We start from the raw sequence: 240,128 nt of genomic DNA, 5'->3' as shown, positions 1-240,128 counted from the left end.
CGCAGAGATTAGCAGGGAGAGGAGATAGCAGCTGGTGGTGTAGAATGGATTTATATACAGCAGCAAGCCAGGCAGGGTGGCCGCTGCCGGCCCCAGCCCTCTCAAGCACTTTAGATTTTTTTTTTTGTGTGCTACCAGAGATATCTCATGCACTGCCAGCACTTAACTTTCCTTATCACCGAAAGCCAGGATGAAGTACAGGCAAGCAATGCAGAAAGCCTGAACAGCAGATTGACATATGATCGTGTCAAAGAAGAGACACATCCAAGCCCCCTCACTCCCCAGCAGGCATCATTCTGAACCCAGCCTGCAACTAGAAAGCAATGAGCAGCTCCCCCCTTTCCATCCTCCCTCTTTGCAGGTAACTTGATTTTCTGTTTGCCCTGCACCAGGATACTCTGGCTTCACCAAGGGGCTGACAAAGCTAGACAACATAGACAACTTCCAGACAGAAAAATGAAAGAGGCAGCAATACTGATTTGTAACGAAACTGACTTTTATATAAATTATAAACCCATCCAGTTTAAAGCAGATCATTTGCAGTTGTGTCACTTAAGTCCGTAGAAGGCTGAGGCATACATATCTTCTACAGTCATAAATTAACAACAAATAACCAAGGAAGAGAAAGTTCAGATAAGGCTGCAGATACAACAACAACAAAAAAATTACCAAGATTACTAGCGGTTAAAATAAAGTAATGATTATCAATGATTGCAAAATAGAAATGCAATTTTTGAACAGTTAAAAAGTACAAAAATGATGGGCAACACAAACAGGCATTGTACATTTTTTTTCCTGTATGTAGACAAAGCAGGGTAGGACTTCGAGCCTTTATCTACATGAGACACCGATTTTAAGCAAAGAGTCAAGGAAATCTGTAAAAGGATCGTGGCTCATGATCCCAGTAGTATAAAAGCAGTATTTTTTCAGTCTGTAAACAGTAGTCTTGGTAGCTTCTTCTAGGTATGTTTTTCAATTCATCACCAAAAAAATAAAATCCAAAACAAACAAAACCAAATCCTAAGAGTGGGAAAGGGGAAACAGCAGCAATGGGTTATAGCTTGAATTTCTTATCAGGTCCCTGTGGGACACATTCTGGAGGGGAAATGCTCTTTTGTAAGAAATATATAATATATTTAACTGTACACAATTTATAGGGGGAAAGAAATTCTCCCTCTCCCTCAACCAAGCCCCCAAGCAGTCAGTACACAGTCATTTTTGTACACTGTCTCCTCTGATAAACTACAGCTTGTTAGGAGATGGCATCTGGTTTTATAAAACACTGAGTAAGCAAAAAATTGTATTTGTTTGACAAGCTTATCATTCACCAGTGGCTGGAACTGGAAACAGGACAGCAGCTAACACCAAGCAGCAGTCAGTATTCCCCCTGCGATGGCACAGGGGTGGTTCGAGTGACCAGCCAATGCTGGACCTGTGCCCTGCCAAACACTGTGAGGGGAAGCGAGAGCAAGCCATGGTTCCATCTCTTCTCACTTTGCTTCAGATGACGCAGGTTCCGCGCCCCACCTCCCAGCAGTTTCAATTCTGCTTTTAAGAGAGCTGATGCAGAAAAACTTTTTTTTTTTTTTTAAAAAGCAAGTTCTGCTTTCAGGCACATGGGAGGATTTTAAAAGCTTGGTTATATCAATCCTACACTTCACTTACATTGTCGCCATTGCTTATTGATACGACTGGTTGAATTCTACCTGCTGTAGCAGCAGTAAAAGGAAACTCCAGTATAAACCAGCCCCTGGACTGTCCCTCTGGATGAGGGCGCTGCGTCAACTTTGCATTCCATGCTGGTGTTTGCGCAAAGCCCTCTCTCATTTGCACTGCCATGGGGGAGAGAGGGGACAGAAATTCAGTAACGGCACTTCGCCTCCTTGAATGAAAAGGGGCAGTGCAGATTTCTGGCTCAGTGCTTCTCTATGAACTGCATCATCTCAGCAATGGGACTGTTTTCACTTACCCTACACATATCAAAGCATCAACTTCAGTAATCAGTTTTGCTTTAATTTAAGGAGCACACCCTTCTTTCAAAAAAGTATTTCTATACAACATTTAACAGTTCTCTTGGTTTGTTTGGTTTTTTTTTTTTTTTCATTTTTTTCCAGGAAAAGTATTACTATAAAACAGACTTAACACATTTTGGTATTCCTCCAGCCCAGAGCACTTACCAGACATTGCAATTAAACCATCAGGACATCCATTACAATTTAGACAACCTGCAGACATTCTTCTTTCCCTTTCAGGATGGGGCAAAGCAAAATTAAATCCAGCAAGAGCAGCAATGTGATTTTTTTTTTTTTTTTTTATACAGGGGATTTATTTTAAAAAAATACTCTCATCAACATTCTAACATTACTAACAAAACATATTCAGAAGAGATGACAAAGGTAGGATTGTCAGCTCTCTAAAAACTTTAAATACACTTCAGATACTAGCTGCTTTAAATCAGAAGATGAGGAATCTGTAAAGTCTGACCTGTCCCTTGTATTGCAAGTACAGGTAATTTTTTTTCCCCCCCTACCTATTTTAGGCTGCATTACTCCTTTAAAATGAAAAAACCCAGCAGAAATGCAGATTCAGTGGGAGCAGATGATGCAACTGCACTTTCTAACAGAATGCCTAATGAGCCAGTACTTGAATAATCAAAGATCAACGGCAAAGAGCAAGCATACAGTTACAAAAAGTATTCTCAGCCTCATACCACAGCGGAAGCAAAAGTTACCTCTGCCAACGTAAAACCAAAGCCAATAGGATTTAATTTCTATTAAAATATTTAAGTCTTAAAGTTTCAGTAATCTAAATACACTTTTTAAAAGTCATGATGATTGCTGTTTTACATTAACGGACATGAAACCAGACCGCAGCGTCAGACTTCACTGCAGCTATTATGTACAAGGTCTCTGGTTTTGTCTTTTTTGCTGAAACACTGATTCCCATCTCTTTCTCAAGCTTAACAGCCAAGTTTGCTCCTCATCAGGTCTGCAATTTTTTCTGAACATTAAAACAACCTGTGGTTATGCTGACACCACCTCTTCCCTCCAGCGGTTCTCTCCTTAGAGGAACCTGTACGGGCACCAAGCAGGGCTCGCTCCCACCCTGCGCCGGAGGGCTGTGCTGTGCTGGAAGGCTGTACGCAGAGGGTGTTCATTCCTCCAGTGCAGCCTCACCTCTCCCTGCTGGACCCACACACTGAATTCCTTCAGTCAGACCAGGTGGCCTGCGGACAAAATAGGCAGCTCCAAAACGGGCTTATTTCATTGGAGGCGGCTGAATGTGGGCATCTACAATTTCTGTGTTTCTAAGGCAAGGACCATACAAAAATTATAAACACTGTATGGTGATGAAAATACAACTCCTTTGAGATATATGCTTTACACTGGATTTCTATTGCTGCTTCTAAAGACCATCTCCAGTTGCTTCTAGAGATCAAAAGGGAAGAAAGGTAGTTTTCTCCTGTTGCAATATGCTTATGAACATGTATAAAAAGTGGTCAAACCCCGATAAGGGTCCCTGCTTCTCATTTATGTACAATAATTTAAATCAGCTCAATACATCTGTAATACCTAAAAAATTGGTTTATGATTTTAAGTCCTTCATGCATTATGAGGAAGTTCTGGATTAAAGTGATGGTATATTGGATGTTGGTTCTGTCTGGGACTCTGGTGTCACTCCCCTGTGGAGTCTGTCAAGGATGCATTTCTCAAATCTTTAGCTTTTTAATGGTATCGAGTCTCTTTTTCAGCAGCTCTCCAATTTCCTGAACTGAGTGATGGTAACTGCTCTGCACCTTCCCTTGCACAGTCTTTGTAAACTTTTTTTCTTCCTGCGAAATGCAAAAGAGAAATCATTCACTCCACAGCAACTGTTTACATCCTCCCGTTAAAATTCCCCCCCCCCACCTCAAACACTGCTAAGAAATTCATGAGCACCACAGTGTAAGTTTACAAAGGGAACCTCATCAGCACAGAATAAGCACCTGCTCAGCAGCAGTAATTCCTGCAGATACCGATATTGCCCAGACAGGGCTGGTAGCACATTAACATTTCTTCAAAACTTCTGGAAACACCCTCGTGCAAAATATATTGTGGCTGAAACTGAGAGCACGTGTAGCATTTTATTGTAGTCAGCATTTATTAGAGAATTTCTTAGAGAAATGTGAAGTCAAATAGCAAACGAACCAGCTAAGAGACTCTTACACCAAATCGCAAAGCACAGTGCCTAGGATAGGTTCAGATGTCACTAATTCAGCACACTGGTACCTAGATTTCCCAAAGCGATTCGATTTCTCTTTCACATGCAGTTTTCTAAAAGGCCCACGCTAAAAGACTTTTATGAGGACCACCATCACGCAACATCGTTGGCATTGCTCCTGCAGGTAGAGCGAGGTTAGCGCTGACCCGTCATGAATGATGCTGTATTTCTGTATGCAGAAAGAGTAAATCCTGGTGCCCAAAGCAGCAGAACCCTAACCACTGTTCTGTCAACAAGGGACTTGCTATCAGGATGCCTTTTGCAGACTGTTGTACAGATAACAGCAGAAATTACTCTATTCACACCAGAATTTTCACTAATACCTGAACACCAGGACTTTTTCAGAAGCACCTTTTAGCTCTAAACACAGAGAGCTGCAACTGCAGCTCCTGGTCTCAGTAGAGCTATACAGGATTTACTGCAACAATGTCAAACAACAAACAGGATAGCAAACATCGTGAACACACAGAGGAAAGGCTGCAGGCTCCCACAGATGCTTATGCTCAAATCCATGTGAATCTAACGGTTGGGTTTTGCAGATCTGCCTTGGGTAGTAATTTGATGCCTTGCATCAAAGGGAAGATGGAGGGATTTGCCGACTCAGCGAAGAACCAGAGAAATTACAAATATCAACAATTATCAGAAAATGTTTTATCCCTTTAAAGCAAAAATTCTTTGATGATAATAAGAAAATGTACTTTTTTATTCAAATTTGCATTAAATACAGTTTAAGGGGTTTCCTTGCTTTCTATCAGTTTTTGCAGTTTGTTGTTTAATATGTATTTGAGATACTCCTACATTATCCTCATCCAGCAACAAAAGGGAAATTTTCTAATTGAAAAAATACAAAGGAAATTGCAGTTCTATGCTTTCAGTCACCTCCAGGCTTTTTAGCTAGACTCTGACACTATTTTCAGGATTTCAACCACTGTTTTAAACAAATACATTCACACTAAGCAGTGAACTGTCAGAAGATCTCTTACAACAGTAACATTAACTTCTCTATCACAAAGTTTAACTCTTACCTGATTGCCATGGCTTAAAATGCCAAGCTTCCTCATTTGGCCAATGCTTCACATGTTTAAATTTGGCATGAGGTTTGGCATGTGTAGTGTCCTTACTCCTGCCTTTGGCTTTCCCTATATAGCTGGAGGGGGGAGAAGTTGCCACTTGTCTGTCTTTAAAGATCAAGTAATTGTTTCCAAGGAAGTGACTAATCAGCAGTAGGTGAACCTCAAATGTTTCCTGGAATAACCATTTTGCATCCAGTATGGGCATGCTAAAGTACAGGTAATAGAGTAAGTCATAGCACAGACAACAAAATAACATTAAAACCTTAAGTTTTTCTTCATTAACATACCATACAAAATGCAAGTATTTTCAAATTCCTATATTTAGATCTCTTTTTGGAGATTATTTTGTGCCATGAGTTAGAGCTGATCAGATGAGGCAAAGTCACTGTCACTACAAAAAAAAAACCAACCCCTAACTGACCACTCTAAAACTAAGCTTTCTAGTAGACTGGTCCCTCACCTCTGGTTAAGGGCAATGAAGTCAATCATAACAGGTGAGGTTTTGTTGGTTGGTTGGTTGTTTTTCCCTTTCAGTGAAACATTTTGGGGAACAGAAACTTTCACCAAAAGTTATCCCCTAGGCATGTACATACAGGTTGTTATCAGTCACACACAAATGTATAGAGTATGCAAATAATGATGCAAGTTCTTACCTGTAAAAGCAGAGTGTCCTTGAGGGACAGCTCTTCAAGTTTTAGTGCAGTCAGAATTATTTCAAGCCCTTTGATGTGATCTATTACATTGGAAGTTAAAGTCTGTAGTTCAGTGACATAATCCAGAAAATGTGTAAATACAGGTGGCTATAAAAAAAAGACATATTTTTAATTTATAAACACATTAATGCCTATTCAAATGACCATCCTATATGACAACTCACTTTGTTATATCCATCATGCTATTCCTTCCCCCCAATGTTAGGCTATACTCTACCTACCCAGACAAACACTACCAGTTAACTAGTTTCCTGTAGTACATTTAAGGCAGGAAGGCCTCTGATACTCTAAACTGTTTCCTATTAAAAAGCTGCCACATGATGTCAGAGATGTGAGATGTGGCATGTCACCATTTGATTTTAAATGAGTTTTAAAAATTAGTACTGAGTAATCTCTAACCTACATCAGCTTCTACAAGGCAAAGTCTATGAAAAACAGTTTATTAACATGTCATCTATCCTGATTTTTCTTTCACTATAAATATGGATTGGGGTGTGGGGAAAAAAGGAGTATAGTCTCTACCATAGCTACACTGCTTTCTTTTTTTTTCTTCTTCTTTTTTTGCAGGTTGGATTTAAAAGGTCGGAGGACACCATCACAGTAACTCGATACCCACAAGGCAATGGAGATCGTCTGGAAAAAGGTACAAATATATTACAAGTTGCATTTACAGAAGGCTTCTAAACTCGTTTTAGTGCTCCTACTGATAAAGACTCAGAGTAGTTAGAATATGCAACAAAACCCTCTGATTTCATGCATGACTGAGATCAAAGAACTTTCACTGTGTTTTAGTCCCAACGTTTTCACCTTAAAATACTCCCAAATTTCTAGTTGCCAAAGACAAAAATACCTCAACAAAGAAGACTAGGTTTTCTAACAGGTTTGGATGAGTTTTCAAGGTGCCGTCTCTGACTTCAATCAAATCACCTTTACATTTATTGAACAAGTCTGAAAAGAAAAAAGAAAAACCTTATTCAGGACACCCAGATCAACTTAAATGAGTATTTTCTGTACGGTACGTTTCTGAGTGTAGTGTGCAAAGCTGTTGGGTGACTGACCACTAAGCAGTTCATGCTAAGTTTGGCCAAAGCCTCTCAAGAAAATCCAGTTCTTGTTTCCTCTGAATTGTATTTCATTACAAACAGTACCTCCACAGCATTTATTAGCACACCTGGACCGAGTACCAGGGAGACAACAGTTGGTAAGATTAGGGTGCCAGGTAGCGAAATGATAGGACATAACGACATTGTGTGGCATGCAAGAGCTTCCTGATCAGACAAGCCAAGGGGAATTTCAGCCTGTTCTCAAGAATGTTTCAAAGGGGTCTGCAGATGCATTAACACGCTTCCCCAAAACTGCGGCACACTCAGCCAGAGCACCATGAAGCACCTTAGCTACCAGTGTTTGGCTCTTGAGTTACCATTTACCTGTTAGTCGTTCTACTAAAGACTTGAAACTATTCCCTATCCTCTCCTGGATTTCTGCTGAATCTTCTGAAAGAAAAAAAAAAAAAAGAAGCAGTTATCAAGTTTGTGTATTTTTTCCTTCCAGAAAACCAAGAGGCATTTAAATGTAATTTAGCATTAGCAGTCAAAAGCAAATGCAACTGCTTTCAAAGAGGTATTACATCAACATACACTGTACAAACACAAAGACTTGCATAAAACATTAAGTCAAAGACATAGTCTCCCAGCTAACTTGGTGTCATTCAAAAAATTAACACACAACTAACAGTTTGGGTCCACACCATCCAATGCCTAGTAGTTTTCAAACTAAATGGAGACAAATCTCACTCCCTCCCCCCATGCACCATGACAATCTGGTGACGCCCCTGCCCCTCAAACACTTACCTAAGCCATTGGTATCTAGTTCATAAATATCACTAACAAGATAAAACAAGCTAGTCTGGCATTGACAGCTGCCATTACTGAAGAAGCCAGCCATTCGGGTAGGAGGAGGGCCAAGGACAGGATACTAGGCAAGAAGCAAAGAAAAAGATAAAGGTGTTGCAGCTTTTCCTTATCCAGAACACAGTGTTTGTCTCTGGCACATCTCAGTCAGATTCATACACTACAAACTCAGGGTCAGTTAAGTGCATTCTGCAGCCTGCTGGATGTTACAAGACGCATTCAGTTTCTCTGCTTGCATTCACGTTCATTTACTATTTGGGGATAGCTTTTTCCTTAACGGGTACCTGAATTTTTTGTTCTAGAAACTTCTTCCCTGAATCCACTGCCGCTTCCAGCTGCTGAAGCAGGGAACGAATTGTATCAATCTTGGATGAGACGCCGTTCTCTGCAGTCTTTTCAGAGTTCTTTGGTTGAATAGTGTGACTAAGAGTTGGGAGTCCGCTTACTAGCCTTAAAGTTAAAGACCGGATTCGCAACCACATGGTTTCTTCCTCCAGTGAGAGTTTCCTATGTTCTTCAGAAATGTCCCTAGAGAAAGGCACCAAATGTTTTCAGGCAAATGCTTCAAATTTTGCAAAGTAGCAAGCTTCACTCAGGTACAAAAGCCTACTCAAAGTTATCAAATACTATATGAAGAGGAAGAAGTGGTCAGAAATTCAGAAAACTGTATTAATATGTAAAAAGGCAGCACTGCTAGAAGTGATGAATGACGCTTGTTAAATTTGCAGTTAGCCAGCCTAGAGAACATTTAAACGTGGCAGTTGCCCTGAAAGGACTTCCTTCGCCATGTGTGCTGTAAGTAAAAGGTGCGACTCTACCATTCAGGATATTTCTACTCACCTGTCTTTTGGATCCCAGTTAAACAAGACTGTCAGGTCTCTGTTGTCACGCAAATCTTTCCACGGAATGTCATCTTCCTCTGGGCTCAGACTCATTGACTTTATACTTTCTTCTAAACTGGTTGATCTGTACATTAAGAACAAGCAACATTAAATCAAACATTTGACCACTGGAAACGGAAAGTACAGCTCACTAACAGACCACGTTCTCCCCATTGTTCAACCCTTCTGATGTCAGAAGTGTTACACATACACAGTATTGACAAGGATGCTCAATGGGACAGCAGATGAGAGCGACACAGCTCACAAGTTTCTGCCAGAGCTGCAAGTGCAACTCACCAAGGTCTCACTTGTTCTGCCTACACACAAATCTCCAATTTCTTCTCGTGCAAGGTGCTGCACTTTGCTGCTGTACTTACATATTTGCTTCAAGTAAGAGGTCTAACAACATCCGTTCTGTGCGAACTTGCGCAAAGTGAAGGGACGAATTCAGCCTGTTTCTAAATGCAATGAATTCTGGGATCTTCTCAAATGCACCGTACTTGTAGGCTTGAATGATATATTCTGAGGTCTGGAAGAAAATACATACCGTCTCTGTATTAATCACTTCCATAAATTCAGAATAACCAGAATTTAACAAGGTCGCTGCCAAGAAATTGCATTTCTGTGGTTTTCATTAACCCAGAGGTACAGAATCTGGCAGATACTCAATCCCTGGGAGAAGCTTGCACTTTGGCTTGTCCAAGCCACCCCAGCAGTTTTGCTACTTGAATTTCAGAACACCCAGATGCTCCAATGGGCAGTGCAATTTAATAACTGAACCAACACTAAGAAACATCACATTGCTGTTGCCACTGAGACTAAAAAATACTCAGAGGGGAGAGATGATTTTGGAAGGCTTTTTTTGAGATGCATTATTCAAATCATTAAATCACTGTTTCAATGAAGTACTTTCAGGCAAAATAAATATATCCCAGATTTTCTGGAACTGACTTGGATGTGCATCACATTACCGCAAGAAGTATTAAAAAAATTACTCACACATTTTTTTTCTCTTTTTTATTAGATTTTTGAATACAGTATCACAAGATAATATCACGCAGTGTATACACATTACAATACAATCTAAACACCAAAGGAAACTGGCAGGGTCCATGTAGTGTGCTTCCCCTCTGATGAACTGCAGCAATACAAGGCACGCAACTAATATTTCACATCAGTCCAAGTAATCTCTAGAAGGAGATGTATATGACGAAGGAGCCCCAAACAAGCACTGTATTTTAATGAAAATTTCTAACTATAGAGACAGAGTGAGCAATTTATGCTCGCAGTCAAGACAGATGGCTGTATTTTTTTTACATCAGAATCACTCCCTAAGTGAGAAATTCTGGCAAATCAAATATTTTCTTCTGAACAAGATTATGAAATGCGCCAAAGATGAGAGGCACCAAAAACGCCCCTGGTTAAATGAACTTTATACGGTACTAACAGACTCAACCTGTCCAGAAGGCTCTGAGAAACTACAAGCCAGTGCTCACAGATGAAAGCCACTTTTTTTTTTTTTCCCCTTCAAAATAAGAAATGTCCTCTAGGTACTTCTCTTTTTTCCTAAGAAATTTGGTTATTTGCACTGTATGAAAAAATATGCCAAATATTCAACAACATACCCTCTGATAAACAGCCTTGCAGAGTTCATTGTCAGGCTGCGGGACTGCGCTATGGGCGCTAATTCAACTGCATCGACGTGGTTTTTAAATCCCCATAGGACACGTTGGTGTTCAGTTTGCCTGCAGTATCTGGAGAAATTAAAGACGGACGGACACAAGAAAATTAGAGAGATTACTTGTGATTCTGCATATTTAAAGGAGGACTATCTTGAGAAGGATAAAGTTGCCTTTTTAGTTTTGGCCAAATATAGCAATACTGCCTTCTCTCTCCTCCCTGTCCTTGGCATCCTCTCCCAGAGCAGAAATATTATGTCAGGACTGCAGAGCATCCTAGATGGCTGTTACTCATGGGGCCTGCTCTTAAACAGGAGCTGTTAAGTTCAGCAAGTCAGGAGGAAAACGTATTTATCCAAAGTAATCAGGCTGAATCAGTAGCTATATTTTTATGCCAGACCACTTCGTTTATATCCCACACTTCCTGTTCCAGGCAGAGTCCCACGCACAGTGTGCTGCAGGACACGTTCTCTGTGCTGTAGCAGACATTCTAGCCATCTTAAACATCAACCCCGAGAGGAGCTGGCAGTATCTGAAATCATGTAAAAAGGTAACTTTTAAAGGATAGTCCTCCTTTAACATTGCAGTTAGATGCTGTTACGGGACTTGAACAGCAGGGCCCTAAGGATGAGGGGCAACCCCAGCAGAACCACAGAAACCGGCAGCAGATTCTGACCTCGTGATATCTGGGACATGTCTTATGGTAAAGCTATCCCTTTTTTCATCTCCACTCTTGTCATGCCATCATCTTAAGCAAATAGTACTGTGAACTGAGCCTTCACCTCCTGCAATTTGCACCTTGCAGCTGGTTTACAGGACACTTGCTATTTGCAAATTAGTACAGCTTTTGATGCATTTCCCAACTAAGAGAATCTTAAGGTGATAACCACTGGAAATCTCCAGAACACGAGAGATGTGGCTACTCAAGATCAACAAGGGCTCATGGTCCTTTGGTCGCAATACTCTGTCTCCAAGATGAGACATGGTGCGAGTGCGTTCCATAGTCACATCCTTGTCTTGCAGTATGAAGAATCATGTCATGCTGATCACATGACTTTCACCCCTCTTACATTTTCAACCTTTGAAGGCACGGTAGTGAGGCAGGTCGAACCATTCAGGCACTGCCTTTTCAGGATTTCTGGAACACGAGTTGAGTAGCATTTTCCTGGCAACAGTACTTGGAACGTGGCTGTCTTCATCTGCATACAGATGTCAAGCTACTGGAGACAATCAGCTCTTCTCTGCTGCAAGCACTTTAATCATTCATGCCAAAGAGAATAACCTTCTTCCAAGGTAACCACACCTGAAGTTCCTTCAGATTGTTTTCCAGGGAAAGATTTCTTGATGCTTTACAATGCAGTGTTCCCAAGCAAACAAATCACATCTGATAGGTTTTTTTGGTTCATTTTTTTCACCTAGCACCCAGCAGTCAAACGTTTTATTCAGACAGTTGGTTCCAGGTATGCTTTTCATTAGCATCCACCGAGTGACTTTTAAACAAGACTTTAAACAAATTACTCCACTACCAACAACAGACACGTAGGAGAAAGATGCCTGGATCCAGGGCTTCACTCCAGCACAAAACATTGCACCCAGGAACTCAAAGACTTAGTAAGTAGAATCAGTGCTTAAACAATGAGCAGATGAGGGAAGCAGAGGAGAGCGAGCTCCCATCACACGATCCACATGCACCTCTGTGCATCCTGCTCCCTACAGTGAAATTTCTGTCTCAGACGCAGGTCACGGCAACATCTACCTTCCAGGCACAGATAAATGGCAACAGGTATCTTGTACACAGGGATAGCCTGGGCTGCCAATGGAGCATGGGTACTTTTTCTGAGGGATGACAGTGTGAGCACCTTTAGTATCTTTACTATTCAGTACAGACAAGTCCTGTGTTTTCATCTGTTGCTGGGATAGGACGAAAGCAAATTGTGTGACTGCAGAGCCCTTGGAGCCAACTTAGCCAGTGGCTGACTGGAAGAGTTACAACTGGATCGCACCTTTGCTTCTTAGGAAGTAAAGTAAAACTTCTTCACCTACCTCTCAACAGTGATCAAACTGTAAAATATAAACACACAGGAGATATAGCCACTCCTCAGAATGGAACTGCCTTGCAAGTTCTAGGGAGATGGACTGACATGCATGTACTTCCCTACAACAATTCTGAACTATTTCTGTTCCTATTTGCCCAATATATTTCCACCAACACTTCAAAAACGTGTTACTCCACTGCTTTCCTACCTACCCCTTTTTTCATGATTCCATAGGGATTCTGAAACACAAGTGGTATTTTCCTTATGAACGTACTGGAACATACATCAGGGTGTACCTTCCAAGTAAGATTATTGCCAAGTACACTTACTAATTAGCAAGCTACAAGCGTGCTAGATGCCTAGGGCATGGCATGCGTTTCAGGAAGCACCTGATCTCTGTGGAGGAATTCAGCTACTCTCCCCTTGTATCTCCTCCAGTCTAGTCTCAAGACTCTCATTCAAGTCAACTTTCTTTTCATTCACATCACTTTCAGGGGTGAACCGGATAAACCAGGTAGCTGCCATTAGAAAAAGACCAGGTTTTGCAATTTGATCCTATCGCTTCAAAATAATAGGGTTAGTCATGGGCTCTGCTCTGCCTTCAGTGGAGCTGAGACTTCAAAAGTCAGTTTTTCCCCTCTGAAATCCTCCCACCTTGTTCCTTCTGCTCTTCCTCCCCACCATCCCCGTGTGCCCAGGACAGCCATCACTAAAATACGCTGTCTCAGTGAGTGTAATATAAAGGATTCGTAAGTATGCCGTCACCATCTTCACCCACCATCCCTGGCTGCTACATGACTTTCCAAAATGCTAGAAGTTACATGACGCCAGGACTTATTTGCCACATGACATTTCACTTAAATTACTGCATAAAATCACAATCCATTAATTTAAAAGTAGTCATACCTAGCATTTTATAGGAGCATTAAAACTGTCTTTTATAAATAGAACACTAAAGCAAAATCTCATGTAACAGTAAGTTACAAGTTCTTGTAATGAGAAACACAGGTTGAGGCAACCTTTACTACAAACCAAGGAGCACGTATTATTCCTCTGTTATCAACAGCTACGTTTCCGTAAGCTCTTACATACAGCACAGAGTTCTGTAAGGCATCTTGACATAACCGCTCTGTTACAAGGACACAGAGGTCTCTTTCAACTTACATCTTTCTGGTTGGAGTGGAAAAACCTGAGTGCAAAATTGCAGGATTGGGATGCAGCAGCGTAATGGCCCAGTGACTCTGCATAGCGCGTCAGAAGATAGCTGCAACGCAACACAGCACAAGTCAAATACCAGCACACAACCCTGGGGAAGCCTGAAGTTCAAACACAGCTCTAAGGGACCTGCAGCACAGTCCAGCTTTAATGAAAACTCTGGAGATTTAACAGACAGCAATCACAACATTCATACTAAAATTTAACCTTTTTAACAGTAATGGAAGGAATTCCTAATTTTATAAAAAACAGTATGTGGGGGCTTGGAGTTCCTCCATCCACCTTGTTAAGTGTGCAAGAGCTTCACTTATACACTCATGAACAGTCTCATCAAGGCACGGCTGTTTGGTATGTTTGTTTTAACTAGTGCTCCCAAGCTTTGCCGAGCAACGACACAAGCCAGAACACCAAGCTATGACTGGTATCAAGATAGACATTTCACAACTTTCTTTCAAATCCCCTTTAGTTAATACTCCAAAAATCCCAAACCGATCAAAATCACACAGGAAAGATATTCCACGAGAAGGGGAGTATACTTCAGTAGATGTATCTCATGCAATTCCAAAACACTTTTACACAACGCCGTATGAAAATCTGATAATCTGCTAACTTTCAGTAGCAAAGGACACTGAAGATCCCAGGACTGGTTACCAGAGGGTCACCATCACCAATTATTCTCAGTATATACTACCCACCCGATGGTGTCGTGTTGTATGTGTTTCGCATCAAGGCTGGAATAGAGCTCTGTAACAGGTTCGAATGCACCAAGCCTGCAGTAGATTCGAATGAGCAGCAATTTAAACTGAGCATTAGAAGGACTATGAGATAACCCTTCTTCTAAGAGAGTTAGGCACTGCCACACAGCCGTCTCTTCACCTGGTGACAAAACCAAAACACACAGACAGGTGTGATCAGAGAGAGGCACCGACAGCACAGCTCACTTTGGCACTGAAGCTTCCTTACGTCACACACCTCTCAAAACACTCCCATGCATCTAAACGTGCAGATGGCATTCAACAGCCACATTGCTGCCCTGAAAACATAACACCCAGTCCAGCACTATAGCTGCTCTCCGAGGGAAAAGCGGAGGAATAATTCTTCACAGGGAATAATATCTGGCTGACATTTGTACAGAGCTCAGCACTCACAGCTCACTGCAGACGTGACCTTCCCTGATGAGTCCTGGCCTGTTCAGGATTTCTAGCCTACACACGTAGAGCACTCCCAAACATTATGCAAGAGAGCAGCACAGAGCCAGGAATTCAAGAGCCTGTGCTCCACCAGTGACCTGCCAGGAACCTGATGATGGATTTACTCAGGTTAAAGACTAAATCTTCCTCAGGAAAGACAAAGGTGTAATTGGCAACTACACCAAAGGGCAGGAATATAAACAGTGCCCACCACAGCTACCATGGCAGACTGACTCTGTGGGATTAGGAGGCTAAGCGGAAGAGCAGATGTGGAGTACAGGAACACAAAACAAGGCAAGAGGTCTCAGCATAAGGTCTAGAAGCAGGGGGTCCAAAAGAAAGTATGCCAGGGAGGGAAAGAAATACTCTCAAAACATCTTTGATATCAAAAGGGAATTGTCAGCAGAACTCATGCAAAGAGAGAGAAAAGCATTACCTACATGGAAAACTCAGAACAAGCTTCTGAAGGCAGCCAGCATTGAGCCACAAGAGTTACCAGCAAAGCTCTGCCAGGGCTTACAGAAATTAATCAGAAAAGTTAAATCCCTTCAGAGGTCAGTGAGGTTCATATCAAACACCAACTGAATTGGGGGACTCCTGAAATGCCTCATATTGAGAAAAACACCCCAGAAAGCTACAGGCCTAACAAACCATGCCAGGTACACACTGGCCACAGGGACATAGTCTCCCTACCACAACCATCCAGGGTGGTATTAAGCAAGACAGTATTTTAGGAACATACCTTCTAGCCACAGATCGAGCAGCAGGTGAACTGCAAGCAGGCAGTAATAATCTGAAAACTGCAATTCAGTTTTCAAACAAGATTTCCCTAAAATGAAAAAAAGTGACCCTTGAATTACTGCAGTGCTGTCAGCTGCTTCTCACATTGTCAGCATTATCAAACACATAGCTATCTGGCACACGATAACCACAGCTTAATTTATAAAACCGAGTTGTCTTAAAAACTGACACAACTGTATACATGCTGCATTCGTTCATCATGCAAGTGGACTTTGGGCCCCTTCATATGTTGACATCTGCTGGAAGAAGAAAAGCCTCTCCTACGACTGCAAGATTTACCAATTAATATTCCTTCCCATGCATTTGTCCTGTGTACACCAGTGATAAAGCCTGGCTTTGCTTAAAGGCACATGCAATTTTGCAAACATACAAAGGTACCACCTGAATTACCTGGGAGTGTCTCATCTGAGATACACAACTGAAAAGGAAGAACTTTACAAGGACACAGGTAATTCAGGCACGGCCAAGGATATAATCATAGAGGAGAAGGTAAATTATTATCTAGCAGCATGATGGGTGCCATCAGTGTTTGTGCTGTTCCATCCCACTGAAAAAGCTCTGAAATTTTGCTCATGAAAGCTGTGAGTGAACTGCAATATTAGTTTCAAAATTTTTCTCACCAAACTCCAATCCATGGCGGTATCTTAACATTAACTCCCGGACCACAGTCAACTTTTGCTTCTTATCCATGGTGTGGTAGATACCGAGCAATCTCGAGAGCTGCACCACACACAAGTGTTGTTGCAGGGCTTTGATATCGGCTGGCAGTGCAATTTCACTCTCCACCGTTGCTGACAGAGGTATTACTTCCAGCAATTGATTGATGAACTGAAAGAGAAACACTGTTGTTAAATTCTGTGGGGCATCTGGGACTGCATGAACAGAAGGCATCATTTCCTCCCTCAAATCAAGCGAAAAAAAAAAGGTGAAAATGTCAGCATCGACCCTGACATCACACTGAAATCAGTGGTTAGAGAGGGGGCTTCAATGTTTGGGGTTTTTATTATTTTGTTTACTTTTTTGAAAGGTGGTGAGCACACAGTTCTGCACTCAATGGCTTCTAGTGAGTGTCATCAAACAGATGGAGGACAAAAAAAATAAATCACAGGCAAGTTTCCAATACATCAACACACAAGGCAGTTCAAGCACCTGTTAGGACTCATAGTAATAACATATGCAATTAAAATAATGAGTTACTGAAAGGCTTCACAGCACATTTCCAGGAAATACTGGTTTTATACTAGCTATTAGATTTTCACTCAACTCTGATGTAATGCACTGTACTCAGTGAAGTCATCACCTTTGATTAATGACTTATTTTTTGAATTAAGCTGCAAGAAAAGCAGCCTCTCATTGTTTACAATTTTAATAGGAGACAGCAGACTTCTACCAACACACACTTGGGGCTGGACAGACATCCAACAGCATTCACAAACTTAAAAGTGAGTTAGAGCCAATTAATTCAGCTTTACTGCATTTGGGCTTGAAACACAAGAACTGCATCAAATGCATGCCTGACGAAAAAAGCATGACAGCTAGATGGGAGGAACTAAGAGCACCAGGCACACCAATTCCGGTTTTCCCATAGACTTTGATGAAGAGACAAATCATTTCTGTTTGAGATTTTGCCAAGCTGAGCAAGGTCAACCAAATCACCAGGCTGCACACTCCAATTTACTCCTCTAGGAAGTAAAGATTGATGTCACGAGGATTATTTCTGGAATCTCTTGTGCGTATAGCCTCAGTGTGATCCTGCTACTTCACCTAGGATACAACAACCTTCAGCATCTTTTGCTGTGAAACAAGAATAAATCTAAGAAAATCTATAAATATTTTAAGTAACTTAAACTTTCAGACTTCAAAAACTCAGCAGCACTTCAGCACCACTAACCCTCCTCAGCTACACATCTCCTTGACCGAGTTAAACTGCTGCAGATGCATGCTTCAGAGACAACAGCCAGAAGACAGCTGTACACCGGGAAGACCTTCTAATATGTCAGTATGACACAATACAATATCTATTCACTAAATCAGCAGCAGTTTTAAGGCCAATCAAAATATTTTAGAGAATTTATTCAAAGTCACAGTTTTACAAGCACTGCAACAAAACTGTAGCCTAAACTATTACTATTAAATATCATACCCCCTGCTCTGGCTTTAGAATTTGTTTCCTGGAAAATTAGGATTAAACCTGTTCAGTACTTCAGGGCTCCCTTGCAATGCTATCACCATTTCCAGAACTACGAGTTAAATATCCTTCTGACCATCTCTCTTGTCAGTGGGATAAAACCCCACCTTTTACCACAAAACAGCAGCAGCCCATACATGCCAGGGCCACCATTCTCATTAGTAGTCAGGCTGTGGGAAGAGCTTGCATTAGCAGTCAAAAAATATTTTAATAAAGTAATAAAACGCCATCACTATCTACACTTTGTTTACAAACATTTTATCAACAGCCTCTGGCTGATCCAGGATTGTCTGCCTAGCCCTCCCCAGCTCTGATAATTTTACACAATGGCTCAAAAAAACCAATGGGGTGAGTGACGGGATTCCCAGCTGTTGAAGTCATTCTGCGAACTGCTCATGACTCTGCACAGAGAGTCTGTTCAGTTAGAGAGCTTGTTTCAGAAAGAGAGTCTGGAAAAGTTGCCATAGTTGTCTCGGTCACCCCTTGATCAGTATCAAGGTGTCCATTCTCTAGTGCTGCAGCAGAGCCAAACATAAAACATCCATGTGACACCCTACCCACATCAGATGAGGGAGCAGGTTTTTCCCATTAAACATGTAACTTTAATGGGAAAAACAAAGTGGTGAGCGGGAAGGGAAAGAGGAGGATGTCTTAAAGACATCTTTTTGTCTTAAAAGAAAAGTTACAGTACACAGCAATGAGAACCACAAATCAATGAACAGGGTGGTCTTTCTCCTTCCTGTTTTCACATTACTCCATTTTGTAAGCTGTGATCTATAAACAAAAGTGATGAGAGATTACTCATTTAAAAATGACCTAATCAGGTAGCTTATCAATTGAACCACAATTCCTAGGGAGCTTTTCATTACAAGATAAAAGCTTGTATCTTGTAATTTTCATCAACATTACGAGCCTTTAATTTTCAATACGAAAATTCAACCAAGTCCATCTCAAACCACTCGGACACCTTGACATGGTAATAAAAGCCAAATGAATACTGCATCTGGGTCTGAGACTCTGCAGGATCAAACTTAAGTTCTTACTGTCTCTGGCAAAAATGCTCTGAATGCAATTGCTCACTGTATTCAGATGTTCATTATATTTTCTGCAGTGCAAAGAGTTTTCCGGATTTCAAACAGAAGGTAAAAACTTGATGTTTCCAGTCTTTTAATATGACCTACAGGTATTTTAAGAGCAAGGGACCAGAGTGCAAACAAGAACTGCAGTTCTTGTCAACACTTTATCTTTCCTTACCTTTGTGTATTGGCTGGATGGGAGAAGATCCACAAATACTTTGAGATCAGTAAAACAGCAGGGTTTGTCCCCAAATTTTTTGAAGTATTGGAACATTAATTCTTCTGGATCACCTAGGGAAAAGGCCAGTTCATCTTTTTAATATGCTCTGTCAAAACTGAATCTGTAAAATCACTATGAGAAATCTTTGGTAATGCTTTTTTTTTTCTTCTCCCCTTTGAGATTCCATAGCAATTTAGAAAATGGATAGCAGCATTACTGCAGATTTTAACAGAGGCTCAATGTCTTTGGTAACCAAGGACACATTAAAAAAAACCCCAAAACCTAAGAGCTTCATTCAAGCTTCTTTGGCAGATAAGAGCTCAGCATAACAGGCACGTATACACAGCCTCTGCTTATCTAACAGTGACTTATTTTTGGATGGAAATACAAAAGGAACCAGTAGGTAGCACAGATGTTGCTCTAATCACATTCTCTCCTTTACCGATTCCCTAAATGCGATTTTTAAATGCAAGTTTTTAAAAAGCAAAACCTGGTACTACTGCCAAAAAAAACTTAAATGAAAAACCACCCAGAGTGCACAGCCTAACAGCAGGACTTTCTAGAAACGCAGTGCATCGGGAATGCACTTTTCATTACGATGTCAGTGACTGTATGCTCCTAGATCCCACAGGTCCTTTCCAAAGTCTCCCCGCTTGCCTTTACAAGCCCTGGAGTAGGCTGGAACAACCGGCCTTTCTTCCAGGCTCATCTCCTAATGCTTTCAAAGTTCTCTACATACAGACAACAGCACGTACATTTTCGTAACAGACATCGTATTTAACTCGGTGACTTAGCAAAGAGCTGGTTCCAAGTTTGTGTTCTCTCTCCAAAAGATTAATTTATCATCCAGTTAGTGGTTCTTACCTAGTTTATATTCATCATTACAACCTCTGTATCGCAAACGTCTAATCAGCTCCAGTTTAGCTAAATATGGTCCCCGAAGTGGCCGAGAGCTCTTAGATTCTTCTGTTATCCTCTCTTCTATAAATTTCACAGCTTGCTCTATAGAATAGTGTACCTCTCCTTCCAAAGAGCTGTGCAATTAAAGAGACAAAATGTTCTTTGATTTTTCCCATTGCTAGGGCATTGATAACACATGCTCAGCATGCTCACAGGATACTCTTAAGGAAATCTGATGTGATGGATTCTCTAACTCAATCACCATGAAAAATATGAACTGGAAGATTTCTGTAGTGTAAAAACCACTATTTACTCAGCTGTTTCAAAGAAACTATTGCCAGCTTCCAAAACAAAGCAGGGAGAGCACATCATTTGGGGTCTGAAGTCAAGAAGTCACCCAAAGACACAGACAGCACTATACTGAAAATATGAATGCAAACAATTTGCTGTAGCACAAAGGAAAAACAAATTCACAGCAAAACTGTTAACTTACTGCTCTTCTTCTGGTGGAGGTGTCCAGGACTCATCGATGAGTTGAAACACTGAATCAAAGTAAGTTATATAAAACTGCCAATCATCTGAGCTGAAACAAAATTCAGGCACAGAACAAAGTTTAGGGAATTGCCAAAACAGTAACTCACTTCTAAAACTGCATTCCTTGCAAAAGCTGAATTTAAAGAATAGCACATGTTCATATTACAGAAAGACAACTGTAGTAAGAATAATTTCTCCTTGAAAAAGTCTCACATCTTAAAAGAATGCCACCATCCTGAATTTCTTGAAACATATTAAAGAAAATTTCAATAGATAACTGAGGCAAGCTACAAACTCTCCTGTTAACACTTACATTCCAAGAGCTCAAGAATATCCTCACAAAACGCTAAGGCAAAAGTTTGTCCTCTGTATTTAACTTATATTTAAGATTAGGGCACAGCTAAATACAAAAGGCAAGCAACAGATCTCTCTTGACAGTTCCAAGAGACAGATTTGATCATACTCTCTCCTGATGCATCTGTTCAAAGCATTACATGCATTTCCAGTATGAAGTCTGGCCAAGTGAGAGAAATGAAGTTCCAAAAAATTACATGTAAATGCAGTTCTCCTCCTCTCCCACCATGGAAGTTAGAGCTGGACAACCAGCACAGCCTTTAGAAATAAGGAGATAAACAACATTTTATTGCATTAATGTGTCGCTAAAGTCAGCCTTCAAAATGAAGCCGCTACAGTCCTGACACTGACTCTCCCTGTGACCTTTACCATGTCCCTTTAACATTCCATTAGGCTGCCCTTTTCCTCAGGCTTCGGAGTGTTTGGAAACGCTGTGAGATCCTCTGATGTTCTTCTATTTTAACCACCGTTTACAAAAGCCCCTAACCAAGGCAATTCACCACAAGCCAGGAATATCATCTCACTTTTTCAGCAGCAGCCTTCTTGACAGCGCATTGCACTCTGGCCACCTACACAGCTTCTTGTACATCGCCATACACTTGTTCTCGCGGCTTTGGAGCTCACTTGTCAGCTTCTCTAAATTAAAAACAGAAGGGCAAGTTTATTTAATCAATGCATTTCCTTCTCTACATTCTGCACAAAGCTTCTTATTATAGCCCAGGATGTAAAGAACAGGAGAGAGGCCCCCGAAGGATAGAAAGGACAGATTTCCTATGGAAACCTTCATATCCCAAGCCCTTAAAACTGCAAGTGCATTTTAATTGCCAGAAAGACTCCTCAAAAATGTAGGCTATTAGGAACTTTTTTTTTTTTTAAGATGGCAGCTACAACAAACTAACATGCTACCAACATACTACTGCTGCAAAGTTCGTCACTGAATAACACTTAGATACCATAAACAGGTGGGTAAAACCAGCTTGCATGAGAGCATCTCCAGAGTTTGCATCAATGTTTGAAACAGGTGCTAAGAGTCAGGCTTCTTACAGCCCCCCCCTTTTTTTTTTTTGGAATCAGTGGACAAGTCTGAGGCAAAGAACTGTATGTCCTACTGTGATTATTAATTGACAGAATAAGTTACCTCCTAGTTTTCCTCTCACGACATCTAAGGCTTCCTTATACTTCTCTAAACGTTCCAGAATCATGTAGTACAGTTCGACCTTAAAAGAAAGATTAGACTGCAATGAAATTTGCTAGTAAAACAATATACAGGTGTGCCAAGAAATAAAGTAGCATAGCTCGTGTTACTGTCATTAGAAATAGGAGATAGCCAGGACTGCAAAGCTATCTTTAGCATCCCAGAGGGTACAGCATTCAAGAATTTAGGTCTTTTTTCCATTCTCAGTCCTGAAGCTTCTCTTGGGGCCTCCCAGGGAGCAAACCCAAGTACTTCATTAGTCAAATCAAATGCCAAAAATTTCCTTGGCCACACGATTCCAAATCCCTCCCAAGCCTCTGCTCTTGGTTTTCCTTCTGTCCCACTACCTTCACATTTACTTCCGGACACTACCGATTATTATCTTGGAAAATTGTTAAAATAATCAACTTTAGCAGTGCATTCCTGCTCTGAATAATGTTCAAACCAAGTTGAAAGTATCTGCAAGCCTTACTTCAGCCTCAGCTTCAATCTTATCTTCTTTCACCATTTTTTCCACCATTCTCTCAGCTAGTGGCAAAAACATCGTCTTTGAGAGGTTTTCATCCTGCGCTGAAATAGACTAAGGAAGAGAAGAATTATTGTAACAGCTCATCAGCTTTTTGTGTTGTCCCACCCACTGCTTTTTTTCAATTAGAAGGGGAAAAAAACCCCAAAAAACCCAGGTGCTTCAATCCCCCCAAAACCACGCATTCAGAGCTGCCACCTGTCACGTGCAGGGAGCGACTGCTCTGTTAGATAGGCAGCAATATAAGCAGTGATATACTAAAAATCTCACTCTCGATTACATTATCTAGAGACTCATGGATCTAGGCACACCATACCCATGGCAAACAACACGTAGCAAGAACACGTTTGTGTTTTCCATGGCACAGTATTTTAGAGAACATAATGAATGCCTCCATGCTTATTTTCTTGTTTGGCTAACACTCTGTCAGGTCGGTTGATTAGTGCCCGAATCTGCTATCTCAACTAACAGCAGCAGAGCTATTTCTGCAGACTTTCTGCAGCCTTAAAGACATGCTAAGTCCAGAGCGCTCTTATTTCCTCCTAGAGCCTTTATAGCCTACTTACAGAGAACAGTTCTGCCTAAGGAGCTGCAGATATCTGAGGATTTATTCGTTAGCTCTCTAACTAGACAGACAGTAGGGTACTAGTCCAGATAAAAGAATAATTCAAGTTGCATAGATGTAGTTGGGCAGACAAAGTTAAGCTGCATTATAAAAACACTACAGCATTTGTTTTGAATCACATCACTAATGCTGCTTAAGGAAGGCTCGGTCCTTCTCCCAGCATCACACAGGAACAGTTCAAATGCACATTTTACTTGAAATAATCTATAATATTTTCACTCAGAACATGTCTGTATTTGCACTACACCTGTAGCAAAAGTCAAGCTCAACACTGTACACACCTGCATAATCAGGCTCATCACAGACCAAAAATAGTAAGGATTTTTGGGTACGATCTTATAAAGTGCCATTCCAGCCTGAAAAATATAAGACAAAGTTTCATCATTCCTGAAACATATCTGTTTATAAGCTCTCATGACAGACGCAAGCTAAGTGGCAGTGACGGCAGCAAACACCACAGAATTAGCAACTACATGGGAGGATTTTTATCAGCCTGTGAGCCCTTCCATCCTAACACATATTGCTAAAGAAGAAAACAGAGGGAGAAAATGTTTCAAAGATCAAGTACTTTGGGTAGGTCTGACAAGCAACGGCAATTAGCATGTGTATGTATGATTGCCTAAACAGATGACAGCTTTAATTAGAAGTGGTGACTACATCAGGAAGCAGAAGACTTATTCTCTAGGAGCGAGGGGGATATTTCCAGAGCTATTTTTCACTAGTATGCTCAGTCAGTTGCTAAAAGACACACCAAAGCACGTGCCTCCCTCATGTAAGCAACTGCCCTTCAAACACTCATTTCATACATACACACTCGGACACCTGAAACATGAGGTCATCTATAGATGAAAAGCAGTGGTTGAGCAAAGGTCAAGTTGAAAGTTTGGCTGTATCAAAGCAGAGCCAAAGTATTCAAGATTCTCTAGCCTAACACAGAATCAGTTATTCACACATTTCTCTCCCACATTTCCAGTGCCTGTACAGAACGAAGGACAACACTTTTACCCATACAAAGCCCGTAATTAAGAAACTACATATAATACAGCCTACTACCACAGATGGACTTTTGTGCTGATTTCCTGATTGTTGTCTCAGTTTGCGTTTTCTAGTAATTTTGGCTGAAATACCCCAGAACACAGGACGCTGAGGTTTATTTTTGCTTTCTGATCAGTTAGCACCCACGTACTCTTTGCTTCTCTAAGTCCTTGGGTTGAACACACGGGACAATCTGGAACACCCTACTCTCTGACAATGTCTGGATAACTTAACTAGATACATGTTTGTATGACATTTAAAATGTACAAAAGGTCAGATAAACATTAAATATCGTTATCTGTGTAAGATCAGCATTTTTCCACTCGTGCTTGTAGACAGGAGTACAATTAACATACAGTCACGTCTCTGAAGTTTAGATTGTCATATGAGGCTTGTAATTTCATGTACATTAATAACTCAGCCCATCTGCAGCTTAAACTTAAAACAGCATACAAGTTGAGCTACAATGGCGGATAACAATTCTGCCCAATATGTTATTTTAGTTATTTAAACCAAACTTGTACAAAAATTCAAGTCACCTTAACACAAGGGGAATAAGAGGGAGTTTAGGACTCATTTACATGGCTCTCCGAGCTTTTTTACACAGAAGAGTGAGGGCGCACGCTTTGAAAAGAATCTTCCATTTATAGGCATTCTCCAGGCACCTAATTTGGAAGGGATGAAAACAAAACTAACCAGCATGACACTGTTCTGCCAACTGGGAAGTAACATGTACTTAAAGGAAGTGCTTTTTAGTTTTTCTTCACTGAATGACAACCAATACAAACCTAGTTATATGTTAGATTTCAGAGGCAAGAGCATGGGCAGGATTACTCTTTTCTTCCTAAAGATAACAAACTAAGGAGTAAATCAAGTTTGAAAACATGGATTGGGAGATCCTGCAAGATGTTCTTGTATTTATTCCAGAATTCTTTTATAATACACTGCCTCATATATAACCACTGTACTGTTCAAGATAGACTGATAAAAACCTCCCAAAATAGCAAATGTATTCTTCCAGATCAGATCACACAGGAAAGACACAGTTGTCCTATCCCATGTAAGGAAAAGAAAGCATTTCTCTTCAGATAACCCACCCTCCAAATAATGCTCTTAAACCTTTCTGTAAAAACTAACATAGAGTGTAACTTCTGCATTAACCCAGTTTAGCTTTCCAGAAGACTACACATAATACAAAAAGGCATTAAGACACACAGAAAAAGACACCTGACCAGAAGAGGAATTGTTGATTGTACCTGTTGCATCTTCTTGTATTCTCCAACCCTGGCATAGGCCATGAAGAGATGAGAGTGATACTCTTCACTGTTGGGAACCTTCTTTACAGCTGCCTCATACAGTTTAGTTACCAGTTCCGCTAAACCAAAACCAGATGCTTGAGTTAAGACAAGTTTGGGAATAATTTTAAAGCACAACTACCTAAAGATAGCATCAGTAATACTGTGAACAAGAAGCTAACTACACTCATCAACCACAGAAATAGGATTCTCTCCCCCAAGACCCCAAGCACTATAAACATTAGGCAAAGGAGGAAAGTGCTTAAAGAAAACAAACCAACCTCAAAATAGAGTTAACAGCAACTGAACTGCTCAGAAGCACTTAAGTCCTTTTCTCTTCAGAAAGTTTACCTCTTTTGGAGCATTAAACTGAATGAAGATTTCTACTCCTTGCAGAATGACTGCTCCACATGAATTATGTATCAAAACACAGAACATTTTCAGAGCCTAATATCACATTAATTACTCTTATCGCAGGTTTACTTACGTTAGTCATATCCTGTTGTTTCCCAATTGCCTATTTTAGTACTCTTAACAAGTAAGATAACTCACACTATACTTTTTAATAATAGGTCTAACTAAATATTTATAATATAATACACAAAACTTTCTTACATTTTCACCTTTCCAGATTTTTTTCCTTACAGATACAATCGTATCTCAGTGTAGTATTAGAAAACTAAACGTAATTTGTCTTTCACGTAGTTTTATGTATATGTGTCAAGGATACGTAAACATCTAATTACAATTCAGTACCAAAAGTGGAAGTGCCTAACACCCACTATTTCCCTTCTGAGTTATAAACCTAGAAGTTACAAACCTGAGCATAATGCTTATGCAAGTTGTTTACAATCACAGAGGCTTTTGACATTTTCACTTTTTTTTATGTTGAAGTCACACATACACTCAAAAATTTCCTATTATTCAAGAAATGATGCTTTAACTCCACATACACATGCACATATAGAAAGAAATAAACTAGGAGAGCATAAGCAATTGCTATATTGCAGACCGATGCCAAATAGCCATTTCTGCAAAAGTTATTTCACCCCATTGTCAGTGCTCCAGCAATTCAACAATAAACGTTGCTCCAACCAGCAAGAACCACAAGAAGCTCACAGAAACAACTGTTTACAGCCATAGATAAGCAGAATGTAAGGTCTGGCTTCTTTCAGAAAAGCACATGCAGTTCTACTCTGTCACTCAAATATTCATGATTTAGTATTTTTAGAATACTGTATCACTACAAGGAACTGTACTGAAAGAGCTAATGGCCAGGATTTCCCTTCTGTCACACAGATTCTTGAGGCCTGAACCCCTCGACTATGGTCTCACAGCATAAAACACACCCCAAAACATGGACCATATGATCTGTCATCTCTAGCACAAATACTGACAACAAATCCCAGTAGCTTTCATTAAAAAACCTGATCACGATGGATGACTATTAGCATGCCACTCATTTAGGAACTGTGTACACAATGTTAATAAGAGAAGCCTAAGCAAATTTCTTTGCTTTACAATGATCGCTAAAGCCTTAGAGGCATTTGTGACAGGTGTCATCTACATTCTCTAAGTCTTGTAATAACACACCTACACATGAACCCTGGACCTCGCACGGTTCCCATGAACCTGTGGGTCACGTATACTTCCGGAAGAACATAAAAGAATTATAAAGATTTTTAAAAGAGGCAAAGGAAAAAGCTTACGTCTATGCATTTCCCGGTAGAGAATAGTTAGTGCTTGCAAGGAATTATCATCTGTGGGTTCAAGTGCTGCTACTTCTTGTGCCAGAGCATACGCTTCATCTTGCTTGCCAGTCCTCTGCAAGCCAATTGCCTTCAGAACCTATTGATACAACACAGAGGCAGCTGTTAGAAACACAGTCGGCAGTTACCAGTGAAAATCCTCTCATTCCTGATGAGGGGAGGCTTTGCCCAACCACCTCATTACTTCTACAGGACTTCGGGTTTTATTAAGCTTCTAATCCATACGGCTGTAAAGGAATTCTTCCAAACACAAGCTGCATCAAACAGCGCGGCTCTGCATTTCTTAACAAATACGAAGGCCACTAAGGCATCAGCTGCCACTCAGTTTTCCCTACCTGCAGACTGAAAACTGACCAGTCCTGCCAATTTTCATTATTTCTTTCAGTAACTGGCCAGAGAGAAGTGACATAAATGAGATTCAGGTCAATGACACGCACTTCAGCTTGGGAAGCTTTCAAAATGTAGAAGCGGTATGAGCTGTAGAGGAAAACCCACAGGGGAAAAAGAGAAAAGTAGAAAGATAGTCATATGTTCAGAAAACTGAAGAACACAACTCCTTTCCCTTCAACACAGGGCACAGCAAGGAGGGCAGCAAACAAAAGGCAGAAGAGCAAATGCCTCCAAAATCACTTTGTTATGTTTTACTAAGGACTACACCACCCAAGTAAATGTTTTGGTCCAAACTACTACAGATAGGCATCTCAACCTAAGGTCTAGAAGTGGCATTTTTAAGGCACAGCCCACGTGCCGAGGTTGCTTGCAGTGGCTCTGACAGGGAGCGAGACAATTAGCTAAGGTGTAACCAATTACACTCTAGTCATTAGAGCCACCTCACCAAGAGGATACGTACGAGTTTTCACGCAAACACAATATTGTGTGAATTAGAACAGCCTGAGATGTTCCAGAGGGTTCAGAAAACACCGTGGTCTCTGGAAGACCATGGACACTGCTCAAAAGGTGCAGTCAACCACTCCACGTCTCAGAGCTACGCTCACCAAACGAGGTCAGTGCACTGCAGTCACACTTACCTTTGCACAGTGAAGATCCTTGTGTTTTTTGAGCAGTTTATCCGCTTGCTGGATTGCCATTTTATTATTGCCATTATCGAGATAATCTGCATAAGAATAATATATATAGTATTATAACAGAACACAAGACCCTTCTGGAAAGCTACCTCTAATTTTACTGTGGAGTATGCGCTCTTAGGCCAGTAGTGCAAAACGCATTTTCCTTGTACAATCACTACTAAGCCAAACATTCACGAAATGCGTCAATTTGTAGATGAAGTATTCATCTCCCCGTACTAGTTTTAGTCATTCAAACAAACAAGCTTTTGTAATCACTCCACATAGATCATTACAGCAACAAAAGAGACATATAATAGAGTGGGTTCTGCAGCAACAGCTCTTTGCTAGCAATGGAGCTTAGGCTCTTTGCTTCAGTAAAAGTAGAAATTAATTTGGTATGCCTTTGGGAGACTTTCAATGACTTTTAACAGGCAGTAGGTTAGAAACTAAGCACTCAAAATCTATCAAAGCATTAAGTACGTGATCCATACTTCAGGCAGAGCAAGTCTGTCCCCTAACAGAGTCTCACTATGCTTTCACCAGACTGGTTTTTAAAGACAAAAAAGTGAAGCTCCCAGGGGGGGATTCGCTATTTCCTAGGGGGATATCCCACTATCTAGTAAAACTTCAGCTGTAGAAAACCCCTGTCTCGAGACCATTTTCTCCTTTTTTCAGCTCAATGTTAAGATTTTCAGCTTCACCTACAATGCATCATCATGTCATTAGCAATTACAAACAAGCAATTTTAGATTAGAACATGACCCCTACATGCTTCCCCTCCCTCAAAAATTAATACTTACTAAAACCTAGCAGAAAAGCTTAGCTGCACCTGACATGCCAACAGGGAAGGGTCCGCTCACACTGTTCTAGCCTCTCCCCTACCAAACTGCGAACAGAACTAATGGCAGTTAATTGAAATTACATTACACATCTTTTTCTCCTCAAGACTCTAGTCCTCATTATGAGGGAGAACTCTTTTACCAAGTAGAGAGGTGACCTTTAGTAATTCCTTGGTATATGGTACAAAGTGTGCATCTATACTAATGCGATTTATATTTGGCAGCTTTAATTGCTGTTGATTCCATCGCCAAGTGCTGCAGATTTAAAGGAGAGCTAATTGGACTCCTGAGACCACACAGACAAAACCTCAAACGAGGCAGCGTGCCCGCACTAACCAAAACGTTGCTGTATAAAGTATAGTTTGAAACTATAATACGTTCTCTTTACGTGGGTTAGATGGCTATTTTAACTTATGAAAACTTGTGCGTCATCTTTAACATTAAAACTTAAAGAGGGATTTCTCAGTGAAGATGTTTCAAAACTATGGAACAGAACACTCTGGTGATCTCTTCATAAATCAAGAAGTCTCTGCTGGTGTAAGATCTGTGTTGCATGGCTCACTTAAACACAAATTATCTGCCACGCTGCACTGCCTGCCTTGGATTGTTTAACAACTGTGCCGATAAGATCTCTGCTTTAGGTCTCCTAAAGTAAATCAAATAAACCACAAACCTCTCTAAACTGCAGCAGAATAAAACGACTGTATTTTGCTAACAACAAGTAAGTTTGTTGGAAGCCAAAGTAGCTGGCAACTTCCAAAGAAATTCAAGCTAAAGGAAAATAAACTTAAGCCTACATTAGTTGCAAGTCCATAGGTGGAAAAGTTCAGTGGCTGGAAATGCAACGCATGAACCTCCAGGTGAAGGGAGAACAAATCAAGATGAAAGATAAACATAGCTGTCAAGGAACCTCGAGTAACCAAGGCACACGGCACAAACTGGAAAGCAGTGCTGTAAAAGAACCAGACCTCCGACCTCATGCAGTCTCCAGTTTACGACTTTTGTGAAGTTGTGTATTTACCTCTTTAAGGACATATACTTTGTTTCGGGTTCTACAGCACCAAAGCCTGAATTCAAATCTTACGCTGCAGATGATCCTTTCTAGAACTAGCAGAAAGCTATTTTAAAGCTCTCTCCCTAATAGCTATACTCTCTGAAATTAGTGAAATACATCTTACCATTATCTGCTTTTAATATTGGTTGAATTTACCAAGCTCTTAAGAGCATTTAAGATGTTACAGAGGTTATAACACAAATAATCGCACATTAATAAAAATGGCAATCACAGCATGTACAGAAAACTAAGGAAAAAACCTTCAAGACAAAACATAAAGACAAACTGCACAGCTATGCTCATAATCACACAATGAGCTTTAAGACATACGTGTGTTTGCACTTTTAGTCAAACGGAACTATCTCCTTCCATTTCACTGGAACACATCATGGGTACAAGTCTACACCGCGCCACCCTCACTGCTCGAGCAGCAGAGGACATTCCCAAAGCACGCTCATCCCAAAATGAGGGCACATCTCCACGTATTTGTAGGGACAGATTTTTTTTTTTTTCTGGTGTTGAAAAAGTTGAGAACATTTTCCAAAATCTCTATCCATTCTTTAGTTTTAGGGAAGAAATGATACCATAGCCTGGGGAAGTGTTTTTCTTTTCTCTCAGTATTTGCATAGACAAGCTTGTCTACAGTTTCTTAAGCAATCCAAACTGGATGTAACACCCTTGGAAATATTTGGGGACAGCTTAATACAAAAGGTTTCTTAACAAGACTGCCTCCTAACTACTTCACTCTTGTCTCCCAATTAATTTTCTTAACACCGTAATTACCCTGCACCATAGCACCTCAACGCACAAGTTCAAGGTTTCCCGGACTGCTCGTTCCCTTTATGAATGAGTGCACTCCTAACTTCTCCGCAGCAGAAGACACACGCCGGACGAAGTTACCCCGACCGAGAGGAGGAGGCACACGAACCACCACCACCGCCGCCGGCTGGAGAGCAATGCCGCCTGTGCCCCTCCACCCCTCCTCCCGGACGCGAGTGGGGGGTTTCCGAGCAGGGAGCCCCCCCCGGCGGGGGGAGCCCAGGGGAAAGCGCCGCTGCCCGCAAGAAAAGGCGCGGCGAGGATGGAGCCCGGGTGTCCCCCCCCAGCCCGGTCAAACTCCCGTTTCCAGCCCCGGGAGGGGGGGAGCTGGGGCCGGGCTGAGCCGGCCTCCGCGGCAGCTCCCCGCGCACACACACGCAGAGCCACCGCGGGCTCACCGGGTAACGGCGCCCGGAGGAGAGGCGCCCGCAGGAGGAAGGACAGGGCGGCGGGAGGCCGAGAGCCTCTCCCGGCGGGGCGGCCGGGGCCACGCTCCCCCTGGCCCCCGGAGCGGGCTGCCCCGGCGCCTGTCCGCCGAGCGGAGCGCGGGGCTCCCCCGCCGCCGGGGATGGGGCGGGAGAGGCGGGCGGGCGGCGGGCCCCGCCGGAGGAGCCAGCCAGCGCTTGCCGGGCCGGGCCGCCCGGCGGGCCCCTCCGCACCGTCCCCGGGCGCCGCGGGGCGGGTCGGGGCAACCCAGCGAGGCCGCGGCGGCGGAGAGGCCCGCCGAGCCGAGGGACCGGGGTCAGGGGGCCGCGGGGTCCGTACCGTAGATGGGCCGCAGGCGCCGGTCGTTGGGGTCCTGCACATGGCCCCGCGCCGCCATGATGAGAGCGCAGAACCGCAGTGCGCAGCCGCCGGCCGGGCCGGCCCGGGGGCGGGGGTGAAGGGGCCGGTAGGAAGCGCGGGGCGGGGCCGGGCCGCGCCGGCGTTGGGTTCCCGAGGAGCCGGGGGCGCGGCTCCGGTCGTTTCCTCTTCTCGGGGCTAGGTCGATTCCCTCCGCAACCGCTCCCCGGCACGGCCGAGGGTGTCTCTTCCCGCCCGCCTGAGGTACGGGCGTCCCCAGCCCTCTCCCCCGGCTGAGGGAAGGGAGCAGTCGCCCGCCGGCGGTGCCCTGGCCCCCCGAGCTGAGGGAGCGGGGCTGTCTTCCCCTCCGGTGAGGTGCGGGTGTCCCCAGCCGCTGAGGGAAAGGGGGGGGGCCTCTCTCTCCACCCCGGACAGAACCATGGCTATAGCTGCAGTTCCCGAGGCGGAAACCCGGCTGTGTGGCAACTGGTAAGCGATGGAACCGAAACCTTGGCGGGGCAGTGTCTGTGTCAGTGCCTGGCCTTTGGGCCGGCAAGCTCAGCCATCAAACGAGCACGCAGCATATATTCCCTTTGAAATGCTATCCAGTACTGAAAGGTGCAAGTTAATAACTCACATGCTATTTTTTTTAGAAATGTTTAGGATTTGAGTTTGCCTTAATGTCTTATAAAGCAGTTTTCCCAGCCATTACTCAAGTTTCTGTCTTAACAGGCAACTAGAGAGAAACGAAAGTATTCAAATAAAAACGAAAGCTTGGTTTTCTGTGGGGCAGACGTGAAGTACATGATTCCAAGTTTTTCTTCAGCAGCTATGTGGCTTGGAAGCAGAGATGTAAAAATAGAATCAATAGGCACATACTGTTGTGGCAGTGGTTTCTTTTTCAGTTCTCTTTCTTTACAAGCTCCAGAGTTGGTAATACATTTACTGATAATGATGTCATCTCAGACGCTTGATCTTAAATACAAGCAACTAAAGAAATTAACTTTTTTTTTCCCTCAAAGAGACGTTGAAATCCAAACAGTTTCTTGCAACATCGGTGTAGTTAGTTTGCAAGCAGTGAGTATGGGCAGTGTAGACACTGCTGTTGGACTTTGTTGCTTTGGCAGGCTGTTGGCTGCTTGGGATCTGGCAGGGGAGAAAACGGAACATCTGTAGAGATTTCCCTTTGTGACAGGGAAGGCACTAAGCCATAGGTTATAAAGTTAATTTTGGTGTTTTGAAGGGTGGCTTTTTGTGTGCAGGGGGGGAAATGATACCTCCATCTAGAGATGATGCTACCTGCTTGAGGCAGGAATAAGGGCTAAGTTCCTTGTGCCTCAGTTCTTTTTGGACCTTTTGTGTTTGTAAGCCTTTTGCATCCTCCTCAAGATAGGAAAGCAAGTGTCTTAGAAATGAGGTGAGCTGGGGAATTTTGGCTACAGAGTAATATGGTTATTGCTATCATTCCCTGAACAGATCTGGCCTAACAGGATCTGTTACTTACTTTTACCAAGCAGAGCATTGTTTGACCTCTCATAGCCAAGTTATTTTGAGGAAAAAACTTCGCAGGTTAATTTATTAACTTGAATCTGGTGATAACTTGTTTATGCTGCAGAATTTGTCTTTCACATAAGGAAATAAATCCACCTTGATTTTATCTTAATGCAGCATGAAAGCTGCGATCTTTGCATGCTATATATGTGAATGTCCCAACTATAAGGGAACATGGAAGCCTGGTTGGGCTTGCCTTTCTCTTTAGTTACTCAGTTCTCTAAATTATGAATTCATAGAAAACTGTCTTAGGATTTTTTATTTTATGAAAAACTACTTGAAATTGTTGTCAGCGTATTTTCTGAAAAGTAACCTCTGTGACTTTCTCATAGCAAAAAGGATATTCCTGTTGCTAATTTCATCGTGCATGAAATCCACTGTCGCAGAAATATCGAAATATGTTGCTTCTGCAGTGAATCAGTCCCAAAGTCTGAAATGAAGAACCATATTGAGTCTGAACATGTGCAGGTGAGAAACATGTTTCTCCTCTAAAATTGCTGACTTCTATGGCAATTCATCTAACGAGGTCTGTTTATTGTAGGTTACCTGCAAGTGTCAGGTGAAGATAGAAAAAAATCTCTTGAAGGATCATGAGGTTAGTGGATATTATTTTATTAGATGCTTGGAAGATGCTCTGTGGTATTTCCAAGCACTGATTCTGGAGCCTTTCTCTCAGCTGAGACCTGGATTCCAACCTGTGATTTATCCTTTTTGTTGAGCCATGCTTTCTAAATTCACACTCTAAATTCTCTGAGAGAAGGTGGTTGGAAACTACCTTAAAGTGATGGAGCCTGCTCAAGTCTTCTTATTAAAGGGGTATCTGTGATTAGCAGTGATTTTTGTCCTTACTAGTGATTAAGATGAAAAATGGTACACTTATTCAAATGTACAGAATATGATTAACTTTTTTCATTGCATTAACATTGCACGTTTCTGACTCTGCTGCAGTCATTATGTGAGTTGTAATAATTCATTGTGTCCAAACAGACTTTAAAAATAGCTTGTAAAATAAGCTAAAATGGGACACAGTGGGATTTTCTGAATTTCTGAATCCAGTTGGCTGCTGTCACAGGCAATCTTGTGACAAATGTCAGTACCTTCCCTTCCTATGGGCTCATTTAAAGACAGCTCTGGAAGTGCCACTGCTTATCAGTGATGAAAAAAGGATTTTCTTTGAAGAAATGTCCGGTTCAAACCACTGGAAGTAGTTTATCCTGCACCTTTTGCAGCGCCTGCAGTTATAACATGTACTTCATCTATGTTTAACCCCTTTTGAAGGGCAACTTACCTGTTATTCAGTGTAGGGTAAAGAACATATGCAAGCAATTCTTGTTGAGTAGTAAATGTGCTGTTAATCTGTTCCCTAATATAGCACACACTAACGTGTTTTTTAGCAGTACTCAATGAAATGTGATTAGTACTGGATGTCAAGACTGTATGTAAAAGCTAACGTCAAAAAGCACCATATGCGTCTGCTGTCCAAGCGTTACAGGTTAAAAAAAGAATGTTCTGAGTATTCGAGGTGCTTCAGCTGGCATGGTAATGACTACACAGGTTATACAACACATTGTTCTTACATTTCTCACATAGTATCTTATTCCAGACTATTCTTTAGTGTAGCATTGGATCTGAAAGAAACAATAGGCTGCCCAACTCTTAAGGAAACTGAGAACCTCCCTGCACCTTTGCCTCAGTCTTCCATATGTGAAGAATAATCCCTCTTTCTTTTTCCAGGCGTCAGCGTGCCCTCTGCGTCCTGCTGTCTGCCAGTACTGTGACATACAGCTCACTTTCAACAAGCTCCAGGACCATGAAATTTACTGCGGTGCGAGGACTGAGACATGCGGGGGGTGCGGTCGTAACATCATGGTGAAAGATCTAAAAGAGCATCCTCAAGTCTGTGGGCAAGAGGTGAAGCAAGTCAGAGGAAGCAGAACAGTGCCTCGCTATGAGGATGCAGATTTGCGTGCCACGCGAGACATCAGAAACTGGCTAAGATCAGGTAACTATGCTGGGCCTTTGTGGGAGTCCTAGAAAAGCAGATTTATAGCAGCTGCTTAGGAGACAAAACCCTTAAGGACATTAGCAGAAGGAATGTTTCAGCAGCACAAAGAAAGCAAAAGTGAGGTAAGGTATAGAGAAGAGTAATAATTGGCTTCTAATTTGACATTTGGCAGCTGATCCAAGTATAAGGTTTTGCAATTGCTTTCTGTGAAAATACTGAGTAGTGAAAGCTCCAGAGGCACTGTAAATGGGGCTGTTTTACCCTGGAATAGAACTGCAAGTGTTTAAGCCAACTAAATAGCGGACTGCTGAGGTACCTGGTGTGAAAGCCCAGTCCACTGCCTGTTCTTTTGTCTTGAAGTATCTAGCTTAAAAATGACATTGGAGTTGTTTGCTCACTGCAAATTCTGTCCATTTTTGTTCAGCAGCTGCACTCCTCCTTACTTCAGTTAAGTAGAAGTGTAGGTAAGATCTGGATGTGGGTTCACCTATGTAGTGCTGCGCGTTTCTGCAGTAACATCCTGTCTGGACATAGCTGAGACTGTTACCAATGCCTCTGCTCTTTCCTAAGCCTCTAATCTCTTACCTCCATGTGCGGAGGGTGATGTCACACTTAAGACATACCCTTTCCATGAGCTCTTGGCTGATTCTATGCTGTACTTAATGCTGTGGGACACTCAGAGGGTTTAACACTGCAGAGTACTAAATGACAGTCTTTGCTGTAGACGATTGCCCAGCTTCTAGAAATAACTTCTAGGCTTAATTAATAAAACTCAATAATCTGGAAAGCTGTAACTTGTAGGCCACTTACTTACGCTAAATTCCAAAGAGTGTTCACAAGTAGTATTTTTATGCACATGTAAGCTTTGTTTAAAATTCTCATGTGATCACTACAAATGAAATACCAGAGAGATTTGAAACAGGCCAGCACGGGGGCGGAGGACTTAGCGTTTCTTGAGGCATCATCAGTGGAGTCTTGGGCCCTGTTCTGGAACCCTGGTATTCTTTTCGGTGTAGCTTTCCTACCAGAAAAGATTTCATGGTTTTCTTCCGTACATGAACAATTCCCACTGTTGTCAAATGCAATATCATTAAAAGGAATTTGTTTTCCTATTGATGTACTGACAAAACAAAGCAGAGGTGTTTCAGCCTCATCAGAGGGATGAGACTACATTATATTAGTTGGACCTTGTTCACAGTGTAGGTATGGAATGTTCCTCAGTGACTTTGTGAAGTTCTCAAGAAGCTTAAGTTCAAGCTTTCGGAGTAAGAGGAACGACTTTCTTCTTTTTCTCTTTTTTTACTTTTTACAAAAAAAATAGGATGACTGTTTTCCTTCTTCCTTCTGAATTTGATACAGGTGTCCTTCTGGGCTTGGAAACACTGACCTCCATGAGTGTCCGCACATGCACGTGTGAAACCCTCATGGTGGAGCTAGTCTGATGCACAGAAGTGAACTGCTTCTTGCAGATTTAACATTCTCTGAAATTTATGATGTTTATCTTTTGAAGAGGATGAACTGGAGCAGTTGGAGAGAAATGAAAACACTCATTCTTCACTTTATGAAGAGTGGAACACCAATTTAGACTACGTGTTGGCTCTTAGCCTGCAAAATGAGAATAATCCTCACAATAATGCTGCAGCTGAAATTCCCAGTGACTTCTGGGAAGACTACTACACCAAAGAGTCTGTGCCATCGGCCTGTCTTAACGAAACAGACAAGTCAGATATCTTCTCCTGTGACTCTTTAGTGTCTTTCAGCACGTCAAACCACATAAAAAGTAAGTATAAAAGCTGTTTTGGTGGTGGTTTTTTCCCTTAAAGTTTGAGGGAAGGGAGAAGGAAAAAGAGGGTTCTTGGATTGGGAATGTCAAAGATTATCTAGGTATTTTAAAATGTCAAAATGAGTCTCTTTGAGACTCCCTCTAAATCATTTTTAGATAGTACACAGGAGATTAGACTCTCCATGAGTACCAGTCCTCCTTCCTTTCTTAAATTTTATCTTCTGCTCCCTCAAAACTTGGCAATATTAGTGTTTAAAATAGTTTCTTTCAGAGAGGATTTACTAAAGCAAAGACAGCAAGGGAAGAAGAAATAAAAGCTGTAGCTGACCTTGATATGCAGTAAGAGATTCATAGCACCTGCATAGGGGACAGCTTTCTTGTCGAAGTAAACATGATAGGAAGGGAGGATCTGGGGGAGAGCACACGTGCCAGCTTATTTTGAAAGGAAAAACGGTACTAAAGGATTTATTAAAGGCAGTAATAGGCTTTATTACCAGACCGTTCAATATATCTTTGACCCCAAAACGTTGCTCTCACTCTGGGTGATGCGATTTTGCTCATGTGAAACTCGGCAAGCGTGACTAGAGTAGCTGTTTCCTGAGCGGTTGCTCCGGTTGCTGTCCGGCGGCACAGAGCAGGAGCCTGTTGCTCTGAAGAGAAGTCGATCCAACTGCATCAGACCTCTCTGTGGTAGAGGATATAACCATTACTTACTTTGCAGATGATGAGATCATCATGTTGCCATGTGAATTTTGTGAGGAGCTCTACCCTGCCGAAGATCTGATTCTTCACCAGGTTTAGTATTTTCTTGTATTCTATCTAGGGATTTGCAGTAAAGAGGGTTTTTTGATACCCTGACTGAACAAGGGCGCAGTCTTCGCTCAGTGAGAACTCTAGCAATTTTGTCTTTGCAAGGCATTGTTTTTAAAGTCCATCTATGCTCAACAGGAGAGCTAATTTTTCCATGTTGTTTGTCTAACAGACAGGTTGTAACCCAGCAAGTGTCTTTGCTTCGTTCAGTAAAAGAAGTTCTTCTCCAAATCCGCAAGAATACGATGGTCTGCGTGCTATTGGGTCCAAAAGCTGCAGATCTCTCTCTTCCTCCCAGCCTCAAGCTGTCCAGGCAGAAGGAAACATCATGATTCCCTGTGAATTTTGTGGCATCCAGCTAGAAGAGGAGATGCTCTTTCATCATCAGGTACTAAACAGAACTTGATCTGTTGTATTACATCTGGGTGTTCAAGAGCTATGCCAAGCCCTGCGGCCTCTTTTCAGGAAGTCAAATAACTGTCCCCTCTGTCAGGTCTTCCTAAACAAATCCTCTTGGCTCCCATCTAAAATGTTGTGGTACATTGAAGCTCTTACTGAAAAATAACAATTATTTTTGAAAGCCCTTATAATGAAAGCTAAACAAAAGGCCCTGAAATTGCACGACACAAATGTTTCACTTACTTACGTGTAAAAGTTATGTTGCAATTGCAGCTAAGGTAGGAAAAGGACACAAGTGAATGACCTGTTTAAGTAAGAGAGGGAGTAGACGACTCGGACTACAAATCTAGGAGAAGGAGGAATGTCTCAGAGGGAGGGTGTAAAGAGAGAGAGAGAAAGGGTAAAAGAGCATGAATAGATCGGAAGCTCGGCCTAAGAGAGAAGTGGTGTGTGGAAGAAGCGATGGGTGCTGCAGAGTGCTTTACGAGGGGATTCCGAATCTTCTGTACTATGATGCAAAGACTTCTGTACTTCTATGCAAAGACTGGTTTATCTGCCAGCTTCTAATATTTTTGGTGAAGTTTGTGCGCAAGAATCAGGACTTGTTAAGGATTAGTGATGGGAGCTGAGTTGCAACAATATAGTTTGTTTGCAAGCCATGGAAAGGACACCCTGTATTTAAAGTTTTGTGTTCCACACAGCATTCCTGCTATCCAGCAAAGGTAACAAATATTTTCCTTTCTAGTTCTTGTTTTTGTTTTGTGTCCTGTGGGTTTCTGTCTTGGTGTTCCCTGATGTGATTAAACTGCAGAAAAACATGACCTTATAACAAGGACAGATAGATAGCCAACAGGGGCATTCCTGGGGGCAGCATGCCTTGGAAGTCACTTTTAACTTGATTTTTTTTTTTTTTGTCCTTGGATTTGCTTTTTTTGATGGCACTGATACCAGGTTGATATTGGGAACTGGATCAGAAGTACAGTGATGGTACTTCAGGGCTGCTTTCCCCTTGGGCCTGGCTTTCAGGGTCGTTTTTAGGCGCGGGAGGCAGAAGGCTGAACAAGAGGCCTTATGGTTGCTGGCTGCCTGGCAGTGAGGCCCTGGGTACAGGCGGGGTCTGTGCAGCAGGACTGGCTCACGCTGCCAGATTCGTCTTTTCCCTTGGGTCCTGCGAGAGCTCGTGATTATTCCTGCGCTCTGTAAGAGAAAACGTGGCTGTCAACAAGCAATAGCTGCCTCTTCCTGAACTCGGTTCCCTACTAACCTGAATCTTTCTGAGGGGTGATGCTCTGCAGTGTTTTTACAGCAGTCGGTTCGTATGAGCTGTCATTTAAACACTCACATCTGTGTTTTGCTTTAGCACCAGTGCGACCTGCGCCCAGCCGCCAGCTTTCCACGCCAGCAGGTGCCGCCGCCTCAAGCCGCTAGGGAGAGGAGAGAATCGCCAGAGCTGGCTCGGAGACGCGTCAGGCATCAAGGTGTGGGCAGAACACAGCCTCGTGCGCGCTCTCAGCCTTTACATTTGCAGGAATGCAGCGCGTGTTCCAAGCTGAATAACGTTGTTACCCTGTTTGGTCTCCAAAATTTAAAAATTGTCACCCCCCCACCATTGGTCTAGTTTTACACAAGAAAGATTAAATCACTGAAACCTTTTATCCCCAAAGATCTTGGTTGCATTTACTCTTCCTATTAAGCGCTGTATTCTCATCCTCTCAGGAGATGTTTCTCCTTGGTGCGCAGGCGGCTTTGGGCAGCAGAGGCTCAGCTATCCCGCAGGAGGGACCAAGTCACTGAGTAATTCGGCAAATGTCAGGAACACGCCATTGTGCTCCTCGTTGAGAGCTAGTGACGCTCCAGACTCCAAGGGGAAGCCCCGGAGGGCGGCCGGCAGTGAGGAACGATCGAAGAGCAAAGGTGCAACCGAATCTGCAGGTGGGACAACGCCACGTGTGAGACCTACTCAGAACTTCGATTCGGAAGCCTTCATGTCCAGTTTCTTGAGAGCGTCTCCCGCCCAACCAAGGTAATGCCTTTCTCTTCCCTTCCAAGCAGCCACCCGGGGCCTGTCCCAGAGGGCGAGGGCTCAGCAGCGCTGCAGGAGCAGGTTTTGGCTTTGCTGAAGGTGGGGGCGCAGCCTTCGGCCTGGTGCGTTCTGACCTTCAGATGGCAGCAGCCCACCCGCAGCAGCAGCGACCAGTCAGTCCAGTCCTCTGCCTCGGTTCCTTATGGCACGAACCTGGATGTCCTCATAGTTGCCTGTGGCTCAAAGGGTTCCGCTCTGCTTAATTTGGCTGCTGCTTACCCGAGTTTCAAACAGCAAACTGCGGCTTTTCTATCAGAATGGACAGTCAGCGGGAGGCAAAGTAGGGTAATGCCACGTGAGTGCGTGTTATCGAAATGCCCGGAGGCAGTTGGATAGGATCTGGGTCTGCTACAAAACCAACTGGGGCAGGCTTCAGAGAAGAGCGAAGGGCTTCCTCCTGCACCTTCAAAGGCTCCCTGGCGTGAAGGACCCTGTTTATTCAGCAGCCGCCCTGAAATCGGTAGGCTCGCTTCTTCTGAAAGCGTCCCTCTTCTTTTCTACAGCACTGGCACTGGAGGAGGAAGGAGCCTCAGGACGGCGGATGGTGCCACCCGCTTCAGGAGCGCGAAGGTAAGGCAGGCAGTGCGGCAGAGGGGCTCCGCTGCCTCGGTGGGCACGGACTAGACACCACGGAGAGGACAGTGCCTGGCTGTCACCCCGCAGGGGGGTGCCTCAGTGACCACCCAGCTGCCTCTTCTTGTGACCATTTTGTCTATGAGCTTATTTTACAGCCCTTCCTGCTTCAGCGAGGGGTTCAGTGACTGCTCGTTATCGGGACTCTTTGAAAACACCATTTTTATGTTTCCCCCCCTTCCCTTTAGGCAAAAGCCCAGAGCCCAGCACCTGAGGAGCCACAGGAAAAGTGATCCACCACTTAGGAAGCCATGTTTAGCACGCTACGCACTACTACTGTGCACTCTAGTACTTACTCATCCGAATGCAAGTAAATTCCTATATTGTCGTGTCACTGGAGGCTTTCTATGAATTTAAAATTTTATAGGCAGTGATCCTTTTTTTTATATATATATATATGTGTATTTTTAATTTGTGAGAGTATACTACAGATTTTTACTCTGTGATCTCTACTAGCAACGCCCCAAGGCAGCAAATACACTTCCACCCCCGGAACCACCTGGTTGTGTCCCCCTCTGTGTCACCGGGTGAAGGAGACGCTCTGACACGCGGCTCAGCGCCAGCTCCTGGCGGCGATGGAGGGGGCTGCATAAAAACGCTTTTAATGCTGTATTAGTCCTCGCTTTTTAGATTTCTCTTAATAAACCTTATCTAACGATGTCCCAAAACATCATGGGCAGCAGGCTTCGTTATTTCCTGTTCCACTGGTAGTACCTGCATTAAGGTTTTTGTTAATTTGCTGGATGAGCGCTGGTAGTGTCCCTTCTGCTTTGGGAAGGGGCAGTGGTGGGCATCAGCCTGGCTAACGCCAGTTCATTAGGCTAACGAGGGCGTTACCCTGCCAGCGCTGTCCCACAGCCTGTAGCACGGAAGACGATTACCCCTGAAGTGATCTGGGTCGAATAAAGACATTTTTACGGACGCTTCCACCAACTGTAAGCGTTTATTTATAGAAGAAAAGCAGAATAAAGGTATTTAACAAGAGGTGCCCCCCCCCCGCGCGGGCATTTCTGGGGACAGCTGCTACGGCGAGCTAAGGGCGGCTACGCTGGCGCTGCCGGGCACAGGGGGACGTGATGCCTTGTTCGGAAACTGCGAGTATGGAAAATACCCGGCTGCCCCCCCGACAGCGAGGCTTTGTCCACGTTACTCCCCAGGCACGAGAAACGGGGCACTTTCTCTGTTAAGAGAAATACTGGCAATCGTTGTGCTTCCTGTCCCTTCTGTGCAAAATATTTACACTTCTGTTCCCCGCAAATACAAACTAAGTGCACGAGCCCATAAAAGCGGGATTTAAAAACAGATTAACCTGCAACCTCACTGGTAGCAGCTCTAACCCTCTGCCTCACTGCAGCTTCAGCAGTGGAGGGATTTGGCTTTTAATTCTCTCCAGCCCCAAATAAGGACACAAAACATCTCGAGGGATGTTAAGAATCTCCTTTATGCGAGTGTACACGGTATGGCCAAGAGCACTTAACAGGTTAATGCTGTGCACGGAACCGAGATGGACACACACCAAGCTAGAACTAATACCCGGGTCCAGAGTTTCCCAGTGGTTAGTATAATTTTACATTCTGAAGGAATATATATTAAAAAATAAATCACAACCCAATTTTTGACAAACAAGCCTATTACAGACAATGTCAAGTTCATTTAATGCACAAGGAAGTAATGATGATTAGAAAAGCTTTAATTAAAGGCCATTTGAGCTACAGCCAAACCGCTGCAGCGCTTCCTTCCTAGTAACATAAAAAAAAGCCAAAAGAAAGCCCACCACCACGCGCTCTCTTGCAGGGCTCATTCCCTTCTTCAGGGAAAAAAAAAAAGTCGATGAAGGTTATTAATTGGGGTGACATTTTTCCTGTATAAGAAGCTTCATTTACACAGCAAGGTGTAAACAGCATCGAATAAAGTTTGTTATTTGTAACCATAAATAATTAATTGTAATAAATACGCATCAAGTAACTTTACAGCACGCTTCTCGGGGCCGAGGCGCAGCTACGTTCCACTCAGATGTGCTCGCTGGATGGAGCGGACAGACACGAGCAGCAGTTTCTTACTCACAGCCCCAGAAAACACCGGCACGCCGAGACCTCCAGCCCCCGTGAGCGAGGGGTTTGCGCGGCGAGTCCACCCCGAGCATTAAGGGCTGGAAACGGGCACTTTAAACCCGAGACAAACCCCCGAATCCGGTCACCGGGAAGAAACCCCAAACGCACCATTGTGGGCAGTGACAGCTCCGCCGTGAGATTCAACCGACGTTTCCCTGCGGCACCCGTTAGGGACGGACGTCGACGGGAACGAACCGGCCCAGGCCATTCCGCGTAGCTCTCCCCCGGGTCTCTGCCAAGTCCAGACGTGTTTGCGCTTACCCCGAGTGGCTTCGCAGGTACATAAACGCTTCTACCAGGAAACGGACAAGCCTGGAGTAACTATTCCTCCTGCACGCGGCTGTTCCATCGCGAGGGCGACGTGCAGCAGAAGGGTAACAGCTCTCCCAGCTGCAGGACCGGGGGACTCCGGACGCCGACGACCACTGCTACGACCGTTTGGTGCACACACGCTTCCCATTCACTCACAGAAGAACAAGAATATACACACCGGGTCAGGCTTTTCTCTCTTACTCGCACTTTATCTTCCAAGTACCACACACCCATAATTCCCAATATTCACAATAATATACAATAAATACAGCTTTTTCAATTCCCATTACCACTGACAAGCCAAATTAGCGTACGCCGTCTTCTAAAGAGACATATAATACCGACCTTAACGTACAGTTACACACACACACACCATCGCAGTAGACCTTTCGCCTGGCTGACGTGCGCATCGGCAGGAAAATAACGAACTTGTAGCTCAGTACTGGCACTTAACTCACACGTAGTACCGAGCCGAGTAGCACAGCAGTGATTTATTTCAGTGTGTTCCCTCGGCTTCTTCAGCACGCAGGAAATTCTCACCCGTGTCGGGCTCTACGGGGTGACAAAGCGACGCCGAACTCGTAAGTACACCCAGTGCAGGGTGGTCGCTCTGAGAGGAGCGAAGGAAGATACAGGAGGCGACGGGGTGCGGGGAACCCCCCAGAACATCTTTCACGCTTCCAGACTCATTCTCTCTCCGTAGTCTGCCGTTACCTTTCCACAGAAAACAAAAGCTTTCTCTGCAAACAGGGGACTTTGTGCCTTCCCCCCACCCCATCACGTTTCTCAGGTACTTTGCTCTTAGCTCAAAGATTGTTTTTGAGTACAAAAATGAGTTACAGGTGTTTAACCACACACCCATTATTCTGAAAGCTTGTTCGGAAATAGGATAAAGTCACAGGTGATCAGTGTGGCATCTCACACCGTACAGAGAGAAGCCATTGTGTTTCTGCTCACATTTTAATTACAATAAATTATTTTGTCACTAAGCAAAGCGGACATTCAAGAACATCGAGGGCAAGAACCCGACTGAATTACAGCCCTTTCACTGTTCTTTCAATTATAAATCTCCCTAATCGAAAGTGTCTGGCTGAACCCCCAAATTAACTGTGGCAGCTCCCCGTGTGCTTGCTTATAGTTTAAAAAGTTACGAGAAAATGGTGGAAATGTAAACATGCAGCTTGGCAGCGTATTTTCTGCTCTAGAACTCAACCAAGTGCTAGAAATTCTGCACGTTCTCTGCCTGCGGTGGGAGAGGTACCGTGCTCTGTTCCTGCAGGTGCCCCGCAGCGATTCCCTCCCCGCACCCGATTCTTTCCATTTTTGTACTCAAAAACGTTCCAGGGGAGAGCGATCTACGAGCCTTCACCTGCGAGTGCTCCTGAACTCAGAACGCCCTCAACTTTTGTTGTGTTTGCATGGGTCGTATCATTCTAAATTACAAAATTAGAAATGTACATGTTTAAAGGTTTTTCAAAATTAAATTATACACAAACCGGTCTTTACTAAACTATCCTACAAATATTCCACAAACAAGGCAGCAAAATAACCAGTCCACCACAAAGTCTACAAATACAAAATGTAAGTCTTCCAGTAATTATTGTAACGGGAACAAAAAAAGTTCAGAAAATAAATTAACCTCCAGCTCGTCACACAGTGTCACAGGAGGTATTCTGATGCGAACCGAAGGGTTTCCCCACGTCAGCAGAGTCACGACACAACCCCGTCACCTCCAGGCACCCCCACCTCCCGCTCAGCCGCTGAGCGGATCCTCCCGGTAGTGGATGGCGTATCGCAGCTTTTCCAGCATGATGTCCAGCGAGGAGTACTGAGGAAGTTTGATCATGAACATGCACGTTTCCACACGGATGTACCGAGAGTCCGGGGAACCTGCGGGGGAAGAAGGGCCAGAAGGGGTTTGAACACGCCCTCCAGTTCCCACCTATCTCCAAAAGCGTTCCCCCCGCCCATGCCCCTTAGCAAAATAATGTAATTCCTGCCCGCAGTGTGCGTCTCGGACTCAAAATACCTCTGCACTTCTCAGTCAGTTCCGAGGCCGATATTTTTCTGATAGTCCAATCGTTCTAAAAGCACACAAAACAAAATCTCTTCCTGTCTCTAGAGGGCAATGCTTTAAGTAGTTAAAGTTTATTTTAAATTTTATATTTACACGGTTTAAAAACAAGTTCTCTCTCTTATGTACAGCCATAACTACCTGCCTCTCTCTTCTCATTCTTTCCGCATTAAATGTGCGCTGAAATCGAAGTAAGGGGAAACGAAAGCCAGAACCATGACATGAGCATAACCGATTGCCTTTGCCTCAGCAGACAGAGGGGACACATACCTGCGGCTCCGTCCGGGGGGGCTATTTTCATGGGGTACGGCGGGACGTGGGCAGTATCGGGGCCTCCGTCTTTGCAAGGGCAGGTGAAGGGGATTCGTTCCTGGTTACAGGCAAACTTGATGAACTTGCAGAGCTCCTCCTGAGTGAACATCTCCAACGCGCTCCAGAAAAACTCGATGTGCTGATCCGTTTCCATCAAGCCCACCTGGTACATGGTGTGTGCCTAAGAGAAAAGAAAACAAGATGTCCACTGCCGCCTGCTTCTCCCTTCCTCGATCTTCCCCAGGTACTTGTCAAAGGCCAGAAGGGGAGGGCAGCTACACCTCTCCCCAGAGTTCTCCTGCCTTTGCAGAAGCAGTAGGAAATCCAGCCTCGCCAGAGTGGTCTGTCTCCCCGGTAGCGCACACTGCTTTTTGTTTAACGCGCAGGACTGGGGCAGTTCAGTGTTGCTGCAGACACAAAACAGTGCTAACACCCATGGTTGAGCATCTTCTACAACTTCTCACACAAGAGAACGGTTCTTTTTATGGTGTAATTCTTATGATAATGAAAGTGTTTAGTAGCAGAAGTTGGGTGTTACAGATTAATTTTAGATTTTCAGAAACTATTTCCAATTCCAAATAAAGGCAATGGCTCTTTCAGCCCTCAGCTTAAGTGGCAAATATTGAATAAAGCTCAAGAAGATGGAGACAGATTTAAAATTTGATGTTAAAAAGGAAAGTCATTATTCCTCTCTGGAGGAAGCCCCGCTCCTTTTATTTCCTGAATCCAATGAAATCTTAAAAAACTTCCTTGGGGGCAAAGGGGGGTGCCCAAGTACAGGCCAGCGCTGCACAAGGACCATGCTGGCTGTATCACAAGCAGGAGGTTCTCCCCTGACACCCTCCACGTGGGAGGGTTCTCTCCTCTACCTGTCAGTCAGGTAAGCTTTGCCAAAGCAGCTGCAGTTTTTCGCACCTTGAGAAACTCGAGGTTGATGTATGGAAGCCCACACGTCCTCAGCTCCATCTCTAGAGGGGTCAGCGTAGTCAGAAGCTGCAGGGGAATGATCGACCCAAGGCCAGCACGCACTGCAGTCATGCACTCCGGAGTCTGCAGCTCGCGCATCCTCAAGCTCCGGATCGCCGTTGCATAAACGTCCTTGTTCTCCCACCTGCAAGGGCAGAGATTCAGGGCAAGAAAGTTCTTCTTCAGTGTGTAAGAACCCGCACCCTGCCCCAGACCGTTCCATATGGAAGGGTTTTATGAGGAGATTCCGCTTTTGAATAATTGAGAGTGAGCATTAAGCTATTTGCATTCTGATGCTTCCCAATTTAATTCCACTTTCCTCAGCTTCCTCCTCTTCTCTCATGCTTGCCCGTTTCTCACAAAGGTGGGTGTAGCCTGAAGCCACCAGAGTGCGGATGAGCAGTGCTCCTCAGCTGTCTCTTACAGAACAAAAGGCAGCGCTGGGCATCCCAAGTTCCTGCCAGCAAACCTAAAGCTTTCCCAGATTTGTAACAAGCTGAAGGCTGGAACAAAGCACCTCTGGAGAATCTGGTGCTTGGAAAGTTATTCCACAGATGCTTCTTCCCATGTAACCCAGTGCAACATCCCACCAAGGAAGCTGTTACTCACCCCACCGGAATGTGCCTGCCTCTGGGACAAAGCTCCACTTCCTCCCCTGTCATGGTCAGGTAGGTGAATTTGCAGCATGGCTTGTTAGGGCAGTCAGGGCTTTCCGTTGCTAGGTGCTGAGAGGCAATTTCTGCACACAGAGCCTCCAGTTCAGTCTCGTCGTTTATCTGTCACAAAACACAAGAACAGTACCTGATGACCAGCACGTCGTACGGTGTTATTCTTGTGACCTGTTCAAGGTATCACCACAGCGTACAAAGCACACTCGTTCTCTGGGGACGTCATGGACAGCAAAGGCCAGTAATTGCTTTGGTGGGTTCTTTGCTGGTTTGGCACTGCCAAGTTCCAACAAACATTGCAGAAGCCTTAATTCCACTGCGCCTGGCAGCAGAGGAGACCGAGCAGCTTTTCCAAGCCACCAGGATGAGTCAAAACACTTCATGACCCTGTTCACATGAAAAACACCTGCTGGCTGTGAAGCCAACCATGACCAGTTAGGGCAGGCAGGGAAGTTACCTGCTACTAGAACAATGTGCTTGTCGGGGGGAACCCTGGAAAAAAGGAGGGAAAAAGAAAAAAAATTACATACGTTTTCAAATTTTTTGACATAGTTGTAGGTGAGGATGTCAGCTTCCTGGAGATCTACGTCAGGATCCAGTGGCTCTCCTACCAGGGTCTTCCAGAAGGAGGGCAGGAGGTCAAGCGGCAGAGGAACGTCTGCTCGAATTGCAATACCCAAGAGCTGCCCAAAGAAATGGAATAACTGCTCCTCCGCGTAGGTTATCGGGCTAGGCGTCAAAATGTACTTCCCCTTTGGAAAAAACAAAGCAGAATAGAGCACACAAAGCAGTAGTTATTGATTGATGCAGACCCTGCAGGTCCACAAGTTAACAGGCTTGTGAAAATACTGATTGGAACATGATGAATACTGTTTAGTTGGCTACAAAAGGATCAAAAGCAATACCATTAAGATAGTTTCCTTGAGAGCCCCGTTTTCACAAGCTCTGTTAATCAGCGTTCACAAGACTTTTCTGTATTTGTTATCAGTTCGATATCTAAGTCTTTTAGTTGTGGGATGTTTCTGAAATACAGTCTGGATAGGCAAAGCCAGGTTCACTGCGTAGTTGGTCTAGTGGGAAATAAATGAGCTGTTTTCCTGCCTTGTGAATACTCCTAGGAAGGAAGTCTGTCTCAACTGCTGTAAAATCTGTGGGCCATAAGCTTTGTCTTGTTTCTAGAATATTTCTACTGCACAAAACAGGAGGACGCTAACTACACATTAATGGCATGGATGAAGCATCTTATTCTATAGCACTGCAAGTGACTTTCCTGGTGATGCTCCTGGAGTAATGCCAGGAGAAAACGACTTCACTAGTTTGGGACTGACAACCTCCAAATCGGGCAACTGAACCAGATTCAATCTACAGGAACTCTGAGCCAGGAGTCTTATTTCTGCTACATTTTGCAGTTTTGACTGCTTGGCTGCTTCTTTGAGTACCTGCAGTCCCACATGAAGTGCAACAGGGGATTCATCAACAGCCATTTCCAGTTCTGTCGGGCCTGTGAGACCTATCTGGTTAGATGTGCTAACAGGGGCTGTCGGCCTGAAGCTTCTCTCTGTGTCGCTAACTGAATGTGTTCTACTCCTGTTCAAACACATGCATTCAAAAAGAGAAAAGCAACTTCATTTCTTGCATTGAAATATCACACCTTATTCTTATTGACTGCAGAGCTTGGGCACAACAGGAGAAGGGAGAGCGAGGAGCTCTGTAACTCTTTACAAACTTGCCAAAGGAAGTGACGGAAAGATCCACCTGAAAAAGAGAGGGGCAAAATAACGAAATGCCCTCTGAGGCTTGTCACCACTGCTTGGTAATCCTGAATTTGCCGGTCTCCTTGAAATCATGTTTCGAGTCTTAGATTACACACTTAACCTCTCCGACCGCACAGACACGTGGCTTAAACAGGGTGGGGTAGATGCCAGCCATGCCAGCTTTCTATTCGCAAGTCCACATTTAAACAGTCTAATTACATGCAAAGAAATATTAATTGAATTGCTTCCTGCTGAATCCCTAAGTGCTGCTTTGTCTTCCAGCACTCCATGTGTAAGACTAGCACAAACATTTCTTACACCAGTTGGCCTGCAAATGGAATTCAATACTTGATTAGATGAACGGTGCTGTCTTCATAACAATGGAGCATTTCCACAGCTAAAAGCAGTGAGGCAATGCACCAGAAATCATTACAGACGCTGAGCTGTGGACATAAAATTTATCTCTTTATAGATACTGTAACACCACAGACCTTGAGAAGAAAAGGATTCCCCTTGAGAGAAGGCATCAAGGGGCCCTTGTTCAGCTAACAGGTGCAGGCTTACAGGAATTTTCCTTTACACAATTTGATAGATGACACTAGTTGGTAGTGCGAGAAGTGCGTTTGGGGCTTTTCTCCATGTACCCCCCCAAATCGCCAAAAAGGGCCTATTACAATCAGTACACAGAGACTGCGTTAATTTAGATGGCAACCAACGATTTTCTTCTTTTACACACAGTTGATATTTGCCTCGATACCCCACAAATTATTCAACAGATCTGCGGAGCAAGATTTTCCCGGCTCTTGTTTAAATCAAGTCTCTTCCCGGAGTACATGCAGCCCAGGTAGCACCCAAGGGAAAGCCACTGTCCAAGAGGGCTGGACTGCAGTTACATAAAGGAGATCTTACAGACCAAATCCTCACAGATTCAAATATAGTGTCAAGAGAAGAGAAAGCATAATAATCTTGTTTAACAAAGGTTACTGCTCACACTTTCTGTTAAAAAGCAGCACTCCCACGTCACGAGGAGTCTCTGTACTGGTTAGGAGAAATTAGGGCAGTTAATTGTCCATTCCTTTCTTGAGGTTCATTCTTTTAACCAGGCACATGAAAATTATTAAAATGATTACAAGAAATACTGTATGTCTCCTCACAAAAATGAGGAAGATGCAGTTTTAATACTATTTACCGCAAAAATTAAGGACAATTTTTAAAGCAACAAACCCTTTACCGTACTCACCGTCTCTTCAGCTTGGCTGGGACAAGCTGAAGTTCATATTTCTGGCGTCAAGTTGAAAACAATTCTCAAAACCACCTCGCTTGGGCATGACCATTTTTAATTGTTAATGCTTACGTATTCCTCGACAGCTATGTTAAATACTAGTATAGGATACATTATCAAACGGTATCTTAATCTATCGGCTATACAATCTCATGTCACTTTAACAGTAAAACCTACAGTAGCATTACCCAGCTCATTGCTAACAAGAAAGTACTTAAAAAAAAATATAAATCTTTGTTATCAGCACAGTCTGGGTTTACCATGGCTGCGCACCAAAACAACCTGCAGAGACATTCTTACCAAATGCTCTCCCCGTGCTTCAAAGAACTGATTATTACTTTATTTACTTGCTGTAGTTAGCAAAGTTGCACGCCCAGGCACTGCCTGCTCTATCAGCTAAAAATACGAAAATTACCATCTGGCTCACTTAATTCTTGGAAGCTTCATTCTTTCCCATCTGCAGGACTACGAACATCACAAAGGCAACGCTGCTCCTTAAAGTCAACATGAGCCACATTCTGGTGAGAACTCGGATTCCACCTGGAGTAAGTTCTCACGACTGTGCTGACGTCACCCACGCTAGCAGCTCCGCGATCCTCACTTACTTGTTCCATGAACCTCCTCCCCTGTGAAGCGAATGTTGAAAGCATACGTAGGGTCTCCACCACTGGCAAGTTTAACACAGAGCTGCGAGGATGGCACGCAGGCCAGCTGCCTTGCTGCCTGACAGAAATAGGAATTTTCTGAAGAACGGATCTCCCCTATTTAAAAACAAAAGAAAAAATAAAATCCCCATACTCAGAGTCTTTTGCATTAATAAGCATCTGAGCTTGGTTAAAACAGATCTTGTTACAATGGATTAAAATGGATTTTGAAAAGGATAAACATTTCCCATACCTCCAACGATTTCCAAGGGATCCAGGGTGATTTCTGGGGCTGCATGATCAGCAGTTCTTTGGACAGTGGCGTTCAGCACTCTGTTCATTACAGTCACTTTTGTGTCATAAAAGATTAAACCTAAATAAACACATTTCAGTATAGTTAATCTATCCTTCTTTTTCTGAAATTCTCTAATGGACAATGGTAGAATAATAATTTCTCCTTCATTAGGTAGGTAAGATATGGCTAATCCACATATTTTTCTTGATCTCTCTAATTCTACAACTTCAATGCCAATGAGGATGCCAACGTGTCCTGGGACCATCACCTGATCTGCTGCTTGTTGATGAACAAAGAGTTTTAATTTCTAGATACCCCCAAGAAGATAAAGGCGTGTTTGAAGGCCACCAACAGACAGAAGAGATGGGCCAGCTCCCTCCATGGTGAAAAAAAGTGCACAGTGTCTATTAACTACTTGCAATAACAGTTCCCCTTGCCTTTAAAAAAAAACCCAAGAAGAAACTCCCACATTGAGAAGTGCCCTTGGGTTAACGCCGGTTTTTGGCTGTCACCTCAGACGTGTGCCAGCTTATCAGGCGGAGAACGAAGCCAATAAGCCTTTGTTAGCATGCTGAAACCACTCACTATCTCGCTTTCCCTCTCCCCTCCATGCTCTCCTTTCTGTCACATGTATACACCCATTAAAATCTTCTGCAAAGTATACTAAGAAATTCGATGTGGTGCATAGCGCACTCTTTCAGGCAACAACCATGTTCCCTGAGAAACGGACCTTTGGCCTCTTGCAGTAACGCAGCAATACTATTAGCGTACATCTCGGTCTGCCGAAGCTCCACCAGTGGCAAGAAGAATGTCTCCAACGTTGTATTGAGAGACTGAAGCAGCGCAAACCGTAGGCGTAGACTTTCAATGGGAACATCTGAGGTGGGAAACATCCAGTCAGACAGATAAAGAGATTCCCTACCTTCTGCAAAGTCCATCTTCCCAGCAGATTCAGTCCAGGAGCCACACAAGCTCCCTTCTAAAGCAGCCCCTCCTGATCCCTGCACATTAACAAGAGGGCTGATGATGCAACAACAGCAATGATCGGTGATGATCCTTCCTGGATCTCGAGTCTCTGGGTGTCCAAGACCAGTATCTTTCATCATCACTGAATTTGCATTATCCGGAGACCATCTTAAAGGAACTTAGTGCTTAGAACAGGATTTAGGTGACTAAAATCTGCCTAGGTCCAGAACTGAAATCCAGCCTTCCTTCCCCCTGCAAGCTAAACTCACCAGACACCTTCCTGCTCCAGCTGGACCCAGGAGGTATGCTCAGAGAGCAAAGAGTTGCAGTGCACATCTAACAATGCTACCAAAGGCACCACGGTGCCCAAGGAGACAAAAGACCTAGACCCAGCGTTCCCCTCGGCCCACAATCTCCAAAGGAATGTCCCAACTACCTGAGCGACAGCCAGGTCGTTCAGGAGCACTACCTGGCTCTTCCAGTCAAGAAAGCCTCTATGCAAACAATCTATACGTACTCAACAGACAAGAAATTCTAGGATCGGCTGCATCAGCTGGATCCAAATAAACTTCATGGGGATGGAGCCGTGCTGGTGTAATTGCAAGGTGACGACAAAGCCTGTTAATATACTGGACAAGGGCTACATCCATTTCCAGTGTCCATTTCCGGGACGCTTTTTGAGCATGTCTTGCATCAATGCAGGCACACCTGAAATGTAAAAGACATAAGACCTGTTGAAACTTAAGTGCAATACTGCTTACTAAGAGCCTCTTGAGCACAACACCAAGTAGCTTGTTCTACTTCTCTCCGCTTGTCTTAAGCAGAGCTGTTTCATTACAAAAATTCCAGTTTGAGCTTTATCACCTTGCCTCTCTGTTATTTAATAATAAGAAAAAAAGGAACTACCTATTACACTTACTTACTGAAGCGGATATAGGGGAAGGGGATGTGGCAATTAGCTCGTGGCTTGACACAGGGAGATAAGAAAGATTCATTTAAGGGACTTTCTTCCTGTACAGTATTAACAAGAAAGTAACTGTTCTCTCTTCCACGCTACTACTGACCCAGTAACAACACTGACAGTTTAAACAACTACCCAGTGCCCAGAATAGAAAGCGGTTGTGGAAGGAAACCAGAGACAGCCAGATGGATCTACAGTTCTCATCAGGCCAATTTATTATACACTTTGGAAGCTATAAAGGACAGTATGGCATATGATTTTGTTAGCTGTTGTGTACAAGAAAGTCAGGAACCTGCATTTTGACAGCACAGTGACTCTTTTAAAATATGTTTTAAGAAAACAACCAACAGTTTTCTCTACGGGTCTTGCAGCTGTGGATAGAAGTTTGCGTGTTACTAACACGCTGGTTAAAGCTACTTGGAGTATGAACACTTGGGATCAAGTTTGTTAGGGTTTTTTTGGGGGTTTGTGGTTTTTTGTTTTTTTTTTTTTAAAGTGAGCAAAATTAATCAGCATCACCTTTACAAAACTATTTGCAAAATTTACCTTTCAAAATGTAGATCATATCCGCAGGACAGAATAGCTCTCCACACACTACGGATATCCTGTTTAGATCGGTCAACCACAAATCTGTGAAATCCATCCAGTGTCAAATACTTCTCCTCAGGAACTGACAGCAAAGATATGATCATCAAATGGTTAATGACTTACTATGAAGCCTACAAACCACACAGGAAAACAGCTGGTGTATGAAGTGGCTACCTGCCAGCTTTCTCTTCCTCTGGTTCTACCCATCCCACCATGGCTCATTTCTCGAGTAGTTCTAAGCACCATGCTATCCAGGTCAATCTGGCCTTCAATGAACGGCACTCAATTCTTTCCTCTCAAGGACACAAATTCCCCAGCTGCCCTCTGCAATAGCTCCACCGATGTATCTAATCGGGTATCAAGGATCCGTACTTGGCTGAATGGTGAAATTCCCTTCTTCTGACCTAACCTGGCATTTCCTACAGTGAAGAGCAGAGACCAAGCTCATGTCTATGCACTCTTCCACCTGACCAGAGAAAGAAATGTCAAGCAAGATCCTGGAACTAACCCCTGTCATGGCATGACTATGCTGTCTCCTCCATGGATAGACTAATTATGAGGCATCTGAAGCTTCTCTTTCATCCAGTTTTCCTCTTGTAACTTAGTAATTTTCCTATGTAAGTTGAGAACCACAATTTAAAACCCCCTAGTTCAACCCCATGATCTCCTAATCCCCCCTCAAAAAAGTAAGAAAAAGCCTTGAAACTATACCTCTTAGGAGATCAGTTCTCTACCCAACATATTCATGTGGCCTATGCACACTGTTACATGAATTGCATGAGCATGGTTTGCTCTCACTTACACAGATGAGTCCAGATTTACAGATACACACATAAAAGCAGCATTTTAAATCACTACTTTAAAAAAAAATGTTAGCCTCATTAAAAACAAACCAAATTTATCATGGCATCATATAAGCATGCCAACACAAAAAACATATTTCTTTTCTATGATAGAAAAATTCTATACTGCTACTACCTTCCTGTTTCTTTGTGGGAGACTTTTCAGGGTCCTTCTCTTCAGGTTTGCTCTTCTCAGGAGATTTTGGCTTTACGGTAGGTTTCTTCTCACTTAAGGCTGTTCGGCTACGGGACAAAGCAAATGTTAGGATGAAAATGTTACGTTTCTTTCATCTGTTCAAACCAAAACATTCCTTGAAGGTTTTTTATAATCTCAAAAGTTCCATTTCCCTCTTCCAATCCGTACATGGAAATACAGAGGGAGGGGAAATAAAACTTTGGATTCCTAAAGAAAAAAATCAAATGTTTCACAGCTGCCAAAAGGCTGAAGACACCAACCTGACACTATTGAGCATCGACTTTTCCTTTGTAGGTGGTTTAGTGACTGGGCGCTTGGTGCTCACAACTTTCACCGGATGCTGCTCTTTGCCCGCCTTGTTGTACTTGCTCTTGTCAAATTTTGGCTTGGGCACACCGTATTTCCTTAAAATCTTCCGACACAGAAAGTGAATAATTACCCAATGCTTTCAAGTTACACAAAAAAAGATGCTGAAAATAGTTTTCAAAGCACTACCTGAGTAAGCTGGTCCTCTAGCACTTTCTTTGGAGGGCGGACATTTGTGAAGAACACATGAAGAAGGTTTCCAGGAGTCTGAGAATTTATCTGCTCTTTACTAAGATAGATATCAGCAACCTTAATGGGTTTCGCTGGAGTTAGGCTCAGCATTTGCTCAGAATGGATGCAGCTTTTAAATATTTCTGTGAGGACTTCCCGAGCACCTGGGACCAATTTCTCACCTAATTAAAAAAAAAAGTGCAATATGATACAAAATACTACGACAACTGTTCAGAATTCGAAATGTGAAAAAACATTTTGCATTCAGCTAAAATATTGTATCACCTGCCACTTGCTCTGAGAGAGAAAATCACTTCCAAAAAATACTACTAGCAGACCTGACCTTTCTGCACTCTAATGCCCCATTTATGACAGAGAATTGAATGCCTTCTCCCGTTTTGACCACATACTGTAATTATTATTTGAGTGACTGTAGTGGTAATGAAAAAAGTAGATTATTTATGATGCCAGTATAAAAACTGTATCGTGTAGGCACATGCCGACACCTATCGATTGAACTAGTAGTCAACTGAACTTCCTCCAAGTATTAACCTCCCCTGTCCTCTGATGCCCATTCCAGGTGTATTAGGGTCTGTATGTATAGCTTTCACGTTGTTAGAGAATATAAATAAATAGCTGTACTACTTGAACAGTTTCTACTCAAATTATGCTGTGTCTAACAGTGGTAAATTATTACAGTGGCTATTTTCTCAAAAAAAGTCACTAAACTCAGTAGTTTTTTGGGTTGGTGGGGAGTTTTTTTGTGGGGTTTTTTTTGTTTGGTTTGTTTGGGTGTTGGTTTGTTTTGTGTTTTTACTGTTTGATTAGCTGTGAGGCAGTTGAGCAATGTTCAGATTGCAAATAGCTGCTTGCTAACTGATGAGACAGAAGAAATTTGCTTTGAAATTACTCCCTGGATCCCCTTGTTGTGACTCAACAATTAGCGAGTCATACGGAATTTAAACCAGCAAGGAGAATCCGACCCTTGTATTGTGCCTTTTTTTGGGACGTACAAGTGAGATATATGCCAATATGAAAACCACATACCTTTTATTGACTTATCATTGAAATAATCTTCTAGTGCTGGGCTCCCTTGTGTGTCAAATAAACTCTGATTTACAGTAGAAACAGTTAAAATCTCTTCAGTTGACATTTCCATCAGCTCATCTTCACCATCCAGACTTGACAAACCAATGAGATCACTGCTATTAAAAAGACTGGCTCGGATTTTCTCTATTTTAGCTCTTGACCTTATCTGTACAAATAATGAAATTAGTTAACAGGAATTCTGACAAAACATTCACTTCCATTTACATGAATTTGGGTCTTAAGTTGTTTCCCCTCCGCATGTAGATAATCACTATTGCATCTCTTCTAACATTCTTCTATGTCAATAATTTGATACCAGGATTCAGGTTCAGCCTGCAAAACATTCTTTCTAAGAACATCTGGCCTCTGAAACCACCGTGCTGCAAATTAATCAGGCACAGCTCTGAACCAGCTATTCCATTTCTTAGCCTGGAGACAGCCCTTAGAAATATCAGGTAAGAAGGTGAAAGTTTCAGATAGGTAACCTGTCATTATTTGCAACTCTGCTGTCTTTGCTTCAATTCTCTGTTTAGAAAAATATATCTAAATTAGCACAGGCCTTGAAGTCTGAGCTACGCAAATCAGGAACAGGAACAATAACTTCCTTTGATTCCGAGAATAACCACCATGCATCATTATGAGAGCAGCTACAGACTTGGAGTAGGTTTCAATGTGAATACGCTGACAGCTTTCTGTACACACTTTATGGTTTATTTCAACTCTGGTGTCTTCACATCAATTAATAGCTTAAGAATAGCAACTGAAGATTTTCTATCTGAATAAGCCGATTTTCTTCAAAAAGGGAAACTGATACAATCCCAGACTATGCAAAAACATCTCTCTACGTTCACAAGCCACCAGAAATGGCTATGCTTTTGCAAGCTCCTGATATATTTGCAGCACAGAGTTAGTGTAACAACAGAGAAGAAGGGTTCTTGTGCATGGCTGAAAACCTGGAGTGATCTGGCATCAGTGACAACCACCCACAATGCTTTTAGAACTTAATTTGGAACCAGACATCGACAAAATTTATCATCTCTTCTAAAGTAACTTTATAGAGGAATCTGTAGATGGTTTAAAATATGCAAAAATGTAGTCATTAAACATGAAATAATTGCCTTGTGGGTCAAACCAAAGGGCCACCTATCTCTACAGTAATCTCCAGCAGTGGCCAGTAGCAAATCTTTGAAGAAAGTTACATGAAAGAGGAAATGAACAGATATTTTCCTTTACATATTCTCTCAGCCTCCAGAAATCAGTGGTTTAAAGATTTCTTAAGTTGAAGGCTGCATTGACTGCCGTGCTTAAGAGCTACCAATTTGCACATCCTCCATGAACTTAATCCCTTATGAACTCATTTATACTCTTGGCTTCCGCAACACCTCACAGCAATGTGCTCTACAACTTGGAACATGCAAGAGTACTTCCTTCTGGTGTAAAATTGCTACTTGATAACTCCACTACTAGGTCTCCTCTATCCTTTGAGAGACAGCGAATGCTCCTAAGACTGTGAATGACGCCGAGAAAGCCAATGCAAGTAGAGTTCTGTGCTCCTCAGCCATCCTGCCCAAGCTGAGAACTCCTAGTCTCCTTAGTCCTGCACGCACATCGACATACATTTACTCTGCACTCATGACCTATATTGAGCTACTCTTTGCTAACAGTACTCTTCACTCTCCATCATTCAAGTTGTGGCCTCAGTCAAGCAGAAGAATCTTTACAGAAGAAAATACACAGCACACTTTTTCCTTAACAGTCAGATCATGGTGTCACACACAAACCACAAAAAGTACAGTATTTCTCAAAGCCAGAGGTTAAAAAAAAGTTAACTAGAATCAGATCTCATTTTTTCAGAAAAAAAACTGACCCCAAAGGCACCCTCTCCTGATTGAAGGCTATTACCTCCACTACAGCAAAACCTTTGATTGGCCGTGACAGAAGCGGCTGGTTGTCCAGAGATGTGACTGTGTACATCGATCCAACATCAGACGCAGATGCTGTTTCTACATTGTCAAGTGGTTCCCCGAGGCTGCCAAGGCTGCCGAGGCTTCCAGTACTGCAGTGTGAGAGATCCAAACTCTCCTGGCTGGAAATGACATGTGGTTCTAGTAATCCCGGTGGGATGGCCAGTTCCAGTCCAGCTTGAAACTGGTCAACCGAGATATCGCTAACGGTCCGAGATATACCCTGTGAGCTGCACAGGGAAGCCTGGCTTGTAGATGCTGAAGCACTAACACTCATGGCAGGTGTGACACTGCTAGAGCTGCTGATATCCAGACTGTCTGCACTACTTGAAACAGTTGGCTTTTCCAGTTCAGTTCTGCACTCTCCTCCTTCTGCTTTGTCCTTGATTTTTTTGGGATCCTCTTCCTGCAAAGGGATGTAGATCTCATCTTTGAAGACTCCACCATGTGCATTACATGCCTTTCTGATGGCACTTCTGACAGTACTCTCCTCCAAGTGAGTTGGGATTCCAGAAATGACAAGCAAGCGGCTATGAGCTGTGGGACCTACTAGTGCTTGGCACGCATCTGCTACAGCATCGTTTGTCACACCCAGCCCTTGTGGATCCTTTCTAGTCAGGTGTCTCAGAATTATAAGCAGAGTCAGTGCTCTATGAAACCATAACATATCCTCAGGCTTGCTTCCTCCTATACTGAGGATCGCAGCATCTGTTTCAGCTGCTCTGGATGAAGACCGTTTGCCTGAGGATGATGTCTTTTCCCGCTTCATTTTCACTTTTTTCCTCTTTGACAGCAAGCTTGGACTCTGTGGTGTCTGTCCTGGAGAAGATGAAGACGAGGACGAAGAGTCACTAAGATTTGGGGCACTAGTTGAAGACATCACATTAGCTGTTACACTCATATTTATAGGTAAGGTTACTTCTGCTACAGCAAGGCAGACTTCCATCAGAGCATGAAAGTACGTTGAAAATCTTCCTTGGTCAGCCCCTCCAACACCAGAACCACCGCACGCATTTCCAGACACCCAGTTTTGTGTTTCTTCATCGTACAACTTGTGAAGTTCTGACTGTAGGGCCATAAGCATAGCTAGACAGGGATTTAGCTGAAGGGCAATAGAAGATGATAATCCTGCTGGATTTTTTTTCTGCTCCAGGTTGTGAATTTTGCGAAGCAACTCAGCCAGGAGATGAAATATTAATTCCTTCACACACGCTGCCATGTCAGTTGTCCAGAGAAAGTTCCCTGTGTGTGGAAGGCAAGATATGGGAGTCAGCAGCATTTCACTCACAGTAGCTTCATTATTACATAAGTTGCAACAGTAACATTAAAAAAAACACAAAAAAGGTAATTTCAATGGCTGTTACGTTAGCAGTAAGAGAGACAGGAAGGCTATTCCAAGAAGTACCTATCAACAGAAAATTTCTGGAGTTTGAAGAAAATTTTGATATAATGCAAGAGCTCAGAAATACTTTGTGACTGTAATTTTTCTTTTTTTCCTAAACTCTCCATCAGAGCCAGCACATTATTGGTTTTTATTACTAAGTAAATACTACATTCTCACCTAAAAATTCCACTACTTGCAAGAGAACTGAAGGAGGAATAGTATCCAGTTCATCTTCTGATTTTCCATCCCCATCTTCCAATTTCCAAGTTAATAGCTGTTCTGTGAATGCCATTGCCAGGGGGAATTCAAGAGGAAGAGAATGCAAGACCAACACTGCTCCGGGAGGAGGAGACACTCCTAAGCAAAAAGGTCAAAAGAAAATACTTATCATGACTCTAGGCAATGGTAAAGTAAAAGTAGTACCATATTTTTCGGGATTTTTTTTGAGATTTGATTTATACTAAGTGAGAATTTTCTCCATTAAGTTCCTTGCAATAAACAAACAGGAATTTGTATCTATAATAATATGTTGATATAATCTGTAATTGTAAAAGTACAGAATAACATTTTGTTTATATGACATATGTATAGGCTAAAAATAGTTCAATTTCATATCTAAATACATATAGAAATGGTTTTGTAAAAGTCCTTTGTAGTGCAATGCATGTGATCAGTATTAATAAAAACATCAGCGATGCAGCAGTTCAGCAAAAGAACTTAAGGATCTCCAGTCAAAAGTTTTCAGAGCTTACTGCAGCTCAGTCACCTTCACTGCTCTAAATAAATCACACTGTCTCTCCCTTAGGCTGGAAGGGTAAAAAGAATATTAATGGCTGCTCTTGCTAGAGAAGCTGGGATGACCCAGGTATTACTATACTGAATATATATTACTCTGCATATCAAAGGGCCCTACAATCGCCTACAAAAGCAAAAAAAAAAAAGTTAATCTCCATCTGAAAGGCAGCAACTCAAACAGCAATAGCACCAACGTGAACATTGCAGAAATATTAAAAAAACATTCTTTGTCAACTCATGGAAGACAAAAATCAGAAAAAAACCCCGCAGATCCTGACAGGTTTAACAGAACTAACAAAATCAGAGTCAGATGGCTTCCAACGTTTATAAAACCATGTTTTCTTGGTTAAGAACAACTGCAGACTTCTGCCAGGACACATTTCTTAATACCTTGTATAAAAATACTGTCACTACCAATGGTAGGACTGGTGACAATGTAGGAAGCTCAGAGGCAACGATGATGCTTCTCTCACTTCTGAGAATATAGTTTAAAAGGGGTTTTTTTTTTATTTTTTTTTTTTTACCTAGTTTGATGTGGACCTTGTCCGTAGGGGTGATCACCGAAGGGTACTGGTTGGTTGTTGGGGGAGGTGTTAGGCCTGTGTTGGTTGGAGAGGCATCTCGAGGATAGCACACTGCTTCAATTAGGTTTAACTGACCATTCCGTTTAACTTTATGCCCGAGCCCGTAGACGAGCACTCTAGCCCAAGGAGCTTTATAGAGAGATGAACTAAGAACAGAGCAAGAACAGTTCAGTAAGACTGTAACTAGCTACTAAAAATCCCAACCCAATCACAGAAAAATTAAATGCTCTGCAGTATTTATCCCACCACCCAGAAAATGAGTCTCTGAGAAGAGAAAAATCTCAAAAAATGAGCACCTACATAACTCAGGGTTCACAGGGCCTCCATGGCACATCTTTGATCTTTGCCACTCTCAGCCCCTCAATTACTTACTCTTTGCGGAATCCAGACTGACTTTCCTTACAGGACACAATTACAAATGCAGCCCCAGGAAAATTAACATCCATATTGACTTTGGATTCTGAAATTGGGAATTCTTCAGCAGGAAACTGTTCTGGTGCCGTCTGTAACACAACATTTCATAATGAAAGCCCCCAAGCAGCAGCAAACAACCTCCCTCTTCTTTTTTCAAATAAAATATAGCATTGTAAATAATGACACAGTGTGAGGCCACTTCATTTCAATATGATCCAGAGTATTGCTACTGCTTGTGTTTTCAGCGTGCTCACTACGATCAGAATAGGAATACGATCCATCCAGAGAAATAATTCAGTGTGAGGGATGGTATTATGGGAGTTAGAATCACACACAAAGCAAGGGCTCCTGAGAAAGAAAAACAACACTGCTCACAAAACATTACTAAATATTTTACCTGCAAAAAGGAGCAGATCTGTTTAGTGAGGTCTAACAGACTCTCCTCTCCTTGATGCAGTGTCCGAGTAATGGCAACAGTAAGCCACTCTCTGATGGCTTGTGAATTGCCCTGGTAGAAGAGGTCTGTGGCAGCACAGTTCTGGGAATGGATGCAGTGTTGCAGGGACTGGGCCAAAAGAATAGAACTTGAACTGATTGTTCCATCTGTAATAACAAGTAAGATAAGACAAATGTGGAGATCACTTCAACATGTTTATGTAGCCTGTGAAACAGACAGTGGAAAGGGAAGTTTTAAAACACTCAGAAGATTACAAGCCTCTACTTTCACTGCTGAGCAAGTGCACACCTCCTCTCAAAGGTCAGCAGTAGAAATGATCCACCCAAGACCAGACCTGCACCGCTGATGTGGTTGCTTGCAGATGGGATGGCTCTCTAAATGCCAGCTGTAGTCTTCACCTGCCTGAACCAACAACCCTCAAGGAACCCTGCCCTATGGACACAGAGCTGTGGGTTCACGGCCGCCTCATTTTGTCCCATATACGAAGGCATGGCATATTTCAATTTACTGCACGAGTGACTAGAAGCACTCTCTTCCCCACTCATTCTAGACAAGGTGAAAGCGGCTTTGTCTGTTCTCAAGCTTTCCCCATACATGAACGGGCAAAATAGCTTTTGGGTGGTCCCGAGTGGGTCACAAGCCCCAACATCTTTGTGGCTGTCATTCTGGAGCTAATGGGAGAAGTCAAAGAAAGACCAAGTGCAGTGCACAAAGGAGTGGACAATTCATCGGAATGCCAGATTGGAAACTATGTATTAGCAGGGCTTGAATTAGGCATATTTTAAAGAAGAAAAACTAAATAAAAGCTTGTAAAATTATCTTAAAGCCATGCAAAGTAGTGCTGTACTCTGCAAGAGGATCTTTTACAATGCGGCATCTGTTAGAGGTAGCCAAGTTTCTAAGTAACTGGAGGAGGGAACAGGACTTTTTCCAATGCTAAATAATTACTTTCAGTTATTAATAGCCTATATTTAGCACTTCCTACTTTCTCCTTATGTTCCAGCCACATTACACACATTTCTTTGCATGCAGAATAGCTTTGTCAACGATAATTGTCTTTGTTAACACTCACTTGAATTAGCCAAAGATTCTTTTCCATGATTCAGCACATATATTCTCTAATCAGATCTGTGATTCCAGTAGGAAAAGGACAAACCACTTTGTGAAATGAAGAAGAGTTGAATTTTGAAAACTGAGACCCCCAACTGGCATTTAGTTTTACTACCCTGGATTCAAACTATAAACCATTCTCAATTCCTTACAAGTATCCCATGTGGACACTTCCCCCACCCAAACAGAAGATGATCAATGACAAAGGGACAGAAGCACACTGAATGGAGACTTAGGAGGACACCTGAACTCTCTTGAACGCTTTTAATAAGATCATCAGCAAGAATTTCAGTTTAGTACCCTATCACTAAGGTCAGGAGTCCATTGAGGCATTTTTTCAATCCCATTATTATAACTAATTACTCAATAAGAGCCAAATTCATTAGATTTATTTTTTTTTGTCCCAAGAAAACAATTGTACCAAATGAAAGACAGCTGTGATGAAAATTAGTGTTTACCAGGAAGAGGTGGTGCAAGAAGTTGGTTGGAGAGCAACTGCAGGTGCTCCAGAGTGATATCACGGATAGCAGGAATGTGAAACAGGCGAGTAAACATATGTGGAGATTTAGGGGCAAAAATATTGAGGAGAGCCATGCGGCAGTACAGCTTGGCCAGAGAAGCTTCACTTCGCAAAAGCTCTCTAGAAAACACAAACATCAAAACATAAAATTGCTTCACCATACTTAAAATAAAGCCATATCCAGCAACCTGCCCCTGAATCCAAACATAAATGCCTAATTTATTCTCATTTAAAAGGTTCAGGTAGACCCAACTCTTTCTTATTCACTTCAGGTAGCACTCAGCCCATCTAATTCTGGTACCAAATTAAGGCACCTGAATTTGAAGCCAACTCTGCACAAAGTCAGTCAGGAGTTCTTGGGCTTTTAGACAGCAACGGGTTGACGGTACAGGAAACCTAAGCTTCAGGGAAAGTACCGGTTAGACCAGCATGTACAAAACCACTTTCATGTGACTAAGTGAAATCCTTCCAACAAGACAATTAGAATAAATTTCCTTTATTATGGAAAAAAAAAAAAATCAAAACCCCACTACCCACTAAACCATGAAGATTTCACAAATCTTTGTCAGCTTTAATCCAACAACTACAATAAGATTCAGAAGCTTGCTACTGCTTAAAATAACTTTGCAGTAGGTAATTGTACTATAGGATGCAGTTCTAACTACATTTCTTTTTTTACCTGTGAATTTGGATATTGGTGTTATCCAGGGTAACCAATCCATTTGTTGCAGTCCTCCTATAACCAGCAGGTGGCCTTTCTAACATGTCAATGGGATACCAGTATCTTACCAGAACTCCTTCGCTTCTGAGATACGTCTCTACTTGTACCAATTCATTTACCTGGAACACCAAAACCAACGCTGTCAATAAACACAGTAATAACAATAGTTTTTCCCTTCAAAAAGGGCACTAAATCAGCTTTCTAAGTAGTTTAGTACAATTAATCGTATTTGCTCACAGACGCGTGATACTGATGCATTAAAAGTCCTCCCAATGTATCTCTACTCACAGAATCAACATCCAGAACAACCCCATGAAGACCAAATGTCTTCAGCATCCCACGAATAGCAAACTTGGGTAAAGCTGTTCCAACGGCACTACTGGTAACATTATTACTGTCAGGAGAGCGAGTCACCACTGTGAGACCTAGTCAGAAAGGGACAACACAATTTTTAAAGGTACAGCATTTTCCTCAAGTTGACAATTTATGCAGTAGATCCCAAGTACCAGAGCCCCTTAGCTTGTATTTTCCCCTCAAGATACTTTTTGCTGACCTTACCTTTTCGTACTTTATCAATTGTAAATTTGTTTGCTTCATCTTTGATATCCTCGATAGTAGGAAGGTAGAGGTCTCTCGGGATGCCACCATTTTCCTCGTAGAGGAATTCTACAGTTTGTCGTGCTATATCAACCATTCCTGGTAGACAGAAGGGAATGCTCAGTTATTTTCCCCAGCCACTTGAAATAAGTTCTTGTTCTCATTAACATCATAAGCAGATGAGCTGTCTAATTACTCAAATATTGTTTCAGCCAGGCTGATAGATAGGGAGTGGAGCTTTCCAGAGAAACATTGTATGCTGCTTATTAGGGCTCAGAATTCTTTCTTTGTTTTTACTCTGACTTTCCCACAAACAGGTCACCTTGCCAGAACTGTATTCATTTACAAATCCCCCCTTATTAAAGTGTTCCTCAAAGCTTTTGCCTTGATAGACAGAAAATGCACGTATATAATTCCTTCCCAAAGTATTATTCTAAAGTATTTCTGTATCCACATCACAACAGTACAACACACTCTGCTGCTATGTCTAAAGCCATTTTCCCTATTTAAATAGTCCAACTTAAGTAAAAGCGTTCAAGAAAAATCATGCCCCCAAACCAAACTGATGAAAACAGCAAGTGAATGTTTTTTTTTCTTCAATTTAAATTTTCCAGCCCTGAATATGGTAAAACATAAAAGAAACACAGGTGTTATCACTTATTGCACATCAGCTAAAACAAGAAGCATGGAAATAAACACAGCCATACCTAACTGTAAAGCTCCTTTAATCTGATCCAACCCAGACTTCCTCTCAGCCTCATTACGGAATCTTCTTCTAATTGTAGGGAAAACTTTAGTTTCCCAGGCTTTAACCAAAAGGGCATAGTGATCCTCCTACAAAGACAAAAGTTATTTAGAACACCAAGAAGAAAGAAAAGTTAACAGCAGCTATACTTTCCTTAAGGAAGCAGGGAAAACCCTTGTATGGCAAAACTTAAAAATCTGAATTACGAGATCTGTATTTAGACCACAAGTTACAGCAGGCAGAGCTTGCGACACTCCTCACCCGGGGAATATCATCGTCGTCATCATCATCACTTTCATCATCTGCAATAGGAGGGGGATGAGGATCAGGGCCCGATGTGATAAAGTTCTCATAGCTTAGTTCCATTTTATAGTGGCAAGACGTGTCGCTGTCATATTCTGCAAAACACATATGGAAATAAGATCATAACGCACTAGAAAGCATGCAAAAATATTCCATGAAGTTTTTGAGATATATTGTGTTCCATGGTCTCCAATCAGCCTGTGGAAATGTAATGCATTTTGACACAGCATAACCAATTGCCTGATTCAATCAACTGTAACATCTTATTGTATTCAAAACCCTAATAAGATAATTTCTCATTGTAGTTGCATTAACTGAGAATAATTTGTACGTCCATATAAAAGAAGACCAGACCTTTAAAATTGCCTTGTCTAAAATCAAATAAGCATGTATTTGATGATGCTTGTTGTACTGCTTTACCTTAATAGGCAGTACCTAAGGACTGCAGCCAGGATGTGCTTAAATCCAATTTAATTGACTGCAATTTCTGCTGAAAAAGGTTTAAAAGAAATGTTAATCATCACTTTACGTTGTTGAGCTGTAGCAACAGCGGCAATTCTACAAGGAGGTCCATGGGTCCCAGGATCAGAAGCTATGCTGGTGCCAGCATCGTTATCGCTGTCAGAAGCCATGGCAAAAGGCAACGCTTCAAAGTTGGCGCTTATTTCTTCGGCTAGGTCAATACACAGATCAGCAGCATTCCTGTGAGCCTGCCCTTCAGCATAGGCAAATTGGCGAGATCCAAAGTTAGCACGGACTTTCGTGTTCTGAAAGAAGACGCACATAAAAGCATTAAGATGAGCTGTGGATTGTTTTGATCCTTCTCTTTGCTCTTTTTAAAAAACTCAGCCAAAGGGATAAGCCGATCACATCTCCATGCCATACGGTTTTCCCAGCATCCCTAGCTATAAAACTGGATGCAGCAGGGAAAGTATTAAGCTTTTAAACACGAACTTTGAACTTGCCTTTCTTCTAGCTTCAAGATACAGCATATTTAGCTAGTATACTTTGAAGCAAGGTCACTGCTGGGAAGGAATACTAAACAGAAGGGCTACTAGCCCAGAATAACGCCATCTCATCAAGCCAGCTGCACACTAGTGTGCTAACGGGCAGAGAAAGTTCAGAATAATGACAAAACATACATGCACCTGGGAAGGGTAATGGAGTATCTCAACCTAACTCAGTAAAGGTAAAAACTATCACTCTACTTTTTTGTAGATAGGTAAGCAGGCTCAATACTTTATATATAATGGGTTTTTTAATATTTCTGAAAGAATATCTATCAAGCAACATATTTCCCTTGAAAACTTGCCTTCTTCTGAATGTGGACAACTGGCCACATTCCACCAGAGACATCTTCTAGATATGGCCCAAGTCGCTGCCCACAATATGTAAAATAAACTCTGCCTTTAGCTGGCTGCCCTGGAGGGGGTGGAGTTCCTTCTGTTCTTTCCCATCCAATTCCTGCTACATCACCTGTAGAAAAACAGAATCATCACAAGAAGAACATGGATTTAATCTGTTTTCTCATCTACTGTTTGCCTTATATTTAGAGGATTATCCGATTTAGCAGATAAGGTAGCTGTACTCTTACATACCAGGAGAAAGAGTCACATCCAATCTAACACTCTTCCACTGTAGCAAGCTGGAGCCATTGTAATGCACTGCTCGCCCATTGCTGAGAAGGAACACAAGAAGAAGATTAAACGCAGCACCGAAACAAGTAAGGATGACAACTCACTACCAGATGAAGACTAGGTAGCTGTGATACTGACAGAAGGCAACTCAACCCTCCTTATTTTCATAAGGGGATAGTCTAGCTCATCATTTTAACGTTTCAATTCAAACGTACATGTTGCCTACTACAATGCACTCACAATACTGCTCTCTAAGGAGCTTACAAATGGTACTGAGCAAGACCATGATTTTTGATGCACATCTCCAACGTACTTGTGAAAGAGACAGGTGCCCACTGGGTTTGTCCAAGCACCATCCCGTTTTTCCGCTTCTGTAGCAAATCCAAATGAAACTATTGGTCCCGTGTCATCATCTGTATCTCCATAGGAAACTACTTCAATTTCCCAGTAGAATGATGGTGCCTGGAAACAAAAATAATAATAATTTAAAAAAAAATATGTACAAAACATAGGTAAAATAGAAAATTTTCTTTCTTATTCTTTTCATGCACTATTGAATATTCAATGACACAAACTATCGTACAGTTGTAAGTTCCTACCTGTACTGGAACTGGTGAAGTGGCATAGATAAATGTGCCCCGAGGCAGTCCCCCACCCGCGCTCGGATCAGCCAAAAAGGTCACAGCTGTGAGATGCGATGAAAACATGCATGCTCGCACAGGGGGAAACACTCTCGATGGGCTCCAAGTGATTTCTTTGGGCTACAAACACGAACAGAGCATTTTATTCTACCAATTACAGTTGAAGTCATCTACTGAAATTCAATGACACACTCTTTTATGATGTGCACATTTAATACAACACATGCAACTATCCCAACTGCAATCACAACAAATCACATCCCAGTACAGAAATCCACATTAAATGAAATGTTTAAATAAGAATCCAACCAGTTTGGCTCCAGCGCCACACGCAGCCCCCCTGCACTCAGTGGCTGGCTTCATTTGCCAGGGGCAGCAGACTTGGCACCATTTCTGTGCTCACCTGTCTTCTGTCTGCTTGCAGTGGAGGAGGAGGTGGTCGAGCACAGTCACGATACAACATTCGTAACCTTTCACACTGCATTTCTACAACAAGGAGCCTCTCCCCTGTAACAACAAACCAAACCAAGTCATGAGGTTCCAAGCAAATCTAGTTACTTGAGTCCAACAATGCAATCCTGATAACAGTGGGCCCACTGCTGCTTAAATAAGAGGGAAGGAAATCAAGAGTTCAGTGACAAGGAATATAAGAAAGCATTGTAAAAAAAAAAAACAAAACAGCTAAAAGATCATCAAAAGAAAACATACAAATGATAGGAATACAGAGTAGGTTACACTGAAAGCAAGAAAACTGGAGGGGGTTCAGAAGTGTACTAGTAGAGAGCTAGTCCCAGGACTTGCATCTTCTATCATGTTCTGGCTTAAACTTTATGCCTGATCTTTAAAATGATTTAGTCTGATTATTAGCTACTCTTAAGTAAGAGCTCTGCAGCTATGACAAAACATGCTGTACTGTGCTAGCTATCAAACTTTAAGTAGCTGGAGGACAAAACACTGAAATGATTTTAAATGCTGGTATGTCTCTGAACTGAATATGACAATGAAGCTGCAAGAACATGCTGAATACCTACCAGGGCTGCACTCCTGTGCTACCAAATTAAGAACTTCTACAGCAGCTGGACACTGTTGAATGAATTCTTCACAGAATGAGCTGTCTTCTAACAGCTGAGCCATCACCAGGCATGCTCTTAATGGAAAAATCATATGTTTAAAGCATTACAAAAGCGTACGCTGAATTCAAAGTTGTCTTTACACGTACTGAATTCAAGACTATTTTAAAAGACAGCACGCCGACTGATCTATTCCTTTGTCTGGTTGCTTAGCTATCCATTGGAACTTCCACAATGGCAGCTTTCCCCTGCTTCATAACATTTACTTATAGGAAGCACTTGCTTCGATGCCTGATCAGTGTTACAGGGAGCACCTTATTTTTCATGCCTATTTTAACAACATCCAGACACTAAATGTATTTAAGGAAGCAAGAATTTTTGCATTGTCCCCCACTGTCACATCTCAATACCCACAAAGAAAACAAGAAACAGCAATTTTCTTGCACATTTGTGTACGGTATCAAAATGGACTGAGGTGCTGCACAAAAACCAATGACTCACCTGGTTCTTATTTCAGCAAGAAGCCGGACCACTGCCATTACTGGAGTTGAGCCATCTCCTGTTGCAGGAAGTGAGGTGTGAATAGATAGACTTCCCTCCTGAGGAAGCAACATGGACTGGACTGCCTGTACTACCTTCTCAGTAATGGACAGTTTATGAAGAGGCAATGCCTGATGGTGGGGGGGCACGGTAAAAAGTTAAATTCAAGTAGTTAGTTTCTAAGAAATGAGGGCGTTTTATCACCTGGAGTTAATTCTCATTTTGTACTATCACAAAAGCAGCACTAAACAAAACCAAAAATCCAACACAGTATGCAATGGAACATCTTTAAGCACCAAAAGATGAATATATCCATGTTACTTGAATGAGAACTTAAATATAGATATTGTTAAGATATGTTTACAATCATGAGGCAAACTTTACAAATAATCTTTACTCAAAGATGAAACACACTTTTTACATGCTGTAGATTAATTGCCAGTATGCTGTGACACAAAAAAAAAAAAAAAAAAAAGATAATTGATATTACACTTAATATTGGATTCTTAAAACTACCGTACCTCAGATCTTGGAACACAGAGCCTAGATAATGGAATAGTTAGTGTGTCTGATGCTTGTGAGGTCTTTCTATTGTCTATACTGGTAGGTGGAAATTTGACCGTTGCTATACCTTCTTGTTCATTAATAGATGCCACAACTCCAATGCTTCCTGCTATTCCTTTACCTAAAACCTACAACCAAAGAAGGCCTGCATAAGATTTAGGGCTTTACAAACAAGAAACGCTGAGTGTTTAACACCACACACCAACTCAACACACGAGTAGAGCTGGGTATTTTAGGAAACAGGAATAACACAAAACAGCAGTCTCCACAAGTGTTACTGCAACTGCTTCACGATCACAGGCAATCTGCATGCTGCTTCACAAGTATGCCAATGCAGGCAAAACATCAGCAAAAGCACCAATTCTCATTTAAGATATAAAACATGAACGGCGCAGAATTACCTGAACTTCAGAACCTATTTTAATTGTCTCCTTAAAGCCACCCAGAGCACAAAGGGCAGCTACTGCCTGCCGAGCAATTCTTTGAAGTTTAGCGAGTTTCCTTCCACTGCTACTCCCATTCTCCAAAATACTCTCTGCGTATTTCCCAAGTTGTGGAATGTACATCAGAGCCCGAGACAGAACCTGAAGACAGAACCAAAAAATACCAGGGAATGACTTTAAAGCACAATTCAAACAAACCCCAATGCCCCAAGCCTCCAGCTCACACACAAATCTCAGAAGAATTATTTTTGTTCTTGAAGGGAATTATGTAACTCAGAATATTCTAAGTTCTCTGAAGTGCAAACACTATCAAAGCCAGTTCCATTCCCTAGTAACTTTTAGAATCACAGTTACATATATAATGTTAGCTCAAGGATTGAGCCTAAGCAACAGACTAGGTGCTACAGGACTCAGAGGAACATAAAAGCAGTGTGCTCTCCTTTCCAGCCAACACTTCAGACCTTCAGAGGTCATGGCAAAGAGGACTGAACAGCAAAGGTATAATAACTACCTGGCAAAGGCAAGATAACTCCCTAAACAAACGGCATTATTAATTACTGAAAAGAATGACAGGCGAATTACAGAATAAAAACACATTCTCTAATACTGGATAATTTTTGATTATTTATTCCACCCTAAGACATCAGGCAAATACCATCTACTAGAAAGGGCTGCTTCTGTGCAGTTACACATCCTGGTTTGAAGTGTTAGTAGTAGTAAACCGGAAAGGAGTAGCTGAGGAAATTGCAAATAATTAAGTTCTCTTAAATACTCAATATGTGCTTGGTGTAGAATTTAATTAATCAATCTTCCATTTGCTTACTTTTTCAGCAGTTGTTGTCCATATCTGAGCCGCATTTGATTCTGGTGCCATCAACAAGCTGTGTAGCAAAGCGATCACCTCTGCTGCCATGCTGTTTGCAACATGACCACTAATGAATGGCCTCACAGGATCCGTCCTATACAGGAGGAGAAAGCAATTTGCCCATTAATTTCAAAACAAGAGAAGGAAAAGAAGCTCCAGTTATCAACAACAATATACAGCATAAAAAAGGAAAGTTTACGAACACTCAGATTATTTTCTGGAGCACACAAATACTGGGATACAGAAAAACAGAATCTAGACTCTAAGCATAAAATCGAAGTGACCTACCTGGCAAGCTCAGAATTCCTCTCTCTGCAAATAGACGTTTGTGCAGTCTTCTTTTTGTCCCCTGTGGACAATCCACTAGTAGTTTCTGGATTGACAGTTTCTACGGGTGGCCCAACACTAACTATTAGACCAGACTGTGCCCACTTGGTTGCCTTTCGAAGAGCTGCAGCAGCTTCTTCTGTAATAACTTCACAGCAGCCACTCTGAAAATAAAATTGCCATATAAGACAAATACTAATAGCTCTATTTGGCCACACTATATGATGCATTTAACCCTCCTCCCTCTGCATATGTAAAAGCACTGAGAACACATCAAAACATCCTCCTGACTATGTATTAGAGTCACAAAACAAATTCTTTCTGTTGCTTTTTCTCATCTACAAAGAGATCAGAGATCAATGTGGATTCATTGCCTTTAATATTCCATTCTTAGCTTAACAGGATAGTATCTCTTCTCTGATCAAAAAGCCACACATGAGTATTTGTGGTGCAAATATTCAATAACATATCTAAAAACCATACATGAAAATTTAAGTATGTGGTTTAAAATTCGTACTATCAATGTGCATTAAACACTTCAAGAACATTTCGTTAAACACTTCAATATCAAAAGGGGCTTAAACATGACTTACTGCTGTTGGAAGAAGCATTAGCTGAAATTCATCATTTACCCCTGTATTTACATCAATAACTATATAATGCTAACTTTGCATGTAGAGTTACCTTTCTGAACAGTTCTGTAAATTAAACAGCATTTAACAAAGGGGATTTAACATCAGTAAAAACAAAGAATTCTGGCCACCGATTTTTACAATATTAAGCAATTCTTTAGTTATTCCTTTCCTTACTTTTGTCATGTCTCGATCCATTTTCACCACTTTCTCCATATTGGCTCCAGTTCCTAGTCGGAACGGACGACCTTCTGAGCTACTATTAAAGTGAAACCAAAACACATTAGCTTTGTTTTCATTGGTGGAAAAAAATTAATATATTATGCATGTTTTTAAATTATTTGAAAGCAACCCTTGAGACTGAATTGCTCAACAGTAATGGAAATACTTGATAGTTAAGGCTGATGTTTTTATGTTCCTTTGCCAGTGGCTTACATGGCTTATACGCAAGCCAAAAGCAAAACACCACACTTCATATCCCCCTCCTCCTTTTCTATATCTGTATACTGTGCTCTGTTTCAGCTCTGCTGCTCTCATCATTCCTAAATAGTCTTCTACAAAGCAGACAAGTCCTGGAAATGTTGGGATTTAGATTCTTTCTGCTGCTGCCTCATCATAAATTCAGTGTAGTGGTATGTGTTTTTATCCAAGGAACAGTACGCTAAGCATCAGCGCTATAAACCATTTTTGTATTATCTTATTATCTGGCCAGTAAACACAACAAATTGGGAAGCCATTTTGCTTTCCCATTTACTATTATGTCTAGGATGCATTTTTCTACAGCTGTAGCACTAAAAATAGAAGACAAATGGAATTGGTGAAATTGGTTGTTAATTCCAATCCAGTAAATTAAGATTACCTTAGTAATGGCTGAAGGACTTCATGGGATGATTGGTCTTCCCGTTTATGAATAAAAATAGAAAGTTTACCATCCACTGCCTCACTTTCTTCTCCGGGATCTTTATCACCTTTTATGGAGTTTTTAGGGCTGGCTTTTGCCAAAGTAGTATCCGGCTCAGAGGCAGTTGGAGAAAGAACTGTTTGGCATCCTTGAATTAGAAAGGGGAAAACCAAAACAAAGAAAAACACACAGGCATGAGCTCCATCAACAAACTTTCCTGCCCTTGAAACTAATGCTAACATAACTGAGATGCATCTAAAACATCTCTGAAAAACACACTTCAGTCTGAGAACAGTTAAATTAAGAGGCAGATGGGAACTCACAGAAATCGTTCAACACTGACACATCATGCATCTTTTCCTGCTTGAGCTTTATGTCAATACAAAAGCTCCTTGCAGAAACATGGCTTGCTTGGTAATTTCTCAAATTAGCATGACACCAAAAAGATGCTGGTACCTGGTACTACATAATCCGCCAGCTTCGCCAACAGCAGAGAGGCAATCTTGGAGGCTGGGTCACTGGGATCATCCTGTTCACTGTTCAGAGAGGGTACCGAGTAACTCCAGGGAGGCAATTCCACATTTCCACAGTCCTCAACACTCATGAGAGGCAGTGCGGCACGACACAACTGGAGGATTATAAGGACCAATTTTGGAGAAGGACGTTGATCCAAGAGAAGTGACAAAAGCTTGGACACACAGGCTGGCTGGCTCAGGATTGCTTTACCTATGTGACTCCTGAAAGGGGAAAAAAAAAAAAAGGTAATTGCTGATTAGAAGAAAAAAAATTGTTTGATGATGCTCTTGGAATTAAAAACAAATGAATTATTATTTAGAAGATGTCGGACAAAACCTTATCTGCAACGATTTTTACATAACCTGATAGCACTGATTAAACACTAAGATTGAGTAAGTGTCAGTCTACAATCAAGTTTTACAATGGTTTTGAAAGTTATCTTACCTTCACTACCGTAAAGAAATCCCCAAAAGAACCTCCACCTCCACCTGCTTGCATACATAGAAAAATACTCCAGAGACAAAGGCCTAGTACCTTGACAGGTCATTAAGAAGACTGAGAACATCTTGAAGCGCGTCATTTCCTGCCGCTTGATTACCGCAACACTCCGTAGCTCGTGCGAGGTGGTTGGTAAGAAGGCTGGAGACCTGACGAGCCAGACCAGAATGAACAGCTTCTGTTGAACCACCTTTAAAAGTAATTTGAGAATTTACAATTGTAATTAACAAAAATGAATGTACACAGCTACAAATTCCTTATCCATAAACTGAGTACAGTAAAAAATTTTTGTTTTCCTATAGCAAAAAACTTTTATATAAAAAAATGCCTTTTTAATTTAAAAAAACCCCTGATACAACATCTATGTGCCATTAGTGAACAGCCACACATCTCTGAGTTTATGTATGTTATCGGTGAATCCTATCACAGGATAAATGCGTAAGTGGTCACTCAGGGTCTCCAGCTTCTCTGGTTATGTCTAGACAGATCTGAGTGGCAGATTTGAGATTATCTGCAAAATAACCACTCCCTTGAGGAGGAAAAAAGCTAAAATTAAAAAAAAACAAAACAAAACCACAACCCACCACAACAAGAAAATAAACTTATTTTTGTATCCACTTGTGTGTTCTAAAGAACTCACGCAATACGGAAGTCACAGTGAGCGAATGCCCTATTTTAAATACATATACATCACTTCTCAGGCACTTGGGTAAATCTAAAGCACGCAATAGAAATTAATTTGGCCGCATTCCTACCTTCTTCTTTCTCCCATTCAACACACCGATTGGCTAGCACCTGGAAGGCGGCCCAAGCCATGGTGGCTACCTTTTGTTTCTTAGTCTGTTTTTCATTTGAACTGGATTCTGTCTGACTGCTTAAACTGCAAAGCCGGTCCATAAGCTGTACCAGGCCGCTACGTACCAAACACTTCTCTTCGCTCCTGTACGAGAAGAGAAATTCAGATTTTACTTAAGTAACTTTTCAGTCACAACAGACACAACAGCAAGTTCTAGATTTTCATTAACTCAGCAACTAATTACTTCACTTTGCAGAAAGATGGCTCTGTCTCTCCCTTGTCGTCCCCAGATGAAATTCTGTATTCTGAGAAAATTTAACAGGATATTCTCAGATACTCAACATTATGAAAAGAGGGAGTATATTTATACTGTATAATGCTTCTTCTTAAGGCAAAACCTAATAAGGACAGCTGTGGATGCCCTCCTTCCCTTTCTGAAGGAAATACTTTCATACCTTGTGTAAGGTATAGTGCATAAGAGGCCAATGCTATTTGCACAAGCAATGGGGTAGCGAGCACACAGTGAGACCACGGATGTCATAGTCTCTCCAAAAGCTTCCTGGACTTGTTCCACCATCCCGCCACACGTGAGCTCTTCAATTCTGTTGGTAGTTAGATATTTGAAATGGTAGGCTTTCTAGGTTAAATAAAATGAACAAACTTCCAAATATAGCTTTTTCTTAAAAAAAAATTAGTACATATTAAGAATTACTCAAGATTTAGAAGCAAAAGTGCAAGTCACTTAATGTTTTAATATGAAACATGTAAACAAGATAGTATGGTAGTTTTACCTCAGACATGATTGAAATTTGACTACAAATAAAATACAAAATATTTATCAAATCTTGATGACAGCATTAGTACCAGCTAAATCTACCACTAATGCCTAATTAAGATGAATTCAGAATTGAGTCAGGAGACTAAGATACCCTATATACCTATCTGTGGACACGTCATCCCAGTACAAAAGGAAAGTTCGTCTACTGCTAAACAAAAGCATTTCTTAGAAGTTTCTGCCTTTTTACCCCATAAAGGTCACAGTGGCTGTTGCAAGCTTTGTTCTGCAAACTTGAGCCCTCAGAGCTAGTCATTTCTCACAATTTTTCTTAGTGCAAAGCAATTTACTGTCTTCTACAGAGGAAAACATTTAATTCTTTTCAGAGAAATATACAAACCTCGGTCCTCCCTGAAGTACCATGGTCACCGGGCCTACAAGATGCGTCACACCGCCAACTCGAACAGCTGCCGTCAGCAACTCTCTCATGTGCACTAGGGCTTGCTTCCTTGTATTCCCGCGACGCCACCTTGTCTGAGCAGCTAGCAGAAAACTGCTGCTGGATACCTACGGGATATTGTTTAGGTTTGTTAATGAGACACAAGCAAGACTCCTCTCTTTCTTTGTGAAAGTTTGAATTTGAAAATATAATGATTCAGCACATTTAAAATGGCATACCGCTTGGTCAGGATTTGTTCCGATGAAAGCGAACAGTTGCCCCAGTAAGACGCTGTACGTGGGTTTGTCTCTGCTATCCTCAATGGTCAGTGACTGGAGAAGGGTGAAAGAGCTACTTCTGTGGCTGGTTACATGCCGGCGCCTGTGAGAATAACAGAGAATTACCCCTGGCAGCAGTAAGCTGATCCAACGAAAAAAAACCCCAACGTGCTATACTTGCAAAGTTTATGATGATTTTAACAACACAGACCGCATCATAGTAAAACAGCTTAGTGGAATAAACCCTTGTATACCTTTGACTTGATCTGGCAAACTCGATATCTTCGTTACCAATCATTTCTAAGTCAGATGGTGCCGACATACTGCGAAGGAAGACGGGCTGGCGGACTGCGTGAGATATCACTTTTGTTTCAGATGCTGATTTGCAGGCTGAAATATTATACAGTATGAAAGAATGTCACTCCTGGTGTAGGAGGTTATTTACAAACTGTTTTTACAATCACTGCGGACATTCCAGTGAAAGCTATAACGCAGGGTGGGGAAAACACAGTCCAAGCAAGAACTTGTAACTCTGTTCTGAGGACTTTCCTGTTTGCAGGTATTGTTTCAAGTTAGTTTTGTTTTGATTAGGCTAAGCATTTTTTCCCAATAATTCAGGAGACTAAAATTTAAATTCCATATATTATTACTCAGACCTTAATCTACTATCATTATGGCAATCAGAAAACAAAGACTCAACTTCATTTACTGTAAAAGAATTTATTTAATTTGAAAAAGTAAAAAAAAAAAAAAAGGTTTAATTTTAAGTGAAAGAAGGAAAATAAGAGAAAAGGAATAAAAAGGAAAAAGAAAAAAAGAAAATACAATGCTGGTAATGAGATATATACCTGGAGTCTCTGCAGGGGTACCAGATATACTTCTTGTGATACCAGACTGTGCTGCAATAGTGACATGTAATAACAGCTCTGCTCTGTTCATCAAGCTCTTAACTAATGTTTTTGTTTTTGCTAGGGGATGAGAGGTCTTCTGTATCAGTGAATTCACCTCTTGAAAAAACTTCTCCCTAAGATTATGAAAGAAAAATAAAAGCAGCCAACACAATTATGTTTTAATGCCTTCCAAAATAAAATGTTGCTGTGAGAAAGGTTATTTCAAAGAAGACTTATAGCATCAATTTATTTTATGCCAACAAAGTAGAAAGCAGAAAAAATTAAAGAAATAAACAAGTGATTTGTCAGTAAGTACGAGTAGCTGTAGGTACTGATATTAATATTATTTAGCACAAATGTTTCTAACAATTTAATCAGATACTGCTAGGCAGACAGGAAAATTAAGTTATAAAGTATTTGCATCCCTGGTTAGAAGTTCACCTGAATATTCCTACTCCCAAAGGTTGTTTTCTTTCTATAGGCCTCCCAGCCTTTAATGGAATTAGACACAAAATGTTTTCAAAACATTTAGTGACAGCTTCTATTTCACATCATAAAATGTCACAGGGTACAATGAGATTCAAGTACCTACTTCAATAAGCGTTCATGTACGTGTGCAACTTTAACCCTGCAGAACTACTTTGGGAACTTACTGAAATTCCATGGCTGCTTAAAGCTGCCTATCTTTCAAGTACCTGGCCTAAATTATATGCTCCACAGCCCACTACTAACCTTAACGCCAGGACCACATTCTCAAGATCACTTCCATCAAAAGAAACTTCTTTCATTGAACACAGAAGCTCTAGTTCTTTCATCTTGCTCTAAACAAAGTGAAGGAAAAAGGATGAACACGTATTGAGAGAGCAGCACGAAGCATGAGCACACACAGCAGCCACTATGCTTACCTCATTGAAGTGATAATCATAAAAGAACGGGACATTGTTCTCCAGCTTCCCATGCATGGCGTCATCTACCTCATTCTGCCATTTCTGCTCCAGCTCGGCCACACTCTAATAAAGAGACAAAAATAACACTTATTGCAGTTGTTTGTCTTAAGGAATAGAAGAGATCTTAGAAGAAGAAATCTGAGTACATTTTCTATGTTTCTAAAATGCTGTTAATACACCTTTAATCTCAAAAAAAGTCTCCTGTTTTTTTATGTAATTTTAATTTTACCTGCAATTGTCTCTCCATGGCATTTAGCTTCTTAAAGGTCTCTCCCATAATTTTACAAAGTAAATCATATTCTTCAGCATGTTCTTCCTGATACTGGAAATTTATCAGGGACTGGAGTGCATCAACCAAATTCAAGTGTTTAATCACACATGAAACTACCATCTCCTCCATTACTTCTGGCTGAATCACTTCCCTAGGGTTATAAATAAAGCCAAACTGATTAAGCAAGAATTGCGGACAAACTTTGACAATTTGTATTTACAGTTCACTAGACACTGCATTCAAAACCAAGTATTTACAGAATATTAAATGCACACCATCATACATGACAGGCACACCACATCCTCACTGTTGCTTTTTTAGCTCACTTTGGCACGAAACATTTCAAACAATAAAAGTCAAGTTAGGAGGAAAAAAAAAAAAAAAAAAAAAAAAGAGCAAAAGAATGACTACTTACTTTATACTAGGTCTAAACTGAGGCCGAGCACGTCCAGAAATTTCCCTGAGTTTTATCATGATTCCTGGAGGCAGCCTAATCCTTGGCAGATCGAAATAGTGTCCAACGGGAGGCACTAGAACATCAGAAGGATATGTAAATTCTCTATCTTCATCTATAGTAAGAGGCAACGGAGAAGGACTTGGTGTAAGGGCTGGAGATATAACACCATTAGCTTCCACCTGCCACTGGCACCTGGAAAAAGAAATAAGAACAGATGAAAAGGACTTTATTTTTTCCTCCCCTAACTCTCTCCCTCATTCAGAAAGGCACATTAGTCAACAACACATTACAAAGACAGACTGTACATCAACACATCAAGTGCGGCTTGTACCAAGCATAGTCCAATCCTCCTACTTCTTAATCTAAAGAAAACCTCTATTCTAGACAATATTCCCTCAGTTTTAGGCAACACTGAACTGCCAAACAAACTCTGCAGCAAAAATTATCAAAATATCACCCTAAAACATGAAACTTAAGCACAACTACAAAAGTCACCTTCCCTCCAAAAAAACCCCACATGGGAACTCCGAGCAAAAATATTTTTTTACCTTTGTAATAGTTTAGATCTTAAGAGCTCTTGACAGGTTTCTTCATCTTTGGTAATTTCTGGTCCATTGTATAATATTCGCAGCATAGAACAAGCTAACACAGAAAGGCCAAGTGCCAGGTCAACTAAGAATGGCAAGCCTCCCGACACATCCTCCGAAGACTCCTGTAGTAGGAATAGTCATAAGTTGCACTAATCAATCAACCTTAAAGTCCTACCCCAAAATATTTCAAGACAGATTTTATAATTTAATATATAATCTTTCTATATAAGATAGAAATATATATCTATCAAGCATATGTCTCTTACACAGAGGTATACTGAAACAATGCTTAATAAGCAATATATAAGAACAACTCAAGACAAGAAACAAAGGATTTCAGTGTTATTTTCCTGAACCAAGAAAGAAAAGAAAAGGTAAAGCTATTTTTGGTCCAGTCATTCTTTGGCCTGCAGATCTGTCATCTCCCAGGCCTAGTCCTAGCTTCCTGGTTGCGGGCTTCAAGTTTCCTTTTGTTTGATCCCAGCATCCCTCCCCTCTCTTCTTTACAGGCTGGAATCCTTATTCCTTCATTAACTCTCTGATTTCCAGGTTGTTACAAGATACCTATCTCTCCAAAGAAATCCCGATCTACAAGCAGCAAGAGATATTAAAGTGACTTCATCCAAGTCGGGTGCCAATGACAAGAGATAGATAAGACGCGTTTGGTAGTAACTATCCCCATCAGACCACGTCACAGGGTATCTCTAGGTAAGGAAGCCAAATGCCTAAAACTTAGGTCCTTCACATTGTAAAAAGCTGATCTCTTTTACCACCAAAATAAGCAAGCTATTACTGTTTTAAATCTCAAACGTTCATTTCCAACTATTCTATTTCATCTGAAGTGTGTAACAGACAGAAGATAAACTGAAGCTGAACCTATCCCATGGAATCCGTCATGTTTGAGTACCTGTGCTCGAACAGTGCAAGCAAAGCCCCACATAGCTTTGTCCGGAGTGTTGTGCTCACGACCACTCCGCATTTCAAAGGAGAAGGTGACTGTATCTCCTTCCACCTTAACATTTTGATGGGGAGGAGGGGGGGAAAAAAAAAAAAGAAGATACATTTAAGAATTGAGGCAAGCAAACAGGCTTTTCATAAAAGTGGCTTATTTTATGGATTAATGTTTTTAATGACAGTTATTTAAGTATTATTTTTATCTCAAATTACATACTCTGATTCAAGATTCCTCCCTTTTTGTAAGGATATTTTTTGTGGAAAATTTTATTTTAATTTTGCTGCTGACTAACTACAGCAAAACAAAACCCAACATTGTAATTGCAGAATCAAAAGTAGAATTTATCAGTCTGTGTTACTTGGCCTTGATTTTAATCAAAATGCTTTCATTATTGGTCTGCAAGAAACCATGCAATAATCAACAGTTCTCTTCCTGAAGGAAGACAGACAAGATCTTCAAGGAGAAGAATGTCAACACATTAATAGAAGAGTTTGCTAAAAGAACAGTATAAAAATCTATGTCTGAAAAAGAAATGAAATTCCGTTAATTGTGAACAATGGAGTACTCGTCTGAAATTGCTTTCCAGTTTATTATTTCTTGTTTTTCTTTTTGAAATGATTTGTTATGTATATAAGCCCAGTTTTAGTGTGGGACAATGTAGCAGCACAAACACAAGAAAAAAAGTTCTTACTGCTTACAATCTGAGGGAACATACTGCAAAATTCTTGAAATACTGAAATTTCAAGAAGTTTGAGAGATTTTTCTGTCTTAGCTTTACCGCCACAAGCCTCCAATGTAATTTTAAAACCCAACATAAATGGTTGGAAAGTTGCCACATTTAGTACTTGTTAGATTTGTGGGTTACTTGTTAGAAAAAAGCAGTCATGCCCATGGCCCTTAAGAAAATACGCACAGCCTCAGACTGTGCATGACTTTCTCCTGGGAAGATACACTTCTGAGTAGTGCCATTAGAGATTCCAGGACTGATACATACTGATAATGAATTCCAGAAAGACATAACAAAACGAGATAAGCTCAAAGAAAAGCATCACACATAACATTTGGTTGAGTTTAAAGTTATTCCACAAGGATGTAACAGCCCACTTAAGCAGTGATCTCATCATGGATAACTGTACACTTAAAAGCTTGGACTTCATTGCTATAAGGGTTAAAATGGACTCGACACAGTTTCCAAAGGGGACTTTTCTATATGAAATATTGTTGGATTATAATACTGTACCTTTACTAAGTCTTTCGGCCAACCAGTTCCTAAGACACTACGGCTGCCATATCCCAGTGTATTGCCTCCATACTCAGCAACCTTCCTACTGTTTGTGTTAGGACCAGCATAGATCACCAACTTCAAAACATAAAATACACTGTTAGACTGTAAGAGAAAAACAAGAAAATCTAATAATAATAATAATACTTAGCACTTACACCGCGCTTTATATTTTCAAAGCGCTTTATCAACATTAACAAATCCTCACAACAGCCCTGTGAGGTACGTAGGCAAGTATTATTATCCCCATTTTACAGATGGGGAAACTGAGGCAGAGAGGAAATTGAGTGACTTGCCCCCGAGGTCACACAGCAAGTCAGCAGCGGAACTGGGAGCAGAAATCAGGAGAAATTCTAACTTCCAGTCCTTGTGCTGAGCTAACTAGAACATACTGCCCCTCTACTAATAAAGGGATTGATCCTCCTCCCATCAAAGTTAATATCTTGTCAGTGACCTCAGTGGGAACATGATGAGGCCCAAAGTCCTCTGGAGGAGTTTTACCAGTAATGGGCGACATTAATATTAAAGATGCTTATAAATAACTAATGGGAGTGAGTATCACAGGACTTGCCCTGTGTCGAAGAATACACGGCAATAACTAGTGAGCAGCACAAGTAGCTCTCTGATTATACAAATAAGTGCTATTAGTTGTGTTCTTGAAATTGGAAATACTTGTTCATATTAATCCATGTAAACACGCCATTTATCATCGGCAGGGAGGAAAAAGTAACCTTTCCAGTACTGCCCAGTTTAAACAAACTGTGCTGATCTACAAAGTAGGCAGCTAGATTAAAATTTGAGAAATCAGGAAACCGAACAACAGCAAAAGTGAGAAGTCAGTCAAACTTTGACAAATCTTAACCATCACAAAATGAACTTAAAAAAAATGGAAGAGCTGGTATAAATTTGAGGGGGGAAAAAACCCCAAAATTAAACCCCCTATCTCTGCAGCCTAATATATTCCTCCTATTTCATCACTACCACTACTTCTGACATCTTTTGAGGAAACTTTCTAATAACAGAGCCTAACTCTTAACAAAAAATCCTCATAACTAATGAGTTTACACATTGAAACAATCACTGGATATTATGTTCTGAAACAATACACAAGAAGAATTAAGCATATATTTGTTTTGTATTGTTTCTTCAAGAATAATAGAAATTAAACATAAACATTTATCTTTATCTCCCTGCCTTTTCATGTCTACAACTCTTTGTACATTTTCTATCATTTAGCTAAGTCTAGCCTTAAGATGAAACTGAAGAACTCTTTTCAAAAGTCCTTCTACACTTGTGCCACACAAGAGAGAACCTCTCTGCATCCCTGTACTTTACAGCCTTGAATTAAGTAGGCTATGACTTTACAGTGTACACGAATAAGCTCCTATCAATAAAAACCTCCTGCGTTATCCTGATATAAGGTGCCATGAAAGACAGGGGCAGAAAAGATAAAAATGGGAAGTGCTGCTGATGGAAATATATACAAGAGAAAGAATTTCTGAATTGGCCTTTGCTTACCTTATCGTAATCATATTGTGAAGAACATCTGTTGTCAAATCTAAGATATAAACAGCGGGCTCCTGGAATATGGACAGTTTCTTTAAATTTATAGTTATCCCTGACGGGATGAACTGTTTCTACAGTCTTCCCAGCAGCCCAAGGAGCAGGGATCTTCAAACCCGTAAGAAAACCTGGTTCTTCTTTCTCTTCCAGCATTCTGAAATTAGAATGAAAAATTAGTCCTAAAATTCAAACCACAGATTTCTACTATATATTTGGACTTTATATCAAACTATAAAGTAATTAAAATCACCTCTCAGTACTGGTATGTATTGACTCCTCATTTTAGGTATAACTGTATTGAGGGAACACGCAGAACTTAAATAGCACAAAATCCGTACATTAGAATAACTATGCCAATCTCTAACCTGTAAAATCTGAACTTTTCTCTATGCTTTCCAATTTCCAAGATATGGTAAACAAGCTAAGCAGCACCATAAAAAAGTAAATGGTACTGTATATGGTTTCTAACACACAGACTGGTGGCGTAAAAAAACCTTCCCTCCTGGGACACCGCCCAAAATTGGTTATACCATCATAAAACAATACGCCTAATATTTCGCCAAAGCTTGTAATTTGGAGGAGGACTGAAAATAAAGTCTTCAGAGTTTTCACACAGTATATTACACTTTATCACAAGGTGTTTAATACTACAAATTCTGCAACACTGCAAATAGCTATGATAAGCATTTTTATTTAATTTAGCTGCGTGTTTCTCTTTCTAAGCAGAAGCTGTATAACTTTGAGCTGAGACTCAGGATTTAAATGCAGGACTTCAAATTGTTATATTTCTCTATGTAAATGAAATCATTTAATGTCTTTCCAATGGTTTTAATACTGTATCTTATGCTGCCAGAGCAATTTACTTTTTCTCGTGACGGTTTTCCTTAGACAAATTTATTGTAAGAGGAACATTTTGAATTAATTCCTAATGCTCAAAGTGAGGGGAAAACACAAAACAAACCATACCCTGTGCAAACAACCTGACGATATTAAACACTTAAGTCAATATGCAAAAAAAAATTTAGAACTAATTGCCTTTTTTTAAAGGCTTATACATCTCTAAGACAGCCTTACAAAACATTACAGCTTTGCCTTTTAAAAAAAAAAAAGGTAAAAAAAAATTGCTGCTTTAAGATTTATCCCACAGCAATGGTCAAATGAATATTACAGCTAAGATATTTTATCCCATGAAAAGACCCAAATGTAAAGAAAATCACCTCTCATCAGGTAACAGCTTCCCTTTCTGTTCTGATGCACCACTGGGGGAACTGTTCAGTTCTGAGAAAACTGGAGACTGAGTTTTAAGCAGCAGTGCAGTCTGTGGCACAAAATATATAGTGTTAGACACATGCAAACAGTAAACAATTTTAAGATCTCATCACTGAAATAATATTAACAATCACATTGTATGCTGTTATTGACAATAAACCATTATTTAGTGGCTGTTGTACCAAGTCGAATTTAGTATTATCAGTTTTTGTAGCTGTCGAGCAATTCTTAAACTATGATCTGTGGATCACTTACTGCAGAAAATTGGCCTAGATCTACAGCATTTTAGAACATGCATGCCACATCTTTTTCCCTTTGTAGACAACTGCTGACACAAAGGCCATACCTGACTTGTGTAAAGAACCAGCTGCACCAGCTGAGGCATCAAGGCATCAGCCATAGTTAGAGTTTGCAAATTTGGATGCATCAGGGATGTCAGTAGGACGGGAAGCAGATGACCAAGCATAGTAGCCTTCGTAATTTGCTCCAGGCCTTTTAATCTGTAAGGAGAGTCAACGTTTACATAGTAACAACTATTTTCATAGAGTATCACTACTATTTTTAGTCATCTGTTTAATCCTGTAACAGACTGCCTAAGTAGGCAATTTAAAATTCAGAGAACATTGGCATTATATTTAAAAAAAAACCCCAGAAGTTAGTATCTTGAAAACATCACAATTTCTCCAAAGTGTTAGCATCTTAGTCTTTGCTGTCAATTCTTAATAAACAATGATAGACAGTAAATCAAGAAATTAATAATTACTTAGAAAACAATAAGCTCCCATGGGCATGGGAAGAAAGCTCACATCAAACACAAATGTATTTGTTCAGTATGTATATCAGGTTCCTAGCACATATAGCTCAAAGTACTTTAAAAGAATCTGTATCTACAAAAATATATTTGAGCATGAAACCCATCTGAAAATATCTCAAAGGAATCGTGTATTTTCAATAAACAAAACTAATGTTGCAGGCACAGAAAAGCACAGAAACTGAAACCTGAAATGCAACAGGGAGAGGGAGGTGTTTGTTCAATGAGAGAAAAGGTTCATAGCTTTTGTTTACATCCCGTTCCCAACATATATTTTTAAGTGGAGGGGAGACAAGGAAGGGTGGGGTGACACTATCTGATGAAACATGCAGGATATCATAACAACATTCAAGACTTGTCATGGATAAAATATCTAGTCCAGATACTAGAGCTGTAATAGTCAGGAATTTAAAAACAAAAAAAATTGCCCTAGCTTACAGGAATATTCCCAAATGAGTAACTACAGTTTGTTTTCAGTCACCCTGCTCATAAATCCTACCGTAACTGACTAAAACCTTACCAGTTTGAAGTTTCTATAGATTGTCAAGCTAGTAGTACTGACATGCAGAGTCTGATTCTAAATTCTTCAAAAAAAAAAAAAAGTGCTAAGCAAATGCTATAGTAAGGAACAGTTCCTATACATTCAAAGCTCCAGTATGGAGTTATAAAGAATAAGTAATGCTAACTGTGCTTGTGCAATAAGCCACAAAACGCAACAGTTTACTATTTTCAAGTCAGCAGACTCATCCTTGTCTTACCTTTGCTCTCTATCAGAAATGTCACTGTTTATTAGTGCTGTAGTGACTTGTTGCAGCATTTCTAAGACTTCATCGCATCCTGTCAGAATTTGCGTGGCAAGAGACAAAATGCTGGTCTTTAGCTCCTGAGTACAAAAGGAGTTATAGAATACATAAATTCTCAGAGAATACAAAAAAAGGACAACAGAACAAAATGATGGATTTCCAAATTAAAATAATGATAATGTGACCTGGCAGGCCTGCAGCAGTAGATTCATCCAAGACTTAAATTTGATTAATGCTAAGCCCCAAAATGCTGGGAGAAACTAGGTGCATATTTTACAGGATGCACATCCAGTTTCTAAAGGGAAGGAATCCCCAAGTCCAGCACAGGAGAGAGAGCTGTTAGCCAGCCAAGGTACAGCATTGGTGACAGAATGTCCTAGCAGGTATGAGGACCACTGTAGAGAGAGAAACTGAACAATGAAAACATGGGTGAATAGTGAGACAAGAAAAGTACTATGATATTTAGCATTTACTCAATGAGCCTGAACAAATAACTTTCAACAGCAGCAGATTACAAGCACACAAAGTCTCAAAGAGCAGCAGACAAAACCAGCTTAACAAACAATACCAGAAATTCAGAAATCAATACCACTATAGAAGAATTGTTGCTGTTACAAGAACTACCACAACAAGACAGCCTGCATGCTAGGACAAACCTGGCTGCTACAGGTTCATTCGAGACTATTCCAGCAGTAATATGAAATGACACCATTTTAATAAACCTTATACCAACAAAACAACCGCTGTCCGTGAACCTTGTCCTCTAACAGTTTCCTTGCCACAAACATTATTCACGCTATTTCAGACAACAGATGTAGGTGGTTCTACATAAGCTTTGTAAGTTAAAACTGCAAAAAAGCAGAAGCCAGATAAGGCAAATGAGAAAACCCCTTCCAATTTAAATCTGAAAAAAGTATTTTTTCAAAGACCTTCTAAGTGGTTTGGAGAAGAGAAAGTGGGGGGGTAACGTGTCCAGAAAGGATTCCTGGCACATGAATTTTCTTACTAGCACATACTAATTAACATACATTTAAAACTTCATTATACATATGTTTAGGAAGGGAAGTGTCTGCTCTCACTGACAATATAGGACCCAAGCTGGAATACAGAACACAGAACAATTGCAGACTTTAGCTAGAGAACAGGAAAAGAACTGTCTACAGTAATTTAACTATATCAAGAGGAAAAGAACCAAGGAAGCAGCGCAAGTAGAATGCATTGCAGAAACAAGAGGTGTCATAGGAACACTGACTGTAGAGAGCCATACTAGAATAAAACTTGGTGTTTACCTGTACCTTCAATGTCTCTCCCTGCAAGGAGCTGTCACTGTCATCATTTTCATCAGGTTTAATCAAAATAGTGTTACTGAGGAGGTGGTTCTGTACAGCCATCAGATACCGCAAACACGAAGATGCAGCCTTTAACATAAATAAGTACACTTTACATTATCTAAACCCTTTAAGCATGCTTGATTCAGGCAATCCTTGTACTTTGAAATAGAGGAAAAAAGTAGAGGGAGAGGATGAACATAAGCAAAAAATAATTTCCCTTGAACAGAAGGAGTTTTTGCTGATTTAGTACAAGCTTGTTAATTCATATCTAAGAGAAGAAACATATAGAAGTAGTACCATTTTATTCAAGTTTGTAACATTATAGAAATATTTAAGTACCATAACATTAATTAATTCTGAAAAGATAATGCCACCATAGAGCTAAATTTAATTCATATTCCTGAAGGTGATGGTTCCATGCTACTTCTCCTTCCCCGTCCTCCTGCAGCACAGGCCATGACTTCCCGTCCCCTCCCCAGTGTTCACATGCAAGCTCCCCTGCCTTTGCCATCAGCCAGATCAGGGAGCTGACCCTGCTGAAAACATCTACGCATACGAACTTTTATCATTAAATACCGTCAACTTTCACTCATTTTTGTCTGTAAATGATAAACCTTTTTGTTTGCATGAATCATTACACACAACTCTAGAAAGAGTTTGGTTTTTAAATTGTTGTAATGCTTTGAAGATTGAGCTACACAAACTTCCATTAAACTGAAACAGCTACCAGAGCAATTGGAAAATATATCCACATATAAACTTGTTTTAGCATTACTGTACGATTTACTTTGCTGTAAGAAATTGTTTCTTCCTTCCCTGCACAGCATAAACAAAAGACATTCTTTTTCTGTATTTGTTAAGGCACACAACTATAAAAGTTTCACCTCTGTATATACAGTGAAGATGATATATTTAAGGAGGAAAAGCAGCCAAAGGCAAATATACTTTTATCAAAATACGTTTTACTTACAGGCACAGTTGAAAGAAGTCTTTGAAAATCATCTTTAGATACAGTTTGGCACTTGGTGATTAAGACACAAGATTCTCGGACAACAATCTTGAGAATGTAGTGCAATAGCTCATCATTCAGTCTTCAAAAAATGCAAGAAAGATGTAAAGTGTTAATAGTCTAATTATGGTGTATTTTGTATTGCTCATCTCAAAAGTCTCCAAATGATATCACAAATTATGTGAAACCAAAACAAATGTCTGTTCAACTTCAGAGATTGAGACACAAAGGAAACCAAGCCTGAAATGTTTAACATCAGTGCAACAGATTACCAGGGGTTTCCTGAACTGTGCTGATACAAATCCATGACTTTGAATGACTCCTAAAAAGACTCCTCCCAACTTGAACTCGAGACTGACAGTTTTACTGCTGAAAAGCCACTTAACACAGTGATACGGAAAGCAATGTCGTAATATCGTACTTATGAATTATCATCCACATTTACCAGATACACAGTAGGTAGCAGGGAATCCAAAACTAAGTCTGTGTACAGAAGACTCTAATGTTTTCCCTAAAATGTCAGATCTCTCTCCCTTGTCGTAATGAAATCCTACCCACTACGGACACAAAGACAGTATTTCAGGTCACGACGCTAGTAAGTTACCAAGCAATTTCAGCAGAATTTTATGCAAGTTAATCTAACGCAAATAACATAAAGATACATTACAAATGGGGGGAGAAGGGGAGCATATTGTTGCATTTTACCTATAATGATCATCATCTTCACTTCCAAATCTGTTGCTCTGAAGCTGCTCAGCTAAATTAGTCAGGATAACGTCGCGAAGTTGGGAGAGACCACTATTTCTCTCTCCTAAAATGAAATGCAAAAACTTTTGCAAAACAGGATTTTACAGCATTAATATAGTTTTATTTCCTCAGATATCTTGCTTAATATATGCTACTTCTCAGAAATTACTATATTAACAGCGTAACCCAATTCCCTGTTGATATTATAGACTGTTAAAACTTACTCTGCACACAGCGCTGTTTTAAATTCCAAAGACTTTGACGCACAAGCACGTTCCTATGAAGTAACAAATTACCGTGCATCAGTTGCTTCTAAGTGCAGACTCCCATTTCATGGTAAACGCAAGTAGATTAATACTCTTTCACTATGGACTAAAATTACCTCTAGTTACTGTGTAATCGCCATGGGTAACACTAACTGCTAACAAGGTGTTCTAAAACACAATCTGGTCAAGAAACATTACTAATTGTGACAAAAAGAGAACTTTAATCCTTCTGGATTTCAAACAGTTGCCCGATTCAGACAAATTTTCCTTTTCTACGCCTAACGTAAGCTTGACCATGTAGTCATTCAGAAGGCAGCTTCACAATTCAAAGCATTCCATAATTTCCTAGAATAGGATGGGTTTAAAGCAGAATTCTGAACTGTTCTCCCTCCAGAGGTTTAGAAGTATTTTCACTTTTTGCCTTCAATTAGAAAAAACACTCTCTCACATGTCAGTAAGACATTCTCACCTTCAGTTAAGACCAATTTCAATAAATTATTGATTTCTGCTTCTCCAGGATACAGGATATTTAAACCAGAGCTAAAGAAAAAATATAAAATCATGTATTACTTAATGTATTTAAAAGCGAACAAAACAATTTCAATGGACATGTGAAAAATGGCATCACAGAATCTCAGCTTAGTATCCAACGTAACAATTAGAATGACTATGTAATAGCTTCTTCCAACTTAGAAAGCCATCCCCCATATTTTAACATTTGTATTAGTCATAAAATAAACAGCTGCTTTCTCCACAAATCTCTTATAATCAACTATATTTTATTGTTTAGGTCCCAAAGCTCCTTCAAGTGCTATTTGCTTCCCCTCTGAGAAACTCCACATTAATCACTTGTATATATGACAGCACAATCATTTTTTCAAGACACAGACAGATGTCAGAAGAAACAGATGATGGCTTAGAGAACGACTCAAATAACTCTGGCGATGGGGTAAGAGCTGTGGCTTATCTGTGACAAGAACAATGGAAAATGCAAGAGATAGTAATCAAGAAGTCACAACTGTTACAGTTTTATAAAGACTGGCTCCTTGTAGAAGGCTTAGTTTAAGCTAAGCAGAAGATTCTAGAACTAGCATTTCAGAAAGAACACAGCTATGCATAAATACTCCTCATGGAGATATTTTTCCCCTCTCACTTGTGATGAACTTTGTCCTTTCTACATGAATTACCACATCAAGATAGAGGATGACAATAACTTAAAAGGAGTACCTCGTGACTGTCTGAAGTGTTGGAACTATTATGCAGACTTTTTCTTCTTCTCTTTTTCCCTTTTCTTTTTAAATAACACTCTCATATAAAACTGGTATGGTTTTCAGCTTCACACTGAGAGCAGAGATTATTGCAGCTTCCCTCCCTCTGGCTCACACTGACCAACTTGCGATATAAACATCAGGAAAAGTTATCATACATTGCAAGCTAAGTTTGAGGTTTCCATTGGGATCAGAATCCCCCAGTGAAAAAACAGGAGGAAGGAGATATTACTTAATCCCCACTTCTGATTTTTTTTTTTTCCACAAGTCATTGGAGAATACAGGGTTAAACAAGGGAAAAATGCAGCAGCTGTCCATACAGCTGACAGGATACACTTTTCCCTGTCAAAGCAAAACCCTGAAAATGCTAGATAATCGTACTAAAGATATGCTATTCTTCTTCAGCTCACTTTCAGAGTTGCATAAAGCCACTGAAATTTGGAATGTCGTGATTCACACCAAAAAAAATGCAGGTTGATCTTCAGAAGATTTTGTTCTCAACCTTTGGAGCACTTCCCACTTGAAAGCAGATTATATTTGTACTTAGGACATTTGAGACAGCATTCCTTGTCCTTGAGATTTACATTATCTCGTTTTCGTGATACACAATCGCACTTTTTGCTCGCTGCTTTGTACTTAGTCATTCTGCTATTTTGACAAGCCGGAGAAAGGAAATTACACAGCACCAGGTTCAAGAGATGCAGTAGCTAATATGATGTAGAGCTAAAGCAACCGTTCTGTTTGACCTGGTGCCCCAGCCCAGAGACATGATGCCCACCCTTGTACCAAAATAGATTTCTGTTTTCTAAACATAAACCTCACTTTCTCCACAGTCTTACTACCCTGCCAATGTTTTTTCCTGGGCCTTAAATCTTCCAGAATTCCTCAAGTATTATTCATTCTACTTCCTTTTACATTCCTTTTGTTTAGCAGAAATTCAACCTTGTTGCCTGAAACACTGGTATAACAGCGGAGAACATTAGCTTGGCCTATTCCAGAACACCGATAAACTATATAAACTGAGGAAGTCATTCTAGCCATCAATGAAATGCAGAAGACTGCTTCAATTTAGCAGCTGTATTATATTAAGCATTAAAAAACCTCTAAAGAGAGCCAATAAAAAGCAACAAATGAAAAGAAGCACGGAAAGTAATTGCTATCTGTTATTTAACTATCATCAAGACAAACACACTGTATTTCCCTTCATCCACAGATATAAATTATAATAATTTTATCATACTATATTGACCTAAATTTTATCTTATTAATTTAAAATTAAACAGCTGAACACTGTTTGAATGTTCATCTGTTACAACACTTCCAAATAATCTAAGTTAAGTTTAATTGGACAAAACAGGTATTTACCTAATAGCTAGGCAAACCTCCTTCTGAATTTCAGAGCAAATCTGGTCCCTCGGTGCCATCAGTAACTGCCAAAGTAATAGGCCAGACCTTCTAACAATCTCTCTGTTTCTTTCAGTTTGTGGGCTGAAGAAAAATTTAAAAACCACCTAAGAAAAATTAAACACAACAATATTAAAAACTTAAACATTGTTCGCATTAACTCATTTTCTGCAGTCAGTTTCTCAAACTATTTGTCTAGGTCACTAGAAATCTCAGAGTTAGAGCGGTTTTTTTAGTGTTCATTGTGAAGTACATTTAAGATGCTCTTGTACCTGAAAGACAACAAGGATGCAGCGTATTATACACGTATCTCCATTCACCATCGCCTTCTCCATAATGTCACAAATACTGCTGAGATGATGTGCTTCGATTGGATGTTGCTTGCCTAAAAAATTTGTTATGGGAAGATTGTTGCTGGCTGCAAGCAGGTTGAGTTGGTGGATGCACATGGCACCAACATGGTGCAGTAACTGGTTAATAACCTCATTTGTGGTTGTTGCATCCCCTAGAAGAAGAAAAGCAGTTCACATGGTGTCTGCAAACACAGCTTATTGCATTAGGATTTGCTTCTAAGACGCAATATATCATCATCATCTCTAACTTCAGGACACTCGCACACGTGATAAACAAAACAAGACCTTTTTTAACATGCTAAAGGTAGCAAGACTCTGGAAATCTCCAAACATGTCTTGCTTTTTGCTTTTTCCTTTCTCAAAGCAAAGATGAACTCTGCTTTTAACAGAAACTTTCAGAAGGTAGTTTCTGCATATTTATTCTATGAAAATCGCACAGTTCACTTCCACTTTGTATAAAATGCTGCCCTGTGGTTTACCTCACCTTTGGGCTCTGTAATGACATGACTCACTCCCAGTCTCTGACAGACACAATGGAATGCCTGGTTCCCGGGATTACACCACTGATCAATATAATCATTAGAGCATGTCCATATCATGTTATTCATGGTATCATAACAGGCACCTAAGAAAGAGAAAATATTTTGCATGTCAAATTTTAGAACGTTTGTTAGAAAACCAGACTAAAGTATTTTTATAGCACATATAAAGCCAAATTATTTGCTTTAAGAGTTCTCTGTCATGTAACAGCAATTTAATAACAATGCATTGGAATGAAAAACATTAAAAGGAGATTTCTTAACAAAGGAATGAAGAGAACATACATCCCTTTTGATGTTTAAAGTAAATGTACAACAGCATCCGTTTCAGGCAAATACTCCATTTGAAAATACACTGTTCAAAAGACTATTTTATTATACCAAGCAGTTAAAAAAAAAAAAAAAAAAAAGTCGCAAGCATCATGAAGAAAACACTCATAAAGTTTCAGTCATAAAGCAACAGGGAAATCAGAAATACCTACAACGTCTTTCCAGCTAAGATGCATTTACGTATTTTCAAATATAGAAATCAGATACTAAGAACTTTGTCACACCTTACAGCATAAGCAGGGTATAAAAAAAAAAAAAATCAGACTTCTTTCAAGATTGTTTTCTGCTACAGAAAAGACTTTTCATGAGCTTATATGCAGCTGAAACTGCAAAAGCAAGATACTTTTCTTGTTTTCTGAACTTTCTAAAAATGTTAAATTTACAAAATTTCACCATAGACATGAAACCCCACCAACTGCAAATTGAAATCCAGACAGCTTTAGAACTGAAGGGTTGGATATGTCTAGTTCTGAAATATTCCCAGTAAACAAATCTACTTCTTACCAAGTCCTGGAACTAGAGCACCACGTCCAAGTGAACTTCCCGCAGCATCAATGAGATCTGCTCGGCTTGTGAACTGCCCATCCGAAATATTGAACACCAAGCTCGAAGCAAGGACTACATAGAAAAAAAGTCTCCAATAAATTTCTGAGACTTTTATCGTATTTCAGAAAACCAAGGACTTAAAATCTGCCACAAATCTATCTGACTTACTTTTTAAAGACGACAAAGCACTTGTTCCTCCAAAGAGCGAGCGTGTTGCAGAACTGCCTGATCCACCCGGGGGTGGGACCAACATCACCAAGTACGTTCCACATGTGTATATTGGAGTCTTCCTTAACATCTTCAGTGGCAGCCCACAGCTAGTGTTTGCAGCTGAAACATTAAACCGAAAAATGTAACACAAACACGTGTTTCTTCATAACATTAAAACCTCATAATAACAGACAGCAAATAAGGCAGATTTCTATTTAGGGCTTCAAATAAATCACTATGGGAATTCATTTAAGCTACATCTTGCAGCATTTAGAAGTTGCTTTAAGAAGTTATGTATAGGGGTGGCCTCATAACCCCACACGTCCAGCATCAATCCCCAGAAGGATACAAACAGCTTCACAGGTTATTTAACTAAAGAGAACAACTTAAAAATAAATAAATAAATACAGCAATCTCTTAATTTCCAAACCAGGGAAATTTGGAGCCTAAAATGTAAGTATAAACAAAGCTGGTTTAACAATTGTATGGTGATAAACATATTGAAAGCTGTATCTTAGAGTCAAATAATCTTTTAACATAGAGAAATCATTTGAGATTCACTACGCATTTACTATTTTAAGTTCTCCTGCTAAACATGAAACGTATACAGTCATCATGATCTAGCTCCTGCCACTGCTGATCAACACTTTTCTGAGCACTGACTAAAGAATTATCCAAGAATAACCACTTCTGCTTCTGTAGCACTCTAGTTGTTAACTGGCAAAACACAGCCTTTAAAATAGCTCTTCAAGCTAACTGTCAGTTTCCCTGTAAACATATCCATTTCCTGTATAATTTATTTTTATGGAAATATCTTTAATTGTTTAAACTTACAGAAAGAAAACTCACGTACGTGTGAAGGAAGACAAGAAATAATTCAGGATAAATTGAATAAAATCTTAAGACCAATCTTACAAAGTTCCAGATCACTCTGAAAGCCATCAATGCTGTTCGTTCAGGATTCCCTAATTAACTCAGGTAGTTTCAGCAAGCTCATAAAAGAATATCCAAACATTTTGCAAATTACCTCAAAAAAGCAAAATTACCTCCAATTTATAATATTCAACTTGCTTCTAAAAAGAGTTTCATTTTAAATGGCAGACTAGATTTTTACCTAACGATTAGAAGTCCAGTTGAACTGCCAGTAGAGAAATGCAATTATCAGTTTGATCAAATGTGGCATAAACCAGTCCTATAATTGAATAAATGGGGAAAAAAGGGTGCTACAGGTATTCTTCCTGGGTTTCATTCTTAAACTTTTCTCACAGTCAATGCCTTATTTAGCAAAGAAACTTGTAATTCAAGCATTAAGCAAATATTGCTTATATATTTCAGACACTTATCTTGGGAGAAAAAAAAACCAAACCAAACCCCGCATACTTTTTTTTACATGTCCTAAGAGGTTAGTAGTTACGAGAACCATGAAAAAATTACTGAGAGTCCGTAAAACCTCTTCTGACCTGCTTGGTCCTCTTTCAGTGTATTGGAGATGGTAGAGCCAGTGAGAGCAGCCAATGTTGCTGATGGGGAGGCTCTATACCTAGACAGCCTACTCAGAAGCATCTCATTTATACTCTTGGCAGATTCACCCTCTTTTCTCATTAATATAATTCGTTCCTGTAGAGGATTTGCTATACATACGCCATTTTCTATCTATTAAAACAGAGGAAAAAAAATACTTTTAGATACTGAAATCCATAGGAGACAGATTACCTTAATTGAACAACACAATATATCAGGCAGGGATACAAACTTCTGGGGACGTGTTATCAAAGAATGCATCTCTTAATACTGTAAATCAGATCCTATCTTCATTAGGTATTTTCCATAAGTTGTACTACTATCGCCTACCAACTCTAGCCCTATTATCCCACAAGTACGGCAACTGCTGAGCAGATATACAGACATCATGCCCAAAGTACTCCATCAAGGCTAAATCCTCGTACAATTTCAATTATCAATACTAGAGGTCTATGAATTGCTGTAAGCTCTGCTATATAAACGAATAAATTTTTAGACTGAGATGCTTCATTGTCAAATTAAAATATACGCATGCACATATATATACACATATATAAACATACGCATATATCTCACATACCGAGTGAAAAGAGAGTTCAAGCTACTGATACATTTCTCTAGAGTTAATATTTTGAAATGCATTTGGTTTTACACTAAAAACAATGGTTGTCATGCAACATAAAAACATATTAGGTTATAAAACGCAGCATAGATAAAACAATTGTACTTGTAACCTGTGGGACTTGATTGGCTTTTAACACAATGAAGCACATCTACAGTAAACAATGCTTTAAATCCTAATGCCCTGAATTACTGTCACAGCATAAAACTTAATTGCTAGTTATAATAAAATACATTTTATGTTACAAGACAATTCATACTGCTAGACTATGATAGTCATAGGTCCTCTGAAGATAGAAGTGAACAATACATCCTCTGTTCTGTTACAAGTTATTTCGTAAGCACATTACAAACAGCTATTCAGATTACACATATCAATATTCAAACCTAATACGTTGATCTGAAAATGCTGATATTTAATTAAACGGTTGTCATGCTACCAATTTCAGAGTCATAGAAAACACATAATTTGCTTACTATAAGTTCAAAAATATCCATAAAGACAGAGTGGCCTTTTGGTGTTTTTTCATTGAGGCTTGCAGGAGACCAAATCCAGTAGAAATATGTACCATCTGAAGAAAGATGCACGGTAGTCATGGTACTGCCGACCGGGAAATGATTTACTGGCATTGGGATTATTTGACATACCTACGAGAAGGAGAGCATCTTAACAGTTCTTATTTTAAAGTCTGTTCTTATGAGTATTACCATGTACTTTAAAAATAAATAAATAAAGATTAAGTGCAGTTAGTCCGTAAGAGACTTATTATTGGACATAATAGTACTATTACATTTATCTGTTACAAAGAGCTATTCTATGTTTGCCAAATGGATCTAATGCATACAAAACAGCTTATATATCTAAACAGTTAACATATCTAAAAATAAAAGGATCATCTCCTCTCTAATTATTGACAGCATACCCACAGTACCATAAGGAAAATATACACACTGAAGAGTTATCTACTTTCTGTATCTTCCCTGAAACATTACTTGAAACTTTAGAAGAAAAGGGCAATCCAGATATTCTCAGTTTCAGGAAACACACTGGACATAAATGTGTACATCCATCCTTAAAATGATTGCAGGAAAAAACTCAAAGTAAACAAACTATACATTTTTGCAAAGGATGACAGGTGTTTATCTACAAAACACAATTAGATCAGAAACAATACCTGAATTTTCTTCCAGTAGAAGAATAACGAGCTGTTCAGGAAGATTATGTTTTCAGTTTAAGTCAAAGTCCAATTAGCGGTATTGTTTGATTGTTTTATAATGTGTCCACACTATAGCCTAGCTCTTACATACTATCATAACATAGTACCAGGTAAGTCTACATATGCATATACAGATATGTGTATATACACACATACATATACACACACATATAAATACACACACACACTAACAGATGTTACAGATACTACTCTGTTTCCATAACTTACAAGTTCTATCATGCAACGTTTTCAATAGGGGTTTATAAAAAGGCAGTTTCACAAAGAAGAAACTTCAAGGACAAAACTAATTAAAGCTAGAAATGACTGTGATTAATTAAGAACGTTTTCTTACTCTACTATAACTCTGCAGTGAGCATCCTAGCTGTTCCTTTTACCTGAAGGGTATGCTGATCCACAACCTGGAAAAGGGAGTGAGGCTTATTATCGAAAGAGACGGGCCGATGAAGAAGTTTGCCGTTGCCAAAAGCAACCCACCCAGCCTCCAGCTCCTCATTACGGCAGTACACAAAACCTCTGCCAAAAAAAGCAGTATATTAAAACTCTTTAAAACTCTATGCTACTTTTTTTTTTTGTTTGTTTTTCTAAGAACAGCTCACAACCACATTCTTGAACTTTGACTGAACTTAACTTCAAGTCAGCATAAGGCAGCAATTTCTGTTATAAAAGACTTAAAGCATAAGGAGCCTCATGGCTTCCAAGCAATAAAGAAGCAAGAAGGTACAGCAAGTCATATCTGCAGTAATTATTTATATAATGACTTACATAATTAGAATAAAAATACTTATAAATTCAGCACTTGTACAACTATAAATAAAAAGGTCACAAAACTAGTCTATAGTATATGCCTCTCAGCAAAGAATAAAACAACTTACTATACTTTAAAAAAAAATAATATCTGAAATAGTAGCCATTCTGCTAGTATACCTCTTTGCAGGAGGTTGGACTAGGTGGCCTGCAGAGGTCCCTTTCAACCAAAATTATTTTACAGTGCCAGAGAAAACATACTCAAGAAGAATTTCAAATAAGCAAATCAAAACATTAAAATAGCATTTAATGAAAATGTATGATATACTCTAGTCTCGTTACACCTAACATCTAAGAGAGGTTCACCAAAACAATAACTTCTTTTTTTTTTAAAACAGATCTGCAAACCAGCAAATATTCAACTGTCACTTACCGCAAAGTACCATGCAATCCAGATCCTAATTTGCTTATTCCTCTGCCCACTGAATTAGTTGTATAAAGATAGAGCCCATCTGCTGCAAGACAGCGCCCTAAGTCTGCATCTGAATCGGGAAGAAAGAATAGAGCAGGGACCTCCTCTGTAACATACAAAACTGGAGATTCTCCATGGTCGTTACACTGCTGTGTAGCTACCACAGCAACTGAAAACCAACAGATGCTCATGACAGGTCATTACCGATGGGTCAGAACCATTTTTTTTTATACTGAATTTCCTATTTAGTGTTCGAAGAGCTACTGTAACATAGCCAAAGTCCATTCTTTTTACAGTAGTTTCTTTACATTTCTTTCAAGCCTTACGGAGGTGCCCAGATTACGCCTCACTCACACAAATACTACGGCTATTTCAATCTCCTGCTGTTGCCAAATAAACTTAACAGGAATTAGGTGCCAGTCACTCAGCTTCTCTTTTGAGACAATAAATGACATTAGTGCTTTTTTTTCACAATTCAAATATACATCATCCATTTTTTAATAGTTCTCATTTCAGTGCTAAAGACCTGTCTTTGGGTATTACAGCCCAAGCTGCTGTAAAAACCTCAGTAAGTTTGAACTGGCTTTTTCCTGCACACTATTCAAAACTATAAATACAGTAGGAACTAGACTAGCATACCTAACCATGCTTAGGAACACAGTACTATTCAACCAAACTCATTTCAAGTGGAAAATTCCTTTACTTCAATATAAAACAACTTGAGTATTTGCTATTAAATGCCTTCAGAATGACGCAAAGGAGCAGAAGACCATTCTCTTTGCTTTTGCAACAGGTAATGTTGTCCAGAACTGGCAGCAAGATAAAAACCAAGCCAGGCTTATGACTATGCAAGCCTTTCTGCTCAGGACTGTTGGTATAACAGAGTGTTTGTGAGGAAGGAATAATCTAATATTGAGCCTTGATCTAATTTCTGGTACAACTCTGTGCTTCTCCTAAAGCTAGTAAAGCAGACCCTTCTACCTCTGAACACTGTTAAATGAAGACAAAATGTATTTCAAACATACCTTTGGCACTCACAAAATAGTAATTATTAACAATCAAGATGGGACACACAAGGCAAAGCCTTGTAACAGGGATGTCAATAAATCAGTCCAGCCAACCTATTTAAGTTCACAGAATCTAAACAGTCAGCTGGGGAAAGGAAAAGGATCTAGTCACTCTCACAGCAAGAAAACCTCTTCAAAATATAGATGTCTTCATTAAGCTTGCAGATAGCCTAAAATGACAACTCAGATTTGTAAATTCCTATGGCTTGTATTAAACTTAATGAGATGTCAAAGCTTGAACTAGTATTTCTAAAGCAATGTGAACTCATTTAGTGCAAAAATAGTAAGCAAACAGAAGCAATAAAAACTGACAATTAATTCGGGGAAAAAAAAAAATACAAGAGAGAGCATAAAAAACCCCTCATACAAACCAGACTGGACAGAAACAAAAGCAGAATAAGAAAAGGGGGAAAAAAAGCAAAAAAACACCCCAACAATGAACTTGTACTTCTAAAAATAAACATGCTCTGCCAGTGATAGTTACTGAATACTGTGATACTGCACAGGACAAAAAAACATTACACTTACTGAAAGACTAATGAGTGGATAATATCCAAACTTAGTTTGACCTCTCTGCAAAATTCCCCACTGAAGTCAGGGAGGGTCCCTGTATCTACTGCTTTTGATGATTTCCTCCAACCTGATTACCAGACGATTTAAATTATCATCTAGTCTTCAACAAGCAAAAAAATAACACTTTTCTGAACTCCATTATCTTGCATTTTTTTAAAAAAAAATGATATCCCATGCTATCATTAACACACCAGACTTCAGATTTACCTTCTTAATTTTAATGTAAAACAGGATACTTCTTTCTATCTGATCCCCAACTTTAAAAAAGCAAACAAATAATGTACAAATCTCATCAGGTTAGCTTAATGAGAATAGGTATAACAAGCCAAACAATTACAACACTGTAGTACTCCTGTAAATTAGGTCTGTGGTTTCAAACTTCAGCTTTGAATGTACAGAGTAAGACAACAAAGTGCCCAGACTGTTGCTGCCCTCTGCCTCTCTTTAGATATCAGGCTTCAAGATGCTCCTGTGATGCCCAGCTCTGTCTCCAGATGGTCCTTCTAAATAAACCCTTTCAGTTATTTGATACGTACTGAATTTGCTTTTACATTACTTCCAACAGAAAAGGAGAAATCTTTTCCAACTCTAAAGCTTTACATTATTCTTTAAACAATTACCACCACAAAAAGCATCTTCTCCTCCCCTGCTAGCATGACAGTCACGAAGTAATTCACCTTTATTTTCACTGCTGGAACTGCTGTTGGCATCAGGTGCAGGTAACATGTCTTCAAAGCCCCAAGACACTATGTGCTTTCCTCCGAGCAAACAAGAGGGTGATCCAGGTCCTCCCTCCAAAAGCAACAACCTTTGAAAAGAAAAGAAAATAAGTTGCTAAATCAAAAGTTAAGATGAATATATATTTTAAGTAATTATTCTGTCAGAGTTCGTAAGCCACTTAAAGGAATCATCAGTATTAAAAAAAATAAAAACACCCAAAAAACAATTAGTAGGTCCTTTTGGATTTAACTTTCTAATCTCTTCCTTCTGCAATTGACGAAATTTCGATCTTTCCAGAGCTTTCAATAACCCAAAAACCTTTTAATCACATTTAAAGACATTTATCTGCACATGCACTTACGCATTTTCAGAGCTTATGTGAAAGTGTTACAACAAGAAAAGTCTCTACAAACCTGTATAATACATCAGCCACAGGCAAGGATCCTAGATCAGTCTGTTTCTGTAGCAGATGCACTGTATGAACAAAGGTTTTCAGCGACCCTCTAAAAGGATAAGAAAAACATGAATTAAAGATGTCTATTGAACCAAGACTGAATGCACACAGAAAACAGCAGCTATGTAGAATATAATATCCAGTACCATAAAAAGAGACTACCCAAGATATGTCATCAAGCTTCTTTTCTAATTTGCATTTCTTTTCTGGATGATTTTCATTCTTTTGTGGAGGAAGTGAAAAGAGGAAGAGAGGATAACATAAAGGAAGAATGCTGGCGAACTGCTGGTCTAAATCACGCTGTCTTTTTGGAAGAGGATGAAGCGCTATGCAGGTAGGGAGATCAGCAACCGTGGGCTGTGTCATAAATAACACGTACAGTAAAGGCAATCTAGACACATGATAAGATACCTCAAGCTCACATCTATTACAGATAGCTACTTTCAATATTTCTTGTAGCTGATTAATTATATTCAGATCTTCAAATACAATCTGCAGGTCTTCCTGGGGCTGAGCCAAAGTATTAGTAAGAGCTGCTGCAGACATAGCTAGAGATGGCTTTCTTGACTAAAATAGAAAAGACCAAACTAATTAATTTATTATCAAGAGTCTGATTACTTTTGCTTCCAAACACAAATTTGGAAGCTTCTCCCTTTCTGAAGTGATGCATTTAAATGTATATAAGGACTAGATACTTCTGAAAACAAAATTAAACCGAAGTAGAAGTCGTTTCTAATCTTGCCTGAAAGTGTTTAAAATTGCTTTAAAATTTTATTGTGGTATTTACAAACATATGGAGTTTGTAACTCTAATTATAATACTTGCTCATTCATAAGTTGAATACTTTTTTTTGGAGCTATGAAATCTGTATGCTAACATAGTGGAAACCACCTGTTTCTTGTAGAAATAAAGAGATATAGAGGTCTAAAAAAAAAAAAAACCCACCACCAATGTATTTTACAGTTTCTGGTTTAAAGGTCAGGGTATTAGGAAGAAATCATTTTCTGAAAGACATGGTGGCTTTGTTTCCAGGCATAATAGCCTAGTTAAATATGAGGATCTTGACTCCATCTTAGACATGATAGTAGTTAGTTATGAATTGATTTCTTCAGAAGCATGACTGATCAATTGAAGAGCTCCTTTCCATGCACTCTACTGAATATAGCCTTTTGTCACACATGGCCAGGCTTAGCATCTTAACTTCCTAACAGCATCTCCTCCTCCACACCCCAAACCCTGGTTTTCCCCATCATTTTCAGCTGTATGTTTTCACCGATAAACCTCAGCTTGGAGAAAAATCGACAGTGAATACTTCAAAGCACCTCAATTAATTATTTAAAGCAATATTCATCCTGTTGTTTTATTCTTAGTAATATGAAGCACCCAAGATTGCAACTAGGAATCTCAATAATAGTCCCATTTTGAAGGCTTTTTCTTCATAATGGTACCCAACACTTGACTTACATATTTAAAGGAAAAATGCAAGGCTTTCATAGGTGAACAAAGCATGTCAGGATATTGCAACTCTAAGCAATGCAAGACAGATTTGCAAAGAAAATATAAGATCAACCTTCATTTCAAAAGCTGTATTTGAAATTTAGCTCTTTTACAAATTCAGCTGCAAAAGAACATCCCATACTTCCTGAAAATTGACATCTGGAAAAAAAATAAATGAGATCGTGTTTATCAAATCCAATTTATCTAAGCTATGCTCAAGTACATTGCCTTTTAGATAAGGCAGTTGTCAGTGCAAAAGAGTTTGCTACATACAGTAGATTTCTCATTGACTTCATTATAACAAGTGCACTAGAAATTAAGTGTTTTTCGTTTGACTAAGGCTTTTTCTAAAGCAAATCATGACACCTCCCGAGAACTTCAACATACTAAATCAGAGTTAAACTTGACAGACAAGACTGCAATCTGAGAAACATTAAAGCCAAGATTTTCAAAAGGCAACTAGTGACTTTAGACCCACATTCATATGGCTTTGCAGAAGCTGAGTTTTGTATACTCCTTCCTCCTCCCCTCCCCGAGCCCCATTCCCTAAAAAGAGTATGTTTTTATTAAAAGCTATTATGGCCATTTCATCCTCAATCACCTGATGCTGTGCTAAACCCATGCAGGACATGCGATAGTTCAGCCTATACTGGTTGACCTCTTCACTGGCAGTGAAACGAAAAAATGCCTCCAGATGTTTCACAGGCAACACCGAAATCTGAAATAAATTGCCCTGAAACTTGGCAGTAATACCTTCTACAGCCAAATGAAGATGCATAAGCTACAGGATTAAAGGGGCAGCACAAATGGAAAAATGAGACAACTTTCGGCCATAATAAAATCATTTGGAACCATTCCTAGAACAGATCACTGCAGTAGAAGCAGCAATATGCACAAGAGGCATTTCTAACCTAGATCCTTCTGGTTTTACATATGCTAAACACATGCAAAAAATAAATGCTTAGCTTATCAGTTTTACCCTTTCCAAACCAATACTTAAATATAAAAAAGAAAAGGACTAATGTAAACCAAAAATCAGTAGCAACAATGTGGTCACCTAATTTTTGATTATGTTTAAATATAAACCCTTACTACTGATATCAACCACAACATGTCATTTCAGTACAGTTTCCTTACCTTGCACAAGCCAAGGCAACTAGGGCAGCAGCAGCATTTTCTTTTTGCTTATACGGAATCTGTTGGCCTGAAGCAGAAGTGTCTTCCAGCCAGGAGCAGAGTAAAGATTCTATCCCATTGAGACAGTCAGCTGGTTCCTTAGTCAAACTCAAAGGCTGGCAGTCTCGAAGGCAATTCAATAGCACCTCAGCAGTTATGTTACAGAGAGAAGGGTCTGTTCTACTTTGAGACTGAATGAGGGGAAAGACCAATAGAAGCCCCATTCGTGAAGTAAACGGTGCCTGTTCAGGCTGCTGTAACAAGCCTTGACGCTTGAGCAAGGCCAGCGCTTCCTCATCCCCCGAGCTCTCCCGGTCATGCTGCTCCTCCAAGGCTAGCTGGCGCTGTGCATTCCAGAGTCCACGCAAAGCATTTAGTCGGTACTCCAGCAGTCGAGCGTAAGCATTGCTCTGGTTTCCACACACAGATCGTAAGCGTTCAGCCAGCTCCGTCGGATTCTTGGTCTCAAATGTTAGTATCTGCAAGGAGGGAAAAAGGTGGTATTTATACAGGTTTTCTTAAGGGAAAAAAAAAGTAACATATGCCTGTAGTATGATTTCTAGATCAGCTGTCCTCTACAACAGATTGCAGGATTTTTTTTTAATTATTTTTTTTTTATTTCTGAGTATGTATAAAGTTACATTAGAGGCCGAAGAGCATGCGTGTGGTATGGAGTTGGTTATTGTTGAGTCAGCATTGTCATGGAAGCCTGGGCTTGGGGGCTGCTGACAGAGAATTTTAAGCTTTCAATCATGATGTTAAAACAACAATGCTGTAAAGAAAAATACATACAAAATAGTATCTTTGAAAATAAAGATTCGCCTCCCCTGCAGCACTTTTTCTGTAATCGAGGCAATTTTGCTAAGAACTTCAAAAGGACTGGGGGAGAAGGTCTCAGGGGCTGAGTTTAGAGCCCTTTCAGGTCAACAATATTTTGTAATAAGAATGTGCACGTTCCAGCTTTACAGCTTTTCAAACAAACAAACCAACCAGTGCTCTAAAATGAACCAAGAGTTTCGTTACATGCTCTCCCTCCCAGGTTTTTCCCTCCTCAATTTTATCATATTGCACTTAGCGACACCTTTCTCAAAATACTGCCAGTTGCTGCCATAGTTTAAAAGCCTGAAAGTCTCATCATCATTTCAGACAGAAGAAAGAGGCCTCTTTGGCACTTCTAAGTAAAATTGGAGACAAAGCTGGAACAACAGAAAACAAGTAAATCTTGACAGAAACAAACATATTTATGGGTTAGTAGCCAGCCTAGTACTTGAAAGAACTTAAAATTGTAAGTAATTTACAGACAACTTTTCTCCCTACAGCGTAAAGTCACTTAAGCTACAGCAATCTCAGGGAAAGCAGCGAGCCAAACGTTTTCTGAGACTGGATCCAGTGCCTGCATACCACACTGCCTTGTCTCATCCACCCCCAAACACACTCTCTCTGGCCCATCTTTATGCTGTAAAGCTGTCCTTCCCTCATTTAATTAACAAAACCAGAACAAAACGAAAGAGGGCCGGGGAATAGGAGAGATTAAACAAACGAAAAAAAGGGAACCAGCAAGAGGCAGTGGGCAGTTTCATACAGGGTTAGTTTGGGGTTGGGTTTTTGTTTTTTCTTCGGGTTTTTTTGTTGTTTTGGTGGTTGGTGGTTTGGGTTTTTTCAATTGTAGGCAGTAGTCATCCAGAATATGAAATAGATGTTTATGTCTAATTGTAGAATTTTGAACAGCTTGACAGAACACTTCAGGACAAATCACATCTGCCATTTCTACAAACACCCTTACTAAAGACAATGAAACAGCTTTTTGGTAGAACACTTATCATCAAAGTGAACTTTTCATGACTCTAAAGTAATTCACATAATAATTACACTTGAATAGATGTTAGTATTGAGCTTATTAAAACTTATGAACCTCTTTTAATTAATTTCTTCAAAGAGATTAAGAATACTAATCCCCAAACCACATATCATACATTTAAAATAACTACCTCATGTTAATTTGTGTGTTCTATTGTCTCAGAAGTAAGTTTGTTTCGTATTATAGATGCAATCACATTCTAAAACAGTTTGCTTTTGACTTTTTCTGAACTAAACTAAATCCGTGACAAATACTCAACTAAGCGATAACGAGCCGCAGAAATGAAGGAAAAAAGAGAATAAATGTTTTCATCTTGAGAGTTAAATGGTGAAGAAAATGTCTGTGGTCTTTGGCTATGCTAATAACAAAGACACCACAAAAGACAAGTTGTGGTATACGTAGTTGGTTTTCACTTTTAGATTATACTACCATGGGGGGCGTGAGCTGCCTAGAATCTTCTCCCCTTCCCATAAACATAGAGGAACCCTGCAATACATGCCAGATAGTATTTCAAAAAGTTGCGCCCACCTAAATTATACCACTGTGTTAATTCACAAACTCTGGACAACCTCACGTGGACTTTGAACCAAATCTGTACCAAATATGTAATAACAAGGAGAAGGTTTAAATACTCAAATATTCCAACACATGAGAATTGTTTTATTTCAGCCAAATTGCAAACGTGACCAAAGACCAAGTTCAGTTGTGACTGATGAGTGTTTTCCAGTTTCCTTCAAGTTACCAGTGCTACAGTAGATGGGTTCTCAGCAACAACACTGTAATCAACTGGTTGCAGAGAGGTATGCATTTTGGATATAATTTGACCTTGCAAATTTTGTCACTCATTAGGGTTCAACCCCAGGTACGCTTACAAAAACTTGTCCTCCTGCATTACACACTCTTGTTCCTCAGGTCCCACAGTATAGCAGGAAGGTGGATTGTTTGTCTCTGATATTATTCTACATCTCTGAGTCTGTCTTGTAGAAATCAAGACAAGAAGTCAGTGTCCACTATTTGCAGATATGCTGATGAAAAGCCTTTTCCTATTTTCTGATCTCACAGTTTATAATTTGCTTTATAAGTTTAGTATGGTCTGTCTGGAACTGTTAAGAGTGTTTTGCTTTGGTCTCTCACAAAGGAAATACGCACTAATTTGCATCAACAATATACTAAGTATAGTAGATTCAACAGATTTAGAAGTCTGTTCCAAAATGGGACTTACAGATTTTTGAAAATAAAGCAATTTACAACATCTAGTTTTCATACACAGATTATGGAACCACTGAACAACTTAACCATTCAATGTCATCTGAGGGTCTAAGTAGGTATTTGCACTTCCAGAAAATAACAGGATATCAGGATACAGGTGTAAGGTCATCTATTATACAGGTCATTAGAAAATTTTGTTAAAGTCTGTTTTCCTCAAAAGACATTTTACTGACTAGAGGTAAGGCCTCAGAGCTACCTCCAAAAAGGACCTTCAAGACCAAACTTTCGCAGTGACTGGCTGTGACAACCAACTTGGGAGCTTTCAGGGTTCAGACACACTCCTAAGATCCTGCCACACTCCAGGGAACCATTCTGATTTAAACACCTCTCTAACAACAGAGCTTCGCTTGCTCCATGCTATATATACTGCTTCCCTTTGGATAGTCTGAAGGCTTCGCAAAGGAATCGCCACCCTTGCCAAGGTTTCCTCAGCACGCTGACTACAGTTTTCTCCTATCTTCAGGCAAAGCTTGTTATCTTGAAGCTATGTGAAGTCAAAGGAGGTTAAAATAAAACGCAAGAAAAAAACCCCACTGCATTTATTCACAAATTCTGAAATAGACAATACAAATACCAGTGTTTATAAAAGACACAGGTGAAGAAAGGAAATAGAAAATCTCTGCTAAAATGACTTGTAGTAAGATTGAATCAGAAAGGTCTTCCCCATCCTTTACCCAGCTGATTCACTGCAGCCCTCCCTGGCACATGGCTGTCAGAGGCTGCCACGCTGAACACCTTTTGCCCGAGGCTGCGCCCACCAAACAGGGTTTCTTCAGGCTATAAAAGCCAGTGTACTCTGCCAAATCTCCCTTTTTAAGTCCCCCAACAAAATTTAATCCTTCGCCCCAAATTAGTTTCGTCTCTTCCTAGCCAGAAGACCTGACCATTCTCTTAGTTAAAACAAGCAGAGATTCATTTCCCTGCAGATGCGTATGTTGGTTACTCAAGCCGTCCTCTCCCTGGTTCATGGAGCCAACAACTACGCATCATTCAGCAAGAAGTAAATTCCCTTTCCTCTGCCTCCTTGATGCCTCAGTCTTTACACTTGAGTTTGAGCTCCAATTTAGGACTGATTTCCAGCATCCTTTTGGTAGTGGTATTTGGGCACCTTGCCTCAGGTTTTACCTGTAGGACTCTTGGGGAGATCTCAGCAGCAGACAAAAGCTAAGCACATCACAAGAACCATAATCAATGGTTATGGTAAATAATCACTTCACAGCACCAATCATTTTTGACTAAGAAGGCTTCAACAGAATCTAAGAGTACGAAAAGGATGTAACAATCACATTGCTTTGCAATAAAACAAGTTACCCAAGTATCTACTTACAACTCAAAAGACAATCTCTAACAGAAATACCAGCTTAACACCACCAAGCTAAACACACAAACACATGCTTAAAACAAAATCTGAATGTACAGATTATATTCAGAATTAGGAAAAGATAACTAGCCAAGCTACAAAAATAATGCAGATGAACATGCTATGAAAACACAGACATGAAAAAGTTAAGATGCTCAGTAGCGGTTAAAATAAGTCATTTTGTAAACATTATATTTAAAGAGAATTAGAGAAAATTTAAAGTCCGTCTACCTTACATATATTGGTACTGTTAAAATGGTCTGTTTTCTGCTTTTAGATAAGACATGTTAACATCATTTCCCTTAGGAACAATCAATAATATTAACAAAAAACCCCACTTTGTAATAGAAATGTAGAGTTTAAAAAAATAACTTGTAGTGAACAAAACAAATATGCAGTGTCAGTACAAAAAGTGTAATTCTAATGTAACCAAGTAATTTTGGTACAAATTCTAGTGCAACCAAGACACTAGAATTAGGAGAAGAAATCGAACAACACTTTTTAAGAAGATCTTTTTCTATATCTGATTTTCTAAGTAAGGTAAACATCACAGTGAGTCTTTTTCCAAATGAGAAACCTACTCTTCACTCACTCTGAAATTACCATCCATACACTGTGACTGTGATCATTACCTATTTTCCAACTTTGCTTCTAGTTAGCAAAGACTACCTTTGAAAAGTTTTGATTTTAAAGTCTCACGCTTAACAGCCCGAAGTTACAGATAATTAAAACCTGCATTAGTAAAGACTTTAATTGTCATTATTTTAATTTTGCTGTATCTTGTCCTTAAATATTACTTCCTTAATATTTTAAATCCATTTTAATAAATATTTTCATTGGAAAATGGTTGATCCAAAGTTTAATCACTCTAATGGGTCATTGACATCTTCCTCAACACTGAGAGCATGAAAGGTATTTAATTTTAGATCATCAGCTATGGGGAGGGTGTAATCTTTCCTGCTGTGTCCAGTTTTTGTCCTGTTTCATCCTACTACACCACCTTAACCAGATACTTCTTCCCATTAAACAATATTTTTTACCAATATATTGCTCCAGAAACTAGCCACTGGCATTCACTATTATTAGGGTAAAGTGTTTCTCTGCTGATAGTAAATACCAGACGTACTACAATTAAGACACACTAATCTACATGAAGAGTTTTAGCCTGAGGTTTTATGACCACATTAAGTAAATTTAAAAGTGAGCTGCCACTAAAAGGCAGCTTTCTCCTCTGGCCAAAATTCCTGCCTCCTGTCCTCTCCCTGGTGTTGGCAGCAGTGCCTGGGGGGGGGGAGGGTTGGGGGGGGTTTGTTTGTTTTTAAACTAGATTTTTGGTTTAGACCAGTTCCCTGGTGTGGAACAGCAACACATGGCCAACACCAGATGTGAACAAGGACTTTTTGCAATAGCTCTCCCAGCATACTAGCTTAAATGACAGTCTTGGGCTGAATAAGCTGGTTTCATCGATTAGTTTTAATTCTACTACATAGGGAACTGATGAGCAATGAAGCTGTTCAAAGGTGTATTTTTTCCTGAAGTTACATATTGCAAATGAAAGCCTTTAAATCTCCAAAATAGCATTTAATTCTTTCTCTACATAATTAAATCGGCTGAACTTCACACAAAGAGAACAATATCTGGAAGATGGTGGTACACTTACCATTATCAACTAAATCCACAATACTCCCCTGAGTATTAAATAAGTATTATTCCTATCTCACAGGAGGAACAAACCATACAGAAAAACAGTAACAACCTCAAAATCATAAGGTATCTTGAACAGCGGCATGAAAAAATTTAACTACATTATTTTCAACACCACGTTACAGCTATACGGTCATTCCTCTTGTACCAGAGAGTTAACGTACAAGGAGCACCACTTGTTTACTTGGTTCTTTTGTCTCTAGAAATACAAATAAAACCATGTAAAAAAAGACTGAATTACAAGATTTATAGATTATTCTTTAAGGGAAATACCAGAATTGACAGTTTTAAAGGTACTCTGAAAATTGGAATACACATCAAAATTTAAACTGCTTCCATAAACAATACTGTATACATACTCCTAGTCTTACACTTTCTGTTGCTCTGCTGGGTAATAGTGTTTCTGCTTACGGCAATTTCTGAAGACACGCAGTAGGAAGCTATCTTAGTGCAAACACTGCCTTGATTTCTTCAAAAACATTTTTCTAAAAAAATAAGGCTTTTTGTTCGATATGCCTGAGTGTTTGTAAAATATAAAAATATGTGCAAACATCTTCATCCTGATGTTTTAGATATTGAAATTTTATAGGTTCTTAGCAGCTGCCACATACTTTACATTATGCTTTTAGTGTTGCAGTTGAACACTACAAGTTTCATGATTGTTCTGATTTTTTCTGCTCCAAGAAATTTTAACCGTATCACCTTGTTCAAAGCCTCTACTGATTCATAATCCTGTGCACAGCTTTTTAACAACTCAGCTAAAAGCATGAACTATTTTCCCTTGTGAAACCATTAGAAACCTAATTACTTGCTCAGAAATAAGCACTAAGAAACCTGTATCTTTTACTGCATATGGAATATTGTACCAAACGATTTTTTTTTAACTGTACAAGTTTACCAAATAACCTTGATATCTGAGATTAATTAGAGAGTACAGGCAAGCTGTAAACACACACACACAAAATGCCATAAAAGAAAGTGTTTGTTCATTATTTGTTCATTTATTAAAGTATTTCTTTGGCTCTTAAGTAAGTAGTAGATGAAAATGTCTGCAAAAGGTAATGAAAATTCTTCGTCATTTAAACATCTGAGAGTGCAGATCACTGAACTAATCAGCTGCAATTAGTAATAAGAACTATATTTGGGAAACTTATCCGCAAAATCATCCTTCAGAAGAAACTTCCTAGTATTCCTCTACTACGATAATGAAAACATGACTTTAAAAATAAAAAGCCAAGAGCCATGGTAGTCCATATTACAGAAGTTTAATAAATTCAAACCGGTCATTTTATGACAATTGATGATAACAACAGCAACTCTGCTGGAGATTAAATCACACAATATTGGTGGTTTACACAATTACCTAACGAAAGTAAGCTTAAAAGGAAAGCAATCAAGATTTCAGAGTCCTCTCGAAAGGCAAGGGAGAAACTTACAACGATGCCTGAAAGAATGCCATCAGCTCCTGTGCAAAAGGAACAGCCAGGGCTCACGTTTGTAAGCTTATCTTTCCGTGCAGAATTAACTTGAAGAATGAGCTTCACTTGGTGTTACTCTGAAAGCTCCAAGACAAATACTGGAGTATTTGAATTGGAAGGAGATGCACAGGCTGACATACATGCCTTGATCAGCAGTTCCCAATCTAGAGGTCATAACCCCAAAAGGGGTCATCCACTTAGGAAAAAGTCAATTGTTTATGCTGGCATTAGGGATTTTTCTCTTGACAGAGGTGATGCTTGTAGATGGAAGTAAGGTCACAACCAGAAAGGTTTGGGAAGCACTGACCTAGATAATTACGGAGAACTACTCTCTCCTTCAGCAATCAGGGAAAAGTGACAAAACATTTCTGCTAGTCCGTGAGGAAAATGGGTGAAAGTTTCAAGTTTAGCAGATACCTTCAGGTCCAAATAATTTTGAGAGAAAACGCAAGTTAGTCATGGGATAGGCACGTGCTGTTAAATAGCACTGGACTTCTCCCTAGAGGGCTAGCCCAGACCATACTGGAGGGGAAGAGGAAAGGACACCACTTTTTTTTTTAATTTAATTTTATTTGGTTTAATTTATTTTTTACACTTACATTTGATCAAAAATACATATCTGCAGTGCAGAGCAACAGCTGCCCAGTGGCATCTCATACTCCGTCCTACAATAACAGAGTTTGGCAAGAGTTGAAACATCAGATGAGGACAGATATATGCACGATCCAGACAGCTACTGCAGTAGGAGCTACACTTCTAGCTTCACATTAAAAATATATTACAGAAAAAAAAAAATCAGGTATTTTTAACTTTTCCAGGATATGCAGGAAAGCAGCAAGAACAGATATCCAAATGACTATCATCTCTGTTAGGCTGTTATGTAAAACACAGAGTGCTTACGAGTTAAGTGGAGTGACACATAAGGTTGTTCTACTTTATACTGTGACTATATACTGAAGACTTGCCTTTCTTCCCACTTACTTCCTTGTGGAAAAAAAATAACTGAGCCTATCACCAGTTAGCTGAAAAACTGTTGACGCTGCACACTTAAAACTAATGAAAACACTGACACAAGTTTGAAGATCAGAAAGAAGGCCTCCTCAAATGGAAGGATTACAACAGTAATGTATGTCAACCAACCTAAACTGTCTAGAAACAAGTGAATGCTTTTTTGCCACCAGATGGCTACATCCTAGTCTATGTGAGCAACCACTGTTCAGTAGTGTCCTCCTCATTAAGGTACCACAGGTTAACACATCAATTTGTACTGCTGGCAGTCTCATAAGTCTCAGCGCATTGACTCTTGCGTACCGGCAGATTAAAACTAGATGGTTTACGGGACCTCTACCTTCAGACGTACCTCTTGCCCCACTCCCAGGGGTTACTGGCTCTATGAAAGATGTTTGATTGGGAGGATTCTGGAAGTGCTGCAGTTTCCACTTGTGGCACATTAAAGACCAGCTCATCTTCCATTAAGCTGTCCCTCCTGTGCAGGCATTGACATCCAGGGCAGAGACTGGACAAAATGTCACAGCAACATCTGCAGTTGTTAGTCACAAAGTTGTCTCCAAGAAGCAGAAGACTTTGCACTTTGAAAGTCATTTTGCTGCATGAAAGGCTTTAAAATAAGGGTGCAAAGGCTTGTGTAATTGGTAACTAATCTAGCTGTCTTTTGACTAGAAGATTTTATTGGGAAACCCATAGCAGAAGCAGCTTTTATATGCACATGATCACAAAATTCTACACACACACACACACACTCTCTCCCCCCCCAAAAAAGTACCCCCTTTCTTTTTGGCAATACATATTCTTTGTAAATATGCTGACAGACAGTCCATGAAGTTAGCATACAGCATTTATATCACATAAAAGATAAAAATAAGCCCAAAATAAAACCCCACACACTCTTTAAACCTAGAGGTACTCCTAGAGCAAGTTACCTTCACATGAAAGAGAATGGGAACATTTTCATAACCTACCATTAAGGCAAAAAAACCCCAACCACACACACCTATATAAAAAAAAAATATTAAAAAAGTTGTATGGGAGTCAAAATAACAAAACAATAATTTTTCATAAGCCTTTCTTGGCACAAAACCAGTACCATAACATTTTTCCCTCTGCTTTTCTTTTTATAAATAGACAAAACCTTCGAACAGAAGGACAAAGGTAACACATTCAAATACTTTGACATTATTCACCAATAAGCTCTTTAAAGGTATATTTAAACAAAACCGACCAGAATGATACTCCTCCCTCCCCCCAAAAAATTCCTTTTAAGTATAGTACATTTTGTAATTAAGCACATCATACCAGAAATTCAGTCAGGGTTCTGACCACCATTGATGAAGCACAAGAAGTGTGTTAACGAAGTTTACTAATCAAAGCAGCAGCTGCAGCATCTCCTACCCTTGTCCTATAACATATCTCAAGAGATCTCTATTTGGACCATTTTCAAATATATTTATGACATTGTAAGTAGGAGTAGAAACAGTGCAAATTAGCTATTCAGTGTATTAGTCGACAGCATGGCCACACTTCAATAAGATGCATGCACCTATCTCCACAAAATGGCTCCTCAAAGCCATTCCAGTTTACCAAGGTAGCCCTTTATTTAAAACAACAACATTTAAAAAAAAAAGATAAGAGAAAAGTTATGAGCTAAATAATTTACATTTACACCACTTGAAATTTCACTTTTTTTTTTTTAACCTCTGCCCTCAATACCAAAAACTATAAACCATTTTAAAAATAAGATCTGAAAAATAAGTGACTTCTGGTCATCAATTGTTTCAGTGTAAGGAAATAAAATGCTTTAATATTCCGCAACTTAAAACTATAGATCAAAATAAGTACCACAGCAAAAGGTCTTATTTATTTATTTATTTTAAAGTTTGACACTGCAAACATGCACAACAGAAAAAAATATCTCCAGAACAGGAAAAATTATGTGAATCAGTGGCACTGGATTGCTGAAACACTCATGATAAAAGGACAAGGCACAGTAACACTAATTCCATCCCTATCTCCCCCAAACAATTATAGTTTCATAGACATTCCTAGGACTAACAAAAAATTCTCCAGAGCTAAAGTGTTTCTCAAGTGAAGCTGTGTGTCAAGTTTCATGCTGGAACACGTTTCTGGTCTAGTTTACAAGATCTGAAAAATAAGGTTTGTTTTGGTTTGGGGTTTTTTGTTTTGTTTTTAAAGGATATCCTCCTTTATTATGATACGATACAAATAATGCTGTGGGAGCATGTATTTTTCTAACACAGTTATTAAACTCAATGCTGCTTCTAGAACTATGTAATGGAATTGAAATATTTTCTTGAATACAAGCTGCATTGAATGCCAGAACAGACTCTGATCACAGGGGAGAATCATTCCATGTTTATACACTGAGATAAGTCATCCACCTTAAAAGTCTCTCCTTTCCTGTTCATGCGATATTTGCCAACATCCATTTCATGGGAGCAGCTAACGTTCCCATCCCAATCCCCAGTGTCACATCATACAGAAAACGCACATTCAGCAAAAAATATCTGTCCTTAGATAAGGCTGTGGAAAGTTTTCACAAACACCATAAAGACTTCACGTCACAAGGCGAACAATGATGCTGTCAGAACTGCAAGCCTGGCTCATGGGTTCTTCTTAGCGACACCCCAGTTGGTAGCCAAAGCTTCACGAAAGGGTTTTGCGGCCTAAATGCTTGTGACCTAACACAGCACACGGATAAAGCTCCTGCTGAACCATCCCCTCTCAGCTCACACCACTCAGCTCCTCTGACAAAGACCCTGTGTCATTGCAAGCCACATTGCTGGGGAAGAGGGCGGGGTGAAAGAAGAGAAGGGAGGCACACAGGGGAAAAAAAAAAAAATGCAGTCTACAAAATAGATGCAACCTACAATCCGTGACATTCAGTCCTTCACTGTCTCCTCATAAGATAAAACAGCTGTACCATCTGCCTGCAGCCAAAATCACCAGCAGTTTTGAGAACTAAAATGCTGGAATGAAAATCTCAGCTGCCTGCTTGGCTCTTTAATAATCATCACTGTCAACAGCCTAAATAAAACACGCAGACTCCCCAGTACCCTAAGCATCTTATTGTAAGGCTGACTAATTGCAAACCATCTAAAAGTAACAGCAAAAGATACAAAACCATAAATAAGAATAAAGGAGCCAAAGGCCACCTTGAAATACACGAGCATGGTTTGGATTTCCTAACCCTGCTGATTCAAAACAAGGAGGTAGCACCTTCACCCTCCATCTTCATCAGTGCCTCACCACCCTCCTGCCCAGCTCCACTCTCATCATTATTCAAAATAAATTAGATTGACTTAAAACAAGTAGACTGTCTCAATACCCGTTCGCTCCGTACCCCAAATCTTTCCCCCTGCATCCACATCCACCATTCTCCATCCCGGCCCCCCCATCCTCCTCTAGTCATTCTCCCAACGCTCCCCCCCATAACACCATCCTCCTCCTCTCCTCAGGCCTCCACTGCCACTGTCCCCCCTCCCCCGAGGGCATCCTCCTCCTCCTCCCCACCCCCTCGACCTCAGCTCGGGGGGCCGCGGGCCCGGCTCACCTCCAGCTCGGTGTCGCCGGGCTCGGCCACCCCAATGATCTCGCTGGGCAGCTCGGCCAGGTCGGTGACCCGGATCAGCCCGTCGTGCAGGAAGATGGTCTCCTCCTTCACCGACAGCCACTGGGCCGAGTCGGTGGCCGCCGCCGCCGAGGCGCCCGCCGGGGACCCCATGGTGCGGACGGCGGGAGGGCTCCGCAGGGCTGAGGCGAGGCGGGTCCCGCTACCCCCCCATGGCGGGGGCAGGGCGGGGGCAGGGGGGTCCCCAGCGGCCTGGGTGCCGGACAGCCGGAGCGCGGTGGGCAGCAGCGAGGACCGGCGCGTTGCCACCGCAGCGCCAGCGGACCGGGGACCTCCGGGAGCCGCCGTGCCCGCCCGCGGCCACCACGTCCCGCTCCCTCCTCACACACACAGGTGACAGCGCGACGCCATGTTGGGGGCTGAGGCGGGCCCGGCATGCACCGCGCGAGGAACAATACACCCCCACCCCCTCCCGGCCCCGCGGGGCCCCGCCCCCCGCCGCGCCCCTCCCCCGCCGGGCCCGGCCCCCCGGCGCCCCTCGGTGCCGCCCCACGGGGTCGGGCCACGCCCCCCTGACGCTCCGCCCCCAAGGGCGGTTCCCGCCCTCCCGCGCCTCATCCCGCGCTGTGGGCGCCCCCCTCAGCGCCGGTCCCGCCTCAGCGCCGGTCCCCTCAGCGCCTGGCCCCCTCACGCAACGGCCGCTCCCCTCAGCGTCTCACCTGCCTTCACCCAAAAGGCCGCTTTCCTCAGCCCCTCGACTGAGAGCTGCTCGCTCAGAGCCCTACCCCGAGGGTGAGGCCATTCCCCTCAGTTTCCCTCGTCAGCCTCACCTTCTTGGCTAGTCAGGGCCCCTCTGAAACTACCCATTTCCCTTAAGGACCGATCTCTCTTGGTGCCTCACATTCCCTGCAGGGTAGTTTCTCCCCTCCTGGCACCTCTGGTCGCCCCTTTTTTGTCTGCCCGTCAGTCACCTCCTCGAAGGAATCCTGTCACCTTTCAGGGAGCCTTTACCCAAAGGACTTGCAAGCAAGCAGGTATGTCCATTCAAATCCACACCTCCAGTTTTATCTGCATAATGAGGATGCCAGAGGGTCCAAAGCAAAAGGTTCGCAGCACTGCAGTATGTGTAGAAGGAGATCCAAAGAAAAATTGAGCCTTCCCTCTCTCAGTCCCTCTCTTTTGGGCACCATCGTGTAACCTTCCCCATTTTCCGTCAGTCTCATCTTACACTCAGTTGCCCGAGACCTCCACCCGAGTCTGTGGAGAGAGGCACAAAGTGCCACAGGCAGCTGTACCTGACTGTTCAGCAAATGATGTGCTTGTGAGACAAATCATGTTAATGAGAAAGACATGATAACTGTTAAATATTTTTAGTGTGTGATTACTGTGGGGATTCCCATTGCAAGTGGCTGCTTTTCATGAAACAGTGACTGCACAACTGAAGAGAGATAGAGCGCTACAGATTTACTTACCTGTTTGATCAGATTGAATTAATTAATATGTTTGTGCATTATAACAAATGCACTGTGGTATTGGAGGAAAAGTGTATGCAAAGCTGTAGTAAAATGAGATCTACTGCCAATTCTTTATGTCCTATTCAATCTGGTTGGGAAGTAGCACTTTTTTCGATGTAATACACCACCACTCAACTTTCGACCCACACGAAGCATCTTCGTATCGCTGATTCAGCAGCACAAGCATTCACACAGTTGCGTAGTTTGTCTTTGAGGCCAGTTCAGACAATGTAGGGTTCAGGTAAGTTCATACAAGTGGTTGGTTACAGATCTGTGCGATAGATCAGTACGCTATATTTGGTAGCATATCACTGCCATTCATGTATGAGAGCAGAAGAGTCTCCAGGCTTGGTTTTATTATCAAAATAAATATTATTTTCCTCTGTGCCAGAGAGTCTCATTTTTGAACAGGGAGAGTAGGGGAGAGTTGCTATCAGAGGTTTTTGCGAGGGAGAGACCATTCATGGGCATCTGTTATTTTTGGTCAAGACACGACACAGAGAACAACGGCTGCAGATGGACATATCCACAAATATGAACTCCACCCTGATCCTCCCGCGGGAGCCCTGCTAGCGCTCAGACGAGAGAGAATGCTGAAATTTGAAGATTTTATGGCAGGTGGGATGTGGCAGCTGAGTTCTGGCAGTTGAGATAAGCTGTGCTCACAAGGTCTCCTTGGAGCAATGGGAGGGCTGCTGAGGTTAGATTAGTCACAATATTTCATTGCAAGATAGTGACTGGTTTTATTGTTTTGTTACCAGAGTAGGAGTTTTACATTGTTTTCGTTCATTCACATGAGACAGGAATAGAGGAAGAGAAATGCAAAGTGTGTATACATTTTAGTGGGAGTAACACTGAAAAAAATTCTGTCTTCAGATTTCATAATACTGTCGTGGTACTAGTTGAATATCTTCCACAAAATCGATACAAATAGCAGAGCTGGGAATAAAATGGGATGTTCACTTCACAAGCAACACTCATGCCAGGAAGGCTTGTCAACAGAAAAGATTTGCAGTGTTTTCTAGAGGTGGCCGAGTTTTGCGTGTATCTGTTGTTCTCCAAAGGAGTGTTTCATATGCTGGGTAACCCCAGACTGAAAATTCTTTCTCTCCAGCTCTCACATGCTCTTTCCAGGGCCTTCTGGACTGCTTTATCCCAGAGGAATATGGTTGTCACAGCAGCTCCCAGATGGAGAATCAGGGTTTGATATAGCTGTCGATTCAATCCACTAATTGCTCTGAAATACAAACCAAGGCCTTGTCTTTGAGTAAGGAGCTGACTCAGAGCTAGAAGAGAGGTATGTGTAACTCTGGATGTATTCATACCAGACTAAGCACGGAAAGAGGTGCACAACTAAATTGTATACTGGCCAGAGGCTGTGCTTTGTCATTTGACTGGGGGTTGACGAACAATTTCTCACAGCGAGGATCCTGATACGTGTGTTTTCGTGTGGTAAGTAACCTGAGCTGCCCCTGAGTGAAATGCAGGCCACTTAACTGTGAACTGGAGATTGTGCAGATGTTTTAGAAATCCCTTTTAGCCGTATTTGTGTGAAGACACCCCAAGCTGAACAGAGGCAATGTTTACCATTTTATAGTTATTTATTTGCTTATTTGGATTTCTTCTGAATTGTATTGATTTGACAATTCAAAGTTAAAAACCAGTTACTGAATTAGTCTAAAGCCATAAAACTGAGAAATGTGTTCTCTCCTGCCTCAGTGCAGGTAAATAAAATAATTACTAGTAAACATAAGATTTAATAAATTATTTTAGGGGCCTGCCATTCGGGAATTAACAGTTTGTTGTACAATCTGTAAGCTTACATAGCATGGAATGCTGACATAGCTTTCTGCATGAAAATCTCAATATTAGGGCCCTGTAATGAATTCAGCAAATATAATGCAGTTTGTCTGGCATCTGCTGCAGAAGACGTTGTATAATATAATGAAAAAGCAATAATATTATTTTTGTGCATGTCAGTCACTGTAACTTCAGTATAGGATTCAGAGGTGTACTGCAGTAACTACAAAGAAGTCTTGTACTACATTATGGGAGATGGTGTGACTTAAAAAACAGCCTAGAATAACTTTGTGACACAAATCACCAAGCTAGAGAAATAAAACCCTTCACCTGTAAATGGGCTTTTACAGAAAGCCAGTCTTCTGCTTTAATTATTTTTGAGGAGATGGGTCAGCTGGGTGTCTGCTCTGTGGCTGTGGCAGCGTCTGCCGCTGGTGGCCGGATTCCGGAACAAGCTTCCTTGTACGTTGGTCCCCGGTCCTGCAGCTGAATGTGGCCCCGTGCTTCTCTGTGCGTCACGGTTACTGAGATTTAGCAGAAGATGCTCGTGGTCTGTGGGCAAAAATTCAGTCCTGTGAGCTGAAAATGGAAATTCACTATTCATGCTTCGAATTGACCATTTGCCTGTTATGTAATGGAATGTAAAGGAACGTTGTCTTGCCCTCTAGTTTAATTTTATATTAACAGCTATAACATATGGTGGAAATTCTTTTCATCCTAAGGCCTTGCTGTATATCTTTCTGTTAATTTAGAAATGGCACTTTCAGTTTTAATGACCATTGTGGCACTAAGAAATGTGTGAAACAGAAGAAATAGTTGCTATTTTTATGTGGTCTGCAATAACCAGATTTCCATACCCTGAATCCTGGTTCCTCTGCCTAGTACATGTTATTTAGAGAGCCCGAATGCCATCGTTAATAAGATTACTATGCAAAGAATACTGGCATTTCCTGGCACACTCACTATGATTAAAAAATACAGTTTCTTCATTTTTCTCCAAGTAAAGCTTAGAAAGGACTGAAGTGGAAAAAAACAGGATTTTGACAGAGGAGAAAGAACAGACTAGACAGTGAAAGAAAATAATTTCAAACTTCAGAAATGTATTTTAATTGCAAAGGAAAAATACTCACATTTTTCTCATTTTGAATATATTAGCAATAATGTCTGAAGAAGGCTCTGACTGATAGCAAGGTAGGCTGGAGGGAGGAAGAACAAATAAAAAGAGATTTTTATTAAAATTAATAAGGACAATTTTATTATAGGAAACATGAGTATGAATCACCTACCTCGCAAACATAGCCTTAGTTAAATTGGACACGAAACAAATGTAAATTATAGAATCGTAATAAAAATGCTGGAATGTTTTCTTAGAGGCAATCTAATCCAGCGTTGTGACCCAAGCTGTAACTTGTGACACATACTTGTCTCATCTAGAGTGATGGAGACTCCACCTGCAATCTCTTCCATTGTTGAATTGTCATACAGTTAGGGAGTTCCCTAATGCTTAATTGAACTCGCGTTACTGTAATTTAAGCCTTTTCATTTTTTTCAGCTTTTGTAGGCACAGAGAACAGCTGCTGTAGACACAGAGACCAGTTTATTTCCTTCCTCTTATGTGCAGTCTTTTTCACGTGTGAAGGCTGTGACCACAATTCCTCTCCACCGTCTCTGCACTAAATGATCCCTGTCCTTTCAAACTTTCACTGTAGGCCATGTACTGTAGAATTCTGATCATTCTTCTGCTCTTTGGGATTTCCTCCAACTTGTCCACATCTCTCTTGACCTGCTGGTACTTTAGATGAAGCCTTACCAGTGTGAAATGGTTTGGACAGATTCCTGTGTCTTCTATGCCATACTCCTGTTAAGTGTCTTAGTATCGTCTTGGCTTTCTCTGCAGCTGTATGATATTGTTGACTCATACTGGGCTTGTAAATGAAATAACAACTTACACTTAAATTCTGTTTGTGGTATTTCACATACAGAAACAAAGAGAGCTGGCATTTAGCATTACTCTTGGTAATCTCATCTCTCATTTTCTTATTCAAGAATTTAACGCAAGTAGCCTCATATGGAGGGAAGTATTTAAATACTGCCCGTCAGTGAGGAAGAGTGGTTGGGAGCTGAAGAGATCCCTTAGTAGTTGTCCTGAATTTCTGAATCTCTAATGTCTCAGAAGACTCATTACTAATATCCAAAAATAGGTAGGTTTTAAATACAGCTGTTCGGTACTGTTTTAAAATTCAACCTCCCTGAAAACTGGTGCAGTGAAATGAGGAAAAAAATGAAAAAAAGTCTGCTACAATATTCTGCTCAATATTATAAAAATAGAAATGTAACAAGGTGGATTTATATAATTCATACAAATTATTACAAAGTCCACTTTATAAAGTGTTTCTCAGTGTTTGTAATGTTAAATTGACAAAATCCCTAATAGCTTGGCTGAGACCTGAGGATTTTAAAATTAGTTCTGGAGAATGAGTTACAAAACAGGTAGTTTTTTGGATCAACGTATGCTGCAAGATCCTCTTGTAAGAGAGGAGAACTGCTTGGCAATGCTATTGTGATGTTGAAAGTGGTCAGCATAGAGGTGGGGCTGATACTTAGACACAAATACAAAATATATCTTTCATCAGAACTATCTGTAGTTTCTTATTTACCCCATATTTTACATAAAGTTTTATTTAAAAGTCTTGGAAAGAAAAAGTGTCATAAGCTGGTTTTCTATTAGACTATCAAAAAATAGTTTGAGATTCTGTTTCTACATTTGTATTTCAATAATTTTCTGTAATTTCCCAAGTAAATTGGTTGAAATACTAATCCTGCAATCTCTGTGTTTGTTATTCATTGATAACAAGAAAGAATTCCTGTTACTGACACAGAACATACAGACTTTTGTTTTTTCTTCTAGGAGCATCGCCTTGTTACTCAAAGATGTCCTTTGTTCCAAAGCAGACATCTAAATGTCTGGGGTTTTTTGTTATTTTGTGTTAAAAGACCTCAGCCTTAATTTTAGTAAAATTAGTTTAAGTTCCACTGGAAGTCACAGCCCTGTATCATAATTTTAAATCTCTGATTGATAGTTAAAAAATGAGAACTGGTCAGTTAAACATGCTAAAGCCCTCTCATCTTTAAACTAAATATATTTTCCACCTTTACATTAAATAGTATGAACACTTCACACTTGTCTTCTAAGAGGAATTACAATGTAAAGTCATCCTCAGTACATCGTGCAGAAAATTAGACGCATTAACCTCTGGATCATGCTGCTGTCCCAGTGTGGGGCCCCTGCGCACGAACAGGCAAACAGGATGTTAACTCCTCCAGGAGATGGGTGCGGTGATCTGCTGAGGTTTGTGTCTGATTCATTAGACTCCCTGAAATGTTCATTCAGTGTTGATTGAAGCATGTTGTCAAACCTGCCATCAGACTTCCCGGGGGAGGACGAGGATGTTCCCATCACCAAAGCCCGATGGAAACGTGAAGCATGGGGACAGCAGCTGCAGCTGAAGCATCATACCTTGTCCTTGCCAGTGCTGGGGAGGGAAAGAGCTCCCTGTGGCAGGGCAACCAACACTCTGCTCTGGGAAATCTGCCCCTGGTTAACTAGCCAGCTGGTTAACTAGCTGGCAAACTTCATGCTGCGGGTGGGGAGGATAAGTTCTTGTTACTTGATATTGAAGAAGAGCTGTAATGAACAAGATCTGTAGTTTACAAAACTTATACCCCTAGGAGAAATGAGTTCTCTCTCCCCATCGGGATGGCCCTACACAGACATTGTATCAAACTTGTCTGAGAACTGGGCAGAATTTTACAGAATATTTATCAAGATGTTTAATCCCAATCAGAATAAAAAGCTGAAGTTTTGACATTTGCAATGTAATATTTCAGGGAAGAAAGTACATTTCACAACAACTAACTTATTTCTGGTTTTATTTCAATTTTACTTTATATTATGTAAGATTTTTATTTGATCCATATGTTATGTCAGTTTAGTTTATTTTTACTTCATATACTTTCTTTGTAATTTTTATGCTGACTAAAATTAATATTGAAATGAAAACTCCAAAAATCTGTTTTAACATTGCACTTCATTTTTTAAATGAAGTTTTGTTAAATATAACTTATTTACAGGATCAATTGATTTCAATTAGTGCAAATTTTCTACCAGCTGTACATTTTCTTAAAATCTTAAATATCATTAAAACTGGCTTAAGGACAGTCTGTATAGTGTTGCAGAAAAATATCGTTGTAACATCTATGGGAGCTTACATTTTATTTATGATTTATTTATCCTTATTTATATAATTAATGGTAATAGAGGAGATTTTTTAATTATATTACATATATTCTAGTACCTTTTTACATCCCAGTCATCCCATCAGAACCATAAATAAAAATTCCTGGGAGAAGCTTCCCAGTACAGCATTTTTCTTTCATTCTCACCTTGTGATGGATGGTCTGCACTGGCACAAAGCTGTGAGTATGGGGAGGATTGTGTCGACTTGTGAAGGTATCTACCCAATCTGAATTTCCCTAATTCTGACAGACAATAGACAGTTCTGCCTTTTTTTTTTTTTTTTTTTTTACTTTTAACTTTAACATTGTCAACAATGCCTCACTGAACTGAACTGGTAATTGGAAGTAAATGGAAAGTCAGAAGAATGGATAGGTACGCCAGTGTGCTCATACCTATTGTATGCCAGTAGAAAGATATATTTCCCGTGAACTGTAGAGGTGAAGTCAAGAAACACAGGAAGTAACTACTATGGGTATTCTGTAACTTATATTTCTTACATGAATATCCCATAATATCTGGCTGTCTTGTGTCTAAATATTTTCATCAGGCTTCAGATTTTTCTGCTACAGTAATAATCAGCCTACCCCAACTAGATTTCAAACTGTTCCAATTCAGGAGCTACTCTTTACAAATAAGGATGCTTTTCCTCTGTGACAAAGCAGAACTGATAAAAAAATTCAAATGAGTGCACCGTAGCTGTTTCATTTCTTGTTGATAAAAGTCTTGATTTGTTACAGGAAACACTTTAGGAGTAAAATAAATCATAAGTTTTTTAGAGTACCAGAAAGTCAAACTATCTAGGAAAATTTATAAATATTAGGCTAGTTTAATTTCATTCATATATCTCAGTCTAAATCCATCATGTGGTAAGGTTAGGAATATTTTGACATTGAGAGTTTAAAATACATATAATAAATACAGTAAAATGAAATGTATGAATAGGTAAGTGGGTGGAAGGCAGGGATTACTATGACTGGCAAGAATTTGTCTACACTAGTTGTTTTTTTTTCCTTAGTATCTATAATTCTTTAGTAGCTGTAAGCTTCATTCAAAAACAAAATCCTACTGTGCTGTTTTACAGACACAGAACAGAACTGCTTAAAATCTAAACACGAAGCACCACCTGGATAGCTGCATTTGGAATTGATCACCGTGTTTCAAGAAGCCCATGGATGGGCTGGGGAAAGTCTTGATGAGAGCAATCAGGTGTCTTGATAACACAGCCTATGAAGATAGCTTGAAGGATTTGGTATGTTCAGTCTTGAGAAGAGAAGGCAGAGAGGAGACATGGTAAGGAATGTGTGAAAGGCTGAAGCAGAGAGAGAAGGTGTAAGCTGCTGTTGACAGGACACAAAGTCATGGGCTTAAACTGCCACTGGGGAGATACGTGGCAGACATCAGGAAACATTGCCCAGTGGTATGGCGCGTTCAGCGGGAGACTGGATTGCCTTCTGAGGTTGTGGGGTCTCTGTTAATGGAGAGCTTTGGCAGTGCACGAGGCAAGTTATTTGTTGGGTCTGATGGGGGCTTAGCTGATCTCATGGTGCAGAATTAGATGGTTTCTGTATGCCATTGGGTATTTTCTGTATTCTGTTCAAAGTAATTTCCATACCCACAGCAGGGAGAAAGCAGAAGGACCTGCAGAAAAGAAAAATACAAAAAAACCCCAGAGCAGCTTTGGGAATGTCATGTAATAGCTTGTCCACAGAGAGAAGTAGTGATGGAGGGGATGATGGAGGAATTACTCAAAGATGGCAGAAGCAGAATTTTGCCAGCTTGCTTCCATCAGCCATGTTACGTAGATGTCATTCAGAATGAAAGGCCTGAGGCAGCTGTTTACTACAAAAAGCTACTGGCTGGGTAAAGACCAGTTTTACCCATTCCAAAAAATGGAAGTTGTAGAAAAAGGTATGCTGATTCTGACAAAAAAAAAAAAAAATCTATTCAGTCACCCCACCCATGCCAAGTTAGCAATATTGGGAATAAAACCCACAACTCATTCCATGTTATTCATCCAAACATGACTTGCTTTTCATAAGCACATCTTTAAGGGTAACTGCAAGGTTGTTATGAAAGAGATAACAGTAACTAGAGAGTCTGAAACAACAGAACACCAACAGAAAGAGTCAAAGCAGGGTTTTAAATGAGAATTTTAAATTAAGTGGCTTTTGAACTTTTATTATCTTTTTCTTTTACTTGAAATTCACAAATCAGTTCCAAGAACCCGTGAAGTCTTAATTAGCAGGTTTTCACAAGCATTGCAGCACTAACTACCCTTTTTCCTAAGAAAAGGAAGCCAGGTCAGTGAATCCCTGGCCTGAGAAGATGCTATAGTCTGTACTGATTTTCTCTTCAATGGTGACAGGCATTCAAAACAAACTTAAAACTGAAAGCCGCTAGTTGAGAACTGAAGCCATGCAGCGCAAATTGGAATCCCTTTTCCTCCGGGGAGAACAATTTTGCTCCCTGTGTGGTGGTGTTTTGCAGCTTTAAGTGCCCACATCCGCAAAGGTGCTCTTCCCTTAGTGCCTATGTCCCCTTCTTTTCTTTCTTGAGGCATTTCTCCTATTCTTTCCAGTATTTATTTGCTATAATTTCCAGCCAATAATCTACTTTTAAAGGAAGAGTAAGAACGATTATACAATAAAGTCACAGTGGGTGAGCAACTTTATGTGATATAAATGTGAGGGAGACATAACAAAAAAGGATATAGATGTCTACTGTGGTTTTGTTACTGAAGGGATGTCGCTGTGAGAGGTGCAATCTTCCTGTGCTCACTATGACTCACCTGTTTTGTCCCTCTGTTCCTTACAGCCAGATGGCATAAACCAGTAAAGGCCAAGTAATTCATCATTCCACAGACTCGTGATGGACTGGCCTCCAGATGAAGCCAGGATGTTGGAAATCTTTTCATGCTGCTACAGGTAGGACAGTTTCTTCATTTGTAATATTGTAGAGTTGAGTTTGTGAACGCTGCAGTGAAATGTCAAGTGCTAATAAAATCCTGGTCTTGACAGGTAAAAGTCAGTGTTTTCTGGAATTGTTTTATAAACCTTTGGCTTTATGCTTAACAATATAGCAGTGTTTCTTTAAAAAGAACAACATCACAAGCAGCCTACAGATAAACCATGAAGTACAGTTAATTGCCCTTCAACTAAAATAACTGCATGAGCAATCAATCAATGGAAGAACTGAGACCAGCGCTATCTGTCAGTCATCCAAAGCCAACTGACCATTTGGAGGACTCTACCAGCATCACTGCCCTCATTAGGTTATTGGTTCACAAATAGCGTCAGCCCAGCCTTTCACATGCAATATAGTGACTATATTACGTGTATCGTGCTCATTCCTCCATTCCTCCAGATTGTTGTCATATGGCTGTTGATTATGCATGACAAACACATAAAAAAGCCATTTCTTAGGATTGATTATCCGGTCTTACCAGGCCCAGTGCGATGGCAATTGAATAACATGAAAAGTTGCAGCTTGGGGTGACAGGATGGGAAGAATGATAGAAATTGTAATGAGTATTCTTATAAATCCCCGGGAGACAGCTGCACTGACTGGCTCACGCTGGGACATCCTTCTCAGGTACTTGTGAAATCGGCTGTTATTTCAAGTAAGCCCAAGCCACATAATTTGTGATGTTATTTGTATTATTTTCATTTTTTTTGATTCAAGCTGTTACCCAGTTTGGAGATTAATGGGTTGCCTGTGTTAGAAGACAGTTACTTGATGATGCTACCCATTGCCTTGATAAAGTCCTGTTTATTTATAGACCATGAAAAAGTCTTTCCTAGAGTGTTTGATTAAGTAAACACCAGATTTTTGTGCACAGGGCTTTGACCAAAACCAGTATTTTGAAGAAAAAAAATGAAAAAAAAAAAAAAAGAGTTCTCTTGCATCAGCAGTCTCAAAATGCAGTTTTCCTTTTTCTCCCTCTGTGTCCCTAGTATGTGCTTGTTTGGTTTTTTCCTCTCACACAAACACAAAGCTCCAGATTTCAAATGCCCTTTTTGTACTTTCTGTGTCAGTCCAGAGGGAAGCCATGCGGATAATGTGTGATGTACAGAAGCTTTGCCATGTGCCTGTCACTTGAGTAATAGTTGCTGTTGTTTCGGTTCTCTGATTCTAGAGGGGCATTTGTTTATTTTTTGTGCTTATTTTAAGGAACAGTTATGGTTACTCACCAATTTCTATGAAATTCCATGAAACAGATCTTCATTTCAGCTTAGCAGGACCTTCACACCAGTAATTTGAATACCGATTTTACCTGAACATCTCCAGTGAAACATTTTGAGGGTGCATCATTCTTTTTAGGGCCTTCATATTTCTTTGTTCTGAAAAATAACTTTCCTCCCTTGTCTATGAAGGACATTAGCTTGCCGCCTAGGACTGGTTTTGTACATTTTATCTTTGTATTTTATTTCCTCATGTGAAAATGGGCATTTTGAACGATAGGATACCATGTGTAGCACATGGTGATATCTGAAAGCCTTAATTTTAAAAACAATTACATTCTAAGTGCATCTGTCAAGCGAGTGAAAAATCTCTAGATCAAGTCAGACTGACAAAATAGATGAAGATATAATTGCTTCTGGTTTAGTCTCCTATTTTCTTCATGAGGTTTAAAGCCTTTCCTAGTGCTATTTGGTATCGTTCTCTACATCCCGCTGACTTGCTCCAATGGACCGAATAAATAATTTTACCTTTGTGTACAGTTTCTCGGTGTTATAATGGCAGTTTTTACCTCTGCTGGGTATCACAAGGCCCGTGTGCTCAGTGTATGTGAAGTCTGAAAGTTGTTTATTATGATCATTAAAAAAATTCTGCAGGCAAAGTGCTAGGAACTGCTAATTGGGCAAAATGCAGAAACACAGAATGTCACCAGAGACCAAATCTTCTAGCTGTACTGTCCCGTACAAATGTAATGGACTCAGTTCTGCAAAAAATGACATTACAGCTGATAAATAGGAATATGAAAACATTTATTCCTCATGCCACCTGTGCCAGTCTTCAACACCACACAATGTTCTTATTTTTTAGTATTAAATGTTGATATGATCTCAGAAGGGGAAGATTAGAATAACAGATCAGGTTCCCTCCTCAGCGTCATCCAAGCATAGACTTTTTATTCTTTTATGTACCTTAGCGCATTGTTATAAATTGTATGTCTGCCGAAGTTTAAAACACTTCTTGAGACCTGATATGAGGAAGTATTACTGCTGTTCTGCAGGTATGTGAACACTGACCTCACTGAAATTGTTACTTGCTCAGGATCACACAGAAGATCAATAGAGCTGAGGAAAAAAAAATAATTTATTTAATCTCAAGTAATATTTTTACTACTATGCTTCCTCTCTCATTATCATTATTACTACTAATAAGTATTTATGTCTGGTATAGTGTGAACCATGGCTAGGTCATGGAAGTTGCTGGCTGTGTGTACAGTCTATCATGTAAAGTCATTTCCACTGAGAAAGATAAACATTGAAATAATGGGGAAAAAAACAGGATAAAATGAGCCAAAAAAGGCAGTCGGCTGATAAAAATGTTTTTTGACTCTTCATATCTGAGAGGGTCAAAAACTTGCCTGATCTTAAAAAAACCACAACAAACAAACTATGAAAAAGCAACTAAAGTGAGAAATGTGATGGTTGCTTATTGGCAAGCATGTTCAAGTCCCCATACAGCCATCACAGACCAACCCTCCCGCGTGACTCAGTGTGAATGTTGACTACAGCCAGTGGGACTGGCTCGCTTTGTTCAATTAGTGGCTTCCTGAACAATGAGGAAAAAACCCAGCAAGAACTATTATGAATAAAATCCTTATAAAAATATGGATTTAATTGCTCTAATTGCTTAAATAATGAGTTGTCAAGTGCCTAGTGCAGACTGTAATGTGGGAGAACTGGAGACATCCAATTAACAGGTAAATAGTTCCCCTTTTCCTGCATCCTCACATCCCACACAAGTCACTGGGAACTTCAGATGCTGCCTCCAAACCAGAATAGGAGCAGGAACTCTTAATCCTGTACCCATATGATCGTGTCATTTATGTGACCTGCTACTTCAGGACAATAATGACAGAAGAAAGTGTAATGGAGTTTACATGACTTTTATATAGTCCTAGATCTGTTAGACTAAGCTGTCCATGTGTCCATCTTGTGATGGAGTGATAGCTGATAAAATCACAGGAGCCACTGGTATTTGTAGATTGGTATGCTGCATAATCCCCTAGGCAGCACAGGAAAATGGTGTGATCTCTTATCCTGATGGAACTTTAAGAGACCTTAGTAACACAGGCTTCACAGTGAGCCAGGGCCGGGGCAGAACTCTGCTGTCCAGTTTCAAACCGAGCAGGGTGATTGCTTGCCTGGAGTTTTAAGTGCTGGTTGGAAAACTGTAAAAAATAGTTCTGATCTTAAAAAACAGTTGATTTTAATAAGGAGAGACCAGGAAGCCCTCTTCACTGAAAGACAAGAAACAATGTACTGAAAGAAGAAAATCCATTTGGATGGGGTTTCTAATGCTTGAATCATTTAAAATGCGATGGGAATCAGCATTTGGAGAAGAGTGGAAGGAGTTACCTTGCACTGGCTAGAGGAAGGCTGCCTAGGCCAGCTCTTCTCTCTGAATGGTTTCTCAGCTGATCTTGCCTACATTATCTGTGAGGCTAAAGCAGAGCTTCTTCCACCTGGTGAAGACAAAGAAACTGTCCCCAAATTCTATTTATTCTTTACTGAGCTTGTGGGGAGATCCAGAATGACATTTTGCAGAAGTGGGGCTGCGTATACCAGTGGCAACAGTTCTGCGAACTATGAGGAGAAGGGCAGGGATCAGGTGGAAATATGCTGGTGGAAAAAGGTTCAGCTGCCCCTGTGTGACAAGGCACATCCTATAGGCATCCTATAGCATAGATAAACTGAGTAGCTGATGTCCAGACATCTGTACATCTGGCATATTTTCCTCAACACCTGGCCAAAGTGGTATGTGTGGCAGTCCTGCAAAAGCACTTTCACATTCTGGCTGTAGCATCTTTTCTTAATTAAAGTTAAACCCAAGTGCGTCCCACCTGAAATGCCAAAGGTAATGTTCTCCTCAAAACTGACACCGGAAGGTATTTTGTCTTGCAAATAAACCTCAGTTTGTCCTAAGGCTCCTAGTGCCAGAGCAAAGCTAGTGTCTGCCTCCCTGAGACCGCTGGCCAACACGGCAGTTGGGACACAGCCTCTCTGGACCAGACTGAATCCACCAGGTCATTTCACAGAGGCCGCTAATAGGTAAAAATAGGTGCCCATAGATAATAAGGTATTGCATCTTATTACCAATTCCCTGAGAAAGCCAACATCCCTCTATCTTTCCTCTCAAAAGGATGCTTTATTATAATTACATATCACTTTATTAGGCAGCTGAAGCAAAGAGCACATTTGATGCTAATGAAGTGCTGCTGTGGTTGAGTCTGTCACTATTTTTGGACCTGCACATCTCCAGCACTTTTGATTGGGCGACTGAGGCTTTGGATGTCTCTAGCTTCTTCTGTGGGGGATGCTCAGTGCAAAGCAATGACTCAGCTAGCCAGGACTGCAGAACTGTTTACATGCTCAGAATGAGAAAAGCTGTGGGACAGCGAGAATACACACAAAAGCTCTTTTATGTGGTGGAAGTATTTTTCAGGTAGTGGACAGTATCATCTAGATTGAAAAATCCTTCTGAATATTCACTTTGTTTCTGTGTTTGTCATTTGTACAGTCCTTGTTTTTCTTCTTTTCCATCCCCCACACCAGAGCATTTCAGAAACAAGCCAGTTTTCACAGAACTCAAGGAAAATATTTTAGAGGTTGAGAGAGAGACAAATCACAGCTGTCCACCGGCTGCCTTTCCTTATGAAAGATGAGGCTTTTGCTGTCTCCATTTTCTGCAGCAAAGCAGGAGCTGCTTGGTACTGTGAAGGCACAATTTGATGTTAAAATTTGACTTAACAGCTAGCGCCTCCAGAAGCAGGCCTGCTCCCACACCCCTTTGTGCCGACACCAACACTCATCTGCTCCCAGCGTGACTCAGTTCAGGGCTCTAAACCAGCAGGGAAATGTTCGTTCCTCCCTCTCTCCCCACCTTGCAGGCTGTGTTGTTGGTCACCACCTAGTCAGACACGCAACAGGACTGGGGCAAGGGAGGCAGTGGCAGCACGCGAGACTGTGTCTCCACACCAGGATCTATTGAGACACCTGCGCTGTGTGACCACATCACTTCCTGACAGCGCACGGAGACAAAGCCTCCCCATTCAGTACACAAGGTTATGGTTCCAGGTATCATTTCTTGTCTTCTGATACACAAATGAGGAATGCGTCAGGGAGATCAACAATTATAGAAAATACCATTGTACCTAAATGCCTATTTATCTCAGACTAGCCCATAGGGCTGTTTTGTTACTACACCTTCCCCACTCCCAGAGGCGGAAGGAATGGCCGATGCACTAGTACCTCTTACGTGTTCTCTTAGATGGCAACTGTGACTGAATCCCGGTTTGCAGACTTTGCGATGCCATGTGCTGCTACAAACTATTTTGGTCAAGAAGTCTACTTGCTGGTTTTGGACTTTTCCCATTTAAGGGATCCCACATAATTTTTTTTTCCTTTAACTCGGCTTTCTAAGCATATTAGGTTCAGATCTTTCTTTGGTCATATCAGTAAACTTAGTGATAGCAGCAAGACACATGCAACGCTTCTGTATCTCTTTAGAGCTGATTTATGTACACAGGCCAGTCCCACCACTGCAGTAAAAATCTCACATCAACTTAAGAAACCTCTCACTATTCCCATTATCCACCAAACCACATACCACAGAAGATGTAATTCATCACAGACAAAGTTCCAATGACACTGAAAAATAAAGAACATCTTCCCGGAGCACCACAGGGCAGAACACAGCATGGAGCAAGGAGACATGCACCCAGCCGGCAGGCCAGGAGTTCTGCATTTGGACAAAGCTTGCTCAATGGCTCCCTCTGCTGAACCACACTAATATTTAGTATGTTAATTATCAAGAGGAAGATGGTGGAAGAGCAACCAGCACTATATACTTCCATACTCTGACACCAACCAACATCAGCTGTGAAGATGACCATAGTCCCTTAGTGCAAGAATCCACCGAGCCAGGTATTCTGCAGGTGTTTTTCATTGGCTCCGGAGCACTCGAAGCCAAATTTCTCCATTAAAGGACACACTGCAGGCTTCAGCCTCGGCGAGGGTCGCATTACTCCCTTTTCATGAAGCTTATATGAATTTGATGAAATCTCTACTCCCCGTCAAGTTTGACCCCATTGGCTACTTTCAGCGAAGAATTAATAGGAAGACAGATGGTGCAGTTACATAAGCCTCGTTTCCTGCCTGTGTCTGGCTAAGAAAGAGCTCAAGCGTGCCAGATCTGTTAATATGTACATCCTCGGTTTCTGTAAGAGCAGAGCTATTACTACCCAAGCATCCTCTTCCAGATATCTGGTAACTGACCTCAACAGAGAAAGAAAACAGACAGGACCAACTTTTTCAACAAACTTTCTGGCAGTTTTTGAGATAGGAAAAATTGTTCAGACTCTGGAAGTCTCCCAGGATAGAAAAATACTTGCCTTTCATAGAAACAGTTTCTGCTTTTTAACTCATTTCTGAGCCTACAGAATTAAGAATCATGCTTTTGCTTTTTGATCTAAGCAGGTATTCTTCCTCCCAACTAAAAGCCATACAGCCCACATGGATAAACAAAGAACAGGGCGGGGGGGGGGCGGGGGGGGAAGATTTGGGAAGGGACACACATTCCAAATTTTGTTATGGGTCCTGGGATGATGATACCCTGCAAAACTCGAGTATTCCCAGTGTTTGCACTTCAAAATGCAAGGCATAGCTCCTGAAATGCCTCTAAAAAGTTGCTATATTTGCTGAGGTTTATGTGGTGATTGATGGATCAAAGCTGTTAGTCAGAAATACCATCTCAAGAAAGCTATACACAAGCTTTAAAATGCTAATGAGTTACCTAGCATGGTTCATTGCTAAGACCTGGTTCTTCACAAAAGAAACTCAAAGCATTGGTTTCAGCAGTAAGGGTGCAAAGCAACACAACAGTGCAGACACTGGGCTGGATGTTTATTCTGGAATGTGTCCTGATGGGTAGTCAATCCAGTATCTAGATCCTCTCTCCCGAAAGGAAATGTGTTCCCCCCAACTCATTCATAACTAAGAAAGTTGAAATTCACTTGCTAATTCCTTTCTGGTTATACTAAATAGGAAAAAACCCCAAACAAACCCAAACTCAAAAATCCCCAACTAAACAAACCCCCAAACCCTTACACACTCAAAATTCTACTAATCTACGTACAGTCCCTCCGACTTTCATGCCACAAGCAGTTTCCCTATCCTTTAACTAACGTGCATTGCAAGATTTGTGCAACACGTTCTATTATGGATTGCAATGAAGACACCAGAAATCCTTGATTTTTTTTTTTCCCTTCAAATTTAATGTGGTGCTTTCAGAACAGTTAGAACACCAATTTGTGAGGATAGACTCCATTTGAGAGACAGAACGTAGAACGCAGGTACCCACGGAGCTGAGGCACCTTCTTGATTTGTGCAAGAATCTGTGAATCCACTGCCTTCTGGTCTGACTTGCGTTGCTCCGTTATCTCGTATTTCTAGAAAGTAAAAAGAATAACGTTAAAATCCTGCAGAGTGACTTTGGACTCTTCTACGGAGCTGAGAAAATTCAGGGCAAACCCCGAGTTCTGGCATCTTTTCTCCATTTGTTCTAAATATGGGAAAGGTAGGAGACCGGAGGTGGCAGAGAGAACCGCAGCACCGTTTGGCTTACGTTGCAGATACCAGAGCCAGCAGCATGCTCTTGGCAGTATCAAACGGTAAAGGTGTTTCTTGGTCAAAAAAGACATTTAATTGGAATAATCCTTGCTACTGTTCTGCTAAGGTAGAAGCAGAAAAGAATCCCCAAATTTAAACGGGGTCTATCTCAATGCTGCTGCGTTAATTTATTTTAATGGCATTAGCTCACTTCATTGAGGACCACTTAAAAAAGTAACAAGGGCATTGAGAAAGAGCGAACAATCGTGTTCCTTACTTCTTTTTCAGTGTCAAAGATCTCGCCTTCCTGGTGCTTAGGCTTACGCAGCCTCTTCTTCTTAAAGTACGCATCAGTGAGATGCTTGGGGATTTTCACTCCAGAGATATCGACCTTTGTAGATGTAGCAATAACAAATTTCTGATGAGCCCTACGCAGAGGGACACGATTGATAACCAAGGGTCCTAAAGGGAGAGGAAAGACAGAAGAGAGAACAAGGTTAGCTTTCCTGGCAACAACCACCGCTTTTAAGTTGAATTTTTGTAGTGTAGACGCCTACAGCTAAAATCCGAACAAACAAAGCAGCCCTTCCCTGCAGCCTCTACAAAAGTGTTTCCTGATCTCTTCCAGGTAGTCAGGTCCTGAAGCTTAATCACCTCCCTGGAACGCCATGAACATGATTCCACAGTTACATGAACACGTGATGCGCCAAACTATCTGCATGCAGATCTGTAACACTAGTGACCCCAGTGACAAGCCTGAACTTAAACCCCCCTCCAAACCCACAAAACAAAAATCATCACGCTTAAGTTACCTGTAACAAGCAAAAGGCCAGTCGCAAGCTGCTTCAAGAAGACGACGCGCTGAAAAGAGACGAGATGTGACGTTAGTTCTCAGGTCCCAGCGTTCTGACCTACTGCAACCGAACAGGGAGCGCACCCACACTCGGCCTGTACTACAGTACGAGCATCGGCAAAGCATCCGGGCACGACTGTGCGACTCGAGACGTAACCACCACCCCAGCCAAGCTCCCGATGCTCCTGGGTGCGGCTTTGCCAGAGGTACCACGTCTACTAGAGACCGTGACTCTCCACGTGCTTCATCACTCCAGGCTGAGCAAAGCCAATTAGTGTGTCTTTTAATCTTTGCCTATTCTGGCAAGACAGCCGCCCTGTCACCACAATTCTTTGTGCAAGTTAAAGGCAAGAACTAGATAAACCCCAGGAGGGCACCATGACATATCACATGGTCAGAGCTGTCGCCCAGGTGCATTTTATTCTTTCTGGTGAAATTTTCCTTCCCTGAACAGAATTCTTGAAAAAGAATTCAAGAAAATAAAGGATGTCAGTTAAGACCTGTTAGTAAACATCATTAAGACAAAGAACACAGCTTAAGATAATAACCAAGTGCTATTTTGTCTAAGCGACTAGCCCAGTTTACTTCCAGCTCTGCGTAGAAGAGCATCAGTTCAAAGACCGCTTCCCCTAAAGGCAGGGCAAGAGAAAGCACCCAGACAGAATTCGCAGAAAAGCAAATTTGCAGATTCACATCTCGTGGCTCGGCTGCCTCAGTTCAGGGTACCCCTGCTCACTCAAAAGGGTTTCAGCGCACAAACGCTGTGGAGCCGCGGCGAGAGAAGTCGTCCCCGATTACCTTGCCTCTGTGACGACCGGTCAGAAGGATCAGAACAGTGCCTGGGGTAATGGAAGCCCGCAGCCGCCTCTTGTGCTGGCAAAAGGGCTTTTTGCCGTGACTCAAAAGCTTGCGAGGAACATCTTCGGTGGGATAGTATCTGGGCTAAGAAGAGGGGAGAAAAATGTTTACCACCCTGTATTCCAGGAGACAGAAAGCTTTCACTATAGTTTAGATTCCTCCTTTCGTAGGAGACACCATTTCCCTGAAGAAGACCTTTCCAAAACACTTTTCTTCTGCTGCAACTGGCACTTCAGGAACACACAGAGTACTTTCTGTATAATTATGCAACAGCAAAAGTTGAGACTGCTCTGTATTTCTGAGGACGCTTCCAGTTCAGCCCAGCAACGCAAAGAGCAGAGAAGAACCCACTTTTGCCCCCTAACCGTTCTCTAAATTACCGGCACCTCCCCGAGAACGACAATCGCTGGGCCCGCACCTCAAGGAGACAAGCGTTCAGTGAAGCACGGCACAGGCCCAGCTGCTACGTCACCCCAGCCAAGAGACACGTAATCTAGACAAACGTTACGCGTAACAGCCTTAAACTGCCAGTGCCCAAGCTCTTTTTCGTACCATTTTGCGGATTTTAACCACACGGCTGCCTCCATTCTTATCTCCACCAACTGGCTTGGTGATGGTTGCACGTGGCTTTTCTTTCTTTTTCTTTTCTATCTGTAGGCAAAGAAAAGTGAAAACATGACATTTCCAAACCGAGTCACCGCAAAAAGCGCGATTAGTTAAGCACAGGAGTTCCTGTCCTACCTTTGTTTCTGGAGCAGTGTACTTGCGCTTGTACAGTGCTTTTCTGGCATACATGGCTGACCGGGAATACCTCCCGATGCCCCGGGCCAGGACAGGGTTACGGCTGGCATGATGCTTCTTAACCTTCTTTTTCTTCTCACCTACTTCTTTCTGGCTTGTCTTCTGCTCAGCCGGCTTCTTCTCGCTCGGCTTTTTCTTGCCTGGCTTCTTCTCGCCTGGCTTTTTCTCACCGGCCGCCTTCTCACCCGCCATCTGTGAATCCACATAAAACAGGAACTATAACTTATTACAAAGCCTGCAAATAAGTGTCTAAATTGCAGAAACAAAAGAATCAGAAGTTGATCTTTACATCGTTCCAGTAGTCGTGAGCCACCTCTTACAGCCGTGGCAAGCGAAGGCACTGCAGCAAAAAGCCATTCTGTGTGCTGCACGCCCGGCCATCGCACAAAACGCTCCTCCACGCTAGTCAGAAGGTCACCGAACGCAGAAGGTCACCGAACGCATCCCAGCCCTCCTCACCGGGAAGCCCAAGCAAACGCGAACAGACGCCGAGGCCGCAGCCGCCCCCGGTCCCGCTGGAGCTGCTGGGCTCTGCCACACCGCGGGGCTACGCCGGCCCTCCCCGGGCTACCGCTCAGCCCTGCGGAGGCCTCTCGCTCCGGACCCGGCCGAGTCCAGCTCCCGCTTCTCAGCTGGGCGCCGGAGCGAACCGGGAGGCCCCGGCACGGCGGGTCAGGGCGCGGCCCGGCCCCCGCAGTCAGCCGCGGCCTGGCCTGGCCTGGCCGGAGACGGTTTAACCTCCCGCTCCCAGCCCGCTCCCATACGGCCCCCCGGGCCTCATCGCCATCTCCCCGAGGGCACCGGGCCGGGCCCGTGAGCCCAGTACCGCCACCCGAGGGCAGATGGCGGCGGATGAAGCCCGCCGGGTGCCGGCCCTGCCCGCCGCCGCTCCGCCATTCTTACCTTCCGGGGAGGGAAAGGGACCTACATCCGGGTACGAGTGGCCTAAAGAGAGCGCGGCGTCTGACGTCACCGCGCCGGCCGCGGAGCACGCTGGGATTTGTAGTCCGGGCGGGTCCAGCGCGGCCCGCGGCAGTCCCGGGTCACCCGGGGAGGGCACACCGGGCACCGGCATCCCGCCCGGAGGGGGCTCTGGGGTGACCAGCGGCTCCGGGAGCGGGGCTCGCGGTCCTGCCACTGCCTGACCCTCCACTGCAGCTCGGGGCACAGCCGAGGTAAGGCTCCGCACAGACCCCGGTCCCGCCCGGCTTCGCGGGACGAGGCTCCGCTACTCCCGTGGCAGCTGCCACCGGGACCCGCTTAGAGCGGACGGATCCCTCGCCCCCCGCCGCGCCCGCCCTGACAGACCGCGGCCCCCGCGCTCCCTTTTGGGGCGGGGGGCGGGGCGGTGTCGCAGACCGATGACGCAGCGGGCGGGTGACGCAGGGCGGGCAGCGCCGCGCTCCGTGCGCCTCCGGGGCCTGAGGCGGCCGTTGTTCACGTTCCCCTCAGGGCGCTCGTAGGCCGCGGCCCGCGCCGGGGGGGGGGGGGCCCATGTGAGAGGCGGCCGTCGAGGGGGGCGGCCGGGCGCACCGCGACCCGCCAGTGCCACGGGAGAAAATGACATCGCGGAGGTGAGGCGGGAGCGAGCGGCGCCGAGCCCGGCGGGGAGGGAGGGAGGGAGGGAGGGGGGCGGGCTGGGGGCCGCCTGCTCCCGGGGTGCGCAGGGCCGGGGCCCCGCAGCGCCCGATCCCGGGGGGAGACGGGGGGGAGCCGCAGGGCCGGGCCTTCTCCTCGCGGCCGGCCTGGCCGGGCAGGGCCTCCCGGGCCCCGTGGCTGCGGCACAGGGGCAGCCCCCACCCCGCTGCCTGCAGCCGCGTCCCGGCCCCGCTCCCCGCCCGTTCCTGGGGCGGGATGAGCCCGGTCCCGCCGTCGTGGGGCTGCGGCCGCTGCCTCGGCTGGAGTCGGGGCCTGGCTCGCTCTGCTCCCCGCGCCTCGCTTCGCTTTCCCCGGCGAGCGGACCCTCACCCGGCCGGCCTGGCCCGGCCCGGCCCGGCGCGGGGGGACGCCCTGCCCGGGGGGGGGGGGGGGGGCTGGGGACCGGCCGGCTTCGGGATCCGCCGAGCCTCGTGCAGAGACCTGAGCAGCCACGGTAACGTCGGCTTCGTGGGGGGTTTCAGGCGAGTCTCCCCGCGCCCGCAGGTGCGTTTGAACCGGAGCCGAGAGTTGAATTTCATTCGTGTGGCCACCCACTCCGTTCCCAGGCCAGGGAGGGTCGTGTTGCTGCTATCAGTAGTCCTGCACTGGGGACGTTCCTGAAATTAAAACACGAGCCAACTTTAAAATGAGCGTTCGTAAGCTGACCTGGTCTGTGCTCCCAGTTTATTAGCAGCATTTGGTCTAATTTCAAAACCTTCTGGTGTTGCAAAATCAGGATGATAAACAGTTGAATCTGTTTTCTTTGTTGTAGCTTTTCGCTGTCCTTAATGTACTTTGATGTTTGTCTTGTTCTAGCAGACCTTTTTGGGCTGAGAGGCTAAGGTAAATGTTAGGCTTGGAGGAATTACTGTCGTAAAAAAGGAAAAAGATGTTTATATTCTTATCTAACATACCTATTCTAAAAATTGGTACATCTCTAATATCTATTAAAGTATAGCTTCTTCAGCATTGGCTTGTCCTCTTTCTTGTACTGCTTAAGAAGGTGAAACTAGCTGGGTCGGTTTTCAGTCTGTGACCATTTTTGACTGAATTTGGATTTGGGGTCTTCTGAAACGTGTGGAGGAATCTAGCGTGTGTTGAGTGTTCTGAACGTCCCTACTCACACACCACAACAAGTGTACAAGTTACCCTTTCAAAACACTTGCAAGCTTCCTCGTTGACTGGAGCAATCCTCTTATTCTGCTTGGAAGTTTAAATCATAACTGGTGAGCAAGATTGAAAATGAGATGAGAAATATAAAGTGATGAGCCTATAAATAGGGGTAATTAAACTACCGGTTGCTGCATCCCTGCATGCTACGGTTGTGACAGCTGAGACTCAGAACTGATTTAATCTCTCCTGCTCTTAAAAAGGTGATTAGAAAAGCCTAATCACGACATGGAAAAATGTATTGATTTTTTTATTTTCTCTCTTCAGTTTGATAAGAGAGAAATGTGCTAGCAGCGTATGACTTAAAAAACACAGATCCTGCTAACAAAAGGGAAAATAAGAATTGTAGCAAGGCTGTATTTCCTACCATGTATTAGTTTTCAACAAAAGGTTTCCTGCTTAGCCGATATCCCCTTAGTTTTATAAATGAGACCCCCGCTATTTCACTGGTCACTTTTCTGCCAACGTCTTCATCTTACTGTAAAGTAATAAGGGACTTGGAATGGTATGCTGCTGAACCCCCCAAATCAGAATCGCTGTAAGGAGTATTCCACGCATAGTGAGGACAGCTAGTTTAATTAGAGTGTGGGTTTATGTGTGCGTGTGTTGCTTTCTTGATTGTACTTAGTGGCTGTGATGTCCTTTGCTTGGGATAGCCTCTGCACCTGCTCATAATAGAAGGAAAGTAGAAAAAAACCCTCTAAAATGCATTCCATCCCTATAAAAGGAAGCGTAAGAGAAAGTCCTCTATAGGGCTTATGTTACCAGTGCCAGTGTCTGCAGTCCCCTTTGCTCTCTCCTCCTGTTTTGGAAGGGATGTAGCCGCCAAGGTTCAAAAGCACATATGCGATGGCAGTACTTCAAATGAAGCGATCTTGATCACCGGTCCGGAACCATTTAACAGAGATCACTAACACCCCCATTTTTCTATTTGAGGTGACTGACAAATGCATCTTCCTACTCAAAGCCAAAAATACAGAGACGAGAGAGCAGGAGTACAAGTTACCATTAGAACAAAAGTTACATAAAGTGCAATAAACTCCATCGGTCTCCCAGATGCAGCTTGTCTTTTGCTACATTTACTTACTTTTTGCCATCTTCAGTAGGAGTATATGTATATGTGGGGGTGAGATTTTTGTTTTTAAACAATCTGTCGTCTTTTTCACCTCTCTTTCAAGTGCAAGCTGTTTGTACTCCCTTCTGTTCATTAAATTACTGTTTTTCTGTTATTTTACATCATTGTAACAACTCGTGTATGGTTACTTCCAGATGCATTAGGGTTTAGGGGAAGATACTATATTAAAGTTTATGGCATGTCACCATGTAATACATCTGTGGGGCTGATTCAAATAATTTCTCCTTTGTATGTTTACACATTTTTTGGATGTAAACTCATAAACTTGCAAAGATATCTCTTGAATCCGGTGTGTGTTTAAAACTTACAGACTGTTCAAAATGTTGCTGCACTTTTGGTTGGTTGGTTGGTTGGTTTTTTGTTTCCTCCTAATGGAACTAAAATTCTGGAGGTGAAAGTGTGGTTAATATATTATCACCTTCTGCAGACCAACCTGTCGTATTCTAAAATAGAGTATTTCATCTTCATTTCAGCCCAGGTACTGATGCTTGGGGAGTTTCTTTTGTGAGACTGCATCAAAACAGAACTTCTCTTGACCTTTGAGTAGTCATTAGATAAATGTTGCATTATTTATTAATTCATTCCCATTCGCTGTAATAACTTGGAAGTATTTTTTAATATATCTTTTCATGACCCGTGCTGCATAAGTTTGAATTTTTTCTTTTGTTGTTCATTTAAAGATAGGGTAGTAGTCACTAGATTTTCTTGGTGCAAGCAGAATATCCTTAACCAGAAAAAAAGCAAGAGTAACAAGAAGAATCATTTACTTCTGAAATGGAATTGGTACATAAGTAATCCTAATTCCCATTTGGATGGCTTGCTAGAGATTTGGATATTCTAGACTCTCTAAAACTCTCCAGAATGTTTCCATGCGAGCCTGTGCCTGAAGAGAATAGGCTGGATAAGGCCTTGATAGGAATATTGTCAGTTTTTCAGTATTGAAGGAATTGCTGAAACAATTGAAGTAATAACCTTAAATTTAGACATGTACTCCTAGATTTTGCTGTTTTAGCAATTTAGTGTGAAATGCTGACTGTATGAGGAATGATCAGAAATGCTATGCAATTTTTCTTAGATATAACACTCTTCTATCTGTAACGGGATTGGTTGCGGAGTCTTTTGCCTTAATGTTTTGCTTTATGTTGGAGAAACTAAGAACCTCATGTACAAAGAGGAGTAGCTTGTGTTCTTTCTGCAGATACGGATGCGCGTTTTCACTTGTGCCCTGCGTAGCATCTGATTTATGGCAACTCTGAAAAATAAAGGCGATCTTTTAATTGCCAAACACAAGTCTGACAAAGCCACTAAAACAGTTCGTAGTTGCTGTGTTCACATCTCTGTCCCTGGGCTGTGTGGTGGTTTGGGGTTTGTTTTTTAAGTTTGTCTTCTAAACCTGTGCCTCATTAAAAACCCTTTTCATCCAGAACACACAGATACAGTTTAGCACTGCAAGAGTGCAATAAAAATCCTCAGTTACAGATAAGAGGAAACGCAGATGTGTTAACTGAATGGCTAAGAATAAGTCTCTCAAAAGTTAATGCCATAGGTGGGGACGCTGAGCTTCTTCGATATAGACCATATACAGCTCTCCTTTGGCAGGGCACTCCATTAGTCACTCAGAAGGCTGTTTGTGGGTGGTGAACATCAATATGAGATTCCTCGGTGTTTGTATTTAAGCGGGTTATATTCAGACCGGAGAAATAGCCGTGGTAGTCAGAAGGCAGAGCGGCGCTCTTGTGCCTGGCAGCGCTCAGCACCACGGTCTCTTGAGGAGCGTGGAAGAAGACCGGGCAACTGAATAGATTGTCCATAAGTGAAGTTCCTTCCTGACCCCTATCAGCTGGTGGTCAGCCTGTGCCCTAAAGCATGAGGTTTTGTTCAATTTTTAACCTGTAAAGTGTTGTCAAGTGTCACTTTGGATGTTTTTTGTTTATTTTTATGTATTTTTTCTGGTTGTATTTCAGTCTCTGTGTGTATCCTGTCTTCCAGGAGTAAGGAAACTGCATGACTAGTGGTCTCTGTTTATATTGTAGACCTTTCTTTGATATAATTTCAATCCAAGCAGTCTGAATATGTATAGGTATATACATACAAAGCATGTCTTACCAATATGTAAAATTGCAATGTAATATGAAATGAACAATTTATACTTTCTGCTGAGATAGATATTCTTACTAATTTAGGAACAAACTTGAGTACTTTCTGGTTTTGAAACTGTTGGATGGTTCTGTTTAGTCTTGTCATGTCAGTTAACTCTGAAAACCATAAGATCTTCTATTTATTTATTAACACTATTGATTTTTAACCTTTTATAGATGGTTTCATCCAAATATTACTGGGGTGGAGGCAGAAAACCTACTGTTAACAAGAGGAGTTGATGGCAGTTTTTTGGCACGACCCAGCAAAAGTAACCCAGGAGACTTCACACTCTCCGTTAGGTAAGTTTAAATGTTTTTTTTAATCTTTTGCCCCAAATTGTTAAGAGTCTGTGTTTGGTGCTGTCCTGTGGGGAAGGAGTTGTAAACAAACTACTTGCAAGAGGTGAAAGAATGCATGGATCACTTTTTGGTCTGTTGATCACTTTTTTCCCCTCTTTTTTCTCTTTCTTTTTCTTTTTTTACTCCTGTTTTCCATGAAGAGGTTCTCAAATACTTTTACTTAACTTGGGGACGCTGTAGGTTGAAGGGGTGGTGAATTCTGATTCTGCAGACAGAAACAGTTAAGGGTAAGCAGAAGTAGGTTAATGATAGCATTCCTTTTAGCCCTTTAGAAATCTATTTGATAACCATCTGAAAGTGGCAGAGATGATACAAATTACTGATCAAGCATGTGCAAGGAAATGCTCTCCAGACTGTCTTCTTACAGGAAAAGTCAGCAAGTTTTTAAGGGCAGCTGCGGTGCTCTTTTGGCTTCCAAAATAGGCCTTTTGTAACACTTGTCCCCTGACACTGTGTGTGTAGTGGTAGGAGTGGGGAAAGGATGGCAAGAGGAAGTAGATAAAGGAAAAGGGAAAAGTGGGATTGGTGATAAGAATAATGCTGCTTGGATACCTTTGAGATAACAGGCCCTGTGGAACAGAAGGGGACTCTGTCAGACAGAAAGCTGTTCTTCGTTCACGTTAGAGACTGTGGGAGCAAGTGACTTACAGCAGGCAAAGGCAACTGTTTACTGAAGGACAGATCTTAGCACTTAGTGTGAAATTCTAGGGAAAGGAGCAAACAAGCTCTGATGCGTGTCTTGAGAATGCTGAATTCTCTCTTCACCCCTCCACCCCTTTGACTTGTGAGTGCAATTCTTGAGGGTCTGAGGGGTTTCTGCTGGAGATCATGGGGCCAGCTTACGCTGCCTTCATTACAGATTTAAGTTTAATTTTTTTTCCCTATTCTTCCTGACTGTTGGACAGCCACTTCCCCTTCTTGCAAGCCACTGAAATGTGGCTGAAGCACACTTCAGCGGTGCACTAGCTTAGCTATTCTGCAATATTTCAGTTGTAAAGTGATGCAAACATAAGTATGGATTTCTCTAACTCAGACAATAGAACACTGAATATAAAACTGATTGATTGGAAATCAGCTGACTTGTGTGGTTTTGGTTTTTTCCCCCTTTGTTTCAAATATTAGACGAACAGGAGCTGTCACCCACATCAAGATCCAGAACACAGGAGACTACTATGACCTCTATGGAGGAGAGAAGTTTGCTACCTTGGCTGAGTTAGTCCAGTATTACATGGAACATCATGGACAGCTCAAGGAAAAGAATGGAGATGTTATAGAGTTGAAATATCCACTGAACTGTGCTGATCCTACGTCTGAAAGGTCAGAGAAATAGTGGTGAAAACCTCAATGTCCATGAGTTTCTTAATAAATACATGTTTTATCCCTATTAACAGTACAGCCAGCTTCCATTGATGAAAGGGTGGCCACCATCTTATAGTAAAAGTGGCCTCACTGATTTCAGTGAGACTACTTCCAAAGTAGACTAATAGACATGAGTAAAGGTAAAACAATCTAAGCCCCAGAACCTATTTTCTTCAGCATTTTCCTGCTGTGATACAATACTAAAAAAGAGAGCGTAGTTCCCTTTGGGAGAATGTTGTATTGTAGAAGTTCTCCTAAAGCTTCCTGAAGCTGTTACTACTGCAAAGAATTCCCAGGTATGTTTCTGGGCATAAGTTTATACAATTTTTCCAGCAGTGGGCATATGTGTAAGAAAGTGAATGACGTGCAAATCCTCAAATTGCTCAAACTCGTGTTTTTAGGAGCATGGCTAAGAAGGAGAATCTGAGACTTTAGACCTGACATATACTTCCTCAGTATATGTATGTTGGAAATAAACCTCTGTGGCCAGTAGATATTAGTTTATTTTCAGAAGTGAAAAAACAAGGAAAAATATTAAAACAAGTTCTCTCACTCCTCAGAATGGCCTGTATTTAACAGTAGTGGGGAGGATTACTGCCTTTTTGGCCATATTTCTTGAAGAAATTAGATTGATGTGATGATCCTGTCCAGTTCCTAATGTGATGGAAGGGTAAGGTCTCAAAGATGCTAAGTTCCCACAGGTTTATCAAGAACAGGCATCCTGAGAAGGAAATAAAAGAAGAATAAATGCCTCAGCTGAGTAAAACGTTGCAATGTAAGCTCGTGTTTATTGCACACCAGGGAATGCGTTTGGGCTGTTGTAAAGATTCCAAATCAAAGCTTCATTTGAAGCTTGCATGAAACACAAATTTTGGTGCTTATGGAAGTGCTCGCTTTGAAGCGTTCCTGTAATCACTCGTGTATGTACACATACACTTCCAAGGCTTATTTTGATTTTTATTTTTATATGCTGTGAGGCTTTCTGTGGACCTGGACATTGTTGTTCAGTGTACATAAGCGTTTTACTTTATAATAATATATTCAGAACAAGTGGATTCAGCCATGGCTCAAATGACAAGTAGGGTACCTGTCTATATCTTACTTTATTTAAAGGTGGTTTCATGGGCATCTCTCTGGAAGAGAAGCAGAAAAACTATTAACAGAAAAAGGAAAACATGGAAGCTTTCTCGTGCGTGAGAGTCAAAGCCACCCTGGGGACTTTGTTCTTTCTGTCCGGACAGGAGATGATAAAGGAGAGAGTAATGATGGGAAATCTAAAGTGACACATGTCATGATTCACTGCCAGGTATGACGAAGCACGAGCTGCTTTAACAGGGCTGCTTCCATGGGCCGTGGGTTTATTCTAACGGGAGGGCCATCCTCACTTCAGTACAGAGGGCTGAATACATTTCCCCTTTCCCTGTACTGTATGTGCTATATGTCATCTGTTTGATCAAATTGCCTAATTTGATAGCATCAGAATTTTATTAGGCTTTTTTTTGACTGCTTGTGTGACTGAATCATGTCATACTATACTATGCTGTCAAGCACCTTCTAATAGATTTGCTTTTGATTGCATCAGAAGTCTGTCTCAAATCTGCTGCTGAGTCTTTCATGTTCATGAATCTTCCGAAGTGAGTTGCAGTCTCCTGGATAAATTGTATAAAAATATGAGTGATTGGACAAATAGAGATCCATCTGAGTATATCTGTTTCTCCTGTCAGTTTATAAAGTTGCACCTGATAGATGATAAACATTCTGAAAATTTTGAGTATTGAATCCAAGTAACACTTTCAAATCTAAAGCTTGAATCTAATATAGGGTAGTTCTTCACTGAAGTATTATTAAGTTATAGTCTTTTGACGTTTTCATATATGCCCATGGGTTGCTATTAAAACAAAAACCCACAGATTTTTTCATTTTCTTTTTCTTCTGTTATCCTAGAAGACAGTGCAACAACTTAATTCTTTAAAAAATAAAATGCAATGACAGAAATAGTTTGGAGATAGAAATGGCCTACCAAGAGTGTAAAAGCTAAACTACCAGATTTTTTTTTCAATTTTTTTTTTTTTTTCAAGAAAACCTCTTTGATTTGCAGTTAAACACTAGTAGCATTTACAACATTGAGGAAAATAACTTAGCACTGCTTCTTTAAAATAGGGATGGTACCAGTCAATACCAGCCTTTCAGGACCCACTGATCCTCTTTTAGGAGTTTGAATTGATTTCCAAAGATATCTCCTGGATTCTAATGGTGTAGCTCAGGTAGCCTGCTTGAGCTGACTGAACCTCAGTTCCGAAGGAATTGGCTTTCCTGAAAAGGCAAATAAAATGATTTTCAATTAGATGACAAAAAGGATAATGTCCTGCATAGTGTGTGTTTCTTTTTATTAAGGTTCTACCATCCCTTAGCAGAAGGATTTTGCTGGATTCTTCTACATAAAGTTTTGAAGAGAATTTCTCTCGTGTTGCTTAGCCTAAAGATGATATTAGTGTAGACTTCATTGTACGGAGTGTGTTTATTTTGATGAGCATCTGTCTTTCAAGGATCTAAAATACGATGTTGGTGGAGGGGAGAAATTTGACTCTCTGACAGATCTAGTGGAACATTACAAGAAGAACCCTATGGTAGAAACTTTGGGCACAGTATTGCAACTCAAGCAGGTGAGTGAATGGAGAAGGCACCACTAAGCTTTGTTACCTTCAGCATATTCTGTTGAAGTGCAGGCTTTTCCATATGTTCTGTGAGACATAATTTTTTTTTTTCTTCTCTAATGCAAAAAGCGAAGTATTAAACTTCATGCAACGGAATGACACAGGCAGCCATTTAAATGGGAGCAATTTTTTTTGTGCCTGTGAAGGGATAAGATTCTTGTGTCTCTGATGCATACAGATCTTCTCTCGGTTTCATCGTGGTCCATAGGGATTGCAGGACTAGTCCAGAAATGAGGCAACTGAATGTATTGAAGAACAACCGTGAGACTTGATCTAAAAGCAATTGTTCCCTGCCTCCTTCCTCTCTACCCTCACTGCCCTTCATTGTATGAATTGTAAAGTTTTGAAGTCCAAACAGATACCTGGATCCTAGAATTGCCTATATAAAATATACTTAGTGTAGGGGATTTGTGTTTTAACTGTCTTCTTACAGTTGTCATTTGTTATACCTTTAATATTTGTATCTTTCTTAGCCACTGAATACTACCCGTATTAATGCTGCAGAGATTGAAAGCAGAGTGCGAGAGCTAAGCAAGCTAGCAGAGACCACAGATAAGGTCAAGCAGGGCTTCTGGGAAGAATTTGAGGTACTTCATTACATTCCAAGTGTTATGGTATTAAATCTTTACACTATTAAAAAGTTAGGTTTGTTACTGCCTTCCTGACATTTTCTCATCTCCTCCTCCGCTGCTTCAGATCCCTGTTCTTGCTCCCATCTCCTGCTCCTATACCCTGTGCTTTCTGTTGCCTGTCTTGGTGTAGAGGATGTTTCGGTGTGCGCTCTGCTGCTCTGGTTGGGAGGTTGGGTACCAGTGCTTTACAGAAACTTCAGTGAGATTTCTCAGTCAATATGCCCTTGAGTTTGTGGCTTTTCGATAGCTGTTTTTGGGAGAATTGTAAAACTATTGTAAAGTGGTAGTGGTAGCAAGCTCCGAGATGAAGCAGCGTTGATTATATGTATTTCTTGGACTCCTGGAGATCTATTTTTTGTTTTTTTCAGTGTTTCATTTCTGCCTGCAGCCAAAATTCCATTTCCCTCCCAGAAAGTAGGATTGCCTTTTCCTTCTGTCTTACACACACAAGAGGCGTGCGGGTAACATAGCTGTGCTGGCCCAGTTCTCCCCTTCTTTAAAGTCCTAATGAAAAGGGGGCTACTTTGAAAGAAAATACAGCTGAAACTGCTAATTTCTGAAGTAAAGCAAATTAAGTTTGAGCGTTAACTAGTGCATTCCAAGCTACTTGAGTCTAGCCTGGCTCCTAACCCTTCTCTGACAACTGGAGTCACTTAACAGCTGCATGCACGGGATGGCCATAGCCAAAAGCTTGGAAGTGTCTTAAATATAATGGGCTGGTTTATGCCGCACACACGTGAAGAAAAACACAGTGGAGTCTGGAACTCTACCAGCAGATGGCAACAGGAAACTGGAAAGTCCTCATCTCTGAAAGAAGCTGGTCTGTGCTGTGTAATGCTATTTTGAGAAACTTGAATAGTGATGGATTTGCAAAGCAACCATTCTTGACGAACCTCTTTTTTGATCTGACATGTTAAGTAGTTGAATGTACTGCCCAGTCTGCTCCGAGATTATTGTCAGGAGGAGAAAAATAAATCCATAAGAAGCAAAAGGCTCTTACCAAAGAGGTAACATGTTTCACTATGACTGTGGATGGAATATAAGAAGGTGAGGTCGTGGCAGTGGGGAAATCATAAAATGAGGATTAATTAATGTTCCCCTGACAGTTGAGTGGTGGATCCCCTGGGGAGCAGTTCTCATCTATCGTTTGTGAACCTTGCCTGGAGGTAAACTGGCCTCAACCTGTGAATTGCTGCTCTTGCAGAGTTCAACATGTGAACTTTGATATGGGGCCTGAAGGATCAGGATGATTAGCCACACCTGCTCTAATGGCTAAAATTTGCATGTGGGAATTAGCTGCTTTTCCCAAAGCCTGATCAGTGGTGTGCTTTATCTCATCATGACAGAGTCCTGTAGGTTGTGCCTGTGATCACTGTGTGGTTTAGCCTGAACATATATTTTCATGTTAGCCAAGCAGAGGGTGTCTGTTGGCTTCCCTGGAGACTCTAAGCACACTGTAACTCTGATTCAGAGAGCATAAAAAGGCAAAAGTGTGCCCTCTTGGCTTGCCCTTCTTGTAATTGGTGCTATGTGAATTAATGTTTGTTTGTTTTCTTGAGGGAAGCGCTCTTGTGCGGTGCATTTAGGAATGGATTGTGGGTTTGTCAAAATATGGCCGACCTATTACTCAACACTTATGACTTCTTCTCTGATTTCTAGTCTTCGTTGAATAAAATTGTCTCGTAATGGATTTATCAGTTGGTCCTTCAAAGCAAGGTGTTTTTCTGTCTTGTGACTTTCCTGAAGAAGAGTATTTGCTAGCAAGCCAGAAGTCTTGCAGAAAAAGTAAACATGAGAAATGAAAGATTTTACCTGTGAGACATTCCACTTCTCTTTCCCCTTCACTGCTGTTAGTGAGGTCAACGCTCAACCTTATTTTTTCCTACTGTGTTTTTGGGACTGAAGCAGTCTCATAGCAGTTTGTGTCATGCTTTTTCATTCACCTCAGGTAGGCTATAGCTGTCAGCTTTGGTGGCAGGAGGTGGGGGGGCAAACTCCAGGTTGCCCATGGATCTCTGTTTATGATTTGGCAGTCCAGATGGTAGTTATAAATTACTTGTCTTCAGGCGTATTTAAGAATGTACCTCTTGTCCCACAAACCACTAGACAGAAATGTTGACAGTCCTTGTAATGTTCCTGCTTCTGAAAAATGGCTGTTTGGTGAGCTTAATGCTTGGATGTTGTAGTGAAATTGAGGACAATGTTTCAGATTTATTGTTGCGTTGTGTACATCTCTTAATGGGCTTGTTAGAAGTCGCTGCTGCTAGTGGATCTCTCCTCAGGGATGTGCAAAGCAATAATAATTAACTGTATGAAGTGAAGATGTGTTTGAAGCTATGGTTTCCGCACGCTTAATTGCTTCCATTTTTTAACTGCTAGCAAAGTTTAGCTTTTGGTTCTTTTTCTTGGCGTCTCACTTGGCGGAGACTCAAAAGTGTTAATATTATATAAAGGTGCTCTGTGATAGTGACACTTCAAAGTCTCTTGCAGTGTGGCAAGAGGTGAGCTTACCGCAAAGTGCGGTTTCACCCGGCGCTAGTGGTACCAAGCAATGCTTTATGGGGATATGTTTTCTGTCTTTGCCTCAAAACCATGAAACCTCACAGCTCTCCTGTATTGCTTTTGTTCTTTGGTTTCTCTGTCTTTAGGATGAGCCTAATTGTTCAAGGTCACTAAGTGAGGCACTAACAATAACAGAGACTGAAATAGAAGTGAGCAAATGTGCCTGATGTGCCCAAGCTTTAAAGTAAAAGCAATCTCTGCAAGAATATTAAGGGTGGTAATAACAAGGGGAGCAGCTTCCAAAGCCTGAGTGTTCATTTTAGTCAGGCCAGTGCTGCTTTTGGGATTAAAACTTGGAACAAAGACATGGAGATTCTGGTCCTTCCAGCTTCATTGCAAGTAGGGAGGTTTGCTACTAAGCAGCATGGCTGTGAAGTGTGGAATTGCTGTTGTCCTTGTCATATTAATTATGAACCAGGCACTGAGAAATTAGCTCCTTGCCAACAGGAGAAATCCCCATGCAGATTTATTGTTTCTGCACTGGGACGATTTATAGATAACCCTGCTTGTAGTTACCACCCTGTACCCCCAACAGGGTAATGTGAGAAAGTCTGTGCAAAATTTTGTGCTGGTTTAGTGAAATGGCCTTGTGTTGGTAGGAGAGAGTAATTAGAACACTTAACAAGTGTTACGTGGCTGTGGTGATGGGTCGTACAACAGCATTTTACCTGTCTCATCCTTACCTTTGAAAATACTGTAGCATTCCCATGTGGACTTTTGTTTGGGGGAAAGAGACAAGAACACTGTCCTGATATTCTGCTTCTAACCACTGAAGGACTTTTCACTGTGCTTGATGTTTAAATACAGTCGCTTGTGTTGATGCGTTGCTCTGGGTTTTCTGTGTGCTCCTTCCTCCTCTTTGGCTGTCTAGAGTTGGTCTGGCTGCAGCTTGCAAGGATCCGCTCTTGGGGTGTTGATGTAACACAGCCTTCGTATACTCCAGGACTTGTTTGGGGGTTTTCCAGCAGTTTTACTACAGACTGGCTGTAGCTCAAGGAGCAGAAGGCGGCTGGTAAGACCTAGAGGAGTCCCCTGTACAGCTTAGGTAGAGAAGCACCGGATCACAAAGTGCCTTAATCCTTTGCAGGTTGGCGATGTTTTGAATGCATTAGTTACTGATCTTTATTGGTACTAAAGCTAATGCCAGTTCAGTGGAAATTTTTTAACTCCTTACCTGCCTGATTCAGCAAAAAGGAGAAATGTGATAGTACTCCTAACTTTTATGCTTGATGAGAAAGACCTAGCGATAAATGTGTTTATTTGAACCTGCTCTGTAGAATGCTGCTTGTTTGGTTTGTTTAGCGTTTAGTGTTGTTTAGTGGTTTATTTAGTGTTTAGTGTTGTTTAGTTTATTATCTTTTAAGATGCCCAGATTTCCACAGACAAAATTTTGTTGTGGTCCCTTGTAACCAGTTATGGTTTCTGTTTTCCTTGCACAGTGTTTTACAGCTAAAAGCTTTAAGGGACCAACTTGTGTCTGCTTGGTCAGAACAGTATCATGAGGACTTGCTGGTTATAGTTTGTAGTTTGAAGCAGCTTTGAATTCATAGGTGTTTATCAGGTGGAAAATAGCTTGCCTTGTCACTCATGCTCCTGTGTTTCTTATACACCCTAGATGCAATACTCTACTGAGTCTGAATGGAGAAATCCAGTATATCTCTCTCTATCTGGCATTATGATTGAATGTCATCATTTTTGTGAGAAAGGATCGCTATAACAATGGTGAAACAGCTCATACCACTCTTACTAACACCAGTTATTTGTGCTGTTTTCATTTAGACTTTACAGCAGCAAGAATGCAAACTTCTCTATAGTCGTAAAGAAGGTCAGCGTCAAGAAAACAAAAACAAAAATAGATACAAAAACATTTTACCCTGTAAGTATTGATTTATTACATTATATTGTAAGCCTGCTACTTTTCTATTCTTTATTTTCTTAGCTCATAAGCACAGGGTTAACTAAGGACCACTGTGTGTTCTCTTCCCTTTAGTGATAATTTTCCCTCTTATGTTGTCAGTATTAGCCCATGCAATTTCCAATTTGTGTTCAAACGTTTGCACTTTGTAGATACTGATAATTCGATTCCCAAATACTGTTTTTTATCTTCAGCTTTCATTTCAAAGCGTCACATCCCTAAACTGTTATTCAGCAAACTGGAATGCTTAAATTTAAGAGGATTATTTTGTGGTACAAAACTACACGGTGCAAATCCAGGGGCTGTTTGCCTTGACTGTCCGTGTACCCATGAGTTACTAGGGGGCATGAATGCTTGTTTTGATCTAGCTTGTTATGAATCGGCCACTCGTTTTAAGAAATGACAAAAGAGGAAAGGTTGAATATTCTAGCCACTAATTTACTGAGGTTGATAACTTAATAGCTTCTGGTAGCTGTAAGAAATGTGCCTGTCTGTGGGATATTTAAAAATAGCTGTGTGTTCACAACTGTAGGATGCGAGCGCTTAACATACCTATACCTTCTTCCAGTTGATCATACCAGAGTTGTTCTACATGACGGTGATCCGAATGAACCTGTTTCAGACTATATCAATGCTAATATTATTATGGTAAGTATACTCCTACCTATGGGAGTCTTGTTGGCACAGCCCCTGTCTACTCTTTAACATACTCACCTAATCCAACTTAGTCTTGTAACCATTTGTCACTGTGTCGTGGTTTAGGCCCAGCCGGCAGCTGAGCGCCACGTGGCCGCTCACTCACTCCTTCCCCAGCATGATGGGGAGGAGAAGTTAACAAAAGGCTCGGGTCGAGATAAGGACAGGGAGAGCTAATTATCATCACGAGCGAAACAAACTGAACTTAGAAAAAGAGATTCATCTAATTTATTACTAAACAGAATAGAGCAAAAAAAAAAAAAAAACCAAGTAACATCAAGCCTTAAAACACCTCCCCCACCCCACCCCCCTTCCCGGGGCTCAACTTCACTCCCGGCTTCAAACCTCCTCCCCCCCCTCAGTGGCGGGGGGGGGGGGGGGAATGGGGGGAGGGGGATGGGGGTTGCGGTCAGTGCAGCGCACGTTGTTTCTGCCGCTTCGTTGTCCTCGGGGGGAGGACTCCTCTCATCACTCCCCTGCTCCAAAATGGAGCCTCTCCCACGGGCTACAGTCCTTCCCGAACTGCTCCGGCGTGGTCTCTTCCATGGGGTGCAGACCTTTAGGAGAAAACTGTTCCAGCATGGGTCTCCCACGGGGTCACAAGTCCTGCCACCAAAACCTGCCCTGGCGTGGGCTCCCCTCTCCACGGGTCTACCGGTCCGGCCAGGGACTTGCTTCAGCCCAGGCTTCCCACAGGCCACAGCCTCCCTCGGGTACCTCCACCTGCTCCAGCGTAGGGTCCTCCACGGGCTGCAGGTGGAATCTCTACACCCCCTCATCCTTCCTCCATGGGCTGCAGGGGAACAGCCTGCTTCACCATGGTCTTCACCACGGGCTGCAGGGGGATCTCTGCTCCGGTGTCTGGAGCACCTCCACCTCCCCCCTCCTCCTGCACTGACCTTGATGTTACATCTCCGCACTTCCCCCTCCCGATGTAAAAAAAAACTTCCCACCTTCTTAAATATGTTATCACAGAGGCGCTGATTGGCTTGGCCTTGGCCAGGGGCGGGCCCAACTTGGACCTGGCTGGCATTGGCTCTATCAGACACTGTGGAAGCTTCTAGAAGCTCCTCACAGGAGCCACCCCTATAGCCCATGCCCCCACCCGCTACCAAAACCTTGCCACACAAACCCAACACACACTGTTTGTTAATTTTTTTTTTTCTCTAGCCTGAGTTTGAAACCAAGTGCAACAACTCAAAGCCAAAAAAAAGCTACATTGCTACTCAAGGTTGCCTCCAGAATACAGTGAATGACTTTTGGAGGATGGTGTTCCAGGAGAATTCTCGAGTTATTGTTATGACAACAAAAGAAGTTGAAAGAGGAAAGGTAAAAACAGACTCTCAAACTGGCCTTGGGAAAGAAAGGTCATGACGTTTGAATGCAAGTAAGGACTAAACTGACTTGGTTATATCAATTTATGTGCTGAAGTCTGGTGTGCCACCACTGTCTTTTGGAGACCTGGAAGATGCTGAGTGTCCTTTTTTATTGATGCCTGTGGGAATTGAGAGTACACTCCTATCCTATCGTCATCAGACCTCCCTTTTTTAAGGGCTGACTAAATTTTAGCTCCTGAATGTGAATCTATGTATTTTAAAATTATTCAGGGAACGAGGCACTGGAATGCGAGATGTAGCCAAACAGGCATTCTCTGTACTTGAAGGGGCAAAGTCCCTGTTCCTGTAACAAAAGTATTGTCATTTATTTTAGCTTACTAAGCTTGTATAGGCTTTTCTGGAAAAGCAGAATTGTGGGACTTCAGAAGAAGGAATTTCAATGATACTGCTTCTTACCTAAAAGCTACAATATAATGTGAAAGTTATTGCCCTGAATTCACCTCGTTCAAGTCACGTTTACTAGAATGCTGTTCTCTCTTCTGGCTTTACTTTCTATGCTTGAATTTGTTAACATTCTTATTACGTGCTGAGCTAGTGATTACGAATGAAACTGCACCTGGTTAGGAATCCCTCAGCCAGGCATGATTTAGCACTTTTATTCCTAAAGACAGGTCCTTTGCCTTTCACTGCCCTGTTCTGCATGAGCACAGCTGCCTGGTCAGCCCCTTTAAATACTGCCAGAGCAGTTCACAATGCTCTGAAAGAGGAAATTTTCCTGCAATGGTGTATACCAAGAACTTCCATTTTACCTTTAAAGTACAGAGATCTTGTCTTATTCACAGTCTTCTGGCAAAACTGAGGCTATTACTTTGTTTCTGGCTTCTAATGGCGTATGGCAGGAAAGAATAGGAAATAGTTGAATACGGATATTCTGGAAACAGTCACATCCCGCTTCCTGTGTATAGTATAGTTTTATCTTTGGAATGTCCTGCTTCTGATCTTTTTTTCTGTTTGGTAAACAGTTTCTCTTGGGTTTTTTGCTTTGTTTCAAAGTTTTTCTGCTTTTTCCACGTACGATTGTCCACCTTTTTCACTAACCTGATGGTCTGTTTCTGCATGGACAGCTGTTATGTAGTTAGATGAGCGTCACTTCTGAAAAAAAATTGAGTTAAATGTGTAGCTAATGTTTTTCTGTGGGTGACAATAATTGCGGGGGTTCCTTACCACTGCCACAAAACAAGACCTTTGTGTGTGTATACTGAAGACAAATAGCAGTAGACTTTATGGGCTTCTCTTCCTAATCTAGGTATTAAAGCTGCCATTGGTCGTGTCTGTAGAAACCATTAGAGACTGTTCTGTGAAATTTTGTAGGGGCTTTGTAAACTTCTGTCCATTCATCACCCTTATAAAGGGGCATGATTTGTGTCCTTCCTGAAAATGCATGGAAAGAGGGAGAAGCTAATCCCTTCCAGTGACCTTCCTCTTATATCTTTCTCTTGGAAGAAGAGAAATAAATTACGGGGTTGCTTTGGAAGAGGTGACTGGCATACGCTACTTTTTTTGATAACCTACTGAATGGCCTGTGCTCCGCTGCAGTTTCTCCATGATTCTTTCCAAATTTTGCTAAGACTCTTTTCTGTGCTCTGGTCGTATAAAACATTCTAATGTCCAATTACTTAATCAGTGCTGCATGCATTGATTTTTTAATTCCCCCCCCCCCCGCCCCTTGATGCCTATTTCACTTCTTCAAGAATTGCAAACAACAGCCCTGATATAAAAGCTTTTTATCTCGGGCCAAGATGCGTTTAGATATGCAGAAAGAAGAGAAACCTTTACATCAGAGATGACTTCAAGAGCACGTTGCCTAAGGAAGTGAGGAACTATGAAACATCTCAGATCTGCACAGAGTTCTGAATATGCTTTAGAATGCACTGTAGGAGCAGCTAATACAAATTAAAATAGTGGTGTTTTGGAGGCAGTCCATTGAGCCGATAATACATGCATTGCCTCTACCAGACTAAAGCTTATTTTAACATTGGGTGTTACTGTTCAGACTTGCTATACTAACGGCTCTTGTGTTCAGAGTTCTGTATTGAAACTGCAAGTTACATTGGCATACGCTAAGATCAACATCTTTTCTTTATTTAGCTTGTGCCCTTTTGGAGAAGGCAGGGAAAGAAGGGCAAAAGTAACAAAAAAGCGTCTTGTTGCCTAAGTAGGCTGGAAAGTATGTGTTCAGTCATCTCTTACTGTTTCTTGTGCTGGCAGAAGGAACTTTCTTGTTGCCATGTTTTCTCATAAATATGCAGTAGTAACTGCAAATAGGAAATTATTCTTCATAGTACTCGTGTTTGGTCTGTGTTTTCTGTTGCTGGAAGCTGCATCTATATATGCATTACAAGTCCGCACAATGTCAAATTGGAATTACGTTGCATTCACAGGCTAACAGGAGTTGCTCTTTCCTGAACTGTCACAGGAACCAAATCGAAGTAGCAATAGGAGAACTCATTCTTCAGTGGGTGGAATATATCCCTGGCCAAAGATGAGAGAAAAGCAGCAAACCAAAAGCTCTAAATTTCCAAAGTTACAGACACGTGAGACTTCAGTCCCTTGCCACAGGGAACGATTCTTTGTTCCTTTGGTGATTCAATTGGAGAGCTATGTTAGTCCTTTATGCTCTAAGTGATGAAAAAGCAAGCATCCAAGTCTCATTTCTGCTAAATATGGTGTCTACCTTTGACTTGTATTTATTTTGCAGCCTGTTGGGTTTTGATTGTAGAGTAGCCTGTAAGGCTACAGCATTCCACTGAAAATTCTCCGTGTTTGGAAACCCATAGTTGGGTGGAGATACAAGTAACAGTATTTTAATGTCTGGGTTTTGAAACTATTGAGGCCAAGCAGGTACGAAGATGATCATGAAAGCTGCTAAAAGGAGAGATTGCCTGTACCTGTTTGTCTGAAATCAGCCAGTGTTTGTTATGGGGAAGAGAAACTTCCCCCTAAAATGTACTTTGCCTTGTCAGCTGGCTCTCCAGTTGGCGCTAGTAACCATCCTCTGTGTATTCAGAAATGAAAGCTTCAGAAATGTGTTTGTTAACCGGGTTACGAACCAGCCTTTCTTCTTGCTGATTACTCCTTTTTTTTATTTTTATTTTTTCTGAATCTTGCAGAGTAAGTGCGTCAAGTACTGGCCTGATGAGTATTCCCTAAAGGAGTATGGCGTTATGCGCGTTAGGAATGTTAAGGAGAGTGCAGCACACGATTACACGCTAAGAGAACTTAAGCTTTCTAAAGTTGGGCAAGTAAGTACGTTAGTAACTCTGTCCTTTTAATTTAGATTGCAGATCACAAAAAAAAAAAAGCAGAAATAGACTGTTTCTTTGGAATCAATAAAAGCACTAAGAGATTAATAAATTGAACCCTGTCTCTTTCTTTGAAACTCCAGGTTTAGTTCCATACATCTTTCTCTTTGTCCTTGGGATATTTGAAGGTTCTTATACTTAAGCACTTCTTGGCAGAAGATGCATGGCTGCAGAGCTTTGAGGGTATCTGGAAAGAGGGACGATGCTTTTAAGTCATCGCACTTTAGCTAGGCATTTGCTCCCTTTCATGGAGATGGTTGTGCTAGAAGAAAATAGTTGTGTGAGGGTCGTGAGGGTCCAGTGTGTAGAAGGAATGCTTAAGGGAAGGAACAAGGAAGGAAACAGTGATGTAGTGTGGAAATAGCACTTCCTTGTTAAGGAGCAGTTTGGATCAGGGTGTAAAACTAGTTGTGTAAGAAGCAAATAAGCAGGATGTATTAGATTGGTATGTCCATGGGATGGAACTGAGTGGGAAGAAATGCATGAGGTAAGTGCCACTAGGTATGAATGATGAGTATGATGATGAATCATACTCGTGGTCAGCCTCAGAGAGAACTTTGCCATGGCTTCTAAAGGTGAAGATGGAAATGTTCTTGGGAACAACTGCATGAGAAAGAGGGAGCTGAGGAAGCAGGTGGTGTGATTGACTTGCCAGGCCAGGAAGAACTCTGGCTTGTTCCCTCCTTTGAGAGTTGTGGTGCCATGGATACTGAGCAGCGGGTTGGATATGCTGCTTTCCAATCTGACTCAACTTTGCCACTTAAATGCTTTTAGCTAGATTTTGATCTGAAGGATTTTATTTTCACATGTTGGCATCTTCCTTCCAGGGGAACACAGAGAGAACAGTCTGGCAATATCACTTCAGAACTTGGCCTGATCATGGAGTCCCAAGTGACCCTGGTGGTGTTCTAGACTTTCTTGAGGAGGTGCACCATAAGCAGGAGAGCATTTCTGATGCAGGACCAGTCGTGGTCCACTGCAGGTATGGTGATGCACTCTGCCTGTCCTGCTGCTACTACTGCTCTCTATGCCTGTGGAGTTCTGTTGGATCCCCTTTTTTTTTTCCTTTCTCTCTTTTTTTTTTTTTTTTTTTGGTGAGAGGAGCTGAAAACTTTAAAAGACGACAATTTTCCCTGAGAGCTACTCAGATTTTCATCTGTCAAGGTGTTTGTGCATTCTGTTTTGCAAAATGATATATTCTAGATAGGTGTCACCTTTGAAGCAGGCTGTCTTTCAGAGCGTGCGTGTCTGTATAAATAAATATTTCTGATGTATGTGAAGGTGGTATCAGTCTTGGCTAGATACGTGTCAGGTGCAGGATCGTGGAAAGTCTAGTATCCCATCCCAACTCTTGTGAGTTCTCCCTGCTCAGTCTTGGCTTATAAATGAGATAACTCTTAGAAGGCAAGGAAACGTTAGATCTGACCTTGTAGGTTTTCTCTGATTCAAGGATGTTAATAAATGCTGAGGTACAGAAAGTGCTGTTATGACTTCTGTCTCTTCCATGTGAAGTTGATTAGGTCTCTAGTTAATGTTTGGCTGTGTGGCTTGGTTTAACTGGCTATAATTCAGAAGTCTGATGTCTCTTAATGTGAGACTCTTGGACTAGTGTTTTGGTGTCTGTTCAGAAAGAGCAAAACAATTAACTTTTTCTTCTTCCTTTTCTTTTTACAGTGCTGGGATTGGGCGAACAGGAACTTTCATTGTGATTGATATTCTTATTGACATAATCAGAGAAAAAGGTAGGTTCCCCCCACTTCCACTTTCCTGTGGGACATTGACGGATACATCACAGTAAAACAACAGGAGTGGTGATAGAATAGAGGGATTCTAGTGATGCTACAAAGTAGGTGTGTGTGTTTGGCATAGAAGGGACTTGCTCATTCCTCTTGACATAGCTGGAATCAAAGTGCTGAAATGCTGCTCCAGCTCAGCATAATGAAAACTCTCAGCTGAGGATTAGCCAGGAGTCTGATTATGTTTTTCTTCTTATTATTTTTATTATTTATTGTTCTATTTTTCTTCTAAAATCATTCATGAGTGTGTGACTGTCAATGTACTCATGCATGCCGAATCTGAGTCACTTGTTTTCAGACATCAGTGTTGTATTTATGTATAAACTGCCTTAAACAGTGGCTCGGCAGTTGCGTTTAAAGTCATCTTGGAACAGCGTGAAAGTTTTCTCTCCCAGGACAACTTTTCACATTATGCCACAGTTCTACAGATCTGTGTATTGGTAGTCAAGGACAAATTGTCTGTGTTAACTGTTAGCAACCTTGCTTATTGCAAGATCATTCAGCTATGCTGTGTTCTGCTGGAAGATGAGACCAATCTCAGACAAAGTTTATTTTACTGTTCTTAACTTTATGATGATTCTTCCTAGGCGTGGACTGTGATATTGATGTTCCAAAGACCATTCAGATGGTGAGATCACAACGGTCAGGAATGGTTCAGACAGAAGCACAGTACAGATTTATTTACATGGCAGTACAGCACTACATTGAAACGCTTCAGCGCAGAATTGAAGAAGAGCAGGTATGTTTGTCCTAAGTATAAAATGTTACATAGGAACACGTTATCATTTGAAGAGGGAGCAGAGTTGCTTGTTTGCTGCCCGTGACTTTTGGGGGCATGACTGCTGACTGCATAACCAATGCATCGTGAAAAGGCTGGGTCTGTAACCTGCTAACCCTGTTCAGAGAAGTTAGCATATATTTCAATTCGTTGTGCTTAAGAATTACTTCAGCTATTAGGTGGAATTAGAAAACTAAAATAAAGACTGTGTTTGGCCACTGGCAGAGGAAGAAAATCGGCAGGCTGAGAGGCTTCTCCCTGTGACTGCAGCTAGTGCTGCTTTACCTTCTGTAAAAATATTTGTATATATGGGATCCTGTCCCCGAGTCCCTGCGCCCCAGATCTCAAATTCCTTTCATATTATCTAGTTTTCTGTGCAAGAAGAATAAATGACAGGGCTCTGTTAGTTAATACAGAACCTCGTGCTCTGTTGAGCTTTGAAGAGATTTCCAACCTGTTAACTCTATTTCTACAGTATGATAATCAAATTCAAATGCTAGTAGCTCTGATATGTACAGTGTCCGTCAAAAAGCAGTTAGAGGAGTGATTTAGTGTGATGAGAAAAGTTTTGAAAAATGTGGCGACAACCACAATACCTTCACCTCACTCTTCCTGTTTAAGTACTTCATTGCACTCAAATTCTACAGTTTTTGCAGAAGTTGCCTCATTTTGTAAAAAAGAACGGACATTTTACTCGCTGTTGCTTTCCTTCTCTACCCTAACCTCTGGTCATCTGGGATTTTTATCTTTTTATTTCAGGATTTCAGTATCTCTCCTTCTGCAGCTGGCTTCCAGCTCAGGAGGAGACAAACCCAGACAACAGCTGAGGCAGATGTGGGAGCTGCGTGGTTAGCGCAGTGCCGGGTGTGAGCTCTAATCCCTGGTTAGAAGTGGAGTGTGCCAGCTCGGGCTTGACACTCTTGTCTGGCTTCTGGCTGCTTTGGAGTGTGGAGGAGCTCATTTTATGTTTGCCTACATAATGTAGATGCACTGTTCAGCAGAGAGGATAGAGACTTTATTCCTCTTCCCAGGACAGCTGTTCTGTGCTCTGATGGTGATTACACACAAACTGAAGAACAAGAAATCCCTCAGGTGTACTTTTTTTCCTAGCTTTGTTGTCTCACTTCGCCTTAGAGCTGCCTCAGATCTCTGTGTGTGTAATTATGCAAGCCTTCTATGCTTGGCTTTTTGAATATGGTCTCTTTCTGCTGCTGCCGTTTACAAAGTAGATCTGTAACTCTCTCTTGATTGTTGTAATGGGTTTCGAATAGGATTTTGATATTGAGTGGAGCATCCTATACTGATGAGGCTTGGTTAGTTGTGTTGCATCCTCTGCCCCATTACTAGCTCAGAAGGCAGAGGTATAAAACTTTAAGAAGCTGAAAACAGAACATTGCTTTACCTCAGGAGGTCTTGACCTGTAACTAGGGCTAATGGCAGCTATAGGAATAAAACAATATAGAACTTCTCAGACAAAAGCAAAGCTTTGTGGTGACTATGGGAACTCACGTCCTGAAAAAAACACGGTGAATTGGGAATGCTCCAAAGTGTGTTTCGATAGAGCAGGAAGTAGAATACTGTGCAGAATGCTTGGGTTTCACCCCAGTGAGATAGTTTGGGAATGAAACGCTGTGTCTTGAGAAATTTTAACTTCCAGAACCTTCTTCTCTACGCTGGCTTTAATTGCAGTTGCAAACAGTGAAAGTTGGACAAAACCTGGTGAAGTCAATTAGGGCACCTTTCTCAGAAACAATATGAGGTCATGCTCCCTGTCTGCTTTCCAATCTGGGTAAACACAAGCCAGCTCTGATAAGAAATTGGGCAGTCACGTTTGCGAGCCTATTGTCGTGCAGGGCTTACAACCAGCTGGACTGGAGAAGTGGATATGCGAATAGCTGGATCCATTCACGTAGACATGCCTGCTTTTTGTTTGTATTGAGGAAAACATTTCCCTGCTCTGCTAGCATTCCGTCTGGCATTGCAATGCTGAGACCCTCAAGGTAGAGTTGAGGGTTGTGTTAAATATTGCCTGTCTTCTTACAAGTGTAGAAGAAAAGCAAAGTGAGTTTGGTTTAGGGTTTGTGTTTGGGGGGATTTTGGGGTTTTGTTTTGTTTTGCCCTTTTTTTCCCTGTGCAAATGTGTATATTCTCTTAACATCTAGGAAACAAGTAGTTCTTACCACACTCAAGTTATTCTGAATTTGAAAGGATAATTACAGTGAATTAAGCAGAAGGAAGAGAAGGCAGATACCTACTTTTTCTTGTCTTGCTTTATCTGTTTCAGTCAGCTTAAGTAATAGTTAGCAATTCTTTTTAAATTGCTTTTACTGTACAGTACATCTGTAAGTTGAACTGCCATTCATCGTGTAGTTTTGAGGGTGGGGGTGGAAATCAAGCTCTAGTTCTGGACTTCAGAATATTATTGGCAGGTGAGGGGTTTGTACCTGTAACACTGTAGCATGCTGCAGAGTTTGAAGCTTTGCATTTTATTTAAATCTTTTTTTAGTGTTAACCTTCCAGGTAATTGATGTGGACTGGTGGTTGTCTATTTGAAAGTGCTTTGTCAGGAGTAAGTAGTTTGTCTTGAGAATGAAGCAAGCCATATCCCCTTTCTTTCCTAGTGTAGCTTTGCTTGCTGGAGCCTTCAGTATCTTTAGATGAATGCCAGCACAATTGGCTGCAGCTTGTAACATATGCTGCAGAATACAAATAACAGCTTGGGTTCTTTTTATATCAAACCTAATGGGCTAAGATGTTATTTTATTAGAGATCTTGCAAACAACATTGTTACTCATTTGGCCACATCTCCAAGCTGGAAATAAGGTCAGTGGGAAGCCCACTGGCTGATGCTGTCTATAAAAGAATGAAGTGTGGTTTCTTCTGCCAAGTAAGATGAAGATTGTGTATGAGTGCTGGTTCATGAGGTTGGTACGTTCTGCTGGAGATGGTGGTGGAAAGAGGAATATTGAAAAGTGAGGCTTTTCAGGTCTTGTAACAAATAGCTAACACCAGCCTTTAGGTCCTATCCATGTTGTGTGTGTTATCTACAGATTTGAGCTCTCTTCTGTTCATGGACAAACCTTTCTTGGAAAATCATACGTGGTCAGTTCTACGTGTAATTTCTGCACTACTTCAACAATTGCTTTCTGTTAGTAATTTAAAACCTGGCTTTTTGTTGTGTTTTGCTTCACAGAAGAGTAAGAGAAAAGGTCACGAATACACAAACATTAAATATTCTTTATCGGACCAGACAAGTGGGGATCAGAGCCCTCTTCCACCCTGTACCCCAACCCCAACATGTCCAGAGTAAGTTCACTTGTGTTGTCAGTGTGTAAGTTTTGAATCGTACTAACTAATCTTCAGGGACCTCGAATGAGGATGTTGCCCTGTGCTTTTGGGCAAAATAAATTTTCGCTGGATTATAGTGTGTACAAATGTGACTTTCTCAAACTAGATTCTTTGGACTGTAAGTATTTGTTTCATTTCAGAATGAGAGAAGATAGTGCTAGAGTATATGAAAATGTGGGGCTGATGCAACAGCAGAAAAGTTTCAGATGAGAAGATGTACAGAGACTTCCATGCAGAGGCAGGTATGTGTGGTCAGGAGTGAGTGTGCATATCCAGCCTGGAGTTGTGGGGTTTGGAGAAAACGTACATGAAACCAAACTATGAGAAGAACTGGGAAAGACTTCTTAATGCCCAAAATGCCTGTAATCTCTTCCGCTTAAGGCATTTAAATTCCAGAAGCTAATTTTGGTTGAGTTGCATCTATGGCTACCCTTTCAAACCAACGTGGAATATTAGCTTGGCAGTTTGGCCTTTGTTCTCATGCTCTGACTCACCGGTGACAGAAGTTGGAAGTCTTTATTCAGGAGTCTGAAATTCTGCGTGCTAGCGACAGATGAGTGGCAGCTACAGTCTGAGCTTTCCATGTCTTTTAAAAGTGATTTTTGCTCCTGGTTGATGATAAGGACTTGTGTGCATCTACAGAGATTCAAAGAACACTTCAGTTCATGCTCGGCTTCATAAAAGATGTGATGAGCAAAGTTACTGCTGTGCCTGTGTGGTGTGAGTAGTTGGTGTAGTATTGTTGTTGTACTAGTAAAAATTAAATCCTTGCTTTTGCAGGGAGAAAAATCTGTAGATTTTCTTCATTATGTTTTAAATAGCTGTTATAATTTGGTTCTTATATTCAGACAACTGAATATATATATAGGTTATTAGCTAATAAGTTTATCTGCTACTTAGGTTAATAGGCTGTGAATACAGCAAAGGAATACCTTTAGGTGTCCTTAGGCATTAACTTCTTTTGGATTCTAATCTAAAGCCTTTCGTCACCTTTCCCCTGTGTTTTCAGAGACCTCCAAAGTCTTATTTTCCCTTTTCCATTTGGTAACTCTAAGTGCATTTCATCCATTTAGTCCAGGGACCTTCTCCAAGTTTATACACAATCTCATCTTCTACTGCCAATGTACCACACAGTTTATAAGCAAGGTTTGAGACTTTTGGTTGAGCTTAAGGCTTTCTTGAGTCAAAATTAAGCATTTCTGTACAATGTCAGAATAAGAAATAACTGCTGTTTTTTCCTAAATAATTTTTAATTTTCTTCTCCCTTCCTTTCCCAGAAATGAATATGGTTTTTAAAAAGGTCAAGAAAGAGGTGGAAGAAGCTTCACATGAACGGTGAACTCTGAGGGCTTGGTACCTTTTTATTTACGGTTTTAATCCTTCAACAGTAGGCAAAACTTAAGACCATCTAAAGATTGTTTATATCTCTTCTCTCCGATACCTGATTTACAATTGCTCATTTTCCAAATAAAAGGAAATCCTTTCTACAATGTAGACGACTACATTGTAGAGTCAGTTTTGAATCCTGCAAACTGTTGGACTGTCATCCATTTGTTTTTTAAATAGTGTTTTTGTTTCACAGTATGGCTATTAGTTGGGTTTTTTTCCTTATTTGAGCAGTTGTGGGATTTTATCTTTTTGGGGGGGGGGGAATGGGGGGGGTAGGGGGGTGGGAGAGCAATGATGCAGATAAATCCGTTACACTAATGTAAAATACTGATGGGAACAATACTTGATTGTTTGAAAACAGTGGATCACCAGCGTGAATAGAATCAGCTACATGATAAAATTAGTCCTAATACATTTCAAACTCAGATCGAGTTTCATAGGAGTGAGCAGTTATTGATATGAAGGTGCTTTTTGTGATAACTGATGGCTTTGATTACGATTTAGCTGAGTGGCTGGGCGGGCTATGTTTGAGTAATTATGCAAGGTAACCTTTACATCAAACAATTTCTTTTACGTGATCTCTACCCAAAATAGAAATTTATTGTATCTCTCAAAAGACACAGTGGCCATGGGGTTTGTGAGGACGTTGTCTGTGTTAATTTGTCTGTGTTCGTCTATTAAGCAAGAGACTGAACTTACAGAGTTAAGGTATTTTAAAAAGTTGCATGATGACACCTAGTCAGCATACTAAAAGCGGTGAAAAAAGTAACCCACCGTGCAGGCTGTTACCTTGGTGTAAGGTAACCCTCTTCCCCTTCTGCTGGGGAGGTGGAAGCTGTTGAGCCTTCTGGTTTTGTAGTAAGGCCTTATGCTAGCGTAAGTGGCTAAATTAAAGCTGTGGGGGGAAAGCAGTGCATGGAAGCTAGCTATCCACTGAAATTGCCTTAGTTGGAAGGGGCAGCACAGGCAGCAAGGCCAGCAGGCTGGTTCTGCTTCATTTCATCAGGCAGGAGTTTGTTACCGTTCTACCTGAAGTGCCTTTCACAGCTGCATTGAATTTGCTGTCCCTGTTTGATTAATAAAAAAATCACGTTCATCTGAAACCACTTCTGATTGTTGTCAATGAGACAAAGTCCTCTTCTAGAGGCTGTAGAACGAAGAACTGCTGTTAAGCTGCCGGTTAATTGGGTTTCTTCACTTTGCTCTGTCCAGTTATCTGGACCAGAAGCTCCCCTTGAAGCCATTAGCAGCTGCGCGCGCATTCCTGGCAGGGGTACCAGTGGGGTCTTACCAAGGGCTTTCCCCACGCTGCCGGGGAAATTCTGTGACTTAAGTGGTGGTGAGGAGTTACTGCCGTTTTCAGCAGGTGCAGATGGTGAACGCTGCATTAAATTGCTGTATGCAAGGGTGCAGGGCCAATGGAATTGTGTTATTGGTCTTACTCTTGAAATTATGCTAAAGCCTGGAATGTAATTAATGCAGCTTTGTGAAAGGTTAAGTGGGAGATTACATTACCTTTTCCTGAGAGTGCTTTGCAAAATCAAATATTTGAACACTTTGTTTGAACTGAATGAAGGTGCTTCTTTAATGTTAAGCAGAATTTTGTTACTTTGCCTATTGTCCTTTTTCTCTTTTGAGGTTTTGGGGTTTGGTTTTTGGTTTGGGGTTGGGTTTTTTGGGGGGTTTTTTTGTTTGGTTGGTTTTTGGTTGGGTTTTTTTGTTTTGGTTTTTTTTTTTTTTGGAACTCCTGTCACCAGCATACCAGATTAGGTGTTTTAATGTCATAGCCTTATACTCTAGTCGGTAAATACTTGCGCCCTTTTTAGATCTAAAATTTCTAGTAATGATGAGAGAGAAATCTGTTCATTTGGTAGTGAGATACGTATTCTACATCGCCTGCTTCCTCTCCTGTCCCTATTCACAGCTTCATCCTGCTGAACAGGGATCGGTTGTAAGTGTTGGTATTTGTATAGAGCAATTGACAGCAATTAAATATTTGTCTAAAACTTTGTGCGGAGTTAGACAAATTCTACGCTTCATACGTTATAGCAAGGTGGGACACATGCTCAGATTTGGAGCTGTTCTGCACCAAACTGAAAAGTCAGGGGAAAAGTAAAGAGAAATGAGAGAAGGATCCTGAATGAATCCAAACTGTTAGGAACTCAGTTAATATGATGTGTCTTAAAAGATTGACCTGTATAAGCAGCAATCAGTTACATGGCCAATGTAAAGTTGCCTCTTATGACCTCATTTTAGCTGTTTAGAACCTGCCGCTGTAGGATTTTTTTTTTTTTCTTGGAACCAGGGAATTCGTACTGCAGAATGTGTATTAATCCCGGGGAGCATACGGTGGAAGAATGTCAATGAGGGGGGAACAGAATCTGAAAGATTGTGAATAAATACTCCTCTCAACTGGAGTGTTAGGCCCTGCTGAATACCAAAGGGGAGACCTTGCAAAATAAAATCTGTCTGCCTTTCATGCACCGGCAAGAGCGGGATGATTCTTAACAGATTTTTTTTTTTTTAAATTATTTTATACAATGGCTGGGGTTTATGACAGATGAAGCAAGAAAGAGAAATGTCCTTTGGTTCAGGGGAGATAAGTGAATGTGGGTTTTATGTATTTCTAGTGAGTTTTTAGAGAATAAATTTTAAGCATTGATTTCCAAGCTTTCGCTGTATCATTGGAATGGAAAAGGGATGCAGTTCTGTTCTGTTGTAGAAAACTTTATACCACAAGGGAAACTTTAACCCAACTCCTAAGGCACAATAATTTATGCCAGCATGAATTTGCTGCAGATTTCATCTGAATGTTTTATAGCATACACTTTAATTTCAGCTAACTGTTGTTAGGCCTGATTGGTTCTCCTATTAATCCTGACCAAACTTTACTTTTTCCTCTTAAGATATGTGTTGGAAACACGATTAACTAGGATATGGCTAACGAAGTTTTAAAACCTGTTTCCTTTTTTGTTGTAGGGATGGGAAAAAATCACAGCTGGTACTAGGATGTGTTGTCAGGTTTTGAGTTTCTACCCATAACTTCATTATTTCAAATTAATTTTTAATTTCTCCCTTTTAAATAGTGAAACCTAATTAATAATTTCAAGCCTGTTTGTTTATTTATGACATTATTGTGATTTTTTTTTTTATTACAGTACTAAAGACTAATGAAAAAGGATCCTCTTATTAGGTGGAGTAGACCTTGCATTTATTTTTTTTTCCTGCAATGTATGAAGTATTGTACCAGAGTATTAAATGAAATGTAATATTTTATTGAAAAATCTCTATCCTTTAAAAGGAATACATTTAGGATGTCATCAATTTGATGTGAACCATGTAAATGTTGATAATGCGCTGTTTATTATACATCTAGTGTTTCAAGAGACTCACTTATTGCCTTTTGCCCACATACATTCTGTAGACCATTTACAATTGTCAAAATGTGACATTAAAATAATAGTTCATGTATAGAAATATTGGTGGTTGTCCATTGTTTTCTCTGCTGGTATTTATGGGTCTTAGTTCAGCTGCTCTGCTAGCTGCGTTGTGATTTTTTTTTTTTTTTTTAATTGCTGCGAAGCTATACTATCAGAAAGAAAAGCATATCTGTAAACATCAGAACTTAAAAAAAATGAAAAAAAAAAGAAATTTAAAAAAAGGAAATAAAAATCATTTTCTTAAGATGGTTTGTCAGTTCCTCTGTTCTTCAGCTTGCCGTCAGAAGAGATGGTGTTGTACGGGCGCTAATCTTCAAGTCTAGATCACAGCGTTTCCGAGTTCTACTGCTGAGCCCCCGCGGGATGAGATGCTGTTGCCGAGAGCAGCTGTCCTTTCTGAGAGTCAGTGGAGCAAAACTCTTATTAAATATGATGAATACGAGCTTTTATCTTTGTTCCGAGCGTCCGCTGCCAGCTGGCTGCCCCGTGGGAGGTTCTCTGTGCTGTCCAGGTACTGCCTCTCCGGTCAGCCCCTGTCCTGGGAGTCCTGTGCCTGTGTCCCTGCTGCTTGCACCCTCAGATAACTGACCCTTGCTGTTTCTTTCCTGCTTTTTGAACTTGGTGTGGAACTTCCTCAAAACTGGGATGAGGATTAGCCTTTTCTTTTCTTTTCTTTTTCCTGAGTGTTAGTGTGCAATCAATTGTTTTTAATTGGGGAAAGGAAGGACAATCCTGTTCTTTCTCTGTCCCCATCACACCTAGCTGCAAGCAGCTCTTCTGGGGTGAGGGAGAAAGAAGCTGTTGCTCTTGTTCCTGCTGCTCCTTCCTTCCAGATCTGTCATCTCTTGCACCATTTGTCTTTGGGACTCTGCTGTTTCCTGAGATCCTTTTATGCCAGCACCATGCAGTGACTCAAAAGAAAGACTGGTGCTTTGAAAAGGAGCTGTGTTACACCCCGGGCTCCTTTCTGCCAGCTGCTGCTACCATACTTCAAAAGCTATTAAAATTTCTGACTCTTTGTAGCACTTGGAGCTAGACACTTCCAAAAATGTAATGTCCTACCTGTTCTCTAGGCTGGAGCAGAAGAGCATACATGTGCCCCTAAGTATTGCATATCTGTCTAATTATTTTAGGTTCACTAATGCTGCTTTTTCTTTCTTAAAGCTGTTGGGAATGTTCCCACCAGGCATGTCATTGCTGTTACTGATTCCCAGAAACCAGACAGCCCGAGCGGCTTCGCTAACATAGGAAGGGTTTTGAATTGAAGGAGGGCTTCCACGAAGCATTAGCTCCCTCCTCAGTCCTGCTGTCGGGGCTGAGTGATAAAAATGCAGCTGACCCGTCCTGGAACTTTTTAGGAAATAAATGCCGTATGTTGTAACATGGACAACGTGAGCAGCGCCCGTAGAACGCAGAGCAAATATCGGCTGTATTTGTAGTAAAACAAGCTTAATCTCAAGGCGATGGCGAAGCGGAGAGATAATCTACTGAAATGCCAGGAAGGAGGCAAAGCCCTGTGGTTGTGGCCTCTGCAGATTCACGTTCAGGCTGAATTCAAATGAGGACAGTAGCTATGTAGAGCAGCTTGGTTTTAAGGCGATTATCCTGCAGAGTAAGATTTTTTTTTTTTTTTTTTTATGAATGCGTCTAACAGTTTGCATCAATCTCTGTGTTTTGGTTTTATAATCTGTCTCGGGGTTGGGGAGGGAGGGGGACTGGTCCAGTCTGAGACCTTTGACAAAGATTGAAAGCACCTCCTGCTTTCTCCCGGGGGCTGTGCTGCGTTTTTGCTTGCCCCATGTAGGTAAGTCTGAATAGAATTTATTCTCGCAACACTCTTGGTGTTTACACAAACCTAGATGATTGGATATTACCCAAGGACAAGTTTGTTATCTCCACAAAACCTTGAAACTTTGGCTGACTTTTCTTCAGGACGAACTCCAGTGCAGTTAGCGTTTAGGTTAGGTGAATTTGGGAACATGCCTCCCGTTGTACGGCAGGACGTATACATCGTACCGCTCTTCTGCTCCTGCAACGAGCTGAACAGGTCAGGAACAAGGAAGTTGTCCTTCAACCAACCTACTTGCTGTTTCCAAAGAAAATATTTTTTCAGCACATCTCTCTTGAAAGAGCTGGTACAAGTCAGATTCCGTTTTCAGGGTAGCAATTTTGATGTCACGTCCCTCTGCGTTGCGCCTGGTTGTGATTGGGAAGCCTTCAGGTGGTGTAGTCCCTTCGCTTGGGATCACCCTTGGCCCGTCGCATGGCGCTTGTGCTTCACGTCTCTGAGATCTTTGCCTTGTAGCTGGGGCCTGAGGCTCAAACTTTATATATTTTTTTTCCCCTCTTTGTAATGGTGGGGAAAGATACCTTCAAAGGATTCTTAATATGCTGATTGCTTCTTGTTTTCCCCATGGAGTAAGACAGCATAACAATTCATAGATCAAAACACTTGATTTGGAAAAAAACAAACCCCATCTCCCGCAGCGAATGTCTCCAAGTGTTGGAGGGGCTGCCACGTTTTCAGTGCGCGTCATCCTGACACGTCGCTGTTTTTCTTGACTGTGTGCATGTTTGCTCCTAATGGAGGGAAGATCTTTGGATTCTTGTGCCGGTGCTTTTCTTCATTTCCTTATTTGTGTCATTGGATGTGAAATGGGAGGGGGAGGAACTCCTTAGTCTCTCTTGTGCTGGAAATCAGGCTGGAAGATGCTGTGATTCCTTCTGGTCTCTTTATTTAATAGTCCTATGTCTGAGCTTAGTTTATGGTTGTTTTTTCTGGCCACAGTCTTTATTTTTATAGATCTGTGAAAGTCCCATGTACATTTACAACTATGAATGATAGCTAAAGGGATATAAAGTGCTGTGTAAGAAACAGGAGAGAGAAGTAATATTTAAGTGGTGGCTTTTTCAAACTGCCTGATCTCACTTTATCTTGTGCGTTTAAGGTTTCGTATTTGTAGAGCGGGTGAGTGTCCTTCTGAAGGAAGGGGACAGCTCTGTCCTTCCTGGTGGCTGGGCTGCGGGTACGCAGAGGTCGAAGGCTGGCTAGTCAAAATTGATTGCGCTCACTGTTTCGGGTAAGTCTGACTTCAGCTCCTGCCCGACTGCAGCAATCCTGGCTCGGTCTGTATGGGTTTGGCCACCCTGGCCTTCCTGTGGGAAACGGCATCTCTCGGGAGCCGTAGGATACGGACCTGCACGTGGACGCATCCTCCTGCCGCTTTCCCGATGCTTCTGGCGTCCTTTGACAGCACCGATCGTACTTGTAGCACTGTCCTAATTTAGCGTAGCAGAAAGCTGCTTTAATTGGGGGATTTGTGTAGGCTTTTGTGCAAACAGCAAACCTCCCTGGGACTTCTCAGCCACGCAAGCTCCGTGCTTTGCACGTCTTTCCCCCGACAGTGTCGAGACCTGAGTTTCGCTGCTCGCCCATCTTGACTGCGGCAGTTGGTGCGTTGTGTCGGCGTGCGATCTGCTCCCCTTCCTTCAGTCTCCTGGAGTCCTCTTGTTAATCACAGATGTTTGCAGTGGCTTGCGTTATTGTAATTAACGGCCTTTCTGCGCGTTGCAGTCCATTTGCATTCCTCGTGGCTCGTGAGCTCAGGGAAATGCAGCACTACGCTGGATTGCTTCGCGCTGCTGTCCCCGCAGGTGTCCTGCGCTAACCTCTGCGTAGCCTTCAGCCCTCTCGTTTCTGTGATTCGCAGACTGCTGTTCTCCCCTAATAAAGAGATTTGACTAAATACTGTATGAAATTTGAAATCAATCTCTAAGGGTTCTTCCAAAAAGATCTGTCTGAAAGTTAACCTTTTGATTCATCGCAGCTCATAATTGTACAAATCATCAGTGGCTGTACTGAATTTCTATTAGCTTTGGTCCATTTCCCAGGCCTAGATCTGCATAGTAATATCAGTGTCTGGACAATCTGCTCCTAAAATTCAATTGAATCAATCAAAAGGCTTTGAGTGGTGACTTCTGTCGCAGAGATGCATTTCTGCTTAATGTCGAAAAACGGTAAACTCTGTTACCCAAGTTGTTCTTCCCAGGCACGGGTCAGTGGATGGACTCAGTCTGGATCACAGTGCTTTTATCAGAGGCATGAGAAAAATACAAAGCTGCTCTCCCAAATACTCGGTGCCTAACGTTGATGAAAACCAAAGGATGTTGCTGTCACCCCACAGAACAAGTAAGTGTGTCCTCAGGGTGGTCAGCTGTGAGTCTGCGCTCCATCCTTCCCGGAGGAACCGTTGGGGTCCCGCTCCCTGTAGCTACATCTTGCCCTTTGAGAATGAAGCTCTTCAGTATGAATTACAGAGTCTTAATGGTAATGCAGCTTGGGAAATGAAGTTGGAGGTGGAGCCCTTGTCTTGGCCACTACCTGGGCTTGCCTCGTGTTTGCTGTCCTTCCTCCCGGTCAGCATCATTGTGTCTCAAGCTGTAGGATAGGAGGGTGACAGCACAACCGTCGTTGGGAGGGTACAAGGATCCCCTTCCCAGCGGCTTGGAGCCTTTTTCTCCCTTTTTTCATGAAGAGTGTAGGAAGAAGGGCCGTGGCGGTGGTGGGCTTCCTTCTGCAAGGCTTGTTCCCCTTTCTTTGGCTGGTCGCCGAGCATTTCTGACACACGGCACGCTCGGGGCTCTGGCGCAGGATCAAGGAGGTTTTGTTCCAGTCTGTGCTGCAAATGGGCTGATTGCAGGGCGTGAGGAGCCCGGAGGCTCTTGCATGTGAGTGCTTGTAGCTCGACTGCGGGAGTCTCTTTGTGCTGTACTCGTTCAGCTCCTCTGTGCTTTGGGGCAATGGCTCGAGTTAAACAATTCACCACCAGGCTCTGGCTCTGCTGAGTTAGACCCTCGGAGATGTGGGGAATAATAAAACTGTGCTGACTTGTCAGGTGTATTGCGAAAATAAACACCGCGGAGATCTTGAGCCTCTCGAATATTACCCCGGCAGGCACCATAAGTACCTAGCGCGAGACATTCATGTATGGTTTACCTGGCTGGATTGCCAGCTCCGCTCCCCTGGAAGCCCCTTTGCTGGAGCGGGGAGGTAATTTCCCGCTCCGGTGCCATCGGACCCGGCCACGGCTTGCTGCGAGCCCTCGGCATCGCCCGCAGGCTTTCCAGGAGGCTGCCAGCAGCGTTTGCTAAACCGCAGCAGCCCCCAGACCCTTTGCAGCACAACGTCTCGCTCTAACGGGCTCTCATGTTAATTATTTGCGTGTTAAACGTGCAAAAAAAAAAAAAAAAAAGGTGTGCATTTGTGTCTTCCAGTACTCAGCCTTACTGACCCTGCCTGCCTTCCCTTTTCCTGGAGGCTGCGTTTTTCCTGTTGTCCTCGGCATTTAGCCGTGACGCGCAGGCACAAACCGCTCCCCCTCTACCATCGGTCTGGGGCTAATATGCACTGTAGCTGTTTTATCTCTATTAATAGTTATTTCCTCACTGAGGATTTTTATGCTTCCTTGCACTTAGGGAAGGTTGCTTTCAAATTCTCTTCCTATCACTCCCGATAAATGGTGTGTCAGTTCCAGGATAAATAGGCAGGATGGGAAGGGTGTTGCCATAGTAACAGAGGGATTTCAGTGATTGGTATCCATGGCAATTGTTGCTAAATTCTGAGAGATTTTAAAAATGCTTTATTTAAAACATAATGAGTGCGCTGCTGCCTACGGTGCCGGCGCGGTGGGGAGCGCGCGTGTGTGTACGCACACGTGCGTGCACAGGCACACGCGCTTTTGGGAGGAAGCTTAATCATGCATAAGAAAGGAGGGGATGTTTATTTTAAGGCCATTTGGCTGCTGTGTCAGGTGGCAGCGGGGCAGCCACGACGGCCCTCTTCAAACCTGCCTGCGCAGGGTCCTCGGGGGGCTCCGTTGCTGCCCGGCCGTGCTGCGGATGGGGGACGCGGGCGGCTGCGGCGCGGGGGATGCGGGTGGCCCTCGAGCCCAGCCAGCCCCCGGAAGGGGCATGATGCGCGTTTGGGAGGGTGCGAAGGATACCCAGGTCCATCTCTCTGGGGTCGCGATGTTGGGAGCACCTCTGGAGGTCTGGGGGTGGCCGAGAGGCTGGGCTACGGTGCTGAAACCTGCTGAGCAAACTGGCTTATGCCATTGGGGTGCCCGTCCTTGCAGAGCAGGGCTCTGTAAGCACGGCTGCTCTTCCCCTGTTTGTCAGAGAGGTGTTAACTCTCTCTGTCTTCTCTGTACTTTGCTGCGGCGACTTTGCTTTTGCTCCTTGTAGAGGATCGATCCGGGTGGAAGTCACCCTGCGAGGCGGCAGGGATGCTCCTGGCTCCGTCACGCGGAGCAGCGCCGGGAAGGGCAGCCTGTCGCCATCTGGGCTCTGCTTCTGCTCCGGCGGGCTCCGGGCTGGGAGCAGACAGCGTGGGCTCCCGGGGACGCGGCTTTGCCATCCTCCACAGGCTCGGCAAGGGAAGCGCCGCTGTGCTTCGGCACAGCCTGGGAACAAACAGGCGGAAAATCCCTTCGCCGTTAGCCCTGCGACTGCGGAGGAGCGGTGGGGGAGCTGGGTGGGCGTCTGCGCGTGCAGGCGGCGATGGGCGACGAGCCGGTGGCTTGGCGCTGCTTCCTACGACCCCGTTGTTATTGCAAGTGGAGCAGGAGCAGCTGCTGCCCGTTTCATTAACTGTCCCATCCTGGCAGGGGGCTGGAGCGCTACCGCAATAAAAGCCAATTAAACACCTCTCCAGAACGATCCCAGACCAGTCAGGAATTCTAGTTTATTAGCAGGAATGGAAAGAGTCAGAAACATCCTCGGGGACCCAGCGGGTGGTGGTTTGGTTTTTCCTTTTTACCTCCAGGATGCAAATATTTAACCTGCTCGCTTGGAAAAGGTCCGTGTAATGCAGACAAGGGCTGGGTGAAGGCCCCCCTGGCTCCGTCTGCCGGCGTGTCTCCCCCGGCCGGGCAGGGTTCCTGGGCACGGGCAGAGTCCCGAGCCCCCGGCCGGTCGCTGGCCCCCTGCCCTGGTGCAGAGGGAGGTCCTGAGCACACCTTTGGGGGTTTTTTTGGGGGGGGGATTAAAAAAAAAAAAGCCATTTTGGGAAGAGCAGCTGGTGAGAGTGTCTGAGTCTTAGCAGCCGGTTTGGTTTAATAGGTGGAATTTGTCTTTCCCTGTCCTGATCCAAATACCCTTTTTCTGAGCCAGAAAATTTCTGTTGTTTTTCACCCCAGGCTTTTCCTTTTGTTGGTCAGCGGCAGCGCTGGGATGCGGGGCTGGGTGTTTGCTAATTCGCCTTGGTTTGTGTAGCGATTGCTCACGCGAATGCCTCCACCTTTGCTGGCAGAGACGCAACTGCCTCCTTCCTCCCTGCGCTTTAGGACACTGAAGCATGAAGTGCTTTGTAGGTCCTACAAAATAACAAATTCACGTGATTACACTTCAAGCCGTGATCTTTCGAACGTTTCCGCGGAAGACAAATACTTCCAGTGCGGGAAGCTTTTTTCATTCCGAAGGTTTTCCTTTGCTTTACCGTGTGGTTGTGCCAGGGATTAAAAATAATGCTGACATTTTTGTTGGGTTTTGATGGCTCGACTCCCGTTAGCCCTGCCCGCTGATTTGCACCGAATGCTGTGTTTTGTACATCAAACCGTGGTATTTAGAGGGGTTTTTTTGAAGGTGGCCTGCGTTGCAGCCTGACCCGGAGGCTGCGTGGGCTTTCTGCTGCGATCTCCTGGGTTGGTCTCGGCGCGGTGGCTTCCCGTCGGGCTGACAGCTACTGCCAACCGCCCTTCCAGCGCGCTCCGCTCCGCCGGCTGATGAGACACCGGGAGTAAACGTTGTGTATAAACAAAAACACATTCGCCCTCGATAGACTGTATTAGCGCCGCTTCATCTGCTGCTGCGTCTGGCCGCAGCGCCTGGCTGATCCCCCGCTGTATCACATCAGCTGATGTAATTTTGGGGGCGGTCATCGCCAAGGGCAGTGTTTCGTACCTGGGTGAGATATTAAATGATCTTCGTATTTCTGATGGAAATGTAACCTCGGTTTTATGTCTCGGTGCCCAAAGCAAGTAGCGCTGAAGCATGTCAGCTGTTGAAAATGAAAACATCCGTAGTGTTTTAGGATGGATGGCTGAGCCCTGCCCGTGCTGGTGGGAGGAAGGAGACGTCTCGAGCGCTGGAGCGAGCAGATGGGGCACCCGGAGCGTTGTCCCGGCAGAGCTGCTTTTTCTTTGGGAGTACATCAGCTCTGGCACACGCCGAGTGCCGGGGTTTCTTTTTTTTTTTTTTTTTTTTTTTGTCACTTGGGGCTGAAAAATGAAGTGTGGGCTAGCGATCATTACAACGTCCGCTGAGTTTGTTAAAGGATCTTTTTATGAGCCGATTTGCACAACTCCCTTTCCAGGCTGCTAGGCATGATAAAATACTGCCATTCGGCCTGTCACGGGGATAATTGGTTGGCATTATGAATCATAAAAGTATGTTCCCCCCTGGAATTTTATCCTGACGTTTGATTTAATTTTTTTTGACATCACATCCATTATATTGCATCGCCTTGCCCGCGATAGCTGAATTTGCATGCTGGGAGTAAGGACCAACAGGTTACTGAAAGAGCAAAGCGGCTGTTAGTGGGAACGTCGCTCTGTGCGGAGCAGCCCCTTCCTAAACGAGCCAAAACGGTATAAAAGTGCCGGTGAGGCAGCAGGATCCTCCCTCCTGCTTAAACCTGCTCTCTGACGGGGCTGTGGCTGAGCTGGGCTCGTAGGGCAGGAAGGAAAAGGCGTCGGGGGTTTGGTTGTCCCAGCTTTACTCAGTATTTCTGTGCTTTCCACGCTCCTAAAACAAGGAGATGGGGTCACTTCTCCTCCGCTGGCCATGGGAGACGTGGAGCCGATGCGGTGTCCTGCACGCACTGTGCTGTCCCCGGGATGCCCCTGGCACACGGTGACACCCTTGGCACGGCTGTGGTGTGCTCTGCACCCCCCCCCCAGAACCGGGAAGGACGGTGCCAGGGGTGAGCCTGGGGACAGGATCGGCTCCTTTTCTGCTTTAAAGCCGGTGCAATTGCAGCGCTGCGGAACAGCACGTCCCCACCGGTCCGGGGACACGCAGCGATGGCACCGCCAGTGGGTTTGCCTTGCTGGAGGTCTAAGGAACTTTGTGCAATGAGCACCCTGGCATGGCTTTGAAGGCAGGAGCCCCCCTCGAGCCCTCCGGTCACCCCTGTCGCTTCCATTTTGGCACGACTCTAGACGGGACCCTCCCGTAGCATCCCCAGTTGGGGCTGGGATCTGCCGCTCCAACAGCTCCGCGGGCTCCCTCCCTCCTGCCGCATCCGCCCCTTGCGCAGACTGGTAATTAGCGCAAGTGTAGGATCCTATTAATTGCAGCAATTGTGATGTTTAGATTTCTGGGTTAATTGCTAATATCTGGTGTAACATTTTTCCCTCTGGATATTTTTGATCACAGTAATTAACCTCCCCCGTTCGGAGGAGCAGACGTTCATCGCTGCACTTTTCAGCAGCCCGCGGCGAGCGTCCTGGTGGGATCCCTCTCCGCGGGTGCCGAGGCGGGCCCTACGCTTTAGGGTAGAGGCTCACTGCAGTGCATCCCCTCCATGCATTTATCTGACCTATCTTCAGGAAGGCAGAGGCCGCGCTGGCTTGCCTTTGAACCGGCAGCAATAAAGCTGCTGCCGATGATGTATATTTTTGGGAAGAGGCTGGGTCGTTACAGCCGGCTTCGCTTTCTTATTATTTCTGCCGTGACAAATGGGCAGTGGAGATGGGACTACGAGTGCCGAACGCGGCTGCCTAATCACGCTGCCCTTCCATTTCCCTTCCTGATGAACGTCCCGCTGCGGCCGGGACCAGAGAGCAGGAGATGGGGGCGAAATATCAGGTTTGTAAAGGTCAGCGTGGCATTCCAGCACGGCTTGCTGTCTGCGTTATGATGGGATCCATAAAGGCAGGTTTGCTCTTTCCAACATGCTGCCTGAGCCTTTCTGGGTGGGTGATGTTCTCCAGTGATGCTGGTTGAACTCTAGAAAGGGCTGGGGACAGGTTTTAGATTTAGTTGCTAACTTTTCCCTGCTGGCCATGGAGCTCTGGATAAATGGAGCCGTGTTGGGTCATGTCTCATCTTGCTCACCTCCAGCTCACGGTGTGGGGACGCTGCTGAGAGCAGCCTTGAGCTTTGCCCATCAGCCATACAGCAAAATGCTTGGCTCTTCCGAAATCTGTCTCAAACAGCAGCTCGTAGGCAGGGCAGGCGCCAAGTTAGGACTAGCTGGGAGTAGGGCAGGTTCCCCAGTTGTGTTTGTCAAGAGCTGTGTGCCGCTCCAGTCCGTCTCTGCAAAGCTGCTGGAGTTGCATCGCAGAGCGAAGATCGTCTGCTCCTGGAAACAACCCTCGATGAGGTTTAACTTCAGGGCAACAGCTCTCCTGGTTGAGGTGCAGGGTGTGTACCTGCTCCGAGCAGCCCGTCAAGCCAACGCTCCTCCATCACACGCATGGTTGTCAGGATAACCGCCCTGCAGGGAAGAGCGGGGGTTCTTCTCCTGCACAGCGTGGGTCAAACTCATCAGAAACTTGATGGCTTCTGGAGTATTGTCTCTGTGAGCTCCCCTGTTGAGAACGGTCTTTACTGAGAACGATGGAAAGATGCTGTCAAGCACCGTGCTGTGGATTGTTGCCTAGGGCTGAGCGTGTGCGTGGTGGCACATCTGGAGGGCTTTCACGGAGAACCATCGCTGGCAGCAGGATTTGGCAGCGAGACATCCAAAGTATTTAGTGTAATGAATCAATAACTTTTTTTTTTCTCTCTCCAGAAATACCTGCTTTCTAACCCCAACTCTAGACCTTATCTCTAAACCCACTCCCTCTCCCAAGCCTGAGGGACGTCTCCGAGCAGCACAGGCTCAGCGGCTGGAGACCCAACTCTCTGGCCAGCAGGTCTCCCTGGGTGATATTTTATCCTGTCCGTGGGTGTTTGCATTTTAATAAATTTTCTCCCCCTGGGCACAAACTGGGAGCTGTAACCATGGCAGGGGATGGACAAGCCAGGACATTGCCCTGGCAGCGTGTGTGGCCCTGTTTGAGCCGGCAGCCTGACAGCGGGGGATGACACCATCCCTTGGCGTTCCTCGTGCTTCCAGCTCAAACCTGGATGAAAGGCTGGGATTTTCAAAGGCGTTGAACAGAGACCACTGCAGAGCTTCATTGCTCTTCATTTCCAACAGACCGGGGTAACGCTCTTTGAAACCCCCAGCCTAAGCTAAGACAAACTGCAGCTTGCTTTATTAGTTTGAATTGGTGCTTTATCCATTTTCTAATTTAAATTGGAGGAAAAGTGAAAAATCTAAGGAGCAGCTGCGATAGCGTGGGCTGGGCACGCGGGGAGGGGAGAGCAGCACCCCACCGACCCAGCGGGCTGCGAGGACGCACGCCTGCCCCCCAGCATCGGGCCCTCGAACAGGTGAATGAAGAACAGGTTTAATGGAAATCCAGAGGATTATCCTTCATAATCGCCTTTTAAAATAATTGGGGTGAAAGCAATGCTGCTTTGTGATTATTTTACCTTCCCTGCTCTTGGAAAGTAACAAAAGGTGCCGATCTTCTCTGGGAAGGTGAATCTAATTAATTGCCTTTAGCAGGGCCTGGAGAGCTTTTGATGAGAGATGAAATGTGAATACAAGGGACGCGGGTTTGATCCGTGGCTGCCGCTGGGTCTTCTTTAGATACTCAGCTTTATCCTCCGTAGCAGGTTCAGTGTTCCACCACGGCAGTGGCCCATCCCCGCGGTATGTATGAAAATTGCTTCTTCGCGTGGATTTAGCAGCTCGTGAGGAGCAGAAAAGGGAAGACGGCCCCATCCTGGCACCCTGCATCCTCGGGTCCCGCTGGCGATGGGGAAACGGGACAATTTCTGTGCTCCCACGGGGCTCTCGTGGCCAGGGCTTGTCTGTGAAGGGCCAGAAGGTTTGTGCTGAGCAAAATGTGCTTCACCCAGTAATAAAGGTCTCACCGGTTGTGGTTGCCTGTGAACTCATCTGGTTGGGAAAACAATTGCTCTCCATCCATCCGAATAGCTATGGTCTCCTGCTGCCACGTCAGGTTCCTCCCCGAAGGAAAGATGAGGACAAAATGCTTTTTCTTTACCCAGAGAATACTCTCAGCTTGCTTTCCGTGGGGGTAAGTGATGATGAAGCAAATGAAAGTAATTCTTGGCTGCCTTAGAGTTATTGACTTTGCAATGATGCTGTGATGATGATGATTTTTTTAGTTAGAGATGAGAGAGGTGTGATCTGAGCTGACTGCAGCTCCCTGTCTTCTAAAGACCCGTTTGCCAGCCTGCCTTTCATCATTCCCATCGTTAGGGCTTTACTTCTCCACTTTTTTTTTTTTTTTCCCCACAGGAAATCTTCTCCCCCCCCCCCCCCCCTTCAACTAAACTAAAACGATGTTTGAAATTTAATTGGCAAATGCCTAATTAATTGCACAGATTAATACAGTGTCCTGGAGGAGGCTTTATGTATAGAAGATGACTTGGAGTGATTTACATTGAAGGGGGCTGCTGGTGGGGGTGTGTTGCTCAGGTTCTGCGATACATCTCGAGCAGGAGAGAGGGGAGGTCACTGGGAAGCACTGGAAGGTCCCAGGAGGGATCAGTGGATGGAGATGTGGCTCATCTGGTCTCTGCTTTGTGTTCCGCTGGGTCCAAACCCAGAGGGATGAGGGCTGACAGGAAGGATGCTCCTGCTGTTGGGAATCCCTCCGCTTCTGGGGGGGGTCTGGCACTGGGCTCATCCCACGTGCTGCCTCTCTGTTCCCTGGAGGAGCCGGGTTTTGGCCAGTCTCACATGGCTTCCTGCTCCAGTGCCACCTCGTCTGCTTGGACTGGCCGTATTGCAGCATTCAGGTCAACTTCTCCTCAGGAGCATCCCTCCGGTGAAAGGAGAGCACGGAGATGCAGCAGTGAGCTCGAGGCAGAGCGAACAGCGTATTTATGGGTCATTGCAGCGAGAGCGCTTGGATGGAGACCCGTAATGTGTGTCCTTCAGCATCCTGCCTCGGGTTTGAGTCATCTCTGGAGGCCTCATCTGACCGGGTTCTTCTCGCACCCTCGCTCTGGAGCCTCGGTGTCTCTGAGCATCGGACCAGGTGCTGATGTGACACGTCCTTCGTGTTCCTCTCTCCTGTTTTTGCCTGGAGGACAGGGAAGCTGGGGAGGACCACTGGTGGCCACAGCCTGGAGACGAACCTGAGGGTTGTGTCTGAGGGTAAAAACTCTCCAAAGAGGAGGGACGAGAGTGTTCGAGCTTTGCAAACAGGCTGGCTGTGGCCGTGGTGCGTCGGGGCGCAGTGGGGAGGAGATGTGCTCCTGAGCCATCAGGAGGTACCGGCCCCAGGTTGTCACTAACCGGCTTGTTGACGTGCAGAAATCAATCCCAGTTTGTAGCAGGTCTCTGGGACAGGAATCGGTGTCTGGGCAGACCCGAGGAGCTGGGGGGGGGGTGCGCATTGCCGTGGGGGTGCTGGTGGGTCCCTGCTGCTCCCAGGACCTCGCACAGCACAGGGGGTGGTGGATGCTCCAGGGCCCCAAAATCAAAGGTACCAGCTGAGCTTCCAGGATTAATTCCTCTTCTCTCACAATCCTTCCAGACAAGAGTGCTGATGAGCCGCAGCACGGCGGCCACCCCCTGTCCTCCTCTCCGAAGAGGTGACATTTGCAGCAGCCGGCTGTCCTATTATCCCTGCCCAAAGGTAAAGGAGCGCGCGGGCTGGGTACAAAAGGGCTCATCAGTGTCGGGAGGAGCGTTTGCTTCTCCGCCTGCGCCTGCTCGGAGACGTGAAGGTTTTGCAGAGGAGCGGAGCCTGGGGAGGAAGGTGCCTCCGCATGCCCAGAAGCACAGACCTGGTTTTTTGCTCGCAGGCTTGCAGGGGCGAACGCAGAGCAGGAGCTGGTTGCCCGAATACGCCGGTGCCTTTGGGAGAAAACCCGGTACGAAGGCACCAGATTTTAAACAGACTCCAGGACTAATACCCAGCCGCTGCCTGGCTGCTCCCCGCAGCTCCCCGCTCCCGTCCTTCCTCCCGCTGCCCCCAAACCTCCCTGTCACCTTCAGCCGCCATGAGGCCGGGCAGGACAGTGGCCTTTCTGTGTCGTCGTCCCCCCGCCACCACCCTGGTCCTCCCGGCAGCCCCCGCACGTGGCTTGTGTGGCTCTTACCCTGGGGCTGATGCCAAATCCTTCTCCCCTCAGCTCTCTGGGCTCTGGCTGTGCTTTTGTCCCTGTTCTGCTGGTTTTCACCCCAAAGCCGTCCTCAAGCCAGCCCTAGAGCCGCCGCTCTCCTCCTCCCTCCGCGGCTGAGGGCGGCAGCCGGAGCTTTTCATGCATGGACTGTGCTGAGCAGAGCGGTGGCTTTCTCCCCGCCCGGTGAAGGTTGTAAAGCATCAAAGAGACTTTGCAAGGAGATGGAGGTGGCAGCCGGCCAGCGCGGTGGCTCTGGGCTTCGGCACGTCCTTCCCTTGGCGATGCTGTTGGAGGGGGAGCGTGCGTGCGTGCGTGCAGCGGGCTCCTTGCGGTAATTAGCGACGACGAAGAGCGACCTGAGCCAGGGTGTCTCCTATGCATGGCAGCGACCGCTTCGGGCTGTGCTGGGTCCGTAGCTCGGGCAGGACCGTGGCCATTGCATCTCCAGGGGGTGATGTCCCCAAGCCCCGGGATCTGGCGGCCCTGGGGAGGAGACTTCCTAAGACCTGTAGTTTAGGTGAAAAAGAAGGGCGAGCTGGCCCCGGTGCGGCTTGGTGAGCCCCGTGCCCTGTCCAGGAGGGGAAACGTGGCAGGACCAAAATATCCGGGGCCAAACCCAGCGGTGCCCAGGCGCGGGCGGCACGGCTCTGCCACGTCCCGCCCTGCTGCCGCGGGGCGAGAAATGCCCCGTTCCCAGCGCGGGGTTGGGGTGTAACCCACACGTTGTCCAACCAGCACGTGGCAACTACCAAAAACACCCCCCCACCCCCCCCGAAGCCCCGGTCTGTGGGTGGCCTCTTGCTTTGCCGCAGTTTCACCTGCGTTTCCCACGGCGGGTGGCATTGGCAGCGTCTCTGCTGCCCCGTGTCTGCGCTGCCCTCGCTCGAAGCCTCACGTGCGTTTGGCTTTCGGATGACGTGGGCAGCCTGAATTCCAGCGCTTTCCTATTCCGATTGTCCTAGTAAGTGATTATTTTTTTTTTAAATTTTTTTGTTGTTGTTGTTGTTGCCTGTTGCAGAGCTTGCTGCTGATTTCCCGGGAGAGGAATAAAAGCTGGAGCACAAATACAGCATGGAAAATAACCGTCAGCGGGGATGTTCACTGCGCTGAGGATGGAGCCCTGCTCGAAGCCGCAGCAACACGGCGACGTGCGTGTGCATCCAGCTGGGTGGGAGGAGAGAGAAACCCCTACGCTATTTTCACCAGATGTTTCCCCTTTCCCCAGCCCTCGCTATTAATGGCTTTTAAGGCCAGAAGGAATCTTTTAGCCTGAGCTCCGGTATTACCCCGGCTATAAAACTGCTTTCTCTGCATCCGTTATTAGCCCTCGTTACTTAGTGACTCGTCAGCCGGCAGAGCATCCCTGTCAGCAGCGATTCCTTCCTTCGCCTGACATTTGGGCAGCTGTGTCTTAACCAGCTGCTCGGAGATTTAACAGGTTCTGGTGTTGATTTTTATATTGTTCCAGCTTCTTCATCAAAATGTCACCCGCAGCCGAATCAAACGCCCTGTCGTGTTGGTAAACTCATTTCGGAATCTCATAAAAAAAAAAGCTCAGGTTGGTTTAATGAAATCTGCTTTTCATAAAGGCATGCTGATTGGCACTAATTAAATTTCACTTCTTCATTAAGTGAGTCCTATTTCAACTCCCCCTTTGTTTTGCCCGGCTTCAATGTCAGACCAACGATTTGGAAGATGACATGGATTGTTTTACCGTACAAGGAAATAAATAACACTGCTGTAATTGAAAGTATCCTTTTAAAGAGGACATAAAAAGCAAAAGCAAAAAAAAATCTAGAAATAACTCCTTGGCCAGCTCTTTAAAACCTCTTTGATTCAATTGCTCCAGATCGTGCTGGTTTTTTGAAAAGTTTGGCATTAATCTCTATTTCTCGGTTTATTTTAATTTGTGTAGCAATACAAAATGCCTCATTGTACTATGGCATGAATACATCATCTGATTCATCATCTCTTCCATATTAAAGAAACTCAATTTCCCTGCATTATCTTCAGCGCTTCCGCCCCATCTGTTGATTACGGGGCTGACACCTCTGCCTGGGTTTCTCCGTGCCGGACCTGATGGGGCTCGACAGGGCGGACGGCGGGTTTCTGCCGAGCGCTGCGTGCTCTCCTGGCTTTTGCTCACTTTCTAATTTAGCTGCTGTCTAGTTCTATATATTATATTAAAAAAAACTCCAAACAACCCAAAACCCTTTTAAAGCCTGATTATGCTTGCCTTCTGAGCAAGGCTTTTAGGAATTTTTTCTTTGCAACTTTTTAAATAATTAAGTAACTGTCCATAAGCAGTGTCCAGTTCTCTCTTTTTTTTTCTTTTTTATTTTTTTTTCTTTTTTCTTTCCCCCTCCTCATTAAATTCTTTCTCTTAGCTGACTGGGCTCACCAGCATCTCCAGCTTTGGTGTTATTAGCCCTTTTAAAGCGGGGTGCGTGTGTGTGGGAGACTTTGTACGCCCAAGTACAACTCAAAAAGCCGATGCACGAACCAACGTCCTTTCAGAGGAACGGCTCCGAGTACCTGTCTGCTGCTTTATTTGCTGAGCAATCTCACCTTGACTTGGTCTTAAAAAGTAAACGACGCCTCTCTGCTGCTCCTTGATTCTCTCTCTGCTTTAAATCTGCTTTTTTAAAACTTTTTTTTTTGGGTTTTTTTGATCTTTTTTGGTATTTCGGGGCTGTGCCAGGAGCAGCCCCGGGGGAAGCACCTGGGGCTCGCGGTGCTGGACATCGTGGTCCCTTTTGGACTCTCTTGGAAAGCTGATGGCTTTCCGGATTTTGGGAAGGAGAACGGTGCAAGAACCCAACCTCGCGTCCGGAGGTTTTGGGGCGCAGCCGCGTCTCCAGCCCTGAACCCCCCCGTGCAGGGGGTGCGGGTGCAGCAGGGAGCTGTTGCCAAACAGATCCTACGGAATCTGCCTCCGGCGGGTGGGTTTATGCCTTTAGAGAATTCGCCAGCGGTGCGTTGGAAAGCCGTTAGTGGATCATTTTAGGAGGGGAAAAAAAAACCCCATTTCCTTGGAGAGGATGCGTTATGTTTCTTAAACGGCACTGGCAGAGTTTTAAGTGCGCTTTAAAAGTGATTTACTCTGAAATACCACGCTCTTTTTTGTTTGTTTGTTTTGGTTTTTTTTTTTCTTCCCTTTTTGGATGGAAGAAGAAAGAAGAGGAGGAAGAAATGCTTCAGCCTCGCAGGGAGGTTTAGCTAGGGGAACAGTGCAGAGTCCGTGACCGTCCTTTAGGTTTTTAACATCCTTTTAATTTCTTTTTCCTTTCTCTCCCCCAACTCTGCTCCAACCTTTACATCCCTGTTCGATGGCCGTACGGCACGAGAGGCGTCCTGGCTCGCTGGGAGATGCGACCTGTGCTCCCCGTGCCTGGCGACGAGCTGCCCCTTTAGTTTGCAAAGCGCCGGTGCCTGATGCGTGTCCCCAAAATAACACCGACACGGCTCGGTGGCAAAGGCGAGCCGTCCCCCGTGACATCCCGTTCGAAGGGAGCCGCCTCTATCCGGCATTAAGAGTCAAGGAATATTTTTCCTTGTCCTTAGGTTGATGAGGCAATAAATAAGAAGCTGGGTTCAGCTTCTTTGCGGGTGCTGCTTGTTGATGGGTGCTGGGAGGTAAGATGGGTGGTAGCGCAGGCTAAAAAAAAAAAAAAAAAGAAAAATCAAACAGCATTAGAACCCACTTCACTTCCCCCTCTTGCTTGTTGTCTTGTCTTTCTTAATTCTGGAATATTTAGCAGCGTCTCCTGGAACGTGTTTTTTGGACTCAGTGGGAATTAGGGAAAAAAAGAGGAAAAATGCCCGGGATCTCTCCTCCCACCACATGTTTTAACCGGACGACGTGCAGCTCCAGCGGGTGCTCGTTCGCCCTCGATCAGCGAGTCGAGGCTGAGCACTTTGCTCACCTCACCGCCCGCCTGCGATGAGCCCCGCGGAGAGCGGGACAGGAAGGGTTTAACTGCAACGAGGTAATGCGAAGGGATAAACGCTCGAAGCACCGGGATTTATTTCTCTCTCCCTCCCATCTCCGAGCAGCCCCGGCCAGGCGAGGGCATGGGGCAGCGGGTTCCCGTCGTGACGAGGCGCGTGTCCTCGCTGCCATGTCCCTCTCCCCATCCCAGCGGTGCGGCACCCCTGTTGAGCTCAGCTCCGTGCGCAGCAGCTTGGCCGGCTGTAGCTGCCGGCTGGGTGATGGGGAAGGTCCATCCCGCCCGGTGGAGTCGTCCCCGCTCCCGCAGCTTCGCTTCGAAGCCTAGCTCTGCCCAAGGGATGCTCGAGCAGACCAGTGGCCACCCGTCCTCTCCATCTCCCTGCCTTTAACCGGGGCAGTGTCCGCCCCTGCCAGCCCAGACTGCGGCTCTCCTTCTTTGTGGAACACCGGGAAGAAGCGCAAGGGGTTTCTTTCAGCTCATGGCGGGGTTTCTCCCACCCCGGGGACAACGTCTGCGCTGGCAGAAGAGGCACCGGTGGCTGCCGAAGCCGTCTGCGGGAGGGATCGCTGCGTCACCCCGTCTTGATTTACTACAGCCTTGCTCCCGCTGCACTGCGGAGCAGATGGAGACGTTTGGTCCTTCTGTCTTCGGGGCTTTGCAGAATTCCACAAACACCCTTTTTTTTTTTTTTTTTTTTTTTTGGGGGGGGGGGAGCGGTCTTAAATCCTTTTGAGTGAGGAAGCTTCAATGAATTTTAAATAAGTTCTCGAAGCTGTGCGTTAAAACCTAACGAGCCAGAATATCAATTATGCTGATGTAAATGAGGAGTAGCTCCAGGGAAGTAAACGGTGGCCTTGGGTTGACGCTGATGTCGAGAGATCAGGACCCAGCTGAGCAGTGGGGGAAGATTTAAAACCATTTTCTTCTTCTTCCGACCATCGGGGTCATGGCTGCGCAGAGGGACCCTGAACAGTTAAACCCTGGAGGTGAGGAGAGCGAGGAGCTGGCAGTTCAGAGGAGAATTTGAAAACTAGATGAGCTGGAGATGCGAGAGGTCTCTGGTCTCCTGGGCTGGGGAAGCCGAGGGTGTCGCACGCTCAGCATCATCCTGCTCTGGGGCACGGGCAGAGCCGTCGTCTGCTCAGACCTTCGTTGCTCAGACCTTGCTGGCACCTTTGGGCTCTCCAGCTTGTCTCGCTGCTTCGTCTTCAGACGCCTCAGGCTGCGCCAGTCTCTCTAGCTAAGAGGAGCGGATCTGGCTGGGTCTCCGTCCTGCAGGCTGATGCACCAAATCCTCATCTTCCCTGCAAAGTCCCCGTCTCCTCTGGCTCGTTCCCATCAACTCTGATTAAAAAAGAGAAGCCACCAATTTTCCTTGCAAGAATCCTGCCTCTTGCCAACTCGATGGACGTTATTAATGTTATATTTGTCCTCGCCTATCTCCTCCACGTTGTTTTCATTTGAGCTTGATTTTTCCCTCTATTAAGTTTACCGGCGCTTGCTGTTTTCTTTCATGCAGCAATTAAACCTGCCGATGTAGGTGCAGGTTGGCCAAAAGCTACGCCCAGCACTGCTGGCTCCAGCATTTGCAGGCTCTGCCCCCGGCACCGCCGCGGATCTCTGGTTTGGGGGTTGCCAGTCACGTTTATAACAAATTTTTGACAGTTCTTGAAAGGAAACCTCTTTCTTTTACAAGCCAGCTTTGATAATGCGGAACGAAATCACTGGAAGAGATTGAATCTGATGAGTTTGCGTTTAACCTCTTGGCTTGGCTCAGCCGGCAGCGGGGAGGGTCCCAGCCTCGATGGTGGGTCTGGCAGCAGGCTGGGGCTGCTGACCATCATGGGATGGTGCAAAGATCATCCCTGGTTCAGCTGTGCTTCTCGGTCCTTCTTCAGCGCTGGATCCCCCTTGGATCTGTTCCGTGCGTGCAGGCGTGGAGCGGGAGTTATCACCTGGGCACGATGCTGATGCAAACCCTCTGTGTCCAGGGGAAGGAGTGACGTCTCCAAAACCGTCCCTGCTTTCTGCTGGTTTGATTTACGGAGCTGAGTGTCTCTGCTATGGGAAGAGCCCCTGGGAACAGCTCTGGCACTTCACAGCAGCACCTGCCCTGGGTGTCATCACGCTTTTGGCTTTCCGCTTGCTAACCGGACCGGTCGAGCACCCTTTGGAGCTGTCCTCTGGGGAGATGTCCCGGTGTGGTCCTGCCACCCTCTCCAGTGGACTCCCACGGACAGGGACTGCAAGTGCCAGCACCATAAAGCCTTTATCCCCGGGGCCTTGCTGCACCCTGGCTCACCGTGGAGCCTGCTGTGACGTGGGCTGCATCTCACCCCGTCCACGGTGAAGTTTCTCCAAAAATCCGAATGCTGCAAGGAAGCCACCGAGACACGTGGTGTGTGCATCGGCCGGGGAGAGCACCGGGGGACGAGCAGCGAGATCAAATCCCACGGAAAAAACCCGGGAGGAGAGCAGAAAGTCTAAATAACCGGCATGAATCCCAAGGCTGGCACACGATGTGCGTCCGTGGTATAGAGGAACGCGCTGCACGCGGGGAGAAGAGGGGAGCTTTGATCTTCATGTGAGCCTTCTTCCTTCACTCTCAAAGTGTGCAAGGGTTTTCCTGGGGTGCCCAATTTGACAAGCGCAGGGCTGGGTTTTGACTTTGTGGTGAGACTCTGAGAAGCCCAGAAAATCCTCTTTTTTTGGTTGAAACCCGCTGCTTATTGGCATTGGGTGGGTGGTAACTTTGCATCGCCGTTGTCTGCTCCTCGGCGTGCGGGTTGGGAACGCTCTTGGGGAAGGATGGACAAAACGTGCGGGCAATGGACTGGGCTCCAGGGAAAGAGCCGGGTTGTGGTGGATGCTCCCAGGACGGTGGGGTTTGGGGGGGAGCCAGCGCCGCTTGCCACAGCCTCGCTGGCTGCAAACAGTCTCCAGCTTCGCTCCTGCAAGCCAAACCGAGCAGGGATGAGCTGATACCTGAAAACGGACAAAGCGTGTCCGTCTGGGATTCGCTGTGGTCTGGCAGGGCTGGGGTTGGTTAATTGAACCATCGGTGTCGGCAGCCCTGGGGTGGCATTGCTACGGGATGCTTAACCCTCTCGAGTGTCAGCCCTGGGCATCCGCGGAGCATCTTTCCTGAGCCTGCTTTCCCCAAAAACGCCGGCTCTTGTGATGGCTCTGCCGCCTTGTCCCCATCTTCCAGCACGATACGAACTGCCAGACCGTCTGATAAAGCACTACAGGTTTCGAAGGTAATTAAGTTCCTACAAGTTGGTGTGCTTAAACAGCGAGGCAGAGGAAAAACCCACGTCTGCTGGAGAGATGTTGGGGCAGGCGCTCAGTCTTTATTAGACACCAGAGAATCTACTTGGGACCCACAGAAATCACCTATGGAGGGGGGAAAGCCTGCGGTGCTACATGGTCTTTGGGGGAACCCCAAGATTAGGAGGGCTGGGGGATCCTGACCCACAGGGAAGTGCTCCTGGAGCTGTTGCATGGGGCAAATCCAGCCGGGAGGGAGGAAGGAAAAAAAAAAAGTGTATTTAATCTATTTTTGGGGAAAACTAAAGCTGACCGATGCTGTAAGGAGAAGTGAATGGAGAAGCGGGGTGTGGGTGGGAGAGGCACACATCTCGGGTGTTATAAAATTGCTGTTTCCAAAATGTCTCAAACTTTTGTATTTGTTAATTTAGCGGCCAACGCGGCAGCAGATAAATCCAGGGCAGGTTTGTAAACGCTGCATTGCTGGCAGCCAAAACACAAATACAACCTGACCAGCCGCCAAACGGTAAAAAGCAGGACAAAAAGCTCTGTGTCAGGATTTACAGCCCTAGAAAAGAAAAGGCTACAGCAGCCCGCTCGGGGGGGCTGGGAAGGGGCTGGCCCGGCCCCCCGCTCCCCCCCGGGGCAGATCTTGGGAGCAGAGAAGGAGAAGCGGTTTGCAGGTTACCTGCAGCACCAGGGGTTCCTGGAAAGGGATTTGGGTGTTTCTCGGGGCTCTGTGATGCTGTAAGCTCAGAAAAAGCCGCCTTTGGGAAAGTGGATGGGTGCAAAAATGTGTAAAAAAAAAAAAATCTGTTTGTGGTTGCAGGTTTGGTGATTCCCGTCCTGGCCGGAGCATCGCCGCTACCCGGCCGGCTGTGGGCATCCCGCTCAGGCATCGCGACTGCAGCCGCCCTTGAAGCACGCCCAGAGTCCGATTTTTCTTGCTGTCGGGGGTGGTTGTGCTGCTCGTTGCTTGAGCTGCCTGGCGTTTCCTGTGATAGGACCTCGGTTTTCAGCTGTTCAGCACCTTTTTGCCAAAAATATCGAGGCTGAAACCATAGAGCTCTTTCCAAGAGTACGGGTGAAGAGGAAGGCGAGCTCTCGCCTTGCAGGTCATTGCAAGCAGGCAGCGAGTCCTCAGCACCAGCCCCTGCCTTTCCTTCCGCTTCCGCAGAAATGGGAAAATGACCTCCTGTTTAATTAATGCCACGTATCGCGAAATATCACTGCTGCTCTGGGCAAACCTCCCTGCTCGCAGCCGGGCAAGCACAGAAACACGGTACTGCTGCCACCGCGGCCGCTCTTTGCCCACGGTCGTGCACTTCTCCCTTCTTCGTTCCTTCTTTATTCACTTTTCTTTTTTCCTTCTTTCTTCCCTTTTTTTTTCTTCTTTGTTCCATTTTTTTTTTCCTTCTTTGTTCCCTTTTCTTCTTTTTTCTTTCTCTTACCTCCAGTTTTTTTCCAGCGGGTAGGTTTTAGACTCCTTGAGCAGCTGCTGTCAGGTCAGAGCAGGGACCTGCCCGGTGCTTCCCATCCATCTCCGACAGCTCGGGTCACCCCACGCCTTTCTCGTGCCTCAGTCTCTGTCTGAGGATGGGCTGGGGAGAACCTTCCCCCCGGCCGGCAGCAGGACGGGATTTCTCCATCTGCCCCCTGGGCAAGGGTCCCCTGGCCCATTTTGTACGTGGGTCCAGAAGTCAGAGAAACCAAAGGATGTGAAGAAATCCAGAAAAAAACAGAGGACCGCGCAGGACCGGGGTTGACTCCCAGTTCTGGGCACGTGTCATCCTCTAGATTCGCACCTCGACCTGTTGGGATGCACGAGGACGTGGTTTGTCCCACGGCACAAGACTCGACACCGGCCGATCGGTGTCCTGCACGTCTAATTTATTTCACTGCAAGGGCACATAATGATGCAGATAAAAATTATTGATCTGGTGGTGCTGGCAGCAGCTGCCGAGCACAGTCGCACCGCTCGGTCCTGCCTGGCCCCGGTGCCACCCCGGGGTGCTGGGACACGGCGACGGGAGGTGGCGCGGGGTGCTGTGAGGGTGCGCAGCCCTGCTGAGCCCGCAGGAGAGGACGAACAGAAGTGATGCCATCAAACCAAAGGTTGAATTTGCCAAAACACCCAGATCTGATCCTCTGAATTGCAAATCACGGTCAGGTTTTGCATGGAAATTCAGGTCAGGTTTAGCAGGTGCATTTGTGGGCAGAGTCCTGCGGACTCAGGCTGCGGTGAGGGGTGTCCGGGGCTTATTTTAATGTATTTTTTCCTGCTCTCTTAAGCGGAGGTGGCTCTGGGACAGGCTGGTTCTGTTCGTGCGTGGTCTCTGCCTGAGGGATGCTGGCTGGATGCGGACACGGTGCCGTGCCAGAGCTGCGAGCCCGGCGATGCGGTGGCACGTGCCGCTGCGGTCACGGTCGCCCTCCTTACCCTGACCTGGAGCTGGGGGCAGCCAGGCACGGGCGCAGGACCTGGCACTAGGGATGCTTTTGCCAAAACCCCGAGGGTCTGGGGGACACGTGTGTCCCCAACTGGGTCACCTCCCACACGCAGCCGGGGATGTGCCGGAGCCAGAGGGGGACATGGGGAGAGATTTAGGGCACCCATCAGGATGCACCGTCCGCCACGTGTCAGAGCTGTGGCTGAGGCGTCCCTGGGATGACATTGGGACGCCGGGGCTGCAGCACGGCCACAGATTTATAGCTTTTGGCTGAAGAGGAGGACATGTAACTCCCTGTGCTTCCTAAGTGGGGAAGAGGCCGCTCAGCTCTCGCTCCGGTGATCGCCGCACCCAGCCGTACCCAGGAACCCCGCTCTTCCTTCTGCACAGGCTTTCAGAGCGGCTGTGGGGACCAGCAGAGGAGGGGAGGGGGCTGCAGGGCAGGGGGATGGGGCCAGCAGCGGCCGTGCAGACCGCAGCCGTGTGGACGAGGAGCTCGGGAAATAATTAACTACCAAAGTCCCTTCGATGGACGACTTTGCCCATGCAGGTGCATCTGAGAAGTTTTGGAAATTGGGTCACTTTAATCTGTTCCTGGATGAAAAATAGCTTCAACCAATGTTTCTGGGATCAGTAGCTGTTGGGGTGTTCGGAGCGGTCAGAGGCAGCTCCCGGCCGCTGCCCCAGGCAGCTGCAGCTCCAGATGTTGATGGGCCGTATTTTGGGTGTGCTTTGCGGGAGGATGGGACGGCTGATGGAGCACGTTGCAATGTGCACCTTTGCCTTGGCTGATTTAGTGAGAGGCCGGTCCTGACTGTCGCTTCCCCAGCGGGGAGGCGCCTCGGGAATCCCTCCTGGCCGCGGCGATGCTGCCGGGGTGGTCGGGGGTGGGGGGTGGCCTGGGGGCTGCCCCACAACTGCATCCAGCTCCGCCGCGCCGGTTCCTGAGCTCTTGGCAGTGCCGGTGTGCCCAGCCGGAAGGTTCCTTCTCCATCCCGCTCCGCGCAAGCCTGGGCAGCACCTGGCTGTGCTCAGCAGTGACTTTCTGTCGGGAGAAAATAATCGGGATGGAGGTAGCTGGGTTTTCGTGCAACGAGGCCAATCCATGCCATCCTTTCCGTGGTGCCAACCTTTGGTGCTCGCTGGAACCGCTGCGTGCTAAACCCCAGGCAGCTACTCCTCGCGGCTGAATTTCCTCCTTCCTGCCGTATCTCCTGCTTCCGGAGCAGGGATGCAGAGACGGGGCCGGCTTCTCACCTGGAAGCGCTGGCTCGTGAATCTCCGCTGGTCTCTGTGGCCGTATGGGGATTTACAGCCGCAGGGCTCTGGGCCGTCACTGCTAATCCGTCAGCCGGCGCGGTGCTGGCACTAACGAGGTGCCTTCTCCCGGCACCTTGTGCTGCCTCCGGCCAAATCTCCGTGGCTGGGTGTGGGCTGTAGCTATTTCCAAGTCACTTGCTTTTCCTTAGTTATCTCTCGGTCTTGTGTTTATTATGTCTTATCATTTCCCAATGCAACAGTCGGAGGGGAGCATCCGTCTCTGACCTTGGCTGCACCTGCTGAAGCAAAGATCGAATTCACTAAAACACCCAGATCTGATCCTCCGGGAAAGAATTGCAAATCGTGATCAGGTTTTGCACGGAAATTCAGGTCGGGGTTTGCAGGTGCATCAGTGGTCCCGTTGGAGCGTGGGGGGGAAGGTGCTGTGCACAACCCTGCGCCCGATGGACAGCCCAGCACCGGTGGCATCGTACTGGAGCGTCCTTTGGGGAGTAGGATTGAATGAGATCTGTCAAACCAAGCGCTGCGCTCAAGCCGTCTGCATCCTGCTTTAAACCTCCGGCCTGCAATCGCCCCCGCTGCCGGGGAGCCAGGAAAATCCACGTTTGCAGCGTTGTAGCAGGAGCAGCCGCTCGGCTGAGGAGAAGCTGCCCCGAGTCGGGGCGAAGGCTGGAAATCCCCCCGCGGGAGCTGGTTCTTGGGCAGCAACACAGAAACGAATCACTAGCTGTTGCGTGACGTTGGCCGTGCGTGTCTGTCCGTCCGGCAAAGGCCCAGCAATAGATTTGAGTATGCGGCTTCCGCGCTGCGCCCCTTTCTTGGGTCACGAGTCCAATACAGCATTTTATCTTCAATAGGAGACCTCAGAGCTATAGATCTCAACTAACCGACTGCAGTTTGCCCAGCGATGGGTAACTTGTATTTATTGGTCTGATCTGGGTGACTTTCTCTGCCCTTCTGCACATTTCTCCTGGAAGAAGAACCGTACCAGTACCCTCCTGGGAGGATGCTCAGGTTGAACCTGGGGTTTTCCACCAGGGCCCTCTTTATCCAGGTTAACAGAATCGAGAGTGAACACACGTCAACTACAAGGGGGAGTTTCTCAGCCGGCTGTTTTCTCCGTGTTTGTGTATTCAAGAATATCAAAGTCCTCGGAGGTTGTTTTCCCTTTAAGCAGCAGCAATAAGATGCCACAGCACCAAAGATCAAAGCAACTAGTTCTGGCATATCTCAAAAACTCTCCTCTCCCTTCCCTGCGGATGAGATGCAGGTGTTGGCAAGAATATTCATGCAGCGATACTCCAGGTTTAACCCTTCCCAGGTGCTGGGAGATTTGCAGAGGCTCCGGCTCGCTCGGAGGCCGGCTACGAGGAGCTGTTTGTCCTCGCTGGGCAAGCGGAGCATCTCGGCAGGCTGCTCTTAGCACAGTTTGCTGCCCTGCCTTGTGCACGGGATGAGGGATGTCTGCTGGGTTTCTTCCCAGAGCAGGGCACGCTGGTAGCGAGGGCAGCAGTAAATACACCGTCGGCGTGTCCTGGGAGCTCCAACCAGCCGGTTGTCAGCTCTTGCGCTACCGGCCGAGCAACATTTCCGTTTGCAGCCCCGTCTCCGTGTCGCGTGAGAAACTCGGCTGCTGCTGCTTTAATTTTTCAAAGCAAATCATCACCCTCAAGGCAGCAGCCTGAGCAGCGATCAATACCTGCAGGCTTCGCTGGGAAATAAAACAAGCTGGAAACCAGCCCTTCCTATAGGATGGTGGCCGGTGGCTTTGGGCTGAGCGTGCCCCGTGGGTGCGAGGGGATGCTGAGCAGGTGCTCCCCGGGGACCCAAATCGCAGCCCCTGGACCCTCCACCTCCCCCGGAGCTCCCCATCCGGGCTGGGATTTGCTCCTGGGATTGGCCCCGGCAAATCACTCCGTGTCGGGAAGAGTTGACAGCCAAACCCCTTCGCGGCGGTGCCTCGCTCATGCTGTCGTTTGGCCAGGGCTTGACGACAGTATTGATTTCTACGCTTGTTAAACAAGCTGCGCTTGCTGGAAAAGGTGCCCTCCCGCTCCGTCCCCGCGTGAGTATGATGTGTGCTGATTTAACCTCTTAGCTGCCACGTGAAGAATAGAGATTGTGGGGCGTGCAAACTTGTCACGACTTTTGCTGTGGATTCACGTGGAAAAGGGAACACGCACGGCATGGAGACGGGTCCCCACAAAACCTGCTGTCCCACAGCCCTGCACAGCCCCGTCCCCCCGTGCCAGCGCTGGGAAGGGACCTCAGCCCCCGGGCACGGCTGGGTGCAGGGGATGATGCTCCGTCCTAGAGCACTATGGAAATGCCTCCGTGAGGCTCCTTGGGGGTTTTAAATATTATAGTTTTTCTTTCTTGAAAGAGGGAACCATCTGGGTTGACATCTTGAAGCAAGGGGCTGAGCAGCGTACCCAGGGTGTGGGAAAAGGAGCGCTCTACGCGTCAAAGGGGAGAGAAATAATAACAAATGAGCCCAAGAGGGTGCCCTGCCAGGGAGTCCTTGAAGGGGAAACAACCGGCGGTCACGGTCACCACCGCTTGAAAAGACCAAGGAGTTATTTATGCTATTGGTCTGGGTCAGGGACAGCCGTGGCGTCTCCGGTGTCGCGGTGAGAAGTGCCGCGGTGACCGGGCGCTGCCGTCCCTGCCACCCGAGCAGCCTTTCTGCTTCCCCGCTGCGGGTCTGTGCGCGATTCCCCGGCCGGGGAGGGACGGGGGAGCCGCCAGCTGAGCTCTGCCGGCGTTTTGTGTCAGAACGGGAAGATATTCTTGGAGTCGGGCTGGGGAGCGAGCGTACACCTGCAGGCTGCTGCTTGCTGCCGAGCTGGGCTTTTCTTTCCCGGTGTAAAATTTCCATGTGGAAGCTGCTGGGGAGTGAGATAAGAGCGGGGCGATGCTTTTCTGCTTCAAAGCGGAGCAGCCCACCTCTCCGCGGGAGAGTGTTTCCAGGTTTCTGTGCCTGGCTGGGAATGTGGCCGCCCGCCTGGACATCGCTATGTGCCGTGAGTTAATTATTGCAGATCGAACAGAAATCGCTGCTGGAGGCTGCACCTCCCAGGCTGAGCTGGGGGTTGGGATCCGTCAGGTCTTTATACAAATTCTGGCATGGGGCGGTTGTCCTCAGCCACCAGCTGGGGCACGGAGGGGAGACCCAGCGCCACGGGGATGGGCTGAGCACCAGGTCCCTGTCGGTCCCTGTTCAGGCTCCCCAACCCCCCCCCTTACTGGTGTCCCCATGCACGGGCACATCTTGCTGCACCCACCCCAATGCCCTCGGAGTTGCTTATTTTGGGGGTGCAGCATCGCATCCCCCAGCGTGCTCCGTGCGTTGCTGCGGGTGCCCGGAGGAGCGAGGACGGGGCGCGCGCAGAGCCCGGGTTTGCAGCCGCGCTCTCGCACCCCTTCCCCTTCGGCTGGCAGCTGCAACAGCCCAGGCATCTCAGCCTACGGCCGGGGGAAATGGGAAGTGGAGAGACTCTATTTTAATACACCGCTGTGGGTTGGTGACCTAGAAAAGCAGCTCGGAGAGCAAGAGTGTGAAGTCCAACCTCCCCCGCTACAAGTGTGGCTGCCGTGCTGCCGAGCACAGGGTGACCTATATAAAGCGATGGAAGAGGCGTCGGGGGGTGCCGGTCCCCCAGCCCCGGGGGTTGCGGCTTGGCACCCTTCCGCGGGCACCCCGTGCCCCTGAGCACCACTGCCCTGGGCTGCAGAGGGGACGGGAGACGGGTAAATGAATTAACCACCTCGTTTGGCGAGGGCGCGGCGTAGCCAGGCGTGCAGGGATGCAGCGGGTGGGATGCAGGCAGGTCCCTCCGAGCGCTGCGGGATGGAGCGGGCCCGTCCCGGCGCTGGATGGTGTTACCAGCAGCGACAACGGTTGTTATCGAATATATATTGGCAATGGCGTAACACAGCCGATGCTCTGCGGTCATGGGTGGAAAGGGAGGTAAAGCTCCCTCCTCCCCTCTTTTTAATGCGCCCTATCGGAAATAATTTAAAGTTTATAGGCACGTGCTCTTTGCAGCCTCTGAAATGAAATGAAGCCTGGTTATTCTCAGCCCAAACCAGTAAGTTTCTGAAACGCTGTATTCAGCTGAGCGGAAGGCACACCAATTAATTAAATCAGTAAATAAGTTATACTAATCCCATTAACAAAAGAGGAGCTGGAGATTAAATCTTTTATGGCACTTACTGAAAAATTAATGCAGGCAGTCTTTTAGGAAATATATTCTTCCCCTCACCTCAGCAAGGATAATAGTGCAGTTATATAGGACAGAGCGTTATCAGAAATGAAAAATGAATGTAAAACTAGCACATATCTTATTAAAAGAGTGTAATGAGCTGCCTACATGATCGAGCTGGGCCTGCTGAGCTCGGGGCTGTGCGTCGCTGCTGGGACCGCGGGCTGAGTCCCGGGCTGGGCCGGGGGTCCGGGTCCTGCCCGTGCCACCGTGGGGGCTGCGGGAAGGGGAGACGAGGGTGCTGGTGAGGGATTTGGGGTCCCCGGGGGTTTCCTCGGGACGCGATGGCTCTGGGGTGAGGCGGTAACTGGTCCGGAGAGGGGGATTTTCTCCTGGGGTTGCCGGCACCTGGGATGGGTGGGAGTTGGGGGGGGGGGATGCTGAAGTGCCCTCGCTGCAAACTCTTTCCTGCGTCGCTGGCAGGGACGGGGCCAGGCTGGGGCTGGCGAGGGCTGCCACACTGCGGAGAGACACAGGGGATGCTTAAATACATCCTTCTGCAGCAGAGCAAATCCCCCGTCACCAGCTCTTGGAGCTGTGACACCCCGGCACCCAAATCAAGTGACAAGGGGGAAAACTTGCTTTCCATTCTTTTTTCTTTTTTCTTTTTTTTTTTTTTTTTATTCTGGCACTTTAATCAAGGGGATTAATAGTAGGTGTCTCCTCTTGTGCTTTGCTCATGGTTTTCTGAGCGGGCAGGAGCTCGGGCTGGTGGGGGACAAGGTATTAATTAAATAGCGTGGATCCGGCTGCATCCCACGCAGGTCCCGGGGGAGAGTCCGGGGGATGGTTTTCTCCCGTTCTGGCCCAAATCTTAGCCTGGCGTTTTGTCCTCTTGAAAAAAGTCAGTGCAAACTCGCTGGTCCCCAAAGCGCCGAGCACAACCTTCCCGGTTTGAGCTGCCAGGGTCCATCCTGCTGCTCAGAGAGCTCGGGCCGGTGCCCATCACCCCCTTCTCCATCCTCCTCTCCCTCTTTTCTCCTCCGAGTCTTTCCCCAAAGCACATTTTAACGCTGAGCAGCCGCGCTGGCTACGCTGGGCAGCCGATTCTGGATTTTGGGTGTCGGGAGGCGGGTGCTTTCCCGTCTCTCTTGTGCGTCAAATAATTAAGTCAGCACTAAAGCACTTGGGCTGAGTGTGGAGGAGAGCCCGAGCTAAGGCGGTCGGCGGTGAGTTATGGTGTGGGTGGCACGTGTTTCTTGCTATCGCATCCTGGGGAGCTCCTGGGGGCATCTGTCGGGGTCTGTGGCCAGGCGGGCTTTGCAGGGGGGGCAGCTCGGCTTTTAGTGATTTACAGAAGTGGAAAATGGTCTCTTGGGTGACCGAGCTGCCATCAATCATTTTAATTTAACTCATGCAACCGTGCTTGGAGCTGCGGCTGCGAGGGGAGGGCTTGACGTGCTCCTGGTTTATTTTTCCCGGTATTGGAGTCAGCGATGGCAGCTGTTATTCAGCCCTGAGCTTTCGTGTACTCAAGCTCTGAGAATTTATAGATTTCCCCTGGAAGGCTATTAATCCTAATTAAAAACATTGAAGAAAAAATGTTTTATAAAGCTCCTATTCCTTTTTCGACAGGAGTACCCGACTCCGCAGACAGCGGAGTGATAGCCCCAGCCTGGCGCTGGCTCACCGCTCCCTATCTCCTGTCCAGCACTTCAATTAGATGCAACTAATTGGGTTATAAAACAAGGGGAGAGATTTCTTCCTGGAGCATCTGAGCAGCAGCTCAAGGGTGGCAATTGCTGAGTCAGCAGTATGGCACGTGCCGTCCTTTGGATGCTGTAATTTGCTGGTGCAGCCGTGTTTGCAGTGCCCTGCCATCAGGCTGTGCTTGTGCGGCCGTGCTGTCCCCGGGGGAAAGCGCTCCATCCCCGGTGCCGAACCCGGCTCCATCCCCGGCTCCATCCCCGGCACTGCCTGCAGCCGAGGACCCGAGACGGCTGGAGGTGAAGCAGCACCCGGCCCTGCTCCCTCCATCCAGGTCTGGTGCTGATTTGATGCCTGGGGCTGTCTGTAGCCATGAACTTGATTTTATTCCTCGGTTATTCCCGTAGAAACCAGCGGGGCTGCCGATGGTAATAAAGCCAAGACCGTAGGTAATGCAGGATAGAGGCTCGCTCGATGCAGCCGTGCCCCTGGTGCATCCGGCCTGAACTTCCCTGACCTTGAGCAGGGAAACACTGTGCTGCCCTAATAACCTCTGGGATTTTTGCCTCTGAACTTGAATTTGAGCGTGCGGGCAGGAGCTGCCGGTGCGTGGTGCCACGGGCTCCGTCCGAGCCTGCGGGCAGGATGGCTCTGCGGTTGAACTGAGCGTTTTGCTACGTGCTGAGTCTGATCACAAGGGGAAATATAACAAATTCTTAAGAATTAGAGGGCTTGCAGACGTAAAAATAAACCTGAGAGGAAATAAATAAATAAAACTCCCGTGCTTTGATCCGCTGCAGGAGATGCCAGACTGCCAAAAGGTATTTATAATTCAACACAAATCAAAACGGCTCTTTTATTTTTAGAAGCTGGGTTAAAAAAGGGGAGTGAAAGTGCCAGGTATTCAGAACAGAGAATTGCAGGTGTTGCTTTTTTCCTTTTTGGAAAGCGGGTTTTAGATCTGATTTTCCAATTTCTGCACATGCTGCTGCTTTTTGTGAATCTCCAAGGAAGGTGTCAAGACATATCAGCTTGAAAGTACTGTGCTCATCTCTCCAACTACTTTGCATAAGCAAGGCATTCTTTCACTAAATAAAAATACATAGTTGAGTCTGGAAGAGAGGGAGATGTCCATCAAGCATCTAGATGAATGCCAATCAAGATTCAACCTTGAGTGGTGGAATACTTTCCTTGCTGAAGGCAGGAACATGCTCCATCCTTCAAGGATTTCTGTCTCTTCAAGGATTTATTTTTAAATCCCCTCCAAAAGTAGGATTTTCTTGAAAGGCTTATTTTAACTAGTTAAAAATCTTTTATATAGAAATGGTGAAACCCAGCTATAGGAACGAGAAACCTTCCTTTCCCCCCCGACTCAGGCATCGCATCCTTGGCCGTGGCTGAGCATTGCTCAAAGCCTGTTGGTCTCCTCCTGCTCACAGAGGCCGCCCAGAGCCGTGTCTCACCCCCCTCGGCTTCATCTTGGGGCATCTTTTTAATTAACTTTGAAGCAAACTTTTTTTATTAACTCACCTTCCTTGGCTGCTCGTGCTGAGGTGTCAGGCCAGCTCTGATTTCCGTCCCCTCCTGCCGGCAGATGATCCATCCACCTCGCTTCACCTGGCGAGAGGTGAGGCAGGAGCAACTGGCAGGGGATCTTCTGGAAAGTCACGACAGCCCGAGGGTGTTACGCTTCCCTGCTGAAAAACTGAGATCGGGTAAAACGGGGCTGCTGGACCTGATGAACTTTGGCAGGAAAGGATGTTGGTGAGCTGGGCTCCATCCCAGCTGTCCCCCACCCACCGTGTGGTCCCTGCTCAGGGGGAGGTCGGTCAGAGATCTCTGGCCGGGGGGTGCAAGGTGGTGCCTGGGGGGTGGGTTCAGGCTGCTGCCCCTTGCAGTTTATGAAGCCATGGGTGCTTCAGCTTGGGAACAGGGTTCCCTCTGTGCCCTAAATCATCTGCTTTCCCAGTTCCCTGCAGTAACTGTCCCTGCAGGCAGGATCGGTGCTCTCCTGAAGGTCCGAGCAGTGCTAAAATCACTGTAGAGCTTGGCCAGAGGCAGCGCGTTCCCTTCTTGTGCATGGGGCTCAGGCTGGTCTTTAGGGTTAATCTGAGCAAGGACTACCAGGTCGTGGGATCCCCTGTGCTGCTTAAACCCGAGTGCGAGGGCCGAAACCCCAGCGATGGGGACCCCGGACGGGCAGCAGCTTTTGGCTGATGCCGCAGGGAGTGCGTGGGGGAAGCGCCTTCGGGAACCCACGGGCAGGTGGGGAGATGGGGGTGCAGGCAGCTGGGGGGGCTGCGGGCAGGGCGGGGGGAGATGCCCAAAACCCAGTGTCTCGCAGGTGGGGGGGGGTGGGTGGGTGGGTGTGGGTGCAAAAACCTGCTGTGTCCTCCAAGGGTGGGGAGGGATGGAATGGCAGAGGGGATGGGAGAGGAGGAAGAATGGGAGCAGGGGAGGGATGAGACAGGGGAAGGGATGAGCGGAGAGGGGTGCCGCTGCCTCTAACCCTCCTCCGCACCCCGCTGCGGGAGCCGGGGGGGACCCGCCCCGCTTTGCAAAGGGGCTGCGCCCCTGGGCGGGGGCGGCTCCCCGGGGCGGGCAGCGGAGCGGGGCCGGTCCCGGCCGTGTCCCCTCCCCGCGCCGCCCCCGAGCCGCTCCGCAGTGCTGCCGCCGGAGCCGCGCTGCGCCGTGCCGAGCCGAGCCGAGCCGTGCCCAGCCCTGCGCGGCGGGAGAGGGCGGCGGTGCCGCGGCCCCCGGCCCGGCGGGACCCCGGCCCAGGTAAGGGGGGGGGAGGTCGGGGCCCCCCACGGAGCCGGAGCCGGGTGTGGGAGCGGGGAGAGCGGCAGCGGCTGGAGCCCCGGGAGGCGCTGGGGGTCCCCGCTCCGGAGGGGCGAGGGTCGGGATGCGGGACCGGGGATGCTCGGCCAAAGGCACATCCCCTCGCACCCTGCTCGCCTCCCCGCGGGGAAAAGTTGCGGCGTCCCGGAGCTGTGCGGGCGGTGGGTGACTTCCCCACGGCCGCGTCTTCCGCGGGAGGCCGGTGGCGGCGGCCGGTGCTGGCACCCGGTTTGTGTGCGGGGCTGGCACCGGCCCGTGGGTGCGGGGGGCGGGGGGGGGGCAGCTCCGGCCGTTGCTTTCGGACTTCGCCGGGTGCGGGTAACTTTCGAGCACGTTGGGCGTTTGGGGGATTTTTAAGCCCCCTGAAATTATCTCTTGACCCTTTTCCCGGAGTGCGATGGCAGCGGGAACCGAGCCCCGTCCCCGGGCGTCCGGCAGCGGGGGACGCGGGGACCCCCCCGGCCCGGAGCGGGAAGCGGGGGGGGGGGGGGGGGGGCTGCCGGGGCTCCTGGGGTCCCCTGCCCCCGGGAAGGGCTCCCGGCCGGCACCGCTGCCCGGCCCGGCGGCTTTAGCAAGGTGCCTTCTCTGCTGCTTTCCCAGGACAGATCAAAGCGTTGGCAAACGGCGTTAACAGCAATTTGGAGTCGCAGCCTGAAACCTCCCGGGGGCAAAACCAGCCACCCCGGAAAATAGGCTGAGGCTGCTGTTCCCGGGGACAGGCTGTTTCAGAGAGGGGACCTCCTTATCTTCCTTCTTTCTATTAATTCTAATCTCAGGTATAAACTGGAGCAGCAATTTGTCTTTGAGCAATGAATACTTCTTCATTTCACTGCTAAAAAGCTCTGAGTAAGGTGGCTGCCCTGAACGTGGCTCTGCTTTGGGCTTGGTCCACGCTACGCTGCTCCTGGGATCTAAAAAGTGTGTGTGGATCAGCCTGATTTCCCCCCCGCCCCTTCTCAGGAGGCTGCAATAAAAAAAAAAATAAAAATATGGAGCTTCAAAACGTGGACAGTTGGCTCCAGGGATGCAGAGATGATAACAGATGAACCATTTGCTTTAATTACTGGTATCAAAAGCCCAGGCTGCAGCTTAGCCTGAAAATAAATATTGTTAATGTTGTGATACTGGGCTTTATTTGATGATGCATCATTCAGCTGGTAGGGATTTAGCGAGCTGCTCGCTTTTGCTGTAGGGGCTGACTCAGGAGATCTGCGTTCAGCCCTTCCGTGGGGATCAGCCTGGGGTGCGTGGGGCCGTGGGTCTGAGCCCCACACGCTGAGCTGGGGATTGCTGGGCATCCCCCAGGAGAGCAGTGCCGGGTGGGTGACGCTGGTCCGCAGCAGCCCCGCAGCCGGGCAAGCGCCAGCCGCCTCCGGCAGAGCTGTGCCGGCTCCGTGCCGTGGGCGCTGTTTGCCATCACCTGCGTGCGTGGTCTGTGGGGTGGGCTTCCAGCAAAGCCCCCCTGCATCAAACCCACCAACCCCATTCGGAGCAACCCACGGGGTGCAAGTACCATCCCCTGCTTGGCATCGGCTCCAGCCTGCTCTTCTGCTTCCCCTCCTTCGCAGTCTTGCTTCTGCACTGCCCCGGCTCCCGAGAAGAGCCGAGAAGCATGCTGAACGTGGAAAAAGCACAGGGGTTTTTTGTGGAAGCACCCTTTGCGGCGAGGATACAACCCGGGAGCCCATTGCAGGACTCTGCTGCGCTTTTGTGGCTGCGTGGGTACGCGCATGCTGGCGTTAAACGCTGCTCCAGTCCCTCCCCGCTATCGGAAAGGGCAAGGGGAGGAAAACTGGTGAGGAAGGGCGAGGGGGCTCACAGCTCCGGAGTCTCTTTTTGTGCTTAAGTTTTGAGGGACTTTCTCTGGGACCTGAAAACAAGATGATGCTCCGCCAGTCCCGGGGACTGTGCTGGCAGCAGAGATGCTCTGCCTGCTCACCAGGGCTGCTGGTGTCCCCAGCCTGAGGCCCTTCTCCTGCCCACAGACAGGTATTCCTCCTGTAGAACACGTCGCTGCAGTCATTGCCAATTAGTGATAATAGGTAATGAATCGCTCCAGGTGGTCCTAGACAAGCATTCAAGATCTGGGCAGGGAGGAGAGCTCTGCTCCCCAAGGCAGTGCCCCCAAGGCCAGCCTGATTAATTCCCCCATCCTCATTAAGGTGGAGACTGGGGAGTGGCTGGGGCTAACGAGACCGTGATGGTTTATAAGGTTGATGTGCTGGAAGATGCCCTGGCTCTGCCCTTGTCAGCACCTGCCCAGGTCTGAGCAGCATCTCTCTCCTCCGGCCCTGGGAGGTGGGTACGGACTCTTCCATTTGGGCCCAGCAGCTCCGTGATGGGGGGCAGGTCTGGCTGTGTGAAACTGGTGCTTAACGAGGGGATGTGGGGAGAGAGAGGAGCTGGATTTAGCGACTGGGGAAGTTGGGAGCCCAGCATCTCCCAGGGTGGTGCGGGTGCCGAGCTGGGTGGCTGCGTCTCCTCTCTGCTGGTGGCGGGGCTCCCCGTGGCTCTCGGGGAGGGTCGGGATGCGGTGCTGGGGGGACACCCCCTCTGCACAGGCTTGTTGTGGGGTGCCTGGCTCTGTGTGGCTCCTCTGCCACAGCCTGGCCCTGGCTGGGCATCGCTGCCGCCCCCGAGGAGGGCGGGTTTGCAGCCCCGAGCATCCTCTGCCCAGGATTGTGGTCCGGGGCTGGGGCACGCCGCCCGTCCCCAGCTATCGCTCTTCTGGCACAGCACAACACCGAGGTCCTCGAGCGCCGCTGGGGCATCTTGCGGGGACTGTCACTGCCTTTGGGAAACCGGCAGCGAGCAGGACCTGCCACCTCCCTTTGCGTCGCTGGCCTCACGGGTACTTCCCACCCTTTTCACATCCCTAAAATTCCATCAGCTGCCGTGGTTACCAGCATCCCTGATGGGGCCGGTTCATCCTGGTGGCCACGCGCCTGGTCCCCAGCCGTGCCCGAATGCAGGGCAGCGTACCGGATCGGTGTGCCGGAGCGGTGCAGCGATCTGTTGCTAAGCAGCTTCCAGAGCAGCTCTGCCGCGGCGAGAGGAGCGATGGCAGCACCGCCGCTGTGTTTAATAGCACCGGGTGGGCTCGGGGTGAGCTCGGGCATCGCCTGGCCGGACGCCCCCGGCTCCAGCAGCCACAGGTAAGTCGTACAAACCAGAAGTGATTTTTTTTTTTTTTTTTGGCCATTGTCTTTCCTGCAATTAATCAACGGGAGTAAATCCCCATCATAACAGTGTTTGGTTTGCAAAGGAGCTGCTGGAGGAAATGTCACTGTGCTGCTTAAATAAAATTGACTGTGCGCCGCTGCTCGGCTGCCTTTGGATGGATCTTTGGCTGGAGGATGACAGGGAGCTGGGAATTAAGGAGGAGGGGAAAAAAAGGCGTCTCTGAGCACCTTAAACGACTGTAAAGGCAGCAGAGGCATTGGCCAAACCTGGGCTGTGATGTGGATTTAGCTGGAGGGCAGCGGAGGCAGGAGCAGCCCCGTGGGCTCCTGCGTGGGCAAGACCCCCGTGCCGCCATGCAGCGTGCCGGGTTGTGGTGGTCCCGTGCCGCGGGGCTGGAGCGGGCTGAACGGGTGCTGCAGGCAGGCTGGGCTCGCAGGGGCAGCCCTGCGACCGGGGCACCGGGGGGGTGGCCGAGGCTTTCAGCGCTTTGCGTTTCTTGTACGCCTGTAACCCGTGGATCGCTGTCACCTGTGGACTGCGGCCATCGCCGCCGGTTACCTGCGGGGCCACGTTTACCCTAATTACCCAACTAGTGCCAAGCTGGCCTGGAAAGTTGCAGGGCCTGGGCTCCCCGTAAGGGTCTGGCATGGGGACAAAGGATGAAACGACCTTAGTTTAAGACTTGCTGGTTCTGGGTCTTTCCCAAAAGCTGAATTTCCAGGACCTCTGGCCCTCGCTGTGCCGCAGTGCGGTTGGAGGGCTCTGCGCCCCGCGGGCTGATCCCACCTCGTGCCCTCCCGCACCGGAGCAGCGTTGCCGGGCGGTTGGGGTGCACGGGTCCCTGTGGGAGCACGGACGGTGCGTGCGCCCACGGCTGTGGGTCACTTGGTGCTTTGCCTGGAGTCACAGGGTGATGTCCTGCTGTCCCGTGCCCCGATGCCGGACCTGTCCGGGTGTCCGCGGGTGGCTCCAGGACAAGCGGCTTCAGTTTGCTGCTTCCACGCGTTTCTGCCAGCTGAGGTCTGCCTCTGTTCTTTCTTTTTTTTAAAGGAAAGTCTTGAACGTGGGCTGTTTCCTGAAGTGCCATCCAGAAAGCAGCTTGCCCAATTTTTCCTGGACTTCCTAAAATGATTTGCATCCATGACGAGACAGCGCAAAGGCTGCCTGTCCGAGGACGTCGGGATTGGAGGGAGTTTTGGTGTGCGGGACCCTGCGGGGCTGGGCTGCCCTCCTGCCCTTCCAGCTGCTCTGCTGATCATTTTGCAGCATTTCACAGCTGCTTCAGCAGCTGTTTTGGGGCTATTTACACCTTTTCCCCCCCCACCCCTGCAGGTACCTGACCCTGGAGGGGAACGAGCACCCCGCTGTCTGCTTGGGCAGCTCTCTGGCCCCTATAGCCACGCACGTATGCCATAGGGGATGCTGTGGGATGTGTGTGACTCCTGCACCGGGCAGACTCTTTTTTTCCAGGAAAGGAAGAGCCCGGGTGTTGCGAGATACGCGGGGTGCGCGGTGTCTGTGCCAGGTCTCCGGTTGGGACCCGGGTGCCCCGCGGCTTGCACAGATCTCTTGGGTGCCAGGCACCCGCCCCGGCGCTGGGCTGTGGAGGGGAGGGTGCCATCCGGACTCATGAGATGGTGATGGATTTAGAATTCCAGCTAAAAATGGCGTTTGGGGACGCGCGTGCCTGCGGGGAGGCAGGGAGGCATGGTTCCCCTCCCGGGGCTGCCGGTGCACCCCAGCTTCTGCCTTTGCTCTTCTTGCTGCTCGGCTTGGGGGGGGTCCTACTGGGTCCTCGTCACCCCAAAATACGCACCCCTTCTCCCTGGGCGTGGGGCTGGGGACTCCCCTCAGGCAACGGCACGCTCGTAGCCCATGTTTTCCCTCCCGTCCCCAGCTCCACCAGCCAGCTGGGCAGCACAAACCAGCTCCTGCGCCCGGGCTGGCCCTGGGGCTGCTGTGAAACCCCCGTCAGCCTGACGGACGATGATGTTTGGATCCGTTTGAGTTCAAAAACCTCCTGTTTGGTGACGACAGGCAGAAATAATCTCTCACTTGCCATCCGAGCAGCACTTTGGGTTATTTGTTTGGGGTCTGGCTGTGAATAACGAGCTGCTGCCGATGCTCTGTCTGTGAGCGTGTTTCGCTGAGTGAATGGACGGGCTCTAAAACCTGCTCTTTCAAACCAGATTAATCGCATTAGGCTTTGTCAATGCAAAAATTACCTCATCATTGGCACTGGCAGGTGGTGTAGAGCAGCAGACTTATTCAATATTTAAGAAAGCTGCATTGCAGAGCTGAGGAGGCTGGAGAAATAGGTTGCCTGTGTCAGTGTCTTTGCTGGTGGAGATGATCTCTGCAGGCACCGCCAAGTGTGAAATGTTGAGCTCACCGTAAAAACCTGATTATTGCACTGGGAGCCATTAAAATACTGAATTCTCTGTTTTCTACCCCAGTACGTTTTTTCCAGATGGCTGCACCAGTGTGTTCGAGCCCCTGTGACGGGCTCTCGGTGCAGATGCCCGGTCGGTGGTAGCACTGTGGGTGTCTCCGGTGGCTTCGGGTCCTGCCCGGGGCACCCACCACCCCGTGTGTCCCTGGGGCAGGATGGGCTCCCGCTGCCTTTCCCTGCCTGCCCAGGGCTACCGGAGGGCGAGGGGGGGACCTGCCAGGACAAGGCTCGGTGCTGGTGCTGCATCCGCTGGATTTCGGGTGCTGGCGATGGGCCTGGGAATCGGCACCTCTTGGCTCGGAGCGAGCGGCGTCTGCGTGCGGGACGACAGCGCCGGAGGCTTGGGGGGAGGCAGAGTGATTCACGGAAGGCGTTCTATCCCTTTTTATTAAGGCACGATCGAATTCGTGGGCTCCGTCATACAGAAGTAATGGAGCGGCGTGATTAGAGTCATGTGGCTCTTCCTTAAGGCCAGAAATTAAGACCTCGCTTCTATTCCTGGCTCTGCTCGGGACGTGTCGCGTTCGTGCTGGTGGGAGCTGCCGCCTCGCTCCTCCCGACCTCCGTTTGCAATCGGGGAACCTCGAGCAGCCGGCGCTGTGCGGGGACGAGAGGGCTCCTCGGCTCCCTGCCGATGGCAGACCTGGGGGGGAGCGGGTGCCGGGACCCTTTGGGGACAGCCAAACCCCGGGAGGTCTTGGCATCCTCCTAGGGTGGGATATTTCCATTTCGTTAACTAAATGCTGCCACATCCCATCGATCGCGACTCGGATTGCCACGTCCTTTTGCTTGCGAGGAAGGAATTGGCGGGGAGGAAAAAGCCACCATAAGCTGTTATTTTGTTCTTTGCTGTGTGCTAAAAATGCAGAACCAAGCATTAGGACAAGCGAGAGTAGTTGCTGGAAGTAATGCAAAGTAGATCTTCAAAAATCTATTATTTATAGGCGGAGGGAAAGGCTCGTGTATTCCTTCAGGAGCCGTCCCCGGGCTCTTCTCCATCCGCAACAAAGCGAAACACCCGTGGCCTCTCTATTATTAGCAGAAAGTTCTAGCTGGGGGAAGGCGTTTTCCTCCCCGTTGGCCGGAGTGCCAGTGATCGTCCGACCCTCTCGGTTAGGGAAAACCCGGGATTTTCCCCTGTTCTTTGTGGGGCCGGGGTGGCCGCTCCTGCTCTGCATGACCTTGGGCAAGTTCCTTGTCTGCCTCCCCAAAAATGGGTGCCGATGGCACGGCGCTGCTCCTCCTCCCGGGACGCCCCATTAAATCTGTGTCCAGCCCAGGGAGACCCCCTCCCCCTGCTCCCGACCGCAGCGGGACCCTGAGTCCCCGGCAGGAGTTTGGTGCTGCAGTGCAGATCGTGGAGGCGGCGGTGGGGATGTAAATGAACAATTTGCTTATTTAACTGACCTTGTCAACCAGAGCCTTCTGCTTTAGCACTGGAACAGTCACTGTATGAAACCAGCGGAGCACTAATTATCCCACGTGCTTCACTTCTTCATTCTTTTTTTTTTTTTTTAAATATATATATATATATATCTGTATTTTTGGAAGTTATCAGTGAAGCAAAGGTGATCCTCAAATCTCTGCTGACTCTTCAAGGAGTGATGGAGAAACCCCTGCAATATTGCAGAGCAGGAAGTGGAGGATAGGGATTTTATTTTTCCCCCTTTCTGGGAAAGTTGCACATCTTTTTCATGGCTCAGAGTTTGTGATTTCAGTGGGGTGCTTTTGCAAGCTCCTGTCTTCCAGCCTTTCCTCGAACAGCCTCCCCAGTGCCTCCGGGGGAGTTTTGCTGAGAGCTGGAGTTGCTTTGTGCCCTGGAAAGGTGCATTTGCTGGGTTTGGGCTGAGGTCTGGTCCTGCTGGGACCCACTGGCAGTTTGGGGACCCGGACGGACGTGGGTGGCTGAGCGGCCCCTTCCAGCCTGGGCGGCATCTTCCCAGGGCGGCAGGTTTGGGAGGAGGAATGGCCCGTGGGCCGGGCTCTGCAGAGGGGTTTGGGGTTGGATGGGGTTGGTTTAGTTCTGCTGCAGCCAGGAGAAAACAATTCAAATGCAGGTGCTGCCAGCAATGCAGGTGTGAGGCCGCTGCGGCGGCGGGGGGATCCCGGCAGGTATCCCACCCTGGCTCTGCTTCAGCGCTTCGCAGAGGAGGTGGATGGGGGGGAAAACCCACGGATGGGAAATAGTTGAGCTCACAAAAACTTCCCCCACTGGCGGGGGGCCCTGAAGAAGATACGTATCCTCCCTGGTGTCTTGTGCTCTCAGTAGTGCTGCAGCAAAGCCAACCCCTTCGTGGATGGATTGCCTCTCCTCTTTCGCTTCCACCTGAATGAGACCTGAGATTCTGCCTTTGCAAGCGATATCTCACGGGCGATGCCGTCCGTGGACCCGTGAGCTGCACCCTCTGCTCTTGGGGCCCATCCTGAGAGTGGTCCAGATGTGACGGTGACTCAGTATCATCGCAGCGTCCCCCAGCACCCCACGGCAGAGAGCGGATCCTGCCCTGCCCTCCTCTGCCTGCGGTGTTCGCCCTGTGTAACAGCACTGGTTTTCCTCCAGAAGAGACGATGGGATGGATCGGTTCATCCCCGTGCCGGGGGCGATGCTGGTTGGCATCCGCTCGGGCTTTGCCAGCCGGTCCCCGTCTTCCTTGCACTGAGGAGGGGAGGTGGGTGGAGGGGTAAAACACCCCCAGAAAATGGGAATAAATTAGCACTCGGGCTCTGAGGTTTACTTCAATTTGTTTTTTAATGAAAACTGTTGGTTTTGCTGAAAGGAGAAGGGTTTGAAGAGGTGCCTCTCCTGATGAATCTTTTGGAGATGATTAGACAGAACATCGTGTTTGGGTCCTGTTGCCACATCCTCCTCCAGTGCCTCTCCAGGTTTCTTTTTGCAGAAACTTTGGTAAACCAAAATGAAAAAGGAGGAGTTTTGTTCCAGAGGGAATGTGGTTTGGAGGTGGATGGGAAGACGTGCTGGGTTGTGGGGGGAGAGATTCCTAGTTTGTGGATTTTTCTCTGAAATGGAAGCATGCTCTTTCCTCCCAGCTCTGAAGCCTCATAATTAATGTGAGGTCAGGTATCTCATTAATTACATCTGCACTGAGCGCGGCTGCGTTGCCCTCCTGGGAGGGTGGCGGTTGTAGGCTCCCGCATCTCGTGCGTGATATCGAGACAGTGACTAAAGCGACGTTCCTGTTCCTCTCCCTGCTCCCGCTCCCCTTGATGCCAAAACCAAAGCCCTGCCTGCCATGATTTTGTGTTTTATAGTTGTGTTTTGTTTGTTTTTTTTTTCTCTCCAGCCTGGCTGAGAGCACCAGGTTACCTTCGTCGGCATCGCTGCTATCGGAGAGCCCGGGCAGACGAGCAAAGTGATTGACTTCCCCAGGGTGCCGGGTCGGCGCTCGTTGGCAGAGCACCGGTGTCCCCGCGTGTCCCCGCGTCCCCTCGGCAGCCAGCGATGACCGACGCGGTGGTGGGCGGCAGCTCTGACCGGTGGATGTGCCCCAGCGACAGGACCATGTCTCTCCGGGCCAGGTGAGAGGGAGGGGGCTGGGGTCACAGGGGTGCCGCTGGGGCGGGAGGGAGGAGAGTCCCCGGGGGTGGGAGGTGATGCGGGGGCAGCCGCCCCGGGTCCTCCTCTGGGGACATCGGGGATTGGGTTTGCACCGGTTGGGTGGGGACGTTTTGCCACGTTGCCTCCTAAACCCCCTAAGAAAGGTGATGGGGAGGGACCCACGGGCGCGCACGCACCCCTGTGCCGACGGGGAGCCCCGTCCGTCTGTCCTGACGCCCTCCAACGCGGCCGCCGTGCAGGACGATGCTGCGTCCCGCCGCGTGGCAGGTCTCTGTCCTGGCTGGCCGGGTGGGTGCTGGTTTTGGGTGCCTGGATGATGCAGGGGCTGGGCGAAGCTTGTGTTCGGAGCTCGCTGCTCTGCGCCGCTTTGGGGGAGCAGCGGGGGTCCGTGGGGAGGGGTGTGCTGTCGGGGACTGTCACCCCCGCGGCAGGCACGGTGCTGGCTGAGCTGGCCTCGTCCCTCCTCTCACCAGATCCTTGTTCCCTCTCTTTCCCTGTGCCTCCCAGCAGCGAGAAGGAGCAGTAAGTAACTTGCCTTTTTTTTTCTTTTTTTTTTTTTTTTGTGTATTGCTCTTTACCTGCTACTCTAATAATCTCGAGAGAACAGCAAAAACCTTGCCCTGGATGCGAGAAAAAACCCAACTCATTTTGGGAAGTGTTGCATGGGGCTTTAATGAATTTTAAGGTTTAAGATGGTCAGGGTTTGCTCAGCCCAGGGGGATAAGACCCAGGAAAGGTCTTTAGATGAGCAGAAGGCTGAGGGGAGGAGGGGCATTTGCCTTTTCACATCCTTCGTTAGCTGCTGCCTGCTAATTCGCAGGGCTGAGTGGCAGATGTCGCCGTGTCACCTGCGCTCACTGTGCGGAGGGGCTTTGGAAACGACATTAGGAGAGGAAAAACTCCCGTGTTTCATGAAACGTACCCAAAAACCCACCCGCTCCTGCAGCCGTTGCCCCAGCGCCGCAGCTCGCAGGCGAACCCGACGTTACGCGTCAGAGCAGGGCGCGGAACGAACCGTGTCAGCTGATGCTTAACGTGGAAATCACGAGAGTATTTTTGAAAAGGAAATCGGTTTTCTCCATACGAAACGAGTGTCTCCGTACGAAACCCCACCAAAATGGAGCTCAGAGCTTCCACCTGGTGGGTGGGGGCTGTTCGCCGGCTTCCTGCTGGAAGAGAGCTTGGAGGATGGGGAGGTGTCGTATCCCTTCTTCCCGGGGCTTGGGAACCGCTGCCTGGCTGTTGCCCACGCGCGCGTGTGATTGCACGCACACGTGTGTGTGCGCACACACGTGATCTGTGGACGAAGCCCCGTCCCACCGTTGCCCCCTCCCCATTCCTGCAGGCTCCCCACCGGCTGGGCAGCGCGGGGCGGCCAGCCCGACCGGCAGCGCAAGGGCGAGGAGCTGACGGACGAGGAGAAGGAGATCATCAACCGGGTCATCGCCCGGGCCGAGAAGATGGAGGAGATGGAGCAGGAGCGCATCGGGTAAGGTGGTGGTGGCGGTACCGGCACCGAGCTGGTGGGACGGGAGGGACCCCGAGCCGTGCGGGTGCCCGTGGGGAAGGCGCTCGCTTGGCTGCTTTCCTGGCCAGCAGCTACTGCACTGCAGTGTTTCTCCTGAAAGGGAGCCTGCGGGGGATCGTTTTGAGCCGGCGTTGGTCCTTGGCCAGGAGCAACCTGTGAGAAGCAGGGGAGGGAGCTGCTCAGCTGTGCTCTGGACCAAGAATTTATAGTTGCATTGATTTTTTCTTTTTTTTTTTTTTGTGTCCAGAAGGGATCATTAATAACATCTTATTTTGGGGAGTGAAGCTGCTGCTGCTTGCCCAGTGCTGCGCCCGAGCACCCGTGAGCGCGGGCAAAGGCACGGCTCACCAGAAAGCGTTTTGTCTTGTTTTGGGAACGCGTCTGGATCCATCACCCCCCTCCAGCCACGTGTCCTGGCAGTTAATCCTTCCTGTCACCCAGAAATGAGCTGTCTGTGAAGCTGAGGAGGTCTGAGTGATGCCCAGCCTCGGGGCTGGCCACGTGTTGGGACCAGCTCCTGGGGGGCTGGGGGTGCTGGCGCTGCCCCAGCATGTCCGTGGTGGGGTACCCACGGTCGCTGGTGGGTGCTGGGGGCATCCTCGATGCACCTGGTGTGGAGCAGAGGGTGAGAAGTGCCCGTGTTTGCTTTTCCTGCAGCTCTGCCCTGCCTGGGCAAAGGTGCCAGGCGGAATAATGCTGATAATTAGGTATCGACTTGCTGTGCTGGGGATGGTTTTCCGGAGGGGATCTCCATAATCCCATTTGTCAGGCGTCATGCCTTTTTTCATTACAGAGGAGCATTTTATTCTTGCTGAGCCTAAGCATCGACTGCTTTTTTTTTTTTACTTTTTTTGCCTTTTTTTTTTTTTTTTCCTTCCTTGCAGGGAAAACAACTCAGGCCGAGGCAGGAACCGTGCTCTCCACTGCCTGGGAGAAACGTCAAAGCCCCTCTCGTAGCTCAGGGTCGGCTTCGCTCAGCAAACGGGCGCAGGGCAGCCGCTTAGTGAAACACGGAGAGGACCTGCCCGCGCTCGCAAAGCCTCGCACCGCAGCCGGAGCTTTAATCCATCGCCCCGGCTGTTTAATAACCCGTAAATATTGTGTGCATTTGCTATGCAGGCGCAGGGCGCTGCAGCACGTAGTCTTCCTCGGCGGCTGTAGCCCGTTGCCTCTGAAGTGGTGGATTTATTTCCTGGTTTTTAGAACCGCTTTGTTAGGAGCGGGTCTGTGAAGAGCTCAGGCAGGTATCGCCTCGACAGCGGCTGTTTGTGCCGCCCGGGGCTCGGCGTGTGCCCCGTGGATGTGCTGCTCCCCCCGGCTCGGGGTGACTCCCCGCCTGGCGTTGCCTCGCGTTACAACGTGCAACGCTTTCCTCTGCCGGCTTTCTGGCAGGAACCAGGTGAAAGTAGCTATGAATGGTGGTGATTCATCCTGGAAAAGTGCTTACGAGCAGCATTTCCCCAGCTTTGCAGGTGTGCAGCCCGGTAAGAATTACTCTCCGATGTGATGCTCTTTGGATTCTGCTTAAATCAACTTTAGCAGTAGGGGAGAGATTTTCTTTTTTTTTCTTTTTTTTTTTTTTTGCATTGTGCATTGCTGCAGCTGGTTGCAAACCTGCAGAAACTCTCCCTTTTACCTCCGTTAGCCAAGTCGGAGGAGGTTTTCTCATCCTCATTCATGAAAAAGCCGGGCGGAGGACTTGGTGCCGTATTCAGAGTAGAGCAAGGGGAAGCTGGCGGATGTGCAGTCGCAGCTGATTTGCCTCCTGCGTGTAGGCGTAGCAGGAGCCTTGCCAACTCCTTTGTGTTTGTTGGCTTGCACAACAAGAGCTGTAGGATGTGCAGCTACAGAAATATGGGACAGCGTCTATATCAGTCTCGTACAGCATCGCCCGTTCAGGAGCTGCTCGGACGTTATCCAGAATAGCTCCTTATATTACAAAATAATCCGGGTTTGCCAGGCTGGCCTCTGGCAGGGATGCGGCGGTTGTCGGACAGGCTGCTCCAGGGAGGTGTGCCTGGAAAGCCTGATTTTTCTGCAGGTTTTTGGGATTTTTCTATTCCTGTAAGGGACGGGGAAGGAAGATCCATTAAAAAACCTGGTTTGGGTTAATATAAGGAATCACTTACGTGAAGTGAGTGCGCCTTCCAAATACTTGGAGTTTTCTTTTCAAGTGGATGTGTTTGAGGGGGTGGATTTGAGTTTCGCAGATAATACCTGAGCAATCATGGAGTCTACAGCTGGGTGCTGGATGCAAAGGGACCTCCCAGTGCCTTGAAGTCCCTCCTGACTTAGCGTCCATCCATCTTCTCCTGCCCTCTCACGTCCCCTGTCCCGTGAGCCCCTTCCCGTGGCCGGCCAGGGCAGGGTGGGAACAAATCGATGCTGCTTGTTAAGAAGATGTTTGTGGAATCAGACTTCATGTCAAATCCAGCTCAAATTAATCTAGTGAAAGAGTATTTTTAGCACGGGGGTGGATGGAGGCCCGCGGGATACGTGATCTGGATGCTGATGAGGATTGTAGGACAGGGACACTTTGGTGCGTAGTTTGTTTTTTTTTTTTTTTGGCTGGGTCATTGTCTCGCAGCACAGAGAAGGATAATAGGAGCTGAAATCTTGAACAGCGACAGAGTGAGAACGTGTTGGGTGTGAGTTGGCGAAGGACTTTACAGCTGCCTGGGATTAGGATAATCCTTTGGGCCAGTTTGGGGGCTGAGAGCTGGCGGGGAAAGGGCTCGGGGGGCGAAGCGGACCTGCGGCAGGATGGATCCGTTCTTGTCCCTTCTCCCTCTCTGCTTGGCTTGGGCTGGTGCTCGGGGGGTCCCTGTGGTGTCTCTGAGCCGTCTCCTGCCGTGGGGTGATGCTCCTGCTGCGGTCGGTGAGGAGCCCGTTCCTCCCAGCTGACGTGGGAGCACCTGCAGGCACTAATTGGCCCTGTTATGCACCTATAATTGGGTGCCATCAATAACCCACCGAGTCTGCTCTGCTGCCTAATGAGCTCCATCGTGCTCTTGGCATTGAAGAAAATATCTCAAACCATCCAAAGTTAGAAACTGCTGTTTCTGAAGAGCACCTTGCGGCCACGGAGCCGGTTCTCCCAGGGACGATGTGACACATCGCTCCTGGATCTGGCTGTGCCCCTGCCTGGGTGCAGCTATTCCCTTCCCTCCGGTCCCCCCCCTAAGAGCACAATGATTTGACTGTCTCCTCGTGGGTCACAGACTCTCACCTTTCCTCCGAGAGGACCAGCTATCGAGCGGGATTGCATTTTAATTTGGCTGCTTATTGCTGGGATGACACATGCGTAATGCCGGAGCAGATGGCTGAAGTCACAGGGGATTAAGTCATTAACCTCAGTGGCCAGCAGCAGAGATGCTCTCTGGGGACCACGGTCTCATATTTTCTTCCTCATGTTCAGACAACACAAAAATAAAAATAGGGGCCGGGAAGGGCAGGGTATTTGTTGAGGCAGACAGCGATGTCTCCTGAGATGCCAGCTTCTAGAGGAGATGAGGTTAATTCATGGCCAAAAGACAGCTCATGTGCTTCTTGAATTTTTTGTGGGGTTTTGTGTTTTTTTTTTTTCCCCTAAAAAAAACCCTCTTCTCTTATTTCTGGGACTGGGATCAACTTGCAAAATAACAGCCCTGCTGTAACACATCACAGGAGGCAGCAAGCACTGGAGTGATGCGTTAGCATGAGACAGGATGCTCTGAAATGCATGAATCCCCCCGGCCTCCTTGGGCAGCTGCCCTCCATGGCGAGGGCTCTCAGCAGAGGAGGGGCTTTGAAAGTTGACCTGTAAAACCTCGAATGATGCTTTACTTTTAGTTACCTGTGCGCTTGTAAGGGAAGAAAATTGCTTCTAATTTTTCAACCTGATTTTAATTATGTGTTCTTTAATCTGTAGCTTGGCTTCTTTTCTTGTCTCTTTTATACCATTAAAATTAGCCTTAATTTAATATTCAGCCCTTTAAGGCACATGATTTCCCCACGGAGGCAAGTCGGCACTTAATTCTGGAGGCACTTTGTGACCTCCTTTGTGTTTTACTTGAATTTCTTTTTGCCACCTAAGTGGTGGCTGAGCCTGTCCCTGCGTGGGGCTGGGGACCACCCAAGCACCAGGTCCTTCCTCCCAGGTCGGGTCCTTCTCCCGCCCCTGTGCAGCACTTCGTCGTCTGCTGCGTTCAACGTCCTCCCGGACGTGATTTAAACCCCGTTAAGCACGTCTTTAGCCGTGCATTTCTGCGGAGTGGCGATGAATATTTAAACACAACAAACTCTTGCGTGCCTGCCCTGCTGTTAAGTCTTGTTTCCCCGAGATCGTCAGCGCTTGACGCCAGCGACTCTCTGGCCCTCTCCGGATTGCTCCGCTCCTAGCGCAAGAGAAAACACCGAGTTTTTATCCTATCTAGGATGCAGCCCAGCCAAAGGTGGCCCCTCCGCCCGGCGAGCAGCCTCCGCTGCATCCCTGTGGGACCCTCCGCCCGCCTGAAATCGCGGGAGATGTTTTTGCAGGTCTCCCCGCGATGGCGAGCCCTTCCCCTGCCTGCGCGGGGTCCTGGGTGCGGGCAGGAGGTGGCAGGGGAGGTCCCCACCAGCCCTCGCTGCCCCGGGGCTGCTCGCCTTTCTCTTCCGAACCATATTGATGTGGCCAGGCAGATATGATATTATCAGGGGACTGTTTCATTGCTGTTATCATCTCAGGTGCATGTTAAGCATTTCAGATATAGGATACTGCCCGGTTCTTCTATCTTGCTCCCATCAGTGACTAATACATATTTCTCTGGCAGATGACGGATGCTCTCCATCTCCGCAGGGCTGTCTCTGGGAGCGGAGATGCTTCTGGGTGCCAGGCTTAGCCAGCTCCTTGCCACTGGCTTCAATTATCCCTCTCATTTCTTTTTTTTTTCCCCCCTATTTTAACAATTTGAAGCGTATTTCCTGCTCTTTGAAGTTAGTCTTACAGAGGCTAGAGGGACGGGCACTTTGAAGTGCGTATCACGATAAGGAAGATGTTGCTGTAGTCCTAGAGCCGTCCAAGGGAGTGTGATGAGTCGGGCGGCTGTTTTATGTGCAATAAAAACGAGAAACAAATGATATCTAGGGGAGAAGGAGAGGAAAGCTTTTGGAAAGGCAGAAGGTTTGTTCCTGGCCGCTACCTGGGCAGGAGCGGGGCATCCCTCCGGTTAGCGGTGGGAGAGCAGCACGTGCGTGGGGCTCTGACGTGCGTGTAGGGTGGTGCTGGATGGAGTCGAGGGGAAACCCGGGCTTTTTGCTCCCAGTTAGCACCCTCCTCGGGAGCTTGGCAGCCCATGGGGCTCGGGGCAATACCCCCTTTCCCAGGTCCTGCCCTCTTTCTGCCAGGCTCATGCCAGGACTTAAAATTTCAGTTTTTATAGAGTCCTCTCATGGCAGTGTTTGGGGAGGGGGGGGGAGCCCAATTTCTCTGGCTTGAATAGATGTTTTAATTAGGCAAATGTGCTCCATCTGAAACCGGTGCCACAGGTGTGGGTACTGACTGCTGAAGCTCTTCCACTGCTTAAAACCAACCTCTTAAGGAGCCGCTTCTGCTAGATGAGAGACTGGGAGAGATTTTGCAGCTAAATAATGAATCTCTTGAAATGCAAAAGCTTTTTCTTTTTTTTTTTCTTTTTTTTTTTTTCCCCCCCCTGCTTTGATTGTGCCATTTGTTCTAGTTTCTATAATAAGTTTGTTTGGGCTTGCAGATTTCCAACTGGAAGCTGCTTCTCTTGGAGCAGAGCTCTTGCAGCGTCGCGGGGCGGGGGAATTGCAGAAGATATGGGCTTGTGCATGTGCTTTGCTGCTAGGAAAGGAAAGATTTTGCCCCAGAAACGTTTGCCCTGTCGAGGTGGGAGCAATGTGCTGCGACAGAAGCTGGAGATTGTTGGTTATTCGCTGTTGGGGGCTCTTTGTGGGGACTCCGCGTTGCACGTGGCGAGGCATGGGCTGGCAGCAGCCGTGCTGGGGTTCATTTATTTTAAATAAGAAGTGGTTTAGGAACAGGTAGTTTCCACGTTTTAATTGGAATAATGCTCGTGGCCGGCTGGGTGCTTATGGGATGGTGCAGCTCTCTCGAAATCACTGGGACCTCCGCGTTTGCAGCGGGGTGTATCCGCCACGGAGCTTGGGAAGGCACCGAGGACGGATGATGGCTCTAGCAGCTGCCTTATTCCGTAGGAAGAAATCACCTACGGATCATCTGCCAAGCAGTAAGCAGATGCTGAAGGGCAGGGATAGACAGACGTATCTCTCGGGAATAAAGCCAGAGCAGGGAGTTAGGCTGGCACATAGCTTCCCTGTTAAGAGCAAAGTGGAAAGGCGTTAGAGGAATGCTGCGGTCCGAGGATGTTATTTTTTTCAGTAAAAACTGTTCTGTTCAGGAAACAAACTATCTCAGGTTGAGGACCAGAATTGCTGTATTTAGAGAGCACGGTCGTGTCGCCGCCGAAACTTCAGGCGATGGAGACCGAAGGGACTGCGCGAGCTCGCCCATCTGTCTGGTGACACCGTAGCTGTGAACACGCACAGCGATTTCCCCCGACCGTTGGCTCCGCTGCCCACCCGGCCCCAGCCCGGCTTCCCAGCTTTCCTGTCTCTGTGCTGGGAATGGGATGGGCTGCGGGTTCGTTAATAATCGTCAGGAGGCACCTCCACAGCAGCAGCCGTCCTGGCCCGCAGCACGCTCGAGCCCAGCGAGATCAGCCCCTGCGTGGGGCGAGGGGGGAAATTCTCCGGTGGGTTTTAACACGGCCGGGATCTTCCCCCTAAACCAGACGTTGTAATAACGTGGCTTCGGTCGGAGAACGTACGCTGAGGCGCGGAGCCGCATCCCCGGGCTTGACTCAGTGCCTGATGAAATGCTTCGAGATGCTCCCGTTGACTGCAGCGAGTTTCCAGTGGGGCGTTTTACGAACCGTAATAGGCTGCGTGTTCCACGACGCTTTATTTTTTTTCCTTTCTTGCTGCTATTCCTTTACCAAGCGCCCCTGCGCAATAATGCCGTTGCGCTTCCACGTGCTGCCGGCCGTCCTGCGAGCGGCTGGAGACCAACCGCGGAGGTACCCTGTGCAGAGGGGAGCTCCTGTACTGTTCATGAGCGATTCAAGAGGTGCTGGCAGCCGAGCCGCCGTAAATCTGAAGCTGTCATCAGACGTGTGGGAAAATGTCTTTTAAACGTCGGGTGTTTTTTACGGCACGCCGCGTTAGCGGCTTTGTCAGATTTGGGTCAGGCTGCCATGGGAGCGGATGGCAGCCCTGCGGGCCAGGGGGATGCTGCTCTCTCCGGTGGGCTTGGGTCTCCTCCTCCCTTTCTTCATTCCTTCTCTTTCCTTGCTGAATGGCATAAATAATGCATCCTTTTTCCCTTCTGGTGCTATTTTTAGGGCCAGGATTCTGGGTTAACTGAGTGTACAACTCGCCGCCAGCTCTTGGGTGCTCGGCGGGCAGCTCTCTCCCACTCCTGCTTTGCAAACTGCTTTTGCCAGTGGTTTTTGTTTTGGTTTTTTGTTTGTGGTTTGTTTTTTTTTTTCCCCCCCAGAAGTTGCTTAACTGGGTTTTTTACCTTTGTAGTAAACAGATGTGTTTTTATAGCCTGTTCTCCGGTGGGCTTTTTGCATTTCACTCAAAGGGCTAAGAATTTCCATAAAGTAAATTATATGCAATTTTTTTCCTTAGAAATTGAGAAAACTAATTAATCCATTCATTCCTCCTGCCAGAGCCCTTCCAAGATCTTCTCCTGCAGCTTTTCAGCAGGCAGTCACTGGGACTGGGTGGAAAATTTCCCATTTGTGGGGGAAAAGCTGCTTCACCGGTGCCAAACTGCTTTGTGCAAAGGTGCTGACTTGGATGGAATTCGTGCCCGTGTGTGTGTGTGCAGGAGCTGGGACCGCAGCATCAGTGGAGGTTAATAGTCGTGCGATAGAACGCTGCAGGGGAATATAACACTGCGACATGTCCCCTGGGATGTTTTCTTTGGCCCTGGTTGCATTCCCATAGCTGGAAGAGGAGAGGCTCTGCTGGAAACCGCACCAGGAGAAGAAGCGGCTGGACCAAAGACAGCAGCCGCCGCCCCTCGGGAGCGGGACCCCCGCATCCCGGCCGTGCCGTGCCTTTCCTGACAGCCCCTGTCCTCTTTCTGCCAGGCGACTCATGACCCGGCTGGAGGACATGCGTCGGAGCGTGCTGGGGGACGGGGTGAACCGCTGCATCCTCTGCGGGGAACAGCTGGGACCGCGGGGATCCGCCTGCGTCGTCTGCGAGGACTGCAAGAAGGTGAGGCGTCTCCCTGCACCCTGCTCCCGCGCATCCCCCCCCCCTCCCCGGTGCAAAAATGGGCACCTTGGTCTTCCGGTGCGCGTTTCGATTGCCCAGCATCCCTCCGCACGTGGCACAAGGGGACATCCCTGGGGGTTTCTGCAATCACCGATGTTCGTGCTGGGAAGGCTCTCGTTAACCGTCTCTCATTAACCTCGCGTTCCCAAGGGCCTGACGCTGGTACGGTGGCACCTTTTGGCGGTCGCGGCGTCCCTGCTGCCACCCGGCTCTTTGCTTTCTCTGCAGAACGTCTGCACCAAGTGCGGGGTGGAGACCACCAACAGCCGGCCCCACGCCATCTGGCTCTGCAAGATCTGCAGCGAGCAGCGGGAGGTGAGCGTGGTGCCCCGGGCGTTCCTCGCGCCGGAGCGGGGACGCGGTCCCTGCCCTTGGTTTTGCCCTGTGTGCTGTCCCCAGCCCTCTGAGACAGGACCAGCTCCAGACTGGGGGAGGCTCCAGGGACCTTCAGCCTGTCCCCCAGCACCGTTAAACCTTGCCCAGCTACTTGAGGCTGGTTCTTACAGGATGATCTTTGTTTTCTATATAAAATGACTTTTTTTTTTTTTTTTTCTCCTCCTTTAAAATAAAGTCTTGGGGTTGAAGAGGCTGCTGTGGCCAGAGATCGGCTCCCTGCCGCCTACAGTGTGCAAAAGCTGAGAAGTTAATTAATGAGCAGGACAGGCTGTGGGTTGCTGCGGGGCGGGGGGGTATGGGGGTGCATGTTCTCGGCGTTGCCTGCCGGAGGCAGACCCTGGTGATGCAGGGGATGAAGGCTGCACCCAGCATCCCCCAAGACACGGGTGCTACCCCGCTGCCTGCACCCCCAGGTGTGGAAGCGCTCCGGCGCCTGGTTCTTCAAGGGTTTGCCCAAGCAAGTGCTGCCCCAGCCGATGCCCGTCAGCAAGAACAAGGGACCCCAAGCCCCGAGCGAGCCCAGCCCGTCGGAGCCGCCTGCCCAGGACCCGAAACTCCCCTCCCGCACGCCCACCCGAGGTAGGTGACAGTGGGTGCTGACCCCCTCCCTCTGCAAGGGGCAGGGGTCCCGCCAGCGAGGCGTTGGGTCTCCTCCCCATCGTTTGCGAGGACGAGCCCTAGCAAATAGCGTCCGGAGCCGTCGTGTAGCTGCTGCCCCTTTTCTAAAGGGTGCAGAAACGGCCCCGCTGCCCTCCCTGCCTGCCGAGGGCTGTCCACATCAGGGTGGCCGGGTTTGCAGGGACGTCCTCGAGCAAAGCAGCCCTGGGTGGGGAGCTGGGATGCCTGGCTGGGGGTTCCAGCACTGCCCGGGTATGAACACGGTGATGCAAGAAGCCTAGAAAATATAAGAATAACAAAGGAAACCTGGGGAAGGAGTGGCAGCACAGCCCGGGTTGGTGTTGGGGGGGCGGGTGGGCTGCAGCTTCACCGCTTCTCACTCTGTTTGTGCCCCAAGGCCAGGCGGACACCGGGCCCCTGGCCGAGCAGGACCCTGATGGTAAGCACTGGCGTTCCACCCTCCCCTGTGCCGCTGCCTCTGTGCCGCCTGTGCTGATCCCCCCCCCCCCCCGCTTCTTCCGATGCCTTTTCCTGGGGTGTTTTCCCGTGGGATGCCGCAGCAGCGGCAGCAGGACCTCTCCTTGCTGCTGCCACCTCTTGCGCGGGCAGCGAGTTATTCTGGGGCTTCCCCACCTACTGCACCGCGCCTGGGCTGAAACGCTGCAATGTAAGCGCTGAGCAGAATTGCCTCTGTGGGTGGTGTTTCCTGCTGCTGATTGGCAGGTGTTTTTCTGGTTATTTAATGGCAGTCCTTAGAAAACCTCCTGTGGAAACTTTTGGAGGCTCGTGGAGGGGCTCGTGCGTGTCGGCGAGGGATGGAGCAGCCGAGCGGCTCTGCTCTCTGCTCTGGTCGCGTTGGGTTTCTCCCACGGGTGCCGGTGCCCCGTGCTCGGGTACCAGAGCAAGGCGAGGATGCAGCAGTCTGTCTTTATGGTTATATCTTGCCCCCCCCCCCCCCAGTACTCACAGCTGTGTTTAATAGCGATGTTGGCCGAGCAGTGGCAATCGGTGTCCCTCATGTCCAGGGGTGAAGCCATGTTCCTTGCCAGGGTTCATCTCTCTAACCTGGCGTACGCCCTGCGCTGCTCTGGACCCGCGTCCCCTGGGTGCCGCCGCTGGCACCGGCGGGAGCTGGGGTTGGGGCTGCTCCTGGACCGGCCGTGCCACCGGGAGTTCGTTGTGAATATAGCCCCCGTTTGCAGTTCGGCATCGGAGTGTTGGGTGACGAGATGACCTGACCCCCCCTCCCTAGGCAATGATTAGGCTGGGGGCAGCCCAGTGGCTGCAAACCCTCCTCTTCCTCTCCCCTTCCTCAGCTGCGTGTGGGAAGCAGTGGGGGGCTGAGGACACGACCACCCCCCGGAGCAGTGCCCTCCGTCCCACCCTTCCTTTAGCCCAGGATCCGTTGTGACAGCTACCACCCAGCTGGCAGACGCCGTGGGTGTGCGGGAGGTTTTGACGGCTGGTGCCCGGGGCCGCGTTTGATTTCCGAGTCGCCCGGGGCTTGGCTCTGTGTTGGGTGGGCTGCGGGCAGGGCTGCGGGCAGGGCTGCAGGCAGGGCTGCGGGCAGGCAGCATCTCAGCGGGCAGGGTGGGTGGCACAGCCTCGTGCCGAGCCGTGCATCCTGCGTGTCTGGGTGGTGGTGCCAGGACGGGTCCCAGGCGGGGGTACCCGTGGAGAAGGGGGTACCCAGGCTCAGCCGCAGCCCCTGCTTCGGCTCCCCGTGCCAGCGGGAGGCTCCAGCTGAGCCGGGTTGTGCCCAGCCCGGTCGTGCCGAGTGATGAACTTCATCCTCCCACGCAGCAGCAGTTGGGGAAACCACTTAATTAAGACTATTTAATCGCGATGGTAGCTGGTGTCGTTAAGCTTCCTGGCTGACAACAGGCTGCTTTTATTAAGCTTCTGGCTTGTCTGTGAGTCGGGGAGGGTTTGTCCAGCTCCACAGGTCCTTCCCGGTGATCAGCATGCTTGCGATGCACCCATGATTTTCCTAAAGCTCCCTTGGAAAATTATTTATTGCATTGCTTTTTCTGCGCCACGGGGCTCCTGGCTGTGGATGCTCCTTTCCCCTCCTCCCCAGCATCGCAGCGTTTTTGCCCCCCTCTTTCCCCCCACCTGCAATCTGTTGCGTTTTGCTTTCTCCTTGTGCCTGGTGACCCTGAAAGCCCAGCCAAGGATAAACATCCCATTTATGTCACAGCAAAGATTTATACCTGGTGTCTCCGGCACAAGCCAGGTGAGCACCGAGACCTTTTCCATCACGTCCGTGGGTTGCAATTTATCACCACGAAGCAGGCTTGTCACCCTGGCGCGCGTGGCTGGGATTTATCTGCTGGGATGGATGCTGCTGGGTGGATGGAAGTGAGAGACAAAGGCACCTGTCACTATTGTCTCTGCTAATAAATAGCAGATAATCAGTAAAAAGAAAATATGACCCCCCCGTCCCAGGGACTGTGTGTGGAGCATTAGGGGTTGACGGGTGCTGAGGATGGGCTGATGGGTGCCTCTGACCTTGCTTTCCCACGAGGCTCTCGTGTGTCCCGGTGTCCCCATGGCTTGCCGTGTCCTTTGGGCTTTCCCGACCACCGCGTGCGGGTTTGATGGCGCAGAGCCCTCCTTGCTGTGCCGCAGGTGCCGGATGGCTCGCGGTCCCCGTACCCATCCTCTTCCTCCTCCTGCTGGCACCCAGGCTGGGCATCGCCCAAGCGGCTCCTCTCCGGGCCACCTTTGGGGACGGATGGGTGCTTGGGCTGGTGCGAGCCTCACTGCTGCCGTTATCCCTCTCCCTGCAGGTAGCGACGCGACGGCGGCTGCCCAGGGGAGCTACGCAGCGCCCAGCCGCAAACCGGCCGAAGGCAGGCCGGGGCCGTGCGGCAGCGAGCACGCCGGTGGGGACGCCGACAGCCGCGACCGTGGTGCCGAGAGCGGGGTCGGCAGGAGCCCTGGTGAGAGCTGCGCTTCTGCGGGCTTGTGCATGCTTGGAAGGAGAGGGCTGGGGGCACGAAGCCAGCAGCCGTGCGAGGGTTGTCTCTGATGACGTGCAGCGCTCGGCGACGCTGAGGGATTTCACGTCGCAGAGCACCGGTGCCCGCTTCCCGCGCCGCTCGCCCGGTGTTTTACGTGAGCCGTGAGCAGTGGCTCCGTGGGGTTTGCTGATGGGGAGGTCCGGGGTGTTGGTGGGATCGGGGGGAGGCGTGGAGGGGGATCCTCACCCCTTCCCCTGCGCGTAGGGAGGAGAGGCAGAATCCTGCCCTGCTTTTCCCTGCAAAGGGGCATCTTATGGCCCATGGCAGGACGCGAATTTGAAGAGCCCCATGCACGATGCAAGAGCTGGAAGTGAAGAGAGGAGCAGACTCAGTGCTTCCCAGGTTAATTTTAAGCAGGGATGAAATGCAACTGAGTCAGGGCCCTAGGTCGAAGCATCTTTCATGCTGCTATGCCCCCCCCGTCATCGCTGCTGGGGTGGGCACGTGCCCAGCACGGTGCTGCCAAAGGAGCAGGCGTGGACCAGCCCTGCCTGCGGGAGCCCGCGCTGTGCTGGCGGGGGCCTGGCTGGGGACGTCATTTCTTGTTTCATGAAAATTTGATGTGCTCTAAGCTATTGTAAACGGCTGTGATATACAAACGGGTGGCTGACAGCGTTCGGCAGGGCATGAATCCTCCCCAGGAGGCTCCAGAAGGGGAAAGGCACTTGCAGAGACCACTTTTCATCGAGGAGCTGAGCTTGCAAATTTAATAGGTGAAGCTAAAAATGGCTGGAAAATGTCCAAGTCCTCTCTAATTCCTTGGGAAAGAAAGGCATGAAATGGTAGGATAGTCAGGTAATAGCTGGAGAGAGGCATTCGGGGCTGCCCAGGCTTCTGCCGTGGGGAGCCGGTGGTTTAATTCGTGTTTGGGTGTATAACCCCTGAGGGCGCAGCCATGCCCCATCGCTGCCTCGGGATGTGCGTGCACCCCGTGGGGACGCTGCGCAGCGGTGGTCCTGGGGCCGTGCCACCGGTCGGGCGTGCAGGGGGACGGGGACGTGACGGGCATCGCAGCGATGCTCGCGGGTTCGTTCACCTTCCAGCTCAGACCAGTGCCTGGCTGCAACTACATCCATCCTCCTTGTTCCACCTCTTCTGCATCTCCATCTTTTGCAGGCAGATCGGTGCAGCACGGGGTCCCCCTAGTGAAACGCTCCCTGCTCCAGCCCAGGCTGCACCCGCTCCCCAAAAACCCGTGGGACTGGGCCAAACCTCTCTCCTCTCCGCTGCCCTTCCCCAGCCGATTCCGGCTGTAACCCTGCGATGCAGGCAAAGTCCCGGCAGCCTGAAACGCCATTTCTGATCCTCCCCTCTCCTTGCAGGCGTGAAGCGGACCAACTCCTTGCAAGCCCCACGGCCGCCCCCGCCAGCCGCTGCCAGCCCCGCTCCTGGTCCTGGTCCAGCAGCACCCCCAGGTAGGATGCGATGGGGATGCAGCCAGGATGCTGGGTGCCCGGCGGGGACACCCTGATGCCCTGCCATGGATGCAGACACCCCGTTTGGGGCAGTGCCAGTGCTGGGGTGGGAGAGGGGTGAAGGGCATCACCCAGGTGAACACCCCAGTAATGCTGCATCTGTCCCCAGCGCCGCTGGCAGCGGGAAGACCAGGTCCTGGGGTGGCTGGACGGTTCCCAGAGAGACAAGGTAAAATTCATCCCCCTGCGAGGGGCTGGGGGGCAGAGCATGCCAGCGGCTAACGGGGTCCCTCCTGCAGCGAGCCCTCCGCTGGGACCCCTGGAGCCGGCCCGCGCCGCTGCCAGGGAGGAACGAGGAGGGGGCTACGCCATGCCCCCCACCAGAGAGGAGAGGCCAGCCCGGCAGCCCCCCGCCTTCCCACAGCCCCCCGCTATCCCACCGGCGCCTGCTGCCCCGCTGCGGCAGCCACCGCAGGAGGAGGAGGAGGAGGACGCCAACAGCTACGACTCTGATGAAGGCAGTACGTATTCGGGGCACCTGGCCGGAGGGGAAGGAGCAGTTTCTTTCACAAACCCAGGATTTTGAGGCGGTGATAGCTGCAGGACTCGCGCTGTGAGGTCGTGGGTCTCTGGCAGGGAGAGTCCTTGGGGGATGCTGCTTCCCCCGGGGCTCGGAGCTGGGGCAGGGTCTCGTAGGCTGTCCCTGCTCAGTCATTTCAGCACAGCTTGTGGGATCTTCATTCTGTTTTGCACCAAATTACTGAGCTCAGATGCGTGATGGTTTAGGCTCTGTGCTCGCACAACCTTTCCGTTTCCACATTTGAGTCCTGAAGGCGGCTGCTGATTTCCATCGGAGCATCCTTTGCTGTGAGAAGCACCGCTGGACCTGTCTGTAGGAAAGGCTTGGTGGTTTCGGTACCTTTATGCTATGAAATCTCAGTGTTCAGTCACTTACTCCCCTAAAAGGGAATTTTGCTGTGTGAGGACGACTGTCCATGGCAGGGCAGTGCTGTGTTTCACCTGTCCAGCCTGTTCCCACCCAGGATGGGAAGAGCTGCTCCGGGCCAGGAGCGGGTGCAGAAATCACGTTTGGGCCGGGGCAGATGGACCTGGCTGAGGTTCTCTGCTAACTCTTCATCCCTGTGATCTTTTCCTGGTGAGCTTGTGAAGACAAGCATGAGCTGGTTTCCAAACAGGTCAAACTGGGGACCAACTGCTGAACCCCAAGCCTTGGGAGGAGATGGTGGCCACCTGAGCTGAAGCACCTTCTCAGAGCGGTCCTGGGGTGGCATTGCCTCCCCGAGCTGTGCCCGCAGAAGAGTTTGTAATGTTACGTCCTCCTTTGCCTGGCGAATATTAAAGTCAGCTCAAAAGCCCCAAGCTGCCCTCCCTGGTTCCACCTTTGTAAAGCTTTGACCAGAGCTCGTGGATCTGGCTGGATTTGAGCGCGGCAGTTTGGCCGGCGCCAGCACAGTCTCGCGTTCATTAAATGGCTTTTACGTTTGAACCGCAGATCTTTCTAATTAGTGATAATCAGGGCTGATTAAACATAGTTATTGGCTGGGGTTTTAACGAGGTCCTATTTCCGTCTCTTCCTCCATCAGCTACGCTGGGAGCGCTGGAGTTCAGCCTGCTCTACGACCAGGAGAACAGCTCCCTGCACTGCACCCTCATCAAGGCCAAAGTAAGCGGTCCCCTCTTCTCCTCCTTTCACCGCTTTAAGTCTGCCTGGCTCCCAGCTGCCCTGGTATGATGGGATGGAAGCAGCGTGGCCACTTGCTGCTCCCTGAGGAGCCCCAGCTGATGCTCCTGGCTGGGGAGGAGAGGTCCGTGGGGCTTTTCCTCGAGTGGGTCTGATTTTTCAGCACGTCGTGGCACCCACGCCTGCTTGGGCAGAGAACGAGACTCTTGGCTTGCTGAACACATTTTCTCTTTATTGAGTTCTTCATGGGTAGCTTTTTCTTTTCCCTGGTTCTGCTTAAGGAGGATTCGTGCACCATGTTTTCTTTATTATCTTTTAGGGCTTAAAACCAATGGACTCAAACGGCCTGGCGGATCCCTATGTCAAACTGCACCTCTTGCCTGGAGCCAGCAAGGTGAGGCTTTGCCTGGTTTGGGTGCTTTTTTGAGTTGGGATGGAGCAGAGGTTTCTCAAAACCCCCTGAGGTCCCTCCCTACCTTGTGTCAGACTTTCTCCCCTTGATTTCTCCGTGCAGTCGCTCACTGCTGCTGTTTTACCCAGGAGGTATCTCTGAAAAGTGATGATGCTTGCAGATGCTCTCCCACACCCAAGGAACAGCTCATCCTGCAGACAGGGATCTGCTTAGGGATGGAGGGGAGCTCCAGAGGAGGTGATGCTGTTAATGCATCGCAAAACATCTGACACAAAATCTAATTATTACCGGAGTTTGAACGATCCATTGGCTTTGTAGCTACAGCATGTTCTCATTAAATCTGTGAAGAGTAAACTCTGACCTCTCTCCATCAAAAAAATCCCTGGAAATCTCACTCCTAGCCCAGCTAAGCTGATCTCGGTGGAGAAACCTTTGAGGAAGGCGATATCTATTGCTCTCTTGTTTGCAGATCTATCTTTTTTTATTTTGCACGTGAACAAGAGACAGAGCTCCTCGTTTCCCAAGCTGTCCTCTCCTTTAGCCCACGACGGCCATTACCCAAGCCCCACACAGCAGTTGCCCCCTGGGCAACCTTTTCTTGTACAAGTGTCCCTGACCCAGTAGACCCCAGACAGTGAAAAAAGCCGGGTGGCGAAGGCTGCCCTGGCCAGCAACAGAGTCCCCGGTGCGTGCATAAAGGTCCATCTTGTCGGGTCGGTGATGCTCACCTGGAGTTGATGGCTCACCGGCGCGACAGCCTCAGCAGGCAGCAGTGATGTCCTGCAGAGTCCTCCATTCCCCAGTCAAGCTGGTGATGGAGTGTCTAATTTACACTCCTCTGCCAGGAGCCTAAATTTAGGTGGGGAGGAGTTCAGGAGTGTAACGATGCCGTGTTTCGGTTTGATGCCGTAGTCAAATAAGCTGAGGACGAAGACGCTGCGCAACACCCGTAACCCCGTGTGGAACGAGACCCTGGTGTACCATGGCATCACAGATGAGGACATGCAGAGGAAAACCCTCAGGCAAGCAGAGCACCTGCGGTATCCCGTGGTGTGGTGGGATGGGGACCGTGGGTCTCCTCGCAGGCGGTGTCGCAAGCCAGTCTTCCTCAGGAGGGGGCACCAGCAGCAAAGGGCAGGTGTTGACGCAGCACCTTGAAATGCAGAGGTTTTGGTCAAAATCAACATCCTTCACGTGAACATGCTGATTTTGATGGTGCTTTTAAAAAAGAGAAAGAAAGGCATTTTGACCCTGTCATTTAATATTAAATTACTGGCATCATTATTATTCTTGTCAGCACAGAGACTCATATGTTGCACATCTGTGCATGATTTGACAGTGTCCCAGCAAAACGTTTAGATGTCTCTAAAAAATTTTTAGCATTTCCTTCCTACAGGAAATTTTCACCTTTCGATTTCCTGCCCCATCACAGAGCGTATATTAAAAATGTTGATTTTTCTGGCAAAACACAAGTTTGTTTTTCTGACTGCTTTTGGTCAGAGGAGAGCCAGATGGATGGAGGCTTTGGTGGTGCTTTGCTTTGCCCACCTCCTGAGCAGTGCCCCTGCAGAAGTGGTTTTGTGCTCCGGAGTCGGGAACTGCTCCAGCCTGGTTGATGTTCACCTTTCCCATTCCTTTCAGGATCTCCGTGTGTGATGAAGACAAATTTGGCCACAATGAGTTTATTGGAGAAACTAGAGTTTCCTTGAAAAAACTCAAAGCCAATCAGAAAAAGAACTTCAACATCTGCTTGGAGAGAGTAATACCAGTGAGTTTCTGTGAAATTTTGTTCCGCTGCCATTAATGTTGAGGATGGAACCTCAACAAATGGCATGTGGGGGAGTTAGTGGTGAGCTTGGAGCTGGAACCAGCTGAGAGCTGTAGGTGCCTGACTTCACTGGCATCTTTAGGAGTTGGATTCCCACCCATGTCTGGGCTGATGTGACATGTCAAGGCCAGGAGATAAGAGTGTGGTGGGAATCCAGGGGAAATTAGTCCAGGAGCCTCCATGGTGGGTGCAGATCTGCTAGCGTTGCCAGCCTGTGCTGATGTATACCACTGTGGAGGAGAGGGCAGGTGGTTCCATCCCTGAGCTCTGCTCCCCAGTGCTATAGACAAGGTGTTGAGGCTGCTGAGGTGGAGGTTGATGGAGCAGATGAATGCACCTAACCCCCCTTTCCACTCCTGAGTCCAACGGAAGAGCTGGGCTGGGCTCCTGGGGGTGTTTTTGCTGTAGGACGACGCCTCTCCCAGCTGCGGTCACTCATGCCAGCCTTTCTTTTTCCCTTCCTTATCCAAGATGAAGCGTGCTGGAACGACCGGCTCATCCCGTGGCATGGCACTGTATGAAGAGGAGGTAAGAGTCCTTGGAGGATGACGTGCTCCATGCACAGTTCACCCATCATCTCTCATGTACAAGCCCCTTTCCCTGCCCTCCCCCCCCCCCATGGGGATACAAGGTTCCCTTGTATCCATCTTGTCTCATCTGCTCTGCAGTTGACAGTCGTCTTCAACTCAGGCCCCGTGTCCCCATCTCTGGTCGCTTCCTCTTGCAGGTAGATCGTGGTGGGGATGTGGAAGAGCGTGGGAAGATCCTCGTGTCCCTCATGTACAGCACCCAGCAGGGCGGCTTGATTGTCGGCATCGTACGCTGCGTGCATTTAGCAGCTATGGATGCCAACGGATACTCAGACCCTTTTGTTAAACTGTAAGTGAGAGCTGGGGCTGGCGTAGTGCGGTCACGCGTGGTCGTGGAGCCACCCGCTGTCCTTGGGCAGGAGCTGGTGGGCTGAGAGCTCCTTCCAAAACCACTGGAGAGAGCAGAGCATTTCCCAAGCACCTTGAGACCTCATACAGCACTGAGCTGCTCACCGACGATGCCTGTGCAAGGTGGTAGCGTCCCTGCTGTGGCTGAAGCTAGGCGATGCTCACCCAGACCATAGGTCCATCCGCTCCCCGTAGGTTCCCAACTGCACAGACCCAACAGCCGCCTCACAGCTGCAGAGCTGGAGGACAAGACGTCTTTCTCCTGGGCTCTGACCCACCACTGTCGCAGGGCAGGGATGTCCTGATGTCCCTCCGTGCACGACGAGGAGCACGTGCCCCACTTGCTGTCCCATAAGCCCACGTGCTGGTTGTATCTGGGAGCCCAGGGATCGCCCTGCCGTGCACGTCCCTGTCCCGTGCCACGTCTGCTGCAAACAAATCGGCTTAATTAACGCAGACAGCGGCGTTTGCTGTGGTTCATGCTGGCAACGGGTCTCCTCGAGCAGCAGCGCACCCGTCGGTGCTCTCTGCTGTGGAGGCAGGTGATGGGGGAGCAGCGCTTGTCGAGTGGCTCCTGCGAACATGGGGGAATAAGATAATTTTAACTCAAACCTCATAAACTGCAACATGGAGAGGACCCTGCAGTCATTCCTGGTTGCGTTGGTTTTTTTGTTGCTGTTTTCTCTTTGCCTTCAGAAAAAAACCTCTGTTCTCCCTAAAACTCGTTCAATAACTCTGGTGTTGAACATTCTGCACATCTTTTTGTAGCTGCGTGGAACTGAGTAGTTTTCCTTCTCAGCCTCTCTCATTTTTTTATATTTTCCATTCCCACGAACAGAAGATGGTGGCTCTCCATTTTAAAATCAAGTTCCAACAGAGATCTGATTAATACCAACTCTACAATTTAGTTGTGGGTCCACAGCCAAGCTGCAAAGCCTGAGCCCCTAATTTTTCCCACCTTCTCTAGGTGAACCCACTTTGAGTATACTAGTCTGTGTGGTATTAAACACTAACGGGCTATTTTTATCTTTTTTCTTCATATTTCTCCCCATCTCTGTATGCATTTGCACATTCTTGGCTGGGTTTTCCAGCAGCCAGGCTCGTTGACCGGCCATGCAATTGCCCTCATCTACTGGTGACCAGCCCGGCTGCTCGTTTCCCAAATTCCCTGACCATTTCAGCGGCTCCTCGCTGTCGGCCTCGGCAGGTTCCTCCCCAACGAAACGCAGCGTTCACTCGCTTTTGCTCCATAAAACACCTACAACTGTTTCTTTTAGCGTGGCTTGGGGTAAAAAGCCTTGGACCAACGTATGGTTTGGAAGAACATCAAGAGTGCGTGTGCAGACTCACTGCTTTTTGGGGTTTGAACGTTACCTGGCTGCTCCGAGCAAGAGATGCTCCCCCAGAACGGCTTCTGCTGAGCTCTGCACAAAGCAGGTCTTTATGGTTTCCTGTGTCTCGTCTGGTAATCCAGAGGAAGAAAAAAAAAAAAAAAAAGAGTATTCAGGATTTAACTCGCTTTACAGTTATTTTAGATAATTTTAGAAGGTGAGAAGGGAGACAGGCTAATCCATTTCTTTGCCTTAAATATCTTCAATTGCTTTTTTCTAGCCCAAAAACTCACTGGTGTTTTTTTTTTTTTTTATTAGCTTAAACTCACACTGTTCTTGCACTTGAGTTTTGAGCTGTTTTCTGTGTCATCCCCCCCCCCCGCAGCTGGCTGAAACCCGACATGGGAAAAAAGGCGAAGCACAAGACCCAAATTAAGAAGAAAACGTTGAATCCTGAGTTTAATGAGGTAAGGACGGATGTAATTTTTATATTATTAAATTAACTTAGCCAATTACTGTTGTGTGGAGGAGGAGGAAGACAAACTCCCCGAGGTTCGGTTCCTTGCTCAGATTCCTTTTCCCCCTTCTGCACCCAGGAATATTTTAGGAAAGACTTTGCCATGGGAGATCTCACCAGGTCAGTGCCGGGCAGCACTGCTGCACCCTGAAGCCTCCGTGCTGCCGACTCCGTGTCACCCTGGCCAGGGGTGCGGGTGGGACGAGCATCCCCGGGGGGTCCCATGGCCGGTGCAGCCTTGGTGGGACACCCGCAAAGTGCTCGTTTAAATACAAGGGGTGATCTCAGCTTATGGGTTTGTGCAGCATGCTGTGATCCTGGGAGGAGAGGTGCCGCAGGGAAGGGACATTTGCTCTTCGTTGGTGTATTTTAAATATCCTCTCGCTGGATTTTGAATTCAGGCTGTACAGAGAGATCATTTGCAATTCCTTAACCGCGGTTTTCTGGGTGTATTTTCCTCGGGGTGACGTGGGTGTTCTCCTTCTGCAGGAGTTCTTCTATGATATAAAACACAGCGACCTGGCCAAGAAGTCACTGGACATTTCTGTCTGGGACTATGACATTGGAAAATCGAACGATTACATTGGTGAGCTGCAAGTCTCTGTGCTCTGGGGTGCAGCTTTGACGCCCGATACCGTGCTCGCTGTACGGGAGGGATGTGTAGGTCCCCTGCCCTGTGAGGAACCCCAGGCTGAGCTTTGAGGTGGGACCGTGCAGGTTGGTTGGGCACTTGTATCAGGGCATCAAATACAGTACACTGACTTTACTGCCCCATCTCCAGCATCCCATGGGGTCTTCTGTGTGGGCAGAGCAGCTCTAGTTGTTTCCACTACATTTTAAATCCAGGAGGTGGAGAGAAATGCCCCAAATTTGGGGTCTGTCCCCATGGGAATGGTTTACTGGAACATCAGTGTTGTATCTGACTGTGATGTCTCCTCTGCTCCCTTTCTTCCAGGCGGCTGTCAGCTCGGCATTACGGCTAAGGGGGAGCGCTTGAAACACTGGTATGAGTGTTTGAAGAACAAGGACAAGAAGATTGAACGCTGGCACACCCTCCAAAATGAAAACCACGTTGCCAGTGATTAAAAGGAGCTGCTGCCCGAACCTCCCCAAATGGCCCATCCTCTACCCAGCCCCTTTAGATCTCTGATGTCCGTCTTCCAGCGCAGTCATGCCGTGCTACACGCCTCTGGTCCCAGGGCAGCAACGCTCTTCTGCCTCCTCCAAGCATCCTCTGTGCCCCTCCTCCTGAAAACTAACCCAGATCTTTTGTATTCAATTCCTTTGGGTTGGTTTTTTTTTGTTAGTTTGGTTTTTTTTTTTTGGGGGGGGGGGGGGGGGTGTGTCATTGAATTATCCTGGTGTGCAATTTTGTCAAGCAATAGTTACCCTCTGACTGTTCCTCTTTCTCACTAGTCTCACGCACGCCGTGATAGCGTTCCTGTTGTGTGTGTGTGATGCTCTGTGTTCCTCCGGCCTCCGCTCGTGTGGCTTGTCCCATCACCACGGGCTCATGGCTCCTCTGTCTCCCAGCGGGACGCGTGGCCATCGGCCCGGCCGTGCTCTCATCCGGCGTAGGGGATGTTGAGCACCGGCCCGTTCCGCTTGCGTGATATCGATACCTCAGTTGCAATAATGAAAAAGCTGTTTGGCTTTGGTGTGGGTCGTAACCGTAGCCTGGTATCTGTGTTGTCGTGATTAGGCTAAAGCCTGTGTCACCGATGTAATCCTGCGAGTCCTGCTTGAGCTTTAGTTCTGATTTGGTACACTTGAGCAATATCGTGATACATCCTTTTGCTGACAAAATCCACCAATAATACAATAACAATCATGAGAAACAGGGAGGCACTCTGTGCTCGCGGGGAAACAGAGATTTGGGTTGGTTCGTGCTCGTTCCCAGCCGCCACTTGCGGTTCCTTTCACCCGAGGAACTCGCGCGCTCCGTCGCTGTAGGAGCCCACCCGTGTTTCAAGCTTGTGACTACCTCCTCTTCCCGTCCCAGCTGCGCAGTAGTGAGTAGCCGAACCCCGAGGGCAGTCCCTGGGCCCCCCGCAGACCATCCCTGCTGCTGCCAACCGTTTGCTGTACCACGGGCAGAAGGGAAGCCGAGGGAGAAGATACTTCCCACCAACTAGCTGATGTGTGCAAGGGTTATCGCTTTAAAATACCACAAATACTGAAATTACCTGGAGCAGTTAGAGGTCTTCCAAAATTTGGGGTTTGGTTTTGGTTTTTTTTGGTTTTGGTTGGGTTGTTGGGTTTTTTGGTTGTGTGTTTGGTTTGGGTTTTTTTTTTTTTTTCTTCCAAATCTGCACAAGAACCATTGTCTTCAACCTGCACTTTAATGATTGTCTGGAGGTGTTTGATTTGTCCTGCATAGCAGGAGAGTCAAGACGCTCTCAGACTGATTCTGCTCGGGTTTGGTACCACTCGCTGTCTCTGGACAGCCTCAAGCAATGCCGATAGCAGCACAAGCAGCGCTGCTGGGATGTGTTGTCGGTCAGCGACGCACGGTGCATGTTGTACGAAACCAGACCCCCAGCCCCTTCGGTTCACGCTGTCGTCCCATGACTTCCCTTGCAACCTGCTGCTATAGTTTGCTGGCGTGTGGCGTGTTCTCAACTCAGCTGTACCGCAGAGCTGTGTTATGGTTTGTTTTTTTAATTGGATGAGTTATTTTCCTAGTCGATTTTTTTTTTTTTTTTAATTTTTTCCCCCCACCCTTTCCCCAGCAGAATGAGCTCTGAGTGCTGATTGGCAACAACCATCTCTGCAGGGCTGCGATTTCCGCAGCTGGCTGGGGCTGTGTCTCTGTGTGATGCTAACCTCTCTGCCTGCCCGGCGATGCTGCTGCTGCAGAGCAGCCCTTCCCCAGCCCAGCTCCGGGCTCGCACGCCCACGGAGGTTTGCTGTCCCCCCAGCCCCGGCTGGGTGCTCCCTGCCCGTGGTAGCCAGCTCTCCACCAGGAGCCACGCTTGGACCACGGATGGGGAACACAAACCTTAAACCAGCATCTGCATACCCTGCTCCGTTCAGGCTGAGCTGGGGCAGCTCTCACCCATCACCCCAGACTCCGTCCTGTGGCATGGCCACTGCCATGGGAGCCGCTCAGGACACGATGCACAGAAGAGTGTAATTGGGAGAGGACCCTTTGAAAGTTTTCCCCATCCTTTTGTGCAGTTCTCAACTCTGTGCCAGTAAATGCAACATCCCAGAGAGCCTGAGCCACGCTGCCCTCGGCACGGGCTGTGCCGAGGATGAAATTACTGTGGTTCGGTTTTTTTTTTTTTTTTTTTCTTTAAAGGTATCTGAGCAATTCTTTAATTTATCCTGACCTGCAGCAGCCTAGCCTCCTTTGTGTGTGCAGAACACTTAAATTAAAGGCTGCCTTTACCCATGTCCTGTATTGACATTCTCTGCCCAGCCTGCTTTCCCTTCAGTCAAACGATACTCAAATCGTCTCCTTGCACCCATAAAAATGAAGTGCCCCTCTCGGTATTGTGCAAATCACAGTCTCTTGTCTCTGCTGCCCTCTTCTCAGTTTTTCTGATGGTAATTTCTGCCCTGAATGATTTCTTTTTGTTGTAAATAAAGCATGCACATATGGATTGGGAATGGTGAAAAAAAAAAAAAAGAAAAAAGGAAAAAAAGAAAAAAGCCTCTTCTTCTGCTGTTTGCATTCAAACTTGCATGCAGTGATTTTACAGCAAAATATCAGTTTACAACTGTTAAGAGAAAAATAAAATGTTACACAGGAACTAGAAACACTTCAGTCTTCCGCTGCATGCAGCACAACATCCTCTCTTGATGTGGTATCTAATAAAGTGAGACTATTGGAAAAGGAAAAAAAAAAAAAAAATCCCATGATGTTTTTTTGGCTTCTTTCATTCTCTGTGGGAATACAAACCCTGGGATGGGCTGGTAGGGGTGGGCAGATGTCCTGTTTGTGGGAATTTGTGGGAGTGCTGGAAAGTTACCTTGGGTGCAAGGCATTGAGGATGGTGGGGGTGCAGCCCCTTCTCTGCGGGGAAAGGTCCCAGCTCTGCAGAGCTCAGCTTGGCTGTCCTGCACCCCTGGGGGGTAATGGGGATGACGTGAGTGTTGGGGAACAGTCTGGGTTAAAATCCTTCATGCTCAGGCAAGACGTCTGTGGGTTCTCACTTGCTTCGTGCCTCGTCGAGTGCAAACGTGATGGGCACGTGCTACTGGGGAAGGCCACGGCATGTCCAGAGGTGGTGGTTGCTTTGTTCTGGCGTTTCTATGTGTCCACTTGAAAAGCAAACCCACCCCATGAGAAATGAATCTCCTGGTGGCCTTCTTCAGGCCCCAGCCCTTCTCCCCAAGTTGGGGGAGAAAGAACTGGTCCCCCATGTAGATGCAGCTCCTGTTGCATCGTTGCAGGAAAACACTCTCCCTGTCTACTGCACCACCCAAGCAAATTCTTTATTTTGGCTTTCTTAGGCTCAATCCCCAGCAGATCCTGAGGTGCTGGCCCCAGGGAAGGGCACGCTGAGATGACGGGAGCTCCTGGGAAAGTGGTTCTACCAGGGCCATGCCCCAGCCCTGGGTAGGGGGAC

The 240,128-nt window shown here is 45.3% G+C and overlaps 6 protein-coding genes and 1 long non-coding RNA gene across 11 annotated transcripts; 4 read left to right on the top strand and 3 right to left on the bottom strand.

Moving 5' to 3' along the window:
* Positions 1–475: 475 nt before the first annotated feature.
* On the bottom strand, positions 476–32,162 carry NAA25 (N-alpha-acetyltransferase 25, NatB auxiliary subunit). The gene is made up of 24 exons (XM_075769512.1): positions 32,020–32,162; positions 28,504–28,589; positions 27,416–27,554; positions 25,668–25,786; positions 23,658–23,732; positions 22,698–22,805; positions 22,169–22,247; positions 21,555–21,666; positions 20,636–20,725; positions 20,107–20,276; positions 19,201–19,313; positions 16,379–16,586; positions 15,700–15,786; positions 14,463–14,643; positions 13,717–13,816; positions 9,215–9,366; positions 8,797–8,922; positions 8,241–8,484; positions 7,897–8,020; positions 7,474–7,539; positions 6,897–6,994; positions 6,569–6,679; positions 5,987–6,133; positions 476–3,832 (listed from the first exon to the last, which is right to left on the bottom strand). Exons 1-24 carry the CDS (start codon positions 32,075–32,077, stop codon positions 3,710–3,712), a joined length of 2,916 nt encoding a protein of 971 aa, XP_075625627.1. The 5' UTR covers positions 32,078–32,162; the 3' UTR covers positions 476–3,709.
* A 4-nt stretch (positions 32,163–32,166) lies between these two features.
* On the top strand, positions 32,167–41,969 carry TRAFD1 (TRAF-type zinc finger domain containing 1). The gene is given in 11 exon segments (XM_075769514.1): positions 32,167–32,526; positions 33,921–34,056; positions 34,130–34,183; positions 35,323–35,590; positions 37,104–37,373; positions 38,098–38,171; positions 38,359–38,574; positions 39,946–40,063; positions 40,302–40,608; positions 41,490–41,548; positions 41,551–41,969. Coding segments are annotated over 11 exon segments (1,617 nt in total). The 5' UTR covers positions 32,167–32,476; the 3' UTR covers positions 41,616–41,969.
* A 754-nt stretch (positions 41,970–42,723) lies between these two features.
* On the bottom strand, positions 42,724–118,042 carry HECTD4 (HECT domain E3 ubiquitin protein ligase 4). The gene is made up of 76 exons (XM_075769513.1): positions 117,596–118,042; positions 105,300–105,817; positions 102,625–102,714; positions 102,169–102,299; positions 99,813–99,921; positions 99,010–99,148; positions 97,875–98,045; positions 96,716–96,908; positions 95,214–95,375; positions 95,004–95,117; positions 94,115–94,255; positions 93,550–93,782; positions 93,239–93,384; positions 91,075–91,145; positions 90,298–90,403; positions 89,554–89,674; positions 88,542–88,670; positions 87,208–87,332; positions 85,985–86,138; positions 85,587–85,687; positions 84,325–84,523; positions 82,765–82,884; positions 81,477–81,581; positions 80,528–80,691; positions 79,938–80,171; positions 79,481–79,673; positions 79,210–79,314; positions 79,037–79,125; positions 78,263–78,438; positions 77,669–77,804; positions 77,376–77,517; positions 77,098–77,264; positions 76,378–76,524; positions 75,882–76,066; positions 75,163–75,316; positions 74,569–74,849; positions 74,071–74,260; positions 73,389–73,470; positions 72,541–72,743; positions 72,211–72,346; positions 71,346–71,528; positions 70,902–71,072; positions 70,342–70,511; positions 69,802–69,917; positions 69,174–69,277; positions 68,729–68,890; positions 68,443–68,591; positions 68,091–68,170; positions 67,805–67,968; positions 67,022–67,259; positions 66,451–66,587; positions 66,152–66,278; positions 65,406–65,543; positions 65,136–65,272; positions 64,806–64,966; positions 64,065–64,246; positions 62,437–62,642; positions 61,998–62,128; positions 61,566–61,771; positions 60,424–60,603; positions 58,801–60,104; positions 56,857–57,064; positions 55,768–55,991; positions 55,533–55,684; positions 55,213–55,319; positions 54,193–54,316; positions 53,203–53,393; positions 52,450–52,596; positions 51,678–51,797; positions 51,386–51,541; positions 49,396–49,499; positions 48,275–48,496; positions 47,686–47,852; positions 47,026–47,221; positions 46,069–46,291; positions 42,724–45,614 (listed from the first exon to the last, which is right to left on the bottom strand). Exons 1-76 carry the CDS (start codon positions 117,764–117,766, stop codon positions 45,478–45,480), a joined length of 13,257 nt encoding a protein of 4,418 aa, XP_075625628.1. The 5' UTR covers positions 117,767–118,042; the 3' UTR covers positions 42,724–45,477.
* A 17,666-nt stretch (positions 118,043–135,708) lies between these two features.
* RPL6 (ribosomal protein L6) lies at positions 135,709–139,489 on the bottom strand. The gene is made up of 6 exons (XM_010299239.2): positions 138,518–139,489; positions 138,329–138,427; positions 137,717–137,860; positions 136,878–136,926; positions 136,343–136,527; positions 135,709–135,905 (listed from the first exon to the last, which is right to left on the bottom strand). The coding sequence occupies exons 1-6, from the start codon at positions 138,767–138,769 to the stop codon at positions 135,753–135,755; spliced, it is 882 nt and encodes a 293-aa protein (XP_010297541.1). The 5' UTR covers positions 138,770–139,489; the 3' UTR covers positions 135,709–135,752.
* Positions 139,490–139,930: 441 nt separating this feature from the next.
* Positions 139,931–167,049, top strand: PTPN11 (protein tyrosine phosphatase non-receptor type 11). Of its 4 annotated transcripts, none has more exons than XM_075770179.1 (16): positions 139,931–140,151; positions 144,836–144,958; positions 146,141–146,335; positions 147,491–147,683; positions 148,924–149,040; positions 149,565–149,678; positions 154,065–154,161; positions 154,769–154,848; positions 156,067–156,225; positions 159,404–159,535; positions 160,423–160,577; positions 161,270–161,337; positions 161,979–162,130; positions 165,363–165,475; positions 165,658–165,755; positions 166,795–167,049. In XM_075770179.1, the coding sequence occupies exons 1-15, from the start codon at positions 140,138–140,140 to the stop codon at positions 165,725–165,727; spliced, it is 1,782 nt and encodes a 593-aa protein (XP_075626294.1). In that variant the 5' UTR covers positions 139,931–140,137; the 3' UTR covers positions 165,728–165,755; positions 166,795–167,049. The 4 variants fall into 4 exon arrangements, with proteins under 4 accessions (XP_075626294.1, XP_075626293.1, XP_075626296.1 ...); XM_075770178.1 differs by having other exon boundaries at positions 165,658–165,759; XM_075770181.1 differs by lacking the exon at positions 148,924–149,040 and having other exon boundaries at positions 165,658–165,759.
* Positions 167,050–180,366: 13,317 nt separating this feature from the next.
* Positions 180,367–186,572, top strand: LOC142604268 (uncharacterized). The gene is made up of 2 exons (XR_012838147.1): positions 180,367–184,076; positions 185,585–186,572. It is a non-coding gene; the product is annotated as an uncharacterized LOC142604268 (long non-coding RNA).
* A 17,510-nt stretch (positions 186,573–204,082) lies between these two features.
* RPH3A (rabphilin 3A) lies at positions 204,083–239,410 on the top strand. Of its 2 annotated transcripts, XM_075769604.1 has the most exons (21): positions 204,083–204,213; positions 213,211–213,445; positions 213,993–214,007; positions 214,831–214,974; positions 223,179–223,308; positions 223,597–223,683; positions 224,178–224,343; positions 224,780–224,821; positions 227,175–227,327; positions 228,731–228,823; positions 228,993–229,052; positions 229,123–229,344; positions 230,428–230,507; positions 230,845–230,919; positions 231,850–231,959; positions 232,579–232,705; positions 233,237–233,293; positions 233,493–233,644; positions 235,420–235,501; positions 236,041–236,137; positions 236,507–239,202. In XM_075769604.1, exons 2-21 carry the CDS (start codon positions 213,369–213,371, stop codon positions 236,635–236,637), a joined length of 2,100 nt encoding a protein of 699 aa, XP_075625719.1. In that variant the 5' UTR covers positions 204,083–204,213; positions 213,211–213,368; the 3' UTR covers positions 236,638–239,202. The 2 variants fall into 2 exon arrangements, with proteins under 2 accessions (XP_075625719.1, XP_075625721.1); XM_075769606.1 differs by lacking the exons at positions 213,993–214,007; positions 224,780–224,821 and having other exon boundaries at positions 213,211–213,459; positions 224,178–224,347; positions 227,179–227,327; positions 236,507–239,410.
* Positions 239,411–240,128: the final 718 nt, after the last annotated feature.

This window comes from Balearica regulorum, chromosome 17, assembly GCF_011004875.1.
Source record: "Balearica regulorum gibbericeps isolate bBalReg1 chromosome 17, bBalReg1.pri, whole genome shotgun sequence".
NCBI classification, from domain to species: Eukaryota; Metazoa; Chordata; class Aves; order Gruiformes; family Gruidae; genus Balearica; species Balearica regulorum.
This window is presented reverse-complemented; position numbering and strand designations above follow the sequence as displayed.

What these genes read in the sequence shown, in the direction of transcription:
- RPH3A (XM_075769604.1), top strand. Translation starts at nt 213,369, where the DNA reads ATGACCGACGCGGTGGTGGGCGGCAGCTCTGACCGGTGGATGTGCCCC. An exon ending in TCTTGCCTGGAGCCAGCAAG is followed by an intron (nt 230,920 to 231,849) that starts GTGAGGCTTTGC and finishes TTGATGCCGTAG; the next exon opens with TCAAATAAGCTGAGGACGAA. An exon ending in TCAGACCCTTTTGTTAAACT is followed by an intron (nt 233,645 to 235,419) that starts GTAAGTGAGAGC and finishes CCCCCCCCGCAG; the next exon opens with CTGGCTGAAACCCGACATGG.
- NAA25 (XM_075769512.1), bottom strand. Translation starts at nt 32,077, where the DNA reads ATGGCGGCGCGGGGCCATGTGCAGGACCCCAACGACCGGCGCCTGCGG. An exon ending in CCTCCACCAGAAGAAGAGCA is followed by an intron (nt 20,277 to 20,635) that starts GTAAGTTAACAG and finishes TTAATTGCACAG; the next exon opens with CTCTTTGGAAGGAGAGGTAC. An exon ending in AAGAAAGCAGTGTAGCTATG is followed by an intron (nt 6,134 to 6,568) that starts GTAGAGACTATA and finishes TTTTTTTTATAG; the next exon opens with CCACCTGTATTTACACATTT.
- PTPN11 (XM_075770179.1), top strand. An exon ending in ATACAAAAACATTTTACCCT is followed by an intron (nt 154,162 to 154,768) that starts GTAAGTATTGAT and finishes ACCTTCTTCCAG; the next exon opens with TTGATCATACCAGAGTTGTT. An exon ending in TCAATGCTAATATTATTATG is followed by an intron (nt 154,849 to 156,066) that starts GTAAGTATACTC and finishes TTTTTTCTCTAG; the next exon opens with CCTGAGTTTGAAACCAAGTG.
- HECTD4 (XM_075769513.1), bottom strand. Translation starts at nt 117,766, where the DNA reads ATGGGGTCCCCGGCGGGCGCCTCGGCGGCGGCGGCCACCGACTCGGCC. An exon ending in TGCTTTGTCGTCTTTAAAAA is followed by an intron (nt 95,118 to 95,213) that starts GTAAGTCAGATA and finishes TTTTCTATGTAG; the next exon opens with TCCTTGCTTCGAGCTTGGTG. An exon ending in GGCCGAAAGACTTAGTAAAG is followed by an intron (nt 81,582 to 82,764) that starts GTACAGTATTAT and finishes CAAAATGTTAAG; the next exon opens with GTGGAAGGAGATACAGTCAC.
- RPL6 (XM_010299239.2), bottom strand. Translation starts at nt 138,769, where the DNA reads ATGGCGGGTGAGAAGGCGGCCGGTGAGAAAAAGCCAGGCGAGAAGAAG. An exon ending in ACACTGCTCCAGAAACAAAG is followed by an intron (nt 138,428 to 138,517) that starts GTAGGACAGGAA and finishes CTTTGCCTACAG; the next exon opens with ATAGAAAAGAAAAAGAAAGA. An exon ending in TCTTTGACACTGAAAAAGAA is followed by an intron (nt 135,906 to 136,342) that starts GTAAGGAACACG and finishes TTTACTTTCTAG; the next exon opens with AAATACGAGATAACGGAGCA.